Here is a 237,901-nt window from a genome sequence, read left to right on the forward strand (position 1 = left end):
TCTAAGTGTCTATAGGACTCAAAAGTTCAATTGGTTTCCTCTCTCTTTTGAGGTTACAAAATTGGTCCAAAATTTGCAACATGCCTGACCTATTCAAAGTTTGATGAGTTGTCCATAAATAATATATATATATACCTTTATATAAAATTTGCAATATGCCTGACCTTTTAAGTCCATAACATTATGCTTTTTACTTAATTCTATTAGATTTTTAATTCGTTTATTATTGACTTACACATTTAGAGTGAACTTAAAAAGAAAACACATTATATAATACAAGTAAAACAGTCAAGTCAATATTACAAATACTAAACAAGTTTTATCTTAAGTTCATAACATGCACATCATTTTCTACTTAATCCGTTTAGACTTCTAATCCATATTCCATTTTCAATTTGTACATTTATGACGAATTAAAAAAGAAAACATAATATATAGTACGACTAAATGATGAAGTCCATGTCAAAAACAATTTGTTAAAACTATTAGAAATTTTACTTAAAATCAACTACCACCAACGGATGTCGTCTAGGGAATGAGGTTGCTCGAGCCGTGAGTATGAAAAAAATCCTTAAAAAGACTCTTTCCTTGTACTTGAGCTCCAATACAAATATCAAATACCGAAAAAATAAAAATAAAAAAATAATTTTGCCAACTGAAAAAAAGAACAAAAACGCAGAAGCAACAAATCTCATTTCTCGATGTGAAATAGAGTCCAGCTAGTACGAAACTCGTAATGAATAAGAACAATCCGGTTTGACTCTAAACAACCCGGTTCAGTTAACAAAAAACCGGTCCAACGCAAAAATAATTTTTTTCTCCAATAAATGAATTACAGTAAACGAACAACATTCCTTCTTCTCGCTCGATCCCCTGTGTATCAGAAACAGAAAATTACTTCAATCTTCGCTCAAAAAGGGATACAGAGATCTATGGATTCTCCTGCTAATTTATGTATTTACTCATGAAATTACTCATCCATCGACCGTTCTGAATTTATATTCATAAAAAGGTAAGTCTTCGATTCGGTGAAAATAATTTAGGAAAAATCCGAGTAGTTTTGTAGTATTTTTTTTGTAATTTTTCTTCCTTGTAAGAGCTGTTTTCGTTTTTGCAATGGTTAGTTTGGCACCGTCTCGCTATCGATTTAGAATTTGCTGAACTGTCATTGTTATCGTCTTCCACTTTACCTAACGAAGTATTATCCTTAAGTTTCCTGCATTTTGGATTCAGTGTTGTTTTTTATGCTTTGCAGATCTCAAATTTAGCTTCATTTCGCGTATTTATGTGTGTGTAATTGTTTATAGTGTGAATCTTAAAATTTGTGTTATTATTGGTTAATATAAGTAGTTAATGTTTTTTCAGATTGATTTTCCGTGCCAGAGAGTGAGATTGAGTGGCCACATTTTATGAATTTGTTAAACATTTACTAAGAGGAGTTGTTGAATGAGAAGTGCAAGCTAGAGGATGCTGGCTTCACTTCATCTACTGAGAGTGTGAAGGAAAAAAGGTAGTTGTGTATAAAAATGGCTGATGCAGCTGCTCTTATTGAAGCTTCAGGATCTAGATTTAGTGATCTGGAGCTCATTGGAAGAGGCTCATTTGGTGACGTCTATAAAGGGTAAGGATTAAAATGTTTTATTTTGTTAATGTGTTTCCATCTTGCTTTTGTTACTAGGCATTGTGAATCAATCAGTTACACATCTATTTCAAATTAGTTTGGGTAAATAATATGAATCTTCCACGTCCATGCCACTCAATCCTGTCCTGTTTCGTGCTACTAAATACTTTTCCTTTTAATAGAAACTTAGTTATTAATAGAAACGGATCACGAATTTTAAATTTATCTGCAAGTGGAATTCCACGTGGAAACTTTGAATTTAAGCGAGCTGATGTCCATATACAGAGCATTAACCACTCATTGTCTCAAAGAACAAACCTATGGGATGTTATACACGTGTTTTCTTAAAGAAAAAATGGTTTAAGACTAAATTGTCGTAAATGCTAGTAGTAACAATTAAGTAATGGAGGTATTGGACTAAAGCCTTCCAACCCACTTGAGTGATGGCATGTATTTGGAAAATTGGCTTATTGATAGTCCACCAGTCTTTTTATCACTGATTTGTGTCAGAGCAACTTCTATCCATATTGGCCCATAATCTTTCCTACTGGGTATTGTTCGTTAACTTTGGTAACCAAGTCATAGTATGTTGGGTTCAAATTAATCCAGCAAAACTTTTTTGGCTGAAATGAGATAGAATAATATGGATGTAAGTAGTATACTTGACTGTATCACAATTAGTGTAAATTAATACGTAGTAGCATTTCACTTACTTTGTTTTTTAATATACCGACTAATACTTACCATGTATAGTCATGTGCAAGTTGTAACTGGATAACCTGGTATAAAATTTTTCTTTTACAGTACCAGTATAAACAACTTAAAATCTAAAAAGTATAAAGCAATAAATTGTTTCTTCACTTGTTACTTGAATTCTAAACTAAAAGTACTTAAAAAAATGATTCTCCAGCAAAAAAAGAACCAATAGAAGGAAACTATCTCAAATAGGGCAATTCGTAATGTTCTCTTCCTTCCCGCCAGGATAGCAGGAATACTAAAGAGTGTGACATCTCTCAGTTCCTTTACACAAGCCATTATGCAATTAATCTTCTGAGGGATACCAGGACGGTACACGCGTCAAGATATGATATTTGCTTTTGGGACTCGGTGTGCCCTAGCCCCTAGTGAGGCAGGGAAAAACTTATAAATGTGTCTTTTATGTTAACTTGGATAGCCGGAGGTTCAAATCCCTCTCCATCTGCTAGGTCATAAGTTCTCTCTTGCGTTATCTAGAACATTTCAACCCAATTGACAATTGTTACACAACACATATTTGGTATTCAATAGTGACCAAACAAATATTAGACAGACTTTATCATAATACATATTTCTACTTAGTCCGATTTGACCCGTCCATTATTGACCATACTTGCACATTTGAGGTGAATTGAAAAAAGGGCGATATATTTAAAGGTTTGGGGTTAAAACAAATGATCAAGTCACGCTACAAAATATACTCTAGGCTACATTTAATGATAACAACTAAACCTTAATTATAACTAGTTGATATTGCGTGTATGAATCCTTCATTTTCATTATGCTTTGTTCTTTGATAAATCTGCATTAATTCTAAGAGATCGTAAGGTTTTTGAAACAACTTCCTTGTTTTTTCAGGCATACTTTATCCATTTTCAGCACCTTTAATTGTTTTAAGTTGTTGCACCTATGTAACAACATTTAGATTTGCCTTAGAACATAGACAAATCATCACATACGACAATTTTCTCAGCACATTTTGTATGTGCTACTTGCATCCTTTGTCTAAATTTGTATTAAAGTGGATTTGAGAAGGAAAATATTCCAGAATGGTTAATTTTAAGACTGTTTACTGGTGTGTACGAGTAGTATTATCCGCTGAAGTGTGTCAAATATCTTTTTGATAAAGGGAAGTGTGTCAAATATCTTGATGTTCAAAAGTAGAAGATGTGCCATAGATTTGGAAGGGATGTAAGCATGTGTGTGTCTAACACTGTAGATAATCTTTCTCACATTCGAATGATTAAGTGATTATGAACAACTACTATGATGTATAGGATTTTGCAGAAATAAATTCATTTTATTCACACAACAACAACATACGCAATGTAACACGTACCTTACCCCTACCTTGTGAAGGTAGAGAGGCTTTATAAATTAGTAGATTAAGGACTTTGATATACGATGATTGTAATATGGAGGAATTGCGATTTGAAGTTTATAGGGGAAAATAACTTACGAATTCTAGTACTGGATTTCTTATTTCGTCTTTTGTAATAGCTGGATTTTGTCTTCTTGGTGAGACCAGAGTTCTAGATAATCTCTTGAAGTAAGCTAATTTCTCTGTAACCAAAAGAGGGACATTTAACCTATTGCCAGTATAAATAGATTAAATGCCATTTTCGGTAAGAATCTCTCTAACAGCTCGTGGGACTTGAATGCCATTCTTTTTGATAACGAACTTGAAGGCCATCCTTTATTAGGTGGATAAGCAAAATCTAGTCTGTTCTGCATGGTCCCTAATCTCAATCAGTATCTTCTTCTTTAGTATGCAAACGGGGAATAAGTGTAATAGCCTGTCCTTTGGTAAGAGACATACAATAGTATGATAATAGCGATAAATATTTCTTAATATCTGAGAAACTCATGTCTAGACTAAGTGAAAGCTATTCTAGCAATGAAAGTTTTAAGTTTTCCTTTGTTATTTCCACCAGCTTGACATTAAATTTTGTTGTTGAGATATCATCATGTTAATTTTCTTGATTTGCAGGTTTGATAAGGAATTAAACAAAGAAGTTGCAATCAAGGTTATTGATCTGGAAGAATCGTGAGTATATGGCCTTGAGTACTTTTCTTGGAGTTTGAAGTTATGTTCTCCATGATGTTTTTTAGCAGGAGCTAGTGTTCATTTACTCTCCTTCGCCATGGAGAGAGAGTACAATGATAGCATATATGGAAGCTGCAATGTTGTATTTTACCCTTGTTCTGCATATTTTGTATATCATCTGGGCCATAGATTATTTTCATGCACTTTTAAGTTATGTTTCTATTGTGTGAATAATCAGTCAAGGATATAGAAATGAGACTAGATTCCCTTGGCAGAACTTCCAAATAGGTTGATAAATTATGAGCTCTATCATCTTTTGTCAATTTTGCCAAGTAGGTTGGAAAATCGATTATTCTAGTACAATCGATACAGGAGAATATATATATTGATTCAATGGTAGCACAATCAGTGCAAACTATAACTAGTGATTTATGCTCCTTGCTGTTCTAATATGATTATCTTCAGGCCTCTACATATTTTTCTCTAGCTAGTTTAAACGAATGATGAGTCGAAAGCTTCCTTTTCATATATTTGTTATGGAAGTTGTTTCCAAGAGTCTTTACTTTGATCTACTTGATTAGAGCTTGAATTGTAGTGGTCTTTGTGGCGGATAGACTGACCAACCTAACATTTAGTCCCTATGTGTTCTTAATTCACTTCATATAATTTTTTGATCTGGTAAAGCTGTAAAGCTACTTAGTTTGCTTCGTATTTGAACTGTGCCTTTATAAAAAGTTTAAAAGATTGTACTGGAAGTCCATGAATTCCCTCAATTTTTGGGGTAGTTGAAGCACACTTAACTTTCAAGGTTTTCTGATTCATCACCGCGTAGACATCGATGGAAATACTTTTGCCATTTGTATGACCTTTCATAAAAAAACTGTTGCGTATAAATGGTTCTAGTTGCATAAAGCAGTCTAAGCTGGGTGGAGAACATGAAACTAAAGTTTCATACAATTAAATTGCTTCATTGTATATTTCTTGTTAAGTTCTGTCCTTGTTATAAACTTCGTTACAGTTCTAGTTTAATCTGAAATACCTTCTTATCATTGTCATTCAGAGAGGATGAAGTTGAGGATATCCAAAAGGTATGTTCACATTTTTATGGACTTATGTTACTCATTGGTGATTATATTAGAACATTAAGTGAGCAGGGTTTTATTGGATGACTTTTTTTCAGGAAATTGCAGTTTTATCACAATGTCGATCTCCCTATATTACGGAGTACTATGGGTCATACCTGCACCAAACTAAGCTATGGATAATAATGGAATACATGGCTGGTGGCTCAGTTGCCGATTTAGTAAGTGGAAACATCTAAGATAATGCCAACCTTTCTGCCCTAGCTAAACAATTATCCTGGATACAGAGTGAATATTCATCATAAAATAATGGGATTAACTTTGACTGTGAGACGGGGTTTTTAATACAAGATGTTATGTGTACAAGTGTAAATATAATGTGTAACTGCTACTTAGGTGACTTCTGTGCAAAGCATTTTGAATGCGGTCCCAAAATCTTGAAGTCAAATCAGCGTAATATGTTGTTTCTACTTTCCTATATGTATTATACAACACGAGTAGCTCTAGTTTTTGTGCTGGGTATGTTGAGGTGAGAGGAAATCAATGATATGAGATAGTTTAAGGTTATCTATTACTTATCCCAGAAAAAAGGGATAGTTCTGTGGTTTCTCTCATTCTGTCTGCATGTGTCAGCATTGGAGGTTTCCTGACTTGATCTGACGTTCATTTGAAGTTTTTGAAATCTTATTCTACTTATTGAAGGAAAATCTATTTCACTCTGGTAAAGCTTATAAAGGAAATAATAAGTTTGGTAACTCAAGGCAAATCCTGCGTTGACTGGTGGGGATGAACTTAAAATGAATTGTAGGTGCAGTTACCAAATTTGGGACTTATATAATTGACTGTTGTTGTTGAGGGATAGAATAATGGCCTCTAGACCTAAAAAATATATTGACAATTCAAATGTGGAACTTATTTAATATTGAAGAAAGTGAATGCCTTTGTACCGTAGTATAACATCCATCTCAACTCACTGTATGGCCCTTAGCTATCACTAGATCTTACCAAGCTTTGGCTGCACAATGCTAAACATTTCTTGTTTCAGGGATCAGCTGGACCATTGTCAAACTTAGAGCTTGACTTTTAAAACCTTCCTTAGCCAAATTTGTTGAGTTAGTCTATCATACTCCACTGCCAATGCTATTTTGATTAAAAACTTATACCTCCTATGGGTTGTGTTACTTTTACTATTTGAATTGCTAAACCTAAAGGGAATATAATCACATGTCAACCACTCAACTTTGTTGCCTATACCTGTTCTGCATACCTTTTTTTTTGGTTGGGGTTTTGGCGATAATAATTGCTTTTCCAACGAGGAAGAGCCTATATGCCATGAGTACTGAGAATATCCAGATATGACTACATTCCCGGCCAAGTTCATTTAATTATATATACAAGAGCAAAGATGGTTAGTGCTGCATAAATGGATAAAAGCTTGCAAAATACTCTGAATCTGGAAATTTTGATTACTCCAAACACTATTGTGTTCCGCTCTCCCCAAAGCTTCTTCAATCAAGGTACCTTGCACCAAGACCTAAGCATTTCATAGTATTGGTACAGCAAAGTGCAATTATCTTTTTTTTTGTTATTTAGGCTGACATATCTGTTGGTGTTCAGCACCTCCTGCCACAATATTACATTCCAGACCACGTATTATACATGTGCATTTTAAAAAAAAAATATATTTTTGATGAAGGAAAAATTATAGGTGTGTTAGTTTTGTTTCACGAAGACACATTGGTCCACCAGAAGCAAGATGTGAGTCATGTATTCAATGAACTCTTCTCTGTATACTTACCAAGATATTGTTTCTGCAGATTCAACCAAATCAGCCATTGGATGAAATGTCTATTGCATCCATTTTACGTGATTTGCTTCATGCTATTGAATACCTCCACTCCGAAGGAAAAATTCATCGCGATATCAAAGGTTCATTGTTCTCTTTGTAGCTTAATATTGATAGCCTGGAGATATCTACATTGGTATTATCCATGTGCCATTTCTATTACTTTTTTATCTTCAGTTTTATTTGCTAAAATGTTGGCCAGAGCTTTAGATTTTGTATCAATGGGCGGGCCAAACTTGATAATCAGTTTTTGCCTTGAGGATACCACATTTTGGAATTTAGATGCTTCTTGCTGTTAAACTGCAGCAGTTGAGATCTGTTTTTATAAATTATATTATTCCTCGGATTGGAAGTTGTCTCAATATGCTAACTGTTTCTTCTCTTAGTTGCTAACAACTTATTTTTCAGTTTGAGGCCCACTACCCCCTTTTCAATTGTGGAAATGACATAGGTCTATCGATGTTTTTGCAGCGGCTAATATCTTGCTGTCAGAAAATGGTGATGTGAAGGTATATTAACATGATCCTTTATTATGTTTCAAATTATATCTGAGAGGAAGGTAACTATTGGTTACTATCATGTCGGTGTGTTTCTTGTTTTCTGATCTGCTCTTCCACAGGTAGCAGATTTTGGCGTTTCTGCACAGCTGACAAGGACAATCTCTAGGAGAAAGGTACAATTTGCTATATTTGCGGAATTTGTTTTTTTGACAAGCAGACTTTTAACTTTTTTGCTCAATTACATTACTGAGTGCAGTATCATTTCTTGTTTAGTAGTTATAGAGGTCGTTGGGTTACATGCCATATGTTTGCTGGAAGTTGCATTGGATATTGTCGGTTAGAAGTAAGATCAAGTCAGTCAAGTTATGCTAATGTAATTAATGTTTGCAGACATTTGTAGGAACACCATTCTGGATGGCACCTGAAGTAATTCAGAACTCAGACGGATACAATGAGAAGGTATCTCTTGAACTGCAGAAATATATGGAGTCCATTTCCCTTCATCTAATTGTTCCTTTCTTCCTTCTTCCGGTTCCTCCGTGTGTAGCTCTTAATCTTAATCCCTTCAATTGCTGATAGAAATGATTCTTGTTGAAACTCCTGTATTAGTTTTTCTTTGTATACTCTTGCTTAAGGTTTGGGCCAACTACTAAGAGCTTTTTCTTCTGTACAGGCTGATATTTGGTCACTTGGTATAACTGCAATTGAGATGGCCAAAGGGGAACCCCCACTTGCTGATTTGCACCCCATGAGAGTACTTTTTATCATACCTCGAGAAAATCCTCCCCAGGTTATACTTTTGCCAGTTCAATATTTTAGATTTTTCGATTATTTTGTTTATCCACCTTTGATTTACAAGTCTCTTCTTTTTTTGTGATACTCAATTATTTTTAAAAAACTGAAATATTAGAATTTCGTGATACTCTTTTGTTCTTTAAGAGGTAGTGTTTACTGTCTTTTCTGTTATTGTGCAGCTAGAGGAACACTTTTCTCGTCCTCTCAAAGAAATCGTGTCCCTGTGTTTGAAGAAGAGCCCTGCTGAGGTAGGTTCCACATTTTGTGCTGTCAATCCCCTTGTTTTTTTCTCTCTCAACGTCTTTGTTTCTGTTTTGTGCCTGACTATTATCATACTTCCATGTGCCTATAAGTGTTTCTCCATCCATGCAAAGAAAAGCGTTGGAGTTCTATTCTTTTAAGTAGAAGTTGGTCCAAAAGGAGTAGGCGCTTTTGAACAACCAGGGCTTTCAGTATACAACAATTACACATTGGTCGAGAGCTATGGATCTTCATTGATTGTGTCACTCAATCCAAGTTCATCTAGACCCATATTATATAAAATAATAATAAAAAGTTCTAGAAGTTCTCTATAGTTTAGGTAAATAATTTTAGTAACGTGGGAAAGACTCCCGCATTACGAGCCATATGCCAAAATTAGGGAACCTATGTAAATAACATTAATATGGTTATCTACAGATATCACCTGATTAGTAAACTCTACATTTTTATTTGGATATAAATCTCTAACATGACTAAAAGGCTTCTAGATAACATAACATATGACAAGTTCCTTACTAATTTGTATCACCTTTATAGATCTTTTTCTTCTATTGTGCCCTATTTTTCCCTGAGCCTTCATGGTTTCCGGAAATTGTAGATATTCCGAGAGGACTGAGACAACATTCTTCTATGTGGTTTTATGTCTACCTCATTCTTTTTAAACTCCTTCACTCTTCATTTCAACCATCTTGTTTTGTTTTTTTGTGTAGCATCTTCATCTATCATACCATTCTCTTGGAAAGTTGAGCATAGATATATGAACTTTTTGCATTTAGGCATTAGAATCCCATTTAATCTCACCTCAACATTGCTCTTATGTTGTTTAAATTTGTAGTGCGCATATTTAGTCTTACTTGTTCATATCCTAAAACATTTTACTCTTGAGAGTTCTTCTCCGCAGTTCAAGATTCTGGTTGACACCCTGGTTTTGGCAATTTAGCACAATATCTTTGGTAGATAGTAACACCATAGGACCTCAATGTCGGTTTGTGTTAATTAGCTCATCCATTATTAGGGTAACCAAGTACGAGCTTGATGCCGATCCCTAGTGTGCACTCACGGAGTCACGGTTATGAAAACTTCATTGTATCTCCTACTATTCTCACAGTGACGACTCCGTACGTATCCTTTATAACATCAATATATTTAATATGAATTTCTTTCTTCTCCAATACCCTTCGAAGGATTTGCCTGTGCTCTATGATATGCTTTATCTAGGTCAATTAACACCACAAAATCATATAGATCGTTTTTCATCTCGCAATAAATTTCTATCTGTCTCTTACCAAAGAATGTAGCACGTTATAGAATTACCTGTTATAATCCAGACTGCTTCTCGGTTACTCGTGTAGTGTCCCCAAGTCTATCACTCTTTCCTAAAGTTTCATCTGACGGGTCATAAGTTGAATGCCATGGTAGTTCGCACGACTTGAAATATCTACTGTGTCCACATATATTGGAATTAGGGTACTCTTCCTCATTTGTTGGGTATCTTGCCACTTCTTATTATAGCATTAAGTAGCTTGATAGGCCATCCTACTCCAATCTCTCCAAGACATTTCCAATCTGTATTATATACAAAAGTGTGACATTGGGAATAAGCTGAAAAAGTGGTGTGGATAACCTAGGACTACTTGCTGACAGCGGTAGTTTGCTGTGCTAAATAATTTATCCTCCTTTGTTAGTGCTTTATTTGGAGAGCGAGCCATTGCCCAAATGTTAAAGCACTTCAAGATGTGTTCGTGATGGTACATCTAATATAGGTGCCTATATATCCTTAGATATGTAGATAATATTACCAATTCACTTGATACATTCCTATGAGTCACTTCATTCTAAGGGTCTAAGAAGGAAACTGTTTGTGTATGACCTATGGGTTTATAATCATTAGTCTTGGTGTTTGGACATTTTACAATTGGTAATTACTACAAGAACCTCAAAATTTGGGCTCTAGTGTAAGCCAATTTAAGACACTATGGATCTTCGCTAGTAGAAGCATAATGCTGTATGAATGATCTACACATTTTAACCTAAGCCTTTTTATTCGTCTTGTATCTCTGCGAACACTGAATTTATCAGGAAAAAAAATCTATGCGACGGTTTTCCTGATTAAAGTTATCAAACTCTTATTTTGTGTTGGATGATATATGTCTTTGTTATGATTAGGTTTGTTTCTCTTATTCTATACTTTCTATTGATCCTAGAGGCCAAGTGCAAAGGAACTGCTGAAGCACCGTTTTATAAGGAATGCAAGAAAAAGCCCTAGACTGTTGGAGAGAATCAGGTGCATCCCACTTCCTGACATTTTGTGCACCTACACCTATTCTTTGCATGGTTTGCTTTGGTAAAAGGAGTTCAAGGCTTTGTGTGTTGCTATACTCGGTATCATTTGATTCTGTAATACTCCATTAAATAGATATATTTCCACTTTCCCAAAATAATATCTACTTCTAAGGTGGTAAGTTTTATCTCATGCGAACAAAATTAATCGAGCCCCACTTTAATATTTCACAAGACGACTTTAAGACCAGAAAAGCAGAAAGGTCCGACCTGCATCTTTCCCTTCGTTAGCATTAAAATATTCATTGTTCAAATTTTCTTTCTCAGCAATTGTTCCAAATCAAATGCATAAAATTTTGGGATAAAAAGGAGAAACTAATATGACCTGTAAAAAAAGAAGGGAGTAAATGATATAAAGGGATACCTTTTTTTGACTAGTTAGTGGGTAGAATTTAAGGATTGTTTGCTTAATGATACAGGGTCAACCAATGTATATTTTCCCAATAAAAAATTACATGTGTTTCTTGCAGGGAGCGCCCCAAGTTTCAAATAAAGGATGATATGGATTCTCCTAGGAATGGACAGAAACCTGTAGGGGAAGCATCGGGCACCGTTAAGGTGACAAGAGATGTGGGTACTGAAGACACTGTTAAAGTCAGGTTAGTGAAACACTGAAACCTCTTAGTGAGCTTTACTGTTATCTGTGGTGATTCTTGGCTGAGTTTTACCTTTACAGTGGCCAGGGGAAAACCCTAAAAACTGCTGGATGGGACTTCAGCATTGGAGGATCATCTAGTACTGGAACTGTCCGAAGTGTGAAACCGCCGCAGGTTAGAGATAGGAAACCAGAAGTTCCATTGAATCAACCTGCTTCAAGAAAAAATCTGGACAGTGGTAGCAATTGGTCCTCTGCTTCTGGAACTGTCCATTATACTTCATCAGAGGGTTTCAACCAAAAAGATGGCGGAGATGCAAACATCGATAAAGGAGATTATTCTCTTGAAGATGTATTGCTTTGTTCTCTATAAGTGTATTTTTCTATATGAATGTGCATACTTACATCTGTGTCTACCTACTTCATATCCTTTCCTGAAATTTAGAAGCTTGTACGAAGGAGAAAATTTGATTACAGATCCAAGTTGCAGGAGAACGTATGTGTACTCAAGACATCCGAAAATACAGTAATTGATTCTGCAATGTGGCAGCATGTTAGGCTTTTCCTGTCAGGATGACCTTATTTAGGTGGTTTTACAGTGCTCTTCATGCACTAAAATATTGGGACACACTTGAAATAAAAGGTGGATGAATCCTGTCATCTTCAACAAGTTCTAGTGCACTGCACTATTATCCAATGAAATAGCTACGTCAAATGTATCAAGCTTGTGCAAATTCTTCCTGTGGCTAAGAGAAATCTCTACTTAACCTTACAAATCTCCCAAAAAAGCAATATAAAAATAAAAAAGGAAAGTAAAGAGCTCTATTGTTGGCATTCTAGCATGTTTGAGCTTTATTGTTGGCAGTCTAGCATGTTTGATCTTGATATTTTAAGAATCAGAAGTATTGACATAAACTGTTCAACATTGCTCTTTGCATATTTTTTTTCTGCTAGTTTCTTCTTGCGACACTGTTCTAATCTTCAATTTACAGGAGGAGTTGTCGGTGAGTGGTACTGGAACTGTGGTTGTGAGATCTCCAAGAGGATCTCCTAGAGGAATCCAATCCACTTCTCTATTCAGTGACCAGAGTTCCCTGGTATTGTCAGCTTTTCTACCAAAATTTCTTTACACTCATCTGCCAAAATCTTTTTGGCGTATTTGCCATTGACTACTGGTGTCAATTCACTTTGCAGTCCAGTAGCACACTTGCTTCTTTTGAGGATGCTTCTTCCAGCGGCACTGTAGTTTATCGTGGACGTCATGATGACCCAGATTCTCCTCGAACGCCAAAATCTAGGTTAGGAATTCAAGAGAGATCTTCAAGTGCATCACTTGAAGACAGCTCAGCAAACCTTGCAGAGGTATCTCACTTCAGAATTCTTAATTCAAGCTGGTTTCCATTTATGGAAAATTTGTCTTAATTAAAGAATGCTAAAATCCAACAACAACATACCAAGTGTAATCCCACAAGTGTGGTTAGGGGGGGGTAGTGTGTACACGGACCTTGCCCCTACCTTGGTAGGTAGAGTGGTTGTTTCAGATAGACCCTCGGCTCTAAAGTATGTTGAAATTTGTGGGTTGATTTTGTACTACTAGACTTTGAACTAGGTATAGGGATGGCCACAAGGATAATAAAGACGGAAAATGTGTAGAACTTTTATCAAGAAAGGATCATGTATAAAGCCTCATTCTAGCAATGGTTTATCATTAGGTTGGGATTTCTTCTTACATTTAACAAACTTGCATATTTTTTCCACTCGTTAGTTCTGATTTATTAATCTAATTATGTTAAAGTCCCTCCAATATGACATCTTTCCGTGGTTTGTTGCATAAGGCTTATTAGATGTGAACTTTTTTAGGCCAAGGCGGCCATGCTAGCAGGACTGAAGAAGGGAAATGTTAGAGACAGATCAAAATTGGGCAAGGTGCAACGTGATGGGCTAGAAAATAAAACAGAACAATCTACAATGAGCTCTGATTCTTCTAGGTACATAAGTTTTCGAAGCTGAAAGATGGTCTGAAGTTGGTTTATCCTAGTTTCACCATTTCTTCTCTGAAGCACCATAATTTTTCCAGGCACTCGCGTGATTATCTTGATGCGCAGAAGGCGTTTTCAAGATCACGCCATACAAGTGATGAAGAAGATGGTGCGAGAACATATCCTGCACCTTCATCTGCCACCTTATCTGTTCTCCTTATTCCTTCATTAAAAGAGGTACGGCATGAGCTTTAAGTTACCTTAGATCTTTTATGGGTGATGTTTTATGGGAGTCATTCTAGATGAAGTTGAGGTCTGTTGAGCTATGCTTGTTTAGATTGTGATACATTCTTATCTGTATGCATACTAGAGTATGTGCTGCTGGTCCTTTTTCCATCACAAACCTTTGTTGTAGGCCTGATTTCGAGCACTTTCTGGGGCTTCAAACAGCGCATATTTGAAACGGAAAGGGTTCAAAATTTTTTGGGGTAAAAGGGTTTTTAATAGAATAATGCCATTGAGTTGTATTAGTATGAAAAGAGCTGAAGAAAGATGAGAAAATAAGGCTGGAAAATGGTGGCAAAAATCAAAAGTTCAACTAACCATAAAAATCAATTCCTAGGTGGCGTAGGCATCACTACTAGGTTTAGAATTGCATTAACAATCCAAAGAGAGTGTAACGATAATAGGACATCTGTAATTGCTGATATGTTTATAATTGAGCGCACTACAATGGCACTGGTAGACTTAAATGAACTCATCTTTACAAGAAAGTATTCATTGATGAATTTGGAACCAAATACTTGTACTTGTATAAAATCAGACTATCTAGACTAAGATATTGATTAAAAAAACTCTTGGCTAGACTAGGATAAGAAAGGGATTATCGTATCTAGACTCATAAAAGGACTTAAAATCGGCTATTTGGCAGATTTTTTTTTAACTGCAGTAATTCAGAAAATTTCTGCAAAGAACTATTATTGCCAGAAAAATCTAAATTTCTTAAGCTGAAATTAGGAAAAACCTATGTATTGTTGATTGCATACTAAGATGAACAAGCTTTCATATTATTACTCTTTGGGAAAAAGGACAAATATACCCCCAAACTATCGTAAATGGTATGCGGATACCCTCCGTCATACTTTTGGGACATTGGTGCCCCTGCCGTCCAAAAACTAGAGCATATATACCCTTTATACTAACAGACATACACGTGTCATAATCTTATCCACCGACCCGACATTTGTTAAATATCGGATCGACGGATAAGATTGCACCACGTGTCCTTATTTAGTCTTCCGTTAGAGTGAAGGGCAGCTATGCTCTAGTTTTTGGACGGCAGGGGCACCAATGTCCCAAAAGTATGACGGAAAGTATTTGCATACCATTTACGATAGTTGGGGGGTATATTTGTCCTTTTTCCCTTACTTTTTATCTGAATTGTCATTGAAATAGTGTGGTATGGTCTGATGTGATCTGAGATATCTTGTGATCGAAAAAATGAGAGTGAACCTAATAGATTTGACCTGAATCGTTTTATCTTTCAAGAAACACATAAGTGACTGTTGGCTTTTCGCCCAACGTGAAGGCAGCCGATCTTCTACCAGATGTGGAAGCAACCACTAATGCTTGCATTAGGGTAGGCTGTCTACATCACACCTCAAGGGTGTGGCCCTTCTCCGGACCCTGCATGAATGTGGGATGCTTTGTGCACCAGGCTGCCCTTTATTTTACTTCTATCAGGCTCAAAAGTCAAAAGCCTAGCACATAATTGCTCTTCTGATAATTTTCTCACCTTCTCTTCATTTATCTTGGTGTGTAGGCTGCTACCAGTGAGACAGATGGTTCACTCATGCAGGCGATGGTCAGCTCCTTTATGGATATGGAGCGCATGAAGGCTGGTTCTTGCGATCTGTTCATGACTAGGTTGCTTCAGCGACTAGCAAGGTTATTAGTTATTCCACACTATATGCTACCCTTGAAATATAACTTGAATGTATTTGTTAATAATAGCTTGTCTCAAGAGAGTTGAATCCCATTGCAGTGCAAAGGATCCGTCTTTGAAAGATCTGCAAGACCTGGCTGGTCGCATCTTTTCAAAGGGAAAGATTGAAACAGAGAGTACAAGTACCGAGTCTGATAGCAAAAAAAAGCAGCAGAGTAAAGAGCTTAATTCAAATGCCAATTTGAGTCCACTGGCGAGGTTCTTGCTTTCAAGGTTTGTCTAAATGTCATCAAATATTAAGTTCTTGTAATGCTGTGAAAAAATTAGCGAGGCACCAAATAAATTCCTCATCAAAACATGCCTATTTTTAAATTGCGAGAGAGCCGAGATGAGAGACTGGATATAAGAATTTACATCTATTTTTCCTCCGTTTCACGATTATTTTGAGCCTCTTTTGTCTAATCCGAGACTATTCATTAAGTGATGTCACAGTATTGGATGGAAAATTATTATGCTTTATATATCTAGAAATATGAAATGCATATTACGACATGCATCTACCTAACTAAGGTTGAAGCATTTGCTACGCATGTCTTCCTAAACAAGTTCGACCTTTCAATTGCAGATGGCAAGGGCATGCTTCTCGAGATCAAAATTCCTAAACATTGAGGTTAGATTATTGCTTCAAAATTTTGCCTTCTCCAATGTTGTTTGTTCCTGAATTATTTTGATTATGTGTACATATCATTTTGAGGACATCTGTAATTTCGTCCTCTGATTCAATTTTTTTGGGGGTTTTCCTAATTGAAGATTTTTCTTTCTGCTTTTGCTTTGCAAATTGTAATTTAAAAGCTCTATTTTCTGTTAGAATTTATCCTTTGATTGGGCGTTTTTATTGCTCGATGTAATAGTAACAAGCTTTTTATGTTTTTAGTGCTAACCTCGGTGTTGCAACTTCCTGAAGATGTTGTAAAGGACACTTTGACATATTGTTAGTTAACTTGTTGATTTTTACTTCCTCTTTGGTACCTATAGTAAATAACATTTCACTTTCTCTATTCATCCTTGTCGCTTGTCTTTCTTTTCTTTTGTATAATCGTAGTGCACGGGCCAACTTGGGCATACCGAAATCAACTAGTTTCGGGTACCTGCAACTTCCCACCCAGTGCAGTATTGTGTAACTGTCCACCAAATGGATAGATGGGAAGAAAAGAATTCGAACCTGAGTAATTGTCCACCAATTACACACCCTTGGATGAGTTCTGTTTTTCTTTTTTTTTTTAATAAAAAAAAGTGGTTTCACTATTGTGGTGAGAGGTTAGGCAAGGTTTTCAACCTGTATGTTAATTAAAAGTTCTTTGATTAATTGGATTGTTACTTCATGCATTCTCTCTTCTTGTTCAGCTAGGCCGAACTGGGGCACACACTTGAGATGAGAACGACTCAACCCATCATTTGATGAAAGTGCTCGGGGCAAACTCCAAACTCCAAACTCCAAAGCACCAGCTGACGATAGTAATTATTTTTCTAATGAAAAGTGGTGAAATTAGCTCGCGATAAAAATTAGCCATACCCTCATTTCTGATAAAGTTATTGTCGATGTGGATAGGGTAGCGTGTAAAAGGATCAATGTATGTGTATGATTATAGAAATATTTTTCGTTAATTGTAAAAAAGTTGAAAATAAACTTATTCAGAAAGCTATCATTTTTTTTTGTTTTGAAAAAGGGCTAAATTGAAATTGATGCTTCATGGTACAACTACAGATGAATTATCATTCAAATGATTTGAATACATAAATTCATGTGGCAGGATGTATCCTCACAATGGCTCTTTTACTACAACTGCATATATACTTGAACAATAACATCACCACCAGAGGCGAATCTAGGATTTTTCGAACATGGGTGCACCAAGTAAAATGTATTGAAGTGAGAATTGATCCTTAATCCTCAAGGTCAAAAGCTCAACATATAACCATGTGGATCATTTAGACTTCTTGTAGTACGGGTGCAAGAATATAATATTATACAAATTTTTAAAAAATATACATATAAAATATCTAATTTTACGAAGAGACCACGGGTGCGAGTGCCCTATTTTTTGGCTGTAAATTCGCCACTGATCACCACTATGCACTCATAATCGTTTCAATCTAATATTTTACAACGATCATTAATATGTTAATATATTTTGTATGATCAGAACCTTAAAAAATAACAACAATTTTTGAGTTATTAAATAAAGTCTACTACCTATTTTCTCTTTAACTTGATAAAATTCTTGTATATGGCCATATTTTTTTTTTTTTTTTACCGTGGTTTCCGGGCGTCGCTTTGCGAACCCGACTAGCTGTACCCACCGGGTCCCGCTGTTTCAAGGCGGGTCCACCACGGTTAGTTCCACGGGGCCCTGGAGACGCGGCCGGTTTGTAATGCCTCCAGTGGCCCTGCTGGGGCTCGAACCGGCGACCTGAAGGACTTTGTCCCAGGCCTTTACCAGCTGAGCTACCCCTCAGGGTTGTATATGGCCATATATTATTCTTTGAATACTTTTATTTACTTGAGTTTCCTCAAAGGACCCAAAAAGAAAAAGAAAAAGAAAAAGAAAAAAAAGGCAACCTTCTTTCTTCAAGTATGTATGCGATATTTTAACGGCTTTCCTTTCACTTTGGTATCCACCCATCGTACTAAAATAGTGTATGGGGGCAAAAATAACACAGAGCTAAACGTTCATACCATGACAATGGTATTAAATTCTCTTCGCGGTCATTTCTTCAAACACCTTTCGTACACTAGCAGTACCATAATCACCGGCCGTTTCTTCACCGGCCGCCGCGTTCACAGGCTAATTCCGTTCATTCGTTTCTCTAAATCCTCTGCTGCGCAAAGATACCAGCATTGGAAGCACATCCAGACTGCAGCTAAATTTTCCACGCTATCTTCTCCTTCTTCGGAGACTCCGGCTAGTGATTCATTCACTTCTCCGTACCTCTCTGTTCGCATTTGTTGTCATAAGGATGTTGCCGTAAGTGAATATGCTCAGTTTACTGTTTTCTCTTGCTTGTTATGCTAATTTTACGTGTCTCTGCGCACATACAAGTTGTCAAGTGAACAATTTTGCTTGCGATAAATTGTTATATAGGCTGTAGTTCATATACTGTTGATGTTGAGAAGGAATGCTGAATTTCGAGCATCAGCAGAGTGCCAAAAATTACTACATTAGTTAGTGCGTTATGGAATAGGTGCGAACTTGGTGAAATGCTACATTTTTGTAGAACTTTTAAATTATGTGTAGTTTTGAGTAGTTGAGTTGAAGACGGTGGATGCATACGCTGTGTGAAAACATACATCCGCCTTCGTGCATTAGTAAATTTGGAGAGTGAAACTGCCATGTAATCTTCAGTTGTGTTATGTCAATTTAGAGCTCTGGTAGTTCGTGCTCAATCCCTAAATGGACAGTAACTGTGTAATATAATGCAGAAATTATCTGTACAACATATATCAAATTGAGCTTGAACTTCTATTTCTGTTTTACTATCAGGATGTGCTCTCAGAGGCTCTTTTATGTTTTGGAGCCAGTTCAACTACTGTGGATGAAGAAGAAAGCAGTGAGAGAAGTGATGAGGTAGAGTCTCCATTATTCTATTCATTAATGATGTTTTTTAGGTAGGACAAATCAAAAAAGGCTTTTGATGTTTCTGCGTCTGTTTCTGTGTGCATGCATTTACCTTCTTTTCGCAACTGAATATACGTAGTGGTTCTTTGTTATGCATCTTATTGGAGAACTAGTAGCATAACTTGCTCTTCTGGGTAATTTCAATTTGTGGTGTTCAGAGCTGTTTAACTTTCAGTCGCGTGAGGTGGAGTTTATCATCATCAAACTTCAGTTAGCATTTAGTAGTTAACCCCCTAAATATGTTTGACTGGTTTCTCTCAAACTTCTGATTTGTATTTATTAACTTTATTTTCCCTTTCTCCTACCTCCCAGATTATCATTACTTCCATCTTTTCTGTATGCAAAGATGTGAAAGACTGCATTTCACTTGCTGCTGATTCTATAGGGTTGCAAAAGATACCTAGTTTTGAGGTTGTGATGCATGACCACACTGATTGGATAAAAGCTACACAGGTCAACATTCTTTCCCTTGCTAATGACTATTGTGTTGTGTAGTAATATAAGAAATATTATATTGATCTTCCACCTGCATATTTATGCCTAGCAAAACACATGCACTGATAATCTTGGTTTGACAAGGGCCTCAAATCTTCTTTTTTTCTCCAAGACTAATAGCAACCAGCAAGATTATGATCAATTGCCAACTTTTATGGTCTTTATGGACATGCAATCAAGTTGCAGTCCAGAGTCAATATCTGCAAATTCAAATGTGCTACTTGCCAACTCTTCTCTTTCTATTAATGAATTATTAAAAATGAACATGAAGCTGGATACTGTTTGTGTCTTGATTATCATGTCCATTTCTTGTTAAAAAGCATGAAATGAGAGTGAGTTGTCTTGAAAATGCGGATGACCAAATAATGATTATCCTCTTAAACGGTCCCTTTAGATCATCTTTAGCATTTAACCAGTAGTTTAATAATCTGGCAAATCTCCCTGACCTTTGCATGTTTTAGTGAGTTACATTAATGATGAGGGATCTAGACGGATTGGTTCTTTACCAATCCATTGGAAGCTTGCATGCGAATGCGATGAATTGATGTTATTATGCCACTGGATTCCTGTATCTCTTAATTTCAACTGCGTGTTTGGAAGCTAATAGAGCTTCTGACATCATTCTGTTACCAAGTCATGGTGTCTATATGCGGCACATGTTATCATCTTGGTGACTGGTTGAGCCAGCTGAGTTAATTTTGATCTTTCAACCATTGTCAATTAATTGCAGGAATTGTTTTGTCCGGTGGAAGTTTCTGATGGACTCTGGGTGGTGCCTGAATGGATAACTCCTCCAGTATGATTATACCTCTCTCCCTTTGTTCTTATCACATGATTCAATTGGTTCTACACTCAGGCCCACAGTTCAAAGTATTATGTTAATATTCAATCAAACTTTCATATTATTGTCTCATGATTCTGCGGTCTTCCCGTTTTTAGTCCTCTTGGTTGTCGGTCATGAATGCCAGCGTGCACATTGTCGTATTTCCTCCATAAGAAATTATTCATACATATCTATAATATGTGTATGTTCTGTAGATATATAGATAAAGAGCGTGTGCTTGTATTGTAGGATCTTCAAGCAACAAATATAATCCTAAATCCTGGTTTAGCATTTGGAACTGGGGAGCACCAAACAACTAAGTTGTGTCTCCTCCTGCTGCGTGATTTGATAAAAGGAGGAGAACTCTTCTTGGACTATGGAACTGGTTCGGGTGTGCTAGCAATTGCAGCTCTTAAGGTACTTGGGTTTTCATTCAAACCGTGCTCTGCTGAAGTTAATGAACTGATTCCTTATAAATAAAGTTCCACCTAAAACTTATCCTTGCTCACTAAATCCAGGCCTTGCTCCTCTCCCTGTCAAAAGAATTGATCTTGCTAGTTTAATAACATAATTAAGGAACAAAGTCCGACACAAAAAGCACGATGAACGTCAAAACTTCTGGCACTTGAATAATAGAGATGTGAGTCTCAAACTAAATCTTTTGAACTTTATGAAGTGATAGATTAGAAAGGGTGGCGGTAGCTGTGGCAAAGGACCAGGAAATGTATTGAATTTAGACATTGGGGTGGTGAGGTGACAAATAGATGAGGAGCAATTTTCAACTTCTATTTTCTTCTTTTATTGCTGGACCATTTTTGGGATTTTAAGGGCTTGCTTCTTTCTTTCGATTCCGTGAAACCGCTTCCTTAGACTTTTAATTTCAATTCTAAACAAGTGGATGGAAGTTGAGAAGATTGATTTACGAAGTCTTGGTTTTGTATTGAATCTAAGTTGGAAGAGAAAAAATGTTCAACGTTTAACCTGATTCGGTAAAATAGTTGGAGAAGCACAAACATTAGTACTTTGAACTAAACTTGATTTTTCTTGAAAAAACTTATTTTCTGAAAAATGCATTCTGTGAACTATAACTTGATAACTGTACCTGAAACAAAATCAAAATTCTTAATCTGTAGGAGATTCCATCAAATTCACGGGCTGTCTACTTTATCCACAACTTAAATCTGATTTCCTTCTGAAACCTCAAACATTAGTTTTTTGAACTCGTCATTTAGTATCATGGTGTTGCTAATATCTTCATTGTCAAATATTTATCTGCAGTTTGGTGCAGCTTTTTCAGTTGGTTTTGATATAGATCCCCAGGCAATCACATCTGCTCAATATAATGCTACTTTAAACAACATTGGACATGAGGAATTGCTTTTAAATCTTGTTCCTGGCAAAGGAATTCTTCCCTCTGCAGATTTTAGTTCTAGTATGGACATTGATCAAACTGCCTACGATGCAGAAGTTATAAATAACAGGGGAAAATATGACATCGTTGTGGCAAACATACTATTGAATCCTCTGCTTGAGTTGGCAGATCAGATTGTGTCCTATGCAAAGCCTGGTGCAACAGTTGCTCTTTCCGGGATCATATCTGAGCAGGTATGGACATTCTGTTTTATAGTTGAACTGTAGAGTGAATAAGGCTTGAGGATACATTTGTTGGTACCACAAAGAATGAGGGAAAACTATAAGAATAATGCTGTCGTTGCTTAACATCATCATCTATTACCCATAAAAGATAACTAACACCCTATACTTGTATCCTTCTTCTTATTTCGTGTCTGAAGTTAAAACTCCATTTCATAGCAAACGATAAGAGTAAAACATGTATATGACAATACTCTACTTTACCATCTTTTTGATAGTCAACAGGTTCTATAACTTCCTTTGCTATTTGTTGTTCCTGCATTTTCAAATGACATGACTCTCGGTCTCAGTAATTCAATACTCATATCTAGTTCCTGAAATTTGTATGTATGCTTAATGATTGTCAATAATTTCCTCTCAATTATTCAATTCATCCATTGGCATTTTTTCCAATGAAATTACAATCAGTTAAATGTTTTAACAAAAAATTAGGTATTAGCAGTATAGGTATGTAAAGAATCATGTGCATGAGAATAAAACTACAACTATAATGTAGATTATTATATCTGTGTTTTGTTCTTGTGAAACAAGCAAAAATTGTAGACTACCTATTGCAATATTTGCAATCTTGATTTTCCAATGTGATGTAAATCTTCTGCAGATTCCTCGCATCCTAGAAAGGTATTCACAATACCTAGAGAACATTACAGTTTCAAAGATGGATGACTGGGCTTGCATAAGTGGCTTAAAGAAATGACATAACAGCAGCTAAAGGACAACGGAGGTTCATTTTCTAATATTGTGGAACTTAAGATTCTACCAGACAACGGGACTCAGATGTAGATCGATCTCCCTGCAGCTCCCTGCATGAGCTTTTATTTGGACAGTCTTGGAAACCGTTGTAAAAAAGCCACCTACTTCACTAATTGCGAGTTGAAGTCATACTTACTGAAGGTTGTGTGAAAAGAGACTGCCTCAAATCCCCAACTTTATCAGTTATTTAGTTTGTAAATGGCTCTGTAAACGATATTTTCAGAAGCTATGAAGTCTATCGAAAACAGCTTCTACCTCCCATTGTAGGGTTAAAGATTGTGTACATGCTACCCTCTCCGTACCCCACTTAAAGGACTACATTGGGTATGTTGTCACAAGGTAGAATTCACATGAGCTGTGGCACAGTTATGAAAGGTAATGCTCATAACATCCCTCTAGACCTAGTTGCAATGTAAACTCCATCTACAAATGAATAAGATCCAGGATGCTTTAAAAAAAGGGAAAATATTCATTTGTTTAAAATTCTCCAAAAGTGACAGTAACAAAGGATTACAGCAGCATAAGCATTTAAGACGTTCCAGTCGATCACCAAAAAGTTTGAGCTGAATCTGCTAAATTATACCATTCAACGCACATTTAGCAGACTGCAGCCAAATGGGAATAATATCCTCTTAAATCTGTTCTCAATAACTATGGAAAATATTAACTACATCCAAAAAAGAACGACACGGAAGGAAATACGAGAGCTTCATTGTGAAATGCTTAAATTTTATTCTTTTTTCTGTTCTACACAAACATAGCTAAAGATATCTCTGTCCATCAGCTTTCTTCTGTAGGATAAAAGAGCTCATAGCTTCACAGTCGGGAAAATGTTTTTTGATACACAAGCATTCACAGCGTAGTCGTCCCAGGAACTTCTGAATTCAGCCAACTAGCACTTAAGTCCTGACTCAAGCCAATTTGATTAATAATCTACAAATGAAATTAAATTGGCATGAAGATTTAACTGAGCCACATCACCGATTGAGTTTTCTCCTGGACAGAGCAGGGGCCCTCTTGGGGATGTAGACCTTGTAGTTTACCTGGCCAACATCATCATGTGAAGATAAGGTCAAACAAATGGAATCAGAACAAATAACAAATGTCTCAAGGGTATTGGAGATGGCAAGAATACTCAAGCTTTGTAAAGACTAAATATATAAGAAATCAGAATATTGAATTTCCCATCATCAGTCCGTCCATGTATTTTATTTGACAAAGACGAGCTTCAAGTGACTCTCATAGACAGTGTAGTTAAAGAAATCCTGAAGTCCCAATAGGCGGAGACTTTGAACACATATTTGTTTCTTCTCTTTGATTAAAATCAGGTAAGAGTAAGTTCAACGAGAAATTAGCTGAAAACCAAAATATAAATACAACAAAGCAATGTATATTACCATGTATGTTTAGGCAGAGGTCAGAAATACGAAAACATATGCAAGTTCTATCTCTAGCAATGAAATCCCAGTAGAGTAAATCCTTGTAAGTTTTACCAAATACCAAGCCTGGGAGAGAGAATAGTTTGCTCCCCCGTCCCCACTATCAGTGTTTGGCTATAGCTAAAAGAAATCTATAGTTAGAATTACTTAGTAGTCACTATTACTTCATTACAACTGATGATTTCTACCAATATCTCTAATATTCAGATCATTTAAACAATCAGAAACAATTTAAAGAATCTAAACCAAACAGGCCATTTATTTATTTACTTGTAGGATTATTGATCAACTGTGGAGTTGAAAAATCCCAGCCTAACATGCATAAATAATGAAATACAAATATAATACCTGTACCATCTCACCACCCCTCATTACAGACATGGTCTTTTGTTCAAATTCAGAGGCATCCTTGGTTTCATCTGGCTGGTGTTTTGAAGTAAGTCCATCAGATGTGGATCTGACACTAGAAGTAGTTTCTACAGTAGGACGGATACCGGCATTAACAGCTACCATGTCTAAGTTATCGCTGGTCCCAGTGCTATGAACTCCAGGTCTCAAGGGAACTGGTGTTTTAATTATGTTTCTCTTGGAAGCCAATGGATTTTCCTTTTTATATGTCTGTACTGTGGTACTACATAATAGTTTACCAGGTTCAGGTTCATTGCTAAGAACTGGTTCAGTGGTATGGTTCTCCTGTTTTGGACTCTCTGAGAGTGCTGATCTATCAGCAGGTTGTGTAACACCCGGCTCAACGCAACCAGATCCTTTTCCATTATTCTTTTCGACTGGAGTATTTATCTCAATCTCTGTGGAATGAGAAAATTCCTTAGTAGTTACAAGCTTGCTTCTACATTTTACAGCTTGATTTAAAGCCAATCCATCTTTTTTCCCCCGCTCCAGAGACTTGTATGGTACAACCTCAGTCTTCGAAGGGGATAAGTGATTAACATCACTGCCATTCTTCGTTTCCTTGGCACCAGATTTTAAATTTGTTTGAAACTCTTTACGAAACTTCTGCAAATTCTCCAACGCCTTTTTCCTTAAGACAGTCTCAAGATCCTCAATTCCTGTATTAGCAATATTATCAGAATTCCCACTCTCACCTCCATTATCATGACTTGCTTCTTTGACTTTATTTGGTTTAGGATCCAGACCACCATCAACTTTTGTGGGGCCAAAAGTTTCATCAATTATCAAATTTCCATCCTGCATTGTTTGAATGGACGGGAAACAAGAACAAGAAGCTAATTTCCCTTTAATTTCCAGGTCATTATTGTCATGGTTTCTGCATGAAGGACAATCATGGTGCTTATTCAAAATCTCTTCTTTAAGCATATCTGGTCCCTGTTCGTCACCCTCTTCCTCACGTGTCTTTTCTGGAATAGTAATAACAGATCTTAAGCGCTTAGGAATACTCTCTTCCACATATTCCTCCCCATTATGAGTAGTATTACAAGAACATGAATGATGATTACATAAAGAACAAACTGGTCCCCTACTTCCGCTCCTTCTGCCAGTGCTTGGCTCATTATGAATTTTCTTTTCTTTCATCTTTTTTCTAGACTTAATCCTGGGAATCTGAAGATTGGTGTCCTCATTACCACTATTAGTTTCATCATGGCAAGTGAAAAAGCTCTTAGAATCTCTACCTCTGGAGCTAACACTATTTTCACGTCGGCAACTAGAATAACTTCTTGAGTCACTATTAGTGGAGCTAATACTAGCGTGTCTCTTTCTCTTTTTCTTCTGCACTTTTCTCCCATAATCAAGACTCTTTCTATTTGACCTTTTTCTTTTCTTTACAGGGGGTGAACCCTCACTGACATCTCGGCTTGAGGATCTTCTCCGGGTTCTTTTCTTCACGCGTTTCATGTCACGTGAGTGCCTACGTCTTTTCCTACTATAATCAACCTCTGAATCGGAGGATAAAGACTGTGGACTGCTAGAATAATCAGAGGAAGCAGAAGATGACGAGTCATCCTCAGAACTGGATAACTTCTTGGATTTGTTTCTTCTGCTTTTTCTCTTCCGTATCTAACCACACAACACATGAAGATGTATAATGAAGGATAATAAATTGGAATTGCCAGCGACAAGATGAGAATGTATTGATAAGATAACAGGAGGTAACCATACATTGTTCTAGAGAAAGCATGCCTAATATTAATTAAAAATATAATGCAATTTCTCATGAAAACATCTCCATGAATATTTGGGTATTAAATATATTCAATAAAGAGTATACAAAGTGTGCTGGCATGATCAAGCGTTAAAAAGTCTTTCATAATTCTTTCTTCTGAGTGACAGTTAAGGAATTACAAATTGACACAAAAGAGAATATATTTAATACAAGATCTTAGATATCTGTTTTTCCATGGTGGCTTCTAAAATATACCAAGTATTAACAGGTGCAGATAATTGTTTCTTTTGATAAAGAACTCTAGATTTGCTCCACTAAGGTTATTTTACGGATAGTGCAGAAAACAAAAAAATACAAAGAACAATAAACGATTCATGGAACTCTAACTATAGTGATTCAAATGACTATGCAATGTGACTTAACACTCCCACGAGCGACCATGAGCTATATCACATGAAGCCTTATATTACCGATTTGTATATGAACATATGTTTAACATATTTACATGAAAATAATCCCTTCTAAACAAACTGGAAGGAGTATAAGTATTGTAACCAAAATAACCAGCCTTTTGAACTACTTTTTGACCCTTAATCTTGGAAAACAGTTTCATTTTAATTTTTAGCTAAAAGAATGGCTATCTTAACTTTTATCCCCAAAAAACATCCCCTGATGATACACACATGAAAAGATCCGAGGGTACATATAGCTTATGTTGTTCAGACTCTTCAAAAATGCCGCCGTGTGTGTGTTACATCCTCCAAAAAGAAGTGCATTTTGGGAGGATCCAACATGGGTGCAACGGACATTTTTGGAGAGTCCAAGCAACATAGCAAATAACTAACCATTAGTTTTAATTCATTTCCCTATTTCCACCACCAGTAAAAAGAGAACTATTAGCATCACACATTAACAAATATTCCATAACATCACAAAAATTAATTCAGTAAACAGAAAAAACATAAGCCAAGCAAATTAAAGGAGTATTCTCATAGTCCAATGACCTTTTAAGAATATTGAAAATAAAAACCATTTTATTTGATACAAAACAAAGTTCAATGACTTTAGTGAATAAATTCTCATAGTTCAATAACCTTTTAGATGAAGATAAACCCTAAAATACATAACTATACACAGAAATTCAAAACGAAATAGAAAGAAAGCAACACACCATACAGGAACATTATACATAATACTGAGCAAGCGAAACGAATGTTATTATGTGAATAAATGGAAAGCATCGAAAAGGAGAGTTGAAAAAAATACCTTAGAGGAAACTTTGAGTCTCTTCTTTTTGGAAGATTTTTTCTTAGATGAAGACTTGCGTTCTCCCATTGTGTTCGGATTTACTTCTTCTTCTTCTTCTTCGTTAACAAAATTGCAATAGCAAAAAGCAAACCCCAGATAAACGAATCGATTATTGCGATCAATATCGGAAAATCTACAGATTGTGAATTCGGATTTGGAAGAAGGAAAGGAGTTCCGTTTGGTTTGGTCAGAGGATCTGGAGGGTGCCCAACACACTCAACCCCATAGATATATAGTATCCATTATCGTATCAAACTGCACCTGCTTATCTCTAACTTGTACTTTACCGTAGTATGTATGTACTTAATGCTTGTCAATACCCCTAAACTCCATTTGAATTATTTGTTTTATTTTTGAACTATTAATAGCCTTAAAAATATCCTTTTACTTGAGTAAAGGGATAAGAGTTTGAAAAATATCTCAACTTTGATCGAATTCGCTGTTGCGATACTAAACTTTCATGAGGACCTATCACCTCCCTAGACTATTTAATACCGTATTTTAAACATATATATTTGCCCACGTGGGCAAAAAAAATAATGCAAAATTATAATAGTAATGTGTCCACGTGGGCACATATATACCTTTAAAATATATTATTAAATAGTTCATGGGGTAAAAAATACACTATTAAATAGTTTAAGGAGGTAACAATCCTCATGAAAGTTTAGTATCGCAAGTATTTTTTCAGACCCTATCCCTTAAGTAAATGAACTTAAATACACCTCCAGTCTTGCAAAATGAATGAAATACACCATAATTTTTCACCAAGTTTAAGGTATTTTCAACACTTCTCTAGATAAACTCTACAAGAGTTTGAGACCACTTGATATATCATGTTGTATATTGAGGATGTATTTATATTTAGTTAGTCAATTAGATGATGTTTTTATGACTGTCAATAGTTCGGAGATGAAACTAATAATTTACATCAAATTCAATGGTGTTTTCAATACTTCTTTCATTTTAAAATAAAACTCATACCTAAGAAATTGTATATTTTCTTATTATTATTTTTGTTATTTTGGAAATTTTCAAAAAAATCAATAGCTCGCAAACCATATAGAGATATAAACTACGAGTATTAGGAAAGTCTATTCATGAAAAAAAGAGACCAAGAGAGGGACATCCCCTAACAAGTAACATCCTTTTTGGATTCCACACTCACTATACCAAACTCATTCGAGTGAAATTTGATTCCACACTTGCTACACCAAACTCAATGAAGTGATTGAGTGAAATTTGATTCCTACTTGAATATATATATATATAGAGAGAGAGAGAGAGAGTTTACATCCTTTTTGAGATACCACACTTGCTACACCAAACTCAATGGAGTGATCGGGTGAGATTTGATCCCTATTTGAATACGTATCTTTGATTTTTTTTTTCTTAAAGCGTAAGCAAGTACATTTTACTAAATAAACCATAACAAATAATGGAGAAAGCATAACGAACCTGAGCAGAATAACATAATGAAGGAAGCACACAACATGTAAGACCACTAAAACATTAACTTAAGTCAAGCATATATTGATTAGAAAACACTTCGGCAGCAACTTAGTTTCTACATCCACAAACTTGAGAGAGATTTTCAGACAAGATACAACTATTCTTTTGCTAAGTCTACAAGATACAAGTATCTGCAAATCGGTGCACTAAGCTCCCACAATTTACATTGTATCTTCATCATCACTTGAGCTTGAACGAGTATCAATGTAGAATTCAGAATCAAATTCACCATCAATAAACCTGACTCTGTTCAACACACATTATCAACAACATAGAAATGTTATATTAGGAACACTTAAAATGAGCATATTGATTTTTTACGATAAAATGTAATGTGAATTAATGTAACTATTTTTTTTTACTATAAAAAGATGAAGAGGGTGAGAAAGTAATAAAACCTTTCAAGGACAAATTTCCCTTCTTTGTACTTCTGGCTTTCCTCATGGGATTTCTCCTGTGTAAACGAGACACAAATATTAGTCGTTAATAGAACTACACATGTTACATATACTGTGTGAGTTTAACTTATATACACCGATTCATATCCCCCAAAAGACAATAAAAGGAACATTTTGTGTGTGTTCCCATAGTTGTATTTTTTGGCTCTACGTGTTGGTGCGTATGGAAAAAGAAGAGGGGATGAGAGGAATTACATATTTCCAGCCAAGAATCTGCCCACAGCGACAACAAAATATATCCGTCACAGTGTGCGTTTCAGAAAGCAACGTCCTCTCCTCAGTCTGTCCAAAATATATATTTACCCTGAATAACACAAAGAAAGAAAGGTGAAAAATTCCATCATATGAATTGGAAAAGAAACATAATCTGATCAGGCCGAGGAAGGATAAAAGAACAGAAAATGGAGATAACAACACACATCTCTTGCACAAATCAAGAAAGCCAAGTAAAGAAGACCACTGAACTAGATTGTGCTCCTGGTAAGAGATCACCACTTACCCACCATGACATAAACTAATCCATTCAACCCCTAATTAAAAAACAAGCTTCCGCAGTAAGATGATTCAGCATAGCTTCCTGTCAGAAAATAAGCTTTAAACATAGCAACATCTTTAAAAAAGGAAAGTGGTCTTCTACCAACTACAGCCGCTCAGAAAACTCCAGTCTACACCAAGCAACCATGCAAAAGTACAGATTCCATCCAGCATGCAGCATTGTCTTCTGTTTTGACTTGCTAGGTCGATAACTCATTAATGAAACTATGAAAATTTGAATTATAGTTGCTGATGACAACATACAATCTGGGCAGCCAGGCTAATCCAGGGAAACCAAAATCTTGAAAGTAGATGGGCAAGAAGAATTCAAGCATACATACGTATGTATGTACGTACAGTACATACCTCAGACAATTGAGCAAACCCTATATGCAAATGTGGCCTAAGTCAAACAGTTATGCTCAAATGCACATAATATCTAGCTGATGCTGATGTTGAGTGAGCCATTGGAACTTGCAATTAACAACAACTACTTACCCAATGTAATCCTATAGGCGGGGTCTGGGGAGGGTAGAGTGTGCCCAAACCATACGCCTACCTTTGGAGGTAGAGAGGTTGTTTCCTATAGACCCTCGGCTCAAGGATAAACATATCAAAGAAGATTGAAAAAGAAATAACGGAAGAAAAGTAATCATGGCAAAATACTATAGAAAGCATGACAAAGTATTTTGAATCAAATGTGAGAAGTTCCCACATGCGTCAGCCCTCAAGTGCATTTCTTTGCAATAGCCATTTATATCTATAACCCCCCACCCCCCGAAATTTAAAGGAATAATAATAAGAACAAAGAAGGGTTGCTACTGGTCTTTTTGGTGGCTTGTACTTTTAGTACATCTTGGTACTATTATTAACAAAACCTCTACCATTTCAAAAAAAAAAATGTCTGGACAGGCAATATCATTCATTCCACAAATACTTGGTCACAAATGGCATTCTGTTGAATAAAAATGACCGTATTGCCTATAACTCATTGAAAATAGACGCAACAGGTTGTTAATGGTGACGTAACACTTAACCAATTAGGAGAAACGCCTATCAACTGCGTCCGAATGATGTGCCAAACATATTAAACAGCACTTTCTCCCGACAACAGATACAGTATCGTACAAGCCCCAAAAAGAAAGTACCAGTTGTCACTCACGAATGGATGCAGGTTTATCGACAAATTAAATCACTTGTAAAACAAAAATACAGATTCATGAAATAGCAATGTATACTATCAATATGACGGTAGAGGCCACTCACACTTTATTGAACAGGTATGCTCTTCCACTGCTGCAATGAAAAGCCTGAATAAATAGCATAAAGGAGATTTTGTCAGACATAGTTAACCATTGCAAAATGAAATGCAATTTATTCAGCAAAGACGAAACACAATTTTCTCATGCAATATACCACGACAAAGAAAGTAAACTGACAGTTCATACACAATGAGATAAAAGAAACTTCTTGAGTTCCAATTAATGTTACTTGCTTCAAGAATTCCAACTTACATCACCTATTGGTGCTAGACAATTCTTATGCATATATTTTACTTACGAGTGAAAAAAGGAGTTGCTTTTAACCAGGGGAGGATCTACTAGGGGCCGAGGGGGTGCCACGTCACCAAAAAGCCTCACCCGAAACTCGGTACATATAAGTATATATATATAGAGAGAGAGAGAGAGAGAATAAATAGTTAACGTGCCACTCATTGAATAAAATAATACATGACGCCACTGGCAAAACTCTGGAAATTCCTTCTAGGTTGCGTGAGTTCGATTCCAGCCCTCTACAGTACTTTAACTATTTTTTTTGCTTCACTGGGCAATTAAGGAGTTAGGCATTTCACCTATTCTCCTCCTTTTTCTTAGTAGTGATTCTTTTAGACTTTATTGTTGAATTTAACCTTGTTTGATTTTTTAAATTATTTTTGTTGCCTTCTTTCTATCCCCAAAATCTTTTCTTTCCTCTAAAAGAGAAGACAACCTTCCCTGTTTAAATAGCAAGATGTCTATGTTCAAAGCAAAGTTGCACCCCAAACCTCCAAATCCCAAATGCAACTTTGCTTTTAGCACACGCAATGAAGAAGAATCTACAATTGAGTTCTTATTTAAAACAACGTGTTTAATAAGTCCCACACTTAAACAAAGGAGGAGGGTTAATGTATGCTTGGCAACCAACATTAAACTTGTCAAATTCATGAACTTTTTCACCGAAACTAAACACTTTGTATTATTGCATCAACAGCTACGAAATTCAAACGTACCCTTAGCATCATGCACGATCCAACTTGGGAAAAACCTCTCCCAAGAGATCTCCTTCAACAAAGAAATAGAAAATCTAGCTAAACTATGAACTATTTTGTTCAAACATCTATGAATATACATATAATCGACATGATCCAACATGCTTGAGAGCTTCCAAACGTCTTCACACGTCACTGCTATCTCTCATGAAGTAGTCACTCATTTCTGGATCTTATCATTTATCAACAACATTTTTTTAGAGACGAATAAAATCTGCACACTCTTCCATCCTTAACTCAATAAACCATTTTCCTAATGGTCAATTCAAATTCATGATGGGGATTGATGAATTCGTAAAATTTGAAACTTCTGAATTAACAAGAAAAGCATTACATTTGCACTAAACAGCACAAAAATTACTTATTTACTACCTAAAAAAGGTGATATTTTTACTTGTACCAAGAACTGATATATAACAATGTCAAATGAAAGATCAGGATTTTACATAGCTAGATCTAGTCATTCAACCAAAAAATAAAAATAAAAAATAAAAAATCGTACCTTGGAAATAAGTTGATCAGCACGGGCAAGTTGGGTTTTGCAGAATTTGCAATTGTAAGTTTTGCCTTCAAGATCCACCAAAAATACTCTCCCCATTTTTCACTTCACACAAACTGCAGCTCAGCCCCAATTTCCCAAAACTGAAACCTTTCTTAAAGAAAAGATGAAAAGACAAGGTTTATTGAGGGGTCTTAAGATTTTAGAATTAAGCCCACAGAAGTGAAGTGTCAAATTCCAGAAACAACAAAGTAGAAAACGACTTATTATTACATGTGGTGATGATTTTGTTTTGTTAACTTCAAAGCCACCTAATCCTATCTTTTAGTGCTGTTTAAATGTATAAAAACGAGCTATCAATATTTTATTGCACTAGTTTCTGGACATGTGCAACGCACGTGTGTCCCATGTTAATTAGTACAATTTTTAAAATTGATATAGATGATGCTAAAACATGTAAGTAATAAGTGACTAAATTTAGGAAAGGGTAATTGTTTGTAGCTATAAACAGTCAATTGAATTGGTGTAACATTTTTCTTATGTAGTTCTCATATATCTTATACTCAGTGTGGCACTTTCCTTATTTTTTTAATATTTCAATAACATATAATTTATAGTAAAACATAAGTAACATTGATTATGCTTTTAAATGTTTCATATCTTAAAGTTTGTGTCTTATTTTTAACAAATTATAGTCTCCTCCTTATATCCACATACATATCAAGATGTTGTTTCCGAATAATAATTGTATTTCATAGTGTTGAAATATTGATTAACATATGTCTTCATTAAGATGGATAATGTATCGTTGTCAATTTCACGGGGTACACTTGAAAAAAAATCATATTTATTTGTAATAGATTATTGCATGTACAACTTTCTTTGTTTGATTCAAGATTATGAATCCTTCATGTGTAAATTTTATATGAGAATATTAACTAAAATGTTTAATATAATAGTATTACGAAATAACATAATCAATCCATATTCACAAACAAGCTAGAACTTAATAAAAATGGTTGAAATAATCCAACTGATTTGACAGCATCAGGGTGACTAAAGTGGTGCAATTTTCTAAAGACAATGGCACAATCCTTGTTTATGATTATGCATATGCTATGTATATATGTGATGATAGTCCAAAGCCCAATTCGAGATTACTAGACCCAAGCACGTAAGTTCAGATGATGTTGTTTGGTCAACATTAAGCTTTACTTTGTTTTCTAGTGAAAGCTTCTGCTATCATTTGGTCAAACCCTATAGCATGTAACAATATATTATAGATGACAAAACTCATAATGTTTGTATATCAGTTTGTTAGCAGTTACTTATCGGCTACAACGATCCATCTACTTCTATTACTATTTTTAATCCCATTACAACCATACCTCAATTACATGCTTCTTAGAGTCGGCATATGCATTCTCACTATTTATTTCACTCTATTTAGACTCATTTCATTCTAGTATTTACTACTAATTTATGGATCTCAAACAATACAAGTTCTCTATATTTCCTTATGAGACACATCTTAACAAACTAAAAAGATTCCTAGTGAATTGGCCTAATATATGTTTACCTTCTTCATGACTAGGCATAACTCCAATGATATGACTATCATATCTATTATGTAGCTGATGATGCGATGAAGAAGGGAAGAGTTCACAATTGCAAGATAATATCTGAAACAAAGAAAAATAAATAAAAATTAGTAATTAGCAAACACAAAGGCTAAGCAAATACAAGAGAAAACTATAAAAAAGATTAGAAGTAAAAAATGATAATTAATTTACAATACATATAACTATTCATTTTCCAAAACGAAAGAGTCTATTAAATGATTAGAAAAGTGAAAATATTTAATTTAATACGGGAAACTAACTAAATGCTTTGAAAACAGAAAATATTTAATTTAATACGGAAAAGCAACTAAATGCTTTGAAAACAGAAAATAATATACAGTTTAAATAGCTGAAGTTGTATGGTTGCTGGAAAATGGGATTGAGCCATTGAAGAGACATAACTCATAATTGATAAATAAAAAAATAACTTTTGAGTTGTATTAATAATTAATAATCAGTTCATATATATAATTTATAATATTTTTATATAGTGTAGGGGTAAAATGGTAATCCAACTTTGCACTTTGGAGCTTCCCACTTTTAATAATAATATATATATATATATATATATATATATATATATATATATATATATATTTGAATGATAATACATAAACGTGTTTTTAATTTAGCTTAAGCAAATATTTATGCCCTTCAATTTTAAATATGTATAAATCGACTCTTAAACTTATATAAATTAAACAAATAGATACATTCGTCTTAGTATGGAAGACAAATTAAAAGATATATTTATATATTATGCCTATTTTATTTGGACATCTCTTTGCAAAAGTATTTATAGTAATATTTTTAATCATAAGTATACTTGTTTATATTACTTTTTATTTATTTCTCTTTAATCAGTAATAATACTTTACTAATTAAATTAGAAAATTTATAACTTAGATATAATAAAAAAAATTCTTCAGACGTCAGGTATTTTAAGACAAGATTAATTTGTTAAAACTATAAATATTTGGAACCTTAAGTAGTATATGCAAATGTCTTTTAATCAAACTCAATTTCGTTATCGCTTCCTATTTACCACTATTAGTTGTATCTTGGCAAGTGGAAAAGCTCTTAAAATCTCTACCTCTGGAGCTAATACTATTTTCCTAGAACAACTTCTTGAGTCACTGTTCGTGGAGCTAATACTAGCGTGTCTCTTTCGCTTCTTCTTCTGCACTTTTCTCCCATAATCAAGACTCTTTCTATTTGACTGTTTTCTTTTCTTTACAGGGGGTGAACCCTCACTGACATCTCGGCTTGAAGATCTTCTCCGAGTTCTTTTCTTCACGTGTTTTATATCACGTGAGTGCCTACGTTTTTTCATACTATAATCAACCACTGAATGGGAGGGCAAAGACTGTGGACTGCTAGAATAATCAGAGGAAGCAGAAGATGACTAGTCATCCTCAGAACTGGATAACTTCTTGAATTTGTTTCTTCTGCTTTTTCTCTTCCGTATCTAACCACACAACACATGAAGATGTATAATGAAGGATAATAAATTGGAATTCATAAGAAAACAGGAGGTAACCTTACATTGTTCTACAGAAAGCATGCCTAATATTAATTAAAAATATAATGCAATAAATAGTGTACAAAGTGTGCTGGCATGATCAAACATTATAAAGTCTTTCATAATTCTTTCTTCTGAGTGTCAGTTAACGAATTACAAATTGAAACAAAAGAGAATGTATTTAATACAAGATCTTAGATATCCTTTTTTCCATGGTGGCTTCTAAAAGATACCAAGTATTAACAGGTGCAGATAATTGTTTTTTTGGATAAATAACTCTAGATTTGCTCCACTAAGTTTATTTTGCGGATAGAGCAGAAAACAAAATACAAAGAACAATAAACGATTCATGGATCTCTAACTATAACGATTCAAATGACTATGCAATGTGACTTAACACTCCCACGAGCGATCATGAGCTATACCACATGAAGCCTTACCATATTACAGATTTGTATATGAATATTTACATGAAAAATAATCCCTTCTAAACAAACTGGAAGGAGTAGGACTTATATTCTCCCAGTTCAGTAATGTCAACTCATATAAGTATTGTACCCAAAATAACCAGCCTTTTGAACTACTTTTTGACCCTTGTTCTTGGAAAACAGTTTCATTTTAATTTTTAGCTAAAAGAACGGCTAGCATAATTTTTATCCCCCAAAAAACATCCCCTAATGATACACACATGAAAAGACCCAAAAGTTAAACCAGCAAATTACATATGTTGCTTGGACTTAGGTTCAACAGAGGGTACAAATAGCTTATGTTGTTCAGACTCCTTAAAAATGTTGTCGTGTGTGTCGTATCCCCCAAAAGTAGTGCATTATGGGAAGATCCAACACAGATTCAACAACATTTTTGGAGAGTCCGAGCAACATAGCAGATTACTAACCATTATTTTTAATTCTCTTCCATATTTCCACCACCAGTAAAAAGGGAACTATTAGCATCACTACAAAAGGAAAACATTTACAAATATTCCATAACATGACAAAAATTAATTCAGTAAACAGGAAAAAACATAAGCCCTTAAAAATCAAATTAAAGGAGAATTCTCATAATTCAATAACCTTTTAAGATTATTGAAAATAAAAACCTTAAAGTTGAGTGATTTTATTTGATACAAAACAAAGTTCAATAAATTCTACATAAACCCTAAAATACATAACTATACACAGAAATTCATAACGAAATAGAAAGAGATCAACACAGCATACAGGAACATTATACATAATACTGAGCAAGCGAAACGGATGTTATTAGGTAAATGAATGGAAAACATCGAAATGGAGAGTTAAAAAAGATACCTTAGAGGAAACTTTGAGCCTCTTCTTTTTGGAAGATTTTTTCTCAGATGAAGACTTCCGTTCTCCCATTGTGTTCGGATTCACTTCTTCTTCTTCTTTGTAAACAAAATTGGAATAGCAAAAAGTAAACCGCAGATGAACGAATCGATAATTGTGAATTCGGATCCGGCAACACACTCAAACCCATAGATATATTGTATCCATTATCATAGCAAGCTGCACCTGCTTGCTTATTATTTTACCGTAATATGTACTTATTACTTCTTAATACCCCTAAACTCGATCATATTGTTTCAACAACCTTAAAAATATCTTTACTTTAGTACATACATGTAAATATGCTCTTTAGTCTTATAACATAAGTGAAATTAATTCTAAATTTTCACCTAGTATAGAGTATTTTTCAACACTTCTCTGTTCTTTTATAAAGAGTCTTATGCTCGCCACAAGAATTTGAAATCATATTTTATGTTGTATAAATTCTTTTATAAAGAGTCTCATGTTGAAAAATATATTTTGAGCAAGATACCATCAACAAAATTTGTGTGAGCATCTATTAACAAGTTTGTGGATTGTGGGGTATAAATTGTCCTTTAAAATTGCAATTAAAACCAGAGAGGAGAGAGAGAGGGTATAGTTTAATTGAAAATTGAAAGAAAATTATGGCGTCCATATTAAATACAATTAAATAAACTAATGTATTGAAAGTGGAAAATACATATTTATTGTGTTAAGAGGTGTAAATGTTTATATATGTATTCTCTCCGTCTCATTTTATATGTCACCTTTTTACTTTGCATTTGCATTAAGAAATAATGTAACTTTATCCTTCTACTCTTATTTAATTTTTTTGAAACTCAAGTTTTCAATCAATGAATATAAATTAATTTATTTTTATTAATTAATTTAACTATTGAACATGAATCATTTACTTAGCTTTTCTAAGTTGATCAAATGTATATTTTCAAGGCTAATAACTCACAAGGATAAAAAATGAACAATATGGTAATCTACACATTAATTTTATGAAATGACAAGTATTATGGACCAACTATTTATAGAAAAGGATGACATATAAAATGAGACGAAGGGAGTATTTACTAAATCAAAATTTAACCTCTATATACAATGTAATTTTCCAACGAAGTTTGGTAAGGGTGGGTACGCCACTGCTATTGGTGACCTTTCTTATATTGATATTTATTTCTATATTATTGGTTAAATTTGTTTACAAAATGGAGTGAAGTAAAAAACAATACTACTCAAGAAATATCACTTTCTCCCCATATTTAAACTTTGGATGTATTTTGAAAAGTTTCAATGATATCTTGTCATTTTGATCTAAACAATAAGTTACTCTATGATAATCTGTATTAATCATTTATAATCACTTGTCTTATATTCTTTAAATTATAGTTATTTACTAAAAATCTTTAATTTAGTAATATTAATTCTATTTTACACTATTGTATACGATATGATACGATACACACATACACTGCACTGCACATGCCGTGAAACTAGTATATATATATATATAGTTTACATCCTTTTGAGATACGACACTTGCTACACCAAACTCAATCGAGTGGTCGGGTGAGATTTGATCCCTATTTGAATATATATATATATATATTTGATTTTTTTCTTAAAGCATAAGCAATTACATTCCTAAATAAGCCATCACAAATAATAGAGAAAGCATAACGAACCATGCTGAGCAGAATAATATAATGAAGCACTAAATACATGCAAGACCACTAAAACATTAACTTAAGTCAAGCATATTGATTAGAAAACACTTCAGCAGCACTTAGTTTCTACATCCACAAACTTGAGGAGATATTCGACAAGATACAGCTATTCTTTTGCTAAGTCTACAAGATACAAGTATCTGCAAATCGGTGCACTAAGCTCCCACAATTTACATTGTATCTTCATCATCACTTGAGCTTGAACGAGTATCAATGTAGAATTCAGAATCAAATTCACCATCAATAATCCTGACTCTGTTCGACACACATTATCAACAACAAAGAAATGTTATATTAGGAACACTTAAAATGAGCATATTGATTTTTTACGATAAAATGTAATGCGAATTAACGCAATTATTTTTTTACTATAAAAATGTAAAGAGGGTGAGAGAGTAATAAAACCTTCCAAGGACAAATTTCCCTTCTTTGTACTTCTGGCTTTCCTCATGGGTTTTCTCCTGTGTAAACGAGACACCAATATTAGTCGTTAATGGAACTACACATGTTACATATACTGTGTGAGTTTAACTTACATACACCGATTCATATCCCCCAAAAGACAATAAAAGGAACTTTTTGTGTGTGTGTTCCCATGGTTGTATGTTTTGGCTCTCGTGTTGGTGCCTATGGACAAAGAAGAGGGAATGAGAGGGATTACATATTTCCAGCCAAGAATCTGCCCACAGCGACAACAAAATATATCCGTCACAGTGTGCGTTCCAGGAAGCATCGTCCTCTCCTCGCTCTGTCCAAAAGTTATATTTACCCTGAATAACACAAAGAAAGAAAGGTGAAAAAATCCATCATATGAATTGGAAAAGAAACATAATCTGATCAGGCCGAGGAAGGATAAAAGAACAGAAAATGGAGCAAACAACACACATCTCTTCCACAAATCAAGAAAGCCAAGCAAAGAAGACCACTGAACTAGATTGTGCTCCTGGTAAGAGATCACCACTTACCAACCATGACATAAACTAATCCATTCAACCCCTAATTAAAAAACAAGCTTCTGCAGTAAGATGATTCAGCTTAGCTTCCTGTCAGAAATTAAGCTTAAAACATGGCAACATCTTTAAAAAAGTAAAGTGGTCATCTACCAACTACAGCCGCTCAGAGAACTCCAGTCTACACCAAGCAACCATGCAAAAGTACAGATTCCATCCAGCATGCAGCATTGTCTTCTGTTTTGACTTGCTAGGTTGATAACTCATTAATGAAACTATGAAAATTTGAATTATAGTTGCTGATGACAACATACAATCTGGGGGGCCAGGCTAATCCAGGGAAACCAAAGTCTTGAAAGTAGATGGGCAAGAAGAATTCAAGCATACATACGTATGTATGTACGTACAGTACATACCTCGGACATTTGAGCAAATCCTATATCCAAATGTGGCCTAAGTCAAACAGTCATGCTCAAATGCACATAATATCTAGCTGATGCTGATGTTGAGCGAGCCATTGGAACTTGCAATTAACAACAACTACTTACCCAATGTAATCCTATAGGCGGGGTCTGGGGAGGGTAGAGTGTACCCAAACCATACGCCTACCTTGGGAGGTAGAGAGGTTGTTTCCTGTAGACCCTCGGCTCAAGGAAAAAACATATCAAAGCAGATTGAAAAAGAAACAACGGAAGTAAAGAAATCATGGCAAAATACTATAGAAAGCATAACAAAGTATTTTGAATCAAATGTGAGAAGTTCCTATATGCCTCAGCCCTCAAGTGCATTTCTTTGCAATAGCCATTTATATCTATAACCACCCCCCACCCCCCACCCCCGAAATTTAAAGGAATAATAATAAGACGAAAGAAGGGTTGCTACTTGTCTTTTTGGTGGCTTGTACTTTTTGTACCATCTTGGTACTATTATTAATAAAAACCTCTACCATTTCAAAAATAAAATAAAATGTCCGGACAGGCAATATCATTCATTCCACAAATACTTGGTCACAAATGACATTCTGTTGAATAAAAATGACGGTATTGCCTATAAATCACTGAAAATAGACGCAACAGATTGTTAATGGTGACGTAACACTTAAACAATTAGGAGAAACACCTATCAACTGCGTCCGAATGACGCGCCAAACATATTAAACAGCACTTTCTCCCGACAACAGAAACACTAATGTACAAGCCCCAAAATGAAAGCACCAGTTGTCACTCACGAATGGATGCAGGTTTATCGACAAATTAAATCACTTGTAAAACAAAAATACAGCTTCATGAATTAGCAATGTATACTATCAATATAACGTTGAGAATCATCAGAGGCCACTCACACATTATTGAACAGGTATGCTCTTCCACTGCTGCAATGAAAAGCCTGAATAAATAGCATAAAGGAGATTTTGTCAGACATAGTTAACCATTGCAAAATGAAATGCAATTTATGCAGCAAAGACAAAACACAATTTTCTCATGCAATATACCACGACAAAGAAAGTAAACTGACAGTACATACACAATGAGATAAAAGAAACTTCTTGAGTTCCAATTAATTTTACTTGCTTCGAGAATTCCAACTTCTAGACAATTCTGATGCATATATTTCAATTATGAGTTAAAAAAGGAGTTGCTTTTAACCAGGGGAGGATCTACTAAGGGCCGAGGGGGTGCCACGTCACCCGAAAGCCTCACCCGAAACTCGGTATATATAAGTATATCTATATATATATATATATATATAGATAGAGACTGAGAGAGAGAAAGAAAATTTACAAAAAATAGTTAAAGTGACACCCATTGAATAAAATAATACATGGCACCACTGGCAAAACTCCAGAAATGCCTTCTAGGTTGCGTGAGTTTGATTCCAGCCCTCTACAGTACTTTAACTATTTTTTTTGCCTCACTGGGCAATTATGTAGTTAGGCATTTCACCTATTCTCCTCCTTTTCTTATTAGTAATTCTTTTTAGACTTTATTGTTTAATTTAATCTTTTTTGACTTTTTTAATTATTTTTTGTTGCCTTCTTTCTATCCCCAAAATCTTTTCTTTCCTCTAAAAGAGAAGACAACCTTCCCTGTTTAATGAATGTTTTGAAGCATGAACTCTTGGGATGTCTAGCTTAAATCTAGTTAATTCCTTTGCTAATTTGGACGAGGGTAGAATTTAAATGTACCCTTAGCATGCACGATCCAACTTGGGAAAAACCTCTCCCAAGAGATCTCCTTCAACAAGGAAATAAAAAATCTAGCTAAACTATGAACTATTTTGTTCAAACATCTATGAATATACATAAAATCAACATGATCCAACATGCTTGAGAGCTTCCAAACGTCTTTACACATCACTTCTATCTCCCGTGAAGTAGTCACTCATTTCTGGATCATATCAACAACATTTTTTTAGAGTCAAATAAAATCTTCACACTCTACCATCCCTAACTCAATCAACCATTCTCCTAATGGTCAATTCAAATTCATGATGAGGATTGACAAATTCATAAAATTTGAAACTTCTGAATTAACAAGAAAAGCATTACATTTGCACTAAACAACATAAAAATTACTCATTACTACCTATACAAAAGGTGAGATTTTTACTTGTACCGAAAATTGATATATAACCATGTTAAATGAAAGATCAGGATCTTACATAGCTAGATCTAGTCAATCAACCAAAAAAAATTAAATTGTACCTTGGAAACAAGTGAATCAGCATGGCCAAGTTGGGTATTGCAGAATTTGCAATTGTAAGTTTTGCCTTCAAGATACCTCACAAATAGTCTCCCCATTTTTCACTTCACACAAACTGCAGCTCAGCCTCAATTTCCCAAAACTGAAACCCTTCTGAAAGTAAGGATGAAAAGAACAAGGTTTATTGAGGGGTTTTAAGGATTTAGAATTAAGCCCACAGAAGTGAACTGTCAAATTCCAGAAACAACAAAGTAGAAAACGACTTATTATTACATGTGGCGCAGATTTTGTTTTGTTAACTTCAAAGTCACCTAATCCTATCAATATTTTATTGCATAATACATAAACGTGCTTTTAATTTAGCTTAAGCAAATAGTTATGCCCTTCAATTTTAAATATGTACAAATAGAATCTTAAACTTATATAAATTAAACAAATAGATACATTCGTCTTAGTATGGAAGACAAATTAAAAGATATATTTATATATTATGCCTATTTTATTTGGACATCGCTTTGCAAAAGTATTTATAGTAATATTTTAATCATAAGTATACTTGTTTATATTACTTTTTATTTATTTCTCTTTAATCAGTAATAATACTTTACTAATTAATTTTTTTTTTTGAAACTGACTTTACTAATTAAATTAGAAAATTTAAAACTTAGATGTAATAAAAAAAATCTTCAGACGTCAGGTATTTTAAGACAAAATTAATTTGTTAAAACTATAAATATTTGGAACCTTAAGTAGTATATGCAAATGTATTTTAATTAAACTCAATTTTGTTATTGCTTCCTATTTACCACTATTAGTTGCATCTTGGCAAGTGGAAAAGCTCTTAGAATGTCTACCTCTGGAGATAATACTATTTTAACTTTGGCAACTAGAACAACTTCTTGAGTCACTGTTCGTGGAGCTAATACTAGTGTGTCTCTTTCGCTTCTTCTTCTGCACTTTTCTCCCATAATCAAGACTCTTTCTATTTGACCATTTTCTTTTCTTTACAGGGGGTGAACTATCATTGACATCTCGGCTTGAATATCTTCTCCAAGTTCTTTTCTTCACGCGTTTCATATCACGTGAGTGCCTACATTTTTTCCTACTATAATCAACCTCTGAATCAGAGGACAAAGACTGTGGACTGCTAGAATAATCAGAGGAAGCAGAAGATGACGAGTCATCCTTGGCACTGGATAACTTCTTGGGTTTGTTTCTTCTGCTTTTTCTCTTGCGTATCTAACCACACAACACATGAAGATGTCTAATGAAGGAAGATAAATTGGAATTGCCAGTGACAAGATGAGAATGTATTGATAAGAAAACAGGAGGTAACCTTACATTGTTCTACGAAAGCATGCCTAATATTAATTAAAAATATAATGCAATTTCTCATGAAAACATCTCCATGAATATTTGGGTATTAAATATATTCAATAAAGAGTGTATAAAGTGTGCTGGCATGATGATCAAGCATTATAAAGTCTTTCATAATTCTTTCTTCTGAGTGTCAGTTAAGGAATTACAAATTGAAACAAAAGAGAATATATTTAATACAAGATCTTAGATATCTGTTTTTCCATGGTGGCTTCTAAAAGATACCAAGTATTAACAGGTGCAGATAATTGTTTCTTTTGATAAATAACTCTAGATTTGCTCCACTAAGGTTATTTTGTGGATATAGCAGAAAACAAAAAAAAATACAAAGAACAATAAATGATTCATGGAACTCTAACTATAGCGATTCAAATGACTATGCAATGTGACTTAACACTCCTACGAGCGATCATGAGCTATATCACATGAAGCCATATCATATTACAGATTTGTATATGAATATTTACATGAAAATAATCCCTTCTAAACAAACTGGAAGGAGTAGGACTTATATTCTCCCAGTTCAGTAATGTCAACTCATACAAGTATTGTACTCAAAATAACCAGCCTTCTGAATTACTTTTTGACCCTTGTTCTTGGAAAACAGTTTCATTTTAATTTTTAGCTAATAGAACGGCTATCCTAATTTTTATCCCCCAAAAAACATCCCCTGATGGTACACACATGAAAAGACCCAAAAGTTAAACCAGCTAATTACATATGTTGCTTGGACTTAGGTTCAACAGAGGGTACATATAACTTATGTTGTTCGGACTCTTCAAAAATGTCGCCGGGTATGTGTTCTATCCTCCAAAAGTAGAGCATTTTAGGAGGATCCAACACGGGTGTAACTAACATTTTTGGAACATAGCAGATAACTAACCATTAGTTTTAATTATCTTCCCTATTTCCACCACCAGTAAAAAGGGAACTATTAGCATCACTACAAAAGGACATTAACACATATTCCATAACATCACAAAAATTAATTCAGTAAACAGAAAAAACTTAAGCCCTTAAAAAGCAAATTAAAGGAGATTAGAAATAAAAACCTTAAGTTGAGTGATTTTATTTGATACAAAACAAAGTTCAATAACTTTAGTTTAAGATGAAGATAAACCCTAAAATACATAACTACACACAATAATTCAAAACGAAATAGAAAGAAAGCAACACACCATACAGGAACATTATACATAATACTGAGCAAGCGAACGAATGTTATTATGCGAATAAATGGAAAGCATCGAAAAGGAGAGTTGAAAAAGATACCTTAGAGGAAACTTTGAGCCTCTTCTTTCTGGAAGATATTTTCTTAGATGAAGACTTGCGTTCTCCCATTGTGTTCGGATTTACTTCTTCTTCTTCTTCGTTAACAAAATTGGAATACTAAAAAGCAAACCGCAGATAAACGAATCGCTAATTGCAATCAATATTGGAAAATCTGCATATGTAAATTCGGATTTGGAAGAAGGAAAGGAGGTTCGTTTGGTTTGGTGAAAGGATCTGGATTGTGCCCAACACACTCAACCCCATAGATATATAGTATCCATTATCTTAGCAAACTGTGCTTATTTGTTTCAGAACTATTAACAACCTTCAAAAAAAAATTGCCAAGTTATGTATTCAACACTCTTTTTGTTAAGACTCTCGTGCTTGTACGAGACTTTGAAAGATTCATTATCTTAATATATCCTTAAATTCTCGCCAAGTTTAAGATATTTTCAACACTTCTTTCGATTCTTTTATTAAGAGTCTCATGCTTGCACAAGAGTTTGAGACTACTTGTTATGTCATGTTGTATATTGAGGGTGTATCTACATTTAGTTTGTCAATTAGATTGTGTTTTTAAAACTGTCAATAGTTAGGAAATGAAACTAATAATTTACGTCCATTTTAAAATAGAACTCTTATATATATCGCAAATTGCAAATCATATAGAGTCATAGAGATATAAACTATGAACGTTAAGCAAGTCTATTCAATGAATATATATATATATGTATTTAGCTTACATCCTTTTTGAGATACTACACTCGCCACACCAAACACGATCATCGGGTGGAATTTGATCCCTATTTGAGAATATACATATTTAGTTTTTTTTCTTAAAGCGTAAGCAAGCACATTCCTAAATAAACATAACAAACCATGCTGAGCAGACTAATATAATGAAGGAAGCACAAAAAACATGTAAGACCAATAAAACATTTACTTTAGTCAACCATATTAAATAAAAAACACTTCTGCAGCAACTTAGTTTCTATATCCACAAACTTGAGGAGATCTCCAGATAAGATACAACTGTTCTTTTGCTAAGTCTACAAGATACAAATATCTGCAAATCGGTGCACTAAGCTCCCACAAGTTACATTGTATCTTCACCATCACTTGTGCTTGCACGAGTATCAATGTAGAATTCAGAATCAACTTCACCATCAATGATCATGCCTCTGTTCCACACACATTATCAACAGCATAGAAATGTTATGTTACGAACACTTGAAATGAGCATATTGTTTTTCACGATAAAATGTTAATGCGAATTAACGTAACTCTTTTTTTTACTATAAAAAGATAAAGAGGGGGAGAGAGTAATAAACCTTTCAAGGACAAATTTCCCTTCTTTGTACTTCTGGCTTTTCTCATGGGCTTTCTCCTGTGTGAATGAGACAAATATTAGTCGTTAATAGAACTATGCGTGTTACATATACCGTGTGAATTTAGCTTATATACACCGATTCATATCCCTCAAAAGATAATAGAAGGAACTTTTTATGTGTGTTCCCATGATTGTACGTTTTGGCTCTACGCGTTGCTGCCTATGGACAAAGAAGAAGGAATAAAAGGGATTACATATTTCCAGCCAAGAATCTGCCCACAGCAACAACAAAATATATCTATCACAGTGTGCTTTCCAGAGAGCATCGTCCTCTCCTCGCTCTGTCCAAAAGTTATATTTACCCTACACAAAGAAAGAAGGTGAAAAATTACATCATATGAATTGGAAAAGAAACATAGTCTGATCAGGCCAGGAAAGGATAAAAGAACAGATAATGGAGCTAACAACACACGTCTCTTGCAAAATCAAGAAAGCCAAGTAAAGATGACCACTGAACTAGATGTTTTGACATTAACTAATTCGTTCAACCCCGAATTAAATAACCAATTTCCGCTGTAAGACGATTCAGCTTAGCTTCCTGTCAGAAAATAAGCTTTAAACATAGCAACGTCTTTAAAAAAGCAAAGTGGTCTTCGACCAACTACAACCGCTCAGAAAACTGAGTCTACAATAAAAGTACAGATTCCATCCAGCATGCAGCATTATCTTCCATTTTTGACTTACTAGGTGGATATCTCATTAATGAAACTATCAAAACTTGAACTATAGTTGCTAATGACAACATACCATCTGGACAGCCAGGCTAATCCAGGGAAACTGAAGTCTTGAAAGTAGATGGGCAAGAAGAATGCAAGCATACATACGTATGCATGTACAGTATATACCTTGGACAACTGAGTAACACTATATCCAAATGTGGCCCAAGTCAAATAGTCATGCACAAAAATAACTAGCTGATGCTGATGATGAGCGAACCATTGGAACTTGCAACTAACAACAACAACTATGTAGCCAGTGTAATCCCACTAGCGGGGTTTGGAGAGGGTAGAGTGTACCCAAACAATACGCCTACCTTGGGACGTAGAGAGGTTGTTTCCTATTGACCCTCAACTCAAGGAAAAAACCATATCAATGCAGATTGAAAAAGAAATAACGGAAGTACAGAAATCGTGGCAAAATACTATAGAAAGCATGACAAAGCATTTTGAATCAAATTAAATGTGAGAAGTTCCTATATGCCTAAAGTGCATTTCTTTGCAAGAGCCATTTATATCTATAACCTCCCACCCCAGAAATTTAAAGGAATAATAATAAGAACAAAGAATGGTTGCTACTTGACTTTTTGGTGGCTTGTACTTTTGTACCATCTTGGTACTATTGTTAATAAAACCTCTACCATTTTTAAAAAAAAAGTCCAAACAGGGAATATCATACATTTCACAAATGCTTGGTCTCAAATGACATTCTGTTGAATAAAAATGACGGTATTGTCTGAAACTCACTGAAAATAGACGCAACAGATTATCAATGGTAGCATGACACTTTACCAATTAAGAGAAACACCTATCCACTGCGCCCGAATGATGCGCCAAACATATTAAACAACACATTCTCCCGACAACAGATACAGTAACGTACAAGCCCCAAAAAGAAAGCACCAGTTGTCACTCATGATTGGATGCAGGTTTACTGACAAATTAAATCACTTGTAAAACAAAAGCACTGATTCATGAAAAAGCAATGTATACTATCAATCTGATGTTGAGAATAATTAGAGGCCACTCACACATTATTGAACAGGTATGCTTTTCCACTGCGGCAATGAAAAGCCTGAATAAATAGCATAAAGGAGATTTCGTCAGACATAGTTAAACATTGCAAACTGAATTGCAATTTATGCAGCAAAGACGAAACACAATTTTCTCATGCAATAAACCACAACAAAGCATGTAAACTAACAGTTCATACACAATGAGATAAAAGGAACTTCTTAAGTTCCAATTAAAGTTTCAATTAATTTTACTTGCTTCAAGAATTCCAACTTACGTCACCTGTTGGTGCTAGAAAATTCTTATGCATATATTTTACTTATGAGTGAAAAAAGGAAATGCTTTTAACCAGGGGAGGATCTACTAAGGGTCGAGGGGGTGCCACGTCACCCACAAGGCTCACCCGAGACTCGGTATATATAAGTATATATATATAGAAAGAAAAGAGGAGGGTCAGTGTATGCTTAGCAGCCAACATAAAACTTGTCAGATTCATGAAATTTTTTCACCGGAACTGAACACTTTGTATTACTGCATCAACAACTACAGAATTCAAATGTATCCTTAGCATCATGTACGATCCAACTTGGGAAAAACTTCTCCCAAGAGATCTCCTTCAACAAAGAAATAGAAAATCTAGCTAAACTATAAACTATTTTGTTCAAACATCTATGTATATACATAAAATCAACATGATCCAACATGCTTGAAAACTTCCAAATGTCTTTACACGTCACTTCTATCTCCCCTGAAGTAGTCACTCATTTCTGGATCATATCAACAACAAATTTTTAATAGTCAATAAAATCTCCACACTCTTCCATCCTTAACTTGAATAACCCATTTTCCTAATGGTTAATTCAGATTCATGATGAATCCTCAATCCTCATAATACTTGGAAGAACATTTGAAACTTCAGAATTAACCAGAAACATATTACAATTGTACTAAACAACATAAAAATTACTTATTTACTAGCTATGAAAGCTAATTTCAAAAACAAAACAAAAAAAATCTACAAAAGCTGAGATTTTTACTTGTACCCAACAGTAATATATAACCATATGTCAATGAAAGATCAGAATTCCATAGCTATATCTAGTAATTCAACCACAAAAAAAGAACCAAAAAATAAAATTAAAAAAGGGAAAAAATTGTACCTTTGAAACAAGATCATCAGCCTGACCAAGTTGGGTTTTGCAGAATTTGCAATTGTAAGTTTTGCCTTCAAGATCCACCAAAAATAGTCTCCCCATTTTTCACTTCACACAAACTACAGCTCAGCCCCAATTTCCCAAAACTGAAACCCTTTCTAAAGAAAAGATGAAAAGAACAAGGTTTATTGAGGGGTTTTAAGGTTTTAGAATTAAGCCCACAGAAGTGAAGTGTCAAATTCCAGAAACAACAAAGTAGAAAGCCGACTTATTATTACATGTGGCGCAGATTTTGTTTTGTTAACATCAAAGCCACCTAATCATGTGCTGTTTAAATGTATAAAAAAGAGCTATTAATATTTTATTGGATTAGTTTTTCAACACGTGCGTCGCACATGATTATCAATTCAGAAAATATATGTTATAGTATATAAAATTTGTTTTGTTAACTTCAAAAAAGCCACCTAATCCTATTTTTTAGTGTTGTTTAAATGAATAAAAAAGAGTTATCAATATTTTATTGGATTCGTTTTTTGACACGTGCGTCGCACGTGATTATCAATTCAGAAAATATATGTTATAGTACATAAAATCGCTTATTTAAGCGGAGATTTGAATAATTAACTTTGCACAAAATATTATTACAGATTCGTTTGTAATGTTTAATGTGGATCGTCATATATATATATATATATCTTATTCACGCGAACCAACATGTGGTGCAGATTTTGTTTTGTTAACTTCAAAGCCACCTAATACTATCTTTTAGTGTTGTTAAATGTATAAAAAAGAGCTATCAATATTTTATTGGACTAGTTTTTCGATACTAATTCAGAAAATATATGTTATAGTAAATAAAATCGCTTATTTAAGCGGATATTTGAATAATTAAATTTGCACAAAATATTATTGCAGATTCATTTGTGAATGTTTAATATGGATCGTCATATATATCTTATTCACGTGAACCTATGAAGATGGTCAATGAAAAAATTTATTAGTTAAATGCAATAATGTAGATAATTATTTCAATTTGAAGAGGTTCAGTCATGTAATTAGTCATATCTCACTAATATTACCTTGTAGACGATATTTGTTGTATATTTTTCTTGTCATCTAAGCACACGTGCTTTGCACTTGTATTCCACGTTAAATTGTGTAGATATCATATGAACATGTGAAGAGAACAACTACATTTTATTTTTCAAAACTATTTTTTTGTATATTAATTTTTATTTTATAAGTTATATCATAATAGATGTCGTCCTTGTTGTTGGCTCTCATATTTGACTTCACGATTGAATGTATACATAAATAAAAGATAGTTATATGACTATCAATAGTTAACTGAGGAAGGTTTCCTTTTTTTTTTACTGAAAAAACTAAAAGTTAAAATTACCGAATATATTCTATCTCTGAAATCATATATATAACCACTTGGTTTACCTTACACCCAACAAAGATATAGTTCCATATCCTTATAAACGATTTTCAATTTATTTAACCAAGCATGATTCATCCAAAAGAAAAATAACAACACCGTGTTATTAGATATATAGGGGCGAAAATATGAAAAATTATTGGTCAAAACTTAATAAAAGATGAAAGATAGAAATAATTCATGTAATAACTATGGGAATTCATAATATTATAACTAAAGAATGTAAAAGAGTGTGAATAACGTTTGAAATAATTAGTAATAACTAAGTTAATATACAATGCTATAACTAAAGAATTAAAGTGCAATAGCTGAATTTCTAAAAAAAATATATACTTACATAAATTAATAGGACTTTTAATTAATGTTACTATTTTTTATAGTTATAGATTTTAATTTAGTGTAACGACAAGATGAAAATGTTTATTCCATATTATCGAATACAAATTTATTTTATATATATATTTGCATTAATGAAAATATTTATCTCATGAAAATTAGCTATTAAATAAAGGCTTAAGTCATCTGCGGCCCTTAAAATTGTCCGCATAATTCATTTAGACATCTCAACTAAGGTTAGTACCTATTGAACACTTTAACCTCAAGAAATTTATATCTATTAGACACAAAAAGATAATCAGTTGAAAATCAAAATTGTGTGTAGCTCAAACACAAACATATCAGGTGTACCAATGAAACAATGACACGTGGCGATTGAATTGAATTTTTTTAAAATTGTATTTAAGTAATCCAAAAGAATTTTAAGAAAATAAAAATTAATTTTTTTAATCAACGCCCTCACCGTCTTCTTCATCTTCTTTGTGTCAAGGTTGTTTCCCCTTCCCGCCGGCGTCGACACACATATAAATCATTGCCCCACTCTTTCATTCCCTTTCATTGGCAACACCTCCTATCTATTGCCTTCATCTTCTTTCTTTCAATTAGTAAACATTTATCACATTTATAAGAAACAATAACAAACTTTTGCTGGAAAAAGAACAAGGTTTATTGAGGGGTTTTAAGGTTTTAGAATTTAGCCCACAGAAGTGAAGTGTCAAATTTCAGAAACAACAAAGTAGAAAATCGACCTATTATTATATGTGGCGCAAATTTTGTTTTGTTAACTTCAAAGCCATCTAATCTTATCTTTTTAGTGTTGTTTAAATGTATAAAAAAGAGCTATTAATATTTTATTGGACTAATTTTTCGATACGTACGTTGCACGTGATTATCAATTCTTAAAATATATGTTATAGTAAATAAAATCGCTTACTTAAGCGGAGATTTGAACAATTAACTTTGCACAAAATATTATTGCAGATTCGTTTGTGAATGTTTAATGTGGATTGTCATATATATATATTTTACTCACGCGAACCAACATGTGGCGCATATTTTGTTTTGTTAACTTCAAAGCCACCTAATCCTATCTTTTAGGGGTCGTTTGGTTACTGTATAAGAGACATCTTATTCATGTATAAAAAGTTGCATTAGCTTTACTGTGTTTGGTAGAAGTTTTGTATTAGGTATAAAAGTCAACATAACTTGTACCATGTTTGGTTGGTAAGAATTTAAATGTTGTATAAAAGTTAATCATGTATTAATTTATATGGTGTTTGGTTGCATTTTTTGTAGTCTTACATAATTAATACCAACATAACTTATGAGGGAATCTATGAATAAAGTTAAGCAGGGTAGAAGGTGGAATAAGTTATGTGGGTATTTGTTATACATGTATTAAAATGATAAATTACATATTTACCCTATTAATTTATTTTATTTTTTTAATTGGAAACTTTACTATTTCCTATATACGTTTGTTGTTTTTATTTCTTTTTATATATAGATCATTTTCATTTCTTTTAATTTATTTATTTTTTTAATTGGAAATTTACTGTTTTCCTATCTACGTTTGTTGTTTTTATTTCTTTTTATCTATAGACTATTTTCATTTTATTTTTTTTATATTTACCATTTTTTATTTATTTATGCAAATATAAATATTTTTTTAATATTAGATATTTGATTGTATATTTTTTGACGGTACATATGCTAATCAAATATTAGCATTATACTGGAGTTGTTCTATCAGTTTAGGATTTTTTTTGTTTCCAAATTAGATTATTTTTTAGTTTAGTTATTTTTGTTTTGTCTATTTTGTTGACCGACTTGGTCACTCTTGGACCTTGTTTGGACACATTTTTATTTGATGAATAAATCGACATGGTCCAATGTTGATTAAAAAAAATAATAATAATAAAAAATAATAATAATAATAAAAAATAAAATAATAAAAAAAATAAAAATAATAATAATAAAAAAATAAAAAAATAAAAATAAAAAAATATATATATATATATATTAGCATTGTATATTATTCAATATATTCCACATTTTATTAGCATGTATTATTATTTTGTAAATAATATATATTAATAATTTACTACAAGTTTAATATAATAGTTAATAATTCATGTATTGTAATCTCTACATAACTAAATAATACCTACATAACTAATATCCACATAGTTAATACCCTGCATAACTAAACCCTGCATAACTAAACCCTGCATAATTAATACCTACATAACTAATACCTGCATAATTAAACATTGCATAACTAATACCTGCATAACTTTAACCAGTAACCAAATGGCCCCTTAGTGTTGTTTAAATGTATAAAAAAGAGCTATCAATATTTTATTGGACTAGTTTTTCGACACATGCGTTGCACATGTTTACAAATTCAGAAAATATATGTTATAGTAAATAAAATCGCTTATTTAAGCGGAGATTTGAATAATTAACTTTGCACAAAATATTATTGCAGATTCGTTTGTGAATGTTTAATGTGGATCATCATATATATATAATCTTATTCACGCGAACCTATGAAGATGGTCAATGAAAAAAATTATTAGTTAAATGCAATAATGTATATAATTATTTCACTTTGCACAAAATATTATTGCAGATTTGTTTGTGAATGTTTAATGTAGATCGTCATATATATATATATATATATCTTATTCACGCGAACCAACACGTCGCGCAGATTTTGTTTTGTTAACTTCAAAGCCACTCAATCCTATCTTTTAGTATTGTTTAAATGTATAAAAAAGAGTTATCAATATTTTATTGGACTAGTTTTTCGACACGTGCGTTGCACGTGATTACCAATTCAAAAAATATATGTTATAGTAAATAAAATCGCTTATTTAAGCGGAGATTTGAATAATTAACTTTGCACAAAATATTATTGCAGATTTGTTTGTGAATGTTTATGGATCGTCATATATATATATGTTATTCACGCGAACCTATGAAGATGGTCGATGAAAAATTTTATTAGTTAAATGCAATAATGTATATAATTATTTCAATTTGAAAAGGTTCAATCATGTAATTAGTCATATCTCACTAATATTACCTTGTAGACGATATTTGTTGTATATTTTTCTTGTCATCTAAGCACACGTGCTTTGCACTTGTATTCCACGCTAAATTGTGTAGATGACATGTGAAGAGAACAACTACATTTTATTTTTTAGAACTATTTTTTTTGTATATTAATTTTTATTTTATAAGTTATAACATAATAGATGTCATTGTTGTTGGCTCTCATACTTGACTTCACGATTGATTGTGTACATAAATAAAAGATAGTTATCAGTCATAGTTAACTAAGAAATGTTTCCTTTTTTTATTTATTGAAAAAACTAAAAATTAAATTACCGAATATATTCTATCTGTGAAATCATATATATAATCACCTGATTTACCTTACACCCAACAAAGATATAGTTCCATATCCTTGTAAACGATTTTCAATTTATTCAACCAAGCATAATTCATCCAAAGAAAAATAACAACACCGTGTTATTAGATATATAGGGGGGGGGGGGGTAAGATGAAAAATTATTGGTCAAAACTTAATATAAGAAAAGATGAAAGATAGAAATACTTCATATAATAACTATGAGAATTCATAATATTATAACTAAAGAATGTAAAAGAGTGTGACTAACGTTTGAAATAATTAGTAATAACTAAGTTAATTTACAATGTTATAACTAAAGAATTAAAGTGCAATAGCTGAATTTCTAAAAAAAAATACTTACATAAATAAAGAGGATTTTTTATTAATGTTACTATTTTTTATAGTTATAGATTTTAATTTAGTGTAGGGACAAGATGAAAATGTTTATTCCATATTACTGAATATGATATTAATATATATATATATATATACATATATATATGCATTAATGTAAATAGTTATCTCATAAAAATTAGCTACTAAATAAATAATAAAAGTTAAACTACTACAAACTTCAACAGGCATTATTACAAGTCATATGAATTTATTTCGTCTAAAATACTTAGATATTAAAAAATAGTAAATAAGTAAAACAAAAAGGAAATGTTTATAAAATAATATCTATTTTGAAGCAAACTTCGTGACTATCTAAATCACATAAGTAGCATTGATAAATAAAGTCATTTTTATGTCTTGAGCATCAACAAAAATATCGTGACAATTCTCTAACTTTTGAGAATTTAAATAATTTTGGAAAAAGATATTCAGAAGCATATATTTGTATCACAAGAGAAACTGCCAAAAAAACAAAATAATTTAGACTACATCATGTTAACTTTATATATTGGAACATTACATACCACTGTATATATTAACCAAAAAATAACTATTATATCTTCAAATATTATGTTCCTCAAGTACTCGAGGTTATGAAATATATCTTCTTAGGATAAAATGATTTACTTCATCAAAATAGTGGTACCTCACATTCTACTAAACTTCAAACTCACTCAACAACAATAAATCAGACGAAAAATTTTAAAATGCAAGAAGGTGAAGAGTAGAAGATTAAAAAAAATTGTGATTGAAAAATGAGAGGAAACCTCTCTATTCATAGTCAACAAAAGGTAGTATGAACAAGTGTTTTTTGTGTCTTATCTGAAAAGTCGTGGCATGTCCAAGAAGTCACAACTCTTCGAAAAAGGCACAACTTATTAGAAAAGTCACAACTCTTTAGAAAAGTCACAACTCATCGAAAAATCACAACCCTTTGAAAAAAAATCACAACTTATCAGAAAAGTCACAACTCATTGAAAAAGTCACAACCTTTCAAAAAAACATATGCTATTCAAATAAATATATGGGTGTTTTAAGTTAGGGATATTATAGTAATTTACATTCAAGTTAGAAGTTCATGCTTTAAGGTAATGTAGAAGATAAAGATAATACATAAACGTGTTCTTTAATTTGATTTATGCAAATATTTATGCCCTCTAATTTTGGATATGCACAAATATACTCTTAAATTTATAATATAAAATATGGATACATTCGTCTTATATAAAAGATAAATTAAAGGATATATTTATATATTATGTCTATTTTTTTTGGACATCATTTTGCAAAAGTATATAGATTAATATTTTTAATCATTAGTATACTTGTTTATATTACTTTTTATTTATTTCTCTCAAAATGACTCATTTAATCAGTAGTAATACTTTACTAATTTAATTATTTACTAATTAAATTAGAAAAGTTAAAACTTGGATATAATAAGTATTTTTTTTTCAGACGTCAGGTATTTTCAGATAAAATTAATTTGTTAAAATTATAAAATAAAAATAAATTGGAACCTTAAGGAGTGTATGCAAATGTATTTCAATTAAACTCAATTTTGTTATCGCTTCCTATTTAGATTTTAGAAGAAACTCGACGATGAAGCAGGTGTTCTCATTAATTTATTATTCAATATACTATATAATTTTTATGGTGGGCGGAATTTAATGTACGAAAAAAAAAACATTGTTTACGTGAGTTCATTTTTACAAAGTAAATACATAATTGTTAGTAAAAATATAGATAGACTCATCAAGTTTTCATTGGATCCACGCAAGGAAAAACACTTGGCATTCATCAATAGTGAAGGTGCTGCCAAAGGGAGAGCTGATGCCATACGCAAAAAGGAAGAGACTCATAGAGTGACGAATTTAAGTCATACACTCTATATATAGATTTTTTTTACACTATCAGTGTGTTCTAACATCCCAATAAACATCCATTTGAAGATGGATTTCTCACGAACGCTGAATTCTAAACAACATACCCATTTGTAATCCTACGAGTGGAGTCTGGAAACTCGTCTCTAAACATCAACAACATAGTATGTTCAAGAAACAAAATGAAAGTACACATAATTATTAACTGAAGAAACAAAAGAGAAGTAGAAATTGATTGCACAACAAGGTCATATACAATATCAAGAATGAAAAATATCTGATCATACTCTAGGAAGCTGAATTCTCCACAAGATACCACTGCTTTACATTGAATATGAAAAATATGGATTGACATCAAGCTGTGGCTACAAGATCAGGTTCAGTGGCTGGAGCAGGAACATACCAGCCATGATGGATCTCAACTGCTTTCTTTCTTCTAGCAAGACGAGATTTTCTTCTCGCTCCAGTGTTCCTGTGAAGTGTCCCAACTTTAACTGCTTTATCGATTGCGGAATATGCCTCTGCAATCAACTTCTCAACTGACACAACTTCCTCTGACTCTGCATCAGTTTTCTTCCTCAATGTCTCCAATGCTTCCAAAACCTAGAAAAGAACAAAGGTTAGGTTCCATATGCTGAGATGAAGAAGCCTGTGATAGCTTATATCTTTTTCTCGATGTGTTTATACGCGTTTCTGAAAATGCTTCTTCTTATCTTCCTCTAATTTATTAATTTCATGCTGTAAATGCAGCCAGGTGCAGTCCATGAAAGTTGACTAATGCCCATAATTTATCTTTTATCAAAAGATCCATGAATCTGTTGAGTTCATTTCTAAGGTCGTGCTTATGGGAACTTAATCAACATTACTTCATTTAGCAATGACAATAATTTCATCACAAACTTCTCAGAATAGCGAATCTTCTCACTTGATTTGTTCATCACTCTCAAATACCATTAAATCTCCACTAATCAGTCAAGTACAACCAAATCTTGGTTCAAGTTCAAGTTTCCGTTCAGAGAGAAACAGCTCTTGTTAGTTACTAACCCTTCTTCTCTTATTATAGTCTGCGATTTTTATCTCTTTGTCAATTCACTTCGACGGATGGTGCAAGGGCATATCAGAGTAGCTTCTAACATCTTTTTATCTTAAAAACTAAGTAATACAAGGGCTTCAACAATCTAAAAATCTTCAATTTGTTCAGTCATGCAAATTCTGGGATCACCTAGCCTAGTGCACCATGTGTCTATATAACTGGAGGTAACAAAAGACAAAATTATGAAGGGGAATTATCTCCACATCCTGAATATCAATGACCCCAACAAACAATATTCCTCTTCCAGGACTCTGAAAATTAGGAAAAAGGTGAACGGAAGGAAACCAAATGAAAGCAAATTTGCTGACTCCATAAGAGAGCTCTAATAACTGTCAAATAGGCCTAAACAGTTGAAGCTATGACTCAGCCTCAAAAGCTGGAATTTGAAGCTATGCTGACTGCAGAATCATGACACTCCACAGCAACCCAAGGCACAACACTAGTCTTTGAGGTTATTGTTTTTAATTTTTCATCTTTATCCAATAGATTAGGATAGCTTTCACATTATTATCTAATAGATAGGATTAGCTAAAATGAAACTGAAGGTAGTATTTGCACCTTCATAGAGTCGTCTAAGAATTAGACATGATGAAAATGGTATTTTGCTCCAAAATTATAACCTTCAGTACCTTAGCATATTCACGAGACATCTCTAAGAGCAGAGAGTAAGTGCAAAAGGTGATTATTTGACATATGTATAACTCATATTTAAATGAAGGACAACAAAAGCCATGCAAGAGTTGCTTAGCATAAATTCCCAATCCTAATGCATTACTATTTTATTGAAATTTAACTCGGTTTATTCTCTGCAGTTCCAATTTTGACCCTACTTTTGCCTCAAAGATCCAAACCCATCAGCAGTTTATTGTCTCAACAGTTACGGGAAAAATAGTGACTAAGACCTTAAAGATCAAAACGGAAGAAATCAGATTGACATAAAATGTGCTACTACCCAACTCTACACTCATCCACTCACTCTTTCGTTGTTGCTTGAAACAATTAAATAAGACTTGGTGTACCATATGACATACATCCAAAGATGAGACTTCGAGAATGTTAGACATGCACTCAAATAAAATAAATAAATAAACAAACATCAGAACTTAACAAATCTCAATGCTAAATCAATTTATGGGGCACGTTAAAAAAAATAGGGACTCTTATGCAAATATAGCTCTTCCTCAAAATGAGTTTTCTCTACTTCCATGGAGGTCCTATCATAACACTTCAAACTAAAAAGACAACAAGCAGTTTCATTGAAGATTCTATGTCTCCATTCATACAAAATTCAGCTAGGAGAACCAACGGAACAATTTTAAGTAGTCAAAGAAAAAGTTACTCAGACAATCCATCAAAATGCTTGCCGTAATAGATTACTGACTAAACAAGTACATAATTTCATCTAGCTTCTACAAGTATTTTGGAAGGGACAGAGGTTAACCAATTCTGTTGTCTCACGGTAGACGTGTTCTGCACACAATTCTTACTCCATTTCAGTGTTCCTTTAATTATTTACAGAATTCATTCAAATTTTTAGATCAACTTCAACCAAACCAAGAAGCAAGCGGGGTTTCTTTACCTAGCCTATCTTGACACCACAAGTGAAACTAAAAAGAAAAATATCAATCGCACAATAAAAACCACATTACAGAAGAACTCAACAAGCATGTTGTATAAAAATATTAATAGGAACAATGCAAAACTAACGAAGTAGTTGACAGTTCGAACTTCAAACTAATAACTAAATATAATTAAACCCAAAAGTGAAAGCAACTTACAGTCTTAATCCTAGTCCTGACTTCAGATTTTTTAGCCTTGTGGTAAATTCTCCTCTTTTCAGCTTGTCTTGCCCTTTTAGCTGCAGAATCCGCTTTCTTTGTTGGAGCAGCTTCACAAACAATGGAACGACGACACGGCATTTGCACCGGATTCACTGAAACAGTCCCTGCAATTCAAAGAAAATCAATAGGACCATAAACTCTAAGTTCTACTAACCAATTTGAAACAACTTTCTTTGTTGAAAAAATTGGAAAAATCAACCCCCGAAAAACCAATTCCCATACGGATTAATCTCTGAAAAATCAAAATAAAAGATAAAAATGGATTCTTGAACTGATGGGTTCGTTGTAAATGAAATTCATACCTTTAGAGAAGAGATTGAGGGAAGTGTTAGCAGAAAAACTGAGTGACCTAAATGCATCAGCATGTGGTCCATTGAGAGAAATGGTGTTGAATTTTGTAGTAAAGCTCAAACAAGAAGAAGATAAGCAAGCTCCTGCCATGGCTTTTTCTCTGTATTTCTCACACTCTCTACAGCAACAGCAAAAGCTGAAGAACTTTGTACTAACTGGTATCCCATCCTTATCCTCACAATCTTATTTTCTTTTGATTTTGATTATGGGCTTGTGTTGGTGGAGGCTGATGTGTTATATGGGCCAAGTTTTATTAGCCCAACAAAAAAGAATAAACCCATTAAGAGCAAAAGAGATGAGATCCGTCCATTACCGGTCGGGTGATTTACGAGAATGACTTTTGAGGTGAGTGATTTTGAACTTTTAAGCCCCGATTAAAGTTTCAAATTTAACAAGTTGTGATACACAAGCAAGACTTTAAGTTGTGATCGTGAAGGTTTACCCACAGGGTAAGCAGGGAATAAAAGTTCAAGACCATCCATTTCCAACGCTATTGGGCCTAACTAGTATATGTGCCCGTGCGTTGCGCGAATATCATAAAAAATAATCACATTTTCAATTTAAATTAACTAACATTTATTATTTAATTGTGAATATTTTTAAAAACTAATTATAAAATGTTATAAATTTATTTATTCGAGCATTTTAAATTAATATTATTAGTATACAACTTTCTTTGTTGTAATATCAAAATATTATTTGTCTCGAAATAATCTGCGGAAGGACAACCTAGTTAGGTCTCTTGACACGACTGTTGCAATGCTAATTATCTTTCACTTAACGGATAATGCAGCAACTTCTATATTATTCACACATTTGATTTTACATATTAAGCACATGTAAAGCAACAATGACAACAATAACAACATATCAAATGTAATCTCGTTTCCGTAAGTTGGGGTCTAGAGATGGTGGGGGTATACAGACCTTATCAGCACCTTGGGAGAGGTAGAAAGATTGTTTCCGACAAGACCCTCAACTTAAAAAAAAAGTGTTTTCAAAGATGGTTTTAAAAAATACAACATATGAAAATGCAGAAGAGGAGAAAAGTATTGACAACAAAATAATAAAGATACCCAAAGTGAGGAGCACAACAGTAATAAAATACGATAATCGTAGCACGTAGTAGAGCCCTACAACCAAGATTCAACAGAGATTTTTCAGCTCAAAGTTGGCTCATCTAAGGAAGCTTGAGTTCAAATATTTATCAATTCGGCATGACAAAGCAGTGAAGTCTCTTGGATGAGATCTTTGGAAGTGAAATAGGCCAGTGAACTCGAATAGCTAAACCCAACTTTAGCAGTTAGCACCAAATGCCTACACACATAGTATACAGTCTTTGTTGCTGTTTGCCTACAGAAAAGGGAACATTTTACAAGGGAAGTGAGCAAGCAAGTTGATCCACTATGTACTACTGAGGGTTAACATCTTAAAGCTGATACGTCATGGCTGAAATTAACACTTGTAACTTGTAAGATAGTTTCTATGATGTTGAGAAGACTAAAATCTCTGCTCAGTCATCACTGCAGGTTGTGCTTCAGAAAGCTTTCTTCCTAGATAAGGACCTCTGTTGATAGCTTCCTCCAGCTGCAGGAAAGCACATTATTATAACACAAATGTAGGAAAGCACACCATCAACGAGAGGAGAAAAGGAACAGAAAATTAAGAATCTTTGATGAAACAAACACTATGTCACTTGGGCTATCAGTCCTCAACCATCTTAAAAGACGTTTACTTGGGCTAAAAGATTGTATTTATGTGAAGATTTAACTTGGACTTTCTGTAAATTATATCTCATTTCTTTCGCTCTCCTATTGCTACCATCGTGGCCAACTCATTTTTAAATTTTCCATGCAGTTGACAATAAATAGGCAAATTCACTTAGTGAAACATCTTACTTCTTCAATAAATAAATAAATAGGCAAATGCACCAACTTGACCAGGCAGAGTGTTAGTTGGTCAATAACTTGCATGTGCAAAAGATGAAAGTAGCAAAAATGTGGATGTTGAGATGGATGTGTGGGCATACTAGGAGAGATAGCATTAGAAACGAAGATATTTGGGACAAGGTCGGAATGACTTCCATGGTGGACAAAGATGAGACAAGTCAAGTGAGGCTGAGATGGTATGGACATGTGAAAAGGAGATGCACAGATGCCTCAGTGGGGAGGTATGAGAGGTTGACCATGGTGAATTTGAGGAGTGGTAGAAGTAGGCCGAAGAAGTATAAACAAGACATGACACACCTACATCTTACCGAGGGCAAAATTCAAGGAAGCATGGCTCACTTGTTAGGCTTTTATGTATTTTCTTTTCTATGACCCACATAGGCACAGTGACAAACATATAAAAGTGAAACAACTGAAAAGTAGACTCTTCCCCTGGTTTTATGCTCATTAAAATAAACTTCAAAGAAGACATAACCCTAGATAAGAGCATATGGAGGTCTAAGATTATGATATAAGGTTAGTAGATAATAGAATGTTGTCTAGTTTCCTTATCAGTATTGCTTATTACTCTTATTCTTCGATTTTAGTAATACTTGTTGTTTCCTTTGCTTCAGTTATCATATTATTTGTTGTTGCTACTATTCCCTTCTCAATTATTTTTCAGTATGTCTTCTTCACTACTGTATTTGTTTTACATACTTGATCTTTGATATGCGTTACTTAGCTAGGTCTATCAGAAACAACCACTCTAACCTCACAATGTAGAGGTAGGACTGCGTACACACCACTCTCTCCAAACTCTACTTGTGGGATTACATTGGGTATGTTGTTGTTGCAAATTCACCGCGGTACTTGCACAAAGAAAACTAAAATGCAAAAAATAGGTTGAACGCCTGACATGCTTGTCTATATCTATAGTAAGTAGGCATAACTATATGTATATACACGGTGAAAATAAGGACACGTCAGACTTCTATAACAGGGAACTCTAGGATTGAAGACCAATCCCATCTCAGATCCACAATGAACTATAAGTAATCTGTAAAGATTTGAGCACAAGTGATATAAATCAGGAAAGACGCACCTTTGTAGCTATACCCGAAAGTGCATTGTCAGCGATCAGTTTACTAGATGAGGTGAAAACTTTGTAGATTAACTGGCAACATTTGTGTCTTGCTTCCATACCTGAACATTAACCAACTTCAGGAAAATCCAAACTGCTTCAGAAAGGTTCACAGTTATTTTCTCAGCATATAATTGCTCTTCAGGCGGTTAAACCGTGTCATCAATGATACTTATGGCATCATTTTGGGAAAGAAGAAAAGCCCCGAATATACTGGGTTTGGGCCTTATGATTCCAGCTGTTGCATTTTTAGCCATTCAATTCGTTCTCTTAAAAGCTACATGTTCAACCCTTTATCTACGGGAAGTCATCGAGAGTTTTCTTTATATAAAAAGAAATTGTGATGGACACAAAAAGAAGAAAATGTTGCAATTGAAACCAGGTCAACTTTTGGTGATTCTGAATCTCTATATAACTGGAAAGGAAGTTCATGCACGTATACCATAGTTAAAACATAAATATTTCTCGAGCTTTAGAAATGTATATTTGTAAACAAGAACATATATTATGTGAAATAGTTACAGCTTTACAATAGAATACATATAAGATATAAATGAGGACACAGACAACTACAATTAAGGCCTAAATGAGGGTGGTCTTTCAATATCTGTCAAAAGTCCTGCTTAGCCAGGTGAGTTGAAAAATCAATAGCTGATGATGCAACTTTTGTAGTATGGAGATATGGTAAGTTAAAGACTATTTGTTAATGGAATTGTCAGGGTAAAGGATGAACAGACAATTAAAACAAGAAATACACTAACTTGCAGTTTCACGTGAATATGGGCCAACATAAGGTTGAATGAGAAAATGCAGTAGCACAGAAGTCCTTTAGGTGAAGACATGATCAATCAGAGATGATGCCAAAAAAATGTCATCAAATGACTGCATTTAGATATGCAAACAGCAAATACTTGTACCCATAGTAACAATGTTAGTGTCTACTGTCAAGCAAATTGGATATTAGCATACAAACCTATCTTTTCTGTCTCTTTAAATGCGTCAGTTACTATATCTATTATTTCTCGTCTGGAAATAACCTCCATCAGGCACCAAGGTCGCATCACCAACCCAGTTATCACTCTGTATCCCTGTAAACATAAGAAGATACTGACTTTTACTAACTGTGAGAAACTCTATGATCATTGATCGCACCAACACGTCCAGCATCATGAAATGGTTTGCATTACTTTGCACTCTACAGAAAATACATAAATGACAAGAAAATAATAGAGTACTATTTTTTTGTAGCCATTATTCCTATGCACACTTTAGTCAATTTTAAAATCCAAATTAAGTTGAAACGATTCACATGCATCACACATCTCACTATACTGCTAAAAGAATTAAAACTTTCCACAGTACAGCTAGGTAGGAAGGAATAGCTTCTTCAAATAGTTGATTTTTAAAAGGATAACATAAACAAGGAAACTTTCTTCTAAATATTCCTCTCTGTAAAATGATATAAGCCATTAGCTGCAGAGATATCTCTCACCGCCTTACGAATTTCTGAATCCTGTTGAAGAACTGATAAGAGGAGACCCTGTCACAAGGAACAATTCAAATAAATAACCAAGAACTTCATGTCAAGAAATTATATTAGAAAAGAGTCAAAGAAGAATTTGAAGACTTGTATGGCCAAAATTCCAAAAATCTGCTTATTTTGAAAAGTGCATTTTTTTAGAACTGTTTTTCAAAAAGACTTTTGCAGAGTAGGAGTATGTATTTGGCAATGAATTTCAAAAGCAATTTTACCAATATTAATCCAGTAATTGTGCTTGGTCAAGGTTCCAAAAGTGCTTTTGGGGAAAAACTACTATTTTTAACTTCTGATAAATAGTTTCTACTACTACTACTCAAAAACACTTATTTGTTCCTAAAAGTTTGGCCAAATATCACAACTCGCTAAAATAAGCACTTTTCGCTTCCCAAAAGCTTGGGCAAACTGGCTATTAATGTTGAACACAAGTCTAACAACAGTTCATGCACATCAAATCCCAATAAAACTCTTCAACCCACGAGGGTAATGCATTTCACAGGTTTTCCTTTCTTTTATAATCCATTTGTTTACCCTCTCTGTCTCTCAATCCCCCTTACCCTTTTTGGGAGCATGGAGTGCTGATTACAGGGTTTTTTTTTTATCATGAAACCAGACGTCACACAAAAATTAAACTCACTGAAGGTGTCAGCTTTGAAGTCTTGGATGCTGCTTCATAGATCAGGCGCCGAAGATTCTGCTCTGCATCACCATCCAGCAATACATCCTTTTCGGCACGAGTTTCTCCAACAATGTTTGCAAGAGCATGCAATGCCGCCTGTTTTTTACATTCAAAGGAATTCCCAAGTAAAGATTAGTCGGTAACAAATTTTTGAATCTCTTTAAATCATGAAGTCAGAGTTTGCATGAGTTCCGCACAGAACTTAAGCAATAGATAAAGATATTAATACGTCTCCTCTTTGCTTCCAGCTGAATTACATTAGAATACAATAATAAGTTGCCATCATTCACACAACATTCATAAAATTGAGGTTGTGTAAATTGACATGGATAACATAAGTTAAAGCTCGCCCTCTAAGGAGTCTCAAATTCAACACTCATAGCAGAGTGGAAATGTCAGAAAAAAAGATGTGCTTACCAGCTGTTTACCATGCTGTTGCTGATCAAAGGCTGCATAAATCACATGTCTTCCTGCAGGCTGTGCACCTGAGAGAAGTGATGCTGCCCCTTTGCTGCCTGCAAGATGTCAAGGACAATTTTTTTTTTCAATTACGACATAATCTCTTAACCAAGTGAATATGTTGTAGTGGCATGTGTCACAGTGAACTACACAGTGCTAGAAAGAAATTCCAGCGGTCAAAAGAGCAACAAAAAAACATACTTCTGCATGAATGCAGGAACCAGTACTTCGAGAAGTATATTCATATCAAGAACAAGAGGACAGACCAAAGAATATTTGATGAGAGGATTAAATATTAGCTCAGCATAAACGATGATATCTAGTAGGTTGGATACTAGAAGAATGAAATCAGAATCAATTAACACCAATGGCAATTCCCTACAATTATAAAGCTGCAACCTAAGTACTGGTTTTTCATAGCCTGAATACATTAATACCTGAGAATAGTTATGAAGCAACCATAATACTACAAAAACAGTCCAGAATGATAAAATACGCACAGAAGTCAGGATTACCATCACGTCACGTGGATACAAAGCATATGGATCTTTGAGCTAGTACATCACTATATCATGACACACCATTCTAGCCCATTAAGCATTTCCTCACTGAGTCATCAAACCAACAATTTTTCTTTCTGATGAAGTAAGAAGGTTTCATTAATAGCATCAAGCAGATGCATAAGCAAAAATAACAAAAGGAAGATCGAGTCTACTCATGTACAAAACATTAAGCTATATCTGGCGAGCTGGCACAATCCAAAAAAGGTATAGATTTAGCCAGTTACACAGACTAAGTAAACAATTGAATTTTGAAGATTGACTTGGAGTTGAGATCCCATCAGATCACCTAGGATTCCTTTCTGACCAGATGCACCAAAAAGTAATAGCCGGTACCACTAACCAGATTTTCTAGATAGCTTGACTAGCGTCACTAGACCAACAAATCATGCACAATAATGAGTAACGACAGCTTCACATCGTAAGGTCCTTCCACGTGACATGGTAATCCATGGCTTAGTTCTTAGACACTGACTTAGACCAGAGTTCTGCTCTTGCATAAAGATCTCTATAGGGTATGTAAGAAATTATAGCATCAGAGCTTCAATCTTTCTTCATTTTTAATGAATCAAACACACAAAAAAAATGTGATCAAAGGGGAAACAAGAAATATACTGTATAAAGGGTAAAAAGGGGATTACAGTGGGTAATTACCACATCACCTCTTGAAATACTGGAGCTAAAAGTAAAGACAAAATCTAAGGAAGAAATGGGCCACAATCATGGCTTGTATATGGTGACTATTTGGAGAGAAAGGAATCAAAGATGCTTTGAAGGATTAACCAACCCAACCTGGAAGATCAAGTTCAATTGTTTGCTTCTTAGTGTAAAATGGAATACATAGGCGAAGCTGAGACCATTTTAGAGGCTTTTGAAACTATTCATGTACAGTGAGACTATATTAGTAGCCTAGTCTAATCTTTTTTTCTTCTTTTTATCTCATCTTTTGGAGTTGATACTTTGTATTGTTTTGACAACAACCTTTTACCTTCTCAAAAGAAGGGGAAACACCTGAGGACAGTTCAATACTCTCTTACTATTGTCATGCACACTTACAGTACACACACTTTGTTCAGATACTTAAAAAGTGAGTAGGGCTCAAACTCTAAGTTAATCACCAAAAAATCAGCAGAGGTCTCATAAGTACAAAGTGTGATCATCAATTTAAAGAAATCCTAAATAAAAATTGCCTCAACTATTTAAAGTTTTTGTCGAAATAAATGTAGTTCAAGGTATACTTCTGTCAAGGAGAAATTGAGCTACATCACATGGACATAAATATAAAAAAATTAAAAACTTACACAATCCAATTTGTCCCAATGCTTCAAGAGCACATTCACATTCATCTGCATTTTGACTTTCTAAGAAATCGAATCTTCCATTAATGGCAGAAATAAGATTTCTACAACCTGAAAGTCATTATAACAACCAAAGTGTTATTATGCAAGCAAGCAAATGCTGCAGTAGAACAACAAAAGAAAAGGTAGGATATATTACAACAAACAGTGTGGTACCAGATAACTTCATAGAAAACATACCACAAAGAGAGTCTATCCTCTTTTGATACATATTGAGTTGTTAACTTAGACAACAATGGGGAAGAAAGGAATGCCAAGCAAAGAATTAAATTTGCTAGATTATATATATAACCTTCCTAGTTCCTACTTAAAATAAATAAAAAATCCTTAAGATCAGCCAACATCTTATTAACTGCAGTTGATACACCACTTCTACCGTGCATACATTAAAACCAGTTGAGTTCTGTTGTCCCATATGGGTTGAAAATGGGCTTCCAATTGATGTCTATAACGGTCTTGGGCCATTGACACCCTGCCTTAAGGGGCCTTTGGGGTTTTGAGTTGGATGCTTACATTCATTCACATGAGGGTGTTGTCCTATAGTAATCCTGCCTAAATTATGTAAGCTTCCAAAAGGGTTTATAATAATTTTGGGCCGCCCATCCATTGCCTTAACGAGTCCAAATATTGCACATAAAATTCTTCCACAAAACCAAAGCCTACCTATATATATACTTTGGACATACGTATTTCCTTAACTAGAACATACAATAGATTTTGAGGATGAAATTGAGCTCCTCCTACATTCTAATTAAAATATGCCAAACCACGATGCTAATTTCTTGGATATGAGAATTTTTTTACCTAACATATACTGTGGGCTTCAATCAATATTGAATTAATTGATGGAAAGAATTCTACTTGGACCCACTCACAAGTCCATTAATTATACACCATAAAACCTGAATACAATACCAGAGTCATGTACATGTAACATGTCTTATTCATCACTTAAGTGATAAGCTAATTTAAAAAATGAAAACTTTAATACTCAATCAACATACCTACAACTTGTAAAGTTAATAAATTTTAAACAAACAAACAAATTTGGCACACAATTAAGACAGAAGAAGTATATGTGAGTATCACCAGATTCATCGATAAACACAAAGGCATTCTCCCTAGCCATCAGCCTTCCAGTTATCATCATTGCTCTTGATCGCAAAATCGATTCAGCAGAAGCATCACTAAGGAAGATAGACAGGTGAAGAAATAAATATGATAGTTACAATGATTGAATGACTAGAACATAAAATTCAGAATCACAAGCAGCAATTCTTGTGTGCAGACCTAATAATAGAAGTAAGAATTTGGAGAAGCTTAGTCCTTGACAAGAACTCAGTGCTGTGCTGAACATCAGCCAACTTCATTCACCCAGCACATACAAGAAAAACAAGTAAAACATCAATCAGGAACAAATTGAAGAAAAGGCTATTAAGTGATTGTAGAATAAAACATATAGCAGCTTAACACACAAGTACAAACCCCCAAATAAAAGAAGAGTATATTTGATATATGCCACCACTAGATCCCCTATAGCTAGAGAAAGAAAAACATATACAGGAAAAAGCTCTTAAACTTATATGGAAACTTCCAAGTAGTAGCCACCTTTCCTCCACATCACATGATGATCCAAAGTTTTGATAAGGTATTAACGGCAGACAAGGAAAAGGTTGCTTTAGGTAAATACCTAACCCTAGTTCTCTGCCTTATATTTTCAGAGTATCTTACCTGATTATTTCATTTTCTTCTATGTTTACTATAGACTATGGGACCAACCTCTCAGAACAGTAGCTGAAGGAACAAAACATAAAAAAGCAACAAGAGTAAATTTACTCAATGGCTGGGGAAAAGAGAACATCAAGTGCTTGGCATAAAGAAAAAAGGCATGGTCACATCACCAATACTACTAGATAGTTATGGTTCAGAGTCCGCAAATGTTATTCTGGGATCAAAGAAGTTAGTTCTGCATTCTCTTTGTGATATGTCAAACAGGTAAAGAATTAATACTTTGCGTGAAGAGTGCACAACTTTTTTGACAAGGACTTCCTGAGTTTTTCTCAAACAAATAAAATTCCAGAGATATGTTCTACCACTGCTGAACAAATATGCAAAATTTATAGCTGATAAGACCTTATTAAGTGACAAGCAAAATGCAACTGCAATGATAACATGTAGAGGAAAATTTTATATCTAGCTAGAAGCAAACCTCATATAGGAGTTCCAAGCTGCTCAAAGTGACTAATGTGTCATTTGAATTGCTGATTTCTGTCTCCAACAAGCTAAGAAGATTTGAGCTGTAGACTCTTGATGCCACAGAAGTGGAAATGGAGAATAACTTCACTATCAAAGCTAAAACTCTAACTCGTCCCTGAGGATTTAGCAAAATGAAAAGCCCAAGTACTAGCAATGAGATAATATATATAACAGTTGATAGAGGAGGAAAAAAGCATACCACAGCTCAATGAGGTTCAGATGAATCAAGAACCACCACTGACATTGGATTCCACTTTAATTACTTTATTTCCTCTTTCTTATTTTAATTGTGGAGGGATGAGTAAGAGAAGTTCTATAATCAAGACAGACACAACAAGGCACCAGCTCAATTACATCGATAGCAAAATAGATAGATGATTATAATTTCTGTTTGAATCAGAGAAGAGAACACGAACTATAGATATTAGAACTTTTGGACTTACGTCATGTAGATTTTATGTGTAATTTATGCAAAAGTAAAACCAAGTTAGGATTCGAAAAGTTATTTCTGAAGTATGATTCTCTCATTATAAACTACAAAGTAAAGTGAATGTTGAAGAAGCTTCACCAAAATTAGAAAAAATAACATGTATGATGGATAAAGAATAGGAACCTAGTCAAGAAACTCTCGCTATGTGGGGGTGTAAGGAAGGCCAGACTATGTTGGGTTAATTTTATGTAGCTTTACATTGCATGTTTGCAAGAGAATGTTCCCCGACTTTAAGTCCGGACCTCCTGGTCAAATGGTAGAATCTCCTACCATTGCGCCAAGGCTCCTTAGTGGTATGTATAGACTAAGAGTAGTGTCTTTGTCTCATAGATTCTTTATTTAAGAATAATTTCATATGCTATGATTAACTGGATAACAACTATAATAATTTATCTCAACATGACATCAAGTAAAGCACTAAATTCAAAAGAGAACTGCTCATTAGACATGTTTTTCACACTAATTTCAGCATGACCGAAAGTGAAGAACTAATTTCAGAACAGAGCTGTTCATTGCATACAGCACATTGTCTGTCAATAGGCACACAGAACTTTTACCATCCATCAGAAAAAAACATACCAGAGGTGAACAGTTGGTTGCGAAGTTCACGAGGTTTGTCGCTTCATTGCCGGAATCAGGACATATGATATCCTTCAGAAAATTTTATTAAATTCAACAGAGATCATATTTACAATATATCTGATCAAATTATCACCACAGGCATGCAGAAATGTATGTGCATTGATAAGAAGCAGAATACTACATACAATGCCTTTAGAATGGGTAGCCAGTTTCCTAATTGCATCTGTAGATGAAGCAGCAACTTCCGCATCCCTGCCAGAATAATAAACCCTACATGACTACAAGCAGACCCAATTTCTAGAAGAGAAAAAAGAAGTGATATTAGGGTGCATACTTTTCTGATTGATGTGTGCTAATCACATGTCATCATCAGGGGCGGAGGCAGCATATAATGAGGCCGAACCCCCTCGGCGAAACATATTACTATTTATACATGGTTAAAATTATTTTTTAGGTATGTATAATAGATGTCGAACCCCCTTCCACTAGTTCGCGTGTTTACTTCTCAGATTTTGAACCCCCTTGTTAAAATTTCTGACTCCACCACTGGTCATCATCACGACTGATGATATAAAATTCTACTTTAGGAAGTCACAACAAGCATATGGTACAGAAAAATCACACAGATCTAAGCATGTAAAGCATCACCACTAGGATGTGAGAAACTAAAGAATGTTGTAGTAAAAGATGACAGGTTCCAAAACATAAGCAGCATGAGGTTACAAAATCAGTTCACAAGCAACCTCCACATGGGGATCCCAAAACCAACTAGTCAGCAATTCAGGAGGCAAATAGCATGCACACAAAGATGCATCTTAAGGACATGGCTTGGAAAAAAGTTCAAAAGGGGAAAATAAAATAATAGTTCTCATTCAAAATTTTGTCATTGACAAGAAATATTGTCACAAGTATCAGATTTTTTGTTTCCAAGAGCAAACGTAGAATCCCAACTAACAACACATTTGACAATGTGTTCACGAAGTGTAGACATGTAGGTAATACAAGAGCCATTCGTTCACATGACACGATAAGAATTTTTTTCTAAAAGAAAAATGTGAATTAAAGGAGGAGAATTGGAAAGAGGTCATACTACCTGGTTGAAGTGCTTTAATAGAACATATCATGCTAGCAGATGAAACGACAAAAGAGAACAATTAGTTCCCTGATCGAACTCCTGTACATATTATTTTTCTAACTCATGACCACACCATATTCTCTTAGAATGACCCCATATGACAGTTAAAGGAGTAAGAATAACATGTGATGTCCAAACTATGCAGGCAAAAGCAGAAATAAATCGACTCTCAAAGAAGCACGTGAAATCAAATCAACTGCTACAAAAAGGCAAGCCCATACCAGGATCAGTACATCCAATAAAGCCATCTCCACAAAACAAACAAAAAAATCATAGACAGCTCGGTCAGTGATTGCATATGGTAAGAAATTGCATTGTGTCTTACCCACTGATGAGGCAATTAAGCAAAAGTTGATAAACTCCATACTCATGAATTAGTTGTATAACAATTGCTTCATCAATATTCTCCAACAGGCAGGATACCTGTACATGGTTACTACAGCATTAGAATCAAACTTGGAGACCAAAAAAGATTGCCCACGTTCATGGTTTTCAGCAAGTCAAACAAAGATAGCTAAAACTTAGAATGACATGGAGCAACTCAATGAGGAAAAGCAAATACAACAATAAGTGAATTCTCCAGAATGATGAGAATGTGTAGCAACGTATATTATAACATTCAGTAATTCCAATAACCACTTCACATATTCTGTTTCTCATAGGAAGAAAAGTCTAAACTTGCCAAGTTGTCAACTTCAGATTGACATCAATCCTGCTTAAAATATCCAGAGACACATACACGGAAATATGAGAGCTGTTAAATTCATGTGTCCTCACTATTCAGTTCTCTCATACACCCACATCATCCTACAGAGTTAGCTACATGTCTTCCGGATAAATAAGCATCCATACAGAAAGGGTCTCAATTGGGTGGAAACTGAAAAACTAATAGGAGAAAAGATCTTAAATTTACCTTAGAGGCACATATACTTATGCTTAACAAAAAAGGGTTGAAATTATCATAGAAGCACTTACTGTTTGGCATGCTAAATGTCTGACTTTCTGAGACTCTGCACCGAGACCGACAATAACAAATGGCTGCAAATAAGCAGAAATCAGACCAAGCAATTTAGAAAAAGTTAATGATTTACCTCAAATTCTATTATGATGGGCACGCATAAGAGTAGGTACAAATGTTGCACGGAGATGGACAAGGGAATAAACTATTAATGTACATCGACTTACGATTGACTAGCTCTATAAGACCACACAGAGGATCCTTACACAGATAAATTCCAAATATATTTCCTCATTGCTATCTAAGATCATTTCTCTGGATTTGGTTTTGGCTCAATATTGAAAGGCCTAGATTTTCTGAAAAAAATTTGAAAACCAATTTTTAGGGGAGACATTAGCTGTTAGGAAAACCCTATTAATTGGATTATTTTCTCTTTGGGAAAAAGGTTTTGGTTTGATTTCTGAAAACCAACAGATATTGTTATCAAAATGCTTCTGTTTCTGATTTTCTAAAAAAGTCTCTTCAAAACATTTTATGATGTTTACTTCCTTCTCTATTTTTCTCTAAGCTCCCTAATGGGTCCTTGTAGTCATAAAAATAAAAGAAAGTCAAATCAGTGAAAATACTGGGTATAGTTTACATGTTTACAATGAACAGAACTTTTGTAAAAGAGTAAATCATTCTTGATCGCTATTAATCAAGAACCTTTTAAATCAGTCATGAACAGAAGTTACATGATTATAAGATAAAGGCTAAAGCTCCATTCGAATAGCTCGAAGCAGAAAGAACAGCAAGAAAATGAACCTTAAAATTCCTTACGTTGCTTTAGAAAGGAAGCTGTACCCCTACCGCTGTAAGTAAATTATAGCTGTCTATATCTATCACCCGACAACGGCCAACTTCCTTCATACACACAAAAACAGAGAATAATAACAAGTGAGTGTTGATTAAATTTTCTAAAACTTCCTCATTCATTGTGAGTAAGCATTTCTCCTTTGCTCTCTACTAGATAGAATCCTAAAGCTCCTTAGCGCATTTAACTCTAAAGGGAAAACTTATCAATCTAATGTTTCACATTCCCCACAATATTATGGTCTAAGCTGTAAATAACCAAATAGCTGATACATACTTCACCACACACTTGTGATAGACCCACAACAACTCATTCAGATATGAAGATTTGAATTTAGCTTATTTAGTAGTACTAGCATTATTGCCATACCATGTAGTGTGGAATGAGTGATGCTCCATATCTTGTTTTGAAAAGCTTTTCTAAACAATCAACCAAAGCACTTTCTAGGCCAGGGTAATCTGCTTTTGTTTGCAAAGCACTGCAAGAAATTCATAGTTCACAATCAGAAAGCCAGTAGGAGCACTTCCAAAAAGTAGAATACCCCCTGTCCCAAAAATACTCAAACAAGATTGTTTAAACATTGTTTAAATTCTCTTACTTGTATAAGATTGTAATCTATAGTACTTTTATATAGTTTAAGCATTTCATTTCAAAAAACAAATCCTACCCAAATCTCCACAGGATTAATGCATTAGCCCTTGTAATTGGAAGGAATTTGCATAAGTTCTAACTCTGCCACACATATTCAGTGGGAAATTACAACAGCAGACCCAGTGTAATCCCGCTTGGTGGAAAATTGACAAAACTATATCTCTCTAAGCTAGGTGATATGGTATGGTACAATTCAAGCATGTAGGAGCACTACTATTCAGAAAGTTGAATACCCCCTCCATTCCAAAAAGATTCAAACAGGTTTAAACTCTCTTAAACGTAATCCCTCCGTTCACTTTAATTTGTCAGGTTTCACTTTTCCAGAGTCAAAAAGCATGAATTTCCATCAACATTTTAAGATATATCTTTTCATCATATTAATATGAGAAGGCTTGCAACTTATAGTTATCGAACATCTAAATTTAAAATATTCAATTAATCCAATTCAATATTAACTTCAAAAATTAGTCAAAACATGACAAGTAAAAAATGAACAGAGAGACTCTCTATTACTCTCATCTAGTTTAAACATTTTATTTCAAAAAAAAAAAAAAACTATACAAATCTCTACAGGATTAAACGTAGCATTTGGAAAGAGTTTGCTTAGTTTCTAACTCTGCCACACATATTCAGTGAGAAATTGATACAGAGTGTATTGTAAGCCGAAAACTCAAGTAGAAAGAGCTGACAACACAGAGGAGAAAATAGAAGATACTTGATAATGGCTGGAAGAGGAAATCGATTGAGAAAGTCTTGAGCTGAAGCATCGGAATGAGCGCCTGAAAAAATTGTATGATACACAAATTAACCAATTGCTTATTTACCAAATAGGAGAAACAAGTAAAAAAAAATCAGAAATACCAGGATGATACGCAAAGTCAGTAGCTGCTTCCAGTAACTGCGCCGGATCCATAGAGTACTCTTCCTCCATTGTTAGTGTATCAGAGAGAGAAAAAAAATTTGCAGACGGTGAGGAAAAAGATGAGAGAGTACAAAAGAGGGCTAAAAGAGCTACTACTGAATCGGTTTTTTGAAACTTTTTGTTTACTTGCACAACACACTCACGCACACTGTGTGCTGTGTCGTTTACTGTGCTTTTTTCTCCTCACTTTTGTTTGTCACGACTCGTGATACACTAGCTGATTGACAACAAATGTGAATTTTTTTAAAAAAGGGTAAAATTGAAGGAAAATTACCCTATCACTGCATTTATTTATTTAATCGACATTTATATTAAAACTAGGGAATTTGATCGCGCTTCGCGCGATTCTGAAATAGTACCTCATTAATATAAAATATATATATTTTGAAATATTGAGTCTTAAAAAATTATACTAAGAGTCTTAGTTCAATTTAATATTCCTACTCAAATTTTATGATTTTTACAATTTTAAATTATTTATGGGTCTTTGTTCTTCGGAAGATTTTTCCTTAAATAATGTGTTTAATAACCAAAATTATTTATATATAGTACTAATATAAGAAAAATATAATTTCAAATATGAAATAAAAAGTATATTCTTGAGTAGGGGTCTTATGAAACAATAAATTATGAATTTTACAATTTTGAATTATTTACGAATCTTTGCTCTTTAGAAGATTTTTCCTTTAATAATGTGTTTATTAACCAAAATTATTTATATATAGTACTAATATAAGAAAAATATAATTTCAAATATGAAATAAAAAGTATATTCTTGAGTAGGGGTCTTATGAAACAATAAATTATGAATTTTACAATTTTGAATTATTTACGAGTCTTTGCTCTTTAGAAGATTTTTCCTTTAATAATGTGTTTATTAACCAAAATTATTTATATATAATAGTAATATAAGAAAAATATAACTTCAAATATGAAATAAAAAGGATAATCTTGAGTAGGGGTCTCATGAAACAATAAATTATGAATTTATGTAGATAAAATGGAGGAATCTTTAAAGAAAATATAAATAATTCTTTATACAATTAAAAGAATGTATTTCAATATTTAATATATATATTTCTTGTAAATTATTAATAGTATTGTTTGAGCCTTCATTAGTCGTTAATATATCAACATTTGTTGTATTGCATCTAAATAAAAATACAGATTTACGATAATTAAAAAACCATAAGAAGCCAAACTAAAACAGTTACATGAATAGAATACATATCTTTCTTAGGGTCTTAATCATATAAAAAAAAAAAAGATGATGAAAATAAAAATACAGATTCAATGCACAAAATTTTGATATTATAATATAATAATAATAATAATAATAATAATATAAGGAACAAAAAATAAAAGTAATATCTTTGAGTAGGAATATATCTTATGAAACAAAAAATGGTGAATTTATATAAGACAAAATGATAAATTATATTATTGAAAGTGGAAGTTTAATAGGTATGACTTATGAGTCATGAAGGTGAAACTTTAAAAACAAATAAAGGAGAAAAACACAAATAAATAAAATAAAAGAATAAACACATGTGTGTATATATGTGTTTGAGTTTTTTTTAAAAACACGACACAACTACTTTCATAGCTATAAAATCATCATCCATATTTTCATACCATGTCCAAATTAAGCCTTAACCTCATCTAACATCAAAATCATACCAACCACAAGCCATCTTTTGTTTTTGAAATATTATCAGTTACAAATTTAAACATCACGTTATCTTTATTTGAATTTTAAAAAATATTTACTATTGTAAAAAGAATTGTGGCTTTAGAGAGTGCCACATCACCGGAGTATATATATTGATGTAAATGTTCAGTTTTCTCTACACTTTTTCATTGACAATTTATTATAATAGTGATTATTTAAAAAATTCAGATAAAAAACATAATTAAATTTGATAAACATAGAGAGATATCACATCACTTTAATATTACATTGTGTATACTTAACTTTAATATTATACTATACAAATTTAGATTTAGGGAGAGAGACGTATTGAATAGAATTAGAACTTTAACTTCCTAAAACTAAAATAAAATCTTTAAAAAAATTAAATAACATTGATATTGATAAAATAATAATAATAAAAAACTCTTGGCTTATATCAAAAGCTTCATAGTAATATCCTTTTCAAAGGATGGTAACATATATACATACGTTAAAAATAAAATCAAGAATGGATACAATCAACTCCTGACTTTCCTCTTCTGTTCTTCATATCAAAAAGCTTCATAGTAATTATCCTGTTTAAAATGATGCTATCAAGGATGGATAAAATAAAAGGAAGAAGATGAAAGAGAAGAACAAAAAAATCACATGAAACCCCCCAAAAAGGTATAAGAAGATATGAAAAAAATACTTACATGAAACCCCAAAGGAAAAGGTCTAAGAAGGTATGAATAAATAGGGGAATGAATTGTCTAATTAATTATAGGTGATTAAGGATTACAAAAAAACTGATAGTACGTGGGTTGAAGCAATGATTTAATAGGAAAAAATGTGTAATAATGCACATTAATTGCTCCATTATGTATTTAGCTGTTACATATTTTCTTTTGGAAGGAAGAGTTAAATGTAGTAAAGGCTAATAATAAGGTAAGTGAATAATTATTTTAAAAGGTTATTGAACAGAAAATGAGAGAAAAAAATCAAAATTTTAAGAAATAGTAATACTGATCAATAAAGCATGCCACATCAGTGTGATTTTATTCAGCTTATTAAACATATATAGATTCGACTAATTTGCTTTCGCATCAAATAGGACCTCATTTGAAGATAGCTTTTTTGAGATTTTTTCATACCGAACTCCCTCTCTTATTGATACCTTTGTTGATGTCAATTTTGCAAAATATTTGTTAGGAAATGCATGCTAAATTAGTACTATTGCGAATTTATGCTCAAAAGTGTCTTTAATTTGAAAGTTCTTTCATAAATCAAGATAATAAGGTCAAAAACTAATTAAAAGAATGTAGTGTAACGGATTGACGGTGGCTTTACTTACTTTATTTCATTTTGGGTTTTCAAATGGCGTAGGATACACGATACACATATTGGATTCACGTCGAGACGTCCCATATCAGTGAAGTAAAGCTCCCCGACAAACGCAATTCTATATCCAAGAGTCTCAAACATTAATTTAAAATGAAAAAATATTTACCACTCACTTAGTTACTTTAAGAAAAGAGGAGGTAAATGTAGTAACTGGGCCGCTAATAAGATTAGGATGAATTTTGTTGGACCTAATTTTCTGGCATGCAACCAAATCTAATGGGCTTAGTTGAGCAAATTTCTTTTGCAACATGTAATTAAACCCAAGTAACCTTGAAACTTAATTTTCTTTTGTCATAAACTTGTAAAGTTTAAAACTAAGTTATTAAAGTTAAAATATTTCTCGTAAAATCGAAAGTTAAAAATTCAGAATCACTCGCTTTCAAAATTATTACGCACTGCGTGACGCAGCAAGCCAGTAAGTCACGCAACGATGATGACACGTACGATAAAGCCATGTCTATTTTCCTGTTTTGAGTTCGCGGCTCTATCAACAACTGAATAGTTTTTTACATTGCTTTACAGTTCATATACATGAATAAAACAAGACAAGAGTTAAAAACTTATATTTTTATTTGATGAGTTGACCTTAAGATTTTCAGAATTAAATTTATTGTACCTTTAAAATTTGATATTATTATTTTCTTTGTCTATTTGTGATACAATTTCTATTATTGAAATGTCAAAGAAATTCTTTTTGTTACGATTTTCTTTGTGTTTTTCATAAATTAATGTTGTTAATATATTTTTTTAAAGGTATAGCATTATACTTAATGTAATGTTACGAATAGAAAAGAGGATAGGATGAATCAATAAGAGTGGTGAGAGGGTTTACGTGAATATGCAAGTTTTTTTAATTTTTTTTTTTTTTATGTATATATAGATTTTGAATATTTGAACACAAGACTTGAAATTCCAAATTCAAATCCTAGATATAATTACATTTTTATTTTTTGAACCCGCTTAGTGAAAATTCTGAATCCATCACTGTGATGTACGTTGCACATCTTACTATTACTTTTATGGGGTAGAAAGGTTGTTTACTATAGACCCTCGACACAAAAAAAGTGTGATAAAAACAAAACTGAAAAAAATAATAACAAGATAAACAAAGCAAAATGAAGAATAACATACTTTATGAATACTAAGGACGAGTACACTCATTTACTTACTATCCTTCTATCTAAATCATCGACCTCTATACTTTTTTATCTAGTGGCATGTCATCGATAAACTGAACATGTACATATCTTGTCTGATCACTTTTTTGAGTTTCTTTTTTGTTCTACATACATCTATCTCTCTTAAAAATTATTAAAGTCAATCTCTCACACTTTCTATTAATCCTCGACTCACCATCTCAACTAAAAACTTCTGTATTCAAACTCACATTAAAAATTAAATAACTTGATTCACTTGCTCTAAATCATCTCACATTAAATATAATTTACATGATATACTTATATTTCATAATAAATAAATAAAATTGGAATGTTGAATTAAAGTAAACAGTAATGAGTAGAGTGCGTCAGAGGAAAATTGAAAGGTCATATATTGACAAGAGGAAAGGAACAGAGAAGTGAATGGGAGATCCCATTCATGATTATAAGTTTCCTACCTAAGGCAAATCTCAACCCTTACTTTTCTCTCTTTGGACTTGTGCATTTCCTTTTTTTCTCACCTACGCTATATATACTACTTGTCCTTTTTACTACATTTTTATATTATATTTCATGTACCTCAAAGAGTAAAATATGTCCAATATTCTAACAAGTAAATTATTAGTCCATCCGTTTTAATTTATATGATATAAGACATGAAATTTAAGTGTAAGTATGTGAAGACTTAACAATGTGTTAAAATTATTCGATATATTTGTGGACTTTTTGCATAATAAGTAGGATAAATATCATTAAATATTTGCTACATAACATTATTTTTAAACTGACTAAAAACAAAAGTATGTCAGATAAATTAACAAAAAATAATAGTAACATTTAATAATATGATCTCATAATCACGAGATTAATGTTCTTTAGTGCGTATGAAGTACATTTATCTATTCACATTCATCTCAAACTAGGGCTTCAATGTATTTGCAATTATATGGAGCTTTCATATCCATAAACCTGGATTAATAATAAAGTTAGAAATTTCATCAAAAATATTTAAAATTAGAGAAGCTCACAAAAATTTCACTAGTTTAAAAGCTAAGTATATAGATATGCACTACTTTGTAATATTACGAATCTTATAAGAGTTTATTACATCCAGATACATGTATCTCGAAATACATGAGATCAAAATTAGGTATATTTTATTCTAGATATATTGTATTCAAGTGGATTCACATATTTTTGTGATACATATACAAATCTCGCTTGTCATTCTCATACCTCACTCGTGTATTTAGTGCCCCAAATACATGTATCTAATGTATATCTAATATAGGTTGCATGTATCTGAAAACATAGACAAAACTTGCTCACCTGATCTCTCTATTTCAGTGTATCTAATAGCACCCTGCCTTATCCCATCGTGTGTTATTTTTGCAATGATTTAATATTGAACACACATTTTGTTGTTAGGTAATTATGGATTTTTTTAAGAACTTCACCACACACATACTGGCAGAGTTTCCGTACGTAAAACACCAAATATACGGTACTCCACAAAAAAAAAAAAAACATAATGTAAATAAGTTAAAGTGAAAGCAGGTGTATTCAATTTAATTTGTCTCATTGGCAAACATCGACAATATTCCATGTGGATCCTAACTCTTAGTCCAGTAACCCATGCTACAAAGCGAAGCTAGATAAGGGAGAGAGGTTCATACAATTTTTCTGTCCTAATTTATAAAAAAATATTTATAGTAGATATCAAATGATTTCTTATTTTTTCATATTTGAATCCGAAAATCCTGATTTCATCATTAATATTTACATGATACTAGAATGAACCTCTTTCACAATTGATTAAAAAACTGACATTTCAAAGTTAAAAAGGCCAAACAAGTACTCATAGACGAAAAAAATACTAGTAATACCCAGCTAAAAGGCAAGTAAAATCCAAAAAATAAATAATCATCGCTGTTCAATGATGGTCTGAAAATTCTGAAACAACTTGCTATAATCACGTACGAATATAATAGACAAGAAATAATAACATGCATTAAATTACGCCGAACGTTTACAACAAGGTGACAATACTACTAAAGCTGCCACACACAGTAAATTCCATACTTAATAAACCAAAACCAAACATTAACACACTTATTACTACTTAACTAACTTCTTAATTAAAATTAAACACTTGCTACTTCAGTAGCTCCACATACAGTCAAGTTCAGACTGTTGAACTTTCTGAGTCTCCGGCACGGTCCAATTACCCATCGGATTAGAAAATCCGCCGTGCATGGCAGAAGTTCCGCCGGAGAATAACGGAAGCTGGAGATTCTCATGGAGTGATCTTAAGCTTGGGAAAGTTGAGTTCCTTGTGTAATTGGTGAAATTAGTTGGAGTAGAGTCCAAAATAGAACTGAAACTTGGAGTTGGCTGTAGTGCATGCAAGGTGTTTGATGAAATGTCGAAGACAGAAGTTGGATCGAAAGTTAGACTTTGTGTTGTTATTGTAGCAGTAGCAGTTGTGGAGAAACAGGGCACGTGCTCCTTTTTGAAGCTATGATGATCACGATCGCAATCGCCGATTACGATAGCTGTAGCGGAAGTAGCGGTGGTGCTGTACGGGGAGGAATCAAGGAGCGGCGGAAGGTGAGAGACGGAAGACGGTGAACTTACTTCCTGGTACATGTTGATGCTTGAACTTAACCTTTTTTTGCCGCCACCAGTTGAAGTGGCGGCACCATTAGAACCGGTACTTTTTTGAAAGACCCGCGAGATCACCCACTCGTCCTGTAGTAAAAATAATATTAGAACAATCAAAACGTGAAAGACGAAGTCAAAATTTTAAGTTTATAAATTTTAGATTTTCGAATTACGACTTCTAAAATTACAAGTAATTGCAGCAAGTGTTAGGTCCTAAATTAAATAAGAGCTAGATTTACATATTTAATGAACTTCGTAACAAAAAAACATTGTTGAACGAAAGTTGCTAGGTTCATATAACTCACATCAAGGCTTCTAATTCGCCACCAAAACAAATATAAAACATCTTTAAGGGCTAGACCTTCTAATTTGTGGCGTCTAAAAAGCTTGTCTTATTATTGATTAAAGGGTTTTTGATCTAACAAACGTTAAGCACATAATCGTGAAAGTTAATAAAAAATAAAAATAATGTCAAAACGCTAGAAGTCAAAATCGAAGAGACTGGTGATTCTACGTAAGCATGCTTACACCTTGTCAAGGCTAATAAAATAAGTTTCAAAAGAGATTATATTAAATCGCTATCATCATGACAGTATATTATTCTGTAAAGTCTTAATTGCTTTGATCATAAATCATAATAAAAGCAAATTCTTTTTTCGACTTTATTTCTTTTTCTGTTTTTATTCAGACTATGAATACTTCCGACTTAATCATCATAAGCAATTGAGACATTGAAAACGAAGTTTCACAAAACTTTCTGCTTCAGAATCTCTGGCTCTAGCAGTGATATCAATGATATATTTCTGCACAGAATATCTCCAGTAAATCTGATCTCTTTAACCCAAAACAAAAAGTATTGAGTTTCATCATCAAAATACATTGATGTATGTGTATCAGTTAATCAATAACCCAAAAATGTTCATGCATTAGTAAGTAGTACCTTTGAACTCCTGGAGATGTAGTGATAAGCAAATTTGCCATCAAGGCGATATTCATGCATAACCCAGTTACTTTTTTCTCCTTTTGGAGCTCTTCCTCGATAGAAAACTAGGGTTTTCTTCATACCAACAAGTGCACAAGTTTTTGAACTGAAAATCTCTCTATCTTTTCCAGTAGCTTTCCAGTAACCTGCTTCAGTAGCTCTGTTAGTCCTCAGCCCTGTTGGATACTTCCGATCACGTAGACTGAAGAAATACCATTCTTTTTCCCCCATCTTCGCTTTCCCTAAAATAAAAAAAATTAAAAAAAAACATTTTAGGTTTTTTTTTTTAGGCTTAACTCATCAATTACTACATGAAAAAAAAAAATTCATACCAGGAAGTTCCCAAGGTTCACATTTGTTGAGATCAACTTCAGCAATAGCTCTAGCAGTAAAGTTGCAGTCCAAAACCTTCTTCAACAAGTAGTAAGTAATAAGTTCTTCATCAGTCGGATGAAACCGAAACCCCGGTGGTAAATGCGGATCACCGCAATCAAACTGCATCTGAAGATAATTCTCCATGGAAAAAACAACAACAAAAACACTAAGAAATTGATAAAACCTAACTTCAAAGTTTTTTCATACAAAGAAAACACAACACATTATGCAGAAGATGAAGAGTGATTTGAGGGTTATATTATAGGAGAGATGGTAGTGTACGTTTGGTTCATGGGAATTGCAGAAAGATTAGAGTGGGAGGAAATCATAAGGATGGATGATGTAGGTGGGGAAAAGGAAAAATCTGTGCAACTGCCCTGTCCTGTTCTGTTTTTTTTTTTTTTATAGCTCTGATGATCTTTCTGTACTGTACTATGCTATAGGCTATGCTAAGGCCCTTATTATCATATCGATAAGCCTAGAGATAGAAAGAGAGAGGAGGAAAATGGCCATTTTGAGTATAGGGGTATAGAGACTTGTGAGTTGTGTGACAACTACTAACCACACGAGTATGGGTAGGGAGGGGTAGAGGGGGAAAGGGTGATGTATTTATTTGTAAATTTTTGGTTTTAACTTTTGTATGGTAGTGAATAATTTATTATAGATGTAAATTGTATATATCAATAATAATGTGTGAACGTATATCTTAATATTTTATTACTGATTAGAATTATACAAATTTATTAGTATAATTTAAAGATTAGTTATGCGATAATTTAACTATTATTGATTGCAATTATATAGATTCTCTCATATTAACTTATATACATAATATATCTACTATTTATGCGTTCTTCAATGAAAATTTACATTACTTATACATGATAATATATATAGAGAGAGACATTGAATTTACCTTTTTCTAATAGCTCTAAGATGTTGAATTCTTTTATTGATTTCTTCGTGTGTTTACTTTTCATATTTTGAATTTATTGATGGAAATCATAGCTTCGTTGTTGATTTCTAAATTGCAAACAAAGCAACATACTAGTTTGTAACTATATTCTAATGTTTTGATTGTGTAAATATTTTTTTAAGACCATCATCAAATAGAATAGCCTCTCAAAATAAAATATTGAAACTCAAAGAAAGACAACTGCAAAATTTATATTTCTTTATTTTGCATCGTTATTGGCTTGGTCTTCGGTTAATGTTACTAAAAAAGTTCTTAACTAATATAATATTGTACCCATTTAAAGGAATTTGATGTGGTTTGATAAGTCAATATAGCTAGGGTCCATAAGATCATTTATGCTTTGATAAAGGCAACCTTATAAATCCGTTTGATAAAGACACATAAAATAAATTTCATTATAGACAGTGACGTTGATTCTAAACTCTATTTCTCTTCTTTGTATTCTTTCCATCAAATTAATTCATTATTTCAATTTTTAACTTGAAACATGTAATTTAAAGTTTGAAAAAAAATATTATAATTTTTCACTCACAAAATTTTAATCGTATTTTCATGTACAAATACAATTTTAACTTTCAATTACCTTTTTTTCTATATTAACTTGGAATTTTACTTTTTTTTTTAATATCAACAAATTAATGACCACCCCGGTATCTGCTAATATATTCTATACTAGATAACTAATAATAACAAGAGAATCTTAATAACTAAGTAGGTTCATTATTTGACATTTCAACTTGTTGATAATATTTAATTTTGTAATTTCCTTCCTTATTATTCCTTTCTTTACTATCAATTTATTACGTATTATTTATTTATTTTTAAAATGAAGGTAATCGATAACAAAAGGTCACAACACCTTCAATTGACCATTTAACTTATATTTTATTCATATTGAATTCATTCTATTGAAGCATACGTAAAGTAAAACATTTCCACTCATCTTACATTTTTTAATTTGAAAGTTACAGAATCTTGTCTATGTATTCCTTTTTTATAACAAAGGAAAGCATGTCCTATCCTAATATCATATGTCATTTGATTGAAACAAGTTCTCTGTTGCTAACCACTCCTTGAGGTCAAAAACAGATCGAACCATTATTAACTATCGTCTATCTGAGTAATTTTAACTTCTATAACTTTACAAATATTATGTATTTGAAAAGTTATAAAATAAAGTTTTTTGTAAGTAAAATATGTGGATGGATTGGTTGAATTATTGGGGTTATGCGTGCGTGCGTGAGGAAAAGTGCAGGTATTGGGTGTGTCAGTGAAGTAAATGAAAGGGAAGGAACAAAAAGTAGTTTTAAAATAGGAGAAAAGTATAGAGTTAAATTAAAGAGTAAAAAAAAAAAAAAAACAACAGATTTTACCATCTATCCTATAAAGCTGCTTCATATCTCTTCTGTCAGCACACACACTATATATATAATCCAATTGACAGAGACAAAGGTTAAAAATCCATCCAAAATACCTGCTGCATCCCACTCTTTTTTCCTACTCCCCTCACCTTCAATTACTTACGCAAACTTATCATTTATTATAAACATCTTAGAACAAATTTTTAGAGTAGTTTTCGTGTGATTTATACGTCACGAGTTTAATACATAAAATAAAGTAGAATTACGTAAGAAAAAATTATTCTTAATCAGAAGTTTTAGATTTAAAAATCATGTTCTAGGAGTTGTGTTGTTTTCAGAAATGATCTGGACTTAATCGGACTCGAATATATGTGCAAACTGAACATCTTGATCAAGTTTTTAGAGTAGTAACAAAACTATTTTCATGTGATTTACAAATTACAGGTCACGAGTTTTATTAGTAAAATAAGATATTAATTAAATGTTTTCGTTTTTAATTAGAAGTTTTAAATTTGAATCGCTGAAAATGAAAATAAAATTGTGCAAGGGATTGCCATTTTCACTAATAAGTCTTGTAGTTTAAGCAATCTAAATTGGTCGACTCACTCTTATAGTTCACGATTGAAATTTAATTTTATCGAATATGTGTGCAATACAGAACATTGGGTTATAACCAAAAACCATAGTAGTAATTAGGTATTGAAGGTTGTTTTAGGGTGTAGAATGACTATATAATATCTTATTGAGGTGCGATTTTTTCTTAGACCTTGAACGATATATTTTGTGCAATGGCATATATATATATGTATAATTATTAGTAATAGTTTGTATATTATCTGTGTATATTTAAAGTATAATGTATAACAGTTATATAATTATAATTAGTATGTAGATAGATACATTGATTACTATTTAGTAAACATGCAGGGTAAAATTTCTAAAAAGTCAACACTATTAAAAATTTCTTTTGTTGAACTAATGTATAAATATAAAACACCAATATTTATTAAATGAAAATGAAAAATAAAACCATTTAATATTCTCATTGAGGCTTTAATTAGTCATATAATAATACTAATAATTTACTATCATAATTAGTGGATTGAGTGATCCAAGTTGAAAATGACAAGGTAAAATCTGAAACAATTGATGACCATAACGAGACAATCCGTGAATAAAATGCTAGCATGCCCAAGTTGCTTTCAAACTAATTGAAGACAAATACAATAGAATATTTTTAGGTATACAAATAATGCATTCATAATTTTCATATTCATATCACCATTAACTTTAGCAGTATAATTATTCTCATACAACCTTCCTTATTCTTCGATTTTTGTTATTAAATGTTATATTTTGTATTTCAATAATTATACTATTTTGTTGTTGTTACTATTCCGACCTTGCTTCCCTATTTTCTCTTTATCAAATGCCTTCTGTGAGGATGGTCTATAGCAAACAAACTCTCTACTTTCACGCGATAATAAGAACATACATGTAAAATTATATTGAATATGTTATTATCGATGTTGCGGCAAGAAATTAAAGAGAACCGTTTGTATGAGTAGAAGAGCATTTACAATGAGTTGCCGTTATTATCAAACAAAACTCACGGTGATCTAGCAACTTGCACTGCAAACTAGGAAACTCCAGAAATACCCCGGCCCCCCATGCTTTAAAGCTGCTCTTTTATAGTCAATTTTTTTTATCATTAATATTTGTCCAACCAGTTGTATAAATTAAAAAAAATATTACTATATGATTTCACAAAAAAATTTATCTGGTATATCACAAGATGATAATATAGTTATTTATTTGATTATCGTAACCATCTCATTAATACCTTGAGGGCTCGTTTGGTGTGAGGGATTAGAAATAATAGTGATGGGATAAGGAAATAGTGATGGGATAAAAAAAAATTATGTTGTTTGGTTGGCAAGTCCGGGATAACTTATCCCGGGATTAATAATTAGTACCGGGATAAGTTATCCCTCCCCATGGGTGGTATAGTAATCCCGGGATAACTTATCCCGAGATAGAATAGGTAAATGACAAATATGTCCCTTTAAATCCTTTTTATATATCATTTTTTACATTTATGTATATTTACATTTTTTTTAATACCATGTATAATAATATTTACTACTCCTTATTTTTATGATAATTATACATATTTTTCTATTAAAAAATTATACTATATAAATATAATTTTTATTTATGAATTTATTTGACTAATTCTTATGTTTATTTTATTTTGATTTCTCATAAATTTTCTTCTCTTTAATAAACTTAAGAGGAAAGTTCTATTTTTAAGCTAAATAAGAAAAAAGTTATATTTTTAAATACACATGGTACTTATCATGGGAATACATAAACAAAAATATTTAAGTTAAAAAAAATAAAAGTTTTATTTTAAAAAATGAATAACTAAAGCTCACAAAGAAAAATTTAAAAAGTTTAAATAAAGTGAAGGGTAATTTTGTAAACAAACAACTTGTTCTTAAAATTTATCAATATATATTATTTTGAATATAACAAACCAAACACTCAATAAGAAATAATCCCAGGACAACTTATCCCATCATAACTAATCCCAACATAACTTATCCCAACATAACTTATCCCATCATAACTCATATTCAAACCAAACGACCCCTGAGTGTACACCTGTAATCTGACATTATAATTTTAAATCAACATTTGAATACGTAATTTAGGTCATAAATAACTTGTGTGTGCACATGGATTAAATAATATCAAATCAGTGCTTGAATATAACAAAATTATCGTAACCATCTCATTAATACCTTGTGTGTGCACCTGTAATATGACACTATAATTTTAAATCAGCATTTGAATACGTAATTTAGGTCATAAATAACTTGTGTGCGCACAATATCAAATCAGCATTTGAATACATGAAATTTAGCTAGCGTTTGATCCTAACTTTTCAAATATTTTTGGCAAATTATATTTGAGTGAAGTTTTACAAATAATACATTAATCACATATTCAAACTTGTCACTAATTCAGTTATAATTATAATCCACTAAACACAAATTGTTCTTTTTTCTTAGTTCTATCACTCAAGTTAGAACTCAAACTTTTCCAGAATAAGTAGTAACAAATATTAGTTGAAATTAATAAATAATGATTTTTTAATTTCTATATATGTTATTCAACTGCAATTTGGCATTTTAAAAATCGACGATCATCTGTTAATTATTGTAAAAAATTAAAACTGACGGATTATCATTGTTTTTTTTATAAAAAAAGTAACAATTTCTTTTTATGAGTTTTCCTATATTTTTGCACGAAAAATAACCGACGAAAGTACGTCGATTTTCTTTCTTAAAAAAATCAATGACAACCCAACAAAATCTATCGAGTTTCAACATTTTTTTGTAGTGTTATTAATTAGCAATGAACATGAGTTTTTTTTACTCGTATTTAGTTGAATAAAAAATTAGAAAGTTGATAATATTTGAGTTAGTCCAAGTAGACTAGATATGAAAAAATATATATGTGATGTTATTTAAATTAACTAATTGTTTTTTTAAAAAAATCAACACACTTTCACCGATTATTCTTTCACACAATAATATACAGAAACTCTAAAAAAAAATATTTTTTAAAAAATGATGTTCATCAATTATTTTTTAACACAATAATGACATGTGAAGTACACACATCCCACTTTGTTGATTTTTTGAAAAGAAGTGTCAAAATGGATCATAAAATTTGGAGTTGAAGGGTTAAAATGAAACAAGGTTGAGTTAGAGTGTCAAAATGAAATTTAGGAACAAGTTTAAGGGCCCGTTTGGCCATAGATTTCCCAAATAATATTTGGGGAAAAATTTGGCAAATAATGTTTGTCCATACAATTTGCCATTATTTGGCAAATATTTTTGGCAAATATCCCAAATTCCCAAATACTAATTTTTTCTAGTATTTGGGCCAAATCTCATTATTTGGGATCTTTTGAAAATTAAAATTTACACCAAACTTTTATCTTTTACAAAAACACCCTCCATAGTAATGTTTACGTAATATTACATAATTTTTTACGTGAACACCAAAGTAGTGATGAAATATTCAGTGAATATGACAGTGATGATATGATTATTGATGAAAATGATGAACAATCGGGTCATGGTAACAAAGTCATGTGTTTTGTCTACTTCACGATGTATGGAATGATGCTTGTTGCACTCACTCCAAACTATCACATTGCTCTAGTGTCATGAACACTACTTGTTATTTGTTGTAACGAAGATCCAATTGACTTGTAATACAAATTTATGATTAGTTTTGATAGTTTTTAAAACTTATGGGTATAAATCATATTTTTCTAAAAAAGTGAAATATATTTCCCAAATACTATGGCCAAACACATGGTGAAATTTCACCCAAATAATATTTGCCAAGAATATTTGGAAATTTATGGCCAAACGCTAGCTAAGAGTTTGCACATGTGTTTGGCCTAAATAAAATAAAAACAAAAATAGTTTCATGCATGGATCTCATCATCAATCAAATCCATCACTCACTATCAATACGAATAAATAGAGATAGATGGATGGATGGATGTATACTATTTTATTAGAGACTCGTCATGAAGAAAATTCAGATTTTCATATACAAAAATATTATTTTTTCTTAAAAAGAAAAAAAAGAGTAGGTAACAGGCTTTATATCAAATCATCTCTTCAATCTGCATGCACCTATTCTATAGCTACTTTCTCCCACTTACTATACTTACACATTTACTTACTCCCATCAGTAATACTTCCTCCCACGTATAATATATAAACGTGTTATTTAATTTAATTTTCAGAGACGCATAATAGATCGATATAAACATCATGCGATGTCTCGTAATAAAATCAATTATTGTTGATATATACATAAATAAATAGTTAAATTTATATAGAATTGAACAAAAAGCTAGACACATATGACATACTATTTAGTATCTACATGGCAATTTAAATATAGTACATTATAATACATGTAGATGTTTATTTTAATTTTATATAAGATTAAGTGTTTATTTGTGTACATCTAAAATTGAAAGACATAATGTTAGCTAAAACAAAATTAAATAATATATTTATCGAAGATTAAAATTTTAATATATCATCATTTGATGATAATATAAATTCAGTGCATATAAAAATAATTATTATAATTACTTATAAATGTAAATTAGGAGCTAAGTAATAAAATACCTTTTGATTTCTTAAATTTAATAAAAATATTTTTTTAATATAATAAATAAATAGAAATAAACTAAAGGAATAGTATATTGATATATAAAAAAGGAGCCATCTTTTCAATTGGCCACTCAACTCAAGCCTAGCTACCCTTCACACAGTAGTTACCATAAAAAGCCAAAATATTTCTCTTTTTTGGTTGCTGCAAGGTTTATCAATTTTCGAATTTCACATTATTCATTTACTGTTCCCGTTTTAATATGTTTATTTAATTTTAATTTAAATTTTAAAAAAAACAGTTAAGATTTTAAATTTTGTCATCATAAAAAAAAAATGTATAATATATTAAAATTGAAATTATTTCTCAATATGCATTTCATTTTATCAAAAAAAAAATTTCAAGAGCATTTTCTTTTGTATTTTGAAAAGGACTAATTGCTATGCCACATTGCAACATCGAACATCTAAGTTGGTATGAATATTATTACGCCACGAAAATTAATTCTCTATACAAGTTCAAGTGAAAACTTAATTACAGTTCATGACTAAACAACTTCGAAATAACATTATCAAAAAAAGTCTCTTTATGTAAAATTACGGAATTACATATATAATATATTCTTCGAATCGTACTTATAAAATTATATTGGACATACTATCGTTATTAAATATGCATCTTGTTTTTCACCGTTGCATGAATTTGGCTTCCGACACCGGTAAAAACAGTTGACTTTCTTTACCTTTTTTTCCTTTCTTTCAAATAGTAATAAAATCAACTTTTTAATTTCACAAAAATACTTTATTAAAAAACAAAAAAAGCTCAAATATCGAGAAAATAAAAACTGTACGAGAAGATTGAACAATGACGGTAACCTGAAGTCAGCCGCCGCCCTCCAACTACGACGTTTTATAATTATTTATTATTATTGTAATTTTAAAAAAATAATGTTCAGAAAAAAATAATATTTATTTTCTGTTTGGCGTGAACAATTGGTGAATCCAATTTTCTCGATTCTCACTCATAATATTTTACAGTATGATATTTCAAACTAAAATAGAAATAAAAGAAAGAAAAGAAGAAAAAGTAGTGGATTTGCTGCCATTAGAATCAACCATAATTGGAAAATATTGGACTATGTTTCACCTCTCATTTAATACAAAATTTTCCCCTTCTCCAATAGAAAATCCAAAAAGAAAAATGTGATTAAAAATATGAGATTAATCTATAGTGGATTAATTATTAGAGTATTTATATAACCAATCCAAACTGGTTTTATCAAAATGTAGTAATTGTTGTTGTTGTGATTATTGAACGAAAAACAAGAAGAGGAACTTTCGCATATAGCTACTCAAAAATTACCTAATTACGCTTTAAAATTATAATTAGCTAATTACGATTCGTAGCTATATGTTATAGGGAGGAGAGTGGCGAGCGAGACTGGGAGAGGGAGGAGAGAGTCGAACGAGAGAGTGGGAGAGAGGTGAATTGTATATGTATATCGATTAGATAATTATATATTATACATATGTATTTGTATATTCTGGCGAGAGAGATTAGGAGGAGAGAGGCGAGCGAGATTGGGAGAGGGAGGAGATAGGCAAGCGAGATTGGGAGAGGGAGGAGAGAGGTGAGCGAGAGAGGGGAAAATAATTTGTATAATTCGCATGAACGAATGTATAATTCACGTATGTTTGTATAATTGAGTAATATAAAGTCTAAATTATATAACTATAATAAAATTTGAAATAACGAATTGATACAAACATAAACGTATGAACTTTAAACAATTATACAAAATATATTATACAAATTACATTATACTATACAAAAACTACTCGTTTATGCAAACTTTAAGAAGTTATACACAAAAAGATTGAATGTATATGATGACAAAACTGAAAACCAAAGGAGATCATTGTCAAATACAAATACAAATCAAACAAAGAATTGTTAGCTGTGAATTATACAAATATGACGAAATATACATATACAAACGTGGCTAATATACAAACTCGAAGTCAGCCCACGTAATTAATGTATAATGTTAGCCGCGAATGGTAATTATAACAAACTATAGCTATGATGAGTAATTAAATAGTATAAATTTGCTTAATCGCGTAATTTTCCCAAAAAAGGAGGAGGAGAGGAGTGGGGAGGGAAGACTATGGAAATTTTATGAAAAAATTGTCAGTATAAAATTTATAAGTTATTGCGAATGTTAGATAATAATTTAATATTTTATCTGTAAGAGTAAACCAATATTAGCCTCAAGTCTAACGATATCAGAAAGATTAATTTTTTAAGAGTTATATTTGACACATTTTTTAAGATAGAGATAAAATTTACGTAAATTATTGTCCATCAATGTTAACAGTGGGCTTGTTGTAGCATTTGGGCCTTACCTGATGAGACCTCCAGGAAAAAAAGTTGGTCCAACTGCTTTCCAGTTTGCTAATGTAACAGGGGCATAGTCAGGTAAAGTCGAGGGGTTCATCGGACTCATGCTATTTTAAATGGTAAAAATTAACTTATATTTTATGTTGAACTCCCTAGGACTTTTTCTAGAGTTAACTTACTCATATTTTAAGACTCTTTATTGAAAATTCCGACTCTTCAACGGAATAAAGGATTCAAATTACAAGTATTCCAAATGATCCCTTGTGTTTTAATGTTCATGGTTGACTTATTTCCCATTTTTGGTAATTGTAACATTCAAATTCAAACTTTTCCCCCCTTGTTTTAGTGTAATATTAACTTCCAAAAATGTTTTTACATCAAGGTAATAATGCAGCTTTTTTCTCTTGATTATCAGTTTCAAGTTAATCTGTGGGGGAATGTGTAGGCAGCTGTCCCTCATTACTGAATAATTATTTAAATGAACTGCATTTTTCAAGTGGATTTGTTAGTGAAAATTAAAGCTGATGGAGATTCCCTGCATAAGTTGCTCACATATAACTGAAGGATTAATGGCTGTAATGTGTGAGTATTCATATGGTTTATATGCTTTTTCCAGGTGAAGGAATCTGTCAATTCTAAGTGATGATATTGAGCTGGCAAAAGAGGAACTTATTCTCTTCTTCTAGTTAAGAACTGAGGAGTAGTTTGGTGTGAGGTAGAAGGTATGATAACTCCGAGATAAAATATAGGATTATTTAATCATGTGTTTGTTTGGAGGGTATTAGGTAGTCGTGCGATTATTAGTCCACCATGTATATCTCATATATGATGGGATAACTGAGATGCCGTTGGTCGAGAAAATTGAAGTTTGACCTCTCTTATGCAAAGAGATACTACATGTTGCACCAACTCAACCACTTTACGGGTATATTTGCTGATAGTCGATTTGATATATACATGCAATGACTATGTATTCTACAGATTTGTATACACCTACCACATTTGTATTCTACAGATACCTTTACAAGGTAGGGTAAGACGGGTACACACAACGTTCTCCAGACTCAACTTGTGGGATTATACTGACTATGTTAATTTTGTATTGTGTACAAGTTATACATGGTAATAGTAAAGACAATCAATTTTTGAGTTCATAATCCACAAATCTGTAGGAGTTGGGTCATAAAAACCCAATGGATATTGTTTGCTTTGTCCAAAGATAAGTTTTTTTGCTACAAGTAATAGTTTTAGCTAAAGATTTGAAGACAATCCAATGAATGATACTAACATGGTTTTAATATTCAAATATTTAGTACACATAATTGTTGTTATAACCTTTTCTTTATCACTTCACTAAGAAAAAGTTCAAGTATACATGATCTAATATGACAATACGCGGTCGTAGGGACCTAACCTACGTATAATACAGAGTATCACTGAGGTTAGAAGATACAACGTTCGAATATTATGGACCTCTAAAAGCAGAGTCCGATAAATTTCACCTCATTCTTACCGGCGAGGCAGGCTAGCCAGGGGCTACTAGGCATGTCCATCGATGGTCCAGAAGTAAGCCGATGACGAATAGCTATCAACCAGACTCTAACATGAAGCACTCAGAGTTCAGCTGTCATTGAGACATGAATGAAACCATCATTACACTGGATATGTTGTTGTATATCGCTGAAACTTCTCGAGGAGCCTCATTTCTGTTTAGGTTATAGAACTATTTGGATGCAAGAAATACTTCGATTTGGACTTGATAGTTTCCTTATATTCTCCACATGCTGTGAGAACAGTAGCGAGGATATAATCATCTACCTCAATGCCCTCTACTTGCATACGATACATGAGCTTCAATGCCTCTCCACAGTTTCCGTTTTTAGCATAAGCAACAATCATCGCCTTCCAAGAAACCAAATTCTTCTCGGGCATGTTATCAAATATTTGAATTGCCTCAGGAAGATGTCCACATTTTGCATACATATTGATCAATGCACTGCCCACAAACACATTTGACAGAGCAGGTGTCTTGCTTATGGAGGAATGGATCAGCTTCCCTCTCTCGATATCTTCCAGCTTTGCACATGCTTTCAGGGCTGATGAATAAGTAAATGGATTCGGGGCTACGCCTTCACCTAGCATCTCCTTCAAGTATTCAAGAGCCTCGTACTCATGTCCTAAATGCGCACAACCAGAAATCATTGCAGTCCATGAAACTACATCCCTAATAGGCATGTCCTGAAGGACTTTATGTGCTGCAGAATTTTCACTGCATTTGCAATACAGCCACACTAATGTACTTCCTAAATAAATATTATCTTGGAGAGAATTCTTGATAATTTGTGCATGCACTTCCTTTCCAGTTGGTAAAGTCCTAAGTAGGCCACACGCTCGAAGGATGCTTACCATAGTCAAGTTATTAGCAAAGATCTTTCGCCTTTTCATTATCCGGAAGAGTCTTATGGCCTCTTCCGCATGACCATTACGAGCATATCCTGCAATAATAGACGTCCATGTCACCGTGTTCCTTTTCCCCATCCCATCAAACACTGTCCTAGCATCATCTATCTCACTACACTTCGCATACATATCTACCAATGAGGTGCCTATGAAGACATCCATTCTAAATCTATTCTTAATAACTGCAGCATGTAGTTGCTTCCCGAATTTTAACTCCCTCTCCTCCCCACATGCATTCAGGATACTACAGACAGTAAACTCATTAGCATCAAAACCATCAGAGAACAACTGCAAGAACATTAGTAAAGCTTCCTTCCCTCTCCCATGCTGAGAACAAGCAGTGATCATAGTCGTCCAACAAACTACATCAGGGCGTTTTATCACATCAAATACGCGAAAAGCACTTTCCAAATCCCCACATTGCGCGTAAAAAGACACAATCGAACTATCTAAAATCAAATTACTAAATCCACCCTTTATAACACCAGCATGAACTTGCTTCCCCAGCTCAAAATCACAACACCTCCCAGCCATGCTTAACACACACACATAGGTCTTCGAATTCCACAGTAAACCATGCTGTACAAACTCCGCGAAAAAATCCATAGCTTCATCATCAAACCCATATCTCAAATACCCATTAAGCATAGCAGTCCAAGAAACCACATTCTTCTCAGGCATATGATCGAACACCTTACGAGCATCATCCAAACGCCCAAATTTCACCAAGATACTAATCAAATTATTTTCAACGAATATAGTACTACTCGTCAAACACTTCAATACAATCGCATGAAGTATTTTAACTTCTTTTAAACTAGAACTAGATTGAAGCAAACGACCAAGCAAACTTGAGTCAGCCACAAAACTATTCACTGAACAAATTTTATCATCTGGAACTTCCAATTGACTTACTAATTCATCGTCTCTACAAAAACTTGCAGAAACATCAAAACGAGCTGAGAAAGATGAGTCTTTGAAAGAGAAACAGGGGAGTTTTCTGTCATCAGTATAGCTTTTACATTTGTGGGTTCTGAAGCGGCTTGTGTTATCTGAAGAGTAAGATGGATGAATTTGAAGAATTGTTGTTGGAAAGCAAATTGAAGGTGAAAACATGGCCTAGTATATGCTGTTGATAAACTAACAGCAAGAATCCAGCTTTCCCACCAAAAAAGACTCTAAATTTCCAAGAATTGAGAATTCTCCAGTAAAGTGGCTCAATTTTCTCAAGAAAGAAGAACCCAACAGATAAATTTCAAGAACAAGCAAGAAGAAAAAACAGAGCAAAGCAAGAATTTCCGAAGTTTCAACAAAATGCGTCAGCACAGCACAGAGGAGAAAAGTTGAAAGGCCCAAGATATTTTTGCCTTTTAATTCATTCACTCTGATGCATTTTCACACCGAGTCGGAGCTAGGTGAGGTTTCGTGGGTTCACGACGAATTCATAGCTTTTGAATAGAGCATGTATTTGTATGTATATTAACTTGTGAACGCCAAACAAAATTGATTGACTCTTCTAGTAAGGAAGTGACCTAAATGTTTATTACGTTAGAGTTGTGGTTGGGTTCGAACCCCTCTTAAGGTGAAAATTGAAAATTTGAGAAGGCGTGGGGACCGTTTTGTTTCCAAAATTATCTGTAAATATATCAATTTCTTAGTGATGGTAGAAGAAGTGAAGGGGATGGGTAAAAATGATTTTTAGAGGGCTAACTACATGATATTCATCTCATCAAAATATAATTGTCACGTGCGATTAAGTGTCCACCTTGAACATCTCTAATGGAAGAGGTATACATTTGATAAGGGACAATTATTGTCATTTTCTCTTCATTATACGTTCAATTTTATGTCCAATAATGACTCAGAAATAATAGAAAAAAGAGCCTTTTAGATTCCAATTTTGAATCATACAGAAAAGCAAAGAGTAGTTGGACGGCAGCTCTGTCTTTAGCATCAAAACCACTTCTCCAAAACAATGTTGTAGTACCAACAAGAAGTTCAGACAAAAACAAAAATAGATTCTTTTCAGTTCTTTACACAAAAATATCAAACCAAATGGACTGTTTTTGTCTCATGTGTCATCTGTTTTCTGCTGCTATAAATTTCTGGTCCTTCTCATTTCATTCACCTCACTTTCAATACTCATTCATCTATTTCTTTGTAAAGTTTCAATCTTTTGCACTATGGCGGCCTCGAACTCGTCGTTTGATCAGACATCAGGTACTTTCTCTTTTTCTTTAAGTTTTAATGAAATGTCAAAAAATAATTTGCTCTTTGGTGTTTGTGATATGTTGTTCTTCCTGAGAAGCAGCTGTAGCAGCAGAGGCTAAGAATGGGGAAGATTTCTCAGTTCATGTGTTCTCGTCCTCTGCCGAGGTAAAAATTGTTAAATCCCTCTTTAAATATTTTTTCATGATATCAGAGTCAGATTCATCTGTTTGGGCTCCCAGTCCACACTCCAGTTTGGCCGGGGCGTGAAGGGGTGTTAGAGTCTCATTGGGGAATGGAGTAGTGGTTTGCATATATAGACTTTGTCAATCCTACTCCAGCTAGCTTTTGGGGTTGAGTTAGGTTCATGTGTCATAATTTTACAATCTTTAGCTTGACTAGTTAATGTTGAAATAGGAATTAAAAGGAAAAATAGTAAGAATAAAATGTTGAAAGAGTTAATAGATAATGGTTTCATTGTACAACAGATGAGGGAGAATGGAAATTGTGTTGCCCCTTTCAATTGGTCCAAGAGCTAGTATAGTGTGATGTCCATGGTGGAGGGTGGGCCGACTAGAACGGGTAAAAAAGAAGAAATGACAGACTTCTAGGCTATCAAGCTTTTGAAGAGGGGTTACATATTAACCGAATTCACATAGGAATGAGAGAGGAAAGTTAAGGGATTTTCAAGTTATAACCCAAGTTCACACGGTGCACGCGCTTTTGGGCTCAATGATTGGTAGCCCAAGGGATGAAGCTGTGAGGTCTGCTGGGCCAAAGTGGACAATATGTATCATGGGTTTGGACTGTGACATATAGTTATGGCAAACTCCAGTATAGTTATTGTGTGCTCCAAAACAAGTTTGAGTTTAAAACATATATAGTTCCCCTCCTTCAATTACTAGTAGTTCCACTGTATTAGCTATTTAATTTGCGGAGATCATGCAATTCTTGCTCATAACTTAGCATTTATCTCACGGTTATTAGTATTTCCTGATGTAGTAGTTTATGTTATTTGAGAAAATCAAAGTAAATGCAGCTCGTTATATGAGATGAATCATGAATGAAGTTCAGCTAACTTGATTACTGCCCAACAGACTTAGTATTGATTCTTGGCATTTCTTTTACAGTGCTCTTTTTCACAAATTTAAGCTAGGGACAAATTGTGTCTAAGAGTTAAAAGTTAAAATTATCTAAAGCGAAAGAAATGAATCAAAGAAGTTCCCCTTTATGTGCAATTTTTCGACTATTGCCATTGACAGTCATCCACATTTTTAATGCATTATGAGTTGAGTTAGATGTTTCTTTGCTGAGACAGTTACTTGAGAAGTTGCACGAGAAGTGGAATTCAGTGAAGCAGCAACCTTATCCGGCAATGTATTCTAGTGTCTATGGTGGAATCATTCTTGATCCAGCAATGATGGTTATTCCAATGGATGATCACATGGTGCATCGAGGACATGGCGTCTTTGACACAGCTATTATTTTTGATGGGTATGAATCTAGTCTAGCTCCTTAAACAATGATGTTATAATTTGTGATTTGATCTCTGAAAATATCAACTTTATGTTAAGACTCCGTGAATAACGTGCTTCATTTCCAATCAACTCCGATGTACAATGCATTCCCCTATAAGTCAAACCCGCCCTCCTCCCCAACAAAACAACAACACAACAACCCAGTGTAATCCCACAAGCGGAGTCTGGGTAGCGTAGTGTGTACCTTGGGAGGTAGGTAGAGAGGTTGTTTCCTATAGACCCTCGGTTCAAGGACTCCCCAACAAACAAAGTAAAGAAAAAATGTGCCTATCATTATATGAAAGTATATGCTAAAATCATTTTACATATCATGTATTCTTAGTGTTACTAAAGTAAGAGACACTCTATCGGAGCTAAGATCCTAAGCTATAAGTCTATGGTTGATTCAGCTTCTCTCTGGTTTTCTAATGCAGCTATCTGTACGAATTGGATGTCCACATTAACCGCTTCCTTAGATCAGCATCTAAAGCCAGGATCGCGTCTCCATTTACATTTTCAGAACTTAAAAGCATTCTTATTCAACTTTCTGCAGCATCAAAGTGCAGGAAAGGCACTCTAAGATATTGGTTGAGTGCAGGGCCTGGGAACTTCTTACTCTCCCCAGCTAAATGCCCGACATCTGCATTCTATGCTGTGGTGATTGATGAAGATTTCACACAATGCAAAGAAGGTGTAAAAGTGATAACTTCTGCAATCCCCATGAAATCACCTCTTTTTGCTACTATGAAAAATGTGAACTACCTCCCCAATGTACTCTCCGTAATGGAGGCTGAGGATAAGGGAGCATTTTCATCTATATGGGTTGATGAAAAAGGTTATATCGCTGAGGGTCCAAATGTGAATGTTGCTTTTATAAATTCTGATAAGGAGCTTATCTTGCCTAGCTTTGATAAGATCCTAAGCGGGTGCACTGCTATGAGGTTTCTTCAACTCGCACCCAAGTTGGTCGAGCAGGGACGTTTGAAATGTGTCAAAATAACGGACATCACAGTCGAAGAGGCCAAAGAATCTACTGAAATGATGTACGTTGGAAGCACACTTCCTTTATTACCTATCATCATGTGGGATGAGAAACCTATCGGAAATGGTACGTCCACTTAACAAGTTTTTCCTCACTTCCTTTAAAACAAAGTTGTCAAAGTACACTTAATATGCAATATGCTACTCTTTCTGTTTCAATTTGTTTGTCTAGTTTTGACTTGACTTGACACAGAGTTTAAGAAGTAAATAACACTTTTGAATCTTGTGATCTTAAACATGTCACGTAGAAAGTTGAAATTAAAGAGTTGCAGAAAGGGGAGAAGCATTCCTTTTCAAACGAACTATAAAGGAAAGTAAGACAAACAAATTGAAACAGCAACAGTAAAAGGAAGCTGGAACCCCTTGATATTAAAATGAGCTAACTATCGATAATTTGCAAGTTGCAAGCATAGGAGAGAAGAATAACATTGTTCATCGTGACAGGGGAAGTGGGAGAACTGACAATGGCACTCTCGGATTTACTTTGGGAAGATATGGCAGCTGGTCCGGAATCACAGAGAATTCCAGTGCCATATGCATAAGAAATCAATCTCAAATCGAAGAACAATGCTGATAGAATATGCTCTAAAAGGATTTGAAGTTTGAAGTCAGTTTCATTCTGTTTTCTTCGTAGCCGGTGGTAGCAGCTACATATTCTTGGTTCTGTTACACAGAAATAGGTCTTAATAAGGTTTGTTTTGTATGTTGAGCTTCTCCAGCACTGCATAATGTTGCTTTTCAAGTATTGATCACTACCTGAAGTGAGTCAACTAAATATCTTGCAATGTATTGGTAGTTGGCACATGAACTTTTTTCGAGTTTTATGTTTGGAATAAAATTATTAGACAGAGCTGAAAACGATGCTAGACCGAGTACTGGATGGAACTCTGAACTGGTAAGATGAAAATGTGGTACAAAGAAAAGTTTCTCTAGTTCTAATAACAAGGTGAGTTTCATTTGAACTTATACAAATGAAACTTCAAAACTGTGTCATGAAGTTCAGAGACGAATCTAGAATTTGAAGTTCATGAGTTTGTACAACTATCTTAAGTTAGTATACAATAACCATTAGGTTTATATATAAAAGTTTGGGAAAAGTGTTACAAAAAGTAATTTAGTGACTTCCAGTGTAACAAAATAAAAAGTAAAGTGTTTTAATGGAATTTAAGAAAATATTAAAAAGAATTTAAAAAAGAGTAACCGTAACGCTCAAATCGTTTCGATATATGCATCTGTTAAAAGTGAAAACCGTCAACATTTTCAATGTAAAAACTACACTTAAATCAATTTTCAAATATCAATCTTTTTCAACTTTTATAAATTACTCCTTTAATTTATTTCATTTCTGAAATAGCCTTTCTTCCTTTCCTATTTATCAAAAAGTTAATAATTTACTTGGTGCAAAAGGTGGAAGAAATTAAAGAAGGAAACAAAAATGGTAGATTCTTATCATTGCAACCCATTGGCATTCTTGTTTGCTTTGCCTTTTGCTTTTATCGCGTTGTTTCTATCTCTCGTCGGAGCACTCATATGGCTCCTCGGGTTCGTTTTCTTCTCTTACTTTCTCTCTCTCGTTTCGTTCTTTTTAATCATTACATTTCACTAGAGTCACTAAACTATTATTGTTTACCAAATGTCACTATAGTGGGTTTTTTTTTAGTATATAACAAGTTACTAAATTTTGCCCAAGTATCGTATAAGATCATTGAACCCACAATATTGATACTTATGTAACCAAAAAATCACTCAGATAGTTTAGTTCCATGATATATGATTTAGGTTATTCATAGGTACATTAATTATCTAGTTTCGCATAATATAAATGTGAATAACTATAAGGGAATTTAAAGAGTTTAAGTTCTATTTATTAACATTATAAAAGATATAGTAGGTGATTTAAAAAACTTATCATAAACATTATACTAATTTATGTGAAGTAATTAACCAACTTGCTTACTCGTGATAAAATTCATTAATGTTATTATATTGTTATACTGTCAATGTATATAATTATTTAAATCCAATTTTTGAATATGATTCCCCTATCGATTTTGGGTTGTTCTTATTTTGATATTTTTGTTATGAATATAATGCAGGTCATTGTTGAGTTGTTTGTGTCCTTGTTGTATGTGTTGTGCCGGAATTGGAAGAATGGCCGTAAAGATGGTAAAGCTTCCTATTAAAATCATTTTATGGTTCATTCAAAAGATTCCTTGTTGAGTTCAGAGTTAAATAATCAGATGCTCGATCACTCAAATACAAAAAAAAAAACTAATGACAATAAAATTGAGTGACTTTTCCTGATACAATATAAGATTGAGTAACTTTCTGAGATATAATTATCATTAGTTGAGTGACTTTTATGTTACAAAACAGAAAATTAAGTAATTTTCTAAAATGTTGAGTGAGAAATTAGCCATTTGGGCATATGTAGGATTTTCTTCTTCTTTTTTAAAATAGTATTTAGTTATAGTTTGGATTGATTTTACTAGTCCTAATTTTAAAAATAAAGATTTTACTAGTCCATTCATGATTAATCTAGTTAGAACCATTATCTATTCAATGGTGCTTTATTGCTTTATATCCAAAATGTTTTTTTTATTATTATTATTTTAGATGGACGACGGGTACCCAATGCTTGACATTTTTTTGTTTTATTTTTATTCTTTGTCCCAAAAAAAATAAAAATGCATGGTTCAAGAAGTGGAAGAAGCCAATCAAGCTAGTAGACATTCTAACAAGTCATGTGGTGGATACTTTTGTTTAATAATTATCATAAATGATTGATTTTATATATTCCTAATCCAATATCCTCCCCCCCCCCCCCCCCCCACACACACACACAAATTAACCTAACCTATGGGCACTCTGAAAATATAAGTACTTTAGTTTTTTTGTTTAAATTCGAAATTGTTTGATTTTTCTGGTTAACCTGAGACAAATCTAGAATTTAAATTTTATAGTTTTAAATTTTGAATTTTCCATGATTTGATTTATTGTGTCTTAAATCAATTAGTTGACATCTCTTCATATATCGAAAGTTATTATTATGTAGAGAGATCAATTTTATTTTTTAAAAAATATATATATTAAATGTTGGATTTTCTTAAAATTTTGTTCAAGATCCTGAATTTATCAGTAGTCATATCAATAGCACTAAATATAGTCTTAGGTGCATGCATGGACAAAGATTTCAACCACTACACCTTAGGTAATCTGAAGTGAATGAAGGTGTCCTTCCACCAACTTACATTTTTGACAACTATTAATCCAACCCTAAGAGATCACAATGCATGAAAAGGGACTTCAAAATCTAGAAGTGTGTTCATATTATTTTGACTATCAGCCCCTCCATTTCAGTTTGTTCATCGGATTTTAATTTGACATAAAATTTAACAGAATAAAAGAAGACTTTTAAATTTTATAGTCTTAAACTAAAAATAGACAGAATATATCAGAATTTCCTTTAGTCTTATTGCCTTATTAAGCGTGCAAAATTAAAATTAAGGAATTACATAAAAAAAAAGATATTCTTCTTTAAATAGACTAAAAAGAAAATAACTTAAACCCATGTTGATATATATTAAATTTTGGAACTACGTACGTAGTACGGGAAAGCATTAACATTGCCATAAATAAAAGATTTTGCAGTAATTATTTAACGATAATAATAAATATGTATTTAGAACTAACCCTTTGTACAAAAATCGCTCTCTAAATTAACTCAATTTCCGCTAAATTTTTCATGACAATAAATATTATTACTTAAAAATTATTATGATCACTATATTCTCTCTTAGCTTATTAATATAGTGTAATGGTCATAACATTAGTTCAGATAGTTTTGTTTAATTCTCTTTGTGCGCTTTCTTTCTCTAAAATAAATAATGTTGTAGTGGATCATAAAAAAGATGTCCAAGTACATTAAATCAAAATTGGAACTACATTGATATTAATATTTTTTTGCTAAAAAAATATAGGATATTGTTACTTTATTTTATTAGCACCTCCTTAGGATAAAATTAAATACTATAATTACATATTAAAATCAAATAAATAATACTATTCTTTAGTCCTAAGTCCTAACATAGTAGGACCAACTTCACGTGAACATACAAAGCTCACTGCATGAGAAGTCAGCCATATCCATCTCTTCGTATATTTCTTTAATTTATTTAATTTACAAAAATCTTTTGAAGCTTCCCCATGTTGATTAAACTAATACTATGAGTCTATGACAATATATAGTTTAATATAATAACTTGACATATTTATGTGTGAATTCAGTAATTTTTGTTTAGATCATTATTAAATCTCGTAAACTTCAAGTCATGCATCTGATTTTAAAGTTATATGTTATATTAAAGACTATGCATATATCCTATATATATTAGTCGTGGTAAAATTAGCTCATTATTAGTAACTTAATTCCCTTAATATCGTCTAGTTAAGTTAGATTAATTATAACTTGTCTACTGATTTGATTTAATGAATTGAAATTGAAACGAGTCATCAAACTATATATGGATTTGACCTAACGAATTGATTTCGATACCCAAACATACAAAATCAACTATTTATATATTGAAATTTATGTAACGTAACTTACACAAAGAATTTATGAAAGATGCACTACTATAAAAATACAAAAGAATCTCTTGGAAACATTTGTTGATAAAAAAAATTACATTTTTTTTTAGTGGTGAAACATTAGCTTTCACATTTATTTTTATTTTTCTAAAAAAAGAGGGAGGGCGGGGGGGCGGGGGGATCAAGTTGAGCAAATTGAAATATGACACGTTAATTAACTATCTCGATTTAACCGATTTTGAACCAAACAAATTTTAGAGTAATTGATCATGACTCGTTTATTGATTTGACCCGTTTTAATATGCACAAATTTAAATCCACCCTCCATATCTCACCTCTATCTCCTATATTTTTATTATTATTTTTTTACCGTGGTTTCCGGGCGTCGCTTTGCGAACCCGACTAGCTGTACCCATCGGGTCCCGCTGTTTCAAGGCGGGTCCACCACGGTTAGTTCCACGGGGCCCTGGAGACGCGGCCGGTTTGTAATGCCTCCAGTGGCCCTGCTGGGGCTCGAACCGGCGACCTGAAGGACTTTGTCCCAGGCCTTTACCAGCTGAGCTACCCCTCATGGTTACCTCTATCTCCTATATAAATGCCAACAATAGAAAACCATTATCATTGCATTTCAAAGTCCCATATATACTCTTCCCATCCATTATTTTTCCAACATGAATAGTTCCTTCAATTCCCAAAACTTGCAAAAATACTCAAAACACAACAAAAAGAGGCTAAATCAAGAACAAGTTAGGCTTTTAGAGGCGAGTTTCGATTCAACTAAAAAACTCGATTTAGAGAAAAAACTCCAATTGGCAAGAGAATTAGGGGTTCCACCACGACAAATTTCGATTTGGTACCAAAATAGGAGAGCGCGATGGAAAAATCAGTGCATGGAAAATGACTATAATGCCCTTCAAGTTAAGCTTGAAAATGCATTATCTGAGAAAAGGCAACTTGAAAAAGAAACTGAAATTCTTCAAGGAGAATTGGAAAAAGCAAATGAAATGTTAATTGGACTGAAGTCAGGTGCACAAGGGCAAATTAGGGAATTTAGACTATCTAGTTCATGTTGTGAGGATGTGATTAGCTATAGTACTAAATGGGTACATAATTATGAGGTTAATTATTGTAATTTGCAAATTGATGAACTTTATCCTATGATAGGTGTGGAAGAAGGGACCAAAAAATGTTGTTCAACTTGGTGAAGTGAATGAAAATTTTGGGAAATCTAATGAGAAAAAAAATCTCATATTCTCAATTGTACAATATCTTTCTTTTTTAGAGACTTTATTCGCACACCTAATAATTTCTCTCTCAAACAAAATTTTACATGAGCCATTATATGATGATTTTGGGCTTACCTTGTAATTTAACGTGTGACGTTCACATCATCTGAATGTTTATGAACACCCAAGTACACATGCTACCTTTTTTTTGTATATGTGTCTCGAATCAAAACTACGAGAAACAGGGAATTGAAAGGTAGTAAGTCAAGCCTCACGTACGCCATTGTTCCACCATCTATTTGTCTAGGTGATAGTGTGTTTTGTGACAGTCTACAAAAAAATTTCGTTAGACCTCACTTCATTAAGAGTATCACTACACTTTATATATATATATATATATATATCTTTTCTAATTAATTTTTAATATGAAACTTCGCACTATTTAATGATGATTTATTGGTAATTTATAAGTTCAAATAGTGCTATTAACTGCAACTTTCTGGTGTGAATATTGTTTAAGATGATTTGGGTGAAGAAACATCATAAATGGAACTTCCAGGGCATTTTTGCAAGCAGATATAAAATTAATGCCTAAATATGTATTTTCATAAAATAGTTTTCTGCCCTCGCGCTTCTACTACAAAAAGGTCACTTTTTAAAAAAAGGAACAAATAAAATCTAGTGTTTCAATTCAAACGACGCCGTAAAATACTCAGAATGGCGTCGACGTCCGGCGCAGGCAGCGGCGTAGCTGCCGGAAGGATCAGATCTCATACATCGGCGCTGTACTCCGACAGTCAATCCCTCATCCTTGTATTAAGCTTGCGCTCGTAACTTTTGAAATTGAACTTTAAATTTCAATTTTTCTCGTTCTTAATCGGACTGCTTTCGTTTTCTATTGCAGGAAATTAGGAAGTCTGTGACTATGATGAAAGATATCGCGGTCCACTTGGAGAGAGATGAGAGAACTCAAATGGTACTTCATGATAAACCCTAGTTATATGTTCAATTTTTTTTTAATTCTTAAATGTTTCCCTTGTAATTAGTGATATGTGAGCGGTAGATGTAGTATTGAACTTGAATCTCACCTTAATTTTTTACTTTTACATTGGTTAGTTTGAATGCTAATAATTATCTTAGTTTGTGCTCCCTTGGTCTCAATTTATATGGTGTTTGACGTGGACTTTTGAAATTTGTGGTTTAAAACAATCGCTGACCATTAGTGTGACTATGAATCAATCATGAAGGGTCAAAGGAGAATTTTTAAAAGGAAAACGTCCCATAAATTGGGACAAAGGGAATAGTAATTTTGGTAATTTGTACTTTATCTTTGTCTGTCCGTCCCAATTCCAAACGGTTTTGCTTTAACTTGATGTGCTTGTCAAATGACCAAGCTTAGGTTCACAAAAAGCTTTTGAAAATAATGTACTAGACAAGCTTTTCTTCAAAAGAAATGGTAATATTGCTATTTGGGGAGTTGATGCAATATTTCTTTTGGCTTCATAATTCATAGTAGTCTCTATGTAGTTTGTAAATTTTTTTTTTTTTTTAAAGAAGTTAAGACATTTATGTTTGAATTCACACCAAAAATTTGATGTGCTTACACCTAATACTGCAAATCTCACATTCTTTAGGGACGAGGGGTAAATTTCTAGAAATACTACCAAATTTTGAAGCTTTGTTAGAATAATCATGTACATAGTCCATTGTGTTTCTTTTGACTTTTGGTACCAGTGTAATCTGCAATAGGAACTGAACCTCTAGTCAGAAATTGAACAAAATACCGGTTCAATGAAGCTATTTGAAGGTTATGAATATCCTAACTAATTGAAGAAAAAACTGGCTTGATAGTACTCGATTCCACCTATCAGAATGTAATGACTGATGATAGAACACATAAGGTTAGTTTCCTCAAAATGTTTAGGTGAATTATATGTTGATAGCTAGCAGATGATGTGTTATCCTGTAAAATTGTTGATGTTAACAAGTTAAAAACTGATCCAAATATTGTTCAATATTAGCGGGAACCATACAATTTCTTTCTTGATGGAATGTAAATGAGTTTGGCTTATTCTGTTGCAGGTAAAGGATCTTGAAGATGGTGTTGTTCAGTTGTTGGTAGCATCTGATGAGTGCATGCATCTATCTGAGGCAATTCAGTCTATAGGTGATGAATTAGAGCCTGGGCCAGAGGTGACTTTTCGTTCAAAATATATGTATTGATCTTCTGCTGCTCAGCTTGGACTAATAAGATTTCAATTATATGCATTCCCTATGTCATTTGTCTGCAGCCAACGAATTTTAAGAAGAAGTTTGACGAAGAAATTGTAAAATCAAAGGCTAGATCATCGTCTCACACTCAGAACCAGTCTTTGTTGAGAAAATTCCGGGAAGCCGTCTGGGTATGTTTTTCTTGTTAGTTGTACGACTTTTTGCATTCTTGTTTGGAAGAAAAGCAATCTTACTTATATTGAACAAGAGCACTGAGAAGAGAACTCAACCCTCCTGTGCTGAAATAAACAACAAAGAGAAAAGAGCGGTAAAGAAGATGAAAGAGAAAAATAATAATAAAGAAGAGAGATGGTCCCAGCAAAAGGGGAGACTTTTTCATCTTGAATGCCACCATCTGCTTTCTCCATTTAACCATGTCCACTGGATGACTATTTCCATTTGAAATCTCCATTTTAGTTTTGATTAATTTGTATTCTAAATTTATTAACCTGTCCGTTATATTATTCAAGGGCTCTGTTGAGTAACCTCCTATGGGTAATTGAGCTCTTTCTTTCTTCTGCAGCATGTTCATCACGAAGGACAGCCAATGCCAGGTGACGAGCAGGAGGACATTGTAATGACCAGTACACAATGCAACCTTCTGAATGTGACTTGCCCATTAAGTGGAAAGCCCATTACTGAACTTGTTGAACCAGTTCGTAGGTATGGTGAATATCTTTCTTCCATTTCATACATATCTAGGTTTCCAATGGAGAGGGTGCTTTAGACATGAGCATTTGTAGATAGTTACCCATGTAAGTGCTTTACATTTGCATACATATTTGATATGATCTATTCTCCCACTTGCCACTATACTAAGGTTCATTGCTCTGCGTATTCTTGATTCAGATGCTATTACCTCAATCCAGTACACTGCTTCTGACTCAAATGAGGCTTTTTATCACTATATTGTAACTAACTCTCAATAGAACTGTTGAGCCCAACAATTGGCTTTATTATAGTTTCTTTGAGTTATTAAGTTGTAATGCACATTGGTAATTAAGGCGCATCAAATTCTATTAGGGTGCGGGAATGCTTCCTTATATTTTTCTTCTCTCCATCTCAGAATTTTACACAACCTCTTTTTTTTTTTCTTACATTCTTAGTTTTCTACTTTTTACCCAGTAATTCTGTATTTAGGTGTGTTACATCAGTAACAGGCTGATTAAAATATATGGTTTTCATATTTTGTTCCTTGCAGCATGGACTGCAAGCATATATACGATAAGAAGGCTATTATGCAGTACATGAAGTCCAAAAGCACACGTGGCCAATGTCCTGTTGCAGGTATTTGTGCTTTTCCTAACAAAAATGGGTTCCTATTCATTCAACAACTAAATGCAAGTTAATTTTCTTTCAGGTTGTCCAAAAATTCTGAAGGCGCAAAGGGTGTTATGCGACCCTTTCTTACTTATAGAAATTGATGAAGTCCGCTCTATGAGTAAGCAAAATGCTAGACCTGATGCGATAGAAGATTTTACTGCGCTGGATGAAGATGAAGATGAAGATGATTGAGGGTTTTGAGGCCCTGATGGACTGTTGACCCTCTAGCATCTAGATATCTAAATATTCAGGGTTCTACTCATGAACAGCTTTTTTTTTTTTGTGGAAAAAGAAAACCTTGTTTTAATCTTTTGCAAGTTTGGAGCGGAACTATTTTGGTTCTCTTTCCCAAGAAGGGGACATGAATATTTTGAATTTCCTAGAAATGAACAACTTGTGCATACTTGTGTAAATTGCGAATGGACCATTTTCTTTCATAACTTTGATCCATCTTTGCACCTCACGACCTGACCTAGTTGTCAATGAAGTGGATTGAAAATTGTGTTGGTGAAAAGATAACAGGTAGGTACAATGAAGTGGATTGAAAATTGTGTTGGTGAAAAGATAAATAGTGACGGATGTCAAATAGTTTGAGACGCGTTCCAAAATAAATATGCGACGTTAGATTGAGATGGAAGAATTACAGCCCTTATGTCCTACATGGTCTTACAATAACATACATAATGACAGTATCTGGATCAACTTTCATAAAGAGATACAATCTGGAACAAGATACATTTACCTAAAATGGAATCTCTTAAAGCTCAACAACAATTAGTTCAGAAACTTAGGTAAACTAGAAGTAAACAATAACGCGTCCAGCGCCTCAATTACAGCAGCAGTTAAAGAAACAGTACAGAAAATAGACGCAACAAAGAGTCGAGCCACTGATTGTTCAAGATTTTTTTTTTTAAAAAAACGAGTAACTGAAATAGAAAGCCAAAATTTTGATTTTTTACATCTTGGAGTTCAACTTATACTATTACATTGCAGTTCATAAAAAAATTTCCGGCATATGCCAATAAATCAAGTGGTTTTTTTTCTCATTACTATCCACTCTACAAGAGAACAAAGGCATAAAGTCTCAAATTTACAATGAGTAGAGACATCCTTCTCATCTAAATTGGTCAGTACACCATCTCTAAATATAAACTCCTGAGACAAATTCTGAGAAGATTTGCATTTCTCAGTTTGGACACTGCTTTTCAAATGGCAGTTGCATTCTATCAGCTTGATTAACTTGTTCTCTAAGTTTCTACATTCACACAAGTTAGTTTGCTTGCATTCAAAGGATTCACTGTACCTTACTTGTATTCGTTTCTCATAAAACGAAGTTGAATCATCAGCCAGCAACCATACCCTCAAAGCCGAATGAAGATTTGCAGCTAACGAGGCCAGAAAGTCATAAGCATCCTCTACTATAAACTCGGCCTTTTTAAGTCCCCACTCGTAGGAAAGCATTTTTTTCAAGATGCGCTGAAGGTTCAGCAGGCACTGAGGACAGCACCGATATAAACACACTATGCTAGAATCAGTAGAAAGATTGGAAGATATATTTGAACATTCAAGACCTATGTTATTGCCAACAGACTTTTGGTTGCTATCTCCAATTTCAAGGTTGTTCAGAGTGGACAATCTGCCATTTGAGTTGGAACTCAAAGTATAATTAGAATGCTCATCAATGCCACACCCGTCCCTGGAATGATTATTACCATCCTCTTGAACATCATCAATGTTTAACTCCATGAGCCCATTAGATTGTCTCTTTAATACACTATCTCCAATATTTCCTAAATGTTTGTCAGTATCATCTGGCATGCATGAATTATCATTAAGAACACTGTGTACAGAACAAGTAACTTGCCTAGAAGGAGCAGAATGGTTTACAGCCACCAAGTGGAGAGGCTCGTGTTCTACAGCTCCGATATCTGGAAAATTAGAAACACCATTTGCTTCTGGATTAGCAGGCGTACAATTTTCAGCAGTTAATTCTGGACGACATGTTTCTAATGTCTCTGCTTTGTCAAGGGGTTCTTCTAGCTCGCAACCTCCCTCCCTCAGAGGTGTATTCTCAGGAGCATCAGCGCTTTCTGGAAGTCCAGCACAACCAATCTTTGGGTTTGCCTCTGCAAGTTGAGAGTCTCCCCCTAAACTGAAAGTAAAGCCATTTACATTAGATGTAAGGCTGGCAATAAGAAACCAAAGAAAACTGTACATGAACTACAGTTAGAGCAAAACTTACCTCTGCAACGAATAAACCCAGCTATTAACCATGTCATCGAGATAAGCAACTTGGGATAAAAGACGAACAAATTGATACCTATCCCTCCCATTCCGAATTTTATCATTGATCTGTTCAACCAGAAGCTCAAGAACTTTTCGAACCTCTGCAGAAACTTCTCTGACGGATGAGTATTTGCCTCTGTATGCCAACAATCCAATAGCTATCAGGCCTCGCACCATACAGTATTTCTCTTTGCCTTTATTATTGTTGGGTGGAAGGGTAACATTTCCCGTTGAGATAATAGGACGAATGACACAAGAATTGAACGGCCAACCCTTCCAAGGTCCATTTATGTCAACACAAGGACCTTCTCTTAACTTGGATGTAAACCAGCAAAGTTCAGCAAAATGAGGATATCGCAGAATTTGATAGCCAAATGTGGTAATTGCTAACATCAAGTTTGATTTCCCTTTTACATTTCTACTGTTGGCTATTGCAGAAGTAGGAAGTGGACATTGTTTATTCACAGGCTCAATGGTTGATCTAAGATCTGACCTCTGACATTCTATGGCAGCATCGCCCTCAGATTTATCACTAGCTTCATCATTGCATGTCTGCAAGTGGACATGGTTTGTACGATGAATCAGCTGAATGAAGTGCTGAGCTATATCTTTTGACAACTTCGCGGCTGAGGAATCAATCAGACATTCTTGATCAAAATTTCTATCAAGCTGCTCAGAAAATCTAGAAACTGAATCTTCCAAGGGAAACGGGATACTGCTGTTCAATGGCTGACTTTTAAAGAACTGCCTCACTCTAACAGGGAGTGCTTCCAATGGTACATCAGATGTAGCCTGTTTAAGGGAAACAGGAAAAGGGCGTGGGGTGCAAAAGAGTGAGTTCTTTAATTAAAGTTGTAAAGTACTTGCACAATCTAGGATAGTCTTCTTAAAAGAATTAAAGAGAATCATATTGTATGCCACAAGCGGCTTTCTTGTTTCCACATGCAACCTTGCTGATATAATATGACAAAACATCAAGGTGTATTCCTTTAACATAATATTCAAATAGATATAAAGGTCCCAAGGCAAATTTAAGGACAAAAGGCACATACCAGAAGCATCACGGATGTGGCCATGCATATACTTTCCACTTGCTCAACAAAGGAGCTCCACAGATAGGAGGCTCTTTTGAGAGCATCTCCAGCCTGGTCAGCACTATGGTTAAAGCTCCTTTCCTCGTCCTTGCCTAATGATTCAGGGTTTAATAAAGAGCAACCATCCTCTGGACAGACTAGGTCAGATGTCTCCATGGCCCATAAATCAACTCTTGGCATAAATATCATGCACTTCTCCACACTAGCACATCTCACTGCACAAGAGATACAAATTTACTACTTCAGTAAGATGTTTAAAATTTAACGAATCAATTTTAAAATAGAGAAAATACATAAAATCCCCCCTAAACTTGGCAACAAAACTTACTTTAGTACTTTAACTTTACAGGTAATTATTTACCCCCCTAATCTCTTTTCAAGTGAATTTAATATCACCCTAAAATTATAATACCAGTCTCACATTGGCAAGTGTATTCCACACGCTCCAAGTCATTGATACATCAGCACCACATCATTGCCACATCAGTGCCACATAGAACATTATTTAAATTTTGATTTTTTAAATTCTTTTTTTGTTTCTTTTTATTTATTCACAAATTTAGAAAGCAAATTTTTTTAGAAAAAATCAGCGCTTGTTCCTCAACTGTCACAATCCCCTTTGGTTAAAAAAAACAACTCAGTCACAATTGCAATTGAACAAACTCAGATTGATCCAAGATCTCAAAATTATTCTCACAATCTCACAAAAACACATTTAATTTTGAAGACTTTATCAAAACAATTAATAATGACTGAAAATTTAATTTGAGATGAAGAAATTGTAGATTTTTCATTAAAAAAAGCTTCAAGTTCATCACATTCAAACTCTGCGATAAATAATAATTTAGAAGCAAAAATAAATTATTGGCTTTTCTATTTTTTTTGTGTTCATCACACCCTTTTACAGATTCAAAGAAAATGGGGGTGTTTCAAAAAAAGAGAAAGAAGCTGGAAAGTTCTTCGAAGAAAAAAAAGAAAAAGGTGAGGCAAGTAGTGTTTGAGGCAGTGAGTTCGAAGAAAAAGAAAGAGGGTCGCGATGGGGTTTCAAAGAGGAGATATAGGGTCAAGATAGGGGTTTCAAAAAAGGAGAAAGAGGTGGGGGGGGGGGGTTCAAGAAGAAGAAAGGAGTGGTGCAAGTGGGGTTGAGGGCGGGAGGGGTGTGAGGAAGATGAAGGGGCTGGTGGTACTAAGAGCTGGGGGTGGTAGGGTATGAGGAAGATGAAGGAAAGAATGATTATTGGCTAAAAAGAAAAATTAGGGCCCAGTTAGTCTTTTCTACGCGCAGTGACTTTTTTGACTTGCCACGTCAGCTATTCGGGTGTATTTAAATTCACTTGAAAGATGTTAAGGGGAGTATTTAAACACCGGTATAGTTTTAAGTGCTAAAGTAAGTTGTGTTGCCAAGTTTAGGGGGGTCTTTATGTATTTTCCCTTTAAAATAAGTAATCCCTCAAGCATACCAGCATAGTTTCAGGGGCCTTTCGTGCACACAAATAACCTTTCTTTTTACAAAAGGTTATGTACACAAATGACCATTTAGCACCCTCAAAAAGACCAAAATGAGAGAGAGAAGAAAAAAAATAGAAAAGCCAAAGCACCTTCACCACAATGATTATACTTTATGCGGATTTATTTGGCTCACAAGATATAAGACGTGCTACATGTTATTTGTAACAATCACATTCAACCATGATGGCTATACTCACAACAATTTCTGTATGGCACTCATTGTAACAATACAGAACAGTTATAAGTACCTCAAAATATAAATACTTTTCACATGAATTTTGATTGCAAGCACATTTAATCAGAATAATATGGTGAAGGTACTAATGATGTTGCAAACCTATGGTGCTAACAAGTTCGGAAGATAATGTAATAGGGAAACTTTCACAAGATGGAGTCCATTAATAAGGGATCTCTCTTTAGAATGGAACTGAGCTGTTGGGTATAGAAATACTTTGAGAACTGATATCACAACTTGGAGACAAGGTATCCCGAACTCATAAAAGCAAGTTCAGTAGACGTTTGTACTTCAAGTAAGCACTTTGAGCCACTACAGTGAGATAAATAAAACAGAGAAGAAACATACTCAGTATCTGCGTCAACCCCTGAATGACATCTCCATGTCCTTCTTGAGAAATAGTAGCCAAATCCACCTTCTGGACATCGACATTACCAACAAAACAATGAAGAAGAGAGGAAGCAAGATGCCTTTGGCCAGATCTTGGGTTTCCAGAAATTAGTATTCTAAATCCCGATTTCTTTCCGGCCATATGAAAGATATTCTTCAACAATTTAGGCCGAGCCCCTGCCCACTGCAATTTTGATGGTTGAGAATTAGAGAGACCATGAACATTGCCATCATCAACAGCATCAAAACCACCAATATTAGCATCTCCATCCAGAATGTTGGCACGTACAAAGTGATTCTCAATCTGACTGATAACATCTGGCTCTTGAAGCAAATCATTAACATAGGACTGCCAATTATTGCTTGGTAATTTCTTCTCAACCATTGCAGAAAGAACAACATCTTTTACAAATTCAGCAGCTTTGAAGAGTAGAGGCGGCAACCAGAGGCGTTCGTCCAGATAAAGGGATACAATCAATCTACTAAGGGGTTGCAGCAGACATGGAACAAGAAAGGTGTGTAGAGGTGCTGAAACCACATCGTTTGCAGCCATTCCAGCTTCTCTACGTGAACATGGAGGTGGTGCACATGTAAGAGCCTCTACCCAATCCCTCTCCTCCACCTTAAAATTGGGAAGAGGGGGACATGCAGCATTGGGCACCTTCACGACTGCAGAGAGTCGCTTATGCAAGGGAAAGCTCCTTTTTAGAGCAATTATGGCTGCCTGAGTACACAGAGCCTGCAAATCAGCACCAGCAAAGCCCACTGTCTTGCTAGCTATCCACTTGAGTACTGGTCCAGACACTGGCTTAGGCCATTTCTTTGTATGCAATGAAAGAATAGATTCTCTGTCCTTAACAGATGGAAGTGGAAAATAAATCTCACGATCAAACCTACCCGGACGCCTTAATGCGGGATCAACAGCATCCGGACGATTTGTCGCACCTATTACAACAACTGAACCTCTAGGTTTTAAACCATCCATTAGAGCAAGCAAAGTGGACACGACTGAACTATGTGTCTGGTCTTGCTGCCTACCACGGCAAGGTGCCAAACCATCTATTTCATCGAAGAAAATGACAGAAGGTTGAGATTTCTCAGCTACCTGAAAAAGAAGTCTTAACTGACGTTCAGCATCTCCGACATACTTTCCCAAACAATCTGCCCCTTTACGGGCAAAATATGCTATTCGTTTGTCACCGCGTGCACATGAACCAATCAGTGCCCGTACTATCAAAGTTTTACCTGTCCCAGGATATCCGTGCAAAAGAACTCCTCTAGGAGGTGTAAGCCCCAGAGAACTAAAGAGCTCAGGATACAAAAGTGGTAAGATGACAACCTCTTTCATACATTGGATGACATCTTGGAGCCCGGCAACAGAGTCCCAACCCTGAAACTGTACACCAGCATCGGAGTTTGAGCCTCCAATATATACAGGCGCGATTCTCAATAGATCTCGATGAAGTCTCTTGCTTTCACGTTTCAAAAACTCCTCATCCTCTCCACAGTTCTCTAACCATTTTTCCTCTGCATCAACATCCTTGCGCAATGCATCATTTGACAACTTTCTCAGCTCAAACTTCATTTTTCTAGCTTTCAATTTCTTTATACGTTGCAAATAATTACTTCCATATGGTTGGAAGAGATGTCGGTGATCTGTACAGGCAATGAGAAATTTACGATGGTCAAAGATGCAGCCATTTGCCCGTGCACAAGGCTGCAAAATTTAACACCTGCTTAGTCAAAATCTAATATTACAAAGACAAAAAGTGAGGTAATGAAGATATACAGATACAATAAAAAAAGCAATAACCAAAAAGAAAGTAAATACTATATTTAGGCATCAGGAGATGCCAATAGTGGTCTATGCTGAGTTTTTGAAGTATGAAATGATTCAGGAAACTTAAACTAACCAGGTGATAAGTTTTGGGACATCTATCAACACGGCAACCAATTGTTGCCCCGGGCCTTCCACAGCGGCTGCATTTTAAGACCCTTCCCCTGCAGAGCGCTGCTCTAACATTTTTCAAGCATCCCAAGCCAGCAAAATAAACCTGAGAGCACAAGTAGAAGAAGTATTGGATCCTTGCCCATGAAACTATGACTTGGAAAATTGAGTGATCAAGCAGGAAAATAATCCAGATAGTATGAAATTCTATGAATGCCATATACCAATAGAAACTGAATCAAACAGTTCAGTCTGTTGCTTACTTTATACTAGTATATCCATCACAATGCATCCCACAGATGATAATAGCAAGGCCTAATAACTTTTTAAACACACCATTGAGCAGTAAATATGAAGAAATCAATCAATCAACTATGCCTTGGTCCTAGCTAGTTGGAGTTAGCTATGTTCAATATCCATTCCTATCTTTTTGGACACAAATATTTATGAAAATATAATCGATTGAGAAAAGATTCAAACCATACAACTGGTAAAATTGTCTCAAGTATGCCATGGAACTGATAATTAACTCCTCATCCATGCTAAGAGCAACACGCTGACCAGTATTATAGTTCAAAAAACCTTATCCTTCCTTAAGAAGACATGCCTATTGCACTTGTTTCAAATCATCTCTTCCAAATTAACTAATAACTTTTTTTTGAAAAGGAATAAGCAATATTGAAAAGGAAATGCATGGTCATTCCTTCTTTCTGAAACAAAAATTGGAAATGCTTGATAATTTTCTAGCATGCCCAGTTGGATTAGGCAGTTGAATTTCAACAAGTATTAAATTTGAAGACATAGATTAAGGAAAATACAATTGAGAAGGGAAACGGATCATACCTCTGGACTCCATACAGCACATTGCTGATGTACCCAAATCCCAGCTATACCATACCGATCATTTATGGGCCCCAAGAGGCGCCCAAGCCAGCCAGGTTCATCACCAAATCCATCCCACATGTCATAGTTAGGTTCATCAGAAGCAGAGGACCCACTGTGTGCTTCATCATCACTGGCAGCCCCATAAACTAGCTTTTTTGGAGGTTTACCATCAGTACCTCCTCCACACAAACCACAATGTCTTCCCTCTCTTATTCGCCGCTTTCTCAAAGTACTATCAGAAGCACATTCTTTCTTGACCACCTTCTCCATTTCCAGAGCTTTATCACTAAAAACACCTTCATCTTTTTCCTGGGCATAATCAACTCTGTCAACTTCATCTTCAGCTTGTTCCTCTGTGCCTCCATCTTTTTCCTGGGCATAATCAACTCTGTCAACTTCATCTTCAGCTTGCTTCTCTGTGCCTCCATCTTTTTCATCATTAGGAAGTAAACCACCTTCCACACCATCCTTTTGGTCAATCACCCCAACACTCACTTCATTTCTTCTTTGCAAATCCTGTTCCAGCATACTCACCTGGTCAGTCGCGTGGCATTCTTCTGGCTCTACACAAGTCTCTAACTGAGCCTTGTCTTCGTTATCTAACGGCAATGCCACATTGCCATCCTCAACCCCCTCCTTAAATCTAGTTGTTGAAATGCCGTCATATGTTTCATCCCTCACATGTAGCAGCTCTTCCTGGTCTACCATCTTACCATCCTCCACACCACCACCTGTACCAGTTTCTTGCTGCTCAGTAACCATTACATTTGAAGCTTTTATTCTTCCAGGTCTCTTCGACTTAACTATAGTTGACTTTTCACATTCACTATCTTCTTCTTTATCCAACTCTCCAACCTCTAACTCTGTTTCTTCCTTCAGCTCGTCAACATCCTGAAAAATCTTCCTTTTACCCACCGGAGACGAATCCACACTATTCCTCACTCTATTAGTCGTTCTCTTACTCCTAGCTCTCAATCTCAATCCCCAAGAACTAGTGCCTTCTTCCAAATGGTTGGAGGTTGAACAAGGTGACTCCACCTTCACCACATCTCCTTTCTCCAACCTGCTACCACTTCTCACCCCACTCCTATCAATCTTCTGACGCTTCCTCGCAGGAGGAGGCGATGCATCAAGCACAACAGGAGTTTTTCTAACCCTAGAGCTCCTCCGTAGCTCAACCTCACTCTCCTCACCATTCCACTCACTCGTTTCAACTTTATCAACACCATTATGATTCTGATTATACGTTTCTTCACAAACTTCATCTAGTCTTTTATGTTTCTTCCTAGCCCTAGAATACACCAATTTCGTATCCGTCCTACTCCTCTCAACCGACGCTATCCGCGAAAATCGCATGACAAAAACAACCACCAACCTCCTAATATATATCTCTACGTTAATTTAACAGTCCCTACACCTATATAACAATATATCCTCGTATCAACAATCAAATCAAAATCCCTATCTAATCATCATCCAATAAACACCAATGACGATCGAATTTCCTCGTTTTTTCTTCAATTAAACCTCTGAAAAACCATAAATTAGCAAAAACGATACATCTAACCTTCGATTGATTGATCAAAATCCACAAAACCAACGGAAAAAACACTTGACAATCATCGATTTTCCTTCTTACTCTTTCGATTAGGGTTTCGTTTGCTCCATTTCTCTCAATGATTTTGCTGAAATTTCTCTGAGTTTCGCTGTTGTGAAAACGAAAACAAACGAAGACTGGGGGCGGAGGTATATAGAAGAAAGGGTTCTCACTTGAAAGCGTAGTGAGATAAATCACTTTATATCCACGCGCTTTAAGCGAGCGTGGAAATCACGTACAGTAGGTGGTTTTTATTAGAGTTGATTTGTTGAGGTGTATAGCACGCTCTTGGTAGATGCGCGTGGGTTATATAAAACAGAGTGATTTTGCAAATTTTATTGGTATTTCGCACCAAACGTTACCGCCAAATAGATTTTCTTTTCGTATATAAAGGGTGTTGGGTTTCAATTTTTTTTTTCCACAATTACGGAAAGCTTTTAAGTATAGGGAGGGTTGGAGAGAGCCTCAAACAAAAAATAAAAGGGAAAATGTCCAAATTACCCTTGATTTTTGTGAAATGGTATAAATTTGCGTGTCGTTAATATAGTTGAGTTATACCGTTATTATTAACAGGTTTATTTAAATATATCGTTACATTAGGTTAAAGATATTCAACGCGTGAGAGTGTTTCTAACAAAAATAAAAGGAGAAAAGTCCAAATTATCCCTGACTTTTGTGCAATGATCTAAATTTGTGTGTGGTAATATAGTTGAGTTTGATATATCCTTATGAGATTTATTTAAATATATCCTTATCCACTAACGGCTAAAAATGATAAATGTGTGAGACTGTTTCTAATAAAAATAAAAGGGAAAAAGTCCAAACTACCCTTGACTTTTATGAAATGGTCTAAATTTGTGTCGTTAATATAGTTGAGTCAAATATACCTTTACCATTATGAGGTTTATTTGGATATATTCTTATTCTAATAATTAAAGAGTTCACCACGCAAAACTGTTTCATGAGGAAAACTAGTGTCATCAAACTATGTGATGTTATCTAGATTTGTTGATGAACTTTGTGAAATTGTGTATATTTCATTTTTCTTGATCGTAGTCTATCTTCATTTAAAATCAGTTATTAGCGAAATATTTTTCTCTGCACTCTTAAAACACACAATTTGAAGATTATACTCCCATCTTCACTTCACCTCAATATCTTTCTTTTTTTTAAAAAAAAACATAAAAATTTCATATAATTAAAATCACCAACCCAAAATCATTTGAACACCATCTTAACTGCCAGAATATTAGTGTAAATAATCAGAAGCTAAATATTGCGTACTTAGGTCTATTTTAGCATTAGGAGTTTGATGTAGATCTTTGGCAACGCTATTGATTTGATAATAGGAGAATGGTAGGTAATGGAGTTTTGACAAAGATAATTTTTTTTAATTTAATGATGCTAATTATTCATTATTCGAGTTTTAATGATTTGAAGCGTGAAGGTGATTAATTGGACCTAGAGAATAGTGAGCTTATCTATTGAAGGTTTTAGTGACATGTATAATTACCCCCAAGGATTAATAAAAAGACAAATTTAAATTATTCGGCAAAGTTAAGAATGGGAGATGTTAACGTTTTGTTTTGGAAGACATTTTTAAGGATTTATTTATTCAGATTTCAGATTAATTTTACAATGAATATGTTTATTAAGTATTTTCTTGGAAAAGAATTGTTTCTTAATCCAATCGCACGTGGTTATAAATTGTGAACAGGATCTTTTCTTGCAAATGCACATACGTAATGACAAATTAAATAGTGGAAAGCTATGGTACTCATACCCTTTGCCGGCGAAAAAGGAACATGTTTACAAAGATATAGGGAAATGAAAGATAAAAAAAATAAATGAACGAACAAAAACCTCTTTTGAACTTTCAAATTAAATATTAGAACAGGCTACACAAAATAACTTTAGCTCAATTTGAGTTTAGTCCTCACCAACAGAATCTTTTCGCGAACTGGGTTCAACAGAATCAAATAACTTATCTACAATCCAACAAACAATCTTTTCTAAAATTCAGAATCCATCAACTTAAAAGATTCTGAATCCGTCTCTATTTTATGCTAAATAATAAATATGTTACAATATGCCTACTAGGTAAATAGATACATGAAAACTCCCAGTCACAAAGAATACATGTACAAACACTTGATGCATAGTCTAACAATTGTCAATTGAAAAGAAATAATTATCAAACAAGAACAAGTCCATAGAACCAGCATAACCAACAAAGAAAGATTTATGATTTTCCCAGTTAAGAACTCCAACAACTTGGTGCATAGTCTAACAATTGTCAACTGAAAGGAAATGATATTAATGTACAAACACTGATGCAAGTGTCCACCAATCGATTTTCATCTTTTCTGTTTACCTGTTTGGTCTTGGCAGAGTCGGGGCGCGCATGAGTGGCCGTGATGCTTCACAGAATACAACAGACCTCAACTGAAACTTGAGAACATTCGGTGATAACAAAATGGTTCAGCAGGAAATAGTTATACAATGCGATTCTTAAAAAGAAATTCAACTTTTTCAGGAGAACGGGGGTTTCTTTTAGCTGTTAACTGCAAAACGGCACCATCAGTTAGCATGTGGTGTATTACTCTTGCTATGTTGTTTGAATCATCTATTCCAAGGTGATGGCTTCCAGACAAAGGAATCTGGAGTTCCCTCATCATTGAGAGCATTCCTGGCGCCTACCATCAATGAAGTAAAACCATACTTGCGGTTATATATATTTCAATAAGTATACAAAAAGAAGAATGTAAGAGAAAAATTGAGGAAATCTAAAATTCCTAAATCAATCAGAAAGAGTGGCATTTTTAGAAGTTTGCATACTCACCCTCCTCTTGTAGAAGTTCAGAAACACATCCTTCAGATTAATCCATTCCATGAAATACGGTGGCAATTTCATCCCTGCTACGGTGCACTGCTGGGGAACTTTAGTCTTCAGATCCCAGTTCCCACTGCCATATACAAATTGAATTTAGTAGCTCAGAAGTACTTACTCGGTCTGTTATATCTTACCTATTAAACTCAGTGTGAACATTAGCTTATTGGTCTTTTACTTATGTCATACCCCCTCCGTGTTTTAATTGAATATAAATACAAAATACTCAAATATGAAAGATGGGTTTAAAGGCAGCGTCATCCTGGCATCACATACAAATCTTTAACTTCATGATATACCCTTTAAATTAATACGTAATCCAAGTTGTGCAGTTACAATGAAGATGCATGTGCTACAAAATAGGAAGCTCTAACATGGGTTAGTACAGCTAGAAACAGGTAATTCTCCAGTTAGTGACAAATGCACCACAAGAAAGTAGCTGGAGCACCTTTTAGGATATAAGCATTTCCAAGTCATCCATATAGGACACAACAAATCCAAATGACTTTTCCCACCCATTTAAATTTGCATCCTTAACTATAATATCAGATAACAGTTTAACCATCAACTGATACTTTCAGTTAAACAGTAGCATTTATTTAATATTTCACACTTTCATAGCAACGACTCACCAAGTAACAAAGGCAGCATTATTAAGACAGCCACCCAGTTCATTTCTCCACAACTGGCGTTCACCTAGCCAAACTTCAAACTGCTCGATAACTTCCGCAAATGGTATAGCTGTATCATGCCAGACACTGCATGAATTGACATACATGCAAATGAACAACATTAAGAGTCAGATCCAGGAATTAACAACTGTTGCAAAATGATGCGTGCTTCCATGGTTAACGAAAACAAATTGGAATTAATTTCTATCAGCAACTAAGCATGCATAGTGATCCAATTTCTATCTTCCTCACCATTGTCCTTCACTAAAAACATCAAAATATAGAAATCCTTTTAGCAATCTTGATGATTTAACAACAGGTTTAGATCATGCAAGTATGTTTCCTATAGCTACACTCCTTGATGCCAGTTTTCTAGTGAATATATCTTATTAAGACGGTAACCTAGCTTATAAGAATTGGAGCATTACAGGGGAGGATAATGTGCCCACAACTTTATCCTAAGCATACATGCTGCTTCCATATTTGAATCCGTGACGTTGATGCCATAATAAAAGGATATCACAAAGTAGTGAGGAACTCATTCTTATGTTCATGGAAAAGAAGGAAAGATAATGAAGACTTTGAAAACAGTAAAGCAGTACCAATAATAGACTCAGCACACACAATTGAGACCCATAAGAGACAAGATCCATGTGATACAACTACACTGCAATTCTTCATATAAAAGCAAAAGATGCAAAGTGCCAAGCGCTGAATTGTATTTCAATCTAATGTAGTAGTTATCATACCGATCAACTCCTAGCTTTCCATATTTCCCTTCTATATATTGATTTATTCTTTCTTCGTGCATTTTTGTTGGCCTCACAAACCTGTAGCAATACCAAAAAAAGAAAAATTAAGATAGTATTCCCAACATTGAAACAGTCTTTCACTGATGTGAAAAATGTTTAAACACAATAATCTAACAAACAAGTGGCGGAGACAGCAATTCAAACAAGGGGATTTTAAGAAAAGAATTCTTATACTTGGGGGATTCAACAAACTTATATATATGCTAAAAGAATCATTGTATGCGAAGAATGGGTCGCAGACTAATTTAATAGATTTAATTGATCAGCAACACAGTTTAGAGAAGAAGATTATGTTATTAAGTAACAAACTTCCCCCTCCTTCAATTTTGTGAAACCCTAACAGCTCATGGCTTGTTTCCAGTTTCTTCCCCTGCTTCCTAAGTGAACCAAGACTTGTCCAGGCAGCAAAATTCGCTTGCAAAATTTTAATGCACACGTAGCTCATCACTCCCTTGCAGTTGTGAGTTTGAAAAGTATATGTGACATCCCTCTCAAAAAATTGTAAAAAGCTTCGTCGACTCTTTTACAGTGTTATTCTCATTTGACCCCTCTAGCAATTATCATTTTCATATTCAAAGAAAAGACCTCCCAAAGCAAATTTAATAGTTATACTAGCATCTGAAGTGCATCTTTAGGACTTTTCCTACCTTAGTCCTGCTTGTGTTTCTCTACAACTATTTTATCAGTCAAATTATTATTGAAGAATCCACTTCGATCATTTGATTACGTGTGCATTCCGGGAAGTTCTACTCTCCATCCTTAGGTTATCCCACTCCACATAACATCAAATAGTCCTAAACCTATTCCATCCTATCTTCCAGAAAAAAAATGCAACCTATATAGGTCCTTAAAAGTACCCAAGCCAATAGGCCATTATTACAACTGGATTTGTGATTTCACAGGCATACATAACTACGGAATGCTAGCAGAAGTATTTCATCCTTCCAATAATAGCTCAAGCAAATAAGACACTTGACATTACATTTAACAGGAAATTAAAGCTAAGAAACGAAACTGACCTATGGAACAAGTCAACCACATCCATGGTTTTAGCATCAAAAAGTAGAACAGGAAACTCCAGAATCTCAACTTTACCCTCCAAATCAAGCACCAAAAAGTACTCAAACTCCTGCTGCTTCAAATTCTCAAGTCTAGCAGCATTTCGCATAAGCTCTAACGAGCAATTATGATTAAACGTATCAATATGCAGAGGATCATCCATCTATACAGTTCGAAAACAAATTTATCAATGTCGAACTCAGCTGAAAAGCTAAAAACAAAATTTATCAATGTCGAACTCAATTGAAATGCTAACAACAGAGGTGTGTATGAGAAGTTTGAGCTGTATTACCTTAGTGCACTTACCTTGAGTAAAATAGAGACACATTGGCTTCCACCGGGTACGGACTGGTGTATGCTGAATCAGAGAAGAAGTAGATTCTTCGGTTGTAGAAAGAGAGGCGGAGATGTTGATTTTACGGTTGGATTGAAGTGATGAAGAATAAGGTAGCGCCGGATAAGAAACGGGGAGCCGCCGGAGCAAGGGGACTCTAGAAAATCCCATAGCCATGGTAACGGCACTTCGAGGAACTGAGTTACTGAGTTTTGTTCTGTCAAGAAGAAATGAAAGGATATAAGAATAAAAATAGTCGAGGAATAATATAAACAGGAAAAAAGAGAGGATTTTTTTTTTAAAAAATGAATATATTTTGGGTTTTATGAAAATTTATACACTTCAAGTATATTATAAAATATATAAATAATAAAAAATTATAAGAGATTGTATTTATTCGTTCTAATTTCTTTTTATTCATTTGTTTTTGTAGATCAATTGTATTCCTTCAATCTAATATCACTTGTATTCATTAGTTGTATCAACAAATATATTCTAGGTATATACAAGGATTAAAAAAAATATAGAAAAATGTATTCATTCACTTTAAGCTTGTACAAGTTGTACTCATTTGTTCACTCTATTTTACTTGTATTTATAAATACAATATAAGATGTATCAACAAATACATTTATTTACATGAATACATTGAATTGAATTTATTTACTCTAAATTCATTTATATTCGCTCTTGTATTAATAATACTCATTCTCTCTTGTAATTTTTTATATTCATTCACGATAGTAAAATACACAAATACAAAAGAGAGCGCGAAAATACAGACAGGGGAAGCAAAAATACATAAATAGGAAAAATATGTACCAAACACTTATTTACATGGGGAGCTTGACAGGCCCATTAGACAAAGGTTGAGGCCTCTGAAAGAAACGAATGACAGTTTCCAAGGGCTCAGAATAATCAGAATATGGGCCATAATTATAGTGATACGGCCCAAATACAAAAAAGAAGTAAAGGGGAAACATTTCTTAAACAAAAAGTTGGAAAGAAAAATATTTTTTACTTCACCAATCACCAATACCTATTCAATGAACCAAAAGACTAGGCAACCAATACTTGGAAAATAAACAAGGAGAAACTACGTAATTAGATATACTTTACTATTATATATATTATTATCATTATCGATATTTATAATATTTTATCATTAATTAAGAGTTTCATATCATATATTGAGGAAGATACACTTATATACATGTGTTTTTTTATACTAGATACACTAAATAGGGAGAGAGGCGAGCGAGATAGTCATGTATCTTGGATACATGAAAATATGTATGTGCATGTATTTGGGATACTAGATACATAGGAGAGTGGCAAGTGAGATGGGAGGTAGGCGAACGAAATTTGTTATGTATCCCAGATACATGCAAATCCACTTGGATATAGTGTTATCTAGAACATATCATACTCAATTTTAACTTATGTATCTCAAGATACATGTATATGAACACCCCAAACTCAAATATTTAAAATTTATAATATTTCAAACTAGAATAAATCTAAATAAGTAACTCATATACTATTGAGATTTATGTAATTTTCTTTTTTTTTTACTTCACCAAACACCAATGGCTATTCAATGAACCAAAAGACGAGGCAATCAGTACTTGGAATATAAGCAATAAGACCAAATACCACAAAGTCCAAAAAATAAATAAATTTGGTTAACATTAGTGCATTTGTTTAGGTCCCAATACATTTTGACGGCTGCACATGCTCATACTGCCACACATACTAGACCAGTAGCCAATAGATTATAGATATGGCCCAAATATGGTAAAATATTATTTCGATTTGAACTTTAACTATATAAAATTTCAGACGCAACAGATTATAAACTTATTTGAAGTAGGTAGACACGTAGAACTTTTTAGAAATTAGATGTATATTAAATAACGATGTCCAAATAAGCTTTTTGTAAATATTTTACCTATTTATGAGAAAGGGCAAAATAGAGATCGAAAGTTGGAAGGTAATAAGAGGACAAAGTGTAGATCTATTTGAGATAGGCATGTTGGCTGAGGCCCAAACAAGATAAACCGGATCTAGACTACACTCGAGATCCAACTTGACTTTGCTTGGGACCCACAACATTACACTTATTCTCGAAGCCTCGACTAAATCTGCCTCGTACATTGTAGGACTTGTTCGTGTTGAAGCTTCCAACAAAATATTTTTTATATTTAGAGTTCAATCACAATCCATATTAGTTACACTTATACAACTATACTGTAGTTAATTGATAAGATAAAAAAAATATTATATCCAAAATGTATTTTTTGCATAATCTTTTTAGTGGAAGTGGAGGAAATACTACAACAATATGAACATAAGCTATCTTTTTTCCATAGATAAACATGCAAGTTTTTACTATTAAATTTTAGCGGTAGAGCAGTAAAATACTCTTTCATTCTTAATTAAGAGGTTTTGTGGTCAAGCTATGAGTACAAAATCATTTTTAGTAGGAAATAAAAGTAGATCTGAACTTAAAACTTATAAGTTTGAAATTCTAATTTATTCAAGTTACATAATTCTAAATTAATTGATCAATTCTATACATATTCAATGAACTTTTTAAGACAAATATAAATTTCGAATCAAACTATTAGCTCCAGCTAAACTCGTAACACATATTCTAGCTCCGTCTCTAGTAAAAAAACCATTTTATCTCCAAAGAATACTTTCGATGAATATTTGAATTAGTCATTATATTCAAAGCAGATATCAGACATATGAAAAACAAAGTAACATGTAGGTTTTTCATATGGTCATGAGCAGTCCAACTAACTAAACAAACCTAAAAGGACATATTTGATATGATTGAAGAAAATTAAGGTTTCTTATTAAACAAACGTCAAAGAAACACCATCATCAAATAAGACTTGTTCCTTCTTATTAGGTTGTCCAACTAAAATAAAAGTATATTTATTATTAGTAAAACTTAGCTGTTACATTATTATGAACAAGAAGTTAATAATATTCTAGTGAATTCTAAATATTTGTTGAAGCAAATAATCAAACAAAAAAACAAGTCCATCACATGGGATGTGCTGGCATTAGCTAAGTCTTTCCTTTCACACCCCTTGCATTTTGTTCATAAAAACTCTCTCATATATCCTTTTTTTGTTCCAATTAAATGCATACACCTCCCTTTTCTATTTTTTCTATCTATCACACCACAATTATTATTTTATTTTTATAATTCAATGTCTTTTTCTTTCTCTCCATCATAAAACATTTACACATATTTTTGTCTATTTGGTTTATGCATACTTTGAATAAATAATAAATATTTTTTTCATCAACATATATATCAAATTTATGATATATGTATATGCTATCGTTCATCAGCATATATATCAAATTTATAAAGATTTAAATAAATAAAAATAAATCACCTAGTATTTTCGTTGAGTCATTAAAATATATGGCCTTTTTAATGTTGATTTTTAGTTTACCCGTTTTATAACAAACAATTCTTTGTGAGGCATAATTTAATATTTTTGCATCATAATATCTTACATGTTGCATCTCGTAGGACTAAAAAATTTGTACCCTGCTAGCGGCTAGATATAAGTTCAATAGCTGAAGGACAAAAGTTAAAGAACAATTCATTTAAAAGGTGAAATTAAAGACCAATCCATTTGTGGAACAACACAATACAATTCAATGATTTTTTTCTTCTATTAAATTTTGATTGAAACTTGAAACCTCATAGTTCGTAACCTAATGCCATATTCATGTCTTTTTCTTTTCTCTCTAATAAAACACTTACACATAACACATGCAGATTCAAAATTTGAAGCTTTACATCAATATACCAGTGAACCAATTAACAAGTTAAGTTACTAAGTTCAACATCTAATATTTATACATAACTAGTAAATCTTTCAAACATATACACATAGTCATGATCTAAGTTAAAGTTACTGTGTTCGATCAAGTCCGTAGATCAACCCTACCACATATCTCTGTCTTTTTTCTTCTTCAAGTCTTTCTGTCCACATTGTACTGATTAAATACGCAACTGTTATATATGCACATGACACCCAATCACACAACATGGCCTCACCAATCAACCCCATTTGACAGCTTTTTTTCCTCTAGATATAGACATATAAGAAATAAAGTATTAAGGACACCTCAAGAATCCCATGTGGGGGAACTCTTTAACTTATATTTGTGAGGCCAACAAGTTGATAAAAACTGTTAATTTACAAGTTTTGTAATAGCCATGTATGTGTTTGATGAAATGTCTGTTCCAACTTCTCCCAAAAATGACAAAATGGAACCTGGAATGCTTCTTGAAGAAAGTTGGTTTTTTGGGAACTTACTTGATAGAAAATCAAGAATGTTGAGATGTTATTCTGATCCTTGTTCTTCTTCAAAGAAAACCCAAGATTTTTTATCTGGAAAATCTATGGAGGAAACATTTTCTTCACTGCAAAAACTCCCACAAGGTGAAAAATTGAATCTTGTTTCAAGAAGAAGCAAACCAAGATTACAAAGAGCATCGTCGTCATCATCTGAACAGAGGTGTAATCTGCGGAGGGCACCTTCTTTGCCTGTTTTTGTGGATTATAAAGAAGAACCTCATGATGAAGACAGTGATTTTTCTATGGGAAAATTGATTAGGCAAGCATCTATAAACGAAGTAAAAATTTCACCTCCAAAAACTAATTTGCAGAGGGCACCTTCTCTACCTGTTTTTCAAGAAAGTGAACAAATTCATGATTTTTCATCTCAGAAACATACTTCACAAGTATTGTCACCAAAAACATCACAGACCAGGGCACCTTCTTTGCAAGTTCTTCAAGAAAGTGAACAAATTCATGATGAGGAAAGTGATTTTTCTATGGGAAAGTTGATAAGGCAAGCATCTATAAACAAAGTAAAAATCTCACCTTCAAAACATACTTCACAGGCACAGGGAAATCTGCAGAGGGCACCTTCTTTGCCGGTTTTCGCGAAAGTGGAAGAAATTCATGATGAGGAAAATGAGTTTTCTATGGGAAAGTTGATTAGGCAAGCATCTTTGAACAATGCAAGAGTCTTGCCTCCTAAACATACTTCAAAGGTATTGTTGTACAACTTACTTACTTTCTGCTTAAAATTGCATGTTTCTCTTAGTTTTTCTTGAACCTAATTGTTTTCGAGTAGCTTTTACTAATATGGTTTAGACTATATGCGGATGAAACTTTTGAAGTATGTGATCATCTCATCAGAAAACTTAAGTTGTTTGAGAGTAGCACTTTTATTTTACTTAATCATATCTTCTCAACAATCAATTGAACTTGAATTTGAATATACATGTGAAAAAAGACTCTAAATTTCAATAAAATCCATAACCATAATCTCAAAAGTACAGTTATTAGTGCTAGGAACAGTTTATGTTGAACGCATCAAGTTCAAATTCTGAATCCGCCGCTAATTTTTGTTTTGTGATAGATCACTGATTGAATAGAGTAGGATCTCACAAGAAAGCTTAAGTTGTTAAAGAGAAACACACTTATATTTTACTTACATATAAACTAAACTTGAATTTGAACATACATATAAAAAAAGACACTAAATTTCAATAAAATCCATAACCATAATCTCGAAAGTACACTCATTAATGTTAGGAACGTCATAGATTTAACTCATGAAGTTCAAATTCTGAATCTGTCTCTGATATTTGATTTGTAACATGTCATCAATTGAACCACTTTAATGTGTTAATAAATATATCAGGGTCTCACAAGAAGTCCAAGCATATCTAGCTTCACAAAGCACCATCTAAGGAGAAAACAAGGTCAAGAAAGCAAGACTAGAAATAGTTCAAATGGCTTAGAAGTTGAAGATTTGCAAGGTTTCAAGCACTTAGACTTGAACAACGAAAAGAAGGATTCGATCTCAAAATTTGCAAACACAAGTACTCCAGGCTTGATAGAGAAGAACAAGAAGAAACCAGATGGTTTATCAGATCTAGACAAGATACGAAGACAACCTTATTCACCGGAAGATCACATGAAAGAACAGATCAAATATTGGGCTAGAGCTGTGGCATCGAATGTTCGCTAAAAGTGGCTATATTTGCAATTTTTTACTCTAGGATATAAAGTTCATGATCTTCTAACTCTCTGATTATAACAGAAACAACCTCTGTTTCTGCATTTCATAAGACAAATAATTGTTAATTACAAAACTTCTTGTATAATCAAAGTGTTCACTGTGGGAATAATTTTGTAAAGAAAGATTTGGTGACTTCTATATGAAAAAATTGACTTTTTTTTGCAACATTTTTATGTAGTAGCATCTCATTATGTTATTTATAAGATTTAGTTCATTTTCAAAGATCAATTTCAGTTTATATAAGCCTAGTTAATCTAGTTGCATCTTGTGAAATATAATGTGCTAAAAGTTAATTACTATTGAAAATGTGCAAAGATCATTTGAAACTCTATTATTAACGTTTCATTGCTTAAACGGTTTACAACAACAAAATATTTAGCGTAGTTCCACATGTGGAGTCTGAGGAATATGAGGTTTACACAAAAATTACTTCTACCTTTGTGGAATAGAAAAAATGTTTTCTATAGATACTCGGCTCAAGATTGCTTAAATGGCCGCAGAGTATTATTCATTTGTGAACAAAGTTATTGGTCTTTCTTTTATATCAAAATAATAACTTATCTTTTGTTAATTCATTCAGAAGGTCACCTAAGCAAGAAAATTATATATTTCCTCATCTTTTTTACTTACGTGACACCTTATTTTTCTTAAGCTAAAACATAAAAAATATTGAACATAACCTATTTTAACTAAAGAAATTCTACGATCAACTCGTAAAATCCCTTTATATGCTAAACATTTGAGTAAAGGTGCCAAATATATCTTTGGGTCCCTATTCATGTAGAGTTTTTTCGGTACACAAAACATTTCCTATTCATATAGGGTTATTTCGGTGCACAAACCATCCCGTATTCATATAGGGTTTGGGGAAGGGACGTACTTAAAAGGTGTGATATAAACAGTTTATTCTAATACAAGCATTAATGGTTGTTTTGATAACTCGAACCAGTTACCTATAGATCACACAAAGACAATTTTACTGTTGCTTCAAGATTTCTTGAAAAAAAAAAGAGAGAGAGAGAGAAATTAAGAAAAAGATAATATTAAATTCAGCCAAAAAGTTAAATATGACCTATTGCTTTATCCTATTCGATAATTAGAAATGTAAGATTCACGATCTAAAAAGTTGTCATATTAATCCAAAAAGAGGGGAAAAAGGCAAATAATGTATGGAAGAGAACAGCTTAAATCATGTGTTTTTGTGAGTTACTTTTTATTTGTAGGTGACAAAAGTAGAGAAGTTGTGGATACCTTTTTTGGCTTTTGCTAATTTTTGTTGCAAAGCAGATGTTAACTTTTTTTTTTTCTATTTTAGGGCACGTAGGTAGTGAATCGAATTGATATTGAAAGCCAAAATTGATAATAAAAGTCGTAAAAAGGGCTAAAATGATTTAAAAGCTAATTTACTTGAGATTTCATGTGTAGGAGAAATTCAGAAAAAAATTATAAGAAAATGCTAAAAGCGAAGGGAGCTTTAATTTACGGTCCTTATGAACGTTGAAGTGCAAAAATATGAAGAGCGAACATGATTAGATGCATTTAATTTTGAAAAGTAACATTTGTTTAATTTGTAACTCTCACTTCTTTTTTTCATTTTTGTGGTATAATATTTTTTAATCAATGGCATCTTGAAATCCACATTTTCACTACAAGAGGTGTTTGCTATATGAAATTATTTCTCAGACAATATTTGTTTTCCTTGATTAAATTATTTCACATTTTCAGATATTTGTTTAGCATATAAAGAAATTTTATTCGGTTAGATATCGGGTCGGATTTAACGTTTTTGGGTTTGACGAGGGGTTCTAACGTAAAAATTCAGGTGTCACATCATTTAAAAAATTGACCATATATAACACCTTCCAAATTAAGTGACCTTTTAAGTGAAATAACAAAAGATTAGCTTTGTGATCCAACCGTATATTGGTTAAGGCACATGATTATTATCAAACGCTAGCCTGAAATTTGTGTCGATGGTGCCTTTTCAGGACAATTGTTTAGTAAACGATCATCTTTTTATTTTTCTTACAACCAATGGACCTTTTAGATCACGGATTACAAATTCATTTGAGTAAATTGAAAATCTTATGAGAAAACGTTTTGATGATATCTAACATTTTGTCCATGCAAAGGGCTATATTTACAAAACTTTCAATAAACAAAATCCAGATAACTTAAAAAAGGACATTTGCGTAAATTAGCCCATGACATTTGCTAAATAGAGCAGGCCCAATTATTTATGGACAAAAAGTTAAAAGCCCATACTGAACATTTGTTTATAAATATTTTGTTCTCAGACCAATGGACTAAATTTTTCTGCAAGATGCAAATTTCATCCAACTACTTTTAAAGAGAAAAATAGGTTATTTGTACTTTTGTTCCTATTTATCGGTGGTCTTTACAAATTACTTAAGTACACAACATTACTTTATCTATTCTCAATATTTCTCTACTTTTTTACTAAAATACAAAAATCCCTTATTTTCCCCCAATTCAACTTAACCGGATACTTTATTAGTTTAAGTATCCGCCCGTTATTAATTAAAGTATCCGCGCTGCTATATTATGCATCCGCCCGTTAATTTAAGTATCCGCCCGTTATTAATTAAAGTATCCATGCCAACAACTTAATAATTTAAGTATCCGCCCTTTATTAATTAAAGTATCTGCACTGCTATATTATGTATCCGAAATACACTAAAAAAGGGATTTTTGGTAATTAATGAAAGAGTAGGGATAGGAAGTAATTTCCTTCTTATACTATGTGATTTGCCTAATTTTTACTTAATTTTATCCTTCGAGATCAATAATATTTTTGTGGGATATAACTTATATTTTTACATTATAATATTTTACAAATTGTGTCTCGAGCCTTTAACAACTTATGTCTTACTAGAAATAAATCTAATTCTGAAAGGCAAAAATTAGAGAACATTCTATTTCAAGGACAAATAAGATATGGCCTGAAAAAAGTCATATGGTGCATATAATTCGAATATTCTTCAAGAATGATCATGTGAGACCTTTTGGAAAAAACTATTCAAATTTGACTCAAAATGTTAAAAAAATTATGCTTCCTCTAAAAGATGAATTAATGTTGAATATTGGGCATGGTTTGATCACTATAAATATATTTATGACTAAACATACTAGGTTCAGTAAAAGATAATCACCACAAAGATTACAGTAGTATGATAAGTATTTCTTCATATTTAATCATAGATTACAAATTTGACTCTTAAATATGATTACCTATGTTAGAGAATGTTTTACCTCCTTGTTAGATTTTTCGATGCCAAATCTGAATTTAGCTACTCACATGTTGCTGAACAAGTTATAGTATATATGTAAAAAAAGTGTGTCATGACGAGTTAATATCTTAAAATGTCACTTAACTTTGAGAAATTATCTTGTAAAGTCATTAAACTTTGTTTTGTATCAATAAAATCACTCAACTTAGATATTTCTATCAATAAAATCACTTAACTAAATTTTATTATTTAAATCAATTTAACTTGACAAAATAATTTATTTTTTTATGCCACGTTCATTATTAAAATAATAAAAAAACATCGATTCCAACGTTCACATTGAGGATCAATCGAAATTTATCCTGAACCTTACTAATTTACACATTGAGGTTTTCAATCAAAACTCACATGAAAGTTGAAACGTCCAGAAATTATGTGGATTATTGCAGTAATTATTTTTTTCATTTGCATATATGGGAAAACACAAACAGAAAAAGGAAATAATCCTACGGCAGTTTGACGTTGGTGCAGAATGCAGATAAAAAAAGCATATAAAATGCATAAGTAGTAATATAATAGGTATAATTAAAAAAAAATGGAAACAAACTAAGTTGAGGTGGTGGGATTTTAATTTTTAATCTTAGAAATGAGAGTTGTAGAGCGATTAAAAATATGTAGAGTTGAGCCATTTATTTATTATTTTAATAATGAATATGTGATAAAAATAATTTATTTTGTTATATTAAATTTATTTTAATAATAAGAGTTCTGGTTTATTTACGTATTATTTTAATAATGAACATGATATAATAAAATAATTTATTTTATCATGTCAAATTTAATTATTTTAATAATAAATTTAGGTGAGTGATTTTATTGATACAAATGTCTAAGTTGAGTGATTTTATTAATACAAAACAAAGTTTAATGACTTTGTTAGATAAATTCTCCAAGAGTGACCTTTTGAGATATTAACTCCAAAATGACTTACAAAACTTGTTTTATTTTATTTAATTTCGATTTCTTAACATGTAGGACAGCCTGGCACCTAGGTGTTGTTTTTATTAGAAAAAAAGTAATTAAAGATTTCTCATTTCATGTTAATTAATTTGGTATATTAAATTATTAAATCTCGAGTAAATAACATTAAACAATAGCTTGGGAGTTGTTTTTGTCAGAGAAAGTTGAAGAAACATACATGATCCTTTGTATCAGAAGTCAGAACAACAAAATAATACACTACTAAAAGTGTTGCATTTGATTAAATGAATTTAATTTATTAAGGTTTATTTTATTATAATAAAAGCAAAAAAATAATAATAAATAAACTTTGTGTGGACTCCTATAAATTCTGTCCATCATAATCACACCGGGTACTTTGTACGCATTGGGTAAATAGGGGGATTGAACCGTCCAAATCAACTGAGCCATCTCGAAGAACCATCACAAATGTTTGATGATGCAATTTCAATCCATGTTTCTAACTTTGACATATTCGTTCTAACTATATTTCGTATTTTCTAATTAAATCTTAAATATCTTTTTAACGAGATCTTCATTTTTCTTCTCCCGTTGATGATGTACATTCATATTGATTTTCAACCGACGCAATTTTCATCTTTCTCAATTTTTTTTGTTCTTTATCAATAATAATGAAACAAATTATTCTTAAAGTATATATTTCGAATAGAAGTAATCATATATCTGTTGAAGCACATATTAATTGCATGTGAAGTAGGGCATGAGTATCAGAATATGACCCCATGATTAAGGAATCCGAGTTGCAATATGCTTTGAATGAAATTTTATAAGAAATATTTAGACCCCATTAGTCATACGTCACCAATAAAATTTAAATTTTATGAGTTTAATATTCAAAATTTCAATTTTTGTATATTTTTATACTATATAAATCATATGCCCCATTCGCATCGAATATGTTGGATTCAAATGAATTTGATGTCGAAATGCTACGAATCAAACTTATAATAACATCTCCTTTTCAAGCATTCACTTTTGCGGATTTCGCTTTTTTTTTTCTTTTATATCTTTTTGGTTTTTGCTTTTTTTGTTTCCATAATTGACATATATTGCATGGTTTCGATTGGATTAAGTTTCTTTATGATTTTATTTATTTAAAAAAGTGCATAAAAGTGAGCACTTGAGAAAGCAAGACAATCACTGAAAAGAAAAAAGCAAATATAATCTAAGGTTGGAAAGAAATATGGGAATCTGACCAAAAAGATAATTTTTGGTCGGGTCATAATTCCTATATTTTTTATACGATTATAGTTACGCTTTAATTTTAAATAAATTATATTAATTTTTATAATTTTATTTAACCTCAACTCATATTATTATCAACACCAAATAAAAATAAAAGTGAAGATAAGTTAATTGATTGAGACCAAAACATAAATTTATGTTACAGTAAAAAAACTAACTTAAGAAGTCTCTTATGACTTAATTGGAAAAAGCTTATGCTCGACTTTGGGAAAATTGTATATATAATAGCAAACTATTAATTTAAATTAAATGTTATAACCATAGTTTGATTTAATTGTATCTCATAGCAAACTCTTGCTATTTCGCCTCTGGTGAATCTCGCTTGCCACTCTCGTTCTCGCTGGGCAGTCTCCCTCAGCTCTCTCGCTTTTATACAAACAAATGTATAAAATGCATTTGTGTTTGTATAAAGCGAGAGAAAATTGTTTATATACATATTTTTTCGTTCCCCTCTCTCCCCTTTCCCAGATCTCGCTCGCCACCCTCACAGATCTCGCTCGCCACTCTCACTCGCCTCTCTCACTTTATACAAACACAAATATATACATTGCGTTTGTACTTGTATAAAGGGAGAGAAAATGTATATACAAATACAAACACATATATTTTCATTATATACACTTATGATTATACAAATACGATCTTTCACTGCTCAGTTTTCTTTTGTCTTTCTCTCTTTCTCACTTTATACAAACACAAATTATATAATTGATTCTTTTGTATATGTATACCGAAACATATTATACAATTGCTTTCTTTTGTATATGTATAGCAAAATATACATATTAATAGCCATAGCAAACATAAAGTTTGTTATGGAGCGCAATTATGCAAACTATAGTTATCGCATACAAATATGATTTTTATGTTTGCTATATGTGAAAGTTGTTCTATATTATTTACAAAAAAAAAAAATCATAATTAGGTTATTATTTAGTTTTTCTCCTTATTTTGGAAGGTGTATATTTATACCTCTTGAACGGACAAAAAATTAGAATGTCTGTGAAAGGTAATATAATTTTAAAAAATAGTCCAAGAATATATTTTCTATTTGAATGGATAAAAACAATATTTTAAATTATTTTTAAAATTTTATATGATGTGTCACATATCACAACAACCAAATTTACCAATTATCGAATTATCAAAAATAATATTAACTCAAAAAGGTAAAACTATATAAGAATTGTTTAAACTTTAATAAGAATGGTACAAAGTTGAGGAAATAAATAGAGAGGCTCCTTGTCACATGACATTTAAACAAGCTACAGATAAGAATACAAAAAAAAGCCAGCTGCCCATGTAAAATATCTTTTAGACCATATACTATTCTCTATGAATCTTTGACGAGAATAAAATGTATGCAGATTTTATCTTTATGTGAATATTGCTAGAGCGTAATTGAATTTCCGTCCTTATGTTCTATTTATACTTAGGGGTGTATAGAATCAAATTGAAAACCGAACCAAATCGCAAATCAAATCAAATCGAGAAAAAAACCTGATTAGTGATTGGTTTGACTTGGTTTGGTATTGAAAAAAAACCCAGCAATATTTGGGTTGGTTTGGTTTTAACTAAAAAAAACAAATCGAGAGCAAACCAATCCGACATTATATATATAATTTTAAAATTTTATTTTATACATAAAAATATTTACTTATTTTTTATACTTTTTCATAGTTTTTATCTTTTAATATATTGTTTCAAGTTTGAAACTTAGAATTCTGAATGGTTCAATAAAGATTATAGTCCACAGTTGTTGGTAATTATAATAAACCTTAAATCAAAATCAAATTAATACTAATGCAAAAAGAAAATCAATTCAACACTAAGAATGACAATAATATTGAATATTTATTCTTTGGTTTTACATTGGTTTAGACAATTCAAATACATAATCTAATTTTAATTTCCTTTAATATTTAGTAATGTAACTAATACTTATTAAACTTATTTTAGCATGATTTAGTACTTTTAAATTATAATCATTTTTATTATGACTTGTTAATTTGCAATATTTGTTTTACGCGATTTCATCATTATTATTTTTTATTGGATATTTTAGTGTCATTACTCATATCATATTTTGTGTTATTTTCTTAAGAAACACCTTAGATAGTTGTATTTTGGTAGGACTAAATAAATATTTTAAGTACAAGTAAATTATATGTTTATATTTTATCGGGAAAAACCCGAAAAAACCCAAAAAACCTGAAAAAACCCGAGTTTTATTGGTTTGGTTTGGTTTATAAATTTAAAATTCCGATAAAAATGGTTTGATTTGATATTTGAAAAATCCGAACCAACCCGGTCATATAACTCCTACTTATACTGATTTATCATGTGGCTATCCAGATTGCCCCATCAAGATTAGTTCAAGACATAAAACTATAGTACTAATAATTACTATTAATTATAGTATTCATTGAAATTTTGGCTTTGATTGTTCATTTTAAGATTCAGTCAAATGTTGTTTTGGACATTCAATTATGAGTTTGATTCATAAAAATGATTACGTGGAACTACTTAATGAATTAGTACATAGATTGCACGATCTCTCCATATGCTTAAAGATTGACTTTAATACCTGGTGAAGTGGTTGGATTGTTCCACCCTTAATTAGAGATTTTGGATTCAAATCTTTGGCATAGAGAAAAATTTGTTGGGAGCATAACCAGAATAGGCGCGATTCGGATTTAGTATATTGCTTTAGCTTGTTTGGACCTAGTGATTGCTTTTTGTTAACTAACTAGTGGTAAATATACTAGCATTTTCATTTTTGTTTATTGGAACAACTACGTACATAGGGAGGTTGTATCCGATCGATCCTCGATTTAAAAGAGGAGTATCCGAAACAGGATTACAAAAAAATATAACATCAAAATAGCAAGATACAAAATAAATAAAATAGCAAACAAATATAATAGTGTAAGCTCAAGGATGTGTTTGCTACGGAGGAAAATATCATTTCGAAGATCAAATTTTCAAAAACATTTCTTCAAAATGACAGAAATGACCTTCCTTGTTATGAAATGAGGCATACTATTAAAAGTTAAAGTATTTTTGTATCATTGACTAACTAGAAATTTTGATTTCAACCATAAAATGAAATCGCCTTCGGAGACAATGTTTTACACATAAATATATTCAAATTAATCAGACGTGAAATAGTATCCGAATCGGAAAAAAAAAACAAAGGAAACACCAACGGAAGGAGGTGACATCGCATCAGTATATCAGAAAAAAACATGCATATAAAACCTATCCTCAGTCCTTATCGTCTACCTCCCCAACAAATTGATGTTAATTCAGACAACAGTTGCCATTATCATTTGGACCAGTAGCCTTATAACTATTTATTCATTTTTCCCAGACTGGATATTAAAGAAAATACCAACTAAACTGTTCACCTCAAGGGTCGTAGGCTCGTAAGCAGAGTGATAAGTACTTCTTTAACTCTTAATAAATGTAGTTGCGTTTGTTAGATAATGCTTATTGCACCCTCGATATAGAACTTTTCGACGTGAATGTACTGGACACCAACTGAAAAATCGAAAACCAAAATTGATAATTTCAACTAAAAAATTTAATTTAAAGAAAATGTACAAGCTAGACACACAATGCTAGACTAATGTATTCAATAGTAACAAACAAATCGGGTCAGCTCAAAACCCGACTCCAGCTGCCCCGACGCCAAATGTAGCCGGTCGGTGAGGCTCAATTTTTCTGTTTTTCCAGCAACAATTCTCCGGGGTCAGCTTAGCTGCCGCTGTCCTCATTGGCTCCGACTTGCACCTTGTCAGCACAAACGGCTCGTAAGCTGCTGCATTCACTAGTTTCTGCTCAATCATAGTAGACATGGACATCCCTGTGGCTGCCGGTAAAGAACACGATGATCTTGGTGGTTGTAATAGGTGTTTGTTCCTGTATTCTGTAGGTTTAGTGTCAGTGCTCCGCCGCCTTTTGGGTTGTTCTTCAGGGATCTCTTTCTTGGGTGGTTTGGCGTGTTGTTTTCTTTCGGGTAACCATCTGAGAAAATCCCTTCTACACACCCATGTTTCTTTCGAAACTTCCATTGATAGCTTCGGTTCACACATCATTAGTAACAAACACTCTGGCAAAACGGATTCTTTTTCTTCGTTTTCAGGCTCTTTGGGTTGTTTAATTTGCTTCTCTTCTTCAATATGTTCCTCCTTTTGCACCGGTTCTTCTTGTTCAGATTCTTGTTGGGGCTTTGTGGAATTCATTTCTATGTTACCCTGCATGAGAATTTCTTCGATTTCTTTCATTACGGTTGACTTGAATCGTTCTTCTTCTTCTTCCAATGCAGCTTCTTCAGTTACTAGTTCTAGTTCTTCGTCTTCAATTTTGATACTTCGTCTATTTGAGCTTTCTGATAACGATAAACGGGGAGAAATAGTCCGTTTTTCTCCTTCTTCCTCAACATGGTTATTTCCAATTTCTTCATTATCTTCCATATGATTAACCAATTGGACTGATTGTTCAAGATACTCCTCGTCTTCGGCTACAAAACACTCTATTTGGTCATCTTCTTCCTCCTTTTCTGCGGCTAATTCACAAGTTTCATGCTTTCTTTCTTCCTCTATTTCCATGACCTCAGTTTCCTCCGTATTCTCTTCCATTTCATTGAGATCTACTGAAAGCCTAGCTTCACCTGGCAATTTGCACAATTTCTCCGTTGCTTCAACTTCATTACTTGGTTCACATTTCTGACAATCTACAATTTCCATACGCTTAATTTCTCCGAATTTTTCCAATTCTACAGCATCTTCTTCTTCATCTTCATCATCATAATGTTCCTTTTTCAAAACAGGCGACTCCTTGAATCTATTAGTAAGGTCAGCCATTTTCAAAGGATCGGATCTGCATCTCATGAGAAGCAGAGCATTTTTCGGCGGAATACAAATACTCACTCTACCTTTCTCTTCATTCTCTCTTCCGTTTTCCATTTCAACAATCTCATCCTTAAATTCAATATCTTCAAAGACATGTCTTCTTGAACTCCTCATTATACTACGCCTTGCCTCCTCCTCCTCCTCTGTTCTTTCCTCTTCACCATTCGCTACCACCAACTCAATATCCCTCCTTTTCCCTCCTTCCCCATCTTGTACTGCTACTAGCCATCTAGCAAAAACCGCCCCACACGATCTATGCTCATTATTCTCCCCTCCTTTCTCTTCCTTTTCCCTTTCGTTCGTCGAAAAACACGACGAACGGCAAGGGAACAAACAGCTAAACTCAGCACCAAAAGCCCTCAAAGCTTCACATATCGTCAATGGAAGATGAACCCATCTTTGATTTCTATGAGAAACGCATTCTTGTTGCTGATAATGCACACTCGAGTTCCCTTGCGAGTATCTCTGATTCCTTAACAATAGCCTATCATCTGTTTGATTAAATGCCTCAGTGACTTGCTCTATTTTTCTGAAACTCACCTCACCGCTTCCACTTCTTCTCTTCGACAAACTCCTTGTCTGCTTCACCTTCCTCTTCGTCTTCACTCGAACCTGACCAATACAAGTAACCTTCGGAGAAGTAGGTTCCGGGTTTTCAAAACCCGACCCGCGTTTCTTCCCGGTGGCCGGAAACATAGGAGAAGCTTGACCGCCTTTTATACTACCATTTGCTCTGAGTCTCCGGCTGAGAGAAGTGGGAAGAGAAAGAGGCCCATCACGTGCACGGCCAGGACTAAGAATTGATTTAGAGAATTTCATGGAAGAAGATGAAGAAGAAGAAGAAAGACGAGAAGTAAAGCAAATAAAAAGCTCACTAGTTGTACTATTGTTTGTAACGGCTGCTGTGCGGTGATGGGGTCTGGTGTCTAAGTCCATTAAGCCATAAAATTTACTGTTGTGGAGCTATGATATTTTGCTTTCATCAGTACAATACAGAGTGTAATAGTATGCCATGGACGATAGTGGCCAACTGTGAAGGCGCAGAAAAATTGAAGAGAACGAGAGAAAAAAGAGTGGGTCCTGACCAGAAAAGGGTTGTGCGTGTGTGTGGATTATGGACTGTGCGCTGCAGAGTGATATGAAATAAAGAGAAATAATCCCTTTGTATTCGGCCCTTCTCCGAACCCCGCACATAGCTTTGGAAATATGGGAAGTCTCATTTAGGAAAAACGCTCTTTATCTATATTTGAGACTTGAATCTGAAACTTTTGATCAAGAAAAAAACAACTTCATTTAAGGTGGTTTTCCATTTTATGATATATCACGAATCATTTTTCAAATTTAGTTAACATACATTAATAGTACAAAAAAGTTGTTATGCTATTACATCACAAAGTTAATTGCAAGTGAGTAGCATATCTAAACCAACGTCGGGTTTTGGCTATCTGAAAAATGCAAACTAAACTGGAAAATCATAAATACAATAATTGATGAGTTAAATGTTGGCGTAAAGAAAGAAATTAATCAATTGAAATGAAAATAGAAAGAAGAGGTGAAATAGACAACAAACAATAATAGTTTTTTATTTTTATTTTTAAGAAGATTATTTAAATAAATACTACTTGATCCTCTACACTATACTGCCCAATTGTTTCTTGGTTGCTTCTAACTCCATAAGCCTAACCAAAAAAAACTACTCCATTCGTCCCATTTTGTATGTCATCTTTTTACTTTGCACTTACATTAAAAAATGATGTAATTTTACCCTTCTACCCTTATTTAATGTTTTCTTAAGTCAATTTTATAATAAATGATGAATACATTTTCAAGATTAACTAACTACTCTATCAAGGGTATAATAGGTAAAATATGGTAATTTATGCATAAATTTTATAAAATGACAAGTATTGTGGTTCAATTATTTATAAAAAGTGATGACATATAAAATGGGACGGAGGGAGTATATGCTAAGGCCTTTGAGCTTGTGATATTGTTTAAGTTGATACGCCCTCTGTCTCTAATTACTTGTCCACTTTTCCTTTTATAGTTGTCCTTAATTAATTGTCTATTTTGACAAATCAAGAAATGACAAAATAATTTTTCCTATTATACCCTCAATTAATTACTTTTTAAAAGATAGAATTTCTTTAAAATCTTAAATTTTTAATCCATTCACTTCATAATCAATAGTGGTAAAATGATAAACTTACTATATCAATAATTATTTTCTTAATAAGTGTATCGATTCAAAAATGGACCAGTAATTAGGAACAAATGGGTACATTATAGGATTAGTAGTGATAAAAATCATTAAACCTCTCATTTCCCTATTAAATGTAATAAAAATAAATGTTCTAGGATTGAGACAAAAACAAAAAAACAAAAAGGAAAAAGAATTGAGATATAACCCACAGCCTGACAAAAAACTTTCTCCCTTACGGAGAATTGTGGTGGACTGATTAGTACTCCTTCATTCTTAATCAAAGGATTTAAATTTGAGTCCATCTGAAAATGAAGTCACATTTGTTAGTGAACATTTTACCCCAAATATGAGATTTCCGTGTGAACCCAATTTTATTGGGGTTCAATGTGAAAAAAAAGAAGAAAGGTTTCTCCCTTATTTTTATCCGAGTCTGGAGTCAAAAGGGTAACTTTTTTCATTCAAAAAATAAAAACGGCACATCAAATTTTTTCTAACCAAAAAAGCAAAATTGCTCCTGACGGTGCGATTTTCTTCTGACAAAAATTGACGCCGTTCGATTAAAAGAAATAAAAATCGCTCAAAAAAATATTCTTTTTTCCTTTAAAATCGCTTCTATAGCAGCAATTTTCTCCCAAAAAAAAAAAAAAAAGTAAAAAGTAAAAATTTAAATAAATCGCTGCAAATGCATCGATTTTGATCAAACTTTTTTTAAAAAGTTAAATTGGAGCTATAGGTCAAATCAATTATTTATTATAATATAAATGCAGTATACTTACAGATATATTTTATTTTTTAATTTATAAAATATTAAATTAATTTTTTTACTTTTTAACTCACTTGAATGGCAGCGATTAAACTTCAAATTTTTTAATTTTTTTTAATTAAAACGCTAATTGCTACCAGGGCAACGATTTATGTAAAAAAAGAATTAATTTCTTTAAAAAAATCGCTGCTACAGCAGCGATTTTAAAGAGAAAAATATTTTTTTTTTGAGAAAATCACTGTTAAAGCAGTGATTTTTATTTCTCTTAACAACGTCAATTTTTGTTAGAAGAAAATCACTCTGTCAGAAGCGATTTACCCTTTTGATTAATTTTTTTTTGATGTACCATTTTTATTTTTTAAAAGAAAAAAGTTATTCTTTTGACTTCAAACTAATTTTTACCCTTAGTAATTGTGTGACTGTGGACAAGATAGTTTTACACAAAATGTTTTCAAGTGATTTTATCAATTAGTTTCGTACGTTAGCTTCATGACATTGGACCACCAAATCATTTTCTAACTTTTGGTCCCATTGAACACTATCTGTAGCTTGCATACCACATGTTGATCCTTTCATATTTTTTTTGGTTCTTATCATATTCAAAACAACTAATTAAGACATATTGATTTGATGAAATGATGATAAGGTAGTGTAAATGTTTTCTATTATGCTATCTCAAATAATTCCCTCCATGAACGTGGCCAGATCATGATTTCATCAATTACTAATCCAGCTGCCAATGGACCAAAATTACCATATGTTTTACTAGGATTCATATGGTAGGGGTGTGCATGTCTTGTATTATTTTTAATATTTCTTATAATAAGGTCCTCTTAATGCTCTAACGCCTCATGCTGAAAATGGAGTGAATTGTCTCACGTACCATTATATTAGGCAAACAACTCAACCCTTAAAAATGTATTATAGTTTCAGGTGATGAGGAACTGACATAGAAGTGTCAAACCTTCTTATCAATGTGAAGCGATTGGACAAGATCAACTTATTATCCAGTAACTTCTATTTTTTGCGCGACGACCTTTCATTCGTCATTGTTGAAGCATTAAGACTAACTTTTGCCCAAATTCGATGGTGTATCTTGCAGACAAGCTCCCTTTTGATTTTACACTCGAGGGCCATTTTCTGTCATATCCAAAGAAACATTTTCACGCTTACATCACATAGAAACTGTCTAGTAGATTCATAGCGAATAGCCGTTGACTTAGTTGCTTTTATGGTTTATTTTAATCTCGATATTGATTTGATGCAGCTTACCGATGATAGTCATAGTACCATGCGAGAGAAAAAAACATAATTCCCCAATGTTATTGATTACCTTTCTATATTCTTGTCGTCAAGTTCCCTTCTAATTTTACACTCAACGATCATTTTCCACCTTATCCAAAGAAATATTTTCATGCCTATGCCCCATAGAAATTGTCTAGCAGTATTAGATATTTGTAAAAACAACTCAAAGTACAATAGGACCTATTTGTGCAAAACCAAACTATTATTTTCCTCTTATTTTGACTAATTAGGGAAATATTGTCCTCTTGTGAGTAAAAATCTATTGTAAAATTACCTAGTGTAGGCTCGCTCCACTATCTCTTTTTTACCTGACATTTTGTGCTTGGATTAGGTGGCATTTCCGTTATTAAATTGAATTTTAGTGTCAAATTGTGGACCGATCACATGGGGAGTAAAGATCGATAGAGACGAGGTGAAACAGAAAACTACAAGAGGTGCACGTGACGTGACTAGTAATCAAAATGTCTCACCCACGCGCCACTTGTGTTCGTGAAATACAATTGTTATTTTATTTTTATATTATTTTTAACGTAAAAGGGTTAAATATACCCCTGTACTATTGGAAATGACTTAAATATATCATTCGTTATACTTTTGAGTTAAATATACCCTTTTCGTTATATTTTTGAGCTAAATATACCCCTCTCGTTATACATATACCCTTATAACTAACAAAGTGACGCCTTGGAGAGCCAGAATTAAAAGAACTCATCTAATTTTAAATTATATCAAGTGCTAAGCTTAACCTACCCCGCCCGATCAATATTACCCGACCCAAAATACACTTCAAATGTGGAAATCTCTGCTTTGTGCAGAGATTTTTGCTTCACCCTTACCAAGCTTCTTGCTCTTGGAAGCTTGAGACACGTCAATATTGCTCAATGAATTCTCCTGTAACATTTCAATTTTTGCTATTCTTTTTTTGCTTAGCGGGTTGTTCAATTTTATTCCCTCTAATTCTCCCATTCGGCAAGGTGGAAAACAAGCTATGAACAACCCGCTAAGCGAAAAAGAATAGCAAAAATTGAAATGTTACAGGAGAATTCATTGAGCAATATTGACGTGTCTCAAGCTTCCAAGAGCAAGAAACTTGGTAATGGTGAAGCAAAAATCTTTGTGCAAAGCAGATGTTTCCACGTTTGAAGTGTATTTTGTGTTGGGTAATATTGATCGAGCGGGGCGGGATAAGCTTAGCACTTGATATAGTTTAAAATTTGATGAGTTCTTTTACTCCTGGCCCTCCTAGTGTCACTTTGTTAGTTATAAGGGTATATGTATAACGAGAGAGGTATATTTAGCTTAAAAGTATAACGGAAAAGATATATTTAACCCAAAAGTATAACAAAGGGTATATTTAAGTCATTTCTAATAGTACATGGATATATTTGACCCTTTTCCATTTTATGTTTGAAGTGTAACTAGGGTCGGGTAACATTGATCGGGTGGGGCGGGTTGGCTTAGCACTATATATAGTTTAAAATTAGATGGGTTCTTTAAATCCTGGCCCTCCACATGTCACTTTGTTAGTCATAAGGGTATATATGTGCTAAAGTATAACATGAGGGATATATTTAACCCAAAGTATAACGAGGGGTATATTTAAACCATTTCCAATAGTACATGGCTATATTTAGCCTTTTTCCGTATTTTTAAAATTGTTTTTCAATTTGTAATACCCAATACTATTAATTATTGTTTTTTAACAAATGTGCAAAATCCAAAATGAACAGAGTCATTTAAAACAAATAAAATGCTTCCTCTATTAATTTTTACTTGCTATATTTGGATTTAACATACCTATTAAGAAAACAATAATTGACATAACGATTTCATCACATTATCCTTGTTAATTGATGTTTAGTATCAAGTCTTTAAGTATGTTTGGTCATGTGAAATTAAATCCTGATATGAAATCTTATGAGATGAAGTTGAAGTATTATCTGGATACATAATTTGAATTTATTTTTGCTCATAATAAAAATTTCACAAATGAAAACTATCAAAATTATCCCAGCCTTTTAAAATATAATCTTACCAAAGACGCAAAAATCATAACAAAAGTATAATACATATCCAAAGCTATTCTTAAAAAGTTTTATCAATAAATTAAAAAGTTTTAACATTTTATTGATAAAACTTTTGTTCAATAAAAAAGGTAAAAATTGAACATGAGTTGTAATGTATTACTCTCTAACAAAATCTAACATGGTTAACATCATTAATAGCTATATCATCATGCTCATATTTCGTAAATATTTTATCACTCATTTGATATTTTTATAAAAAAGTATATATAAAATAATAATTTTTTGATAAAATATAAATTTGTGAGTTAAATTTTATATTTAAAAAATATAAAATTTTCAAATCTAAATTTTCAAAATTTTGAGAGAATTTAGAATTATCAATTTCACCATATCGAAGTAGGAGAATGGATGCACACAAATCGAGAGTGGGTAAATTGTTGTTCCACGTTAGCCGCATTTCTATAATCTAGCTAAATACTTCCACTCACATCATAGAAAGCTGCGTAGTAATGGGCGCGTGAACTTTATAAAAGATCTGTTAAAAGACGTAATTACATGTACTAATTTTCCACTAATAAAACCATAAAAAGAATTAAAATAATATTTGGTCTTCAATTTTTTTTACTTTATTTGCCTATTAAACTAGAAACTTCAAGTACAAAAAAAATAAATTTGATTTTCACTTTCAAACTCTCTTCATAAGGTAAGTGGAAGTGAAAAGCACAAAATTTACTTATTCTCAAAAGTTATTATGTGTAATTTCCTAGATTTTATGGACTATGAATATCAAAATAGAGCTACTCTTTCAATTTTATAGATTCTAAAAGTTGTTAGAGTGAAGATTTCCATTTATATAAATGCATAGTTGAGTAAAATTTGTTGAGTTCGGTCGAACGCTTGTCTGTAATAAAAATATTTTTAGCGGTAATAAATTAAACATGCATATTAACAAATATAGTTAAATTTTTTATCAATATTATTTAATTATCATTAAATTTGATATTGATATAGGCTTTTGGGACATTTACAAAGTATTTTGTATCTCCCGCTAAATATATACACTAGTATAAAAACTAATTTAAATTATATATTTTTAACTTGTTATAATAAGTCATTTACTTTGTTTTCAGCTTGCTAACTGGTTATAAATGATCTAATAGTATTAAATCTTACTTTATTGATGTATAATACTTAGTTAAGATCTTTTGTTTTCTCTTATATATATAATTTTGTTATTATTTATTATTTATTATATATAAGAGAGTTGAAGCTGAAGTGGGCACGTCTTCATCGACGTCAATGAAAATAGAACAAAAGAAACAATTTTTAAAAATTTTCCCAAAAATATCCCTGCTGAAACAGATACGTCAATGAAGACGTGCCCACTTCAGCAAGGGAATTTTCAGAAAAATCATTAAAAAAAAATTCTTTTATTCTATTTTAATTTAATTTTTCAAAATTATGAAATCTGTTTTATCTATGACTAGATGTCATAGCTAAACGGATCCTATAATTTCAGAAAAAAATGTGCATTAATTAAATTAGAGTATAATAAATAAAAATATTTTAATTTTTTTCAAAAATATCTTTATCAAATCAGACACACGTCAACAAACACTACGACAAAAATAGCTTTTAGTGGCAATAAATATGGACACTAATAAGGAGTGTTAAAGCTTTTATTGACATTAGTTAAGTGCTATTAGAACTAATGTTGCTAAAGGCTCTAGGGACATATACAAAGAGTGTTAATTACCTCTAAAAATATATTTTTAACGATAATTAAGCTATTATTATTAATTAATTTTTGCTAATGATCATTTTTAATGTAGTGAAAGTGGTTCAACTTCAAACTGAGAAAAATCAGGGTTAAGCAATGTTAACAGATTGTACTAGTAGAAGTTGAGTGAATTGGCTTTCTTTGGTGTGGGGGTGGGGTGGGGGGGTTGTTAGTCTAATTTAAGTCAAGGATTACTTGAAAAGAAGGACTTTGACCAACATTTATTACATCAGAAAGGGACAGAAAGACAATTGAGTAATAAAGAGAGTTTCAAAATATTTTATTTATAGTGATTTGATTAGAAATGAAGAAAGAGTTGAAGGATTTAGTTGGGTTGTCAACTTGGAATTAATTAGAACTAGATAAGGTGGTCCAATCCAATGAAGTTGAAACCTCCAATTAGTGAAGTGATAGTGACTCTTTTTTGTCTTTGGGCTTTCCTTATAAAGTTTTAAAGTCAAGGTCCAACCTTAAGCCCCTTGATCTTAGGAATAAAATCCAGCCCACTTTTACTTGGTCCTACCTTATCAAGGTCTTTATTCTTTTTTTTTTCTGTTGTGGCCTCGACAGAGGACAAGATGAAGAGGTGAGGCTAAGGTTGTTCAAACATGTGAAGAAGAGATGTGTGAGTCTCTCGGTGCAGAGGTGTGAGAGATTTACTTTGGTAAGTTTAGAAGAAGTAGAGGTAGGTTGAAGAAATATCACAAAAGGTGATTAGATATAACATGATACAACTTTAGCTTACTAAAAATATGGATTTAGATAGAAGGTTATGTAGGGCGCGAGAACCCTCTAATCTATCAATGGAAATCCTAGAAAAGGACAATTGAGTCTGCCTTACTCGCTCCGGAAGTACTTCTTCAATGCAAGCTCACACATAACAAAATACTTATATCATAATAACAGTACCTCAAACTCCAATAACGATCGGACACAGAGACACAATTTGACACTGAACTGAATAAATTTGGGTTGCATTCACTCAAGATCCAACCTTTAAGCCCCTAGATCTTAAGAGTAGTCCAGTCCACTTTGAAATGGTCCAGTCTTGCCCAATGCCTTTATTCCTTTTATTATTATTTTGTTGTAAACTTTTGATATTATATTTGTATTTGGTTAAGTGATGTAAATTGTAGGGAAAGGGAAGCACAAATATATTTTCATAACATTTATTAGAAGAAGCCCAAAATAGTCCCTTCAATTTGAATATAAACTCAAAATAGTTTTTTTTAATACATAAGAGAACACTTAATAGTCTGCCTATTCAATACATTGTTAATATCATCTATTATTTAAAAAACGCAAAATAGTCTCTTTTAAACATACTAGTAAAGAAAGCCCGGGCGCTGTCCGGGCCCAACATTAATAAAGCTATATTGTTACTCTTTCCGTCCCATATTAGATGAGAATCTTACTAAAAATATTTTTTTCATATTATTTGAGCACTTATTAAATTAGGATAGAATTAATTAATTCTTTTCCATTTTACCCCTATAATTAATATGACCATTCCTATATTGTATGTGTATTTTTTGTAACTCATTTCAATGTGCATTGATATAAACAAAGGGCAAAATGGTGAAGTCTTCCAATGTATTAATGATTTCTTAATCACTGTGTAAAGTTGGAAGTGCCCATCTAATATGGGACGGAGGGAGTATAGTTTATGTATTGTTATAAAATTAGTAAAGATTGTTATAATATATTTTGCTCATAAGTGAGCTAATATAGAAACTTATTTGTCATTTGTCTTTTAAATTTCAATTTTAAATAGCAAATAAATGTAGCGATAAGATTGAGGGTAGAAATGAAGCATATCTTTCTAAATTTAAGTAAAAATAAACAGAGTAGAAGTAACATTAGGGTTATCGATAAGACGATTCATTCGGTTATTTTAAAAAAAATTATATCATTCAATTTTTTGGCTATTTTATAATGTATAACCAAAATTAAAATTTTAAAATCATCCCAATCCTAATTTATGTGACAGAAGCAATACAAAAATTAGTCTTTTTTTTGTTGTCTTGTAGATATTTTAAGTTATTATTTATTGTAAATTATAGTACTTTTTATTAAAGTTTCTAATAACATATGTTACTTTTTATGTTAGAGAGTTAAACCAACTTTTTTTTATATGTCTTTTAATTTTATGTGTTTTGTCCTTTTCCATTTTGAAAAACCAATACTCTCTCCATTTTATTTTATGTCATTTCTTTTTATAAATATATTAATTATTTTCTCTTCTTATTGGAACACATGTTGACTTGTGGTGAATATGTATTCCCTCTTCTTATATAGTAAAATTCAAAATTGTCCCTTAAATATAAGATGGAATACTAATAGTCTTTCTATTCATATGGTTCAAACCATTGCTTTAACACACTGTTAATTAGTTAATAACAATAATTATTTAAATCCAAACTAATTCATTAAGTTTGAAGAAAAATGTAAAATCTTAATTTAAATTTATGATAAAACGATTACAATCCTCCTAAAAGATCATCATTTGTATCGAAGATTATTAAAAATAATAATCCAAAACTGGATTATGTTGATACTAACGATGTTCTTGTATAAGGATTATAACCATTCTATCATATATTTAAGTGATGATTTTAAGTTTTTTCTTCAAATTTAAGGGACTAATTTGGATTTAAGTAATTACCATCACCAATAAAGTAACAATGTATCGAGAGCAATGGTTTTCAACAATGTATTGAATAAGAGGACTATTAGTGTTCTATGATATAAATAAAGAATAATTTTAAATTAATATCCAAATGGAAGGGACTATTTGGAACTTTTTTAATAATCGATGATAATAAAAATGGGTTGAATAGGAGACTTATTAGCCTTCTACCTTATATGTAATGAACAATTTTCACTGTAAATCCTAACTTAAAGGGACTATTTTGAGCTTTTTACTTTATTTTAATAATTGATGATATTAACAATGTGTTGAGTGAGAGGACTAATGGTGTTACATCCTATATTAAGTGATGATTTTGTGAGCATTTCTAAACTTAAGGGTCTATTTTGAGTTCTTGGAACAATTTGACGATATTGAGTAGGACTATTTTATTTATAGTAATTATTTTTATCACGAACAAAATATTTTTGTATTGTCTATTTTTAATGTAAAAAAACATTCTATTTCTATAATATATGTATAAGTATTTGAAACTAAACCACTTGAAATCTGGAATATAGAAAGCACAATATATTATAAATTTATAGATTTTGAAACTTCAGGATGATGATGCGTTAGGCAAATTAGAAAATTAAATTATGGGTATCACTAAGATATTTATTTAGATTAAGCGGGTCAAATTGACAGGTCATGATCCAATTCGATTTTTAGCCCGTTTGAACCTAAAGTAAACTTGAGCAGGTCATGATCCAATTCGATTTCTATTTCAACTCATTTTAATATCTCCACTTTTAACTCAATCCACCCATTTGACACCCCACCCGACAATTGAATAATGTAGCCAGCGCCCAGCAGAGTTAGGTGTTTAGGACTTAGGAGAAGCCTAAGGCATACAACGCGCTCATATTTGAATTTTGATGTCTGCTGATCTTTTTTTAAAATCATAATATATTTACATTTTAAAAAATAAAAATCCATCTTTTATTGCTCATTAAGAACAATAAATTGACAAGGACTTGGTCCTTTATTGTAATTCATCATCGTCTATTTTATGGTATAAGTATATAGTTAATAATTTTTTCATTTTAAAAATAATTTTAATTTAATATTACTTATTAAAATAATTCCTAATTAGAGACCTATAATGTAAAAAGAAAAAAGTTTTGCGGCTAACTGGATTCCCAATTGATTTGTCTGACTTTTTTCTCCATTAAAATTCTAAACTAATTACATCTTAATCCCGTCTCTGTCATTTTGTCTATCATTGAGGCCACTCTTATATTGTGTTTATTCGTTTCTAAGCATATCTTTCTTAGTATGTTCATAGTTTCATTTGAATATCCTTATTTACACTATTTTTATCTTCTGAATGTGCGAGCTCTTGATTGATTATTACTTCATTTCGATACAACATAGTTGATCTATTAATCACTTTATGAAACTTACCTTTAGTGGAGTTCTCTTATACTATCATGCAAGACATTGGCTAAATACGAGCCTCTTTTCATTTATCCCACTCTAATATAATGTGTTACATCATTGTCAATTTCCAATTTATTTGTTTATTGACATAAGATTCATAAAACTTTTTTTTTTTTTTTTAGAGATAACTTGTGCATCAATTCTTATTGCACTTACATGTGGTACTCTATTTTAGTCATGTTCAATCTAAACCTTTTATACTTTAAAAATAGTTAATTTTGTCCATATCTCATCAATGTATACTTTGTGTCTGCAAATAGAATTCACTATGATAGCTTCTTTTAGATATGTCACATCAGTTAGATATTAGCATGATATGATAGTTACCAAATACCACATTGAAATTAAAAATTGTAATGCTTCAATTTCAATATTATAATATTTGATATATATTTTTAAAATTTTGATATTCGATATTTATAAAAAAACATATTGAAATCATATAAAATTATATATATAATTATATACACATCTTAGTCTAATATTAGAAAATATATAAAATAATAATAATACAAAAATTAATTATTTAGCGGTCCATCCCATGTTACATGCTCGTATGAAGCATGTTGAACTTGATTATCACTTCATATAAAAAAGATATCCAAAGAGCTATGGTAATCAAATTTGTTCCTTCCTCACAACAAATCGCCAATATTAATTTATAATTTATTAGACTCTAATAAGTTAGAATTGTGATCTGCTAGGAATACGTTTGTGTATACTTCTCACTACATCAACTTGTGAGACATGAGTTTTAACATCAAATTTACGAAGAATAACTTATTTCAATTGTCACTTTCTTCAAGTATGATGTAATTGAGATTTTTTTTTTTGAAAAAGGCAAAATGATAATTTTCTATCATATGAGTTTATCTAAGTCATAGTCGAACAAATTATAGCTACTGATTTATTATACTGTAAAAATCAAAATCGAACTTAATGGTTTTGAACTGTACCGAATTAATAATTTGATATTGTAATGGTATAGTATTTTTAAAACGGCAAGATTACCAAATCAATTTTTTTAATACCGTACCATATCATACCATGTCCATTCCTAGTATTAGTTCACCTATTTCAAAGATAAATAAAAATTGGGTAGGAGCCGATACTGGAAATAATAATAAAAGTACTTAAAATAACTTAAGAATATTAAGACAAAAAAAACTAAACTTTTGATTAATACCGTTCTTGTAAGAATATATTATTCGTACCACAATGATCTTCTATAAAAGCGATAACTAAAAACTAAGAACAACTATGGACCCAAATCTTGATTTTAATCGGCCTATTATAAATATTGTTTAAGATTCCCTTTTATATTCAACTGAATTAGAAAATATAAAACATAAATTAAAACATTTTATTTTCTTCCTTTTCTGAATACTAAAAAGATTAGAGAATACAAAAACTTTAAACATTACCTAAGATTCCTCGTATATTTTAGTGAATTGAAAAATGTAAATAGACATAAGATGAGTTTATGTCCAAATATAAGGATTTTTAAAAATAATCAACATTCGACAATATAAATAATGTGTTGAATAAGAGAATTATAAGTGTTCCACCGTATATTTAAAGAACAATTATGAGTCTATGTCCAAACTTAAGGATTACTTTTTTAAAGAAAATAATCGACGATATTGAAAATGTTGAGTAAGAGAACTATACTCTACCATATAGTTAAGAGACAATTATGAGTTTATGTCCACACTATTTTAGATTTTTAAAATAATAATCATTTAATAGAGGCGTATTCAGGATTTCGGTAAGATGGGTGCACGATTACAAAAACGTTCATCTTAAAGATAAATTTTATCGGTTTGACTTTTAGGTTTTTAATATGAACCATTAAATTTTAAAAATTATAGGTCAAAAATATATAATACTACTAGTTTTAAATTTTAATATACACATTTAATTTAATTATATAATAATTTTACCATGCTAAATTTTTTAGGAATTTTTGATGTAACACACTTGAAAATTTTGAAAGATTAAAGAAAAAAAAACAAAAGAAAAATTAGTTGAAACGCCAAAAGTGTAACCGATAACCATTTGGGAAGTTGTTATTAAAAAAAGACAAGACAAATCTAAGATATAAGTTTCTATCCTCACCTAGAGAGGTGCACCCAATCATCATCAAATAATATATGATACTTTAAGCATGGGTTCACACTTCTATATTTAATTTTTTTCTTAAAAATATAACACTACTATATATGATCTAGAGAGGGAAGCATGGGTTCACGTGAACCCACGACACCCCCTCTAGATACGCCCCTAATAATCAATAGTAACGATGTACTGAATAGGTTGACTATTTGTGTACTCATATATTTAAGGGACGATTTTATAATCATCGATATTAATGATGTCCCGAATAGGGTGATTATAAGTGTTCCATCATATATCTGAGAATGATTTTGTGTTTATGTTCAAATCTACGAGATTATTTTTAACTTTCTTAAAAATCATTGATATTAATGATAATTCGTCAGAGGATTATTAGTGTGCTGCCAAATACTTGAGGGACGATTTTGAGTTAATGTCCAAACTTGAGTAAAAAATAATCTTTGATACTAATGATGTTTGTGTAGGAGGACTATAATGGTTCTATCATATATTTAATGGGCGATTTTAGACTTTTGTTCAAACCTGAGGGATTATTTTGGATTTTCTAATAATCTTTAAGGACTAGTTTGTATTTTTTAAAAATAATTGTCGATACTAATGATGTTCGTATAGAAGGACTATAAGTGTTCTATCATGTATTTATGGGCAATTTGAGTTTATGTCTAAACTAAGGGACCAATTTAAGCTTTTTAAAGAAATATTGATACTAACGGTGGACTGAGTAGGAGGACTATAAGTGTTCCATCATATATTTAAGGGACGATTTTGAGTTTCAAACTTAAGAGACTATTTATGTATTTTTTAAAATATATCAATATCAACGATGTTTAGTAAGTGGACTATAAGTGTTTCACCGTATATTTGAGGGACAATTATGAGTTTACGTCCAAACTTGAGGGATTATTTTGAGTTTTTTTAATAATTTTTGAAACCAACGAGGTTCATGTAGGAGGACTATAATTGTTCTATCGTATATTGAATGGGTGATTTTAAATTTTTCTTCAAACTTAAGGGACTGTTTTGTATTTCCTAATAATATTCGATACCAACGAGGTTCGTGTAGGAGGACTATAATTGTTCTATAGTATATTTAATGGGAGATTTTAAATTTTTATTTAAACTTAAGGAACTACTTTGTATTTCCTAATAATATTTGATACCAATGAGGTTCATGTAGGATGACTATAATTGTTTTATCGTATATTTAACAAGCGATTTTAATTTTTTCTTCAAACTTAAGGGACTATTCTGTATTTTCTAATAATATTCAATACCAACGATGTTCATGTAGGAGGACTATAATTGTTCTATCGTAGATTTAATAGTCGCTTTTTAATATTTCTTCAAACTTAAGGGGTTATTTGTATCTTCTAATAATATTCGATACCAACAAAGTCCGTGTAGGAATACAGTAATTGTTCTATCATATATTTTAGAGGCGATTTTAAATATGTCTTCAAACTTAATGGACTATTTTATATTTTCTAATAATCTTCTATACCAACAATGTTAGTGTAGGAGGACAATAATTGTTCTATCATATAATTAACGGGCAATTTTAAATATTTCTTCAAACTTAATGGACTATTTTATATTTTCTAATAATTTTCTATACTAACGAGATACGAGTAAGAGGACTATAATTGTTCTATCTTGTATATAACAGTCATTTTATTTTTTTCTTCAAATTTAATGGACTATTTTGTATTTTCTAATAGTATTCAATATCAACGAGGTCCGTTTAGGAGGACCATAATTGTTCTATCATATATTTAACAAGTGATTTTAATTTTTTTTTCAAACTTAAGGGACTATTTTGTATTTTCTAATACTTTTCGATACCAACGAGTTTCGTTTAGAAGGACCATAATTGTTCTATCCTATATTTGACTGGCAATTTAAAACTTTTCTCAAAACTCAAGGGACTATTTTATATTTTCCAATACTTTTCGATACCAACGAGATTCGAGTAGTAGGACTAGAACTGTTCTATCGCATACTTAACGTGCGATTTTGAGTTTTTCATTAAAATGAAAGGACTATTTTGTATTTCCTTATAGTTTTCGATATGAACAAGGCTCGTTTAAAAGGACCGTAACTGTTCTATCCTACTTTTAACGGGCGATTTTATTACCTTTTTCAAACTAAATGGATATGTTTGTAATTATTTTGTACTAATCTCGTTCAAAACAAAGTAAAAATATATTTAAGTTAATTATTTTTAAGTAGTTGAAGGGTGAGAGTAGTAATTAAGAAATAAATAAGGTAAATAATGACAAAATGAATTAGCCACGTAGCAGTTTACTCCAGGAAAAATACAGAGGAAAAACAATACCAGTGAGTTCATAGTTTTTTCATAAGAGCAAAAAACATGTGTTAATGCTTCAGTTTTTTTTGAGGTAATCAACTATTTCTCTCTCTAGTTTTCATTTGCAATTCTTGATCAAGCTCAATTTGGGTTAGTTTTTCTGCTTCTTTTGATGGTTTTAATCGGAATTTTCAGTTTTTTTTTTGCTTATAGACGTGTTTTTTTTTGGTCGGTTACAATTTTTTTATCTTGCTAATTAATTTGTGTGGAAGTGTGGCATTTGGTTAGAAGAAGAAATTTTTAGTGGGGTTTTGTTGGAGTTCATTTTTATGATCATTGATCATTGTTTTCATTTATATCTAACTTGAATTTAGGGCTTTTTGTTTGTTTTTGTAGGTGTTTCCAGTTGTTGTGAAGTTTTTGTGAAAGGTAAAGTTTTGTTTTTATTAGTGAATTGCATTTTTTAATGTTTTTTATACCAGTTGCATGTTGATTCTCACTGAAAAAATGTTAAAGAGTGTTTTTTTATGTTTATATCTAGTGTTTGTGTGTGTTCATTTTGGAATTAACTTAAATGGGGATATAGAAGAGTGGTTTTTCAAAATGGGGATGTTCTTGATTGTTTTGGAAGGAAAATAAAGGTGAAAAAATCTTTTGAAGTTTTTTTTTTTTTTTTTTTTTTTAAAATGTCTATATCTAGTGTTTGTGTGTGTTCATTTTAGAATTTACTTAAATGGGGATACTAAAAGAATGGTTTTTCAAAATGGGGATGTTCTTGATTGTTTTGGAAAGAAAAAAAAAAAGTGAAGAATTTGAAGGTTTTAAATTTATATACCAAGTGTTTTGTTTGAATGAAATGGTGTCTAAATGGAGTGAAATGGTGGACAAAAACACTTGGTGGTTTCTTCGTATCTGTCTGAGCATTGGTAAGGTTAATCACCTGTGTGTATGGGAGGTAGGAGGTAACCGGTGAAACAATCGAGGTGTGTGCAAGCTGGATTGAACACCACCGTTTCTAAGAAAAAAAAATAATCAAGTTCTTGCTTGATCAAAAAAGGGAAAGGGAAATGAAAATGAAATGAAAAAGAAAAAGGATTTTGAGAGTCAACCCTAATTAATTTGGGAGTGAAGATTTTGGGCATTTTTTTCTTGACTAACAGTTGTTGAATTTTACTTGGAACTTTGAAAGATGTTTGATCAGTGTATATTTGTTTGTTTTTTTAGTTTTTGAGGTTATGCCTTACAAAAAAAAGGTTTCCGAAGTTGTTTTTGCCTTGGTTAACCTCAGTCATCAGGGTTTGTTGAATTTATAAACTACTGGTTTGAAATACAAGTGTTGTTCCTTGTTACGATTGTCTTTAGGCATTTCCCTTAGGAACCTAACTTCCTATCTGCTCGACTTTTCTAAAGCTTTTTGTTCTATGAGCTAACAAGGAAAGAAAAGCAAATCTTTGTCCAGCTAGCTGAACTCCGTGATAAAAGGTTCAGCTAAAAGTCACTCTGTGTGGAACTACTACAGCTAGCTCAACATCGTGATACAAGTTCTTTATCTAGTATATCTCATATTGAGTCTGATGACTTTTGAGTTTTGAAACATCTTCATATCAATCCATGAATGATGGAGCACACCTTATGTGGATGCTACTTGTTCTGACCTTTTTCTACTCTTTTGTAGTTTTTACTAACCGTTTGGCAAGTTTGACTTAACCTGTAAGGGAAATCAGATAACTTTGGTACCTGATAGTTACCTCTATACTACCCAATGCTTTTTTTCTTCTTGTCACTTATACAATCATTTATACTAAGTTTCGTATCCTCTCTATGATCATTCCTTTTTTCTTTGTTTGAGCTCATCACTGTCATGTGGACTTTTGTAGACTTCAAGAGTATTTGGTTTTTGATTGGCTAAGGGAGTAAAGGTGGCCTTTTTACAACTGTGAATTGTGAAGGTTTATCTTGGTTGTCAATTTTGTCACAACTTCTTTTCTGAATGGCAATCAAATAAACGAAGGGTACTCTTTCATGTTTACAATTATCTAGTCCATTAGGAGGTTTCAAGGAAGGAGGTCTTGTCACGTTAACATGTATTTAGGGGAAGTTTTATTTCCCTTATTTAATCATGTTTCCTATATCCGGTTTTACTATTTTTCTTATTAAAAGTACATTGCAGTAGTCTGTATGACAGATTTCCTTACAATAGTAGATGCATGAATTGCTTCTTCTTATCGTCTCTGTTGTCTGTTTAAGAATGGTATGAGTATTCATTAGTGCTTATAAAAAGGAAGGATGGTGAATAGTTACATATAGGCTTAGCTGGGAAGTTGTTGCAGATTACGAGCATATTATTCATCTGGAGATAAGACTATGTTCTGTAGTCTTTGCAATGTAATAATGTCAATGATACGTATCTAGGTCAGAATTTTGGTTTCTAAGAAAATTCGGTAAAATGGTATGATGAGTGAAAATCTTTAATGCTAGCTGCAAATGGTCTAGTCAGTCAGTTGAACTTCACAAGGCTACATTTTGATGAAGCCTTACGGCTGGTGCTTGAGTAATGGGAGTAGTAACGGAAGTACATCTGATTTATCTCTTCCCCCTTTCTAAAGTAAAAAAAAAAAAGAGGGCAAGAAAGTTTTCCATCTTAAAGATATTCTTTTCATGGGTAGTGAACTTGCTGTTCTTAGAGTCGTAATAGTAGCTTGCTGTCTATTCACGTGCCATATTCGCTTTGTCTAATTCCCGCTTCTCTTTCTTCATGGCTTGGTTACTCTTTTCCTAATGTAACAATTGCATATCAAGAAAACAATTTATGCTTGGGTTCTATTGTTGCATGGTGAATGTCTATGATGGTTTGTGTTACGTAAGTAAACTTCTGAATTTAAGAGGATAATCCTAAAACTTTTGAATGGGATCTTGTTAACTTTACAGTTACTTTTGAAGTGTGCCTTTTGAGATGAATGCCAAGAAAAATTTACATATTAGCATTGAACTTTAAGTTTAATTAAATTGTATCATATCAGCTGGCAGTTATTGAGTTTATGTGATCTCTTAATGCATGTATTGGCATGTAGTTTTGCATGACGGTTTATTCTTCTCTGACCAGATATTATCCACAAGATTCTACTCGATATCATGGGGGAAAGGAATACGCCCCACAGTAATCACTTTATGACTTTGGGAGCAGATCAGCGGAGTCAAGCGTATATTTATCCAGAGCCTTGTATGACGTATGGGAGCTTTACAGCTTTTCCGCATCCAAACGTTAACACCACTGTGCCAGCTCCAGGAAGCCTTGGTAATTTCTATGCGCCCCATCTACCATGCCATCAAGAGGGTGCTCTAATTTATGGGATGCCACCGGCCAATGGGATTCAACAGTGGCATCATCTCACCAATGCTGGCGCAGCGTTTGCACCGCCATCAAATTACTTTTACCCTTATGTGGCAGCTCCAGCTGCATTGAGGACTTCTCCAGTTCCAGCAAATCATGGGTTACGTGATAGGCTTTCAGTCTCAAGCACTCAGGGAAGCATCGGAAATAATGCAGATAACTTAGGTAGGAACGATCCTCGTATGGACAGTACCAGAGGGTCATCTAAGCAAAAGAATGTTGCAGGCAACTCTGGAAATCTTCAGCATCATTCTGCTCTGGCAGGGCCTAGTACTTCCGCTGCTCCCGTCATCACAACAGCAAATGAATCTGATGTTTCTTCGAATGATTCTGTATCACGCGAGCATGGAGGGAGTGACTCAGCACCACTCCTTGAAAATGGTACTACATCTGCAACTATGGATTTGCCAGTTCCAGCAAATCATGGGTTACGTGATGGGCTTCCAGTCTCAGGCACTATAGATGATTCTGTGTCACGCGAGCATGGAGGGAATGACTCAGCACCACTCCTCGAAAATGGTGCTGCATCTGCTACTATGGATTCACCAGTTCTAGCAAATCATGGGTTACGTGATGGGCTTCCAGTCTCAGGCACTACAGATGATTCTGTGCCACGCAAGCATGGAGGGAGTGACTCAGCACCACTACTTGAAAATGGTGCTGCATCTGCAACTATGGATTCGCCAGTTCTAGCAAATCATGGGTTACGTGATGGGCTTCCAGTCTCAGGCACTACAGATGATTCTGTATCACGCGAGCATGGAGGGAGTGGCTCAGCACCACTCCTTGAAAATGGAGTACAGAGAAGTTGGAGCAGATTTGCTAGTGGTCTAGATACTGTATTGCAAAATAACAATAATCATCTGCTTCAAGGAAACTATGCAGGCCAAGCCTATCAGTTTCCTGGCAATCCTTGGCTGAACATGCCTTTCAATAGTAGTGGTAGTGCAGCTCAATCTTGGGCCTGGAGTCAGGCTGCTCCTTTAACCTATCCTCCCGGTAACTACTCTTCTTGTTTTAATTTACATTTATGACTTTTGAGTGTATATTCAGCTAACGTATTTGTTTGATAGGTTATCTTCTCCCCTTCATCAAAGTTTTCATCAATTTTTTTGTTCTTCTAAATTTTGTTTTCTTATGAGCTATATTAGCATGCTGCCAAGTTGAACAATGCATATTTCAGCTGTCTTTTCTTTTACAAATTTAAAAGCGACAATACACTTGAAACACATCTTAATTCTTTCCTTTTGCATCTTCACATTTTATGTGGCATACGTCTCCTTTTTTCCATGTTTATTACCTAATGGTTATTTCATTTCATTTTCTAATAATCCAGTAAAGCCTTTGTTTTTCTCTTTCATCAAATTAGCAACAGCAATTTGTGATCTTTATTCTAAGTGTCAGAATAACATATTAACTGATTGCATCTTTCTTCTGCTTACTTTAGTTGGTGCCGGAGGCTATGTAATAGGTGCTGGAAACATGGCTATGCGAGGTTATCAAGTACCTTCCAGCAACGGGGGTTTGACTGGTTTCATGTATCCACCCATTCCTCAAGGACCACCGCAGTACCATCCTCATCTGTCACCTAATATGCAAACTATGGCAGGCCACACAATGAGCTCCTATCCTCAGATGACAGCATCTCCAGGCAGACAACTACAACTTAGTTCGTCCAATATGGGACCCTTGCTTCCGTCTGGCTTTAGAATGTACAGACCTCATCAAAGGGAATTCATGATGCGTGGAACAAATGGTAGCCACCACAACCTCCGTAATGTAAGAGTTTTGCCACAAGTGTAAAATTTATTGCATTTGAATAGTTCTTCCTGTTATCTTTATCGTAGTGCAGTTTCGTGCAGTTGAAGTAATGGGAGTGGATGTTGTATCTCTTTCTTTGTGATTTTACTAGGGAGTGTCAATGCTGGGTGTTCCAAGATTTCGTGGAGTGCATGTTGTTGATCAGCACAGAGAAATGCGATTGGACGTGGATCGCATGACGTATGAGGTAAGTGCAATTGTAGGTTATTTCATATTTGCATGTTTGATATTTTCGGCAAACTTATCCTGAAATATCAAATATCTATCCAGGAGCTTCTTGCATTGGGGGAGCGAATTGGCAATGTGTCAATTGGTTTGTCCGAGGATATCATCGTTGCCAATTTGAAAACGAGAATATTTTTGTCTACCGAGACTCGTAGCCCTCTGGAAAATGTTGCATCTGATCAAGACCAGAAAACTGTCTGTGTAATATGCCAGGTATTACTCCTTCGCTGACTTACACTCTACGTAATGTTTATATTTCCATTTTCTTCCCAAGTCTTAAATTCATCAAAACATTGTCATGAATCTTTATAAGGTTTCCTTATCAGGCACAGTCTCACCTCGGCCTCTATGTTGTGATTTTCTTTCTTCTTTGAACTTTGCATCTTATTTTTTGTTTCTTTGAGATAGCTCTAATGACTTCATATTTACACGCGTTATTGCAGGCTGACTTCAAGGATGGGGAGATGATCGGCATTCTCAATTGTGGCCATGAGTACCACGAGGAATGCGTGAAGAAATGGCTGGGTGTGAAGAACAGCTGCGCGATCTGCAAATCTGCAGCCTTGTCTACTGAGAAGAAGGACAAGGAAGTGGTGACTACAGGAGGCGGCTAATGTCGCCATATATAATTTAAACCTCCAAGATGTAGAGTTGTTGCTGAAACTGTATTATAAACTTGTATATACTTTGCGCAGCAGTCCATCTCTCGAAAACATTTACCTGTTGAACCTTAACCTTAAATCTGTAAAACATTAAGTTGTACAGACTTGTACTTCTTGTTCAATCTTGCATGTTTGTTGTTAAATCTTGCATGTTCGTTGTATTCATGTGTTCTGTTGATATCTTGTGTTGCAGGGAGGAATGTAGGTTGTACATCAACCTCAACTTAACGGTACATAGTCTTACTCCTACCTTGTGAATGAATGGTTGATAGATTGTTTCTGATAGATCATTGGCTCAAGTAGTTTATATAGTAGTGAAGTAGCCATATATATTGAAGTAGAAAATAATAGTTTGTTCCGTCAAGTTTCTAAAATCAACTATTTTTAAAGGATTTTATTTTTTGGTAAGAAGTTGTTTGTGTTTGGTTAATTAATTTTAAAATTACGTTTGAATAGCAATTAGTTTTTGACGATTTTTTTCCTAATGCTTCTATAGTGTATTTTTCTCTCTACAGAAGCATTTATTTCCTTTCAAAAGTTTGACCAAACACCGTATTTTTCTAAAATAAGCATTTTGAAAAGTGAAGTAGCCATATATATCGGATAGAAAAATCATAGTTTGTTTGGTCAAGTTTTTAGATCAACTATTTTGGGAAGTATTATTTAAGAAAATATTTTTGGTGAGAAGTTTGTGTTTGGCTTATAAATTTTAAAAGTGCTTCTTATAAAGTGTATTTCTCTTAAAACTATTTTTCAAAAAATAATGATTTTGGAATTTGCTTTTATGTTTTTAGCTTCTGAAAAATAACTACTCTACTTCAAGAGGATTTATTTTGTCCCATAAATTTGATCAAACGTCTTACTTTTCTAAAATATTGAAAAAAAAAGCTTATCCTTTCAAAAGTTTGACTAAACAAACTATTATAAGTTCGCTTAAATATTGAAGGGTTTTTGTAGAGGTAGATATAACTGGTTATTTATTCAGAGAAGTGATGCTTGAATTGAATAAACTATAATTCAAGTAATATATACCCCTAATCTAGTATATATATAAATATGAATTTAAACATTACACTTAACTGGCCGTAGTGGAAATATAAATTTTATTCCTAACAAGTAACAAAAGTATTATTTTTTTAAGAACTATAAAAGACATTATAATAATTTATATAAAATACAGATATATTTCGTAAATACAAAATACGTCCATTTAGAATAAGAGAGATCATAAATATTCTATAGTTACAAACATATTTTCCATTTAGAATAACATTATATTGGAATATATTTCTACTTATATGATTTTATAAAAGCTAATCTAAGGATATTAACTAAACATAAATGTAAAAGAGAGACGCTCTAATTTGTCTTTATGAACATAAAGGCGCTTAATAGTGAACTAGAAGACATGAAAATGAATAATTTGGTAAGACACACGAGCATGGGAACTATGGCATCATAGCAATAATGCAGAATTCCATCACAGCTCAACAAGCACCAGACCACACATTCAAAGACTCAAATACTAAAGATTTATCAAACCAATATCTTAAAATTTGAAGTGATAGGTTAATTATCCAAAAAATTAAACTGTTTTAGACCTCTTATTTACCTTGATTCTTTCATGATCCAAAAGTGATAAAAACACTCTTCAATTTCTTTCCTAAATCATCTTCCTGGCCTTCTTTTGCTCTTCTTTTTCTTTGATGCAGGCTAGGATGTCGGGCAGCCTTGGTTGCTGCATGTCTGTTGTCTTCTGTTTCAAATATAAAAAAATCATTAGTTATTTACACAGTTACAAAATATGAATTAATTGAACAAAATAACATAATAAATAAATTCTTAATTCAGTATAGATTATTGTTTTGTTTGTTGACTATCTTTCATGTTTGTCTTGTAAAATGATTTAATTGGATCTTGTATGTTGTCTAACTTATGATTTGGTAACTGTGCTTTTTCATTTGGCCGTCACAAGCATCGTTGTTTCAAAGTAGAATACAATGATGCTTCAAAGTAAAATAGAACAGGTAAGTCACAGTAATCTTTAGGCTCAGATTGCTTGTTGTAATTGCTCATTCATTTCATTGTGTTACAATCTGGCATTAACACTCTTTAAGCCCCTCATTATGTACTTGTCTTAAAGTTGGATCTATGTCACAGGACTTAATGGCTTTATTAGCTTATAATGAAGCATTTACTTGGTCTCTATTTTTGTATCTCTGATGTCGTAATTTCTAATGACCTTTAGTTCTCCCTCTTCTGATGTCATGTTGGTGGCAGCAAATTCAAACCTCCATAGAATGCCAAACATGGAAATCTCAGCAGAAGTTGTTTTTGTTAAGGAGATTTAAAAATTCTAAGCGTGTAGTTTGTTTTACAGAATAATCATTTATCTTTCTGCTACTTAGTTCTATCCATCTGGCATAACAAGTCTCTTAAAAGCTCTCTCTCACAAGTTTACTTAGTCTGTTTTTTGGTATTTTTTTTATGTTAATTTCCCTTTTTTGATGTCATATTGGTGGCAGTGAATTCAAACATCACTACAGAATTATACTAACTTGCATATTGTTGTTGGGATTGTTGCAACTGAAGCTTCATGTAAGTGTGCACTTTGCAGTTGTACTCAGATTGGATAAATATTTGATTGTAGAACTTTTTTTACGCACATCGTATAACATGTATATTTATGATATCATAGTTTCAAATAATAATCACACTCAACTTTTAATTAATTGTAAATACCTTTTTGGGAAGTGAAATCAAATTGATTGTACATTGGATAAAAGAAACAAAACTCTCAAAATTTTATACTTATCAAATGCAAATTAGAGTTAAATAAAAATGACATTTAATTACTTTTGTGTAACAATTGTTATATACTTGACCTCTAGTAAATGCTTATGTCAGCTAATTTACAACTTTTTATAGTAAGTTGATATGAAATTATGAAATGTAGTTAAAGTCTTGTTTAGACATATGATTTGAAGTTTTTCTGTTGTATATTTTTTTTAAAAAACATAAGAATCTCATAAATTATAAAACTATTACAATAGTCTCAATTATTTATTTAATCTTACCAAATAAACAAAAATTTATAGAATCGCATAATAAATTATTACAAAGCCATTGTGGTCTGTCTTGTTCACTCAATATAGATGAAAAAAACTATTTTTTTTATTAAACATTAAAGTAGTAGTAATAAATTTGGTTGATAATAAATTTGATAAAAAATAATGAATTTGATGAATATGAATGATAAAGTAGGAATTGATTTAAAGTAATAATAAATTTTATGTTGGTGAGAATAATAAATTTTAAAAAGTAATGATATGATTATAAATTTTATTTAACATATGAAATAATGGTCAGTAGATATAAATGTGAGATTGTTTTAACAAAATATAAACTTGTGGATTAATTTACGTATTTGAAAATTTTCAAATCATCATATGAAATTCTCAAATCATGATGTTCGAAGAATATAGAATTTCATCTCATGATATGAAATCAACCTAAAATCACATATCCAAAAAAACACTTGAGTTGGTGTATTACATTTGTCTCCCCATAAGTTGATGAAATTATGCTAAAATAGGACCCACTCTTTTATTATTTATACATTTAACAACCTTTGGTTTTAGTGTGTCCCCTCAACAAAAAAGTTAATTGTCGGAATGGTCCTTCAACTTTTGGGAACTTTTCATTTAAGTATATAATTTGTGATTGAAATGAACAAGTAGGGTCCTGCTGGCTCCTCCCACGTGCAATAATGTTACTTTTGTGTCCTATGGGCTATATTATTTTCATGTACGGACCCCTCTTTGAGATTTTTCTTGGGATCTTCACCAATCCAAAATTTTAGAAAATTTTTTAAAGACAATTATGGTGAGGAACATTAATTATTAATTAACTAAAATATATTAGCCAACAGAATCTTTGTTGCTTATTTAACAAAAATGGTATTTCTTTCTGGATTGCACATGCTAATCTCCTTGGATTGTCATGATCTACTATCTCTTTTTTTTAAAAAAAAACTTTAAATCTTTGTTATATTAGTTCCATCATCATTCAAAGTATGAAACTTACGAAATAGTAATAGTTTGGAGTTCTATGTGTTAATTTTAAGTTTAAATAATTGAAATGTATCTTGTAGAGATAGTTAAGATGCATGCAAGTTAACTTGGACATCAGAGCTATCAAAAATATATATAACTAAGTCCAAATGACACATAACGTGTTAGCAACACATTTTAGGTATCTATGAGTATGAAATACTACACACATTAACAAATATTGAGTTGAAGGGGGTTTTAACCTTGAAAGTTATAATATATGGGATAACAGAAAAATCCAATAATTGAATATGCCAATATTTTTTCATTTATAAATCTATGTGTAATCATTGGTGTTTGAAATTGATCGATCTGATTAATTTAAGTTGTCATAAAAAGTCCATTATGAAAGATTATAGTCTTAAAAAAAAATCAGAGTTCAACTTAAATTCTAAACTTCTTATTAAATTTAGAGAATTCTTTATTGTTCTTTCACAAATCTTGGCGGTAGATATTTTATCTTCTATTTTTGAAATATCATTTTTTAACACCATAATGAAATATAAATATGAATTTAGTGGAAAGGAAATAATCCCTCAAGATTCTAAATTAACCGCGTTCGAATATAAAAAGTCGTGAACTTAAAATCAAGAATATGCTCCAAGACTAATTATTTACTCTTTAAAAAGATAGCACAAAGTATTTCGTATTAATAGGGTTTCAGAAAAAATCGCATCCTAAGATAATATATAATGATATAGACAACTTATTCTAGTACAATTATTAATTAGTTGCATTGGTCGAACTCACGATATAGCATAAAAAAATAGCTTTCGTATCGTGACATATATATTATATTAAGATAAACTTTCATTACTTCAACGCTCCCCTTCTAATATTTTACTCAAAAACAAGAATAAAAAGGATGGAAAAGAGAGTAAATTGATTTAAGACGTCATATTCAAGTTAACTTGAACAAGGGGCTGGTTATTTTTTTATACAATTATTATTGTTAATGCATGACAAAGAGGGAATCAAAATTATAAATAGAATAATAAATCAACGATCTCAAACTTTACAAAAACAGAAGATAATAATACTATATATTATATTGAAATAGACATATAGTAAGTAGGCACATGCATTAGACAAGTCTTCTGCGTGACAGAGCTACTTAACATGCCTTTAGAACTAATCACTAATCATTATTAGTGTCTCCCTTATTATTTATTTCTCTTTTAAAAAAATATTATTATTTTTTATTACTAAGAAAAGAAAAAGAATCGTTGATAATAAATGCATATAGGGCGATGGTGCAAGGAAACTACCAAAAAAATTAAACTATATAGTTAGGGATTTGGTTGAAGTCTTTTATTAATGCTAGAGGTGGGGTGTATTGGACCACCAAAGGTTTTATAGGGGAGTACTCTCTAATTATAGACCAGATATTGCGTATCTAAATTTTGAATGTGAAGTGTTTTCGATAAACATTACTAAAAATATAAATTTTTGATGGATGCAGAAATGCATCAAAAATATTATCAATGAATTAAATTTCATCTGATTTTTAATATGTTTCGTGGAGAATTTCCATTTTTAATTAGTAGCGAAAGACATATGTATACCCTCAAAGTGTGAAACTTCATCATGCAGATTCAAATTAATCAAACTTCAAAACAATCTGATGAAACAAAAGGAGGGTTTTGGTCCACCACCAAAGGCTATATGGAGTATCTCTATAACCCTATCCTCTGTCCTTAAACAATTATCTCGATTTGAGAATATTAAAAAAAGTTTATCCTGAATATGAAACTTTACGACATGAACTTGTAGTAACCTAACCTCAAAATGAATATCGAACATGAGATGAATAATATATTAAAAAAAAAAAAAAAAGACAAGAGGTGGGCTAGGTCTTTCTTTTTTTATTTTTCTTCCCAAAAGGGAATTCACATAGCCTCCATGTGAGTGTGATTTGGGACAAAGGAAAGAGGAAGATAGGGGTATAACTATTACAAACAGTTCACATGGGGGAAGAAGAAGACATGATTCTAATATCCTACTTTTTTATTTTTCCACAAACTCATCTTCCCTACATACCCCCACTATACCTTTATCCTTTTATTTTAATTTTATTTATCCAATATAATACTATAGCTTATTTTTTTTCTTTATCCAATTTGTAAGGATTTCTCCTTTCTATACCATTCATTTTCAGCCCCTTATTTTATTTACAAAAATTGTGTAAATGGTTATGGCAAGGGTCCAACTATTTCACCAAATCAACCATATAAATGAAATTCTTTAAACAACTCAAATTAAATCTTTTTTTTTAAAAAAATCGAATTCGAATCTTTGATATGAAATTATCTTGTTAGTGTGTGCTTTGATATGAAGTACTATAATTTAATCAAACCCTAATATAAATATCGTGAGTGGAGTTTAAAATAATAACAATAATTTACTTTATTACTACTACTTTAAATAAAAAGATGAAAGGTCAAAAGGGTCACATCGCTAGGCACGTGGTGGCTGATTCCTCCAGTTAATAAACCGTTGAGAAAAGACTAATTTCCCTCTCTTCACAGCTGTTGCTAGCTGTCCTTAATCCCTTCCCATGTGACTCACTATTCCTCTCCCTCCAAATACAAATAAAAAAACAAAATTAAATAGTTTATCGTGACTTTTGATAGTATGATATGGAGGTCTTGAATAAGTGTAAAAAGTTAGTAGATAGTTACGAGTATAGAGCATTTTGTCGATCATAGTATTAGTGTATTCATATATAGTACTTGGCTTTTGGTATCTAATATAACCATTCATGTGTTTTGCTGACCGCACCTTGTTGTTGTTGTTACAATAGTTCCTTACATATGTGTTCTGCATTGTGTTGTTTTGTACTAGCCGCATAATTGTAGTTCTTGCTTTTGACATCCAACAAAATTCGTTGTTTATTATATTTCAATTGTCACACTATATTGGTGTTCTTGTTACTTCTACGTAATATTTGGATTTACTGCTCATGAACCGAGGGTATTTCAAAAACAACCACTCTATACCCTACTCTTTGTAGATCACATTTATACAATTTCACTGAATATGTTATTGATATTTAAGTGATTAAATGATATAATAATGCATGCTAATTGCCAATTAATAATAATCAAGTACTACATTTTTTTTAATGTATAGACACATATCATATCATATCATGCATTTATTTACATGATAGGAATATCAAGTATAGGAATAAATTTTTACCAACTTTACCTCCTCAAATAGATGTTACTCATAATACACCTTATTATATATCCTTTCTTCATCTTCTTTACATCCCCAAAACCTCAATTCCTTTGAACACAAAATTCAACTTTTTACCAAAATTTTATTATTGCATGGCTCAACTACCACCTAAAGTTCCTACTATGGCACACAATTGGCCTTTTCAAAACATTCCTCCATTGCCTAATTCCTCCACAATCGTCTCCAATCACCACAGTACTAATTCCTGGGTCGACGATTTCCTCGATTTCTCTTCCTCCCGGAGAAATTCTCACCGGAGATCGGTTAGCGATCCAATTGCATTCGTCGAAGCTCCGTTTCTCCAGCAATGCCGGGGCAACGGATTGAATAACGGATTTGATAAATTGGATGATGAACAACTTACTACTATGTTTTCCGATGATAGCGGTGCCGGTGCTGCATTTGCTGTTACGGCGCCGTGTTCGAATCCGTCGAGTACGAATCCTTCTACGCCGTCAGATCAAGTCAGTGAGAATGAAGATCAGAAATCGCCGGTCCGATTGGAGGTTAATCAAGTGGTTCAGCCGAAGAATGAGCCTGGAGAAGATGATAGTGATAATCAATCGCCGGTGGCTAGTAAAAATCCGGTTAATGATTCTTCTGATAATAATTCTATTGTGGATCCAAAGAGGATTAAGAGGTAATTAATTGAAATTATGACTAGCCTAATTGCTAATCAAATCATTAATCGTTTGCATATGTAAATGTTAAAACTATGTGATTAACTCGTCTATAAGGTTCGGTTAGAAAGATAATAGTGGTATTGTTTAATTATACCTTCAACGTGCTTGTAATACTCGTTTATCCTTATCCTTAATTAGAGATTTTGGGTTTGAGTCTCTTAGGTACAGAGTTATTTTTGTTAGGGAGCGTTTTATCCCAATATGAGACTTTCTAGCGTAGATTCAAATTTAATCGGTTATCAGACGCTGGATGGAAAATTTAAAAAATCTGTTCAATAAATTGTAGTTATATATATTGAAAGTTTTACTCCCTCTGTTCTAATTTATGTGACTTATTTTTCTTTTTAGTCAATCCCAAAAAAAAAAAATACATTTCTATATTAAGTAATAATTTAAATATAAATTATTTATTTGACCCTTAATGTAATGATTTATAGTTACACAAATTTATATTATTCATTTTGAACCACACGTTTTAAAAGTCTTATTTTCTTTCTTAAACTCCATGACGAATCAAACTACCTCAAGAGTAATTAATTGTTTTTTTTGTTTTTTTTTAGAATATTAGCTAACAGGCAATCAGCTCAGAGATCAAGAGTTAGAAAATTACAGTACATTTCAGAACTGGAAAGAAGTGTAACCACTCTGCAAGTAAGTTTATAGTAATATAATAATTTAATTACTCAAAACTAATTGTTCATTAATTAATTAATCATGTGCTTTTAATTAATGAGTAATTAATAAAATTAATGCTAATTAACTTCTTTTTTTCCTCCTTCAGACTGAAGTATCAGCATTATCACCAAGAGTTGCATTTTTGGACCATCAAAGGCTGCTTCTTAACGTTGATAATAGCGCACTCAGGCAACGAATTGCAGCTTTGGCTCAAGATAAGATTTTTAAAGATGGTAAGTAATAAAAACCCGAACCGCTTATTATCATATAATCACTTATTCATAAACTTCGTGCGGAAAAAATAGTTTTCATTTCTCTCTCTAGGAGTATTTTAGTGATAGATTTTATAGGAACTGAAAAATTATATGTGGTCAAATACCTACCATCAAATTTCTATAATCCTTTTAAGGAAAATGGTCTGAAAAATATTTTAATTTTAACCAAAATTGTTGTTACGATACCAAATTTTATGGAGGACCTTTTACCCATGCACTATTTAATAGTGTATTTTAAAGGTATATATGTGCCCACGTGGACACATTATTATTTATAATGACACAATATTTATGATGTCCACGTGGGCACATATATACCTTTAAAATACACTATTAAATAGTGCAGGGGGTAAAAAGTCATTTTCAAAATTTGATATTGTTACAGCAATTTCGATTAAAATTCAGATATATTTTAAACCTTTTTTCCCATCCTTTTATCACGGTACTTTTAAATTAGTTCTAACAAGTATACCAGCTTCTTTCCTAGTGAATCAATATTGATGATAATAATAATATTGATGCTAATGACGATATTGATCGTGACCTTGATATAATGAAACGAACGACATGCATGCAATTCATGATTGTTTGTACTACTTAAGTTGTACACCTGGTCAGCCACAGCATACAAAGCAATCAATTCACCTAATAAGATTTAATTTAGGCAGACAATTATGTGTACAATTAATGCACTAATTATAACTCATTACTTTTGACTAAGAATAATGAACAATAGTGTAGTGACATAATTAACTTGTTCAGCCAAAATTAAAGAATTAGCCTCTATTTAAAGCTCTACGTAACCATAGTATTTAATTGTTGTAAACAAATTAGTGCTTTACCATGGCTAGCGTTTAAATAAGATGCAAGATGTTTATCTGAATCGAAAAATTATGTTGTATATATAAAGTTGAGTATAAACGCAACTTAATATATTTATGTTTCGTGTGAATTTTGTAGCTCATCAAGAAGCATTGAAGAAAGAAATTGAGAGATTAAGACAAATTTATCATGAACAGAACATGAAGAAAATGAATACCATCGATGCACCACCGTCAACGGCGGCGCCGATGAGTTGCACGGAAGAAGCGTAAGCTTCTTAAAAATGCATTGCCTTTAGCTAACTTGCGCCTTCACGTGATGTGTTTCCATTTTCTCTTGTGGACCCCTGTGATAATTTAACATGATTTTAGTTAAATTAATTCCTACTATTTAATTTAAAATAGTAGTAGGAAATAATTCATTTAATATTTCAGAAAAAAAAGCAAACCCAAAAGTTTGCTTTGTTTGTAATTTTATTGTGTGACTAATTTATTTTACCAAGTATTATTTTAATTTTTGTTATGTTAGGGTTGAGATTGAGTCGATTTAATCTAATTTAATTTGTTAATCTTGTATTTTATTTGATTGTACAAGAAAAAGGGTGGTTGGGAGTTTTTTTAACATTTTGTAATTTGTAAGGGTAGTTTTGGGTTTTTAATTTTGATGAATTTTTTTTTGTATTGTAATTTCCTTATTATAAGTTCTGGTATAATAACTTGTATACCTTCTGAATTTGTTCTTAAGGAATGTAAGAACAAATGAGGAAAAAGAACATAAGGAAAATTTGAATGAAGAAATTGTTTTAGATGTTTATATATTTACTTTTGTTTATTAATTCCTTACTTTGTGTTTAGTTTTTGCATAATTGGATCGATAAAATATTTCTGTACTTGTTTCGATTGATGTATTATCTGCTTTATAAAATAAGAGAAATCTTAGTAAATCACTTAGTTAACTATATAAAGTTTCACCTTATTAATAAGGATTTGATTCTTCGTTTTGTAATTCCTTCCCTCGTTTCTCCTTCTCCGACCTCCAAAATTAAACTAGAACAACGATGTTTGTCTTTTCACGTGTTATTTACTTATTAATTATTAATATAATACATATTATTGTCTCAATTTTACTATTTATTCGTGGATTTGGTGCATGAATGGAGTTGCAATAAAACAAGGCTTAAACAGCGGAGTAAATATGCAATCAAACATACAAATTAAACACCTAAAAGATAATAAGTCAAATTTAGAGAAATAAATAAAGCTTTTGATTAGACACTTACGATATAATATACTCCCTTTGTCACAATTTATGTTGCACTTTTCGATTTTTAAAGAGTCAAACAGTTTAAGTTTGGTCGAGAATTTGCATATGAAATCTTCAAATTTTTTGAAATGAAATTTATATAGTTGTAAACTACGTAAAAAGTACTATAAGTCACAATAATTAATAATTCAAAATGTAAACTACGTAAAAAGTACTATATGTCCCCTCAATTTTCTTATGAGTGTAATCACATCTAGATTTTTATTTGAATATAATATTTGTTTTACAAATATTTGAATTGAATTTGAATTTGAATTTGTATTTTGAAGAGTTGGCTTAAGAAAGTGTGGATAATGTTGTTAAGAATAATTTTTTTTCAAAGTTGTGGGTTTATGAAGTTTATATTTATTTTTCGAGATAAAGTTAGTTATTATTTGAAATTTAAATTTTAAATTAATTATTTAGGTATTTTATGGTGGCCAGTTTTGAGATTTACTATTTTTTAAAGGACGTGGTTTACTTTTTTTTTTTTAACTGAAAGTTGTTTATTTCTTTTATTAAATAAGGCATGTTATACGGATAGAATTTAATAAATTAAAAAAAAAGACTATCCCATTTTCCTACGAAAATCCACAATTTTCAACATCTTCTTTTTGTAAAATCATTTTTAAAACTTCTTTATTTATTATTAGATTATTTTATTTTAGTTGAATTTTTCCTTTCTTTTTATCAAAAAGGCATGTTGTATGGATAGAACTTAATAAATTAAAAAGAAAAAAAAAGGAAAAAGTAACTTCTGTTTTTAACTTCTTCTTTTTTTTAAATCAATTAGTAAATTTACTTATTATATATAGTATTTTTTTAGTTCTTTATTATCAAATTGAAAATTTTGTGGTGCTGACACGTGACACTTTTTCTTCTCTTATTATATATAGATAGATTTTCATGTGAAATGCGTGTATTGTTTGATATAATATATTGGGCATTTTAAAAGCATCCGATTTAAATTTAAATAGTACTTGATAATTTTTTTTATAAGATTGAAAATAATAATATAAACGGTAGAAGTTTCTATAATAAATCTTCTGTAAAGTTTTTAAAATATTTATATAATATTTTATTTTCAATTGATGTTATTTAGGGTAAATTGAAATTATTTTTACAATTTTGATTATCAGTTAAATAATGCTTTAAAATTATATAACGTTTATACTATTATGAAATATATCACGTTAATTTTAAAACTGTTTAAAATTTTTAATTTATTTTATAATTGTAATATATTATTTAAATTAATTACATATAAATAATTTTAATAGTATAGAAATTTGAGAAATTATATGGTGCTGACATGTGACACTTTTTACTTCTCTTAATATATATAGATAGATAATAATAACATTGCAAAAGATCAACATTGAATCAAGAAAAATATACCATTTAATATTTAGTTTATCGAAAACATACCAACACAAAATTTACATACTGGATCTCAAATATTCAGAGCAAATAAAATTTGACTTCCACCAATCAACAAAACGTGGGTCAAAGAAAATTATAGCAAAATAATTCATTTTTTTTCTTGGAAAAAAATAACATATTTATAGAATGAAGGAATCAATGGATAAATGGGTAGGTGGTTGCCTTTTTTTTTATAGGAATTCAAAAGTAAGAAGTGGTTACCTATTTGAACAAACCATGTTTTTCAGTTTCTTTATTTTTTATTTTCACGTTTTTTTTTTTGTAGATTTTAAATTTATTTTGTTAAACAATTTTGATTATCCTTTATAGATATATCTTGTTTTAAAAAAAAATAATACTTTTTTATATGGTTTTTAAAACCGGTCACATTAAATTTGTAACTGCTTTAAATTTTTGTCTTGTATTTTAAATTGTAATTTAATATTTGATATAATTACATGTAATTTATAATTAATAATTCATATTTTATAAGAAAAAATAAAGATTAAAATGATTTTATTATTATTGTTATCTACAGTTGGTTACATTATTATTATTATTATTATTATTATAATAGAAGGTTGTGGAAAGATGACTAAAAATATTTTTCCAAAAAAAATGGGAATCACACAACACACACGTTACATATTCAAAATTTAAAATTATTTTAAAAAATAAAATAGAAATTTATATGGTAATCCTATTACATGTAATTAATTTTAATTATTTAAAAAAAAATAAAAAAAATATATATATAGAGAGAGAATATAGATTATTATTATTATTATTATTATTATTATTATTATTATTATTATATATACCATATATTTTTTTGCTGATGGCTGATTTCTTTTAATAATATAATATAGAATATGTATTTAAAAATTCAATTAAATAGATAACTATCTATGATTATAAAAATCACAATTTATTTTTTTAAAAACGGTAAAAGAATCAATTAAAGGAAAACATAACAAATTCGGAAACTATTTTTAGAATAAAATATCAATTTATTATTTAACCCTATTATATGTAATTAATAATTTTTAATTATTAAAAAATATGTTTTTTTGTGGTGCTGACACGTGGCACTTTTTTCTTCTCCTATTATATATAGATAGATTCCTTACTCTGTGTTTATTTTTCGCATAATTGGATCGATAAAATATTTTTGTACTTGTTTCGATTGATGTATTATCTACTTTATAAAATAAGAGGAATCTTAGTAAATCACTTAGTTAACTATATAAAATTTCACCTTATTAATAAGGATTTGATTCTTCGTTTTGTAATTCCTTCTCTTGTTTCTCCTTCTCCGACCTCCAAAATTAAACTAGAACAACGATGTTTGTCTTTTCACGTGTTATTTACTTATTAATTATTAATATAATACATATTATTGTCTCAATTTTACTATTTATTCGTGGATTTGGTGCATGAATGGAGTTGCAATAAAACAAGGCTTAAACAGCGGAGTAAATATGCAATCAAACATACAAATTAAACACCTAAAAGATAATAAGTCAAATTTAGAGAAATAAATAAAGCTTTTGATTAGACACTTACGATATAATATACTCCCTTTGTCACAATTTATGTGACACTTTTCGTTTTTCGAGAGTCAAACAATTTAAGTTTGATCGAGAATTTGCATATGAAATCTTCAATTTTTTTGAAATGAAATTTATATATTTGTAAACTACGTAAAAAGTACTATAAGTCACAATAATTAATAATTCAAAATATTTAAAAGACCTATGAAAAACTTACGGTCAAAGATAGACTTGTTTGAATTTCGAAATCTGAAAAGTGCCACATAAAATACGACAGAGGGAGTAATTTTTTTCTTTTCATATATCTAGCTAATTCTTCTCTTACTTTTTCTTGATTCTCCATTATTATAATACCATTTTCATTTTTAATACTCTTTATAAGAAACATCTCACACCAAAATGGGTTGTGGTGATGCTTGTGTAGCTGCTTCACCATTAACCAAAGATTTCAAGTTTGAGCTCTAGGTATGGAGAAGAATCCTATTGGGACTTGAGAGTGTCATTCCTAAATGAGTCATATAGTGCACAATTCAGATTTAATCGGATCTCCAATGCAGGCACCAGACACCTCTTGAAAACAAAAAAAAAGTTGTTGAAGCTATAGTTTTGTAGTAATTTTTACTAGTTACTACTTTTGATAATATTTTTTATCTCCATTATTAGAATACTTTTTAGCTAGCTTTGCCAAGATTTGCTAAATATTTTATTCCGTTGAGTCTCTACATTATTTTTAAAAGAAAATTGATGCCCTTTTGATCTCTAAATATTGGGTCATAGCCCAACTTATTCACACTCATACCAACTTCTATATTTTGTGTTTGTGTTTCTATAATTTATTTAATTATTAAATTAGAAGTAGCGAAAAAAAGATTTCTAGGGATATTTGAGAAGAAGGAGATGGGAAGCATAAATCCCTTTTTGCTTTCACACTTGGCTATTTATCAACTCGGATCTTAGACATAGCCATTTAATTCGGTGTTGGACTGGTCCAGACCTATTTCATAACATTAACCATCTCAAATTTTAAGCAGGGTACAGGAGGCGTAGCTACATTGACCCAAGAGTGGTCACGGGAACAAAGTTTGTTGAAAAAATATATTGTGCATGTAGAAAAATATAAAAAATAATATAATGTATATAGGTCAAAATCAATATTTTAAGAGATACTTTCTCTATTCCATATTAACTGAATTTGTGAGGCAATGCACACTTGTTAAGAAAAATATTCAAGGACATAATTTAAACCACAATTTCCACTATTATTCTTTGTGAAATCATAAATGTAACTTTATAAGTAGTGCATTGCATCCTGGGAAATACTCTATCAAACTTCATTAAAGAAAAAAAAGTAAAAATTGAAAAAAAAAACATTCATCTTGAACTTTGAACAATTCAATTATTTTGAACAACGAAAAATGCCCCCAAATTCAGTTAATATGGAATAGAGAGATTAAATACTAAAATTTTAAATACCCTTAATAAAATTTCTAATTTCACTGCTGATTGAACAGATGAATATTTTCATGGGCTAGTTTTGTACCCTTCGTTTTTTGAAAGTGAAGGGAAGTAGTAGAAAATTGAAATTTTATGCATTTTTTAGTTTGGGCTTTCGTAGAAAGGCATATATCTGATATCTCTATATTGAGATCCAATGGAGCTAAACTAACAAACCTACACAAATTACATGGCCCAGTATTTTTTAGTATGGTTTCTATTTCATTGGTTTATAATCTGATCTGCATTTTTTGACAAAACACATGTCAATGGATCACATTACAAGAAACCATAAATTATGGTCTCAAATATACACACTTCCCAATGTAGGGCTGTCAAATGAGCGGGTTAGAATGAAATTGTTAATATTAAAATGGATTGAAATAAAAATCGAGTTGGGTCTTGACCCGTCCAAATTTACTTTGGGCTCAAATGGGTTGGGTTCAAATGGACTAAAAAACGGGTTGGGCTGGGTCTTGACTTACCCTATTTGACCCTATTAATCTCAGTAATTTTAATATAGTGATATTTAACTTTTATAATCACAATTCGAATTCCAGCTCAAGATTATTATTTTTTAAAAGTAACAAATTGATAGATAAATCCTAAAAGATGTTAAATAGATAATAATTCATATCTTTAATATAGGAACATATCTTAGTAAAGAGTTTTAAAACGGGTTGAAATTGAAGATTGAATTGGGCTCAATTGAGGATTCTCTTAAAATGGGTTAGGCTTGAATGAGTTGAGATTGAACCCAATTCAAATTATGTTGAGTCCAATCCTTAAAATTCTGGGTGTGTTACCTATGTTTGGGTTAATTTTTGACACCCCTACTTAAGCGTATATGGACTATCCCATCGAATACTTACTAATTATCTTTAACCATCACAAGTTATTATAGTTTGATTCTAAAAAATAAAATTATGTCAATTAAAAATGGACGGAGATAGTAGGAGGTAAAGTCATGACTCATGTCACATGACTCGTGGAGGCTACATGAAGATGATAATTGATATTTAATTCTTTATCTAAGCGGTGATCCCAAAGTGTCACTGAAATTAATATTATTAATGGCACGTTAGTTGAAGCTAGTAGGACTAACCAATTGCAACTAGTGTATTATAGTCCCCTTTAAATAACCAGTAGATTTATTCCTTGTAAATGACGCCATGTGGACTTTAATTTAGTTTTGTTTGTGAGCAATTTTCACATGTAGCAAACACAAAAATTATATTTGTATGTTATAGCTATACTTTACATAATTACGCTCCATAGCAAATTTTATGTTTGCTATGAAACTTTTGATTTGTATAATTCGCTAAATACATTCAATTTTATACAAATTGTTCTGTTTTGTATAAATTTATTTATACATTGTAATTTGTATAATAAGATCTGTATAATTATAAGTGTATAAGACAAAAATATATGTATTTGTATTTGTATATACACTTTTCTCTCGCTTTATATAAACACAAACACATTTTATACATTTGTATACCGAATGAGTAATTGTATATCGAAAATGGCTAATTGTATACCGAATCAGATGGCAAAAAAATGGAATGTTTGCTGCAAATTACAAATAAAATAAAATATGGCTATAACATTTAATTTGAATTAATAATTTGCTATTTCATACAATTTTCCTTTTGTTGAAGCAACTTTCACATATAGCAAACACAAATTAAATTATTTCTAGTTTTTATATTATCTAAAGCCGTTTTTTTTCATTTGTTTCATCATTCATTCACCGTAAATAAATGATTCATGAAAAATAGTTTTTGTACTTCCATAAATTTGTACGACGGTGAATATACTATCTTCAAATTTATATTATGATATTATGGATATATATGTTATGTATTCTTTACCATAATATGTGGTGTTTTTTTTTGTTGTTACGACAAATTGAGAGCAGTGTCCGTTCCTTTGTATTTGAAAAACTTGGAAGGATAATTCCATCAATTCAAATTTGAAATCTATATATAACGAAGCTTCTCTTCCGTTTTCATTTCTTTCTCATTAAACTCTATTTTTTTATTATTATTTTTTTAGCCTTTACTTTTTTGTATTTAGGCAATCCAAATTTGAATCTCTTTTTCAGAAAAAGGTGTAAATCAACTTCTAGAAACATTACGTTCCAATTAGGTGTATATACTTTTTGGAATTTAACTGATTCGAATTCGTATCGAAAATTCTAAAATATAATATTACTTGGTTACCAAAGTTGATTTTTTATCATTTTCAAAAAGTTTGAATTCGAGTTTGAATTCCAACTGTGTGGAAGAAGAATTATTTTCCATATATGATGTCGGCAACGATACATCATTATCCAAAAACTGAAATTTACCATGTGAACAAAAAAAAAAAAATTGTCACGAGTGAAGTTACTTTTTTTTAAAAAAAATGATAGGATTCAAAATTTTGAATATTTGTTTTGTTTTTCTCACTACACGAGGTTGGATTTTTTTTAAAAAAATTTAACCATAAATTTGAGAAGCTGCTTGTAAATACATACTTTTTAGTATATGGTTGTGTTCGAGAGAAAACACTTTATAATTAAGGAACTTATGAAGTACTCCAAAGATGAATCCGGAATCTTTAAGTATGATATGATTCTAAATTCAACTACAAGATTATTTGATCTATTGAAATTCGAAATAATATTTTACACATATCAAACAAATTTTTCGATGCAACCATAAGAGTTGAACTAAAAAATTTGAGTGTTACCGAACTCATAACTAATCACTACGTAAATTCACTCATGTGTACACGACATGTAATTTTCTAATTTTTCTTGTTTAACCCAAGTAGTCAAATCTAACCATGAGGAGGTCGCAAAAAATCACATAAATAACTAAAGAAAAATGAAAATAATCAATGTTTCACAAAATCTATTTCGATAAAACGTATGGCCCATTTCGCTATTCAATTGAAGAAACTCGGGTGGGAAACCAAAAAAATAAATAAAAATTGATGGGAGTTATGCAAATTGGCCAGTGGATGAAGTGATGGACCACCACATTATAATTAGTAACGTAATAAGACTGGAAAATGAAAACTAGGGTGACATTGACATAAATAAAAGAGTATATATTAAAGTTTTAAATTAACGTCTACTTGTTCTTACTCAGCATTTGGACGTGGCTATCTGTTTGCTACATATGGACGTTATGAAAAACTTTATGGGGACATATTAATGATTGTAAAAAATAAAAAAAATAGGCTTAAGTCATCTACGGTTACTTAAATTTGTCCATATATTTCACTTGGACATCTTAACTTGGGCTTTTACCTATTGAACACCTTATTCATTCAAAAATCATTCTTATTAGACATAAAATGTTGGCATAACAAAAAAAAGTGTGTTCCACACTCCTTGAGCGTGTATAACAATTAAAAATCATATTTTTTAAATTTATTTTTCAACTTATTTTTAAAAAAAATATAAAAAATAAAATGAAAAATCTCTGTCTCACCAGTCACCACCCTCTAAACGTCTGCCTCTCTTTCTCTAACCCTTTTTTATTCTTCTTTTGCATTTTTTTTAAAGTTCCATGTTTTTTTCAAAATTAATATAAATTGATTATTTTTTTCAGCAAAAGTCATTATTCTTTATTAGATAATTATGGTAGTAAGTGATTATAAATCCAAAATGGTGAAAAGCTTTGAAATGGTAGCAGATTTTGACGAAGAAGAAGAGAAGCGGGGGTGTGGGGCGGGGGGGGGGGGCCGTGGATTGATTGGAAATAATTTGTTGTTTTTTTAAATTCTTTTTTATCTAATTGCCACATGTCATCATTTTATTGGTCGATCTGCTATGTATTTGTGTTTGAGACACACACACTTTTGTCTTTCACCAGATTTTCCTTTTGTGTTTAATAGATATAAATTTGTTAAGATTAAAGTGTTCAATAGGTACTGACCTAAGTTAAGGTGTCTAATTGAAATATGCAGACAACTTTAAGGTGCCGTATATGACTTAAGCCAAAAAGATATTTTAGAAATTAATTTCCTCCAATCAGACAATAATATTCCCTCCATGGCACAGTTCAAATATATATATTCTAATAAGAGATTTTGAGTTTGAACTTTTGAGTCATTGATAAATACTCGTTTTTGTTGGGCGACAATTTACTCTTAAGGTGTGTTTGTGATGAAGTAAATATTTTTCACAAGAAAGTTGATGTGAATGTTTTACTTTTTTTTTTTCCATTTGATAAAAAAATTATTGTATATAATCTAGATAACTATTATGAATGATTGGAAAGTCCAGACGGAAGCTACAATGGTTGAATGAAGATGAAGTATGTTGAAGGATCAAGAAGACACAAATAATATGAGATTTGATTTGTGAAACTTACTTTCTACAGAGAAAAAAATAGTTTCTAAATATTATGAATGAACAAACATGAAAAAATAAAAAATAAAAAATAGATTTTCCTCCATTTCCATTTCCCAAACCTTAATGTGAGGCTTTTCGTAAATATAAATTTAATCAGATTACAATGCAATCGAACATCACGGGAAAAAAGAAAACTAAAATGAGTGTTAGTGTATCAAATAAATAATGTAAATTGGTCACCCCTCTTCTTAAAAAAAATAAAAATTAATACCAATTATTGTGTTCTGAAATTATGTAAAAAGATATTTTATATTTCATTTTTTTTGTCAATATCGTTCACTCCAAACTTACCCACTTGAGATTATACTTTTATATTTCATGTAAAATAATGTCATTAATTTAGTATTAGTAAAAGAAAATCAAATAATCTAGTTCAACTTAATCAACCATTCGAGATAAAATAAAATAGTTTTTAAAGTTTTTTCTGCTGTACCTAATTTAGTACGTATTAATTATTTTCATAAATTGAACTTATCCTAAATAATTAAGTGAGATATTTAAGAATAAAATAAAATCTGATTATACAAGTGGCAGACCTAGAATTAGTTGACATTGATATAGCCACCACAATAAATTTGTTTGTTTATAATGATGAACTTTGTACACTTTGAAAAATAATAGTAAATAATTTGAAATGAATAATTGATGAGTATCAAATGTAACATGTTAAAGAGAACAAGAAATAAAAATTTATTTTTAATATAGTGAATAAGGAAAAATAAATTGAGGAAATATTTAACTATTTTTGGCGTCATGTGGAAAAAGTAGTTAAGGAAATTATAAGATATTATTGTTAAACAAATAACTGAAAATTTGGGTCTGTCCTTTCATCAGCAATAAAAAAAAGTGAAAAAGAGAAAAGCTAAATGTTAATTGTACAACTTCACATTTATTTTTATTTTTTTTAAAAAAAAAACTTATGGTAGAGCATCCACGTAGGAAGTATTTAGATTAAGAAAGTGCGGCACCGCTAATGAAAATTGTCTTTTATCAATATTATGCTTAGTCATAAGATTAAGACGTTTTTTTTTTATTATGAAAAATAAAAAAAGTATTACTCCCTTTGTTCTCATTTATATTCACCAAATGAATTTCTACTTTATCATTTATATATTCACCAAATTTAAAGTGATAATAAATTTTATATTGGTGAGAATAATAAATTTTAAAAAGTAATGATGTCATTATAAATTTTATTTACATATGAAACAAATGGTTAGTAGATATAAATGTGGGGTTATTTTAACAAAATATAAACTCATGGATCAATTATTGTATTAAAATATCTCAAATCATGATATGAAATCACATGGTGATTCCATATCATGGTTTTTGGAGAATATGATATCACCTCTCATGATATGAAATCGTGAGATGAAATCAGCGTAAAATCGCATGTCCAAACGCTGATTTCATCTCACGACATCATATCGTGATATGATATCGCATGGCCAAACGCCTACTTAGTCAAATTTTGTGAAATCATAGGGAGTAGTAAAAGTTATTTTTCAAAAATTAAAAATTGTAATTTTACCTAAAAGCCTTCATTTGAGAAAAATATATTTGGAGGCATAATGCATAACATGATTCTTAATTTGGCTTCAACTGTCAACTATGATCTTTAACTTTAGATGTGTATAAGTAGACACTTAAATATATATGAAATTGAATAAATAGATACATTCAGCCTACATGACACCCTACATGGTAATTTGGCGTCCTACTTGTATTATGTCATGTAGAACACGTGTGTCTACTTGTTTAATTTTATATAAGTTTAAGTACCTAATTGTGCATTTCCAAAATTTGAGGACATAGTTATCAATTAAAACCAAATTAAGAGTCATGTTTATATATTATGTCATATTTGGAGGGTGTTTGAATGATCTATTGCAAGTGTTGTTTACTTTTAAGTTCATTTTTTGACTTTTTATGGAGTTTGAAAAAGATTTAAAAAAATGTATCTAATCGTTATGTTTTAAGTTTAAAAAGTATAAGCTAATTTAAAAGTCACAAGTTGAATATTTAAAACGTATGATTTTTAGCTTATAGGTTATAAATTACTTTTAGAAAGCTAATTCAAACTTCTTCTTAAAAACACTTTTTAAAAAACTTAATCAAATATTAATGATTATTCAAAAATACATTTTAAATTTATTAGTCAAACATAAATTACTTCTCACAAAATCTATAACTTTTAAAAAAAAGTTATAATATTTTTCAAATAAATTAATTTTTAAAACTTGATCGAACAGATTATAGATCTTCCTCTATTCGATTATATTAAGGCTTTGCCCGCCTCTCCATCCCGGGCTACACCCTCGTCCCGTTCCAATTGCCATTCCAACATTCTTTTTTCGTCCTAATTTATGTGGCACTTTTCGAATTTTGAGATTTAAATAAATTTAGTTTTTATCGTAAGTTTTTTTATATTTTTTTAATTATTTTGAATTGTCAATAATTGTGACTTATAGTACTTTTTACATAGTTTACCAATATATAAATTTCATTTCAAAAAATTTAAAGATTCCACGCACATATTTTCAATCAAATTTAAACTGTCTGACTCTCGGAAAAACGAAAAGCATAAAAAATAAATTGAGGGCAGAGGAAGTACATTTAAAAGGAAAAATATAGAGATTATACAAGTGGCAGTTCTTGAAAGTAACCTTTTGAAAATATACAAAAACGTCAAGATTTGGTGGCGTTGACATTGCCACGTTTGAAGTCTAATCACCTACCTACCCCTTATTTCCGACTCATTTTTCTTTTTAATTAGTTCAAAAAATTAATATAAGTATCAATCTTTCAATATAAAAAAAAATTAAATTTTAGTTTTCTCTTAATAATGAGATAGCCTATATATAATTACATAAATGGAAACTTAATTTTGTATTTAATAATACTCCCTCTGTTTCTAATTACTTGTCCACTTTTATTTTTATAATTGTCATTAATTACTTGTCCATTTTGACAAATCAAGAAAGAATAATTTTGTTTTTACCTATTATAACTCAACTAAATGACTAATTACTTTGAAAAATGTAAAACTTTTCATCCATTTCATAATTAATAGGGGTAAAATCGTAAACTCATTATGACATTAATTATTTTCTTAATAGGTGTGTTAATTCAACCGTGGACAAATAAATAGGAACAGAGGGAGTATTAGATACATTGGGGACGAAGGAGTATTTAATAGGCATTTGAATATAACATTTGATTCAAATTTGAGTTTTTTTCTTTAGAACTTTTAGAGTTGCAACTGAAAAAAATAATATTTAGAAATTAAAGCTATGCTTAAACATATATCATTAAAGAATATGATTAAAAATATCTCATCAAAATTCATCTCCAAAACCTAATTTCAAATTATCAAATAATATCTTAAAATACCCTTCATTTGGCACTGTACAGAGATGGAAAGTCGGAAAATGTGATTTAGCACATATAGCTAATTTTGTCATTTTAATACAAAATGATTCTTTCATTTTAATCTATTTATCCTTTTTTTTTTCCTCCCATTTTATTTTTAAAAATATTTTTTCTTCTTCTTTGACAAGTGATTAGTTCAACTTTGCACATAATTTAAGAGTTAAAACTAAAGAAATATTTGAAATATTTTCTATCTTTAATTTTAAATTATAAAACTTTAAAATCTTTTTTACGTTTGACTAAATATGGAATAAGATCCTCCGCAACCCTTGACTTTCCACTTTCCAATAAACACTCTCAACTTGACCTGACATAAGTTTTATTGACTTAAAAATGTATTTTACTGAAATTATCTTTTCAATAATAAATGAATCATCTATATTTATTATCGTAATCAAGTTTTATAAAAGAAACAATATTGAAAACTCCCTAAATAGGGGCGGACCTAGAGCCCTTCGGGAAAATATATTGTATATTTTAGGTATTTTTAAGAATCTATGTGTCTATATATTGATTTTGAACATCTTAAATGTAAGATTAGAGGTTGTCTTAGTGGTTGAGGGGTTCAAAACTCACCTTGATCAGGTTTCAAGTTTGAATCTTAGACACTATTTTTTTCCGATCCCCTTTAATTGAAATCCTAAATCCGCAGTGCCCCTAAACTCAAAATGAATTATTAGTTTTATTATTGAACTATTGTCAATCTTAAAAATATTCATTTACTTAACTAACTGAAGTTAATACATTCTCAATCTTGTGACACGAGTGAAATGCCAAATTTAGGAGTCTTTTCAACACTTCTTTTGACTTTTTATTAAGATCTTAATGGTTTTAGACGAGTTTGAGATCACTTGTTATGTCGAGTAAATAACTATTTTTAAGACTGTGAAACGAAATTAATAATTTATGTCAAATTTAGAAATGTTTGGAACAGTTCTCTCTTCCGTATAAAACGAAGGGATTAGTACACGGCATCTACGTACAAAAAAGGACCCACTCCCCTTAAATTCAGTCTTAAAAGTCCATACGGTAACGCGTCGGTAACACGTAAGCTCTTTAAAACGATTAAACTTAAATTTATGTCTTAATCAGTCCCACTAATACACTATTAACAGATCTCTCTATATATGTCATTTCCAAAAATATATTCTGCGAATATTTCTAAGCATGAAAAAATCTCCAAATATGTTCCCCAAATCCTTCTTCACTCTCCTAATCCTCTTCATTTTATCCACCGCCGTGTACGGCGGCCGTGTAATTGTCGACCAATCATCGTCGGATCTCGTCTCCGATGGAGTTCACGGCGGCGGAGGCAGAAATAGTACTAGTACTGGTCGTGAAGGAGCAATTATCTCTCTATTTGCTGCACCAGTAGAAGAGGCGTGTGAACAGAGCTATGGTTTTTTGCCTTGCACGAAAACTGCTCTAGGAAATGTCTTCCTTATTATTGTGTATGGTTACCTTATGTTTACGGCGGCTACTTATCTCTCTTCTGGTAGTGAGCTATTGCTTGAAATTTTGGGGCCGGGTCTAATTGGTGGACTTTTCCTGCCGATTCTCGGTGCTCTTCCTGATGCTATGCTCATTCTCGGTAAGATTTCCGTCTCCGTCCTTTCGTTTACTATGTTTATTTTGACCATTTATTGCCTTTTTGCGTCCAAAAATGGCATAGTTGTTGAAGTTTGGTAGAAATGAAGATACCATGTCCTTAATGTAGGAGCATTAACACTGTGAATGAGTACTGTTTTTTGTCTCGATTTCTGTGCCACTATTGAAATTTTGAAATCAAATTTTCAAAAATCACCATGAATTCGATCATAGAAGCTTTTTAAGTTTTTTAAAATAAAATTTATTTGTTTGAAAACCATGTCAAATGTATTCTAAATAACAAAAATTAAGGACACAGATATTTGCCTTCTGGCTCGAGCTTATCTAATGCCGGTTAGTTTTACCGCAACCAAAAGGTATAGATTCGAATTTTCCTTGTCATAAAAAAAAAAAAAACTTGGTTGACTTTAAGAGGGAGTACTAGTTCAGAAGATATACGGTTTTTTTCTGTAGCGGAAGTAGATCTGCAACTATCATTTCTTTGTGTCATAGGTCATTGCATATCCTCATGAAATGGATGAATTCCCTTTCTCCTCAGCAGGAGTGGATCCAGGGAGCGGGAGGTTGTTCACCTAAACTTCACTGACAATACATACACTTTCATATAAGATAATTTTTGTAGCTCGGTGAATTAGAGGATTCAAAATTCATCTTGAAGTTTCAAATTTAAATCTTAGGCACTACATTTTAATTTTCAAGCCCTTGGTAAAAATCCGGATATGTCACTATTAACTTATATAAATATCCTCTGAAGATTCAAAACGTTTTTTTGTCTTTTGAATAGCTAAGCCTAGCCGTCTATTATGGTGGAAAAACTCCTCCTTTCATTTCCTACCTAGAACAAGTTAAAGAATAATTAGTAGTACCCCATATGGTTGGACCCAACCTAATAGGTATTTTCAACACTTGTATTGAAATTAAGTTACGTCTGTAAGGACTAAAATAAACAATTCAAATCACAATTGTTTGTAGTTAAAAGTTAATTGGAAAATTATTTTTTTAGTCAAGTAATTTGAGACAAAGGAGTATTATTATAGGATATTAGAGAGATTCAGAATTGCATCAGAAGGAACAGAGATCCAAAAGTTTCGTTTGTCTTGTTTTATTATATTATTCTCTCTAGATTTAAGTTTTTGTACATTGACTTTTACGTTAACTTTTGTTGACATAATCATTCATGCTTTGAATTCCATTTTTTGTGAAATTTAATCCATTTTTATAGTTGGATGTCAAATTTATTTGAAGAAAAACTTTACCATTTTACAAGAAATCATTTCTCCTGAAAATCACACTAATATGAGCATGTAGTTATAGAAAATTGTTATCATTTTTATTTTATTAATTTTAGGATGTAGAAAAATGGATTATATTTGAAGTCCAAGCATCACATCATTGATTGGATTGATGATTTTCCTAGAAAAACATCTAATAAAAATGTTTTGTGATGCTAACATAAATTTGTATTTAGACATGGCAAATACAAGACCTATTGTAAATGTAAGAACAACTAAGTTTAAGTTGAACTAGTTGGTATCACTTGTATAGATCAGTTGCTTCCATTGTGTTTTGTTCTTAGGGAAGTTCTCCTTTTCATAATAAACCTTGTTTTGTTATTATATCGTAAAAGTCGTTTTTCCCAAGCCATATTAAGTTCACAAGTTTTTTCTTTTCATCAGTATCCGGGATTACTGGAAGTGCTGCAGAAGCGCAGAGCCAGGTCTCTGTAGGAATAGGCTTGTTAGCTGGGTCGACAGTGATGCTTCTTACTGTGATATGGGGAACCTGTTGCATTGTTGGCAAGTGTGATATAGAAAATTCTACTGCTGTGGACTTGAAAGACACTAAAGGGCACAGTTTGACTGGTATGTCTCTTTACTTTAGAGTATCTGCATGAACTTGCTTTTCTCTCACCCTCCTTTTTTAGCAAGTTTTATGAATAATTTTGATGTGTTGCATCCAGTGGATGCACTATATTACCAAATGTGAACTATTATGAATGACTGGTTTGCTAGTTAACATAGGGGAACTTTCATGAAACACCATTGTAACCATCTGGTACCAAATTGCAGGAACAAATCATGTATATTTTGCTCATATTCCATATGATATAAAGGATTAGGATGTCGTAAAGTTTAAGGCTCATACATTTTTATGGTGACAAATATGTTCCTCGTAATTCTTCTTACAATATGTAGGCTTTTGAATAATGCATGTCATATTTCATGCTACTAGAAGGCAGGTTCTATCTATCAAAGTATTTCTGCTCAAAAGGTGGGTCTCTCTGTCTGTAGGTTCTGGTGTTGCCACTGATATCTGGACAAGCTATGCTGCAATGATCATGGCCATATCTGTTCTTCCATTTATTGTTGTGCAGTTACCACAGCTCTTCCATTCAAATTCAGGAAGACATTTAGCTGTCTTGATAGCTCTTATCATATCGTTGTCGCTGCTCCTCTCTTATTGTCTTTATCAGGTAATTGTCAGGTTTTCATTTTTTTTTTCTCCATCAATCTTGATGAGTTTTTCTTCTTTCACGCCACTGACATTAATGGCGGAGAATACGCTTAATCCTGGTTGGTAATTGACACTAATGCTTGGTTGGTAAATCGATAAATCCTGCTGAACTTCCTTTAACTGTTAATGCAGGTCTTTCAGCCTTGGATACAAACACGAAAGCTTGCTTATGTAAAACATAAGCATGTCATATCAGGAATTTTGAAGCATTTAAAAAAGCACGCATTGGGGAGGCTTTTCACAGATCATGGAACACCAAATATAGAAGTTTTAGAAAAGTGAGCTTTAAATTGTTTCTGCCTTGTTTATATCACCGTAGAATGATGGCTGATGTGATGAAGCATTGTTTTACAGGCTGTTCAATGCAATTGATGAAAATGGTGATGGTCATCTTTCCCATTCTGAATTAAGAGCTCTGGTCGTAGGAATCAGTCTTGAGGAGATTAACTTAGAAGAAGATGATGCAATAGCAAAAGTACTGAAGGACTTTGATACGTCTTGTGATGATCAAGTTGATATGCAAGAATTCATTGATGGAGTTGAAAAATGGCTTTATGAAGCCAGGAGTTCTAATGGTTCTTCTGCTCAGGCTGGTCCTAATACAATCAATTACATCGATGATTTTCATGAGGTATGTTGTGACCTGATGACATTATTTAAATAGTTATAGTTAGAACGATTATGATACAGTGTAGATGAACGTTGCAGGAAACAAGGAGAGAGCACAGTCTCTTGGGGGAGGATCAAAGTGATGAAATTGTTGAGGGTGTCGAGAATCCTCGAAAAGTTGCTATAAAGGCCGCGTTACTGTTGTTGTTGGGTACCATCATTGCTGCTGTCTTTGCTGATCCTTTAGTGGATGCTGTTAATAATTTCTCCAGTGCCACAAGTATTCCATCTTTCTTCATCTCATTCATTGCACTGCCTCTGGCAACAAACTCCAGTGAGGCAGTGTCGGCTATAATTTTTGCTACCCGGAAAAGGAAGAGATCTGCGTCATTAACATTTTCTGAGGTCTGTTTTTCTTGCTTGACTTCCACCCCTTTAGTATGAGAATTTAATTGATTTTCCCTCCAATACTTGCATTAGTTAATATAAACGATCAAATTCTTAGTAATCACCGACGATTTAGACTTGAACTGAAGACTTAACTTGTAAAATCCTTTGTCGTTCGCAACTTTAGCTGTACCAGCACTTCACTAGATTTAATGGTATATAGAAGCTTGAAGCAAATAAAGAGACAGACCTCATTCATCACAGAAAAAGAAAAAAAAAAGTAATAGTAAAATACAGAGACCAAGAACCTCAACTAGAGATTCTAAAGCTTTCACAGCCATTACATGAGTAAATTTCTGTCAGGACCTGGCATTACACTAGTTTTCATGCAATAATTACTCCTAATTTTCTTATTCTTCGATCTTATTATTACATGTTTTTTCCTTAGCTTCGGTTAGCGTATTATTTGTTGTTGCTGCTGTTCACTTCTCCTTTTGTTTTTAGTATGTCTTCTTCACTACTACATTTCCTTAAGATGCTTGATTTTGATATGTTTTACTTGAGCTGAGAGTCTATCGTAAACCACCTCTGCCGCCTTCACAAGGTAGGGGTAAGGCTGTGTATACATCACCCTCTCCAGACCCCACCTGTGGGACTACATTGGGTAATGTTGTTGTTATATTTTATACTTCACTCTAGGGGTGGCAATTGGCGAGTTGTGTTAAATTTGAGCGGGTCATAATAGGTTAACAACCCACCCAAACTTAAATGGGATGGACAGGTTCAGTTTGATTTTGCCACCCTTACTTCACTCTTAGGTAAGCCTTGTTTGTTTTGTTCAGTTTCCCATGTCTAATAATACATATGATGCTATCTTGCAGTTATATGGAGCTGTGACTATGAACAATCTCCTTTGTCTGTCAGTCTTCTTGGCTATTGTTTACACCCGAGGATTAATATGGAACTTCTCATCTGAAGTGTTGGTTATTCTAATTGTTTGCATTGTTATGGGGATCTTAGGGAGCATCCGCACCACCTTTCCTCTGTGGACTTGTTTGATAGCTTTTGCACTTTATCCATTCTCCCTTGCACTCGTGTATGTTCTTGACTACGTCTTTGGTTGGTTATAGATCGATCATTGTAAGGAACAAAGATCAGAGTTGGTGTGTATATTTTGAGCAGCAGTGCACATCAGTCGTCTTGAATGTGTCAAAACTTCTTGATTATAAATCTCAATTGCTCTTCCCAGAGCTGAGAAACCTTGTTTTTACATGTAATTTGAAATTCCAAATACTATGTTTATTATGTATTGGATTTTTAGTTTTCCAGATATACATACATGTCCATTGATGTTAAGCCTATTGCTGTTGCATTCTCAGTCTCTCTCTCTCTCACACACACGTGCACGGATACACATATTTATCAAATAATAGTACTATAGTTCGAGAGAAAGTAACAGTATCTACTCAGACACTACAATGGAAGTGTGTTGGATCAAGAACAGATTTAAGGCCATGAAACACATCCTTTGTTTAAGACAAGCCTGTTATTCTTCTGATGTTTTCGATTGTTACATGCAAAAAAATGACTTTCATTACACTTTTCACTGCAAAAGACTCCATAAACTACTTGAAAGACATGAAATGAAGAGCTTTTTGTTTACCTTCATTTTGTTTTAGTAATAAAACTATAGTCAAACAACTATTATCTTTTTTTCATTGTGAAACACCATGTTCAAGGCATCTTTTTCATTTTATAATTATCTACTACTGCAGTTTAGAAGTAATGTTTTTTTACCTCTATACTTAACAAACCATCTCTCCAGGATATAATATCATATGGCATGGAATAAACTTCTATAGCTTCAGATTGAGATCAACTTTTCCTCCTACATCACCATGAGGGTTTCCTGGTTGGCCAATTTGCACGTTCGGAGGTGGGAAGAATCTGTAAATGCGTTGTTGAACTGATCTGTTTAGGCTTGACCTAGTGCTAGGCTCTTCAGGAACTTCCTGTGGAGTTGGAAAACTCAATAAGGATACATATAAGGTAACATGAATCATAAAATGAGATGTTATAGTGCTTTTGTTGCTCACTTGAAAGGGTAGAGTCTCGAATTTCAACAGCTCGATATTCTGAGGGGCTAAATTAGGAAAAACTTGCTGATTTACTGCACCAACAGCTGTAGGAGGAGCCAATGTGAGAAAATCTCCATTGAGAGCTATATTTTGTCTAACAACATTCCTTGATTTTGCATCTGGCAGAGTTCTTGATTTTAAAGGAACTTCTCTGACAAGTTGATCAACGAGAGTCGTTAGAGGTGAGTACTCAACTACTTAAACAACGCTAACTTCAGGAGAGATATCGAACCTTTTAAGATAAGTTCTTGAGTCTGAATTTGCTGTGCACATAGGGGCATCATAGCGCGGAGGAAATTTGCAGTGAAATGTTGGGACAGGAGGGAACTCTGGAGGGAATGTATATGGTCTTTTTATGCCAACCCTCTACATTAACAAACAAAATATAGTAGCTATCAACCAAAAACTACTAAACTTATATCTTCTACAAACAGATTAGAAGGTGAAACAGATATTTACCTTCACTTCATCTGGCCATAGAGGTAAATAATTATAGCCATGATAACTTTGGTTTGAAGGGGGCTCCATCTGATAATTTGTAACAGATGATGATGATATCCCTGATGAGATATTCACCTGCAAAATCCAGGATACTAATTTGGTTCAGCAACTAAATTCTACCAACGACAGGTCAGCCTGAATAACAAAATACAGTTTACCCTTAACTAGGAGTTTCAGGTTCAAGCCCCGGGAATGGACTACTCCTTGATAGGGTGGTAAGAACTCTATGTAGTGAGTTTTACTACAGTCTACAATGCTACTCCAGATTAGTCGTGCTAGTAGATTGCAGACACATTAAATGGTTAAACTAGAAAAGAACAAAGGTGATAACTAAGCAACGATCAACGACTGTGATGGAATGCTTTAAAGATTTCTCTACCCTTAACCAAATGGTTCAGGCCCTGAGAATGGAGTTTTCTTTAACAGGAACACCAAAGCTCCTCATATAGTGGGCTTTCTTTAAAGCTAAACAGGATTAGTCAGGCTGCTAAATTCCAGACACCAGATGAGTAAACCAAGAAAAAAAGAGAAGATAATAAATAAGCTACCACCAAGGGTTGTGATGAAATGGTATAGATTCCTCTACCCTTAACCAGAGGTTTCTGGTATGAGCCCTGAGCACAAGCCCTAATGTCCACGTTAAACCGAGCCTAACACTCTCCATAGATACCTTTCTAAGACTCAAATCTAAATTAGTTGAGCTAGTGAATTCTGAACAAAAAATTGCTAAACTAGAAAAAAAAAAGTGATAAGTAAGCTACCACCAAGGGGCGTGATGGAATGGTAAAAGTTCCTCTATCCTTAACCAAACAAAAGGTTTTATGTTCGAGCCCTGAGAACAAATACCTCTAAAACTCCCCAAGTAAACATTCCACAACACTAATCTGAACTAATCAGGCTAGTAGATTCCAAACCCCAAATGGTCCAAAAACAAAAAAAGAGACAAGTAATGCAGCTTAGCTTACCATTGATGAAGAACAAACAGGTTGTTGATATTGTGGCAAGGCGAAAATCGGGGATTGAATAACAACACCATGATGATACAACTTCTCATCTTGATGATCTTTCTCAGAATTAAACTTTCCACTACACAATGTAGAGCAATCATCATCATTCCCTTCACTCACATTCACTTGTTTTGTAGATTCCAAACCCTTTTTTGGACTCAAATTATCAACAAATGGTTTTGATGAATTTAGTCTAAAGTCACAATTTTTCAAAACTGATGATGATTTTAAAGCCCTAAAAGTTGAATCTTTTGATGTAACAATTGAATCTGATGGCAAAATTTCATCTTTTATTTGTTGTTCCTCTAATCTAATCTTCTCAAGTTGTGCAACACCTAATCCTCTTTGTGGAACTCTTTTTTGCTTCAACTTTTTAGTACCACTATTACTACTATTGTTATGTTCTTCTATTGTCATTATTGCCTCAGCCATTAAAATAAAAAAATAAAATTATATATAATTTAGAAAAAAAAAAACTATATTATATATATATAAACACAAAATCCATCAAGAACACAAAACATGATTTTCTTGAAATACAGAGGATCTAAGAAATCCCAATCTGTATATTGATGAGTGGATTTGAAAACAATGAAATGAAAATACTGAAATAATTCAGCAAGATTGTAACTTTGATATGAAAATAGTATAAATTTTTTGTGAAATTATAGTGTTGTTGATTAGATCACTAAAATATGAAAAAATAAATACACTTAAAAGAAGAGAGTTAAAGACAAAAAACAAAATCTAAGAAAGTTCAAATTTTAAAATGCAAATCTAAAGGAAGCTAAAAAAGTGGTCTTTCTCCCATTTTTTACTAACAAAAATATCGGCAAAATGGTCGTTCCACTCTTCATTTCTTTTTCCCTAGACCGACTCTCATGTACTCTTCTTTCTCCTTTGTTTTCTCCCTCTTGTTTTTTTCGTTTTTTCGACACGTCAATATTTGACGCAGACTAAAAGTGTTAACTTTTTATAAATTTAAAAAATTGTAACATAAGTGATTATTTTAAGAGGAATTTTCGTATATAGCTATTGTTTCATCCCTAATCCTGAAATATAGTGATAGTATTTACGGAAAAGGGTCAAAATTGCCCCCGAACTATATGAAATAGACCATTTATACCCTTCGTTACATTTTGGGATAAAAATTGCTCTTGTTGTTATCCTAAGAGACCACAAATACCCTCAAGAGTTAACACCCCAAATTTTTGTTAACGTGGCAAGCCACATGGGACTAATCCTTCCACCTAAGCGTTGCCAACTAGGATTCACTACAAAAGAACTAGACCTTTAGCGGCAACAACAGTCGCCACAAAAGCCCAGAAAATCGTCACTAAAAGTTTTTAACATTAAATTCTAATTTTGTGTTTTTTTTCTTCATTGTTTTTAAAAAACCAAATATGATATCGATTAAGTAGGAGTTTGAAGACACTATATGTTTTATTTTTATGTCATATGTAAATGTATAAAATGTACAATGATGCATTATATATATATATATATATATATATATATATATATATATATATATATATATATATATATATATAGTAGGAGATTTGAATCGAGAAGTAATTTTGATTATTTTTCGTAATAATATTGGATGTTTTTAATATGGATATTGCAAGTTATTTATTTTAGAAAATTAGGTCGCAATCGAAAATTAATTATCATATTTTTTTGTTGAAAAAATAGGTTTTACTAGCGAATGGTTGTTGGAGCCTTAGTCGCCACTAAAAATCACTCATAACCTTTAGTGACAATATTTTGGGATTTTGTGGCGACTTTGTCGCCACTAAAAGTCAAGTTCTTTTGTAGTGAATCTTAGTTGGCAATGCTTAGGTGGAGGGATTAGTCCCATGTGGCTTGCCACGTCACTAAAAAATTAGGGTGTTAACTCTTGAGGGTATTTGTGGTCTCCTGTGATAACTGCGGGGGTATTTTTGATCCAAAATGTAATGGAGGGTATAAGTGGTCTATTTCGCATAGTTCAGAGGCAATTTTAACCTTTTCCGTAGTATTTATTAAATGTAGTAATTGTTTAATTTAAAAGGTAGCAGAATATATTGTATCTACGTGCAAGTGAAATACACTATAGTTAAAAGTAATATTTATAATTAAACCGCAAAATCAAATCTCTTGAGATTGCATTAATTCTCCTAAAATGTATTTTTTTTCAATTTATTTTTACTTGTTCATTTTGAACTTTGCATGATCTTCAAGAAATAATGATTGATATTAATATTTTACAGGAATACCATATAAATTAATATGTAGTTACTCACAAATAAAATTGAAAAAATATTTTTGAAATACTGAACAAGTAATGAGATCGGTTAGACCAAATGTGTGGGACCCTTTTATTGCATGCAATTCAACAAGAAAAATTTAAATTAATAAAAAAAGATCATCATGACCTCAATCAATCTCCACATAGATATAACCAAGTAACCAACAAAAAAAGAACTCTTCGTTGGGTATCTTCTTCTTCTTTTTTTCCTTCCTCGAGTTGTGATTTGGCTGTTGGGAAGTCGTTATATAATATACACATACAATTTACTCGTCATAATTTATATGATATTATTTGAATTTTAGGAATCAAACAAGAAAATTTGTCACCATATTTTCTTTGTATGTCCTTAATATAAATTATGTCTGAATGCACGATCAAAATTATGAAATCTTACTCAAAATACAAAGTATATCGTATAAATTGGATATATATATATATATATATATATATATATATATACAATCTTATGTAAGTTGATCTTGACTTTTAAACTAGTTGTTATGATGAAATATAAATTATTTGTAATTATTGTTGTCATTTTTTCTTGGAAATGATTGATGATCCAAAGCGGCCTCGGAAGGTCATCAAGTCACTCTTTTTTTATAAAAAAATAATAATTTGGAATTTGAAACTCCATGACGATTGCTATTTGTAAAATTAAAATAAAATAGGAGTATCATCGAAAATGCTATTTCATCGATGGGGGTTGAGGCTAGATTTAGTTTTTACAAACACGGCTTTAATTTTACGTCATTTATAATATATTGGAATTGGTGTATAGCCAACTAAGTAATTTGGAAGATGTGAAAATGGTAAAAGTATATTCGTATTAATTTTACGTAACTATGACATGTATTTGAACATATACAATTATCATTAATCATGATTAAATAATGTATATTTTTACTTTATTAGATCACATAAATTGGGTATTAGCCCAAAAATTCCCATTTTTTTCGAATATTCGGAAAAATAAAATAAGTCAAAAAGCTGAAAATGGAAGGTCCCGTAGCTCAGTTGGTTAGAGCGTTGGTCTTATGAGCCGAAGGTCGCGTGTTCGAGCCCCGCCGGGACCAACCATAATGTTGATTTATTTTGTTTTCGCTTTTCCGGTTATTTTTTTAGACGTCTTGTTTGGATGACTAATACATCCTATTTTATATTGTTTTGATGAATACAATATTATGAAATAGATTGTCTTGTTTCTCATTGTAATCCAAACTTGACAAAAATTATTAGTTTCGTCCCGAACTATTGACAATTCTAAAAACATTTTTCTATTTGATTAACTAAACTTAGATACACCCCGAATCCACCCCATCCCCACGCCAATGTGTTACATGACCTAACAAATGGTTACAAACTCATATAGGAGCATTAGAATCTTAATAAAAAACTGAGAGAAGTGTTGAAAACACACCTAAATTTGACGAGAAATTAGGGGTAGATTTCCCTCATATAAAATTGAGGTGTATTTAAGTTTATTAGTCAAGTAAAGTAGTGCTTTAAAGGCTGTTGATAATTGAGAAATTAAACTAATAATTCACGCCTAGATTAGGGTGTTATCAATACTTATCTCTAAAAGAAAGGAGTAAAGTACGAGGTGAAGCTATTTAGAAAAAAATAATTAGCTAACAAATAAAATAAAATTAAAAAAAATATGTGATCATACCAAATTGTTCCTTAGATTAAAATGGAACATTGGTAAACTATCCAAATAAGGTGTAAATAAAAGAGAAATGAATAATTGCATTGTTCTTTTTTCAATTTTTGATGCTAACCACGCGAATCCTCAATTAAAACGAATCAAAAGATATCTTCTTTCTTGTCTGATTTGAAGCACTACAATATTATATTCCGATGAATATTCACTCTCTTAAAAAGAAAATCTTGGATAGTGAGTGCCCTGATTAGGTAATATATTCTCTAATCGAGTCAGGTCCAAAATCCAATTTTTTATCGTGACATGAGAGTGAGATCCACTCAATTTTCTTATCATAATATCAAGGTGGTGTTAGAAGCCCAACATCTGAGTGAGATGATAATTTGTTGTTTTGGGCAATACTCGTCTCTTGAGCTAATTATTGAATTGAGCTAGATACAAGGTCAAGAAAGTAACTTCTTGGGATCGAGTCTAGATCAATAATTTAACTTTCTTGCAATAATTAACACTCTTAATGACAAAGACTAAAGAAATAAGCTAAATTCAAAGCTCTTTAACAAATATCCTGTTGGTAGTGTATCAAGGTGAAGAAAAAGGAAACTTCTCTAGTTCCAAAGAACTTAATAGGCCACATGCGATTGTGATAGGATAGATAGAATCTCTCTGCCACTTAACCAGATGTCTCGTGTTTGAACTCAGGAAAACAAACAAATCCGAACAAGGAGTGTTTTCATCCCTATAATGGGTCTTAAACACACGAATCAATCAGTCGAGGCTCCAAGACAAGTACCATTATGAGGGTGGCATATGAGTTATGACTTGTTGGACAGTAAGTAAATAAACCTGAACTGATTTTTTGGTTCCTTGCTATTTCTGTTCTATATTTGAAATTTTCATCACTCCTAGTATTAAACTTTGTAGGTACAAGAAAATAGATATATGCCAATGACAACACTATTGGTTGATGGAAACTTTGAAGTTCTTTTCACAAGATTTGATTTTTATTTTCATTTAAACCTATAATGGCATAGAAGTCATCCCACATGGGGTCAAGTAATTACACACTCAATACAAAACTGTAATATAGAAACAAAATACAGCAAGCTCCAACTCATGATATAACCATAAAGCATTAGTTCCTCTGTCATTTTAGTAGGGCATCCTAATTATAAATGGTATTGAAAACATAGCCACCACAATAAACTCTACAATCCCTTAATACTACAAGTTTATAGTATACTTTTCTCGCAAAGGGTGTTCATCTGACCATGATTTAAAATATTTAGTGTCATTTATCTTTCTGTTTGACAGTACCAATCAATCATAAAGAAGTGACAATAACTACTATGAGGCAATTGTCAACATCTTGATGTGTCTAACTAATATTTTCCCAAGGGAGTAAGCAATAAACACCAAAAAAAGAAAAAGGAAAACAAAGAGAGAACATCCCACTAGACAGTCTTTTATTAGGTGTACTGAGATTTGCAGGGCAGGGGACCAAGAATTCATTGCCAAGTGCCACACTTTGTTGGGTATGTGTTTGGTAGTTCTTTCTATTGTTCAGCTTCTGCTTCATCTTTAATAGCAATTTGATTGGTTCTCTTCACTTTCTCAGTTTTATGAAGCCTAGCTTAGCCCCACTTAGTTCTTCTACCTTCCAACATTCATCTAGAATGATCATTTTCTTAACTTCCTGGGGTTGTCCTTGACAAGTTTATATTCCTAGCAACTTCATCATTGTGTGATAAACTACCCCTGTGGCTTGTACTCAGTGGGGCTATGACTGTTGACTCTAATCATCACTTTGTTACCATAAACTATGTTGCTCAAACTCTCCAAAAATGTTGCCACACCGTCGATATTATTGAAGAGTCTAAACAACATAGACCATAAACATGAATCACCTTATGACACAACAATGGACAGCAAAGAATTCTAAGACATTCTTTCCATTTCATTCAAGACTTATGTTGGCTTAACTACTTAATAAGAATAAGAGTAACTAACTAGGCAAAAGGAATCAAAACATAAATAAAACTGTTAGCTAGGGACTTGAATGGCTGCCAAACCCTTTTATGATAGGAAATTAGGTAGATGAAGCTTTCAAGACTATATACTTATCTGTAAAGGCTAGTCTAGACAATATAGGTAGCAAAAGTCACTAAAAATTAGTTTAAAGCTGAAGCTGGCATTCACATTTTACCACTCCTTTAACCACCCTCAATCAACTCTACTGCTCATAGAAAATGACTTACCCTTTGAGATTCACAAATATCCTACAAGTGATAGGGATATTAAAAAGGCCATTTATTTCTTTCAATCCCCTTTTGAGGGCTTGAGGAAGTTGTTGAAACATGAACTGGTTTTATCAGAAAGTAGTAAAGCAACTATCAAACTAAAGAAAGATCTCTCTTTCAACATGAAAAATTGACTCTTTTATCTAAACAGCTGAAAACAATCACATCTCTTCAATCCATTCACATTTTTAAAATAAGAGAGACAGCAATCAACCCAAATCAATGAAACAGTAATCAGGGTAGCAATGAATTAAAGAAACCTCCATCAAATTCAGGAACTATTACTAAGAATGGCTTTCAAGACTTAAAAAAATCTAACAAAACATTACCAATTCTAGCTTGAAAGTCTCCAAAATCATGAAATAAAGCAAACAGCAGCAATAAGACAAGTCTGGCCAAACACATAACACTCCTAAAGTAACTTGTTGAGCTAGAAAAGCTCAATTACACAAGAACAAAATCAAGAAAGTTGAATAACTAATAATATTAGACCGGATCGAAGAACCTGAAACAAGGATCAGGATTCTTTTCGACACAGTGTATGCCATTGAATCAGACTCTATAATGAACTCTCTCATTCTCCATCTCCAGTCTCTTTGGCAGCATCACTTCTGTAAGTTCCAATTGCATTCAAGTAGAGCATATCCCTGCAAATTGAGCTCAACAACGTTTCAAGAACATTAAAGTTAAACAGTAAAATTAAAAGACTGATCAATTATTAAAGTGAATACCTGTCAGGGATTTTGAGAAAGATCAAATTTTTGGAGCTAATTCAATGGCGAGAATCAGAGGAAGCAGAGGATGGCTTATCGGAAATGCCATCGTGCTCCTCTTCTTCACCTTGGATTCGAGCAGGAATACGAAACCCAGAGAATTCACCTACTTCAGAGGCAAATCCATAACCAGGAATTGTTGATGGATACATTGGTAAAACAGCTTGATGGTGATGACTTGGATCACCTGAGGCAATTGCTATAGTTGATGGGTCCATCCATGCTCGAACCGAAGATGTGTTACTGGACTGAAGGGGTCCCCTCTGAGAAAAAAACTGATTTTGGCCGAATAACTGCTGCAGCAGCGCCGGTGCTGGTGGCGAATTGAACAAGTACCCACCAGGTCCTGTTACTGCTCCACCACTACCACCAGGGCCAGTGTCTCTACTGTCACTCCAAGAACCAAGTCTCTGATGCATAGACCAGCCAGAGGTGTCAAACCCAAGTGGGGTGTTTCCTGTGAAGTGGGCTGGTGCTTGAACCTGCACTTGCTCTTGTTCCCTATGGTTAGTTTGGTTATGGTGTTGAGCTTGCTGGTTTTGGTGGTGAAGCAAAATAGGATCTTGAAACTGTAAAGAGAGACTCAAATCTTGGTTCTGGCTATTGGTTCTTGACAACATATGGGGTTCTTGGAAGCTGTGGAACTGCATAGCTGAAGAGTTACCTGAGGTTGAAGAACCCATTGGAAAAAAGGACTTAATGGTATCAGCAATAGCATCAGATTCTAAAGATGGAGGCAGAAAGCTAGCAGTATTACTCTCCATTGCTCTTTTACTTGAAGGGCCAGCAACATTATCAAACAAATTAACATTTCCTTGTTGAAATGCAAAGTTGTTATCTTCTTGCTGTTTTTGAGCCTGCTCTTGTTCAATATTAGTGTTAGTAGCAGCAGCAGCAGATACAGAACCAATTGTAGGTTTCCAGGCAGGTAATTCAGCTAGCTCATCAATGGCGGGTTTCGCCTTTTTGATAAGCCAATCCACAGCTTTACTAGGTCTGTCATAACCAAGGCGGTCTTGAACATCGTAAAACTGAATAGCAGTATGAGCAGAGAGACGCACACGGCGGTCTCTGGGGCCTTTGGCTGTGCAAACCTTGCTGTGGCGGTCTTTCCGTCCTGTAGACCTCACAATGTGACCTCCTTGAACTTCTACAATCTCTCCTACAGTATTCCTTATACCCAATCTTGACGTTTCTCCCATTTTTCCACGCAATGTTGCATGTTCGACGTTTTGCCCCAATGAAGACGAAGAAGGCAAATACGAACGTTTCTTCGGAGGCGGAGGCTGTGGCTGTGGTGGAAGTAATTGTTGTGAATCTAACCTTCCATAAAGCAATTGATGTTGATTGAAAAATGGTTGTTGTTGTTGTTGAGAATGAAGATAAAGCTGAGGTTCGTTTTCTGATTGTTCTTGATTTTCTTCTTCTTCTTTGCCAACTGAATCTTGATTTTGATTGGGATGATAATGGTGCTGCTGATTCCTCTGAGGATCCAGACTCAGACCCTTGTTCTGCTTTTCTCTTTCCAGTTTTTGATTGATTACACTTGTTCCTCTTCTGTACTATTGTTCTTCTTCTTCTGTATCTGGCACCACTCTGAAATCTGAAACTCTCTGCCATTCAACTTCCCAAATTCCATAACTTATTCAAACAAATATGCCTAACCCATCACCACTCCCTCTCTCATATATGTTTAAACAATTCTATTGATTTGGTTAATAGAGAAGAAGAAGATGAGAATTTGCAGAGCAATTAAAAAGTGGCAAACAAGATTCCTTTATTTGAGCTTTATATGATAAGAGCCAAGTTGCCAGCCTTGTTTAGATGCCACTGGTTTTGGTACTGCTATGGTTAGCAGTGTTTTTGTCAGTTATAAGATTAAGGGGTCGTTTGGTGTGAGGGATAATACCAAATAGTCCCGGGATTAAATTATAGTACCGCTTATTTAGTTGTTTGGTTGGCAAGTTCGGGATAACTTATCCCGGGATTAATAATTAATACCGGGATAAGTTATCCTTCTCTTGGGGTGGTATAGTAATCCCGGGATAACTTATCCCGGGATAAAATAGGTAAATGACAAAAATGTCTCTTTCAACCCTTTTGTTATATCACTTTTTACATTAATGAAGGGCATTTTTGTAAACAAATAAATTGTTCTTAAAATTTATTATTTTGAATACAACAAACCAAACACTCAATAAAAAATAATCTCAACACAACTTATCCCATCATAACTAATCCCAACATAACTTATCCCAACATAATTTATCCCATCATAACTCATTTTCAAACCAAACGACCCCTAAAGGTCTTAGTAACCTCATCATCACTGCCATCTATCTTTCTCTTTCTCTCTCTGTATGTACTCTACTGTTGCAGCTACTGCTGCTGTTGCTGCTCCTGCTAACCCTTGTGGTATTTTTTCACTTTTGTACTGCCCAAAAAGCACATATATCACCAATCCAAACACTCTTTTTTAACCTTTTGTCATTCAACCACAACCAACTTGGTTCAATTTTAACCCCCTTTCATTTCTTTCTAGTTCTTGATATCCCAATTATATTTACCTCTATCATGTTCAAATAAGGCGTAATATGTAGATATGTTGTTTAACCTGATTGATTTATATTTATGTTCTTTAATTTTAAGTATGCACGAATGAGCGAGGCGGTGTTTGATGTCCCACTTGTTAATGTTGTCCAAAGGCTTTTTTTTCTCTTTTTGTAACTTCTTAGTTACATGTTACAACCATTTGGTTACTTAGCTCAAATTGACCTTTAAAATTTACTTTTCTTTTGTTGAAAGTGACATATTACAGCTTTTTTCTGTTTTCTCTAGATCACACCTTTTTTTCCTCTCTTTCTTTTCTGAGTTTGTTTTTTTCTTTTATTTGTATTTAAATTTGATTAATTTAAATTAATGTTATATAAAACTTTATCTACTTTTATTTTTGGACTATGTAATTTACACTGCATGTCCTTGTGTCTAGTTGCTCTCCACTAATAACCAATAAATTGCTTATCAGTTCCTTATTTATTATCCAAAGTACAATAACTCACATTATCTAAGGGAGCGTCTAAATATTAGTTAGAGTGATATTTTTTAAATAAATATTATTAAAAAAATTTATGAAGTATTTAGAAACTGAAATTTATTAAGTCGTAATTCGAACATGTGAATAGGAATTAGGAAATATATAAATGTGGTGTCATATTGAGAGTGTGAAAGATTATATATAGTGGAAACAAGAAGGGACGACTGACGAGTCAAATCGAAAAAATATTAGGGAGAGATATTAAACAAGCTTCCTACCATAGTACCCTTACAAGGTAAATAATTATTTTTTTCAAGACTACAATAAATAAATTGGGATAGAAAGAGATATGAATATACAATTTTTTGAGAATAGGAATTTACAATCAAGGATTTTAGAGAGGTGAAAATGAAAAGAGACAAAGTTAAATCGAAAAAAAGTATTAGGGAGAATTGATTAAACCATCTCCTTAATTACCTAGTATCCTTATAATGTAAAGACAAGGTTTGATATTTTATTCTTTCCAAACTTCAGTTGTAAAATTATACTATCACAAATGTACGATATTGTTGTTTATATCTTAAGATATTATATTTCTTTCTCTTTCTTTAAAAAAAAATTACGAAAAATAATTTGAAATAAAAGGAATTTATTTTTTGGGAATAGATTTGAAAAAGAAAAGACAAAAAAAGAAAAAGGCATAGATATTGTCAAAAAATCTTGGTGAAGGTGAGGAGGCATTACTGTTCCCTATAAATCCATGTCTGCCTAATTGCAGTCACACTGCCCATAACACTTACTCTAAACTCTCATTTAGGAGACAAAAATCCCCCTCTAAAAATATCATCTTTTATACATTTTGGAATTAATTTCTTATGCTTTTTTTAGAACATTTATATTATGGACTAGTGGTCTTTTTTATATTGGACAAGACAAACATTCTTAAAACAATTCACCAATCCACCTTAAAGAATTACAACTACCTAATATAAAAATACGGTAATAATATATTCAGTGAAATTTAATACTAAATAGTAATAATATTTTTCTTTTGGAAGCTTTAGGATAGCTCGTAGCATTACAACCTCTGTCATAATTTTTATGTTTTGAGTGAGCATTTTGTGTGCAGTAGGGATACTGTATAATAATCTGTAAATCACACATGAAAGTAAACTACACTAGATAAACTCTATGCAACAAGCACGATTCAGAAGACACTGAAAGTTTGAAGGTCACACCGTAATGTTAGAGGCACTATTTGTGGATCAACCCCTCATCAAATATCTTACTACTCCCCTCAACCTTAGGTTGTTTGACTGGATACAATTTTTTTTAAGAAAAATAAATAAATTATTGTTTGAGATAAATTTTAGATATTTACTCCCTTCTAATTTATATGACATTGTTTGATTAGATATGAAATTCTACAAAGATGATAGAATTTTTTTTGAAATTTATAGTTTACATTAAATAATAAATGTATGTGTGGTTATAAATTATCTTATATCAAAACTAACTATAAATTACAAAGACGATTTTGAATCATGCGCTCATACATTCATTGAGAGAACCAAGCTCATTGGGAGCACTAAGGGCCTGTTTCGATTGGTTTTTGACTTACCAAAAGTCATAAGTTAGGATTCCTAACTTATAACTTTTGGCTTATTTTTGTTATTTTGGCTTTAAAATATGTGTTTATAAGCATTTTTTAACTTTACTCAAACACTTCAAAATTACTTTAAAACTATTTTGGCTTAAAAGCACCTAAAATAAGCCAATCCAAACGGCACTAATCACGATTAGCAAACTCGGATAGTACAATAATAGAGAAATATAGGACCAATTCGACTAAGAACATGAATAATATCAAACCAATTATAGAAATATCGATCAAAACATGCTTAATATCAATGAACAACAACCAAGCGCTTCAAAGAAATTAAGACTAAAATATGTATCTTAAAATTAAATATAAAAATATGTCTTTTTTTTAATACTCAAATAATTCCAAAAAAAAAAATTGTAATTTTTTTTTATGTGATCTAAGTATTTGTCCTGTATAACAAGTTGTGCCCCCGCCACTTCTCACGCGTAAGGGGAAAAAAAATATGCCATCTTTACTGACATACTTTTTTAAAATCCAGTGCAAATGTGCAATACTTTATTTTATGTAAGATTTTGTAATATTTTATACTTTTACTTTAACCCTTTATTATATTTTATATGTAGACACACTAGTGCACCTTACACTTCATCGAGCGTTATGCTATATGAATTTGAATTAATTAAATATTAAAAGAAAATACATCGAATGAGAAATTTTTAAAAAAAAATTCAGATTGATACTATGATCTTCGATTGTTTTGTAAGTTCTTTATCAGAGGACCAATTTTTTGAGTTATAATATATAGTACGTATACTAATATTGAAAAAGACTAGACATTGAGGTACTATACTACTACTACAATAACAACATGCAAGTTAAGGAGTTTGCAGGACAAAATGACAGGTATAGGCAAAATCATTAATGAACTTTTTGCCATTTTTTTGAATGAACAATCAAGTTAGTACACATGCAAATTAAATGAGGAATCACCATTTAAATTAAACCAAAAAGAAAAAAAAATGTAAACTTGTGAAAATCTTTTATGAATATTGTGTGTCAGACTCGAATTTAAGATTTACGAAAATATTGTCTGATCATTTATATCATTATACTTAAAATTTAGTATATATATATATATATGGTATAAGTCATTATGCTTAATATTTAAGATTTATGAGTTCGATTCGATATGATCGAACTCATAACTTCAATATGTTCATGCGCCCAGATATCAGCTAATTCTGTGCGCATGCAATGTATGATAGAAGGACTAAATAGCAGCAAATATTGTCAAGTGCATAGGCACCGCTGGGTCATTGTCATGCGCTGTGGGACTATGACACAAACATATAAAAATGAAAAGTCCATCACATATATAAATTAAATTAACTATGGTAGAAATTTGGTTCCACTTTCAAACATCTCACTCTTTTGCCTCATGAATGGAATCATTTTCTTTTTGTACCTTTTTTGTGCACTTATATAACATTTGATTAAATTCGAATTCGTATTAGAAAATCACATGATATTGTATGGTAAACAAATTCCTAATATAGGTGATGATTTCATTTCAAGGCTTGACTCTGAAACGTCTAAATAAGAATTGAGGAGAAGTTATCATTCCACGGCTATAACATTTCTTGTGCATTTACGTTCGGATTATATTTGAATTCGTATCAGAAAATCACGTGAGATTGTGTGATAAACTGTTTTTTGATGATTTCATTAATCAAGACTCGACTTCAAAACGTCTGAATAAGAATTAAGGAGTACTTATCATTCCATGACCATAACCTTTCTCATGCATTTATGATGCTCTTTTATATATGCAATCGGTATATATGTTTTGTATTCATATTGTACCTGACTAAATTTGAATTCATACCAGAAAGTCACATGAATTCATTTCAATTCAAGGCTTCACTCTACAATTACTGCATAAGAACGAATGAGTACTTACCGCTCCACAATCTCATTCCTTATAGGTGCATTATGATGCCTCCCCTTACACAACCTAGACTCAATAACTACTCCCATTATACTCCTTAATGTGTGACAACAGAAGTGATTCATTCAATAAGTGGTTGTTTGCCTAATTGAAGTAATTTATCAAATTAGTATGGCGCAATTAGTGAGTTTTGAGTGGAACAGCTAGCTAGCATGTGACTTACCCTTACTTGATATTCACTCCTTTAAATAGGAAAATGACATTTATAGTGGTTTTTTTATTCAACAACTTTGATGTAGACTTCTACTTTTCAACTTAACTCTTGGATCGATCTAAGGTAAATGCAGTTTACAAGAATAAATATGTGTTTGGTACAAAAGGAATAAAATGTTATTTTTCTAATAAGTAAGAATTTTATTTTTCTTATATTTGATATGTAATAAGTACATTTTTTCTAACGTAATGAATATAATAATTGTATTGTTAAGTTCAAAATATCCACAATGTCAACAATAAAGGACGATTCTCATAGTAAACTAATGCATGAACAGAGGCGAAGCCAGAATTAAGAATTTGGGGTCTAAGTTTCGTTAATAATCATCAATCAATGTTGTTGGGGGTTCACAAATTAATATACATATATATTTAATTAATTGTCTAGTACAAATATGGAGTCTACAGAAAAGCTATTGAGTTCATCCGAACCCATGAACTCTCACCTAGCTCCACCCTTTTGCATGAACCACATAAGTTATAAGTATTTTTTATTGCAATAGTTATGAAAAAGTTGTGACAAATTATTTTATCTGTCACAAATTTGTGATAAATAGTTGTTTTCGTCTTAAATTTATGATGGATCATCATATCTTATCACAAATTAGTTAATTCTGTCACAAATATGTCTCGATTTTGTGACAAACGTTTATGTAATAAATATTCAGTCATAGTTTTATCTTCTTTTTTTTTAAAAGTATTTCCTTTCATGACTTGATAATATGCTTGACATGGATTAATATCAGACTTAGTGTGTTTGATGATGTAATATTTCATGACGTGTAATATATATATATATATACCCTAAGTCCTAACTGTATCGAAGGGTTGTGATTTTTTCGATGAGTTGTGATTTTTTTAAAGAGTTGTGGCTTTTCTGATAAGACACAATGAACACATGTTCATAATACTCTTTGTTAGCTATAAATAAAAGGGTTTCTCTAACTTTAATAACTACAAATGTTTTAAGTTTTCTACTCTTCTTTTTTTAGAAAAAACTCAAGTAAGAAAAAACTCACGTATCACTTATTTATTTCACTTGTTTGATCTAGTTAAGGTTAAGTAAGTGAAAAATATTTGAGTAGAAAGGTTATTATATTATACAAGGATAAGAGCCAATGAGGTCGTCAGTGCTGACCAAATCAAACACTTTAGACTTTAGTAAATGCAATCAATTCCAACTTTTTTTTTCTTTGCCTTAGACATCGACATCCTTTGAACCATTATTTTGTGAAAATATGGAATCTTCAAGTCACACTCACTTCGTTATTTGCAATCACTTTCTGAGATATAATCATCTTCCTTTTTTTTCTCTTTTTTTGACTTTGAATTTTGAAAAATTCTACTTAGACCGAGAAAAATCTAAAGATCAATCAGGTTATATATAATGGAGCGGTAATTCAAATATTCTTTTATTCATCATAGGTTTCAGGTTTGACTCGAGAGTCATCTTTGCTTATTGAAAACGTAAATGTTATCCCTAGACTTTTATTCGAATAACAACACGGATATCGAATATTGAGTGGGAAGTCAAGAAAATTCTAATGACTTTTGTTTCCCCTAGTGGTTAATGGAACAGCCACTTTGAATAAGTCTTCTGAAAAATGGTCCATTGCAATTAACGTTTTAATGTGCATGCCAAGCATTGAAATAACCTTTTACAAAAATAGACAAAAGGAATCTTAAATGTTCTAATTAGCTTGTTTATTAGATAGCTAAAGTTATTTGATATTTGAGTTGACAAGAGATAACATATACTTACACGGTGAAATGACTGAGATGTATGTAGCACGTAAATTGAACTAAGCATCATTATTATAAAAAAAAAATTAAAAAATTAGGTTGTTTATTCCTCTAGCACATGCTTAGTACTTCCTCCATCATAAATAGTTTGTTACTTGTCGCTTATCAAAAAGTTAGTTTGATAACGATCAAAACTTAGTGAAAAAGCAAAAAAGTATGTTGAAATTACACAAAAATGTTTACAAGTCAACTTTTATTTGGAGCATACCATAATGTAAAAAGAATATTACTTTTAAAAAAATCATCGGTTAAAGTTCACGTAGTTTGATTCTCTTAAAGTGAGAAAGTTGATTTAAGACACAAAACGAAAAGACTTGCCTATGGAAGTTGGGCTTATGGGCCTTAAATTACAAAGTAGTTCAATTTCAATCACAAGGGCTACGTGGGCTTTAAACATTAAAGCACTTTGCAGGTCTTGTATATAATACTCTCATTTTTTATTAGTAAAAATTAGGCAAATGACATAGTATAAGAAAGAAATTACTTCCTTTCCCTACTCTTTCATTAATTACCAAAATCTCTTTTTTTAGTGTTTTTCGGATACATAATATAGCAGTGTGGATACTTAATATAGCAGCGCAGATACTTTAATTAATAACGGGCGGATACTTAAATTATTAAGTTGTTAGCAGCACAGATACTTAATTCACGGGCGGATGCATAATATAGCAGCGCGGATACTTTAATTAATAATGGGCGGATACTTAAATTATTAAGTTGTTAGCAACAGGATACTTAATTAACGGGCGGATGCATAATATAGCAGCGCAGATACTTTAATTAATAACGGGTGGATACTTAAACTAATAAAGTATCCGGTTAAGTTGAATTGGGGGAAAATAAGGGATTTCTGTATTTTAGTAAAAGAGTAGGAAAATATTGAAAATAGGTAAAGAAGTGTTGTGTATTTAAGTAATTTTTCCTTATAAAATTACAATCATAATCTTGAAAATAGATGTTCTTGAATTTTCAACCCCACCTTATTTTATGGGCAAACATTCAATGTCAAAAATCAAAACTTGTTAAAGTTGACGTTTTGCATGTGGGACTCATTCGTTGGGAAATTAGACTATTTGACTAGTTTAAATTTTAAATTTTATGTATATATGTTTTTAGGTGTATTATATCCTTATATTTTGACACTCCTTAAATTTTTAACTCCTTCACCGCGGGGTGTGTTTCGTATTGGTGAATGATGCTGAGAAAATGAAATTACATGATTGGGAAATCTGAATAAATTCATGGGCCCAAGATAGGTTACAAGAAGAGGGTTCATCCAAACCCTTAGTCAAAAGATTACATAGTATACATAAGTTAAAATTATTTGTTATATATATATTTGATGTTGAATCCATTTTAACTTTTTTTTTATATACATACCTTCATGCATACTGGATGATTTGTTAACTAAGTGGGGAAAGGAATTATAATAACTAGATATTGAAATATACCTATCATAAGATTATGATTATGAACATAAACATATACTTAGATGTGGAGATGCATCATAAAGATGTATACAATGAACATATAATAAGGACTTGTATGCTTAAATTATTAAAAAAATAAGGACATGAGCTTTTAAATTTATTATCCACAACTAATAAGTTAAATCTCAATCACATCAAGATCACTATCATTATTATGAGGGGAATTGCAAATGTCCACTTCCAATTATATTTAGGAACACAATTGGTCATTGAAAAAAAAAAACACATTTTTAATTCTCTCCTTTTTTTCTTCTTCTTTTAATTCTCTTTCTTCTACATAAATCTCCAATGAGTAATCTCTTTGAAGGACCGGAGTCAATAACCTTACAATGAGTTCAATATGTGTTACTCGAACTCATCAGGTTTAAATCCTGAATCAACCTCGAACCCTAATGATGTTTAGGGTCTGGTCCACCAGGACTAAGCCGGTTGACATCATACTTAATTGAACGTGCTTTAAGCAATTGTTCTCTTAAAATATTTCGAGCAATCTCCATCATTATCTCCTTTCTCTTCCCCGAAAACGCCTCTAGAGGGCGACTTTCGGAGCATAAACATGAAAGCAAGATAACAAAGAAACAAAACCAAAATTTAAAACTTGCCATTTTTTTGAGTTTGGAAGAATGAGGTTTGCAAAATATTATACCAAGTTAATTAGGTGCTCTAAAGTTGCATGAAATATGTGGAGGGTTAAGTGCTTAAATGGTTGGGTTTATATAGAAATTAGTAGTACTAATTTTTACTAATATTTAAATTGTAGGGCGGCGCAAATAAAGCACAAGTGTTTAAAGAAAGAACTAATATACTTAATTAGGTGATGCGCAAACTCGAAAAAATAAAACCTTGAACATATTTAAATTAATGACAAAGTGGTGATGTGGAAAACTTGAAACTAAGGTGGTCACTAATAAATTATGTTAGGTCGTTCGGCTTATGAGATAAGGTATTTTTTAACAAGATATATATATTTTCTTTTGTTTTTCAGTTAAAATTATAATTTCAAAACTATAATCTCAAAATAATTTTGAGAACTTTAAATGCACGTATATAGATTAGTTAAATTAATAAATTAGCAAATTTTGAAGAATTTACAAAAAAAAAATTGATTATAATGATTGATAGCTCTTCCAAATTTGTGAAATAAAAGGTTTTGGTGTGTATCAAAATTGAGAATATGAATCAGATTTACAATAAGCCTACGTTCACTAAACAAAATTTGATGCAAAACATACTTTATATGTGTCACAAATGTATTACTAGGCTTGTCAAACATTTGGCAAACTCACACCATCCATTTCAAAATTAGGATTCATCCTCCGAACACACAAACATTCAACTCACATGATTTCATTATATGAATAAGTGATAGGATCTTATAATGAATTAAACTCAAAATTCATTAAATATTCGTATAACTAAGTATCATAAGTAAATTATTTTCAATTATTTAATTATATTATAATCACTTTGTAGTTGTCGTTGGTGCACCTGTCAAACCCGAGTATCAAATAACCAACGTGTATTTTTTTATAGACCTTTTTGTGGATTGTAAATTGTATGCGGCAGTTCTTTTAGTGCCACCTTTGGAAACCTAAGTCACAAGTCATAATTAATCACAATTAATTTGCATTAATGCTATTGTGGTCCAGAGTTAACGTAAAATGCAGATTTAAAACTTTAAATTAATGAATGTATACCTTAGTTTAAAACTTAAATTATAACGCTAGAGTACGGAATTATACAAATATTAACTGTATTAATATATAGTTCAAACACATATATAGCATTAATTGGAGTGTGACCATAGCATTCTACATAAGCCAATTTAGCGTGTAACAAAAATAACTTTAACTCATAGCTTATTATAATTAATTAATGCTTATTTTGATCACTTCAAACGTATATTTCATTTTATAATTCAACCTGAATGTATTGGAGTGTGATACACCTGTTATTGACATGTTACATATTTGACACATAGTATAAAAAAACATTTCTCCGCGTCAACAACCCAACATATCATTAGTAGTTTTACAAGTAGAGTCTGAAAAAAATGACGTGTATGTAATCTTGCTCCTATCTTCTAAAGAAGATAAAGAGGTTATTTATGATGGATCATCGATTCAAATAACACATTTTTAATTGCTAATTTGTCGAAAGTGAGGTGATAATTAATTAGTCATATGAAATCAAAGGAATATGGGTGTGCCAAGTCATGAAGATTTGGATTCTAGTTGTTGCTGATGTGGGGAAGCTTAAGTATTGGCTTTGAGTAAATAGAATTTCATATAAGTTAGTTGTTTTTGCTCTTTTTCATCTTATATTTCCAATTAATTATTTGGAATAAATAGCAAAGTCTAGATTATATTTCAATCGGGCTTTTAATTTATCTGTCGATTGAAAACATGCTCTCTATTTTATAAAAATAATATTAAAATGTACGTACATTATGTTAAATGGAAACTACTCATAATTTTTGGGTTGATAGAAGATATATGTAGTACAATTTTATTTTCAGCCACTAGTTATGAAAGAATTAATTGGTCTTATTAGGTATCAAGAAGTAAGGATTCATATATAGTTGCATTAAAAATTGTGTTAATGATTTTTAGGCTATGTTCGATACAGAAAATATAAAATAATATAATAGAAGGTGGGTGGGATATGATCATATGGTGTAGGGTGGTGGAGATGGGGCTATGCGGATGGGTTGAAGATGGGGCGTATTGGAATGTTGAAACCTTTTATTTTTTATTTTTAAAAAACTTATTTTTCTATAGAAAATATTTTTCAATTCAATTATTAAACTAAACCTGAAAAAATTGAAACTAATGACTTTACATACAAGAAAGACAAATTAAGAATATTCAACTAATCCAACTTTGAAATGTAAATATACACTATCAATAAATTATATACAAAGAGAACTTTAATATATCCCGTAACAACACATTTATTTATATTATTAAAATAATTACTAATGTGATGGAGGCCTATTTTTGGTAGTGGATTTATATTTTTTTTAGTTTATAATTCATGTTATGCTACCCTGACCAAACCTATTTTAATATATGGGAAAATTACGCGGTTAAGCAAACTTATACTACTTAATTGCTCATCATAGCTATAGTTTGCTATAATTACCACTCACGGCTAACATTATACATTAATTACGCGGGCTGACTTCGAGTTTATAATTAGTCATGTTTGTATATGTATAATTCGTCAGAATATACAAATACATATGTATAATATACAATTATCTAACCTATATGCATATACAATTCACCTCTCTCCCACTCCTTGCCCTCTCTCGCTCGCCTCTCTCCTCTCTCTCCCAATCTCGCTCGCCTCTCTCCTCCCTCCTCCCTCTCCCAATGTCGCTTGCTATATATACAATTGCATATGTATAATATACAATTATCTAACATATATACATATACAATTCACCTCTCTCCCCCTCTCTGCCCTCTCTCTCTCGCCTCTCTCCTCCCTCTCCCAATCTAGCTCGCCTCTCTCCTCTCTCTCCCAATCTCGCTCGCCTCTCTCCTCCCTCTCCCAATCTCTCTTGCCATATATACAAATATATATGTATAATATACAATTATCTAACCTATATACATATACAATTCACCTTTCTCCAGTCTTTGCCCCCTCTCTCTCGCCTCTCTCCTCTCTCTCCCAGTCTCGCTCGCCTCTCTCCTCCATATAACATGTAGCTACGAATTGTAATTATCAAACTATAGCTATGGAGAGTAATTAGACTATTTTTGAGTGGCTATATGTGAAAGTTCCCCTTAATATATCCAGTAACAGCACATTTATTTGTTATTAATTTCTAATCACCACTTTCATTCTTACAAGAATTTTTAACTTTAAGGATGTGTTTGTGATGCAATAGGAATATGAAAACTAAATCATAAACTAAGAACAAGAAAAAAGAAAGAAAGATCAACAAAATGTAGAAAATAATTGCAAATTATAACTTTTAGATAGCTAAAGTTTTCAATTACTCTTCCTCTCCCATTTCATATGAGTTACTTGACTTAACACGGAGTTTAAGAAAAAAAATAAGACTTTTGAAATTTATTTTTTAAAATAAGTGATAGATATTTGTTTAACTATAAGTCACTCATTAAGGGTAAAATGAACATTTTAAAATTAAATTATTACTTAATATAGAAATGTGTCATTCTTTTTAGAACATATTAAAAAAAAAAGTAAATCACATAAACTGGAATAGAATGATTAATAAAATCCAAACAAAACACCTAATATTGATGGATCTCCAAATACTACAAGGTTGTTTTTCCTGATACTTTTATAGTTTTGTTAGAAAATTAATTTTCTTAATATTTTAAAAATTATTTTTCTATAAAAAAAATATTATTTTCAATATGTTTTGACCAACCAAACTGGACAAACTTATTTATTATGATAATAATAATACTCCAATTATTTATTAGTTAGATGGATAAATGGTCAGTGCTTTATCAAAAGGTTAATGGATTTCATTAATTAGTACAAACTATATATTTTACTAGTTTAGTGGTCGGTGTATTCAATCATTTGCTTAACAGACTAATTCCAAATTAGCATTCGAAGATGCTAATAAAACGATAAAGATAATTAATTAATTCTTTAAGGAACTTTTAAAACCATTATGGATTTTTATAATACTTGTAAAAAAATTTATGTTTTTGTAAATCTTATAAATATTTTTTATTTATTTATTTTTCAAAAATGATTCCACTAGTTTTAACAAATAGACAAATGTTTTCCTAACGAAAATGACTCACCAAACCCAGAAAGTGTTATTTTTTTAATTAATTAAAATTTGGTCAACCTTAGTGCCACCCCATCTTTCGGTTTATATATTTGATTATTTATAGATAAGTTATCCATATATATGTTTGACCAAAACATCCATTTTTACAAACAAGTGTGAATGAAATTGACTTTAATAAGGAAGTGTGGTACATTAAAGTAAAATATTTATTATGCTCTAATTAATTATAATTTATTGAAGAAACAACTTATTTACCTTAGTAAGGTAGAAATTAGACTACGCAAATTATTATCTTTTGATTTTATTTATAAAATTACACCGAATATAACTGTTATGTTGCAACCTAGAGATCAGTTGACAACTTTTTATAGGGATGGGATAGCGCGCACAATTCTTATTAGAGAAGGGTGAGTTATGGTGGTCACTAGCAAGTATTCCTTTAATCTTAATCAGCGATTTCAGATTTAAGTCTCCTAGGTGTAGAGTCGTCTTTCTTAGGGAGCGTTTTACCCCAATGTGAAACTTTTCAGTGCGAATTTGAATTTAATCGAATGAACAACGGGTGAGAAACAAAAAAAATAGAGTAAGAGTTGCAAATACTCTTGAAAAAGAATGACTTGTACCCAAGATCCATTTTATGAATTCAAATAATCAAATCAACATTTCTTGAATTTTGCTTATTGAGGGATAACATATTAAACTTATAAATAATAGTAAGTTAAGCACTTAATGTTGCTTTAGGATTATTGCTTCAAGTGGAAAACAAATGCAACCTAGATACTAGCTAGTCAAATCTAAAGATCAATCAGGTTATATAATGGAGCGGTAATTCAAATATTCTTTTATTCATCATAGGTTTCAGGTTTGACTCGAGAGTCATCTTTGCTTAATGGAAACGTAAATGTTATCCCTAGACTTTTATTCGAATAACAACACGAATATCGAATATTGAGTGGAAAGTCAAGAAAATTCTAATGACTTTTGTTTCCCCCTAGTGGTTAATGGAACAGCCACTTTGAATAAGTCTTCTGAAAAATGGTCCATTGCAATTAACGTTTTAATGTGCATGCCAAGCATTGAAATAACCTTTTACAAAAATAGTCAAAAGGAATTTTAAATGTTCTAATTAGCTTGTTTATTAGATAGCTAAAGTTATTTGATATTTGAGTTTGACAAAGATAACACATACTTACACGGTGAAATGACTGAGATGTATGTAGTGCGTAAGCTGAACTAAGCATCATTATTATAAAAAGAAGATTAAAAAAAAATAGGTTGTTTATTCCTCTAGCACATGCTTGGTACTTCATCCATCAAAAATCGTTTGTTACTTGTCGCTTATCAAAAGTCAATTTGATAACGATCAAAACTTAGTGAAAAAGCAAAAAAATATGTAGAAATTACACAAAAAGGTTTACAAGTCAACTTTTATTTGGAGTATATCATAATGTAAAAAGAATATTACTTTAAGAAAATTATCGGTCAAATTTCAAGTAGTTTAATTTTCGTAAAGCAAGAAAGTTGATTTAAGACACAAAATGAAAAGAGTTGCCTATGGAAGTTGGGCTTATCGGCCTTAAATTACAAAGTAGTTCAATTTCAATCACAAGGGCTACGTGGGCTTTGAACATTAAAGCACTTTGCAGGTCTTGTATATAATACTCTCATTTTTCATTATAAAATTACAATCATAATCTTGAAAATAGATGTTCTTGAATTTTCGACCCCACCTTATTTTATGGGCAAACATTCAATGTCAAAAATCAAAACTTGTTAAAGTTGACGTTTTGCACATGGGACCCATTCGTTGGGAAATTGGACTATTTGACTAGTTTAAATTTTAAATTTTATGTATATATATATTTTTAGGTGTATTATATCCTTATATTTTGGCACTCCTTAAATTTCTGACTCCTTCACCGCGGGGATGTGTTTCATATTGGTGAATGATGCTGAGAAAATGAAATTACATGATTGGAAAATCTGAATAAATTCATGGGCCCAAGATAGGTTACAAGAAGAGGGTTCATCCAAATCCTTCGTCAAAAGATTGCATAGTATACATAAGTTAAAATTATTTGTTATATACATATATACATATAATTTGATGTTGAATCCATTTAAACTTTTTTTTATATGCATACCTTCATGCATACTGGATGATTTGTTAACTAAGTGGGGAAATGAATTATAATAACTAGATATTGAAATATACCTTATCATAAGATTATGATTATGAACATAAACATATATTTAGATATGGAGATGCATCATAAAGATATATACAATGAACATATAATAAGGACTTGTATGCTTAAATTTTAAAAAAAGTAAAGATATGAGCTTTTAAAATTATTATCCACAACTAATAAGTTAAATCTCAATCACATCAAGATCACTATTATTATTATGAGGGGAATTGCAAATGTCCACTTCCAATTATATTTAGGAACACAATTGGTCATTTAAAAAAAAAAAAAACATTTTTAATTCTCTCCTTTTTTTTCTTCTTCTTTTAATTCTCTTACTTCTGCATAAATCTCCAATGAGTAATCCCTTTGAAGGACCGGAGTCGATAACCTTACAATGAGTACTCAGTATGTGTTACTCGAACTCATCAGGTTTAAATCCTGAATCAACCTCGAACCCTAATGATGTTTAGGGTCTGGTCCACCAGGACTAAGCCGGTTGACATCATACTTAATTGAACGTGCTTTAAGCAATCGTTCTCTTAAAATATTTCGAGCAATCTCCATCATTGTCTCCTTCCTCTTCCCCGAAAACGCCTCTAGAGGGCGACTTTCGGAGCATAAACATGAAAGCAAGATAACAAAGAAACAAAACCAAAATTTAAAACTTGCCATTTATTTGAGTTTGGAAGAATGAGGTTTGCAAAATATTATACCAAGTTAATTAGGTGCTCTAAAGTTGCATGAAATGTGTGGAGGGTTAAGTGCTTAAATGGTTGAGTTTATATAGAAATTAGTAGTACTAATTTTTACTAATATTTAAATTGTAGGGCGGCGCAAATAAGGCACAAGTGTTTAAAGAAAGAACTAATATACTTAATTAGGTGATGCACAAACTCGAAAAAATAAAACTTTGAACCTATTTAAATTAATGACATAGTGGTGATGTGGAAAACTTTGAAACTAAGGTGTCACTAATAAATTATGTTAGGCCGTTCGGTTTATGGGATAAGGTATTTTTTATTAAGTTATTTATTATTTTATTCTGCTTTTCAGGTAAAATTATAATTTCAAAACTATAATCTCGAAATAATTTTGAGAACTTTAAATACACATATATAGATTAGTTAAATTAATAAATTAGCAAATTTTGAATAATTTACACAATTATTTTCTAAAAAAATTGATTATAATGATTGATATCTCTTCCAAATCCGTGAAATAAAAGGTTTTGGTGTGTATCAAAATTGAGAATATGAATCACATTTACAATAAGCGTACATTCACTAAACAAATTTGATGCAAAACATACTTTATATGTGTCACTAATGTAGTGGCTTGTCAAACATTTGACAAACTCACACCATCCATTTCAAAAATAGGATTCAACCCCCGGACACACAAACATTCAACTCGTATGATTTCATTTTATGAATAAGTGATAGGATCTGATAATGAATTAAACTCAAAATTCATTAAATATTCGTATAACTAAGTATCATAAGTAAATTATTTTCAATTATTTAATTATATGATAATCACTTTGTAGTTGTCGTTCGTGCACCTGTCAAACCCGAGTATCAAATAACCGACGTGTATTTTTATAGACCTTTTTGTGGATTGTAAATTGTATGCGGCAATTCTTTTAGTGCCGCCTTTGGAAACCTAAGTCACAAGTCATAATTAATCACAATTAATTTGCATTAATGCTATTGTGGTCCAGAGTTAACGTAAAATGCAGATTTAAAACTTTAAATTAATGAATGTATACCTTAGTTTAAAACTTAAATTATGACGCTAGAGTACGGAATTATACAAATATTAACTGTATTAATATATAGTTCAAACATATATATATATATATATATATATATATATAGCATTAATTGGAGTGTGACCATAGCATGCTACATAAGCCAATTTAGCGTGTAACAAAATTAACTTTAACTCATAGCGTATTGTAATTAATTAATGCTTATTTTGATCACTTCAAACGTATATTTCATTTTATAATTCAACCTGAATGTATTGGAGTGTGATACACCTGTTATTGACATGTTACATATTTGACACATAGTATAAAAAACATTTCTCCGCATCAACAACCCAACATATCATTCATAGTTTTACAAGTAGAGTCTGAAAAAAATGACGTGTATGTAATCTTGCTCCTATCTTCTAATGAAGATAAAGAGGTTATTTCTGATGAATCGTCGATTCAAATAAATCATTTTTAATTGCTAATTTGTCGAAAGTGAGGTGATAATTAATTAGTCATATGAAATTAAAGGAATATGGGTGTGCCAAGTCATGAAGATTTGGATTCTAGTTGTTGCTGATGTGGGGAAGCTTAAGTATTGGCTTTGAGTAAATATAATTTCATATAAGTTAGTTGTTTTTGCTCTTTTTCATCTTATATTTCCAATTAATTATTTGGAATAAATAGCAAAGTCTAGATTATATTTCAATCAGGCTTTTAATTTATCTGTCGATTGAAAACATGCTCTCTATTTTATAAAAATAATATTAAAATGTACGTACATTATGTTAAATGGAAACTACTCATAATTTTTTGGGTTGATAGAAGATATATGTAGTACAATTTTATTTTCAGCCACTAGTTATGAAAGAATTAATTGGTCTTATTAGGTATCAAGAAGTAAGGATTCATATATAGTTGCATTAAAAATTGTGTTAATGATTTTTAGGCTATGTTCAATACAGAGAAAAATATTTTCATAAAATATAAAATAATATAATAGAAGGTGGGTGGGATATGATCATATGGTGTAGGGTGGTGGAGATGGGGCTACACGGATGGGTTGAAGATGGGGCGTATTGAAATGTCGCTTATGAAACTTTTTTTTTTCATTTTTAAGAAACTTATTTTTCTATAGAAAATATTCTCCAATTCAATTATTAAACTAAACCTAAAAAAATTGAAACTAATGACTTCGCTTATTATATAAGAGGGAGTTTATGATGGGACATTGTGATGTCCAATCATAAACTCCCTATATAATATATAATATATAATATAATAAATCATTTTTTCTACTATATAATATATATTTATTTTTCTACTATAAGGGAGTTTATATAATATATAATAATATAATATAATAAATCATTTACAAATGACTTAAAATATTTCATATTTAAAGGATATATAATAAAATAGGTTGACTCTCAAAATTCTATCCGGGTCACATATATTGGGACAAAAAAAATAACATATATCATTTTAAAATTACCAAAAAAGTATTATAAATAATAATAATTAACAACTTAAAATATCTTAAAGACATTTTAAAAGGGTTAATTTTATAATTGTAATTTCTACTATATAATAAAGGGAGTTTATATAATATATATTCTACTATTATATAATATCATAATAAAACCCCTTTTATTATATAGTAGAAATAAATATAATATATATATATATATATATATATATATATATATTATATATATATATATATATAATATAATATTATATATAATAATATAATATAATAAATCATTTACAAATGACTTAAAATATTTAATATTTAAAAGATATATAATAAAATAGGTTGACTCTCAAAATTCTATCCGGGTCACATATATTGGGACAGAAAAAATAACATATATCATTTCAAAATTACCAAAAAAGTATTATAAATAATAATAATAATTAACAACTTAAAATATCTGAAAGACATTTTAAAAGGGTTAATTTTGTAAGTTTATTCATATCACATAAATTAGGGCAAAGTGACCAGCAATGTAAGTTATTTGAACGTTACATACAAATATTATAAATCACAATAATTAATAACTTAGAACATTTTTAAAAAAAATGCAAATTTGGATGACTCTTCAAATTTCATTTGTGTCACATAAATTGAGACAACAAAAATAACATATATTGGGTCCATTTTAATTTATTTGTCTTCATTTTTTTTTATATTTAAAAATTGCGTAAAAATACTATAAATCATGATAATTGACAACATAAAATATTTCAAAAATAAATACATATAAAAAAATTTGATTAATTCTTGAAATTAATCTATTGTTAAAAATTATGTATAAAATACAATAAATCGTGATTTTGACCACGTAAAATATTTATTAAAAAAACAAAAAAAAAAAATTGACTGATTCTTAAAATTAATCTATCAATGTCACATAAAATGAGACAAAAGTAGTAATATGTATTGTTTAATGTGAAATTATTGAAAACTACGTAAAATGTATTATAAATGTTAACAATTAACAACATTTGATTGAATCTTGAAATTTTATCAATGCTACATACATTGAGACAAGTGGAGTAATATATATTAAGTATTTAAAAATTACGTACAACCATATTGCTTTCTGTAGGCTTCGAATTATCGTGACATTTTTTAGGCTGATACAAGTTTTGTACTTTTTTTTAATATTATAAATCGCAATAATTAATAATTTAAAATATTTTTAAAAATATATTAAAAATTTAGTTGATTCGGGAATTTTATTTATACTATATAAAATGGGACAAAGGAAGCAACATATATCATTTACAAATGACTTAAAAAGCATTAAAAATTAGAATAATTACCAATTTAAAATATTTAAAAGCTATATAATAAAATAGGTTCACTCTCAGAATTCTTTCAGGTTCACATATATTAGGACAGAAAAAATAACACATATCATTTTAAAATTACCAAAAAAGTATTATAAATAATAATAATAAACAACTTAAAATATCTGAAAGACATTTTAAAAGGGTTAATTTTGTATTTTTATCCATATCATATAAATTAGGACAAATTGACCAGTAATGTTGGTTATTTGAAAGTTACATCAAAATATTATAAATCACAATTAAAATTTGGATGACTCTCCAAATTTTATTTGTGTGACATAAATTGAGACAACAAAAATAACATCTATTGGGTCCATTTTAATTTATTTGTCTTATTTTTTTTGGGTTTTTTATATTTAAAAAATGCGTAAAAATATTATAAATCATAATAATTGACAACATAAAATATGTTTTGAAAAAAAAAACAAAAAATTCCACTCATTCTTTAAGTGAATCTATCGTAAAAATACTATAAATCATGATAATTGACAACATAAAATATTTCAAAAATGTTGTATGTGGATAGTCTTATTGTGCCTTGAATAGCGTCAAATAAAGTACAAGTTTGTGATAAAAAAAACTTATTCCTTTATCCACGCAAACAATTGCTTCAAAATCTCCGTTATTAGCCTCAAAACATACCATTTATATTATTGGGCCCGTGCCCGTGCATAGCACGGGCAACATTACCTAGTTTACATACAAGAAAGACAAATTAAGAATATTCAACTAATCCAACTTTGAAGTGTAAATATGCACTATCAATAAATTATATACAAAGAGAACTTTAATATATCCTGTAACAACACATTTATTTATATTATTAAAATAATTAATGATGTGATGGAGGCCTATTTTTGGTAGTGGATTTATATTTTTTTTACTTTATAATTCATGTTATGCTACCCTGACCAAACCTATTTTGATATATCCAGTAAACAGCACATTTATTTATTATTAATTTCTAATCACCACTTTCATTCTTACAAGAATTTTTAACTTTAAGGATGTGTTTGTGATGCAATAGGAATATGAAAACTAAATCATAAACTAAGAACAAGAAAAAAGAAAGAAAGATCAACAAAATGTAGAAAATAATTGCAAATTATAACTTTTCGATAGCTAAAGTTTTCAATTACTCTTCCTCTCCCATTTCATATGAGTTACTTGACTTAACACGGAGTTTAAGAAAAAAAATAAGACTTTTGAAATTTATTTTTTAAAATAAGTGATAGATATTTGTTTAACTATAAGTCATTCGTTAAGGGTAAAATGAACATTTTAAAATTAAATTATTACTTAATATAGAAATGTCATTCTTTTTAGAACAAATTAAAAAAAAAAAGTAAATCAGATGAACTGGAATAGAGTGATTAATAAAATCCAAACAAAACACCTTATATTGATCGATCTCCAAATACTACAAGGTTGTTTTTCCTGATACTTTTATAGTTTTGTTAGAAAATTATTTTTCTTAATATTTTAAAAATTATTTTTCTATAAAAAAAATATTATTTTCAATATGTTTTGACCAACCAAACTAGACAAACTTATTTATTATGATAATAATAATACTCCAATTATTAATTAGTTAGATGGATAAATGGTCATTGCTTTATCAAAAGGTTAATGGATTTCATTAATTAGTACAAACTATTTTATTAGTTTAGTGGTCGGTGTATTCAATCATTTGCTTAACCGACTAATTCCAAATTAGCATTCGAAGATGCTAATAAAACGATAAAGATAATTAATTAATTCTTTAAGGAACTTTTAAAACCATTATGGATTTTTATAATACTTGTAAAAATATTTATGTTTTCTGTAAAAGTTATAAATATTTTTTATTTATTTATTTTTCAAAAATGATTCCACTAGTTTTAACAAATAGACAAATGTTTTCCTAACGAAAATGACTCACCAAACCCAAAAAGTGTTATTTTTTTAATTAAATAAAATTTGGTCAACCTTAGTGCCACCCCATCTTTCGGTTTATATATTTGATTATTTATAGATAAGTTATCCATATATTATGTTTGACCAAAACATCCATTTTTTTACAAACAAGTGTGAATGAAATTGACTTTAATAAGGAAGTGTGGTACATTAAAGTAAAATATTTATTATTCTCTAATTGAGTATAATTTATTGAAGAAACAACTTATTTACCTTAGTAAGGTAGAAATTAGACTGTGAAAATCATTATTTTTTGATTTTATTTATAAAATTACATCGAGTATAACTATTATGTTGCAACCTAAGAGATCAGTTGACAACTTTTTACAGGGATGGGATAGTGTGCACAATTCTAATTAGAGAAGGGTGAGTTGTGGTGGTAACTAGTAAGTATTTCTTTATTCTTAATCAGTGGTTTCAAATTTAAGTCTCCTAGATGTAGAGTCGTCTTTCTTAGGGAGCGTTTTACCCCAATGTGGAACTTTTCAGCGCGAATTTGAATTTAATCGGATGAACAACGGGTGAGAAACAAAAAAAATCGAGTAAGAGTTGCAAATACTCTTGAAAAAGAATTACTTGTACCAAAGATCCATTTTATGAATTCAAATAATCAAATCAACATTTCTTGAATTTTGCTTATTGAGGGATAACATATTAAACTTATAAATAATAGTAAGTTAAGCACTTAATGTTGCTTTAGGATTATTGCTTCAAGTGGAAAACAAATGCAACCTAGATACTAGCTAGTCAAATGAAGAATGAGATTAATGTAAGAAAATGCTAATTAATTAAGCCACCCCCACCCTAATTTCTTCATAATGTGGATTGTGGGGAGGGGGAGTCTTTCTTTAAGATTATTTCTATGAGACATTAATGTGTTAATGAGATAACTAATATTTCTTGTCAAGGAAATCTTCTAAGTAATATAGAAGTACCAAGTTGGCTATTTTTTTTTCTTATTAAATTTGTCATTAATGATTCTATGGAGCACTTTGTGTTGTATTATTCTTTTAGATGTTTTGTTTTGCATGAAAAAAATTAAGATTTAGCAAAATCTTGCATATAAAAGAAATACATAATAAATAAAAAAGAAAAGCCCACCATCAAACTTCAAAGGTGGCATTAAGTCTGTCCAGCAGAGATGGATTGCAAAAACAGCTAATGAAAACCTTATCCCATGCATGTAGTCATTAGAGAGTGAGAGATGACATAATGAGTGAGGTATCAATTCCATTTTTTTCATGTTTGATAGGTCAAAATATTTTGAAAAAATATTTTTTTAATGGTAGAACTGAAGTAGGGAAAATGGGTTCTTGAAATAGCATTGCAAGTTCATTGTCTAATCTTCGCCCCAACGCTGATCCTCACTCTCACCAAAGGCGTATGAAGGAGGGGTCACCGGGTTCACGTGAACTCATGTTTCCCTTCCGAAATTATAAATAGTAGTGTTATATTTTTTTAATTTTTGTTAAATATAAATGTGTGAACTCACACTTCAAGTAATGCGACGATGATTGGGTGCACCTCTTAGTGAGGCTAGAAATTTGACTTTTATATCTATCTTGTTTTATTTTTCTTCTAAAATTTGATAACATCTCTCTTAGTGAAAAATGAAGGTGGTTACTGACCTAATTCAAAATTGTGCATATATTTATTATTTAATAATTACTATTAATAAATAATATAATATTAACATTATATATATTTCGGTAAACCGAAATATCAAATAATACAAGTCACGTACCAAAAACCGAATTGAAATACCAAAAAATACAAAAATTTATACCGAATCGAAAACCGAAATACCAAAAAAATTTGGTTCGATTCGGTATTTCGGTTTTTTCTGTATTTATGCCCAGCCCTAGTTCTCAATATTAAGAACCTAAATGTCAAACCGATAGATCCACATTTTCATAATAGTGCACCCATCATCCCAAATCCTGAATACGCCTCTGCTCCTCACTTCAGTAATGTCCTAAAAATTACATGCAAGTATTAATTGCTTGTTGATGAGAGTTACTTCGGATATAGTAAGGCATAGACAACTTTTTTGAGGTATTATCTTAATTTCAACAAAATATCGGACAACGAATGTGACGTAACCATAAATACACACACATGATGATCTAGCTCTCATCAATAAAATGGACTAAAAGTTCACTAACCAATTGAGTTATTAAGATTTTCCTAATTCAATAATAATTACTTAATGATTTTTTTAGCCTTCCCTAGGAGTAAGACTGGGTATCGGACCGGGTTGTTCCGGTACCGTTCTAGTCCATTCCGGTTCGGTAGTATTCAGGACGGAAGGGGATATAGTGAACGGTACTCGGAATGAAACAACTTCATGATTTGATACCGGTATCTCGGTATCGGTTCATCCGATTCCGTTCCGGTCCGGTTCGGTCGATCCTAGTAAATTATTTTTAATTAATTAAAAATAGGCCTGCCTATTTGAATAAATTGGATTGGTATTTTTTTAATTTGTGTCATTGTTTTATACTTTTATTAGCATTTCTTTTTTGTTTATTTAATCTTTTAAAATTACAAACTTAAGTTATTTAAATTACAAGTTATAAGTATAACTTCTTATAAACTTCAAAAGATTCAAATCTTTGAAACTTAAGCTCAAAAACTTAAAAATAAATAAATTATTAAACTTAACTTACGAAAGTAAAATTACATTATAAATTTCAAAACTTAATTATTTTTTTAAAAAAAAACATTCATATTTTCGTAATTCAAAATAACTCAAAAAAAATTATTATTTTTTGAAATAGCTATATGTGTCGTCTCGTTTATTCCATCCCGCTCCATTCTGGTCCATCCCGGTTCTATCCCGGTATATAGTGGGACGGGATGGAATTGAGCCTCCGTTTCGGTAATTCCGGTCCGATTCATCATGGTACCGGTCAATGACCCGGTCACACCATCCCGTTTTGATCTGGTACCGGTTCATTTCGGTCTGATAGTCCCGTTCCGATTCGGTGCGCAGTCTTACCTAGGAGCTTTCACTTTTTTTTGCTCCATTAGTGACTCAACAACCTTAGGATTAAAGACGAGAGATTCTTAGCATCTGATCAACAACCCCTTTTTTCTTAAACATATATGATTATAAATTATAACGACGTCTAGAAAAATAAGTAATATGATTTTAATTGGATCTTTATCCTAGCTAGGTTCATTAAACTTCTCATTAGTTGAAACTTTCAGTTATCTCGGTAAAAATTTGATCTTCAATTTTCGCCTAAACAAATCTTCCTCTTTTATAAGAAATCATGATATTTTTGTGTGGGATTTATGTATGATATTCTTGTATTTTTTTTCAATCTATTTATTAAAATTTCTGACTTCCTTAATGATTAGAGTCCTTTGTGATTGTTTCCTGGGATTGGGCCTGTATCTGTTGGATCAAGCTATGATTTCTTTCCCATAAAGTCTATTGAAATTCTATCGAACTTCTTTTTAAAGTTAAATTACGAATTTCACCTCTCCTAAATGACCACATGCTACACAAGTAGAATTAAGAAATAAAAAAAAAGCATATGCAATTATGCATAACTTTTTATTTATTTTTAAAATATATTATTTTCGCTATGGGTTTATTACATGAATAGGGAAAGGAAAAAAATAACCTTTGTTGATATTTGAACCTTGCACTTAAAAAAATAAAGATAAAAGTTATAACCATTAGATTATACCTTCATTATAAAATTAGTTAAAATTCGCACACCTCATATTTTTCATTTTAAGAAACTATAATCACGAAGTAAATGCTACTACTAGCAAGGATATAAAATTACATAAAATTTCATATATCGACACAATCTAATATAAATAAGTAATTTTTTTAATCTCTAATATATGACCTACTATAGGTAAGAAATTCAAGTTCAATTATTGGCATCTTTACTACAAAATTTCTTAACATCTTGATCCATTAGTTAGCTATATAAATTAGAAACATTAATAACTTAATCATAGTTTAAATCCTCATGTAAACTAAAAAATGCTAGGTGATATTTTCTTATTCAATTGAATAGCACTTGCTAACCAATTATCGATTTTGTCTTTAAGAAATACTTATTATCACAGAACTTTAATTGAAAAATATAACTTCAAGATATTGATTATCTTTTTTAATTATAGAAGCTGAAAAGTAATTTTATGAATATTATCCTTATATTTGTCTAAGCTTTGAATGATCGATTACTCAATATCAAAACGGTAAAAAATATCAAATATTTTAATAAAATAGTCAAAATATAACCAAGTTGATAAGACGTCACATTATCAAAGCCATTATAAAAAATAATCTTTAAAACTTTTTTGGATTATGGATAATGCATATGACTAGAGTCTATTTGGAGCCGACATTTAGGTTATCAAATCCAATATGCCAACAACTTCTATGATTTGAATGGTTAATTTATCTATCACTTTTTTTTTTCGTTTGGTGTTTTGAGATCACATTGAATCCCCGAATAATTCAGATCGCGCACTATAATATTTATTTGGGGGTGACACTTTCAATATATTTTTTCCATTACAAGGGCTTGAATTGAGATTTTTTATTAAGAATAGAGCAGTCCTACCACTGAACCAAAACTCATCATGATGACTGATTTATTACTATTTATGGGCTCTAGTGTCATATATTTCTCCGTTCATTTTTATTCATTTAATATATTAACAATAATTATTTAATACTTTACTTGTTTATTTTCAAAAATTAAGAAATAAATATTTATTTTATATTTATTTTTTAAATATTAGTCATTTCCTAATATTTGATGCTTATCATATCATATCATATCATTAATAGAAACAAATAAAAATGAATGGAAAAATTGGTATATATATATATATATAACTAAACAAACCAATGTCATTTCTTCATTATGTAGACTTTCCATAATTAGTACGAAACAATTAGTCGACATTTTGTTTTCCACTACCTATCCACAAGAGCGGATACGAGTTCGATAAAATTTAATAGTTTTATCTCAATTATATATAAATTATGAAGTTTACTAAATATGCACATATAATAAGTTGTTAATCCAATAATATAATAAGGGTTAAGGGGTCCAACAATCAATATTTTGATTTTTTTTTAATTAATAAATTTTAAATTCTGAATTCGTTATTCGATTAACTATACATAAATTAGTTGATGATGATGGTGATAATGCAAAATAACTTCAACTTAATCCATAGTGTCATCTTCCTTATCTTTTTTGCCTTTATACATAAGAAAATTCTCTTTACCACGTAATTAGTAATCAATTACTATTTGACTCCATAAAAAAAAGATTTTATTTTCACTTTTTAATAATTATGTATCTCTACTTTTGGTACATTGTGCGACACCCATATAATGTGTGCCCAAAAATTGTTAATTAAGGGGACGACACATACACATTGACAAGTTGAATAAAGTGTGTAAATTAATAGTAGTGACATATTGTAGTACTAAAAATAAATAGACAAAATGAATTAAAAGTCAAACGAATTAGATAATTGAATTGAAGAAAAATATACATAATGGGAGTAAAAGCTTTTTATATCTGAATATAGTGCAGTGCTTGTCGGGCAATCTTTTTTATTGTTTATCTTCTTTATAATTAACACATTAATAGAGGAAAAGATGACTAGATGATTAACTAAATAATGTGTCTGTGTTGACAATTGTTCAATGAATGAGTAATATTAATGATCAAGGAAACAGTAAGCACTAATTATGGAGGTCAAATGGATGGGTAAGGTTGAATTTGGACGAATCAAAATGTTTTACGTTAATGTAAGGAATGTGCTCAATGATGACTTGAATTAGGATAGGATAGGTTAAAATAGGTTAAGTTATTAGTCATAATCTAATTTGTTCAATTCTTATCAACTTTTAATATTTTTTTTTTTTTTTTATAGAGTTAAGTACTACGGTGTGATGGTTAGACCTATATTATTGCATGGAGCAGAGTGTTGGTCGGTCAAAATGTTCATATTCAGAAGATGGTTGTAGAGATGAGAATGCTCATATGGATGTGTGGGCATATCAAGAGAGATATATTAGGAACAAAGTTATACATAACAATGTGGGAGTGACCTTGATGAAAGATAAGATGAGAGAAGCGAGGCTGAGATGGTTCGGACATGTGAAGAGGAGGTGCATGGACGCACCAGTCAGGATATGTGTGAGGTTGGCTTTATGAAATTATAGGATGAGTAGAGAGGTAGGCCAAAGATGAATTGGGATAGGGAAATGATTAGATTAAAGGACATGACACATCTTCAACTTATTGATAGAAACATAGAACATGTACCTAGATTGAAAGGTATAAATATCGAAGATTAGGATAGTTAACTGGTGGGTAGCCAAGTGTTATCGTAATTTTACAAGGGAGAGGCAGGAGGCTAGTCTTCTATTGCTTATCTTCTCCTTATTTAATAGTTTTAGTATCTTTTCTTTTATTTTTACTACCAATTAATGTTTCTTTTGTATTATTCATCTTTCTATTTCGTTGTCGTTGTTTAGTTTTCAATAATGGTTTGATTTTACTTCTTTTGAGCCGAGGGTCTATCAAAAACAACTTATCTATCTTACAAAGATAAGGTAAGTTCTCCTGTACATTCTATCCTCCCCAAGTCTCACTTTAATATAAATCATTTCAATCTTTTAAATAAGTTGAATTGAACAAATCATTAACCCGTCCAAACTTAAGCGAACTGAATTGATAATATTTTGTGGACTAATTTTACCACCAAGAACCATCATATACCCCTTTGTAAATGAATTATGGATTCTCTTAACTTGAACAAACAAGGCAAAACACTAGTCTTTAATTTCTATAAATTGGCAATGCCCTAGTATTTAGACAGCAAAAAACTTGTCCCATCACCTTCTTCCCACTAGTTAATTTGTCTCACTTATTGTCCTTTCTCAATTCATTGACCCTAAACTCATTATCCAAAATCTTTTTGTTTGGTTAGTGTATAAAAGGGACTAAATACTCACTCACATTTGTTACACACATTTCTCTACCTTTTTCTTGATTTTATTCTCAATTTCTATTGCACATATTCATACATATAGTCCTCTATCATGTCTACATTTAGCAACAAAATGGAACTTGTACTCATGTTACTATGTATGTTGATTGTTACGCCGATGATTCTACGATGTTGTCACGAGGCTGTAGAAAGGTCAATTATTAGGCCTCATCGTCTAAGTTTACGCGAATTTGGTTACGATGAATCAACATTGGAGTATTACAAAAGAAGGGCAATGTTGTTAGATGTAGGAACCATGAGGGTTGCTCCAGAAGGACCAGATGCTCAACATCATTCGCAATCACCCACAATGTCATAAGATACAAGGGTGAATGAAATTGTGTGTGTATCTGCTGAATTGATTAAAACATATGTTGTACGTGTGTATTTTGATTGCAACTACGAGTGGAATTTAATATGTTATAGCAAGTTATCGCTCTATTTTTCGGGTTACAATATGTTGTTAAGTTGATATGTATATGGCAGGATTGTGCCTGCTTTTTCCCTCTCATGTTGGCTTGTTGATCCATGCAATAAAAGTAAGTTCAAGAAACTTGATTTTTATGGATTTCACAGAAATTAAGGCATACATTTAAAAGGATTTTGCACTTAAAAAGAAAATTAAATTACCTTAATATGTTATAAGGATTTATACATAATTATAATTTTATCAGATTTAAAAATATATATTATAAAGATAATTAAATAATTATTTGAGAAAATTAGTAAAAAGCATAACTTAAATGTTACAGAACTTATTCTGATAGAAAGACAAAACTTCAATTTCAGAACTCGCAAGTTAATTGTGTCATAAAAAGATATATAACTTAATTCCTGCAGAACTTAAGTTGAATAAGATAAAAATTCTCTAAACTTGACGAAATTCAATCATAGAACTACTACACAACTTAAGGTGCATAACTTAATTTTTACAAAACTTAAGTGGAGCAAGGTAAAAGATTTTAAAGTTATGTCTATGATCCATTGCTCGTCAAGCCAAGTTAAAGGGCATAATTCCAACTATCCATTGCTTTAGGCCTGTATTATCTATCATGGGGTTAGGTGACAAATGTTAATTTGGGCCCTGTTGGGCTTCTAGGCCTGTATTTTCTATCATGGGCTTTGGTGACAATTGTTGATTTGGGCCCTGTTGGACTTCTAGGCCTGTATGATACCATGGGCTTTGGTGACAACCGTTGATTTGGGCCCTGTTAGGCTTCTAGGCCTGTATTACCTATCATGGGCTTTGGTGACAACTGTTGATTTGGGCTCTGTTGGGCTTCTAGGCCTGTATTATCTATCATGGGCCGGCGATGTCCCTGTCTCTCTGGTCCAAAAGTAAAGTTTGAAGAGGGTAAACTATATACAAATTTTACATTTTATCTCAAAAGCAGAGAAGTTGCTTTTGATAGACCCTTGACTCGAGGGGAAAAATAGCCCAAAACATTTTACATCTATCTTAAAAGTAAAGAGGTTGCTTCTGATAGACTCTTGACTTGAGGGAAAATAGCACAAAACAGAATAATATGATAGTCGAAGTACAAGACAACAAATAATAGTAACAGGCTATAACTCAAAATATTTTACATTTATCTTAAAAGCAG

At 32.1% G+C, this 237,901-nt stretch overlaps 23 protein-coding genes and 1 non-coding gene across 25 annotated transcripts; 11 read left to right on the plus strand and 13 right to left on the minus strand.

Annotated features, from left to right (window-relative positions):
• The first annotated feature begins 811 nt into the window (after window positions 1–811).
• LOC125840053 (serine/threonine-protein kinase sid1) lies at window positions 812–16,749 on the plus strand. The gene is made up of 21 exons (XM_049519042.1): window positions 812–1,012; window positions 1,366–1,621; window positions 4,368–4,424; window positions 5,485–5,512; window positions 5,605–5,727; window positions 7,324–7,435; window positions 7,824–7,861; window positions 7,972–8,025; window positions 8,243–8,311; window positions 8,526–8,642; window positions 8,827–8,895; window positions 11,113–11,192; window positions 11,719–11,847; window positions 11,925–12,195; window positions 12,836–12,940; window positions 13,038–13,205; window positions 13,704–13,831; window positions 13,921–14,059; window positions 15,645–15,769; window positions 15,867–16,040; window positions 16,393–16,749. Exons 2-21 carry the CDS (start codon window positions 1,527–1,529, stop codon window positions 16,427–16,429), a joined length of 2,118 nt encoding a protein of 705 aa, XP_049374999.1. The 5' UTR covers window positions 812–1,012; window positions 1,366–1,526; the 3' UTR covers window positions 16,430–16,749.
• Window positions 16,750–18,455: 1,706 nt separating this feature from the next.
• On the plus strand, window positions 18,456–23,433 carry LOC125840247 (uncharacterized). The gene is made up of 7 exons (XM_049519223.1): window positions 18,456–18,793; window positions 19,310–19,393; window positions 19,757–19,897; window positions 20,670–20,735; window positions 21,012–21,179; window positions 22,041–22,367; window positions 23,017–23,433. The coding sequence occupies exons 1-7, from the start codon at window positions 18,506–18,508 to the stop codon at window positions 23,110–23,112; spliced, it is 1,170 nt and encodes a 389-aa protein (XP_049375180.1). The 5' UTR covers window positions 18,456–18,505; the 3' UTR covers window positions 23,113–23,433.
• A 204-nt stretch (window positions 23,434–23,637) lies between these two features.
• Window positions 23,638–37,968, minus strand: LOC125839198 (DEAD-box ATP-dependent RNA helicase 42). 2 transcript variants are annotated; one of them, XM_049518178.1, is made up of 3 exons: window positions 28,014–28,346; window positions 24,956–26,641; window positions 23,638–24,211 (listed from the first exon to the last, which is right to left on the minus strand). In XM_049518178.1, exons 1-3 carry the CDS (start codon window positions 28,080–28,082, stop codon window positions 24,146–24,148), a joined length of 1,821 nt encoding a protein of 606 aa, XP_049374135.1. In that variant the 5' UTR covers window positions 28,083–28,346; the 3' UTR covers window positions 23,638–24,145. The 2 variants fall into 2 exon arrangements, with proteins under 2 accessions (XP_049374135.1, XP_049374129.1); XM_049518172.1 differs by lacking the exon at window positions 28,014–28,346 and adding an exon at window positions 37,821–37,968 and having other exon boundaries at window positions 23,930–24,211.
• On the minus strand, window positions 29,561–33,514 carry LOC125839229 (protein yippee-like At5g53940). The gene is made up of 5 exons (XM_049518201.1): window positions 33,370–33,514; window positions 31,826–31,869; window positions 30,221–30,329; window positions 29,966–30,021; window positions 29,561–29,813 (listed from the first exon to the last, which is right to left on the minus strand). Exons 1-5 carry the CDS (start codon window positions 33,463–33,465, stop codon window positions 29,729–29,731), a joined length of 390 nt encoding a protein of 129 aa, XP_049374158.1. The 5' UTR covers window positions 33,466–33,514; the 3' UTR covers window positions 29,561–29,728.
• Window positions 37,969–39,744: 1,776 nt separating the features above from the next.
• LOC125839217 (protein yippee-like At5g53940) lies at window positions 39,745–43,324 on the minus strand. The gene is made up of 5 exons (XM_049518190.1): window positions 43,229–43,324; window positions 41,867–41,910; window positions 40,236–40,344; window positions 39,980–40,035; window positions 39,745–39,829 (listed from the first exon to the last, which is right to left on the minus strand). Exons 1-5 carry the CDS (start codon window positions 43,322–43,324, stop codon window positions 39,745–39,747), a joined length of 390 nt encoding a protein of 129 aa, XP_049374147.1.
• Window positions 43,325–46,797: 3,473 nt separating this feature from the next.
• On the minus strand, window positions 46,798–50,396 carry LOC125839210 (protein yippee-like At5g53940). Its single transcript, XM_049518182.1, has 5 exons — window positions 50,156–50,396; window positions 49,013–49,056; window positions 47,460–47,568; window positions 47,207–47,262; window positions 46,798–47,056 (listed from the first exon to the last, which is right to left on the minus strand). Exons 1-5 carry the CDS (start codon window positions 50,249–50,251, stop codon window positions 46,972–46,974), a joined length of 390 nt encoding a protein of 129 aa, XP_049374139.1. The 5' UTR covers window positions 50,252–50,396; the 3' UTR covers window positions 46,798–46,971.
• Window positions 50,397–57,832: 7,436 nt separating this feature from the next.
• LOC125806994 (30S ribosomal protein S20, chloroplastic) lies at window positions 57,833–61,070 on the minus strand. Its single transcript, XM_049486749.1, has 3 exons — window positions 60,863–61,070; window positions 60,498–60,664; window positions 57,833–58,229 (listed from the first exon to the last, which is right to left on the minus strand). The coding sequence occupies exons 1-3, from the start codon at window positions 60,999–61,001 to the stop codon at window positions 57,981–57,983; spliced, it is 555 nt and encodes a 184-aa protein (XP_049342706.1). The 5' UTR covers window positions 61,002–61,070; the 3' UTR covers window positions 57,833–57,980.
• Window positions 61,071–62,169: 1,099 nt separating this feature from the next.
• Window positions 62,170–76,598, minus strand: LOC125840752 (uncharacterized). The gene is made up of 17 exons (XM_049519728.1): window positions 76,363–76,598; window positions 76,217–76,280; window positions 75,220–75,328; window positions 74,015–74,077; window positions 73,365–73,462; window positions 72,090–72,156; window positions 71,902–71,973; window positions 70,786–70,947; window positions 69,867–69,940; window positions 69,666–69,763; window positions 68,520–68,627; window positions 66,617–66,714; window positions 66,158–66,295; window positions 65,476–65,523; window positions 64,957–65,071; window positions 63,945–64,045; window positions 62,170–62,498 (listed from the first exon to the last, which is right to left on the minus strand). The coding sequence occupies exons 1-17, from the start codon at window positions 76,430–76,432 to the stop codon at window positions 62,412–62,414; spliced, it is 1,572 nt and encodes a 523-aa protein (XP_049375685.1). The 5' UTR covers window positions 76,433–76,598; the 3' UTR covers window positions 62,170–62,411.
• A 6,052-nt stretch (window positions 76,599–82,650) lies between these two features.
• Window positions 82,651–85,078, minus strand: LOC125840717 (protein CUP-SHAPED COTYLEDON 2-like). Its single transcript, XM_049519687.1, has 3 exons — window positions 84,635–85,078; window positions 84,261–84,544; window positions 82,651–83,407 (listed from the first exon to the last, which is right to left on the minus strand). The coding sequence occupies exons 1-3, from the start codon at window positions 84,819–84,821 to the stop codon at window positions 82,817–82,819; spliced, it is 1,062 nt and encodes a 353-aa protein (XP_049375644.1). The 5' UTR covers window positions 84,822–85,078; the 3' UTR covers window positions 82,651–82,816.
• An 11,070-nt stretch (window positions 85,079–96,148) lies between these two features.
• Window positions 96,149–98,383, minus strand: LOC125807226 (pentatricopeptide repeat-containing protein At4g18520, chloroplastic). Its single transcript, XM_049486951.1, has one exon. The coding sequence runs from the start codon at window positions 98,202–98,204 to the stop codon at window positions 96,339–96,341; it is 1,866 nt and encodes a 621-aa protein (XP_049342908.1). The 5' UTR covers window positions 98,205–98,383; the 3' UTR covers window positions 96,149–96,338.
• Window positions 98,384–99,252: 869 nt separating this feature from the next.
• Window positions 99,253–102,712, plus strand: LOC125839983 (D-amino-acid transaminase, chloroplastic-like). The gene is made up of 5 exons (XM_049518950.1): window positions 99,253–99,308; window positions 99,397–99,464; window positions 100,615–100,790; window positions 101,248–101,921; window positions 102,299–102,712. Exons 1-5 carry the CDS (start codon window positions 99,272–99,274, stop codon window positions 102,394–102,396), a joined length of 1,053 nt encoding a protein of 350 aa, XP_049374907.1. The 5' UTR covers window positions 99,253–99,271; the 3' UTR covers window positions 102,397–102,712.
• A 577-nt stretch (window positions 102,713–103,289) lies between these two features.
• LOC125807935 (signaling peptide TAXIMIN 2-like) lies at window positions 103,290–104,074 on the plus strand. The gene is made up of 2 exons (XM_049487693.1): window positions 103,290–103,396; window positions 103,951–104,074. Exons 1-2 carry the CDS (start codon window positions 103,290–103,292, stop codon window positions 104,072–104,074), a joined length of 231 nt encoding a protein of 76 aa, XP_049343650.1.
• Window positions 104,075–107,115: 3,041 nt separating this feature from the next.
• On the plus strand, window positions 107,116–107,649 carry LOC125807945 (homeobox-leucine zipper protein ATHB-52-like). The gene has a single exon (XM_049487704.1). The coding sequence runs from the start codon at window positions 107,116–107,118 to the stop codon at window positions 107,647–107,649; it is 534 nt and encodes a 177-aa protein (XP_049343661.1).
• A 684-nt stretch (window positions 107,650–108,333) lies between these two features.
• LOC125840078 (E3 SUMO-protein ligase MMS21) lies at window positions 108,334–111,798 on the plus strand. The gene is made up of 7 exons (XM_049519069.1): window positions 108,334–108,483; window positions 108,575–108,646; window positions 109,753–109,863; window positions 109,962–110,072; window positions 110,465–110,604; window positions 111,143–111,228; window positions 111,302–111,798. Exons 1-7 carry the CDS (start codon window positions 108,388–108,390, stop codon window positions 111,454–111,456), a joined length of 771 nt encoding a protein of 256 aa, XP_049375026.1. The 5' UTR covers window positions 108,334–108,387; the 3' UTR covers window positions 111,457–111,798.
• A 393-nt stretch (window positions 111,799–112,191) lies between these two features.
• LOC125839189 (uncharacterized) lies at window positions 112,192–121,312 on the minus strand. The gene is made up of 6 exons (XM_049518165.1): window positions 119,570–121,312; window positions 118,692–118,832; window positions 116,737–118,495; window positions 114,603–114,859; window positions 113,507–114,342; window positions 112,192–113,416 (listed from the first exon to the last, which is right to left on the minus strand). Exons 1-6 carry the CDS (start codon window positions 120,965–120,967, stop codon window positions 112,291–112,293), a joined length of 5,517 nt encoding a protein of 1,838 aa, XP_049374122.1. The 5' UTR covers window positions 120,968–121,312; the 3' UTR covers window positions 112,192–112,290.
• Window positions 121,313–123,589: 2,277 nt separating this feature from the next.
• Window positions 123,590–127,167, minus strand: LOC125840094 (uncharacterized exonuclease domain-containing protein At3g15140). Its single transcript, XM_049519078.1, has 6 exons — window positions 126,933–127,167; window positions 126,601–126,803; window positions 125,519–125,599; window positions 124,731–124,856; window positions 124,051–124,174; window positions 123,590–123,904 (listed from the first exon to the last, which is right to left on the minus strand). Exons 1-6 carry the CDS (start codon window positions 127,149–127,151, stop codon window positions 123,704–123,706), a joined length of 954 nt encoding a protein of 317 aa, XP_049375035.1. The 5' UTR covers window positions 127,152–127,167; the 3' UTR covers window positions 123,590–123,703.
• Window positions 127,168–131,180: 4,013 nt separating this feature from the next.
• On the plus strand, window positions 131,181–133,281 carry LOC125839591 (uncharacterized). Its single transcript, XM_049518586.1, has 2 exons — window positions 131,181–132,072; window positions 132,729–133,281. Exons 1-2 carry the CDS (start codon window positions 131,230–131,232, stop codon window positions 133,056–133,058), a joined length of 1,173 nt encoding a protein of 390 aa, XP_049374543.1. The 5' UTR covers window positions 131,181–131,229; the 3' UTR covers window positions 133,059–133,281.
• Window positions 133,282–142,229: 8,948 nt separating this feature from the next.
• LOC125808223 (uncharacterized) lies at window positions 142,230–144,635 on the minus strand. Its single transcript, XM_049487950.1, has one exon. It carries the CDS (start codon window positions 144,496–144,498, stop codon window positions 142,312–142,314), a length of 2,187 nt encoding a protein of 728 aa, XP_049343907.1. The 5' UTR covers window positions 144,499–144,635; the 3' UTR covers window positions 142,230–142,311.
• Window positions 144,636–160,258: 15,623 nt separating this feature from the next.
• Window positions 160,259–166,267, plus strand: LOC125807954 (probable E3 ubiquitin-protein ligase ZFP1). Its single transcript, XM_049487716.1, has 6 exons — window positions 160,259–160,307; window positions 163,320–164,606; window positions 165,055–165,386; window positions 165,520–165,615; window positions 165,699–165,866; window positions 166,097–166,267. Exons 2-6 carry the CDS (start codon window positions 163,349–163,351, stop codon window positions 166,265–166,267), a joined length of 2,025 nt encoding a protein of 674 aa, XP_049343673.1. The 5' UTR covers window positions 160,259–160,307; window positions 163,320–163,348.
• Window positions 166,268–173,736: 7,469 nt separating this feature from the next.
• On the plus strand, window positions 173,737–176,929 carry LOC125840033 (basic leucine zipper 34-like). Its single transcript, XM_049519019.1, has 4 exons — window positions 173,737–174,310; window positions 174,914–175,004; window positions 175,135–175,261; window positions 176,264–176,929. Exons 1-4 carry the CDS (start codon window positions 173,763–173,765, stop codon window positions 176,395–176,397), a joined length of 900 nt encoding a protein of 299 aa, XP_049374976.1. The 5' UTR covers window positions 173,737–173,762; the 3' UTR covers window positions 176,398–176,929.
• Window positions 176,930–190,858: 13,929 nt separating this feature from the next.
• Window positions 190,859–196,164, plus strand: LOC125840139 (sodium/calcium exchanger NCL-like). The gene is made up of 7 exons (XM_049519104.1): window positions 190,859–191,336; window positions 193,030–193,215; window positions 193,645–193,826; window positions 194,000–194,145; window positions 194,222–194,498; window positions 194,576–194,881; window positions 195,745–196,164. Exons 1-7 carry the CDS (start codon window positions 190,913–190,915, stop codon window positions 195,991–195,993), a joined length of 1,770 nt encoding a protein of 589 aa, XP_049375061.1. The 5' UTR covers window positions 190,859–190,912; the 3' UTR covers window positions 195,994–196,164.
• A 536-nt stretch (window positions 196,165–196,700) lies between these two features.
• Window positions 196,701–198,948, minus strand: LOC125841015 (uncharacterized). The gene is made up of 5 exons (XM_049520015.1): window positions 198,468–198,948; window positions 197,461–197,577; window positions 197,234–197,367; window positions 196,960–197,152; window positions 196,701–196,875 (listed from the first exon to the last, which is right to left on the minus strand). The coding sequence occupies exons 1-5, from the start codon at window positions 198,939–198,941 to the stop codon at window positions 196,720–196,722; spliced, it is 1,074 nt and encodes a 357-aa protein (XP_049375972.1). The 5' UTR covers window positions 198,942–198,948; the 3' UTR covers window positions 196,701–196,719.
• A 2,859-nt stretch (window positions 198,949–201,807) lies between these two features.
• On the plus strand, window positions 201,808–201,881 carry TRNAI-UAU (transfer RNA isoleucine (anticodon UAU)). Its single transcript has one exon. It is a non-coding gene; the product is annotated as a tRNA-Ile (tRNA).
• Window positions 201,882–205,044: 3,163 nt separating this feature from the next.
• Window positions 205,045–207,372, minus strand: LOC125807121 (transcription factor TCP4-like). The gene is made up of 2 exons (XM_049486895.1): window positions 205,497–207,372; window positions 205,045–205,412 (listed from the first exon to the last, which is right to left on the minus strand). The coding sequence occupies exon 1, from the start codon at window positions 206,738–206,740 to the stop codon at window positions 205,538–205,540; it is 1,203 nt and encodes a 400-aa protein (XP_049342852.1). The 5' UTR covers window positions 206,741–207,372; the 3' UTR covers window positions 205,045–205,412; window positions 205,497–205,537.
• Window positions 207,373–237,901: the final 30,529 nt, after the last annotated feature.

Source organism: Solanum verrucosum, unplaced genomic scaffold (assembly GCF_900185275.1).
Source record: "Solanum verrucosum unplaced genomic scaffold, falcon-dt-bn FXZP01000277.1, whole genome shotgun sequence".
Classification (NCBI taxonomy): Eukaryota; Viridiplantae; Streptophyta; class Magnoliopsida; order Solanales; family Solanaceae; genus Solanum; species Solanum verrucosum.

Coding starts and splice junctions, on each gene's coding strand:
- LOC125840094 (XM_049519078.1), bottom strand. CDS start 127,151: ATGGCTATGGGATTTTCTAGAGTCCCCTTGCTCCGGCGGCTCCCCGTT. Junction 125,600..126,600: donor GTGGTTGACTTGTTCCATAG/GTCAGTTTCGTT, acceptor GTATTGCTACAG/GTTTGTGAGGCCAACAAAAA. Junction 123,905..124,050: donor TGAACTTCTACAAGAGGAGG/GTGAGTATGCAA, acceptor CATTGATGGTAG/GCGCCAGGAATGCTCTCAAT.
- LOC125840053 (XM_049519042.1), top strand. CDS start 1,527: ATGGCTGATGCAGCTGCTCTTATTGAAGCTTCAGGATCTAGATTTAGT. Junction 4,425..5,484: donor GTTATTGATCTGGAAGAATC/GTGAGTATATGG, acceptor ATTGTCATTCAG/AGAGGATGAAGTTGAGGATA. Junction 11,848..11,924: donor GAAGACACTGTTAAAGTCAG/GTTAGTGAAACA, acceptor TTACCTTTACAG/TGGCCAGGGGAAAACCCTAA.
- LOC125840033 (XM_049519019.1), top strand. CDS start 173,763: ATGGCTCAACTACCACCTAAAGTTCCTACTATGGCACACAATTGGCCT. Junction 175,005..175,134: donor GAAGTGTAACCACTCTGCAA/GTAAGTTTATAG, acceptor TTCCTCCTTCAG/ACTGAAGTATCAGCATTATC. Junction 175,262..176,263: donor AGATAAGATTTTTAAAGATG/GTAAGTAATAAA, acceptor TGAATTTTGTAG/CTCATCAAGAAGCATTGAAG.
- LOC125840717 (XM_049519687.1), bottom strand. CDS start 84,821: ATGGAGAATTATCTTCAGATGCAGTTTGATTGCGGTGATCCGCATTTA. Junction 84,545..84,634: donor TGAACCTTGGGAACTTCCTG/GTATGAATTTTT, acceptor TTTTTATTTTAG/GGAAAGCGAAGATGGGGGAA. Junction 83,408..84,260: donor ACATCTCCAGGAGTTCAAAG/GTACTACTTACT, acceptor TTTTTACTACAG/GACGAGTGGGTGATCTCGCG.
- LOC125808223 (XM_049487950.1), bottom strand. CDS start 144,498: ATGGACTTAGACACCAGACCCCATCACCGCACAGCAGCCGTTACAAAC.
- LOC125840078 (XM_049519069.1), top strand. CDS start 108,388: ATGGCGTCGACGTCCGGCGCAGGCAGCGGCGTAGCTGCCGGAAGGATC. Junction 108,647..109,752: donor GAGATGAGAGAACTCAAATG/GTACTTCATGAT, acceptor ATTCTGTTGCAG/GTAAAGGATCTTGAAGATGG. Junction 111,229..111,301: donor TGGCCAATGTCCTGTTGCAG/GTATTTGTGCTT, acceptor ATTTTCTTTCAG/GTTGTCCAAAAATTCTGAAG.
- LOC125839229 (XM_049518201.1), bottom strand. CDS start 33,465: ATGGGGAGAGTATTTTTGGTGGATCTTGAAGGCAAAACTTACAATTGC. Junction 31,870..33,369: donor CTGATCAACTTATTTCCAAG/GTACGATTTTTT, acceptor CTATTTATTCAG/GCTTTTCATTGCAGCAGTGG. Junction 30,022..30,220: donor AGATTCTTGGCTGGAAATAT/GTAATTCCTCTC, acceptor TCGTTTACACAG/GAGAAATCCCATGAGGAAAG.
- LOC125841015 (XM_049520015.1), bottom strand. CDS start 198,941: ATGGCTGAGGCAATAATGACAATAGAAGAACATAACAATAGTAGTAAT. Junction 197,578..198,467: donor CTGTTTGTTCTTCATCAATG/GTAAGCTAAGCT, acceptor TGGATTTTGCAG/GTGAATATCTCATCAGGGAT. Junction 197,368..197,460: donor TATGGCCAGATGAAGTGAAG/GTAAATATCTGT, acceptor TTGTTAATGTAG/AGGGTTGGCATAAAAAGACC.
- LOC125839591 (XM_049518586.1), top strand. CDS start 131,230: ATGTATGTGTTTGATGAAATGTCTGTTCCAACTTCTCCCAAAAATGAC. Junction 132,073..132,728: donor CTCCTAAACATACTTCAAAG/GTATTGTTGTAC, acceptor TAAATATATCAG/GGTCTCACAAGAAGTCCAAG.
- LOC125807226 (XM_049486951.1), bottom strand. CDS start 98,204: ATGTTTTCACCTTCAATTTGCTTTCCAACAACAATTCTTCAAATTCAT.
- LOC125839983 (XM_049518950.1), top strand. CDS start 99,272: ATGGCGGCCTCGAACTCGTCGTTTGATCAGACATCAG. Junction 99,309..99,396: donor GTCGTTTGATCAGACATCAG/GTACTTTCTCTT, acceptor CTTCCTGAGAAG/CAGCTGTAGCAGCAGAGGCT. Junction 100,791..101,247: donor ACAGCTATTATTTTTGATGG/GTATGAATCTAG, acceptor TTTCTAATGCAG/CTATCTGTACGAATTGGATG.
- LOC125807121 (XM_049486895.1), bottom strand. CDS start 206,740: ATGGGAGAAACGTCAAGATTGGGTATAAGGAATACTGTAGGAGAGATT.
- LOC125839198 (XM_049518178.1), bottom strand. CDS start 28,082: ATGGGAGAACGCAAGTCTTCATCTAAGAAAAAATCTTCCAAAAAGAAG. Junction 26,642..28,013: donor GACTCAAAGTTTCCTCTAAG/GTATTTTTTTCA, acceptor TTGTGTGGTTAG/ATACGGAAGAGAAAAAGCAG. Junction 24,212..24,955: donor GGGGTGGTGAGATGGTACAG/GTATTATATTTG, acceptor GATGTTGGCCAG/GTAAACTACAAGGTCTACAT.
- LOC125807954 (XM_049487716.1), top strand. CDS start 163,349: ATGGGGGAAAGGAATACGCCCCACAGTAATCACTTTATGACTTTGGGA. Junction 165,387..165,519: donor GCCACCACAACCTCCGTAAT/GTAAGAGTTTTG, acceptor TGATTTTACTAG/GGAGTGTCAATGCTGGGTGT. Junction 165,867..166,096: donor CTGTCTGTGTAATATGCCAG/GTATTACTCCTT, acceptor GCGTTATTGCAG/GCTGACTTCAAGGATGGGGA.
- LOC125807945 (XM_049487704.1), top strand. CDS start 107,116: ATGAATAGTTCCTTCAATTCCCAAAACTTGCAAAAATACTCAAAACAC.
- LOC125839210 (XM_049518182.1), bottom strand. CDS start 50,251: ATGGGGAGACTATTTTTGGTGGATCTTGAAGGCAAAACTTACAATTGC. Junction 49,057..50,155: donor CTGATGATCTTGTTTCAAAG/GTACAATTTTTT, acceptor CTATTTATTCAG/GCTTTTCATTGCCGCAGTGG. Junction 47,263..47,459: donor AGATTCTTGGCTGGAAATAT/GTAATCCCTTTT, acceptor TCATTCACACAG/GAGAAAGCCCATGAGAAAAG.
- LOC125840139 (XM_049519104.1), top strand. CDS start 190,913: ATGAAAAAATCTCCAAATATGTTCCCCAAATCCTTCTTCACTCTCCTA. Junction 191,337..193,029: donor TGATGCTATGCTCATTCTCG/GTAAGATTTCCG, acceptor TCTTTTCATCAG/TATCCGGGATTACTGGAAGT. Junction 193,827..193,999: donor TCTCTTATTGTCTTTATCAG/GTAATTGTCAGG, acceptor CTGTTAATGCAG/GTCTTTCAGCCTTGGATACA.
- LOC125807935 (XM_049487693.1), top strand. CDS start 103,290: ATGGTAGATTCTTATCATTGCAACCCATTGGCATTCTTGTTTGCTTTG. Junction 103,397..103,950: donor GCACTCATATGGCTCCTCGG/GTTCGTTTTCTT, acceptor AATATAATGCAG/GTCATTGTTGAGTTGTTTGT.
- LOC125840247 (XM_049519223.1), top strand. CDS start 18,506: ATGACAATGGTATTAAATTCTCTTCGCGGTCATTTCTTCAAACACCTT. Junction 18,794..19,309: donor GTTGTCATAAGGATGTTGCC/GTAAGTGAATAT, acceptor TTTTACTATCAG/GATGTGCTCTCAGAGGCTCT. Junction 20,736..21,011: donor CTGAATGGATAACTCCTCCA/GTATGATTATAC, acceptor CTTGTATTGTAG/GATCTTCAAGCAACAAATAT.
- LOC125806994 (XM_049486749.1), bottom strand. CDS start 61,001: ATGGCAGGAGCTTGCTTATCTTCTTCTTGTTTGAGCTTTACTACAAAA. Junction 60,665..60,862: donor CCTCAATCTCTTCTCTAAAG/GTATGAATTTCA, acceptor TTTGAATTGCAG/GGACTGTTTCAGTGAATCCG. Junction 58,230..60,497: donor TCAGGACTAGGATTAAGACT/GTAAGTTGCTTT, acceptor GTTCTTTTCTAG/GTTTTGGAAGCATTGGAGAC.
- LOC125839189 (XM_049518165.1), bottom strand. CDS start 120,967: ATGCGATTTTCGCGGATAGCGTCGGTTGAGAGGAGTAGGACGGATACG. Junction 118,833..119,569: donor GTGCTGTATGGAGTCCAGAG/GTATGATCCGTT, acceptor TTGTGCTCTCAG/GTTTATTTTGCTGGCTTGGG. Junction 114,343..114,602: donor CCACATCCGTGATGCTTCTG/GTATGTGCCTTT, acceptor TCCCTTAAACAG/GCTACATCTGATGTACCATT.
- LOC125839217 (XM_049518190.1), bottom strand. CDS start 43,324: ATGGGGAGACTATTTGTGAGGTATCTTGAAGGCAAAACTTACAATTGC. Junction 40,036..40,235: donor AGATTCTTGGCTGGAAATAT/GTAATCCCTCTC, acceptor TCGTTTACACAG/GAGAAAACCCATGAGGAAAG. Junction 39,830..39,979: donor GGGAAATTTGTCCTTGGAAG/GTTTTATTACTC, acceptor TGTGTCGAACAG/AGTCAGGATTATTGATGGTG.
- LOC125840752 (XM_049519728.1), bottom strand. CDS start 76,432: ATGGAGGAAGAGTACTCTATGGATCCGGCGCAGTTACTGGAAGCAGCT. Junction 74,078..75,219: donor CACTCATTCCACACTACATG/GTATGGCAATAA, acceptor GCTTATTTGCAG/CCATTTGTTATTGTCGGTCT. Junction 73,463..74,014: donor GACATTTAGCATGCCAAACA/GTAAGTGCTTCT, acceptor AACCATGTACAG/GTATCCTGCCTGTTGGAGAA.